Source organism: Mesoplodon mirus (assembly GCF_964341445.2).
Source record: "Mesoplodon mirus genome assembly, chromosome: 4".
In the NCBI taxonomy this organism is placed as follows: Eukaryota; Metazoa; Chordata; class Mammalia; order Artiodactyla; family Ziphiidae; genus Mesoplodon; species Mesoplodon mirus.
This window is the reverse complement of record NC_138979.1, coordinates 180544244-180832601: the sequence shown is the minus strand read 5'-3', so window position 1 is coordinate 180832601 and position 288358 is coordinate 180544244. Positions and strand designations below refer to the sequence as shown.

At 41.6% G+C, this 288358-nt stretch overlaps 4 protein-coding genes and 1 pseudogene across 17 annotated transcripts; 2 read left to right on the top strand and 3 right to left on the bottom strand.

Moving 5' to 3' along the window:
* Nucleotides 1–55963: 55963 nt before the first annotated feature.
* On the bottom strand, nucleotides 55964–114687 carry PAPOLA (poly(A) polymerase alpha). Of its 4 annotated transcripts, none has more exons than XM_082616798.1 (22): nucleotides 114451–114686; nucleotides 99812–99997; nucleotides 99227–99293; nucleotides 94519–94600; nucleotides 92778–92887; nucleotides 92268–92321; nucleotides 88321–88432; nucleotides 87530–87619; nucleotides 87301–87439; nucleotides 85724–85796; nucleotides 84277–84397; nucleotides 83235–83319; nucleotides 78608–78661; nucleotides 77949–78068; nucleotides 76549–76658; nucleotides 73356–73477; nucleotides 68549–68691; nucleotides 66359–66459; nucleotides 65933–66153; nucleotides 62145–62207; nucleotides 60206–60280; nucleotides 55964–58098 (listed from the first exon to the last, which is right to left on the bottom strand). In XM_082616798.1, the coding sequence occupies exons 1-22, from the start codon at nucleotides 114456–114458 to the stop codon at nucleotides 58003–58005; spliced, it is 2232 nt and encodes a 743-aa protein (XP_082472924.1). In that variant the 5' UTR covers nucleotides 114459–114686; the 3' UTR covers nucleotides 55964–58002. The 4 variants fall into 4 exon arrangements, with proteins under 4 accessions (XP_082472924.1, XP_082472925.1, XP_082472926.1 ...); XM_082616799.1 differs by having other exon boundaries at nucleotides 99812–99985; XM_082616800.1 differs by lacking the exon at nucleotides 62145–62207.
* Nucleotides 114688–127859: 13172 nt separating this feature from the next.
* AK7 (adenylate kinase 7) lies at nucleotides 127860–181785 on the bottom strand. Of its 3 annotated transcripts, none has more exons than XM_082616802.1 (18): nucleotides 181315–181785; nucleotides 178324–178512; nucleotides 173074–173182; nucleotides 166256–166350; nucleotides 161934–162044; nucleotides 158268–158348; nucleotides 153858–153946; nucleotides 151870–151960; nucleotides 150503–150580; nucleotides 149243–149392; nucleotides 145767–145895; nucleotides 143746–143878; nucleotides 139263–139391; nucleotides 138761–138829; nucleotides 134275–134472; nucleotides 131830–132050; nucleotides 128464–128622; nucleotides 127860–128161 (listed from the first exon to the last, which is right to left on the bottom strand). In XM_082616802.1, exons 1-18 carry the CDS (start codon nucleotides 181417–181419, stop codon nucleotides 128123–128125), a joined length of 2175 nt encoding a protein of 724 aa, XP_082472928.1. In that variant the 5' UTR covers nucleotides 181420–181785; the 3' UTR covers nucleotides 127860–128122. The 3 variants fall into 3 exon arrangements, with proteins under 3 accessions (XP_082472928.1, XP_082472929.1, XP_082472930.1); XM_082616803.1 differs by having other exon boundaries at nucleotides 138761–138826; XM_082616804.1 differs by lacking the exon at nucleotides 134275–134472.
* LOC309802283 (large ribosomal subunit protein P1-like) lies at nucleotides 175178–175494 on the top strand (annotated as a pseudogene). Its single transcript has one exon. The product of its transcript is annotated as a large ribosomal subunit protein P1-like (transcript).
* A 3158-nt stretch (nucleotides 181786–184943) lies between the features above and the next one.
* Nucleotides 184944–206580, bottom strand: GSKIP (GSK3B interacting protein). 5 transcript variants are annotated; one of them, XM_082616805.1, is made up of 3 exons: nucleotides 206507–206580; nucleotides 189076–189344; nucleotides 184944–186723 (listed from the first exon to the last, which is right to left on the bottom strand). In XM_082616805.1, the coding sequence occupies exons 1-3, from the start codon at nucleotides 206532–206534 to the stop codon at nucleotides 186562–186564; spliced, it is 459 nt and encodes a 152-aa protein (XP_082472931.1). In that variant the 5' UTR covers nucleotides 206535–206580; the 3' UTR covers nucleotides 184944–186561. The 5 variants fall into 5 exon arrangements, with proteins under 5 accessions (XP_082472931.1, XP_082472933.1, XP_082472932.1 ...); XM_082616807.1 differs by having other exon boundaries at nucleotides 189076–189334; nucleotides 206507–206573; XM_082616806.1 differs by lacking the exon at nucleotides 206507–206580 and adding an exon at nucleotides 206174–206303.
* A 119-nt stretch (nucleotides 206581–206699) lies between these two features.
* On the top strand, nucleotides 206700–286152 carry ATG2B (autophagy related 2B). 4 transcript variants are annotated; one of them, XM_082619255.1, is made up of 42 exons: nucleotides 206700–207314; nucleotides 214194–214356; nucleotides 224212–224364; nucleotides 225336–225438; nucleotides 226113–226275; nucleotides 227044–227223; nucleotides 229327–229423; nucleotides 230326–230511; nucleotides 231720–231871; nucleotides 231964–232069; nucleotides 232798–233059; nucleotides 234591–234741; nucleotides 235727–235819; nucleotides 235961–236149; nucleotides 237952–238225; nucleotides 239599–239701; nucleotides 243646–243841; nucleotides 244128–244270; nucleotides 249131–249288; nucleotides 249684–249856; nucleotides 250339–250489; nucleotides 251481–251680; nucleotides 251853–251933; nucleotides 253108–253214; nucleotides 253378–253470; nucleotides 254332–254402; nucleotides 254805–254881; nucleotides 255124–255327; nucleotides 256907–257048; nucleotides 259508–259710; nucleotides 260450–260676; nucleotides 261871–261979; nucleotides 262921–263115; nucleotides 264159–264260; nucleotides 269421–269499; nucleotides 270619–270826; nucleotides 273326–273395; nucleotides 273683–273765; nucleotides 274749–274870; nucleotides 275113–275267; nucleotides 275969–276118; nucleotides 281318–286152. In XM_082619255.1, the coding sequence occupies exons 1-42, from the start codon at nucleotides 207153–207155 to the stop codon at nucleotides 281546–281548; spliced, it is 6267 nt and encodes a 2088-aa protein (XP_082475381.1). In that variant the 5' UTR covers nucleotides 206700–207152; the 3' UTR covers nucleotides 281549–286152. The 4 variants fall into 4 exon arrangements, with proteins under 4 accessions (XP_082475381.1, XP_082475382.1, XP_082475380.1 ...); XM_082619256.1 differs by having other exon boundaries at nucleotides 231717–231871; nucleotides 255157–255327; XM_082619254.1 differs by having other exon boundaries at nucleotides 231717–231871.
* The last annotated feature ends 2206 nt before the right edge of the window (nucleotides 286153–288358 follow it).

Genomic DNA, 288358 nt, shown 5'->3' with positions numbered 1-288358 from the left:
TCCTCATCGAGAAAAGTGCAACCCTCAACTCAGTTCACCTATCCTTCAGTCACCGCTTTAGATCCAAGTGAAGCTGAAGGAATATCAGCTATCCAGCAACAAACGGGATTCTTTGAGGTTTAATATTCTTACCTGGAACTCATTCATTCATTTAACAGATATGTATTGAGCCAGGACCTATAATAGGCTTGTGTCAGTCCATTCAGGCTGCTATAACAAAATTCCAGAGACTGGGGGGCTTAGAAACAACAAAGATTTATTTCTCCCAGTTCTGGATGCAGGAAGTCCAGGATCATGGCACCAGCATGATCAGGTTTTGCTGAAGAGACCCACTTCCTGGTTCATAGCCAGTGCCTTCTCCCTGTATTCTCACATAGGGGAAGGGACTAGTGATCTCTCTGGGGCTTCTTTTTTTTTTTTTTTTTTTTTTTTTGCGATACACGGGCCTCTCACTGTTGTGGCCTCTCCCGTTGCGGAGCACAGGCTCCAGACGCGCAGGCTCAATGGCCATGGCTCACGGGCCCAGCCGCTCCTCGGCACGTGGGATCTTCCCGGACCGGGGCACGAACCCGTGTCCCCTGCATCGGCAGGCAGACTCTCAACCACTGCGCCACCAGGGAAGCCCTGGGGCTTCTTTTATAAGGGCACTAATCCCATGATGGGGCTCCACCCTCATGAACTAAGCACCTTCAAAAAGCCCCACCTCCCAATACCATACCATCCAGGGTTAGAATTTCAACAAGTAAATTTGGAAGGGACAAAAACGTTCAGATCAGAGCAAGGCTCTAAGACAGGCAAGTGTTTTCTGTTAAAGACCAGACAGTAAATATTTTAGGCTCTGCAGGCTAGCCGGTCTCTGTCACAACTACTCGACTCTGGTGGTGTAGTGCAAAAGCGGCCACAGACAATGTGGAAACAGACCGGTGTGGCTACAGCCCAATAAAACTTTATTTACAAAAACATACAGCAGGCCAGCTTGGCCCACAGGCCTTAGTTTGCCAACCCCTGCTCTAAGAATACAAAGAAGAATAGGTGTTTCTACGTGTATGTAGGAGGAGGTGGGATTTCTTCAAGTCTTCTGAAATTTTGTGAAACTAGAAAAACAAACCTTGATCTCAACTCACTTTGACATGCCACAGCAAACCAAGGCAAGCAGTGAAGGACTTCTGACCCCCAGTTCTTGACAGCACCAAAGAGCCCTGGGACAGGAGACCTGGGTTTGCGTCTCACCAGTGCATACGCCACTTCCAGGATCCTTGGTTTCCTCTTCAATAAGTTTACAATATTGATGCTTATATGAATCAAGGGATTATGATGAGGATCAGATGGGATAATAAATGGGAAAGTGCTCCAAAAATTATTAAAAGCTATGGAAATAGAAGATATTTTCAATATTATCTCCCAACCTGATGCAAAGGTTGAGATTTGGTCCCAGTCCTGCCACTGATTAGCTCTGACTCTCCGGGAAGGTCATCTCTCCTCTCTCCACCTTGGTTTCCTCATCACTGAGATGCTCAAAGGATACGACTGAAGCGCTTTGTTGAAAATGTGCATTTTTATGGAGGTGGCTGTGCCCAGTGGAGCACCAGGGCCCAGGGTCAGTCAGCAGGAACCTGGGGCAGGTGGGCCACGGACCACCCCGTCCGGCCCCTGGCCCACTTCCTCCTGATGCTACAGGAGCCCAGGGGCACACATACGTGCTGCACACTTGTTTCCTTGGAAAGCAGGCATCGTTTTGTCCAGGCTGTTGCCCGTGGGTCCTTGTGGACACCCTGCCAGGCTGGGGGAGGCATGTTGGAGGGAGCAGGTGCGGGGTCCCCGCCACCCGCCTGCCTGCACCCGGGGTGTCTGGCCCACGCCCACCCGGCTGCCTCCCCTCTCCGCTCACCTCCGTTCTTCTTTCCTTTCCTCTTCCCTTTCCTCTTCCGTCTCCTCTCCCTCCTCTTGTTCCTCACCTCCTCTTCCCTCCGCCCCCTTTCTGCTTCCTCTCCTCTCCGACATGTCTCTTGGTCTCTCCTCTGTCTTGTTTCTGTTTTCTTCTCTCTCTCTTTCTCCCTTGTTTCTTTTCTCTTCTCTCTCTGTCCTCTGTGGCCATCTCTTGTTCATCAGACACCCGCCTTTCTTGACTCTCTGTCCTGTGCAAAGACTTTTTCCCCTGCTGCCTCCAGGCAAAGTCGATGGAGAAGAATGAATTTTTCATTTGTTTTCCCTTTATTCTGCTCCTTTACCTAAGAAAGTGGAACTCAGGTCCCTCTGTTTGTGACTAGAGATATGAAACACCTTGATCTCTGAGTTTTGTTTTGTCATTTCCCATAAAAGCAAACCCCACTCAGAAAGTCAGGCGCCAGGCCCAAGGCATCAGAGTGGCAAGGCTGTCAGCACATCAGGTGGACTCTGCCCTGTTGGTGGTCAGGGATACTGGGGGGCCCCCTTTGGCTTCAGTCCCTAGCAGGAGGGTAGGAACCTGTTAGAAAGCCTTCTCCAAGTTTCCAAGGATGCGGGTGCTGGAAGTTATGTTTCTAGCCAAGGGCTCCAGTTGTGCACATGCGTGCTCGTGCGCACACGCACACACACACACACACACACACACACACACACACACTGAAGGGAGATCTGCGCAGGATTCGCCTGCCTCCCTGAAAACTTTATTGAATATTTACTTGATCGGGGTCTTGAGTCATTGGAGCCAATGTGATGAGAACAACCAGGGAAAACAGACTTCCCCCAGTGAGTTTTCCTTCCTCACTCTAGTTTCAAAAGAAAAACTGAGTCAGGATCAGCTCACTTGGATTTGTTTTCTGTTTACCGTGAAGATGTCATGTCCCTCCCTGCCCCTGACTTCCCATAAGGCGACCGGGTTCAGTGAGACTGGATCAACCATCCAAGGGTCAGATGGGAGCCCCACGGGGATACTCAGTGTCACCACGAAACAAAAAGAGGATTGTCCCTATCACACCCCAACTCCTTTTCATCCTCCAGGTCTCAGCTGCAGTGGCATCTCCAATAAGAAGCTGTGTTTACCACTTTATCCAAACAATCCAGGGTTTTCCATATTAGTCTCTAGCACAGTCTCTGATTTGTTTCCTTCTTACACCTCCATCGACTGGACTTGTTTTGCTTGTGTATTATTTGTTGACGGCCAGTCTCCCCCCATACAACGCAAGCTCCATTAGGACATAGAACTTGCTGCTGGCTCAGCGCCTGCCACATGGTAAGTGGCCGGTTAGTATCTGTTGAATGAATGAATGGATGGATGGATGGATGGATGGATGGGATCATCTTATCCATGCTCCTGATGTCATCAGCGATGAAACTGAGGCCCCAGGGGAAAAAACAATTTGCCCAGAACTGCACAGCCAGTGGGGCTCCAACTACTCCCAGCGCCCTCCCCTGACCCCAGGTCTCCCTTTCTAGGTTGGTCTCCCCTTAACCAAGGTCCTTCCACAGGAACTTCATACCCACCCACCTGCCATCCTCTTAAGCCAGGCCCATATTTCCTTTGGAGTAATAATTAAAATAACATATTCACCAGCTGGGTTTTTTTCCCCTAGATTTAATCTGCTCAGGCTCTGATTTGCATATTAAAAGCACTAATTAGCCCCTCCGAGTGCTTGAGCACGGAGAGTGCGGGAACTGGTCACGTCGTCCCTGAAGACTCATCCCCGGTGCTCTGGGCTGGGATTCGGATGGCGGCCGAGCCCTGGGCAGGGAGGAGCCTTTGTGTCCCCGCGTTTGGGGACTGGAGTGCTGCCCGGCTTCATCCTGTGGCTCTTCTTCCCTTTGAAGTGTCGTGTTGGATCTTTGATCTGTTAGTTGTCTGTGAGTTTCTGCTGTAGCACCTTTGGAATGTGCATTTGAGCCGCTCCTGGCCACACCAGGTGAGGCTCAGGGCCCCCGGAAGGCGGGCGGCCTTGGAGCAGTGGTCCCCCAAGGTGAGCCCCAGGTCCATCACGGCGGGCTGTCCTTCCCAGCTTTCTGTCACTGCCTCCCAGTGAGGCTAAGAAGGGGCAATTCCAGCGTGCCGGGCCCTTTAAATTATTCCTTTATTGGAAGGATACAAAGGAATAGCTAACTGCTGTTGTTATTATTTCCTTAAAAATAAAATCGGGGCGATGTGTGTGAGGGGAGCACGAGGGGGGCCGACCATAAAAGCTGTCAGCCTATGAAGTGGGATTCTGAGTGTACCTCCAGCAGACTGCAGGCCCAGAGGTAGCATTCAGTGGGCCCCCAAAGACGGCTCTGAGTTTGCCCCACTCCCCCTGGGCTGAGATGCTAGATGAGGACCCGCCTGCTCCGCGCATGGCTCAGGGAAGGAAACCGAGGCCTCAGCAGCTGACAGAGGCCAGCCAGGAACCTGGCTGGGGAGCCGGTCCCTGAATTTCAGAAATTCCACCTGGCACGCCACATGCTGCACCCCCAGACCCTGGGTTTTCACAGCAAACAGCCCCTCCCAGGAAGGCCCGGGAGCCTGCGCGGGCTGGGCCGCAGCAGAGAGAGCCAGATGGCGGCTGTGCGAGCACCAGGGGGCAGGCCAAAAACCGTAAAAGGGAAGAACTCGTTGGCAAGAGAGTTTCTTTCATTCCCTCCCCCAGCTCGGCTCGGGGTGGGCTCCAGCTCTGAGGGATTCAGGGGAGAGTGGGCGGCCAGGCCCAGCCCTGATCAGAGCACACAGCCGGCTGGCAGGAGGTAGGCCCAGAGCCAGGCCGACCTCCTAGGCTGCCTCAAGGCCACTGTCTGCGGGTCCTCCCCTCCTCTCCCCTCCCCGCTGCACCCAGAACCAGAACACCGACACCTCTTCCGGGCCATCTTGAGACACAGAGTCCTCCCCGGTCCATTCCTGTACTTGCTGCAGATTTGCTGGTTGGGCATCTCGCCTGCACCAGACAGCAGGATGGATGGAAGATTGAGAAGGCGTCTGGGAGGGTGAGACATGTGGCCTTGACTCTCTCTGCAGCAATATCAGTTGCCCAGAGGAAGCAGCCTAACTAGAGACACTGGCTTGGCTTTGAAAGGAAAGCGCCAGAAGCACGGAGAGGAAGCTTCAAAGTCAAGTGTGTATCTTACAAGTCAACAAAGACCCTGGGGAAGGGAAAGGGAGGAGACAGCGTTCCGCAATGCTCTGTGGACAGAAGACTATCCCTTAAGAATCTCTCTTGACTTTGGTGGGAGGAATCACCAGAAACTTAAGGAAATGTGGAGTCAACTGAAAAGTTTTGTATCTTTCAGTCCAGACAAGAATTATGGGGACGAGAAAGGGCCAGCAAACCACGGCAGCCTGAGGTTTATGGGGCAGAAAAACAGGGGAGCTGGAGTCCTCCGAGCCAGCCGGGCTGCGTGGAAGCCACAGAGGGCTGGACCTGGGGGAGACGGGGCCAGGGTCGGATGGCCTGAAAGAGAGGTGACCATGCTGGGCCACTGGGGCCACCAAGGTGGTGGAGAAGTTCCCCGAGGTCTCAGGATGGAAGGCTGCAGGGAGGAGTAGGGGCTGTAAAGGGAAGGGGAAAGGATGCCCAGCAAGTGAAAGAATTTGGGGTTCTCTTTGGGTCTCATAGAGCACAGGCTTGGCTTGGGAAAGTTGTCAGATATTTCCAGCCTTCAATAATGAGGTACACGGGGCAGTGGGAGGAACTGTCACCCCTGCAGGCGGGAGCACAGGTCCATCTAGAATGCCAAGTAGAAGGCAGAGTGGAGGAGGGGCTTCGCAGGACGCCCACAGTGGCTGGAGAGCTGGTCCCGGAGACCACACACCCCACCAGGACGACAGGCGGGTGGGGGGCGGGTGAGGGGCCGGCGGCTCGTTTTACCTCAGCCGCGTGGTCCACAGGCATCCTGTTCCCAAGGAGAAGTTGCAACCCCTCCCTCTATCCAGGATCCGTGTGTTAGGAAGACAGAAGGCACAGGAGAAAGTGCCCATGAGAAAAGGTGATGGAGTGAGTGAAGACCAACATGGAATGAAGAGGACATTCCATGTCGGTCCAAGTCTGGAAACTCTGGGACCACAACTTAGAAAGTCCTGAATTCCACCACGTGTTCTGGAGGCTATTTTCCAGGAATGGTGGGTTTTCCCTCAGGAAATAGAATCTTTCCAATGGGGGAGCAGGGAACCCAAGTCAACTGGTTGCTGAGAAAATCCCCCCAGTTGCATTTCAGGCCCACAGACGGGCAATCCGGCGACTGGCGTAGAAGCTGATGGCCTGGAGCTTGCTCACGTCTGTGTTCTCTGAACGTGGTTGCCTCCTCCCAAGTACACCAGCTGGAAAAAGCTACTCTCTGTGACCAAAGACCTAGACTGCCACCTGAAAGGGGGTCATGATGGGGCTCTGAGGGCACTGTTGTGACTTGAGGAACATGGTCAGCAGGGGCCGTCAGCTCCTTCTGCTGCAGGCTCCTCTGGGCTCTCGGATCTGGTTGTTAATTAATCAGTGCACAGCTGGAGGGCGTCCTGAAGAGGCCTGAAGGCCCAGGAACTGTACAGAGGTGGAGTGTCAGGTGTTGCCTTCCCCTTGGGCTTGCAGTTGGAGAAAGCTGAGTTGAGGAAAGAGATTCACCCCTCATTTGACCCTGAGGATGTAGATGGAATGATGGGGGGGTTTCATCAGTTGGGATAGAAACAAGGGGACTCAGGCTCAAAGAGATGCCCAGACGAGCACATTTTAGCAAGAACTGGGTAAAACATGAAGACAGTGTGGACAGGAGAGAGACTTTGTATGTGTATCATGATTTTAATTTCTCCAAAATGATCTTAAAAAACAAGAGACTGGTAAACTTGTCTAACTTTTAAACAGAAGAGAGTTTTATATACACACTACTATGTGTAAAATAGATAACAAACAAGGTCCTCCTGTATAGCACAGGGAACTATATTCAATATTATGTAATAACGTGTAAGGGAAAAGAATCTGAAAAAGAATATATATATATATATATATATATATATGTATGTATGTATAACTGAATCGCTGTGCTGAACACTTGAAACTTATATGATAATGTAAATCAACTATACTTCAATTAAAAATTTTTTAAATAAATAAATTAAAATTAAAAAAAATTTTAAAGAGGGTTTTAAGTGCCATATTTGCAAGTTGGGCTGCTATTTTGGTGTTCCATGCTGTGAATTGTGCTTTGTTTGGACCCTCCTATTGGAGCAGCAATGACATCATTGCCTGCTGTAGGTGATGTGACCATGTCTGGTGGGGTTGTCTGGAGATGACACTGGACAGAGCTGAGGTGGGAAGCAGACTTGGGGGGTGGTCTGAGCTGGTGTCTCGCGTGGCCATGGATCAATGTGACATGGACACAGCCGGGTGTGTTTCAGGAGCTTCTGGGGCAGTTCATGAAGGTCCCTGAGAGGCTGAATTTCACATCTAACTTGGATCCAGGAGGGTTTTAAGGGGCTACAGGAAAGTTAGAAATTGACCTTCCAAGATGCATCTTCTCTGAGATTCCCCTAATTTCTCCCCCACGAGGTGCCTAGTCACACTCCTGGCTGACTGTGTGCCCAGCACACGCAGGGAGCATTGGTCCTTCCGAGGGAGTGCTATCAGGCATCATCGGCTCATTCTCAGAAGGGCTAAAGAATTCTCTGGAGAAGAAAGGCTTAGAAATACGTGGAACAGAGCCACACTCATGACAACTCTCCCCCATCAGGCCTCTCCTCGCCTCGGGGGGTTGGAAGGGATGATGGGCTATAAAAACTTCTCTGGCTTTTTCATCCTCTTCCCTGTTGGATGGTTGGTCCGTGGAGAGGCTGTCGGGCTGACAGCTGTTCTCACTAAGAAGGGACCTTGGCCCGAAGGGGAAGCTGGGACAGTAAAGAGCAGAGGAACCAAGTTGCTGGTGGCTTGCGGGGGTGGGGGTGGGGGCAAGCAGGTGACTTGCTCAAGGTCACACGAGTTGATGCAGCCCCCCTTCCATCAAGAGGTAGTCTGTTGGTCAAAGCAAGTCACAAGGCCAACCAAGATACAAGAGGAGGGGGAACTGCAAACTAGCGCCGCTGTGTTTTCACACCAATTCCATTTCTCAGTGTACACCCTCAAGAGACTCTTATGCAAACTGATAGGTACGAGAATGTTCATTACAGCATCGTTTGTTATGGCTAAATTGAAAATGAAAATGTTAATCATTGGGAGGATCTAGAGAAGAAAAAATGGCATGTTCATGCATTGGAAAACTATACAGCAATTGATAAGATGAACTAAGTCTCTATTTACAACCGGGATGAATCAAAGAGTATGTGGATTGGGAAAAAAACAACTTGTAGAATTGAATGTATAGTATAATACAATCTTAAGGAAATATTTTAAATACAAAAATAATACCATATAATATTTATATACAATGCATACATTTATGTAGATATAGCATGAAATTGAAGGGATATGCATTAATTAGATGAGATTTGGTGGCTATGAGGAGTAGAATGGGTGTGGAGGTGGGACTGTGACTGGACCAGTGATGATGCTGCATCTCTAACTGAGAAGAAGAATGAGTGAGTAGGTAGGTCCAATGTATACACTTGGCATCCAACACTGAGCAATTTCAGACTAAAACTATACTCTTGGCAAGAGGGAGCCATGATGGAGGAAGATAAAGGGGGAAGCGGGCTAAAGGGGATTTGTAGAAAGTTGAAGAAAGGTTAGCATCATGCATTGAGGTAGGACCGCCTTGCATGGGAACACCCCTGCACACAGACTATGAGCACTCAGCTCTTTGCTTTATCTTTCAATTGTTATCCTTTTCTGTTCATTCTTGCAATGTACACTCTTTGTCAGAAAGGCCGCAGGCCATTGCTATGGTCTAGATAAAGTTGGTATTGGTCATCCGTTATGGGCAAAGCAGCTAACACTGTTATCCACATGGGTGGCTATGGTTCAATGGATCAACATTTGTTCATTGACTCCTCCTCCAGTGAACATTTATTGAGTACCGTTGATGTGTCTGGTGCTACACAAGGCACTAGGGACACACCAGTGACCCAACAGCCATGGCTCCTGCCACCGCAGATCTTACAATGGAACAGTCTCACTCAGTGAGAAGTTACTCTTGATGTTCCCAACCCTCCCCTGAATTATCCACTCTGCTGTGGTCTTATGGCTTCTTCCATCTTCCCCTCCTGCACAGAATAAATACCCCCAGGCCCTGGGCTCCCCACTGCCAGCCGTCCTCCCCTCCCCCAAGGCGGGCTCTGGAGCGCTCAGTGCTTCGGTCTTGGCTCCAGACACAGCTGTGATCGGTGGTCCTAAGTGGCAGCGCATTGGTAACCAGAGGTGCCCTGCGGCCCCACCCACAGTGCACACAGCCAGGTCTCCAGGGACCACTTACACCAAACCCAAGGCTGCTGTTCAGGCCTCCCCCCTCCCCGCCCCCCATCTGAACACTCTGCTCATTTGTCCTGAGTCACCGTCACTCACACCTACCCTTCTCGCAGCTCTCTGGCTTCACCTCCTCGGATCCTGTGCACACTCCTCTTCCCAGGTCTCAACTGCTTCCTTCCCCCATCACTGACTTCCCATCTCCGTTCTCAGCCACTCCCTGGGTGTCCTTACCCACGCTCCTCCACGGTCACAGGTGATGGCCCATGTAATTCCAATCCAGGTACCTCCTGGAGGTCCAGACCCGTGGAGCCGATGGGAATTTTCCACCTGGATGTCCCACCACCCGCAGCCTCTGCATGCCCACAGGTGAGCTCCTCTCTCCCCAACACCTGCTCCTGCCTTGCCTGTGTGCCCACCATCCACCACCCAAAACAGAAAAGGGGAGTCATCCTGGACACCCTCCTTCCGGTGCCTCGCATGGAAAGAGTGGCCAGATCTTGTTCATTCGACTTCTTAAACGTCTTGCTCATACATCACCTCCTCTCCACCTCTTCTTCTCAAGCTCAAGCCTTCTCATCTCTTATCTGGACCACTGACTGAGGTTTTATCCATGTGGTTTCCTGGGCCCAGGTGCCCACACTGTGGCTAATGACCTGGTTGTATTTCTCCCATCAAGCGCGGACCATTCCACCGACATCGACTCAGGGTCTAACGCATCTGCCCTGTGCTGGGTGCTGGGGAACTGTTACGAACAAACAGAATTCTTCTTTAAAGAAGCTCAGTGTCTCATGGTAACAGCAGGGAAAGAATGAATTACCATACAAATTACAAACTATGGGAGATAGCAGATGACACAGTGGGAGCACCCAGGGCCCCTTGATGGGGTCTTGGGGACCTTGTGAGACTTTTTGCAGGGACTGACAGCTGAGATGAGTGAGGTCCTTCTCATTGTCACAGACTGAGTCCAAACTCTCCAGTAGGTCTGTAAGACCCTTTGTGAGCTGGTCCCTAGCTCCCACAGCCTCATTCTCACCTCCTCCCACACGCACACACATGCACACACACACACACACGTCAAGCATGTCCAACCACCACGTGGCAGCGGGTGGGGTCCATCTCCCCGTCATCTGGCCCCGGTACAACATCTCGCATCAAGGATCGTGTCAATTTGTGAGCTTGCAAATCGGCACTTAGCTCGCATGCCAAAGTCCACAGTCCTAAGTTTCGGTGGCAGAAAGACATTGCTGAAAATAATTGTGCCTGGCAGCACTGGGCCGGTTCCAGAAGCCGGCCGGTGCTCCAGCGCACTCGGAATCTTTGGTTGCTCTATGCAACAGCCAGATGCCTCCATATCCTGCCCAATTAATCTGGAATGAGTTGGACTGTGAAAACGTACACTCACAACAAACTGCTTCTGAAAGAAGGACCCCAAAGCCGTTTCCCGGCCCCTGCCCCTCTCCCCGCCTCTCCCCCTGCCACCGCTCACCCGAGGGCCCTGCTGCTGCCAGGCCCCCACAGGTAGATGGGACCAGGTTGTGGCAGAAAGCGACAGCCGCACTGGCGAGCTGGCAGCAGAGACCCCTGCACTGCCAGCCATTAGCCACTGACTCCATTCCCGCTGGCTCCAGCAGGCGATGATTACAAATTCCTGCTCACTGCCCCTCCCGGGAAGGAGTCCATACACCGATCCCTTTCCTGGATGTGGCTCTGGCCCATTTCATGTGGTTGAAACTCCGAAGGCATTTCTGAGGCCTGGCTTCTGCCGGCAGGGACCTGTTTCCCCATCTTGGCGCTCCCCGAGGAACCAGAAAGACGAGGCCAAAAAGGGAAAAAAACCACACCTGAGTACCTGTCCGGTGCTGTCCCTATGGTTCCCTCCAGGCAACCTTCTGAGCAGGGCTCTGTCCTTCTTCACTCCTGTTAACATGCAAAACGGAAGCTCAGAGAGGGTGAGCACAGTGTGGAAGGCAGCCCAGCTGGTGGGTGAGCTCAGGCGAGGGCTCCTGACTCCATCACCCCTCTGCCCACCCCGTTTTACCATGGGTGGGGCAGGGCCATGCAGACCAGACATCTCTGTCCATCTAGGTCTACACCGATGGCGGTGTTCAGAGGCCCATTCCTCCTTTCTCTCCTTCCCCCTTTTCTTGGCCCCATTCCTCCCAAGATCTCAAGGGTCCCCTTCCATGTCATCCCAGTCCCCACTTCCCTCTCCCCCTCCATTTCTGGCTATTCGTGGAGCTCAGAGAACTCCTGACTCCAGAAAGGGCACCCAGGCCTGGGTGGTGGCTGGAAACATCCCAGAGCTTGCAACGGAGTCATCCTTAAGAAATAAATGACCCACGAGACCGTTCACGTTGTGCTCCTCCCGGGAACTCGGAAACTTCCGTGAGCTCTCAGCCTGACGAGCTGCCTTGAGGTGGGCTTTGGGGGGCAGGTTGTTCTTTTTCTTCTTTCTTTCTTCTTTTCCCTCCAGCCTCTCCACGCAGAGTAAGCCGCCAAGTGCCTGCACCCGGCGCCGCCTCCTCTACGCCCACCGGATGCTTTAAGTTGCAACCTTGGTCCCCATTTCTTCCTTCCAGCACCTTCTCCCCTCGCTATGTCACCCCACCCTGTGCCCAGCCCATGCACCCACCTCTGCCTCCATCACTTCCAAGAGACAGAACCTGTCTTCTGGGTCCCACCTTGACCAAGAGAGATACCCAATTTTCTCCTCCCACCAGCACCCAAAGTTCTGTTATTTTCCGGACTGTGCATGGAGCCGGGAACAGGAGACGTGCAGGAAAGGAGGCAGAGGAGGAAGGGAATGGGATACTGACTCGTCCCTCAAGACAACCAGCATCAAAGTCAAGCACGGTTTCAAGTAGGGATTGACTCTATCAGCTGGGCTTCTGGCGGCCTCGTCAGCCATCCAAGACCCGCAGGGGCTGGCCCATTTCAGGCCGTTCTGGCACGAGGTCTCTCCACTCATGCAGAAAGTCACTCCAACAATTAAGCTCGGATCCCTTTGTTCCCTCCCCTTCCTCTCTCTCTCTCTCTCTCCCTCCCTCTCTCTCCTTCCCGCGAATGCCACGTCCCACTGTGCGGGGTACCGCAGGCACCCTCCCCATCAGGCCGTTTCGCAGTGGTACTGCAGAGCCGTGGAGAAGGAGCTAATTGGATTTGTTGTCACCTCCCGAAGCTGCCAGGAGCTCACGTCTGCTCTGGTTACAGATGAAGACATCACGGTGACAGGCTCAGAGACAGCTCAGCTGGTATCCCAAGGCCACTAATAGAGCCATGTTGATTTAATGTCCGAGTGGAGAGGTGCAGACAAGCTGTTCAAGTTTTCCCTTCCAAACAAAGCAGGGATATACCATCCGTCATCTGTGGATCAGTAAATAAGCATCCATGTGCCTCCAGGAGTTCTTAACCATCGCCACAAAAGAATGACAAACTATTTTAAATGGGGAGACGGGACTTTGAAACCAAGCATCCCTCTGGTTTATGCTGCCCTCAGGGAGCCCGGCTGATTCCACCAAACATAAATTTTACTTAACTATGTGATTATGAATGAATCCTATTAGCCTTAAAATCGCCTGCTCGGTAAAGGCGTGCCCCAGTGTCTGTGGTCTCTGGTGTGTGTGGGGGCAGGTGGAGAGGCACCGGTGAAGATGAGGAGACCTATTTGTTTTCAGTGAAGTCATCTCTCTGTTCAATAGAGTGAGCACCTACTATGTGCTGAGCACTGGGGTGGGTGGGTGGGGGAATGGGATACAGTACCCGCACTGGGAGGGATAGATGGACACATCGACAGGCATCCGCAGCCCAGAGCAATAGGTATGTGGAGACAATAAAAGCAGGGGGGCAAGGAGAGGACTGAAGGGGAAATGCCGTTCCCTTTGAGTGTCTGGAATCAGCTCCCAGGAGAAGAGGCATTGAAGCCCAGGGTCCACTTTCAGAGGAGGTGGGGGGCAGGGAGATTCATCGCAACTCTCTGCATTCTGGGCAGCTGGGGTCTATAGCAGGGTTACCTGGGGTGACCATTCCCCTCTGTCGTCAGGCTGGTCCAGTGGACCAGGGATGGACAGTCATTTTGTCCAGCCCTCTGGTCACCCATGGTCCGCTTGGGCCTTCAGGTGGATGGGGCCCACAGAGTGAGGAATGAGGGGGCGATGTGGCACCCGAGGTCTGAGAATTGTGGGAGGGGGGTTCTGTAAGGGGTCGGTTCCTGGAGCTCAGACAGTCCACCCAGCACATCAGCCCCGATCGTGGGCTGGGGCCGGTCCCCTGCCTTCCCAAGGCTTCTGAGCATCCACATGACACCTCTCAAAGGAGTTCTCCCAGACGGGGCACATGCCAGGCTACTGACCACCCAGGGACCATCCTCAGTTATGGGGCCCAAGCAGGAGGGTGTTGGAAATGTAAGTCAGAGTGAACGATGCCCAGCTGGACATCACCCTCGGGCCCAGGCGTCCGAATGTCCAGCCCCCGGACACCCTCCCTGTCCCTGCCCCACGCTCTCTAGGCCTTCACTCTAGGGGCCCACCTGCCACTCCCTTCGTCAGCCCTGATCCCTAATGGCCCAACGGAGACAGGGTTAGAAGGGGTCCCACAACTCAACAGAAGGGAGCCCTCAGGGTCACTCCAAACTAGAGAACCATCCAAAGCCCATCATGGGAAGGGATCTACCCCAAACCAAGGAAGAAAACCCTGGCAGAGGACCTTTACATAATCGTAGACCATGGAGTACAGCGCCCCTGTCTTGACAAAGACCTCCCACTCCCTCAGCTGTATCGTCCCCCACTTCCAACCATCCCGAAGTTATAGAAAAGTGGACAGAAATCCACACACCCTCAGACTGCAGCTTGAAAGGAAACTGATCTCAAATAGGCCGGGAAAGGAGCCAGGGCATCACCCACGCACCCACAGGTGTTTCCCCAAGTGCATTCGAATGCAGCACACGAGGTCTGGGCCGAGCTGCCCCAGTGGAGGAAATCGGACAATATTACCAGGCAGCAATCCTCAGGGGAAAGTGATCAAAAAGGAGAGAGAGACAGAAAAACAAAGATCCTGGCCTACAAGGAAACATAATTCTGGAAAGAGAAGGAGGTTCCTCATTATTGAACAACTACTGAGCATGATAACTCAATAAAACAAAAGCACAAGAGAAAGAAGCACGGTGGAAGCATCAGTGGCAGGGAGTGGCTTCATTTAAATATAGAACTAAAATTCAACAGCTGTAGGGAGGGTGGGAGGGAGACGCAAAAGGGAGGGGATATGGAAACATATGTATATGTATAACTGATTAAATTTGTTATAAAGCAAAAAAAAAAACATTAAGAAGCAAAATTGTATGATAAGGCTAAAGAGTACAGTGGAAAATCTGTAAAAAAAAAAAAACCTATTTTTTATCAAAAAGTAATATTATATTGGAATTTTGTAATATTCTAAAACTGATTTATGATGATGAATGCACAATGTGGTAAAATCAATAATTGTTGAATTTTTACACTTGAAATTGTGAATTTTATATGTAAAGTATATCTTAATAAAATTATAAAACAGTAAAAAAAAAAAATTCAACAGCTGTGGTTTTAGAAGAGACTTAGTATCATGAAATAGCAGACCTAGGGACTAGGGATGGAGGAGGAGGTGTGGTGGTCAGCCTCAGAGCTGAGAGGCCAGTGGATGGTGGCTGAAACGGAAGCATAGAGGGCCTTGCCATTAAGCAAGAGAAGTGAAACATGCGCATTTATTCTGGTTTCAGGAACCTCACCTAAATGATGGTAAGAGAACAAAACAGCTAAAAACACATAAGAACAAAGAAAGCAGGGATGACTACCCAGCCGATGAGAGAGGTCAACAAAATTTTGGAAGATGGACAGTTGATGGATCAGTGGTAATTGATTTAGCACACTAGAGAACTAAAATTTAATTTATTTCAAGGGGTGGGGAGGAGGGTGGGCAACAAGAAGTAAACAAGGTCCCTCAAAGAAGCCCAGCCAGACCCAGGGGCCAGAAGGACCAAGGACGAACTGAAGGCTGGAGGCTAAGATGGATCTAAAGACAGAGAACAGGTGGGGCTTCCCTGGTGGCACAGTGGTTGAGAGTCCACCTGCCGATGCAGGGGACACGGGTTCGTGCCCCGGTCCGGGAGGATCCCACATGCCGCGGAGCAGCTGGGCCCATGAGCCATGGCCGCTGAGCCTGCGCGTCCAGAGCCTGTGCTCCGCAACGGGAGAGGCCACAACAGTGAGAAGTCCGCGTACCGCAAAAAAAAAAAAAAAAAAAAGACAGACGATAGGTGGAAAATCAGAGTGAGGACAGCAAGCCCACCAGCTGTCCCAGTCACCTGGGCCTGAGGGGTTTCCTGGATGTAGGACTTATGATGTTAAAACCAAGATGGTCCCAGGCAAACGAGCTATCCTTCCCCACCCCCATCCTGTGCACCTATGAAATTGCCCCTCCTACCACCAGGAGAAGACTGGAATAAAGTTTACTTTGTGGTAAAAATGAACAAGGTTGTGGTTCAACAACCTCAGGCACAGTGAACACCCTACTGAAAATAGGGGGTTAAGAGAAAGTTTGCCTGGAGAATATGATGGGACACTAGGCGCCCTGTCCTCACTCGGTTCAGTCCCTTGGCAGCCTGGTTTACGTCCCAGCCTGTCCTCCACACACAGCCCCAGCCCCAGCAGGAGATTTGGAGATTCCCCTTTGAGGACAGCATCCAAGAGGGAAAATCTACAGATACTGACAGCTGGGAACCTGCCAAAAAAATGACCAGATCGTCATCCAGTCATCCTCTATGAGAAACGTCAGCCCCACAGGCCCTGCCCCTGCACCCAGAGCTTCCACTCAGCTTTTTAGTGCCTCACTCTTAACTACGGATGGACAGCCAAGGATCACCACGCATGATCACTGGAACTGGAGAAAAGCCTTTAATACAAAATTTAGAAAAAGAAAAAAATTATAAGGAAACAGAAATCATAAAAAAAAACACATCTGATAAATAAGACTGGATGCTAACAAAACAACAACAGAAGGAACAACCAGAGGGAAAGAAAAGGACCTAAGAAATTAAAAACATGGCTGAAAAGCAGAAACTAACACACCATTGTAAAGCAATTATACTCCAATAAAGATGTTAAACTTTTTTTTAATTAAATAATAATAAATAAAAATTAAAAAAAGAAAATCTACTATACTTTAAAATGAAATAAAAATTAAATTTAAAAAATAAATAAGTAAAATAAATAAAAACATGGCTGAAGAAATTTTAACTTCGGTAGACAGTTCAGAGGGCAAAGTTGAGGAAACCTCCTCAAAAACAGAAGCAAGACAGGGAACAATATTCAATATCCTGTGATAAACCATAATGGAAAAGAATATGGAAAAGAATATATATGTATAACTGAGTCACTTTGCTGTAAGCAGAAATTAATCACAACATTGTGAATCAACTATCTTTCAATAAAATAAAATAAACATAAGCAAGAAAAGCAAAGAGATGCAGTCACAGCACAAATTCAACATGCCAAAATGGTAACAGTAGCTATCTGTTACTCTCTTGTTTGTCATTTTGTATGTTTTCCAAATTTCCCACCATAGACACATACCAGTTTTATAGTCAGAAAAATATATATATAAAAAGACATAGTCAAAATCCTGTGACCATACAGTAGGCAGCATGCCGGGGACTTGGGTCAGGGGTGCTGAGCTGGGCTGGGAGGGAGGCTCCCCTCATTCTTCACGGGCACCCAGATCCCTGGGCAGCAGGGGAGGGGTTCCAGAACCCTCCCAGCCGGGCGCCCGGTGGCTCAGGGCCTGGCAGGACTGGGCCTGCAGGAGGCTGGGGAGGGGGGCGGCCAGTTGGACAGGCACGGAAAGGGGAGAAAGGGCTTGGATTTAGATGAGATGGGTCATTTTGCTTCACGTCCACAAAGGACCAAACAAGAGGAGTGGCAAAGAAACACCTGGGAGCTGCCAAAGTGGGGAGAACTGGGTAGCGGTCCCTCCGTGTAAACGAGGAGGGCTGTAGCATCTCTCCCCTTCGCTCACCAAGACCTCAGCCCGTGTTTTCACTCAGCAAAGCTGAAGCAAACACCTTCTCTGTGCCAGGCCCTTGCTAACACCAGACATACACTCATGGACAAGGCTGGGCCCCCAAAGCAGACACATGGGCCAGAACTCGTTCTAAGGCCCCTGGTGCTCTGACTCCACAGGGACAGCAGGTGGGGGTGGTGGCGGGCAGTCCACGGTGGGAGAGGAGGGGGCTCCAGGTCCTCGAATAATCCCTTTAGGTGAGAAAGTATTTTGGAAAAGAGCACAAAGGTAGAGTACAACGATGACGGTGGTGATTGCGAGTCACGGTGCCTGTGAGGAAGACAATGCAGTGACCTTCCCCCACACGCACACCGATCACATATCATCACCTCCACGCTCCCCAGGGGGAAACTGAGGCTTAGGGAATCAGGCAAGTCGCCCTGGGCCGCCCAGCTGCACGATGCAGACTCCGCCCCCCACCCCACCCGGGGCGACCTCATTCCACTGCCAGGCTCCACGCCTCCCTGACATGCTGCCCAGAGAACCTTACAAGTTACCGACGGAGGCAACGTGGCGGGAACAGCAGAAGTCAGTCTAGAGACACATGCCCCTCTCGGCCTCTGCTCTGCACATCCCCCTCCAAGAAAGGCTGTGGACACGACATTTCAGGCTGGCCCTGGAAGGGCACGAGGCAGCTGGGTCATTGCATCCAATGTGGCTTCTGAAGTAGGACTGAGCGAGGGGCAGGGGAGGAGAGAGAGGGATTTCATTTTTAGTTCAGAGGAGGCTTTGCCCAGCATGGGGACGGGTATGTGGGCCACCTCCTGGGGGTCCTCCCGGCATCATTGGCGCCTGTGGAGGCAGTGACCCCACCATTGCTGGTTTCAAGGCCTCAACAAGGGAATAGAAACATCCATCCATCCATCCACCCTGCACAGGGGTATCGACCACCTCTCAGAGTCACCTGCGCCAGGTGTGAGGACAGAGGTGGACACCATGGCACTGGCCCCTGCCCCACGGAGATGACCTACGAGTGGGACAGGGCCTGAAGTGAATCGTTGCTCTTGTGATAAGGGCTTTAAAGGACAAACACAAAAGAATTCTGGTCTGTGGGTGTTAGGGAAGGATGCCCAGAGGAAGTGATGATGACAGTGAAACTCACAGAATAGGCAGTGTAAGAACAGCCAGGAGGGGTGGGCAAAGAGGGGAGACTGTTCCCGGCAGAGGGAAGGGGACGTGCTAAGGTCCTGGGGTGGAGAGAGGAGCTGGGGACAAAGGAAAGGAGCTGAGCAGGCACGTGGATGCGGCCGAGAGGGAGGGGGCAGGAGACCGTCCTCATGCCCACGCACCAGCCCTGGCAGCTCGGCCCAGCTTTGGGCTTTTAACAGACCGGGGTTTGGAGTCAGGAGCTGGGTTCACCAAGTGATGCTGCTAACTCCATTTTCGTCTCTCTGGGTCTTGATGTCCTTGTGCGTTGAACGGACAAGAGCACAATAGCTCTTTGTACCCTGCAGATGAGTCTCTGAACCCAGGAGATGAGCTGTCATCCCTGGCAGAGGAAACCCAACCACCCTGCTGCGGGGAGGAGATGGGCCTGCAGCAGGGGGGGAGCACCGGAAGGTGCCAGAAGGACTGCAGAGGGGCCCCAGCACAGCTCGGATCCTGGCTCTGCCTCTACTGGTTCATTTCTCTCAGCCTCGGGCCCCTCATCTGGAAAAGGGGGACAATGACACCTACCAGCAGGGTGTCATTAGAACTGGTTCTGAAGAAGAACAAGCATTGGCCACAGTGTCTAGCACTGCTTCCGCCAGGCCTGCAGCGTGATGAAGATGTGGGGAGCCGTGGGGCAGCGCACGCTTTAGATCCTCGGGGGGAGGAGTGGCCACAGATGCGAGGGCTGGGCAGCGCCGTCTCCCCGGCGGCCCACGGGTCCCCAGCAGCCGGAGGACCACTGCTCCTCGTGTTTTCCACCAGGAAAATGGCTACGACAACAGCACATCCCAGAACCACATCCTAGTCTATCCCTGAAAAGACAATCTCTGAGTGAGAGAGTTTGCGGGACTGAGTGACCCTTGCTCTGACCCCTGAGTCTCAGCCCTGGCCCTTGGGGGTCTCTGAGGCTGCCTCCCCCTGCCCACCACAGAGGACACGGGGAGACCCAGCTCCTTCCAGAGCTTCCCCGATCACACCCGAATCTGGCTGTAACTTCCTCCAAAGCTTAACTAACCACTGAGGGAGGACAGCAGGGAACAAACACAGAAGCCGAGAGGCAGGAATCGGGTCCACCTGACACAGTGCAGGGTCCCGACCCCGGGAGAGCCAGCTACCCTGCCCCCTGCCCCCCAGTAGCCTCAGCTGGGTGGTATTCCAGAGTCCTAACTGGCCTCACACCTGGGCTGCGAGGCTCTGTGTCCCCAGGGAACTGACAGCCTGTGGGAGGTGGGAGCCACCACAGGGGGCCTCACTATCAGAGGGCAGTGCTGTGACAGCCGGGCACAGAGAGCTGCTGGGGAGCAGACAGCGCTTGGCCCAGCCTGGGAGGTCGAGGCTCCCTGGAGGAGGGCATGCTGAGCAGGGTCTGTGGAAATGGGTGAGCATGAGCAATAAAGAAGAAGGTTTGGAGCAGCCTTATGGAAACAGAGCAGCCTGGACCTCAGAGGCTGCTGAAAGCAGAACTGTCCGTTCATCTGACAAATATTTATCATGTTGCTACTACGTGCCAAACACCAATTTAAACGTTGGGGAATGCATGTCCATAGGCAGATGAATGGATAAAGAAGATGTGGTATATGTGTATATACAATGGAATACTACTCAGCCATAAAAAGGAATGAAATAATGTCACTTGCAGCAACATGGAGGGACCTAGAGATTATCATACTAAGTGAAGTAAGTCAGGCAGAGAAAGACAAATATCATAGGATATCGCTTATATGTGGAATCTAAAAAAATGGTACAAATGAACTTATTTACAAAAGAGAAATACACTCACAGACATAGAAAACAAACTTACGGTTACCAAAGGGGAAGGGGGGGTGATAAATTAGGAGTTTGGGATTAACAGACACACACTACTATATATAAAATAGGTAACCAACAAGGACCTACTATATAGCACAAGGAACTATACTCAATATTTTGTAATAACCTGTAGGGGAAAAGAATCTGAAAAGGAATATATATATATATTATATATATATAATATATATATACATAGCTGAATCACTTTACTGTATACTTGAAACTAACACAACATTAAAAATCAACTATACTTCAATTAAAAAATGTTGGGGAGACATGGTATGTTAGGGGTCTCCAGAGAAGCAGAAGCAATAGGAGTTAGAAAGATATAGCTATAGATATAGGTATAGATATATAAGATATAAGGAATTGGCTCATGTGATTATGAAGGCTAACAAGTCCCATGATCTGTCATCTGCAGCAGGAGACCCAGGAAAGCCAGTGGTGTAATTCCTAGAACCGGGGGCAGATGGTATAAGTCCCAATTGAGGGTAGGAGAAGACAGATGTCCCAGCTTCTCAGGCAGAGAGAGTGAATTCCCCCTCCCTGCATGGTATCTATGTAGTAGATACAAGCACTATGGAGAACAGTATGGAGTTCTTTAGTCAAAAGTCTAAAAATAGAACTACCATGTATGACCCAGCAATCCCACTCCTGGGCATATACTCAGAGAAAACCATAATTCAAAAAGATACATGCACCCCAATGTTCATTGCAGCACTATTTACAAGAGCCAGGACATGGAAACAACCTAAACATCCATCAACAGGGGAACGGATAAAGAAGATGTGGTACATATATACAATGGAATATTACTCAGCCATAAAAAGGAGCGAAATTGTGCCATTTGCAGAGACATGGATGGACCTAGAGATTGTCAGACAGAGTGAAGTAAGTCAGAAAGAGAAAAACAAATATCGTGTAATATCACTTATATGTGGAATCTTGAAAAATGGTACAGATGAACTTATCTGCAAAGCAGAAACAGAGACACAGATGTAGAGAAAAAACATATGGATACCAAGGTGGGGAAGGGGGCTGGGATGAATTGAGAGATTGGTATTGACATATATACACTACTATGTATAAAATAGATAACTAATGAGAACAGACTGTATAGCACAGGGAACTCTATTCAGTGCTCTGTGGTGACCTAAATGGGAAGGAAATCTAAAAAAGAGGGATATATGTATACGTGTAACTGATTCACTTTGCTGTACAGCAGAAACTAACACAGCATTATAAAGCAACTATACTCCAATAAAAATTAATTTAAAAAAAACAGCCATGGTCATTTCTTTTTCTCATGAATATGCAATTTCATGAGAAAAAGGCTTGTCCTTGCCCCACGTGGTGTCAGCTGGGGCAGCTGGAAAGGGGCGCTGAAGAGTTCTCTTCCAAGATGTCTCACTCACGTGTTGGCTACAGTTCTGCGGTACAGGTCTGAGCTCCTTTCCACGGGGGCCTTTCCAGAGGCTGCTCAGGCTTTCTCCCAGCGTGGTGGCTGGGTTCCAAGGATGAATGTCCCATGAAAACCAGGCTGCATCACCTGTGATACGATCTGCCCTCAGAAAGAGTGTCTTTTCCACCATAGTCCAAAGTTCTCCCAAATTTAAGAAGAGGGGGAAAAGACCCCACCTCTCAGTGAGAGGAGTGTCAGGGCAGCACCCTAAGAAGTACATGGGGGATGGGATTCGGGGTCACGGGCAGCTTGGGAAGATCCTCACCATGGCAAGGAGTTTGGGTTTCACTGAACACGTGACAGCACAGTGTGGGTGGGTGACATGACGTGATTACATCTGGAGAGGATCATGTGAGCAGCTGAGTGGAGAGTGGGTTGAAGGGGCTGAGTGGAAGCAGTTCAGGGGTCATAGCCATAGTCCAGCTGGGGCATGATGGCGGATTTGTCCCCATGCAAGCAAAGAAAGGGGGTTTGGTTTACAGGCATGCACAGTGACTGGGCTCTGTGACAGGTCAAGGTGGACCATGTGTGGCCTGCTCGGGGGTCTAGACTGCGGCAGTGGGGACCTGCTGAGGGATTTTAGGCAAGGAAGTAATACGAATGGGACTGTGGGCTTTTTTTTTTCTAATAAATTTATTTATTTATTAGTTATTCTGGCTGCATTTGGTCTTCATTGCTGTGCACGGGCTTTCTCTAGTTGTGGCGAGCGGGGGTTACTCTTCATTGCAATGCACGGGCTTCTCATTGCAGTGGCTTCTCTTGTTGTGGAGCATGGACTCTAGGTGCGCGGGCTTCAGTAGTTGCGGCACACGGGCTCAGTAGTTGTGGCTCTTGGGCTCTAGAGCGCAGGCTCAGTAGTTGTGGTGCACGGGCTTAGTTGCTCCACGGCTTGAGGGATCTTCCCAGATCAGGGCTCGAACCCATGTCCCCTGCACTGGCAGGCAGATTCTTAACCACTGCACCACCAGGGAAGTCCCCAGGACTTTGTTTTAAAGGGAGACCTTGGAGAATACTGGATCTGGGACAACAGTCTGGCCTGTGTAGAAATGGCCTAGAGAACCAAGTTCTGAGCCGCCTCATTCAGCAGCCTCAGTAAACTCACCAAATGCCGATGGGCCACCTCTGTTTCAAGTCCTAAGTCCGTCCTGGGGACTTTCTCTATGAATTCACAGAGCTTTTAGATTTTATCACCTTCTTGCCTCTCTGGGACACGTCTGCTGCTTCTGCCTACCCAGCATCCATTCTCTCTTTGTATCAGTCAGCCTTTACTGAGTGGTGCTGTAGTAACAAATGATCCCCAGACAGATCTCAGGGACTTACAGTGGCAAATGTTTATTTCTCGCCTGCATTTCACGTAGGCTTCAGGTTGACGGCAGCTCTGTTCTGGCGTCTTCTTTAGTTTTGGATCCAGCCTCTGTGTGTGACAGCGCCTCCTAGAGGCAGAGGGAGAAGATGAAGGGGGCTGGTGGGAAACTTAATGTTAAATCTCTTAAAGCTTCCACTCAGACAGGGCACACATCACACCTGCTTGCATGCCATTGACCAGAGCAAGTCCCTCGTCAAGCTCAAGGTCAGTGGGGACGGGAGGTACACTGCAAGCCAGGTGGCTTGGGAGGGAGCGGGCGGGTGTATAATCCTCCGATAAGAAAGGAGAATGAAGACAATCTACCACCCACCCCATCTGGTAGCCCCTTTGCCATAGATGTTGCTTCATAGATGGGCACATGGCCCAAGCCAGGCTGAGTCAACAAGATTCATTTCTAAGCCTTTCACTGGGGCTGAAGGGAAAGGGAAGTATTTATTCCCATTGACACTTCTGAGAAGGCAGATGTGAGCCTGGAGCTTCCCACAGCCAGCCTGGTGCTACGTGGGGACAGCCTGCCTGAGGATGGAGCCCTCCAGGAGACAGCAGGAGCAAGGCCAAGTCCCAGCAACATCACTTGGGCCCCTGAAGCCAGTTGTGGAGGAGGCTGCCCGTGGTCGGTTTGGTCACAAGAATCTGCCCAAGCTGTTTGAGCTGGGTTTCTGTCGCTTGCCACCATGAGTCCTGACAAACACGGCAACCGAATCAGGCCCTCTCTGACCATCACAGCTGAACTTCCTTGAAGGTGTGCTTTGTTTTTTTAACTAGACATAAAGTCCTTAAGGAGAGAAACGCATAGCACATATTTTCAATCACCCTGAGTATCTAATACACCTCTAAATACACATTTGGGGGAGAAGCATTTATGGAGCATTTACTCTGTGCCAGGCATTGTGCTAGGTGGTTTTACATGTCATATATCATCCCAACTTTTGAGGAACCCCATCAGGTAAATATTACAGTCAAGATTCAAAATAATTAAACTCTCTGTCCAAGTTGCACCCAAGTCAGTAACAGAGCCCGAGCTGGAGCTCACATTTGTCCCTGCTGTTGGCAGCTTTGTCTCCCAGAGCTTCCAGACCGCCTCCCAGGGCTCCAACTCAGGGTTCTGACTGTCATTGAAATGGATGTGTCACTCCTTTCAAGCCAACCTGCTTGTGACCAGATGCAGTGAGACGGCCAGCCAGGGCCGGGTCTGGACTCCGTGGACAGCAGGGGAGCCTCTTTGCCTTGGCTCAAAACCCCAGGGCTCCAATGCTGACGTCCAGCCCAACCTCGCCCCTGACCACAGCCCAGTGGGCCTGAAAAGAGGCACCGAAGGCCGTACCCACTCAATTCCGCCACCTCCAAAACCAGCGTATCTCTGGGCCAGCCTTTCGCATCTCTTCCCGTAGGCCTTGCAGGCCAAACACCACCTGCCAAAATTCCAAGCATGTGCCACGACCCCAGCTGAGCCCAAGCTGCCCCAAGCCCTCTGCCTTCCTCGAATTCCTTGTCCCCAGCGCCCAGGCCTCCTACCCTGAGATTATTAAATATAACCCCCATTTGCAGGAAATATGCAAAAACTGTTTATCTTTGGAAACTAAAATATATGAAACTGAGTCATCAGGCAAATTATATGCATCAGTAAGTGATAAATGTTCAGGGCCAGCAATCCTGAAATAGCGCATGAAAGCCTTTTTCTACTCCTCTTTCTGCCTACGGAGCACTTTCGAGCAAAGTTCATCCCTGGCAGTACAAAGTCAAGCCCCATGGAGCCTCTCCCGTCGGTCCTGCCCGCTCAGGGGGTGCTGGGGGCCCCAGGGCAGGGAAACACCACGGGCCACTGTCATGGTCCCTCTCTCCGCTCCAGGGCAAGAGTGTTGCGACATCTCTTCACTCCAGATACAACCCCAAGACCCCCAAGGTTTGGCAGCTTGGATCTAAAAGGAAGTCCAGTAAACGTTACTTTCCCAAACATTCTCTCAATACAACAGCCACCAATGGCAACTCCTCAGCCAGGACAGCCAGAGAAGGGCCCTGGCAAAGCGGGAAGTCAGAGCACCCCAGGGCTCCACTTCACGAGGCCCCCAGAGGGACCACAGCTCCGGGCGGCTCCCCCTTCTCCTATGAGGTCCCTGCTCTTCCTCAACCCCTCGCCCACCGACACGCACACCCACTGCCTCCTTCCCCTCCCCCCCACACCTCCTGACCACGTGGGGTCCTTGCAGATAAAACATGAAGCTCTGGGCCACAATGGACTGGACGGCAGGAGATCCAAATTCTAGTCCTGCTCTTCCCCAACTCACCACATGATCTTAGACCTTCTCTGAGCCTGTTTCTACATCTGTAATCCAACAGTCTCTGGTCTAAAGCCCCTTTTGGCCCATCATTGATTTTCTCATTCTAAGCAGCTGCTTTGGGATAATCCAGACACTCATGCATTCACTCAACAAACACCAGTGGAGCACCTCCTGCTTGCCAGGCACTGTGCTAGGCCTTGGGGTGCTGGAGCCATGGAGACAAGGTCCCTCCCAGGAGCTGCTGGCAGTCTGAGTCCTGAAGCGCTCCCTGGGTAAGATGCCAGCTGAACCCAGAGTCAACATGCTGCCCTTTGTCCCGCACTGGGTCTCAGCTCCATCCCATAACCTTTATGTGCCGGCCTTCTGTGTGGAGAGGTAGTAATTTCAGTTGAGCATCATGGTTAAAAGCTCCAGCAGGGAGTTCCCTGTTAGTCCAGTGGCTAGGATTCTGGGCTTTCAGTGCAGTGGCCCAGATTCAATCCCTGGTCTGGGAACTGAGATCCCAAAAGCTGCGCAGCCAAGAAAAAAAAAAGAAAGCTCCAGCAGAAATGAGTTCCAATTCAGGTGCCCCCACTTACATTTTTTCACTTCGGTTTCTTAGCCTAAAATGTACATGATATGGAACAATCTTACGGGGCACCTCGGGGATTCCAGGAGATCGAGAGTAGTAGTTGGCACAGAGTAAGCAGCTGTCATTACTAAAGGGAGTCCCCCTGGCCACACCAGCACCGGCCACGCTGAACTCCTGAAGCTGCACGATGCATGGCTTCCTCCAGCTCAGGTGTGGCTTCAATTTCACTCTCTGCTGTCAGGGCCCAGGATGACCTCTGCTGTCCTCTGCTGTCCTCCACCCCTCTCTCCGGGTTTGGGTTCTGGCTGTACCACCATGGAGCGGTCTGTCCTTGGCTTGTCATCCTCATCTGAAACGTGGAGCTGATGCCACACCTCCCCTGCTCAGGGCTGCCTTGGGGACCAAATGTGACAGTATCCATGGACCCTGTCGTTCCTGTGAAGGTTTCGTGCCTCAGAGTTAGTCTCCCATAAAAGCAGAAAGTCGGCTTCCCTGGTGGCGCAGTGGTCGAGAGTCCGCCTGCCGATGCAGGGGACACGGGTTCGTGCCCCGGTCCGGGAAGATCCCACATGCCGCGGAGCGGCTGGGCCCGTGAGCCATGGCCACTGAGCCTGCGCGTCCGGAGCCTGTGCTCCGCAACGGGAGAGGCCACAGCAGTGAGAGGCCCGCGTACCGCAAAAAAAAAAAAAAAAAAAAAGCAGAAAGTCACTCTTCCTGTGCAGGATCCACTGGGAGGCTTTGGGCTGCAAGTAACGGAAACAGACTCAAAGAAGTTTAAACAATAAAGAGGTTCATTGCACCACATACAAAGGACCCTGAGGTGGCACCAACTTCAGATGTGGAAAGGCAGCTGCCCAGCTTCATTGTCAAGGGGAGTGGGAACCTCATACCAATCACAACTCACAAAGCCAAGGCCAGGTGGAGGAAGATGGGCCCTGAAGACATCAGACCCCAGCCACAGGGAAGGAGGAATGGATTCAGAGCAAGCTCAAGAGTGTCTGCCACACCTGCTCACACGGGAGCGTTGAGCGTGAATGCTTTCATCTACCTGCAAAGCATTCTCAGCATTTCTTAATGAAATTGAGAAAATGAGTAACAAGAATTGGTAAAGCCTTGATTGGGAAAGATGCACAATCCTGGCCTTGGTGATTTCCTCCCGAGAGCCACGGGCTCACACAACTCAGGATGAAGCAGCCTTGGGCGGATTTACTGGCCGCTACGCCACGTCTCCAGTAGAACTCTTGGTCTGGCCAGTTGTTGTTCTGGCAAATGCCTAAGCTTTATGAATCTTCCTCCTCCAGCCCGGGGATTACAACTCACCGGGAAAGGGTACGGAGCCAAGGAGGGAGGGCACCGGGGAAGGCGAGTCCTGGTCCCGCCAGGCCATTCAGGACCCTCCCCACCCTCCTCACTCCTGACCTGCTTCTGCTCTGATCTATCCCCAGCAACCCCCTCTTGGTCCCTTGCCCTGACTGTGGTCCACGCTCTGGACCCTCTAAGAATGGCACTTGCACAGGCCTCACTGGAATTACAGCCTCCGCTAGAGGGACTGGTTCCCCGTGGCTGGGCTCCCAGGGCCGCACTGCCTAGGCAGGTACAGGCCCTGCCTTGGCCTCAGGAAACCCAACCAGCCCCCGCCCCTGCCTCACCCCCATTAACCAGGGCAGTCCTGGTGCCACTGCCATGGGCCCCAGCAACCTCCAGCGAAGACCCCAGTTCTGCAACCAGCACCCAGCAAACACTCTGGGAGGCGCTAGGGCTAGCACCCAGCAAGGGCCTGGTGCGTGTTGGTTGTCATGGTGACAGAAGCAGCAGTATCCCCCGAGGGCAAATGGAGACCACATTCGAGGTGTGCCCCTCAAAGGACCAGCTCAGGTATCAGTCCCGCAGGTGAACGAGAGGTTGGAAGTGAGGCCGAGTCAGGAGCGAGGAGTGAGGCTGGTGCGGGGAGGTCAGGTCCCCGGGCTGTCTTGGCTTCAGACGGTCACATGACATAAGCGCCCTATATGTGACTGCACATTACAGCGCTGCAGTAGCCACATTGCGGCCGGCTGGTACTCTGTGGTCCCCTCTCCTCCAGAAGCAGCCCCCGAAGCAGGGGCTAACCCTGCGTGGTCACGTCTCTGGTGCCCACCCCACTCCCAAGCGGCTGGGCCAGAGTCTGCCCCCCAGGATTTGGAAACTGAGCCATGACTGTGCAAAGACTTGGGGCGGGGGCACTGTAGTGAGTCAAGTAAGGGCCAGCTCCAGTGATGGCCACCACCTCCTGCTGGCCAGGTCCCCGGGCCACCCTGCTTCCCGTCCTTCCTGAGCCAGCACCTCCTCCGATTCCGCAGAACTCCCCCTTCCCGCAGTAAATTCTCTTTTGTTGGATAAGACAGTCACAGCACGTGTCTGTTGGTTGTGCCCCCAAAGAATCTGAACAAATACAGTGGCGTCAGCCACATCCTCCCTCTACAGGCATGGAAACTGAGGCCCCAGAGGTCATGTGACTTGCCGAGGTGGCCTGGGGAGCGAATGGTGGGTCTGGGAGAAGCCAGGCTGCTTGGCATCACCCCTCACTCCAGAACATTCTGTAATACATGGGACTTGGCACCTTACCTCAGCCCCCTTGGCCCTGGCTTCAGATGGGTCCTCACTCCAGGCCCACTGATGCTGCTGAAGGAAGGAAGATCCTGGTCTGGCTCAGAGCCAAGCCGTGAGAGGAGATGGAAGAAGAAACTTCCCATCACCCCCCCCGCCCCCTCCCCACAAGCCTGCCCAAGAGCCCCAGCTTTCAGAGCTATTGCAGAAAGGCCCTCCACCTGCCAACACACCTCCAGCTCTGACAACTTCCTGAGGACGAGAAAAGTTGCAACACTCCCCGAATAAGGAATCTGTGCAGAAGCAAAGGGGGAAAAAATGGTTGTGGTGTGTTTACTGCTCCCTTAGCTAGAAGGAGTGATTCTGCTCGTGGTAGTACATAAACTCTTGGCAAAGTTGGGTTTTCCATGGTTTGCTGAACTCCTGAACGCAGATGTCCCATTTGTGTTTCATTAGTACATCCGCCGCTCTGCGGCTTTCGACCTCTGCACCAGGCAATAATTACCTGGCTCGGGCCCATCCCTCCACCAGCTGGCTGGGGACTTGCTCTGCACGGACAGGGCTGTGTCTGCTGTCAGCCCTTTCCAGGCAACTGGACAGCTCCGTCAAGGGGATGTCTCAGCTGAGCCCGCGTTAGCATGGGGTGGGGGAGGTCCGTAGACTTGAGCAGACACCTCCAGAGGGAAAAGAGCCTTCCAGAGTCCAGCCACCCTTGGGGAAGCTGGAGGAGGGAGGGCGAGAAGGGGGAGGAGGGAAGGGTGGAGGGGAGGAAGGGAGGAGGCGGGGGAAGAAGGCTAGATGGGGAGGAGGAAGGAGAGGGAGGGGAGGTGGGTGGGGACCAGGCCCTGGTCGGGGAAGCCTCATCCCTGAGCTGGGCTCACTCAGGCGCATCTGGCAGGGCCCAGCCTGGATCCCAGCTTTACATCGTCTGGCTCCAGTCAATGGGCTCGGGCGGCCTCTCAGTCCCAGGGCAGCGGACATGCAGGGGAGCTCCTGGCAGGGTGTCGGCTGGATTTCAAGAGCAGCCCTGGCACAATGCAGGGCTTTCACCCAGAGCTGACAAACCTGAGTGTGGGTGAGGGGGATCAGGGCAGCCCACCCCCTCCCCACATGCGTCCCTGCCCAGGCTGCACTCCTGGGGCTTACAGACAGCCAGTGGGGAGGACTCCCAGAAGGAAGGAATCGGGTCTGGACCCTGAGGCACAAGCATGCAGTGGTCCCCAGGCCCCAGCTTGCTGCCCGTGAAATTCTGAAATTCAGCCTCCTTCCCTTGTCTAGAACCCTTCCATGGCCCTGAGCCCAAACTGGAGTTTCCAGCTTTGTGAGAAGCCCCCCAAAACCTCCATCTGCCCCTGGTATAAATTTTCAACTTCACCTTTTCATTTATCTGCACCGAGATTTGGGACCTGGACATTCAAATCAAGAGTAAGTCTAACATAGAGAACAGACTTGTGGTTGCCAACGGGAGAGGAGGGGGGAGGGGAGGGATGGACTGGGAGGTTGGGATTAGCAGAGGCAAACTATTATACAGAGAATGGATAAACAACAAGGTCCTACTGTAGAGCACAGGGAACTATATTCAGTATCCTGTGATAAAACCATGATGGAAAAGAAATGAAATGAAAAAAAGTGTATATATGTATAACTGAATCATTTTGCTGTGCAGCAGAAATGAACACAACAACCTAAATTAACTATATTTCAATAAAATAACTTTTTTTTAAAAAAAGAGTAAGTCTAAGATGGGACCGGGAGGGACACAGTCAGAAAGCTATCACCTTTTGGATGGAGGAACCTACAGGGAAGGGTGGGAAGTGAAACCAGAAGGGAGGGCCAGCATTCATTAAGTGCCTACTGCATGCACCATGCCAAGCACTATGAATCATGAACTTATTTAATCTTCCCAAAAACCTGAGAGAAAGTTGTTCTCCTACCTGGCTGATGAGAAGACCGTGCCTCAGAGAAGTAAGTTGTCCCCAGAGTGGAGCTGGAATTCAATCTCAGGTATGGGGCAGCGTGGGCTCAAAGTTGCACAGGACCTGGGGGAAGGCAGAGTGAATGTTTACAATTTTGTGAAACTGCTGTTGTCAGTGATCCTGAAACATTTCTCAAGTAACTAGCACTTGCAGAAGTCAACTGCACAGTACCTTTCATTACAAACTTACAACCTATAAAATGTGTCCTTAGTTAGACTGCTGGGGTTTGTTTGGGTTTGTTTTAGTGAATGTATAGAAGTGTATTTATATCCACAAATTCATGGTTGCACTTGTCATCTTGCTGGCCTTAATACAAATTTCCCCATAAGTTCGTATCCACAAACCTTCCCTCCAGGAGACTTTCAAGCACAAAAGCATCACCACCAAGGAGAGGAGAGAAAAGCACTGACACAGCTAAAGATGACAAAGTTTATCTTTTGGCGCCAGTTCCCGTGTAAGTTAGCCTGGACGTCCGGAGTTAGGAGGGGGTCAGAGGGGCCTCTGGGCTTGGCAGCTGGGGTCCGTTAGCAATGCCTACCCGGGACATGGGAAGAGAGAGAGGCAGCTTTCCTGGCAGGTATTAATCCCTGGAAAAGCAGAGACGAACCGAAATGATGGCCCTCCAGCTGCCAAACTGAGCACTAGTTTGGGGGCTACGACAGACTCAAATGCCCTCAGCTGCAAAGGAGCTGGGCTCCCGCCACCCCAAAGAGCCCCTGGGATCGGAGGTGCCCTGTTAGCTGGGGAGGCCCCGGCCATAGACGAGCAATGACCAGGGCAGGTTAAGGCAAAGGGGTCCGCCTTGGACAGCCAGGGAGCTGGCATCACCTCTGTGACTGGAAGTCAGCCAGCGCAGCTGCGCTAGGCAAGCGAGCTCAGCCCCAAGCCCTGGCTGAGGACGATCCACATCCACCTCTGTCTCCATCTCCCCAGTCTGAGGGTCATCTCACACGGGCTGCCTTTGCTCGTCTGGCGTCCATCCGTGCTTCCACGAGAAAACACTCACGAGAGGCCTGTGTGTGTGCGAGAGATTCACCTGGAGTCAGGGGGCTCCAGGGCGTCCCATCGCAGCCATGAAACGGCTAGAGGTCCTATGGGGGCCTCACTGCGTGTTCACTGCCCCACCGTCCTCCCAGGGCTGGATCAGCGTGACGCAGGCCAGTCACTCACCTCGGGTGCAGAATTTCAGAGGGCGCCAGAAATCAAGATCAATAATATTTTAATGCAAAGAGTAATGGGAAAGAGTCCATGATGAATAAAACATCAACATTTTCAACAGAGACAGGATCATTCTTAATGATTTTTCCTTTTGCCTCTGTCTCTAATACGGCTCTTCACAGTTGAAGCTGTATTTAAAATGTTGATATCTTGTTCATTGTGGGGTTTTTTTTTTCCAGCAATTTCGAGTTTTTTAATGTGGCATCAAGACACTATTTTTCTCGATCACTGAGATTTGGGGCGCCCCCTTCCTCCTGCCCCCCGGGGCCGGGGCCTCTCCTGCCCCGGTGCCCCGGCTCCCTGCAAGTTTCTCCTTCCCAGTTCATTCACCCCCCTGCCTCTGCTCCCGGCCTCGAAGGAACACTGACCATTTCTTCCTTTCGTTTTGTTCGGGCCACTCATCTCTTCCCACCTCTATCCCCAAACTCAGCCCTCCATCTCCCAAGACCTGAAACTTTGAAATTACTCTTAGCAAAGCACCGCCGATTCAGACAGAGGGGCAGAGAGCAATATGCAAGGATGGGGATAAATACAAGAGAGGATTTTCTGCAGGCCCCCTCACACAGAGGGCTGTTCCCCCTAGTTATTCTAAGGGCGGGAGAGCCCCGCGGAAGCCAGGAGGAGGCTGCAAAGGCAGGTGGTTTAGGTAAGCTGTCCTAAGAATGGTGAGGATAAAAATCAGTGGCCACACAACATTGTTAATCAACTATACTCCAATATAAAATAAAAATTTAAAAAAGGAAAAAATCAGTGGCCACTAGGGTAGAAAAGATGTGGAGTCCGGTTTGCATAATTATTGTGTGCGCTGGGAAGGGGAGGTTTTTTTTTTAAATTTTTTTGCAGTACGCGGGCCTCTCACTGTTGTAGCCTCTCCCATTGCGGAGCACAGGCTGCGGACGCACAGGCGCAGCAGCCATGGCTCACGATCCCAGCCGCTCTGTGGCCTGTGGGATCCTCCCAGACCGGGACACGAACACGTGTCCCCTGCATCGGCAGGCGGACTCTCAACCACTGCGCCACCAGGGAAGCCCTTTTTTTTAAACATCTTTATTGGAGTATAATTGCTTTACAATGTTGTGTTAGTTTCTGCTGTACAACAAAGTGAATCAGCCATATGCATACGCATGTCCCCATATCCCCTCCCTCTTGAGCCTCCCTCCCACCCTCCCCATCCCACCCCTCTAGATCGTCACAAAGCATCGAGCTGATCGGGGAGGCCCATCCTCTCTCAAGGACCCGACATTCAGCAGCTCGTTGGCATCTGAGGGGGTGCACGTACCCTCTGGGCAGGACCCCGCAGGGTCCAAGGCTGGTCTGGAGGAGAAGGGGGGTGATGGACCCATCTTGCCTCTCTGTCTGATGCTCGGAGAGCCCCCGTGGCTCCCACAGCCCCGCTGCTTTTCCTGATCCATCCTTAGTGTCTGGGGCAGCCGAGAACACTAAGGAAGGGTCCCCGTGCCCACACTTCTGCAACTTGGGCTGCAGAGACCAAGAGAAATCAGGAGGCCCCATCTGGAACGGGGAGGATGCAAGCTGGGCCAGGAATGGTACGAAGGCCTGCTTGGGCCTGAAGAAGAACCGGTGGGGTCAAAGCCTCAACGGAGTTAGGCCAGTGTCCTGGGAGGCACCGCCCACCAGTGCACCTGGCAAGCAAAAGGAGAGACGGTGAACACACTGCGTGTACTAGGCACACAGACGTCTCAGCCTGGGGCATCACCAGTCCTAGTTTGTAGCGGAGGGAGCTGAATGCAACGCGGCCAGAGGAACCCAGGCTCCAGAAGCTCCCTGGCCAGCTACCCCGGGAGCGGGACAAGAAGCTGGGGCGGGGGTGGTCCAAGTGTGCTGCGCATGCGCAGACCGTACTCCAGCGAGGTGGGCAAGCAGGAGGTCAGAAGAGCCCCGAGGAGAGAGGGAGGAGGGAGGAGGGAGGCCACGCTCTGGGAAGGAGTGCTTGGGAAACGGCTTTACAGACTGCAGGGCTGGGGTGGTGTCTTGTCCCTGCTACTTACTAGCTGTGTGACCTTGGCCAAGTCACTCTACCTGCTTGCCCCTGTTTCCTCATCTGCAAAATGAAGATTGTGGCGCTGCCCACCTCAGGTTGTGGTGACCATTCATGGTTCAAACTGTAAAGTGCTTAGGACAGTGGCTGGCACACAGTGAGGGCTCTATGTGCTGACCGTATTTAGTAGCATTATGGACACATACCAAAGGCTATTTTTATTATATTTAATTCATATTATGCACAGTGGTTTAAGCCACCCAGCCTGTGGCACTTTGTTATAGCAGCTTGTATAGCAGCTCAAAGTAACTAAGACACACGTCTTCCAGGTCCATGCCTGATTTTTATATTCCAGTAGTCAAAGAACCACTCCTGAAGAAGAGCTAATGGAGAGACAGAAGTGCAAGTGCCAAGGAACATTTTCTAGGAACGTGTGAGTTCTGCTTCTGATCCAAATGAGTTAATATGCCTCAACAAAGGGGCTTCCCCAGCGGTCCAGTGGTTAACACTCCACTTTCCAATACAGGGGCCATGGGTTCGATCCCTGGTCAGGGAGCTAAGGTCCCATATGCCACAGGGTATGGCCAAAAATTAAAAACAAAATTCTCTTCATTATTCAGAATGGGATTAATGCAGCCCATCTTCTAGGACTGTTGGAAGGGTTAAGGAAATGTACATGAACTGCTAGGAATTTTCAGAAACCAAATAATGTGCCCCAGGTTACACGGTGTAACCTGGGGTAGGACCCAAAACCCAGCTTCCCTGTTCCCAGCCCCGTGTCTGTCCACTAGGCCACGCTGCTCTCCGTGGTCTGACACCCTGTCACTTCTTTAATCCACTAGGGCAGAAATCACAGACTGGTGGTCCAAGAGACAGTTCGTCTTTATAGCAGTTAAATTCTTTTTATTTTATTGCTGGCTTTTTTTTAAGATTTATTTTTATTAATTTATTTTTTTGGTCATACCGCATGGCATGTGGCATATTACTTCCCTGGCCAGGAATCGAACCCACGTCCCCTGCAGTGGAAGCGTGGAATCTTGACCACTGCACCGCCAGGGAAGTCCCTGTTTTTTAAAAAAATAGGAAATTTCACATAAAAACATGGATTTCCACCTTCCCTTGAGAAATCATTAGCTGTACAAATGCTGGGCCTGATTCCTGCATGGTGACAATGGACCAGCCCTGAGAGGTAGCTGTCCCCCCAGGGCAGGTTATGGGCCCTGTTTTGCCATGCCCCACCCCCCAACAAATACCAGACTGCTTCTTCCATTTCCTTTCCCTTCTGGTCCCTTGAGCATCAGGGCACAGGAACATGTAGCCTTTTGGAGGGAAAGCGCCTTGCTGCCTAGAGGAAGACCTCGCAACACCACAGCCAGTGAAAATTGAAAAGCATCCCTTAAGACATGTCCGCAGTGATTAGCAGGCTGGAGACATGATTTATGAAGAAGGATGGACACAGGAAATGTGCCGAGCTTGGCTAAACAGTGACGTGGGCAGAGATGCTCCGATCACGGGCCTCGGGAAGGAGCTGAGTCATTAGCGGAGACTGAGGGGACAACTCAGGGAAGCAGAAACTGAGCCATGGAAATTTTCAGTTGAATTATCAGGAAACTACCCCTAGAATCGTGAAAGCCTGGGCAGAGGGGGGCGTTGATGTGGAGAGGGAAGGGAAATGCCTTTCCTGTTTCTGGCTTCAAAGGAAGACACCAGATAATTCAACGGACACAGAGGAAGCAGCTCTCCTGCAGAGAAGCTCTATGGACTGGAGGAAGTGGCCCCAGGAAGCGTGATCAGTCTTCAGTCTTCAACACCCAAAGAAAGTGGCACTGGGGCCTGGCCTGCCTCAGCATCAGGGATTGTTATCAAAGGCTGGCCATGGGATCCTGGTTTTGGAAGACTAGTCTGTAGGAGCTTTAGTCAAGACTCTTCAGGTGCAACACAAACCCAATTCAAACTGGCTTATGTGAAAAGGAAAATTGTCACCTTCCGTACATGATAATTTCAGAGGTAGCACTGCTTCAGGAATGGCTGAATCCAGGGCTTCAACTGATATCATCAGGACCTGGTCTCTCTCCATCTTCTAACTCTGCTTTCTTCTACGTTGGCTTCATTCTCAGGCAGATTCTCCCCCATGGCGGTGAGTTGGGGACCGCCAGCTCCTGGCTCACATCCTGGAGACCTCAGGGAAAAGAAAGCACACCTCTTTCCCATGAATTCCATCAGACATCCCCAGATCAACTCTTATGGAACCAATTTTGGATCATGTGCCCATCCCCACTGTAACCAACCAGATTGATCTGGGGGTGTGAGGCAGTGATTGGCCATCCAGCACTCTGGGCCCACCCATGGCACTTGGGGTTGGAGTGGTGTTGACGCCCCGGGATCTGGAGAGACCAGCACTGAGTCTGGCCCAGGTCTCACAGTGGACCCTGCGTGCCCTGCCAGCCAATGAGGCTGGGACAGGCAACATCCTGGTCACTTGGTAAGGGCTGCCTTGGGGTCTGCGTGAAGCTGCACCTCAAAAAACTCAGTGCCCACAGCCTACAGTGGTCTGGAGAAGGTGGGGTGCAAGGGCCCCAGGGGATCTACGTCCAGAAGGGCGAGAGGGCACATCCAGGCACCTACAGTGCCCCCTGCCCCACCCCAGAGAGCTCTCAGTCTCAGCCTCAGAAAGAATGAGCCCCCTTCTCCTGCCCAAGGACTGGCTTGGGCACTGGCATGCGGTTCTAGCCAGTAAGGTGAGGGCAGCTGGATGGGGAAACCAGCCTGGGCTTCTGGAAAAGGTTGTCCTTGCTGATTTAAAAAAAATTTTTTTTTGATACAATGGCCCCTTTTCCACCTTTGGACTTCATCGCTCTTCATCATGTCTGGATGGCATGGCTGGACCTGGGCAGCCGACGTGCCCCATGAGGGGAGGCAGCCTGAGGTTGAGCTGTGGTGCTGAGGATGCCCGGGGAGGGAAGTCGCTGAATTAGCAAACCTGGAGCTGCCGCCTCCGGAAGTCCTGCCACGTGCCACAGACAGCGTCCTCGCTTTTGAAACTCACTGAGCTGGGCTTTCTGGTACCTGCAGCTGAAAGCAGCCCACCCAGACGAGGACTAAAGGATGGCAGCTCTACTCAGAGCAGGAAGGGACGCGGCATGCTGAGCGCCCGGGGCCTGGCAGTAGTTGGGGGCCCAGGCCTCGCCTTGCACCCCTCAGTTTCAGCTGCAACAAACTACTTTTTCCATCACTTCTAGGCCCCAAAGGGAAAATTTTTTTCCTAAGTAATGTTCTTACTCTGGTTTAAATAAGCCTCCCTCGAAAAGGGAACCCTTCTACACTGTTGCTGGGAATGCAAATTGGTGCGGCTACTATGGAGAACAGTACGGAGGTTCCTTAAAAATCTAAAGATAGAGTTACCATCTGATCCAGCAATCCCACTCCTGGGTATATATCTGGAGAAAAACATGGTTCAAAAGGATGCATGCACCCCAATGTTCACTGCAGCACTATTTACAATAGCCAAGAAGCTATCTGTCGATGGGCATTTAGGAAGCAACCTAAATGCCCATCGACAGATGAATGGATAAAGAAGAGGTGGTACGTATATACAATGGACTATCACTCAGTCATTAAAAAGAATGAAATAATGCCATTTGCAGCAACATGGATGGACCTGGAGATTATCATACTAAGTGAAGTAAGTCAGAAAAAGACAAATACCACACGATATCACTTATATGTGGAATCTTAAAAAAAAATGATACAAATGAACTTATTTACAAAACAGAAACAGATTCACTGTCTTTGAAAACAAACTTATGGTTACCAAAGGGGAAAGGTGGGGGGAAGGGATAAATTGGGGGTTTGGGATTAACAGATACACACTTACTGTATTTAAAATAGATAACCAACAAGGGCCTACTGCATAGCACAGGGAACTCTGCTCAGTATTCTGTAATAACCTAAATGGGAAAAGAATTTGAAAAACAATAGATATATGTATAATTGAATCACTTTGCTGTACACCTAAAACTAACACAACATTGTAAATCAACTATACTCCAATATAAAATAAAACGTTTAAAAAAAAAAAGCTACCCTTAAAAAAGCCAGGGACATTTTCTTTGTACACAGTCAAAATAGAAAACTCCCCACCTCACTGTCCATCAATGAGGGTAATTAAATTCATTGAACTACAGCCATGTGATGGCTGTGTGTGCAGCCGCTAGATTGATGCTGACAAACGGTGCTTCTTTAGACACAAGAGATGCTTTGTATATACCGTTAAAAGGGAGAAAAAATATACAAAACCATAGGTACAGTATGATCCCAATTTCATATGTATATATTGATTCATAGTTTTTTAATATATACACAGAGATAAAAAAATTGGAAGAAATACAACAATGTTTAGCCCTGGGTGGTGGAATTTGTGGGAATACTTATTTTCAACTTTATATTTCTACATAGTTTCAAATTTTCTACAACGAGCCTATATTAGGATGGTAACCTGAAAACTACAGTGAATATTAAAACAAAGCACTTGACAGCACTTGAGAAAGTGCCGGAAGGAGAGACAAGAAGTCTTTTCATGTTTTCTGCAAGGTCCAGGCCTCCAAGCACCCACAGAGGCCACGTCAGGCCAGAGCTGACCATTCGTGAGCACAAGGCTCACCCTGCTGATGATACAGAAGAAAAAAGTCACAGGCTGAGATTCCTGGGCCCAGAAAGCCCCCTAAAGTGTGCAGAAGGAGCCTTCCCTCCCTCTGCGTCCAGTCACCTCCATCAAATCCACCTCCCACCAGATCTTGGGAGTTTCCTCCCCAAGACAAAGAGGCAGCCAAGCCCCCGGAAGAGCGCTGGTATTGAAGCCAACTCCACACAGGCGACTCCCTGAGAGCCCCTCAGACTCAGGGAGTTTGGCACGTGGGAGGTTAATTCTCTTATCAAAACTGTACAAAATCCTAATTTTGCAGAGTGGCAATTTGGGGGAAAAAAACCCAGCAATGGGAAAATGTTGGTTATGCAGCACTAGACATTCAGTTCTCAGGGGATCAATTATAAAAACACTCATTCAGCTATTTCTATTCAAATGAACACCTGAAGAGGAGGCCTCAATGGTTTTAAAAGTGTGTGGATATTACTGGATAAATGTTAGTCCAATAAAAGAGATCATCATCCGCTATTTGTGTACATTTAAGTTGACACCAAAAAGATCTTTGTGGAGGATCGCTGCGGCTGCTTCTTTTCCTGCATGCATCTTCTAAGCTCCTACTCCCTTAACACTTTAGGGACCGAAGAAAACAGACCAAATGCGGCTGGGTCATGGGTTTGGGTGTTTTTTTTTCCCTCCTTCTTCTTCCCCCAAGATTAAAGGGACCAGGGTGCTGGGATGGCCATACCTGAAGTGGGGAGCTGAGGTCCGTCACACTGATGAATATGCAACGTCCTGCTCGGAGGCACAGTCACCATCTCTAATAAGAATTCACGAGCCTGTGTTTGAAAACAGACATTTGCATTTGCCCTGCGGTCACAGTACATGGACCATTCTTATTCAAAAATTTATTTTTCTTCTTTTTTTAAGGCCTGGAAATATTCCTTGCCCTCACTTCCCACCAACACACGCGTCCTTCTTCTGTGTTCCCTTTAAACAGAAGTTAAGAGAAGGGAGCCCAGAGACCCCGCAGCCCCTTCCCCTGAAGCTGCCGGGCCTGGGGGAGGACCCCAGCTCCCAGGAAGGGACCCCCTAAAGCCTGATTCCAGCAGATATACATACATTTGTCACGTCCAGCAGGTTTCTCAGGCCGGAATGAAATGCAGAATTAAAAGGAAGGGGAGGAAAACAAATGGGGAGGGATTTGGGGGTTCAACCAGCCCCCGTATGAGAAGTCAGGGTGGGATTCTCTGGCCGCGTCTGGGTACCCGACCGTGTCCGGTGGTGGCTGGTATTTCTCAGCCAGTGCAGGACAGGATGACCAGGGCGCCGTGGTTTCTGAGTTACAAGTCCCTGGAAAAACAGCACCCAGCGGGTTGTTTTTGAAAACCGGACTTTTAAAAGGGGGTCTTTTTCATCCTGATCCATTAACTTGTCGGCAGTATCTGACAGGGGGCGGATGCCACCACTTGGGGACAAGGCGCCAGCCTGAACACCCCGTCGCTCTCTGGGTTTCTCCTCCCTTGCTGCTTCCTCGGCGAAGGGAAAGGCGCTTGGCCTCCAAGGCAACCCCGGCCCCGGCCGCGCCGGTCGCGTGGCTGCGACCCCCGAGGCGACCCCGACCATCCGCGCCGACCGCATGGACGCGGCAGCGTGCGGCCTCCCGCGGACCGAGCGCTGGTCCCGCCCGGCACCCCCTCTCGAATCAGCGTCCCGGCCGGTCCTCGGCGGACCCCCGCCGCGCCCCCCTCCTTCCTGCGACGTCGGCCGAGGTCAGGGGCTGGGCCCACGAGCACCGAGCTTTGCGCCTTCCTCCTCACTGCGGGCGCTCGGAGCCGTGGGCTCGCCGTGTGAGCGCGGCGCCTCCGCGGGGCCCGGACTGTGCGGGGATCATCGGTCCCGTCTCCGCTCCACCCAGGGGCGCGGCCGGGGACAGGGCGGCGGGGGAGGGTGGGCGCCGCGCGGCTCTGGGCCGAGCCCGCTGGCCGGAGAGGGCAGGTTCCTTTGTGGGCCGGCCTGGGGCCCGCGAGCCGAGCCCCCATTTCAGGGCTAACAGTGACACCTGCAGTTTAACCCGCCACATGTCACGCCGCGGGACAGCCGCCCGGGAGGGGCTGGGCCTCCGGGCTCCACCCCATCGCCCACCTGGGGCCAAAGGGGCCAGGGTGGCCAGGGGTCCCCAGGGAGGGGGCCAGGCGGCTCAGCCCTCTGGGCCTGATGAAGGATCCAGAGAGGCGGGGGACCCACCGGCTGCCCCGCCCCCGCCTGCAGCTGGGAGCCTCCAGAACCAAGGACCTGGCTGGGCCACTCTCCCCCTGACCAGGGCCCCATGGAGCAGCCCTCCGGCCACCAGCTTGGGCCAGACGAGCCCAGGGGGTCCTTGCTGGGAGGAGGCGGGGCTGTGCAGCACTTCCTCACCCGCTCCCTGGTCCTCTCTGACCCCCCTCAGCGAGGGAGACGACCAAGTCCAATGCCCTCATTTTACAGATGAGGAGACAGGACCACAGAGCGGAAGCAGCTTGATCACGGTCACCCAGGACTGCGACGGGCCCCTTCCTGGCATGGCCATCATGAGGAAGTGCAACTCAACTTTGCCATAGACGGTCCCCTCTCCGCCACAGTCCACCCTCCCTGCTCACACCCTCATGCGCGCGCGCGCGCGCGCACACACACACACACACACACACACACACACACACACACGGTGTGAGGGCAGCAGGTCAAAGCTGAGCTCTTCTCTGAATTCAGTACCGGGTCCTGAGGCTGGTTTCAACAGCACCAGCCCCGCTTCCTCCCGTTAGCTAGTTCACAAAAGTCTGAGAGCCAGGACTCAGGGAGGTGGGAATGAAAATGAACCGACAAGACAAGAAGATTTCTTTATAACTTTGCTCAGTGCTCTGCTGATTGCTAGCTCAGTAGCAGATGTGGTACACTGCCTAATGATGCATAGACAAGAAGCAGCCCCTAATCCCTAAATGAACTTAGCTCTAAATATATACAGGGGAAGCTATATAAACTCCACTGAGCCCCTCTGCTGTCCCTTCCGGCTACTCGAATTGAGGAGTGACAGGAGGGAGAGGGTGCCTAGGAGAGAGCTGGCAGGGGCACGAGGAGGGCAGGGAGGGGAGGGTGGCCGCCCACCACGTGCACCCCTCGGTCACGTGACCAAGCCGGCCCGGGCACTTCCTCCCCATTCCCGCAGCGGGATCTGAGGGGCTTCCTCTCCAGGAGCCTACAGTGCCAACCCTGCACCAACCAGCATTCTCTCCATGTAGCTGCTTCCCATTAAAGGTACCGAAACAATCCCCTCAGATTGGCTTTTCTTCCCAGTCTTGGTCTCTGCAAAATACTTCTGTGGCAAAAATCAGCAAGGTTTTCAAACTGCATTTTTGATAAAGGAGGTTAAAAGGGCATCAGCCCTGGGCCTTCTGTACTGTGTGCAGGCTCTAGGCCGGGGCCAAGGGGAGCCCAGGGGCCAGTGGGGACAGATATGAGCCCCAAGTGCAGGTGTGTGCCAGAGGCAGACCACTGGGCTCTAGGAACACAGACTGGATGGACTCTGCATGCTCCCCTCTGCCCCGGGCCCTGCAGGAGTGCCAGGGAGAGGGCAGAAAAAACAGCCAGTGCAAAGGCTCCAAGGCAAGAGAAGGCCTGGCCTGGTTCAGAGCTGGCAGGTAAGTCTGGAGCCTGGAGGGCGGGGGTGACAGGGAGCCTGGGAGCAGCCGGGGTAGGGCCTCCAATGCCAGGAAAGGAGCTTGATCTTTATCCTGCAGGAGGATTCCCTGACCCTCAGTTCCCTCAGGTTGCTGCTGACAAATAAAGGCTCTTGCTGCCATGCTGAGTGGGTGAGCAGGAGGGTGGGTCCCAGTTCAAGACTCAAGTCCCAGAGATCTCAAGACCCCAGTCAAGCCACTTCAAATAGCTGTTTAGCCCAGATGGCCTGCTCATCTTGAAGGAAACCCAAAGAAGCACAAAGACACACAGTGGAACAGAGTGAAATCACCCTCCGCCCAGCCCCTAGCCAAAGGAGAGCTTATGCATATGCAGTGTGGGCCCACTCGGAAAGCTTTCCATTAGCCGCGTGGAGAAGCCGAGGCTGGGCCAGGGAATCTATATTTCACCTTACGTTGCACACAGCTGGGTTCAGACTGGCACCAGTGCTAATATGCAAAAAAGGCAGTATCTGTATTCATCAGGACTCTCCCTGAGAAGCCAGGAGGGGCTGGGCTTCTCTTGCAGAGCCAGCAAACAAAGAGAGGTGGGTGGGGCATGCCGGGGGGTGTCAGGCTGGCAGGCTAGAGCCAGGGGGGTCAGAGGCCACTGGAACGGCAGGAGAGACCAAGTCTTTGTCAAATCACAAATTTCAAGGGGGAAAAACATTCTTGATCAAACTGGAGACTTAGAACCCAAAGGAGCTTGGAGCTGGAAGCACCTCCAGGAACCCCCTGTCAATTGGCCTCATTTTATTGATGGAAAAATTGAGGCCCAAAGAGAAGAAATAACTTTCTGAGAGACACACAGCCAGTTGTGATTTTTCTTTTTTTGGTTAATATGCAAATACAGTTGTGTTTAATTTTTGTTCATATAGTTAAAGAAGATCCAGGAGATCCTTCGAAGGTCAATCCTATCCAGGCCATGCTAATATTCTGCTAAGCACTGTGCAGAGAACGAAAAAGCTGAAGGTATGATCCTTGCCTTCAAGATGCGTACATACTGTTGACAATAAAAAGCCCAGCTCGGGTTTCCCTGGTGGCGCAGTGGTTGAGAGTCCGCCTGCCGATGCAGGGGACACGGGTTCGTGCCCCTGTCTGGGAAGATCCCACATGCCGTGGAGCGGCTGGGCCAGTGAGCCATGGCCACTGAGCCTGCGCGTCCGGAGCCTGTGCTCCGCAATGGGAGGGTCCACATCAGTGAGAGGCCTGCGTACCGAAGAAAAAAAAAAAAAAAAGCCCAGCTCCTATGCAGAACACTTAGCAAACAAGAAAAAGCAAACTGTAATAAGAACTTAAAGTATGGGGCTGTCTGCGGCCTCGGAAAAAGTCGTATGAGGTACACACGGATGATCTATGGACCACCAGCCTGCTCGCAGGAGTCCCCTGGGTCGGCATCGCATCAGAGGATGCGGTTTGAAGGTATCCCCCAACTTGTACGTTTTTTTCACTTCACTCTGAGCCCACTCTTGACTCCCCTTCCCAAAACCCCTTCTTTAGGGTTTTCTGGGAGAAATGTAAAAACCTCACCAGTCTGTATAGAGGGAGGGAGAGAATGCGTCTCAGTTTGGATTTCTTGATAAAATATTAATTCTCTGTGGTGTTAATCTTCAAGGTCAGATTCAAATTGCACACCTTCCAGGAAGCCTTCCTTAACTCCATACCTCTCAGCATTTATATATGTATTTACAAGAAAGATTAAGTCAGGCACGGTCTCGTGACTTGACATTTTTCAGTGTATATTGGGTTGATCCAGTAGAACTGAAATGTCTTCCAAAAGTAAAACCTTGTCTTTCATTGTCATACCTTCTTGATCTCAAGGAGTTGAATGGGAGAGGAATAAGGTAAGATAAAGGTATGTCCCTCAAAACACTAAGAAAAGACGCAGCCCCAATGGTTCAAAGTGTGCATTTCTTAAAAAGTCAACTGAGGCTAAAAGGCAGCCTTCCTTCCCTCCCTCGGCACAATTAGCAAATCGATTAGCAAAGCAGCTGTCGATGCCAGACTTCGGCATCTTACAAGCTGGCCACCTCTTATCTGAACTAGTTTCCTCATCTGTAAAATGCAGTTAACAGGGCCTATTTCACAAGCTCTTTGTGAGGAGTACAGGGGATCAGGTAGGTGACATTTAACCGGGGATACATGAAGCCTGCTGAAGTTAAAGGCATCTAGGATAATCTGGTTCGAGCTGTGAAAACAGATATACAAGCATATCCATGAATTCGTACCCACGAGTGATCCGCGAGGTAGCCACGAAGAACCTCTCTAGGCACCTGAAGAGGCAGGGCGCAGCCTCGGTGATGGGTGTGTGACGTTCTTCCCAGAGCTCGGAAGCCTTTTCCGCTCACTGCTTGGTTCAGAGATTCAGGGCTGAGTTCCAGAGCAACAGAGTGTCAGCTAGCCAGACGACCAGATAAATAGGCTTTCACTTGTAGCCTAGATCGCCTGCCCTCCTTCCTGAGTCTTCCCATTTTTTATGCCAACTCCTTTTGTGATGATCGCAGGAATTACTCTAAAATCAGCCTGTGCTCCTCGGAAGGACAGACAGTTAAGGCTGAATGTGGATCTGGCCTTGCTCTCTCTTGAATGCTCTTAGCATCCATTTAAAGAAATGGGAATTCGAGCAGTGATATCATATTCATTTTTTTATTACAATGACTCATAAGCCAAGATTGGGGTTTTTGGAAATCACGTAAGTTACAGCTTGAGTTCCTTTACCAGCACGGGTCCAGAGCTATGCTACATTTCCTCTGGCCATCCTCAGGAATCTGCTTAGCCCCTGTCATTTTACTCTGCAAAACCTGCCATAGCCAGGGAGGTGAGGACCTGGAAGAAGTTGGGTCATCAGCAATTAGTCCTCATCCAAGGAAAGGCTTTGACAGTGACCCCTGAGATCTATAAGGACCTTCTAGTTCCAACCACATCCCCATTAGCTGGGCTCCCTGTCATGGTTTATTCAGTAAACAACGACAAGATTTATCATGTCAGAGTCTCTTCCCAGTAAGGGGGAGAGACCACAGGCAGAAACAGTTCCTGCCTTGAGGAAGCCCCTTGGCCATCAGGGTCCTCTCTTCAGTGTCTGTCTGCTCAGGGCTGGTCAGAAGGTTTGAATTCCCACGTGACTGCTTTCTGGCTGGTGCCCTTGAACAAGTCACTGAATCTCTCTGAATTCTTAGGTTCCAGGCAACAACACTCCTCCCACGGGGCTGTTTTGAGAACTGAGAGATGCAGAGTGCCAAGGGGGACCTGGTACACAGTCAGGGGCCCCTGTCCTCCAATCCATCACCCTAAACATTCCTGTCATAGCGATTGGCTCCATCATCTAGAAGCTGTGGGACCCTGGACAAGCAGGTAACTGCTCTGGGCCTCAGTTTCATCAGCTATAAAATGGGAACCATAATATTTATCTGCTTAAAGGATTGTTGATTCAATGAGATAATCCATGTAGGGCATTTAGCATAGCCCCTACTACATCAAGTCTTAATAAATGTTAGCTGGTGTACGCTCCCTCACCCCACCCCCGGGACATCGGAGCTCCTCGGAGCAGGGATTGGTCAGTCCTTCATTCCCTGAACTTATACTGGCAAGCATCTATCTACCACATGTCGTGGGCTATGGCTCTAGGTGTGTAACAAGACACGGCCCCAGCTTTCAAAGAGCTCAGTTCCCAGGAGGGGTGAAAGGCAATAAGGCAGATGCTAAGAGATGGAGCCACAGAGTGCTTCAGGAGTGGAGGGGTCCAACCCAGCCTGAGGGATCCAAAGACTTCTCGGAGATGATATCTAAGCCACAACCTGCAGGAGTGAAAGCCAGCCAAGCCCAGAGGGGATGGAGAGTGGCCGGTCAGGAGGGGCCTGCTCTACCGCCCTCACCTGACCCACCCAGAGATCGCGCCAGCACCTGGGGCTGGGGAAGTGCTGACAGAGTGCTGCCCCAGCCTGCTGCACAGTCAATGCCCTCCTCACATCTGGCTCACGGCCTCTCCCCCCGAGGAGCAAGCGGGTAGCTGTGGTCCTGCACCGCTGGGTGTGCCAGGCCGGGCTGCTCCAGAAAAGCCTCACAGACCCCTGGGGAGCTGCTCACACACCCAGGTCCTCAGGTCCCCAGTCAGAGATGCGGGTCGGGGCCTCAAGCTGTGCTGCGGAGTGGCTTGGGTTTTGGAACCAAGGTTCAGGGCGAGGCTGTCCAGGGGTCAAGTAGCAGGGGCCGTGAGGTGTGCGTCACGCCTCGGGCCAGCCACACGCCCCTGGCCTCTTTCTAGCAAAGGTCCCCAAAGATGTCCTCAGTTCTCCTCTCCCTGCCTCCCCCTCGGCGCCCCCCACCCTCAGATCTCCCCTCCCAGCTGAGAGATGTTTATCGCTGGCTACCACCCTCCCCTCCAGCCTTCAGTGGAGGCTGTAATTAGTAGCAGCAGACAGACAGCCGCGTCAGGAGGATGGCACTGCCCCAGATCCTGTTGGGCTGTCTTCTCCTGTGTCTCCCACTTGGGTCACAAGGTGCCTTGGGACTGGGGTGCCCTTTGGTCAAACTGTAGCACCTCCCGTCAGGGGTGAGAGCAATGCCTCCCACCTCCCCTCCACGACTTGGGGGCACCGAGAGCGATCCAGTCTTGACCGCTGTCTGCTGGGTGGATGGGCGCTGGAGCCCTGAGGTCAGCCGGCAGCGCAGCAGGAAGGTGGGGGGGGGGGGAAGCAGCGATCCCGGGCCGCACCCGGCCGTGGGTTGTGGCTGGGAGGTGGCAGTGAAGGCAAGTAGGGGCGGCTGCATTATCAAGGAACATACGCAGAGCTGTTTCTAGCCTTAATGAAGACTCACAGATACTCGGCTTAGCAAAGCTGAGCCCCCACAGTGACGGATGTCAGGGACTAAAAGGCTTTCCGGGGGAGGACCCTGCAGAGACGTGGGTCCCTGTCTTCCTAGGTCCCATCACGGCACCCACACAAGTGTCGGAAGGGAAAGGGCACACTGCTCACGGCCTCGGCTGGCCTCGGTGGCGTACCTCAAGCCCCGTGAACTTGCTTCAGGGACCACAGCAGCCATGAGAGAAGCGCTACTGGCACAGACCTGGGTGTCGTAGCCAAGTGGCCAAGGCAAGGGGCAGGGTGGCCGCGCTGGCGGGGGTGACCCAGCGCATGGAACGAACCAGGGTCCAGCTGCAGGTGCCGTGGCTCCGTGCTGAGCCCCAGCGCACGGAACGAACCACGTTTTCAGTCAGGACCACGGGATTTGGAAGATCTCCTTCATGGGGCTGGAAGGATCGCATGAGGTGGGGTCCCCAGAGCACCTACTGCGAGCCTGGCACTCAGAAAGGCTGGTGTTATTCCATCTTACAGGCAACGGTGGCCTGTCCCCAAACCCCCAGATCAGGGAGGAAGAGAGGGCAGGGGAAACCGGAGAGTACTAAGTAGTTGTCACAGACTATGGGTGAACAAGAGCGAGATGAAGGGCTCCAACCTGGATCTGGAACGAAATGAGGAGCAAGGGCATGACAGCGAGAGGGTCCGAGATGTCCCAGTGCGGGCTGGGCACTGGCAAAGGACGCTTTCTCCTGGCCTCCCGCTGACCCTAAGCACAACACAAGCACAGAGCGAGTGGTTTGGAAGCAGGGTCTGGTGCAAGGTTGAGAGGGACTGAACCCCGCCTTTTTCATTCGGTTTGTGCTCCACGCACCGCTCCCCGCCCCACCCATCCCCACTGTAGCCCACCAAGAGCTTGGACCATGTCATGGTCACGTTCACACCAGAGGTGCGACATCTCTTTCTGGTTACCCTACCATGACTGCTTCCCAGCCACGCCACACACTAACCCCGCCGTGCCTTCCCGTCTGTGCCTCCGCCTGGAATGCTGTCCCCTGCCCCCGCCAACCCCTTCTGGCCCCCTGGTATCATTCCGTGACACATCTGGGCACTTCTCTCTCAGCCCCAGCTCCTGTGCATCCAACCTCACGAACCCTAGCACCTTCCTGTTCCACTGAAGTCACCAAACTCCTTGGTGCTTCAGAAGAGTGTTGCCCCCCCTCACTGTGCACCTGGCAGCCGCTGCCTCGCTGGGAGCTCGTCTGCTATAAAAGAGAGCCCCGGCCGTTTTGGAAGCACTGGGTTCATTTGCTTCAGAGCCTCCTAGTGATCTGTAATTCAGTTGTTGTGTGGGCCATCCTTACTCCCTGTGAACTATAAGCTTTCCTAAGGACAGCGGCTATTGCCAGTTGCATTGACCGTGGACACCCAGGGCCTCTACACAACTGGTAATGATTGAGCCAGTGTCTCAAAGCAGAAAGGGACTGGGCTTTGGAAACAGACAGGTTCAACCCATTACTGATTCCACGGCTTGTTAACTACCACATAGAGTTGACACTGCGGCTAAGGGTGGTGACACCAAGTGCCCAGCACAATGCTACTAACACTCAGTCTCAGCTCCCGTGCCCCACTTGCCTGATTCGCTCTCACTGCGACAGCACCTGGCAGGTAGGATCAGTGACCATTTGTTAAGTGAATGAACACTCTGAGGCAGAACAGTATCCATCAGAATTCCACTACCGCACCATAAAAATAAGAGTGGGTAGAATCGTGGGGGGGAAAGACCTGGCTAAATTAAGACTTTCTGAACTTGTTCGTTCTAACCATCTGATGAGGTGTTCATTTCCACATAAAGCCAATCACCACAGCAAACCACCAGAATTCTATCCTCTCCCTAAGAATTTCAGGGAGGACTTCCCTGGTGGCGCAGTGGTTAAGAGTCCGCCTGCCAATGCAGGGGACATGGGTTCCAGCCCTGGTGTGGGAAGACCCCACATGCCGCGGAGCAACTAAGCCCGTGCGCCACGACTACTGAGCCTGTGCTCTAGAACCCACGAGCCACAACTACTGAGCCCACATGCCTAGAGCCCGCGCTCCACAAGAGAAGAGTAGCCCCGGCTCGCCGCGACTAGAGAAAGCCTGCACGCAGCAACGAAGACCCAACGCAGCCAAACATACATACATACACAAATTTATTTTTTAAAAAAAGTATCTCAGGGAGTCTTTGACCACCACACAGCCTGTTCCCCTCTCATCTACCCCTCCTGGGTCCAGACACCACCACGCTTCTCCAAGGCCACACTCCAAAGGGTGGTTCATTAGGACACAAGGTATTCTTGGGTTCTTCACTACACCTACTCAACAGCCACGACAATGTGTAGGGAAAATGCTTATGATATAAAATTGCTTAGCTAGTATCGCGTTAAAAAAAAATCAAAAAGGGCACGAGAGACAACATACATGAAGAGATCTTAAAAACTAACTTTAAGAGGCAGGATTATGGATAATTTTTATTTTCTTTATAGTTTTTTTTGCATTTTTCAAGTATTACAGTGAATATGTATTCCTATTATAACCAGAAAAAAATCAACAAATTCTAGATAGCATCAAATGTGCCTACAATCAATTCACCTAATAACGAATTTGCCAAATGACATATTCACCCACAATCCACATTGTAAATAATACGAATAACACTCATGGCATTTTATATACAATATAATGGACCAAGCCCTCCCTACAAAAAATTTGTTTTCAGAGACCAGTTTGTCTATTTACCTCTTTTTTTTATCATTGTGGTTTTTATTTAATTCCTCTAGCGGCACGTCTGCCTTATTTTTATGTTTTTAATAACAACTTATCAAATGGGTCTCTTCAGACATGATACAGTAGTTACAGCACCTCCTGAGCAAGCTCTAAGGTCACTGTTGATGTTTTTATTCTACTCTGGAGCAGTTTAAACATTTTTAGCACTTCTTGTAGGTACTATTCTGTCTTAATTGGCTATAAAAGAAAAATATTTATAAGAAATCATCTTAATATGGAAAATTAATTTTTTAAAAAAGCCCTAATTTTAGACAAACCAATTGTTGAGAATTGGGTGTGAATGGATCAGTTCACCCAAACTAGCCAGAGCCTGAACCTCCCCAGCACTAATAAACACACATTCATTTCCTCTAGTCTTTGAAGTTCATCTCCCACTGCAGCCTGCCTTTGCATCGCCTGTCTTTGCAGATTTCCATCCCTCTCACCTTCAGTAGGCCAGCTGCAGGGGCATCCAAAGAGCAGAAATGCATTTGAGCTGTTCTGTGCAAAAAAAAGAGCTAATAACCCTGGCCTTCCCCAATGATATCCAAAGAAATACACTAAAAAGCAACATTGCCGAGTGGGAAAACACGAGGTCATGTTTCAGGATTAAGTCCTTAGAATAAAGCAGGTTCGAATCCCAACTGACTGACCACGGGCATGGTGTGTCACAAACTAAGCCTGTTCTCCTCATCTGTAAATGGTGGTGCCATTTGCTATGTCATAGGTGGCTCTAACAATTAGACCTCCTACTTTGACACCATTTACTGTCAGAAATGTTTCCCAGGTCCATTTGCTGTGTTTGAACCCTCAGCCAGGAGCAGGCAGGCATGCTCTGTGTCCTCTGAAGCTGTGCGCTGCATTTCTCTTGGCACCGAGGCAGAGGAAAGCTTTCCGATGAAGAGGCCACTCTGCCCCCACCCCACATCAATCGAAAAAAAGAAAAGGAAAAGGGCTTTACCTGACTCAACTTTTTCTCCTTACTTTGGTCCTGCCCAAATTTCACGTCAGGAAAACAGCTTTGGGAGTTAGGAGGGGTGGTTTTCCAGATACTCCTTTGCCGTCTACAACTGGCCTTTGTGCCTGCCCTCTAACAAATTTAAATTCGGTTTAACAAAACAATTAAAAATCTGTGATTCCCTAAACATGTTATTTACTTGTTAATCCACATTGAATTCCAAAAAGAAATAAAAGACATAAAGAGCTATGTCTTACTCAGAAACTGAAAGGAAAGCTTTAAACAACTTGCACAGGGTCACCAGGCTCTGGTGGACAGGATAGGATTAGTACTTCCTAAAGGCCTGGGCTTTTTGTTAACTGGTGACAGTATCTGGCTGAAATAATTATTTACAAACAAAATCCAGCATCAGGTTGATCTGACACAAAGTTTAAACTTTAACAGAATCTCAAATATTCAACCTCTTTCCAATGTTAGATTCCCTAAATCCTACCTTGGATCAAAGCACAAATTGCCAGAGACCATTTTGGCTAACCCAACGAAGAACTAAAATTGTCAAAACTTTAAGGCCAGTGAGTGTTCAGGGTGAAAGTCTCATGTTAAAGGAAGTACGGATTGGTCAGAATCTGCTTCTAAAGGTAACGGTGAGATTACTGAAGATCAAGGAAATCACGATGAGCCCGATCTGAAATGTTAAACACTGTGCAGCAACGGAAATGATGAAATACGGACTCCCCCATCAACAGAGATGGATAAGCCTGTCACAGATACAATGAACTAGATGTCTCATTAGGTTCCTTCTGAGATTTTATGAACATGTTTTTTTTTAATTTTAAGCCTTATGGTAGATACACATACTTCCAATCCAACCATGTTTGCAGAGGCAAAGACCATACTTGCAAAATTAACTTTTTCAAAAATTTTCATTGTCAAGAAACTAAAGTGTCCACATTTGGGTCATTTATTTAACAAGACAAAGGCCGCAATAATACCGTAGTTTCCTTAAAAGAGAAAGCTGTCCAAGATAGTCTCATATTCAAGAAAAATAAAGTAGAATACATGTAACCTAGAATGGTTTAAAAAAATCATAGGCAGAATCTCCATCTTTAAAGCAGTGTTTATTAGAGACTGCCAAAAATTCTTGTGGACTATCAGGGAGACCACACAAAACAGAGAACAGCTTAACCGAATGCCAGTCACCCAAGCTTACCAGCAGTGATAGATGAAAAATACATACAATGATAATCATTATGACCAAGACACGTAACACCCCGTAACCAGTACTTACTGCAGCCAATGCTTATTCTCGAGGCCGTCAGACTTGACTCCCGTAAGACTCTAAGGAGAGCGCTCAACTTAGGCTTTCTATAAGAACTGTAATATTTTCTAAATAAAACTTAACTTTACTAAACCAAATCAGAATGAATTATGAGTGCTTTTAAGAATCTGCAAAAATAATTATTTTACAGTTGGGAAATGTGTCCTACTCGCAAATGTATTTGTCCTGAGCGTTCCAAAAACTAGATAAAAACGGAAATGTGAGACCAAGCTTACATTACAGAGCTGTAGCGGCCTAGCAGTACACTGGCGCTCCTTCTCACAGTCCTGGCACAGGGTCCAGGCACGGCCGGCTCTCTGCTGGGGGCGGCTCTCTCGGCTGTGACGGCAGATCGTGCCCTCTGTCACTCACGGGGAGCAGGTCTGCCCGACTGTCTCCTTCCCACAACTTTATCATCAATCTCTTTATTAACAGCTCCGCTGCCGTCAGAAAACGCAAACAAGGAGCAATTTTCATGCCAGACTTCTGGAAAGCGCACAGCGCCAGGTTCCACACAGTGTGAAAGCGTGTAGCGGTTGTTCTGCCGAGGGAGAGACAGCCTCCACGAGGAACAAGCACAAGGCTGGGATATTTTACATTCTTATACTAAAATGCATCTACCCACTTTCTTACGCCTAAAATCTGAAAAGAACCCAAATATTCACACGTGTGTGTGCGTGGCGATTGAAGAGGGGCACAGCAGTGGCACAAGATCATTTTACTCTCCAGAGATGACTGTATTATTTTGCATTTCCATAAAATGTATCATATCCCCTGAAAATATCTTTAAGGGCTATATGACATTAGAAAACATACAAGGCTGAGATAAATGTCTGCAATGACCTGAAACCCATAAAACTGAAATTTTTGAATTATTCAAAATACATATTTTCAGATTGAAATCTGTTGGTCAAAAAATAGCATCTTACAAATTAATGAAAGGAAACGCTTCTAAAAAGCTTGCAGAGAATTTGTAAGAGACTTAAATATTTTTTAACTGGGTCATAATCACATGACTAATATGAAATTTAAAACATCCAAGTAAAAACTGAGTATACTGTCTAGATAGTTCCAAATACTGAGATGCACGGTACTTAGAGTGATACTTTATCATTGTAACTGTTAATTACATTACACTCAGCCCAAGACTTAAACCTACCATAGGGCAGAATTTACCTTTAATGGGTTTCCCTTTAATCTGTTTTGTATTTCAATCTATTGATGCGATTGTTTGAAAAATATTCCGTATCTGTAAGTAAAACAAATTTTTATGTTTTTAAAGATTCTGATACTATACAACTAAATTGACACTGTTCTAAATAATGCATTTTGCCATAGTGTGTCTTAGGTAGACTGTCTTAGGGCTGTGATGTCTGTGCTCAGGTGGAAAAGGACCTGCTAAGATCAAAGTGGTAGTGTTAAGTTGAAGGCCAGGGTCAATCAGCTCTGGGGCTTCTAGACCTGTTTATTCTACAATGTGAAACAAAACCGACACACCCTTAGGCTTTCCCTGGTCAATGCTGGGACCCATAAGATGGACTGTGGAGGGTTTAGCATAAATCTATTCTCCCCACTAAAAAACAAAAACAACACATAAACAAGAACTCTAAGCTGGAGGGCAAGGAGGAGACTGTTTTTGATTAAAGGCATTATCCTGTACCTTATAAATATCATAGCAAAAAATATAAAGCTTTGATTGGAGCACACACACAGACTGTTCTGTTCTTCATTTCACCTACTAGTGAAATTTAAAGATACCCAAAACAGAAAAAAAGTGTCTTATTTACATTATGTTAAAGTAAGAATATTTTCAACATTAACATTTTAAAAATTAGGTGGTTAAACTCTATAAACCCTAAACAATACTGTGCCCTTTGTAGATATGATTTTTAGCTACCTGAAAACGTGAAGTATTTAAAAAGATGATAACTGGAGAATAAAGTACAATTACAGTCACAACCCTTCACGAAACAAATGTGAGCTTTCTGAAATGTGAACTTGAGCACAGCCTCAATTCTACCCTTTCAGGGAAAGTCCTGTGAATCGGTGAGGGGGGGTGGTGAGGAAAGGAACAATGCACTTAAAGTTCCACCCTTTGCCACAAATATGTTTATGGTTTGATCAGCTACAATGATGTTCCCAGAACATTAAGACAAAAGCATGTCTCTAAGGAAGAAAAGCAGAAGTTTAAATGACTTCCCAAGTATATGAAATCACTTCTAGAATTAAGTACATACAATCACTTCCAAAATACATGGCTCAGAAATACTGATGCCATCTTTTTGGTGCCAATAAAGCTATATAAAATGTCACAAGAATTTTTAAACTGATGAGTACGGAGAAAGGATGAATAAACTGATTCTACAAATGAGAAACAGATATCACACAGAATTAAACAGACCACTTCTCTCTATATGACTGAAGGTCATGTTTATTATAGAACACACTTAATATTTCACTTGCCAAGTTCAGGTCTGCACTGAGACAGCGTCCATTTGTGAGTTTGGTTTGAAGAAAAGCTAACAGAAAAGAAACAAGAGTGGAGAATTAAAAAAAAAAAAAAAAGCAAAAACATACAAGTCAGGCTAAAAGGCAACTAATTTTCCTTGTACTCTATTCTTTTATTAGAATTAAAATAGGCAAAAGTATAACCAAAGGATTGTTCAATGCCTTTTTAGGTAAACAGTTTATCTTTTTGTTTAAACGCACTGAAGTGCACTAACAGTTAATATTTCCAGGGCTTGGTCTACAAGTTCGTGTGTATTAATGATTTATCCTTTCATGTATCAATTACTACTTGCAGCTGCTGATCATTTATTGCCACCTTGAGTGCAGCCAGAATTAATACTACGCAGAGCTCTAAAACATTTTTCTGTGTGGAGAAAAAAAGAGGTGTTAATTAGGAAAATACAAACTTTATTCCAGAATATACCCAAAGCCACCAAACACAACTTTCAATTATCATTTTACTAATTCAGCAAGATCCATGAAATGCCAAAAGTCTATGTGGGTGATAAAACTCAGAAAGTTGTGATATTCATTACCATGTTGAGGTGTCTGTCAGAGTAGAGGAAGTATGGCAAGCTCTACTCTGTAGGTGTTTGACAATGGCACCAAGGGTAATTTTTGCAATATTTTCCCTTTTACTGAATAGTCCCAAGTTAAATGTTATTTTAATAAAAGGTTATTCTACATTGCAGTCAAATATTTTTACATATAGTAAAGGTATTAGAATTTGGAATTTCAGGAATGAAAATATGCACAATTGCATGTCCCTTGAAACAACCTAGCATAAGGAGGTCCACCCCTCCATTCAAAGCATTTAAGATAACCACGCTCAAAAGCGGGCCATCACATGCATACAGAGCAGTTCATTCCTAACCCTCCTAACCCACAGTTAAGTATGTTGACCATTTAAGGGTTTAAGAAATGTAGAATCTGATTTGCATTTAGTAAAATGAGAAACAGGATCCTAAATTCACTGAAAAACAACAGTGCCACCTGCTGACACTGGAGATAAAGCACCAACTGCTTTGAAAACCACCAGCTCTGAAAAGGAAGCACATCAACAGTACACTGTCTACATGCATGGAATAAATACAAAGAAAAGATACAGTGTCTATATAAACAGAATAAATATTTTGGACGGTGGGTGAGTTAAAAGTTAATTATTAAGTACTACATTCACGTTTTCCTCCCTAATGATCAACTATATGAAAAATAAATACCTGATTATGTGAGATATCAATTAACACTAGGCTGCTGCTAACAGCACAATTAACCAGATATAGATCTTTTCTAAATGTAACCAAAGTAAATTCTTTGGCAAATCTTCACTTAGAGCTATAACTTACAAGTAGAAATAATAATATCACTGAAAAAAACAAAGAACAGTCAAAAGAAACCAGCCAACTGTGGGATTGTGCTGTTTTTTTTTTTATTGTGTTTTCAATGGAGAAATACATCATCTGTTTACAAAATAGCTCTTGAAAAATACAAGGAGTACAGATACTATAAAACAAAGCAAACTCCAGTCATGAGACACTACGTACATCATGCGAAAGCAACAGTCTGATCTCCAAGTTATGAAAACTAGAATTAAAAAGTCACTACACAGAAAAGGTCCAAGTTCCCAGCTTGGCAAAACTTGGGTGCAGTTACATGAAACATTTAATAAACTGAATTCTTTTTCCCCAATGTGTAAACAAAATGACAAGACTAATAAATCTGTGCCTGGCAATTTCAATCTAACTCTGAAGCTACACAGAACACACAGACACCTTGTAGACTTTACCTGTTAGTCTGACCATCTTTTCTTCTTAGGTGGTAGGAGGAAGGGCAAGGTGACTGTGCAGAACAAAGATGTGGGAAGTAGAAATACTGTATACTAGACATTACAAAGTATGGTGAAAAGAAAGCCTCAATTAATGCATAGCCTAAGGGGGAAAAGACTACACTCCAACTTCGGAAAATTAATTTAGAAGGATAGGGGAAGAGTTTAAGTAATTGCAGTTTAACATGAAAAATGCACGTGATAGGATGGAGCACAATGGAGGATTCATAAAACATGCTCATCAGAAAAATCTGTTAGGTTTGCTTTGTCCAGATTAAGAAAGAATAACTAAGCTTATCAACATCTGGCATCCCTCATATTCTGTAAAGATGAATGCTCTGCTGCTTACTTATGTGGAATTACTTATTGATAGGATAAAACAAAACAAAAAAAGGAGAGCTGACTAGATGTCAAGTGCTTGCTAGAAATGATGTTTAAATGTGTCTACATGTAAAATTTACTGACAAATTTTGGTCAACCATTTAAAAATAAAAATGTGTTTAAAATTCTTGGAGAAAATGCCTTTTTGTCCACACGTTTAAAATTGAAAATCAACTTTACTATAGTCAGGAGTTCTGTGGAGTGTACAAAATTCCTCATATTTAGAGATCAAATGGCCGTCCAAGATAGATATCATGTTTCACAGGCATTATTTTTAGTCACCCTACAATTTCAGCCATGGGACCAAAATTTAGTGTTCTGTGCCATGCGGCCACAGGGTCACTGGTTTCACACCATGGCTTAAGAAAATACTGGCATTTTGTTTTTTATGAAAGAAGTCCTACCTTATGCATACAAGCAAAAAGGGGAGAAGAAAAAGAACAGGGAGGGAGCGAAACCTTTGTTTCAAAGACAAGATATTGAAGGCAAAAGAATATGGAGCTTTAACAAGCTCAAAGAAAGATATTCGTTGGCTGATCGCTGATTTGTATGCACTCTAAACAATTCTATAAATAAAACCAATATAGCATTTCTTAATCATGACCCCATCAAAACGAAGTATCTCCTAATTATTCTTTCAATGTCAAATATATACCCTAGAGCTGACAATTCATTTTCAAAGGTTACAGCTACCTCATAGGGATTGAACTAGATGTACTCTTATCCTTTCTCTGAAGTATAACAGTACACCACTGCACAATGGCATCCAATTTGAAGACTAATGGTAAAGGAAATTCTTCAGGAAAAAATGAAAATTCATCAAGCTGAAAATCTAAAATTAGTTCTACTTTCTAATAAAAAAATACATAAAAGTGCATCATCACAATAAGGAATTCTTACGCCAGTTTGTATTGCAAATTTTCCAAACAATGCAGCAAACATAAACCCAGTCCAGATGTCACTTATGAATACAAATATAGCTTGAGGTTTTTTTTTTTTAAAGGCAGTAATTTTTTGAAATAGTTAACGCAACTGTTGCTAACACAATAATAACAGTACTCCTGGCTTCACATACTAACCTGGACTTCCGATCAAGTGCTGAGTAGCCCAGCAAGGGAGGTCACCAAAAAAACCCAAATCCATTTTCAGTCATGTCTAGTCTTGCACCCTCCATTCGCCTTTTTTAGCATTTGAAGACAACAGGTTGAGTTGGCAGATATTGTTTATGGACCCCTGAGGTTGTTTTTACCGATTCAATCTCAGTTTTATTGAATTCTTGATAACAGGAATAGGATTTGCAGGGAGAGCAGGGATATCAGAAAGGTCTGTACTGGATGTTTTCTGAGAATAAAAGCAAAGAACACAACATTGTTCAAAGTACTATAACTTAACAATGAGATTTACTTCTCACTGCTTTACTCCCTAAGAAATGGATAGGACCTTATCATAACTATTAAAAATTTAAAGAAAAACACTCCAAAATGCTTTCAAAATGGAGTGTAAATAAACATGCCTATTACTATGAAATTGTTTGTTCTAACACTTGTAGAAATTTTCAAATAAGTAGCAGTATTTTAGTAATATTTTAGCAATATACAAAACCTAATTTCAAACACAGCTTTAATAAACACACTCCTCCAACAATCACCTAAAATATACTTATTAAGTTCATGTTAAGTTATGTTTACTTGTAATAACACTAACAGCTGTAATATTAACTGGCATTGGAGCACCCCCATGTGGGAGAATACTTAAAGTTCGCCTTTTACACAGGAGCAGCAGTAACAGTTAACAGTAGTGAATGTATTATTTTCTGACCCTGTAAATTAAAAATTAAATCTATACAACTGAGCAACAATTTGATTATTCAAAGTTTAGGGAGGTCTTATTATGTTAAAAACAATTAAATAACAAAGCCTTCTTTAACATCCAAAAACATAGAGATGGCATTTTTAAGTGTTTTATTATGGAAAATTCCAAACATACACAAAAATAGAGCATTATATAATGAATGCCTATGTATTCATTATCCAACTTCATCAACTGTCAAATCAAAGCCAATCCACAGTCCTCCCACCTTCACTCCCAGATTATTCTGAAGCAAATCCCAGAGATCCTATCACTTCATCTGTAAATATTTCAAGTTTATCTCAAAACAAAGATTCACTGTTAGACACAGTCAGAATATTATAATCACCTCCCCAGAAATAAATATGCCCCTTATGTCACCAAATATAGGGATGTATTTTTTAAAAACTTTTAAAATCAATATAATCATTCCTTTTATATTATATAACTGGGTGATTTTTTTCTCTCAATGGCTCTAAGGATCTTTTCGTTAGAAAGAAAACTCTAATTCCTTATCAAAATATCTAAAGGGCAAACACCCACGGGTACGAATCATGATGGCGATGAAGTCAATAAGACAAACTATGAAAATAGTTCCCTAGAGATTAACGTGGCAAACCAAAAGGCATGCAATTATAACCACAGAACTTAAGTTTGACAAACAAGTTTGTCCATGTATCAGTATCAAACACAACACTTCCTAATGTTGTTGGGAGTTACTCCACCCCACAAAATTTTTATTAGGTAAAGGCTATGAAAATAAAAGACATTTCAGAAAGTAGTCATAATATTTATATCACTAGGGACTATGAATGTTAATAGCCAGCAAAAACACGTTGTAAAATGATCACATTAAAATAACTCTGAACCACAAAGCAGCACAGTATCACTGTATCATCAGTTCAGCAGCATCACCGGGCAGCAGTTGTCATCTCAGTTATTCTGTAGAGGTTAACCAGTTTAACGTCTACTTAAAGAAAATATTTACTTTACGTCAGAGTTTGACCTAGACTTTGGGGTATATTCAATTTGAAAGGATTCAAGAAGAAAACAATTATTTCACAAACAAAATGAAGGTTCACAAATCAATGAAAAGAGTCCAGGTGCCTACTGTATGCAAGGGACTGTCACAAGTAGAATTTCTAGGACAAATGAAAAAATAATTTTAAAGAACTATGGATTACACTAAATTAATAATTAAAAATCAGAGGTGAAAAGTGAGGCAGAAGCACATCTTGAAAATTAAAAGGTATTTTTAAAAAAATCCATGAAGAATGGTTTTAAGTTCTAATTTAAATTTCCCTCTCTGACCTATAAACAAAACCTCTACGTGAAGACTACACATTGTGCAGTGAGGATTTAAATGATTTGCAATATCAAATAATATGTAAGGGGATGAGTTAGCATCTTGGCAGTGCAAAAGAACGGTTCCATCATATCCAGTGCTCCACCTCTGAACACAATAAATACATTTGCAGGCTAGCAATTACTTTCACAAAGATAACTTTATTAAACTTCGGTATATGCTCATTTTAATTCATTATACAACACTAATCTTAACAACATTTATAAAATTCTCCTTGCTTTTTGCACTTAGTACCTGAGAGGCCAACAGGGAAGCCGCTGTCTGAATGGTTTCTGATTGAGTTGTACTTGTCTCTGTATCAAGTTGTTCCTGTGAGACAAAGAGGACGGGGGAGGAAAGAGACTTAAAAAAGGATAAAAGAACATAACTGGGTTTGGTGGCTAATAAAAAAGACAAATTGGAAGACAGGAGGGATCAAGAGAAAGATGTGACTACATTACAAAATCATCTATCAGCATCAAAGGGTTAATCATCAAAAAAAGCCTCGTAGGTTACTTAACCATTTCAGATACACATATATTTCTATTTGCCTACTTAAACCTTATAAGGCATGGTCAAAATATCTCATGACTTTCCAACCAACTCCAACTTGGACATTGTAAACAAGCACTAATTAAAGACACATACATGCATATTATAAAACGTTGCCCAGACAATAATTAACAAGAATATAAACCCAAGCTCAGCTTTAGCTATGTGAAAAAAATAAAACCCATTCAGTATTATTAAATAAAATTACCCAGAAGCACAAAAACTGCTCCCAGGCCTTTAATTAAAAGTAGAAAATGTCTCTAAAACATTCCTCCTTCCTTTTGGTTTCTCTTGCCCTTCTCAATAACCAATGCACTGATTCTACTCTAAGAATCATCAGAAAATACAGGGTGAACTGTTGTCATTCCACTGCTCTAAACTTTTTTAAAGCAGTGTCCCTAAATAATACATATACACACACACAAATGAAAATAAACATACAAAAATTTGAATTTCTATAAAACTATATAATAATAATGAAATACCAAATTTCTCCTATGAAATTGAAAAGGGTAAACAGTGTACTAGAAATGGAAGACTGCAGTCTCTCTGAAGCACAACTTAGCAATACATATTAAGTTTTAAAAGCATCTATTTGTCCCAGTAATTCCTCTTTCATTAATTTATCCTAATAAAATAAACATAAATGTATGGCAGGTATTTAGCTACAGCCAACATTACAGTAGAAAAGGGCAACTTCCTTTTTTAACAGAAACAATTGTTAACAATAGGGAACTGGTTGAATAAAATAAGGTAACAGCCTTAAGACAGCATTCTATGCAGCTATTAGTAATATTTGTCAACTATGCAATGGCATGAACAATTTTTCTTGGTTTACAGAGTGAATAAAGATTTGAAAGCAAAACGCACTGGTATATATGCACACACAAAATTTATAGACACCGAAAGGATACTTGCTAAAGTATCTATCATGGAAATCAGGATAATTTGGGGAAAGGAGAAAGATTTCCAGTTTTTCTACAACAAGGAGAAAAAAGTTAAAAGTCTTCAGTACATTTCAGTTTCTGAAAAAATGACGTTCAAAGTCTAATACTTTGGCTAAACCAATCTTTCCCACCCCATTTACCTTGATTCAAGCCCCTTGTGCCACAGCTTCTAGCCAGAACTGTGTGCCAAAAACTGGTTCTCTAAACATACCACACTCTCACCCCAATAGTGAGATGAACTTCTCACTGTCCTACCCCAAATCCTATGTATCCTTCAAGGACTACCCCAAATCCTATGTCTTCCTTCTATGAAGCCTTTACTAATTCTGCAGTCTTGCCTCTCACCACCCCCACCATCCTCAATTACTTTTTCTCTGATAACATAATTAACCACTGCTACCCCTTATCTTCTCTACTTATAAATATAAGTTCCATTAAAAACAGGAACATCTCACTCATCACTCTATTCCATTTAGCATCCACCAGATAACCCCGCATCTAGTAGGACTTCATACACTTGAGGAATTAAATTTCAGTGCTATAAATTAACACTAAAAAGGGACAAACACTTCTCTAAAAACAATATTGAAAACCTAAAACCTATAGAACGAAATACAGTGCAATATTATAAAGACATTTCTATCACATCTTCTGTACTCTTATTGTGAATGTATTCCAAGGCTAAATTAGTATACCTTTGTTTCTGTTTTATCATGTCCACTCAAAGCAAGACAGTTAGCATCTTCACTTGTTTCATCCTGTTTTTAAAAAAAAAAGCTTTATTCTCTAAAATGAAAATTTAGATTATTTGCCAATCAATGCTTTAATTTATAAAAATTTTAAAGTATAAAAATAATTAACCTGTAAGATCGATCAAGTATGTCCTTAAAATAGGTTACTGGTTCACTTAAAATTATTTTTCATGTTAACCAATTTGGCTTCAGTTTCTACCAAAGTTTTAAAAAAGAACACGAGGAAAACTGTTATTGTTGATCATCACCACCTGAAGTATATTCCCCAAACCACTAAGTTCATAAAATATTTTTTGTAAGGAAGAGGAAAAAAAAGAGTTCCTTGATCAAACAACTTAGGAACTTGGAATACTATCACCCCCTTTCTGGGAGGTTCACACACATTAGCACATAAAAGGTTCTGAGAAGTTCTAGAAAGAATCTTCTCTTTAACTTTCCTAAACTTAACCACAGAATCCCCCTGGCTTAGTAAGTCTTATTAACATCCTGACGGAGGTCTGAAAAATCTTCTCCTCAGGTCTTATTTTTTTGACTTATTATAATGTTATTTAAAACAAACAACATAGTTTTTTGGTAAAGAGGGGACATGGGAAACCAAAAATGGTTATACTTTCCCATTCCTGCAGTGACTTGCAATAAACATCACTTTCTTAAGAAAAACAATTTCGGCACTAATTTCTCTGCTCTCTTTACTAGGCAGAACTAAAACTTAATTTTAAATGTGGCTTTAAAACAAGACATAGAAACCACGGCTAACCTACAGAGCAGAAAAGATTTAACACCAATATCAACCAATTCCCATAAGAACTTTATTTGTATGCTGCAAACATACAAACTTAAAAAATAGTAACGTAAGTTACAACTGGGCAAATTTCAATACCGACTGGATATGTGACACTATGGAACCATTATTAATATCGGTACATATACTGATCGGTGTATACATAACACCGATCAGTATATGTACCGATATATGTATCACACACAAATATATATGGTGATAATATACTGTAGATGTGTTTTTGAAATATTTATGGTTGAAATGACATGCCTGGGATTTGCTTCATAACAATGGGAAAGGGAGTAGATTTATAGATGAAAGAAGACTGGCCTTGAGCTGTTAACCATTAAAGCTAAGTGATGTAAATGTAACTTGTTCATTACAACTTTGTACATGTTTGAAATATTCCATGACTTTAAATATATATATATACACATATAGCATCATTTAGCCATATAATTCAGGTGACAAGGCAAACTTTTTTCTATTTTAATTTTACATTTCTACCATCTGTATGTATTTGAAAAGCTTTAGTATGTGATAAAAATTAAGTAGAACTAAAGTACTTGACAATACCTGAAACTCTCCTATCTGTATACATGTTAGTATATTATTAATTGAGTAGGACCAGTGTTTCTTTCTGGTTTACTAAAATTTCTAATACCAAGTACTCATTAACAGAGAATGAACGACCCACTAGGAGACCTTCAAAATCAGAATATTTGTAATAATCTTCTTCAACTTTAGTACCATGAGATTTAGGCCTGGGTTCTAATCCTGGCTCTGACTTTAATTAGCTTTATAAACAGGAAAGCTATTGAACCTCAAGTTCTTCTGGGAAAGGAGGAGATTAGTCTATGAGATAACCTAAAATCCTAAGATCCCTTCCATATCTTAAAATGCTATTTTTGTTAGTCAACTCCATGGAGCTGCCATAAGCAGGACTCAAACTGTGAGAAAATACATAGCACAGAAAATTACTGGGGGCAAGGCGCAGGGAGTGATGAACCTATATTTTTAAAGATACTTAAGAAACATGAATCAAGGATCTTAATTTACTTACAGATTTGAACAAATAATAACTATTAAAAAAAAAAAAAGCAATGACATAATCAGGGACATTTGAGCCCTGACTAGATATTTGATATTAATGAATTGTTCATTTTTTTAGGCGGGTTTACTTTGTTTATACTTTTCTCTTTGTAATTATTATCTTTTAGATACATGATTTTAAAAATACTAAGGAAATGATATGACTGAAGTCTGGATTTTGCATCTAAATAATGCAAGTACAGGGGAAATGGAAAGGAAAAATAATTAAGGGTATAGTGGCTGAATTCACTATACCTGAAATTGCATGAGGGGTACATGGGTACATGAAATGATTCTCTTGTGTATATTTAAACTTTTCTGTACTAAGTTTAAAAATCCTATATTCCTATTGCCTCTCTAAACTAGACATGAAACATGAGTGTTTTCTACCAAGGTAAGTGCACACGAAATTATAAGCATTGTACTGATATACATTTTGGAACTCTCACATGGTAAGGAATGAAGCCTTTAACATTAAGGAAACAGAATGACAGGTATCTAGAGTCAGGCCTACATATACCTTACTAAGGCGAAAAGAAATGTGAATTCTGAAATGCTGACAACTCCCAACAAGTATCAATAAACGGAAAGTGGCATTACACCAAAACTACATTCTTAGGTTGCTGTACAACACAATCATGTAGAACGGGGCCTTTAAAAAAAGACTACTAGGCCTGGAAAGTCTGATTCAGTGTATCTGGAGGCCCTAAAATCTGTATTTTAAAAAACAAAAACAAAACAACAAACCCTGAAAAACTAATTCTGATGTACAACTGAGGTTGAAAATCACTGCCTTAAGAGATAATTACAGAGACAAATGGATTTCAGAATACATGGTGTAAGATATGATATACCATGCCCATTTTTCATTCTCATTTAGCATCATCAAGTGACAAAATTCATTAAATTATTCATGTGTAGTTAACAGTGACTGTTTCCAAAAAAATCTAAAACAAAAGGATTCAGAATAAGCTAGAAGTACTACTTACAAAGACAATAATCTTTCACTATTAAAAATCAAAACACTGCATAAAATACCTAGTTTTTTCCACCATTCTAAAGAAACTTTCATGTAATGCATAAGTTCCTAAATAAAAAATTATCAACCAAAAATCACAACAAAACTGGTGTTTTTTGGGCTATCATCTCTTGGACAATGGTGAAAGTTTAATTAATAGAAAAACACAATGAGAGTGACTCCAGGGAACAATGAAAGTGTGACATAAGGCTACTTCTATTTTAAGACAAACATCAAAATCAGTGTACACTTTTAATGGTTTTCCTAAAACTATCTGAGACTTTGACAAGGTAAACCAGCCACTATAAAAAGTGGAAGTATTGTTAGAAAATTTCCTAAAGGGCTGGAGGATACAATCATTCAAGGTACCAAAACTAATCTGACTTCGCAGCTTATGGTCAGTCATTCAATAAGAATTCCCTGAGAACCTCTCATATTCAGTGACCCCGTAATACCAAGTACAGTGTAGAAGCTCCAAAACACCACCTGGATCAAAGAAGCAAAAAACTGTGTCCAAAGGGGCCACCAAAGAATTGGTACACATGAAACATACAGTTATGAGAGAATAATAAATTAAGATGAGATGTAAATCCATGCGAAGTTGTGTTACAGCCTAGACACGTTACAGAAATTTAAACAAGAAACACAGCTTTATGAAAGAGTTAGACACTGTAAAGAGTAGAAAAGGGTGAAAAGAACTATGGCATTGAAGCACTACCTAAAAATAATCTAAAAGCTTTCCTCCATGCTGCCTCTCAACTTGGGCTCACAAAGGTTTTCTTCCACTGGATTTTAAAACAGGTAAGGTGGTATTCCCATGGCTAACTAATATATAGATACCTCTTCTGTTTTGGTTTTCTTGGGACTCTCCTCTTTATGAGGTGAGGATGTCCTCTTGACTCCTACTATAGGATTAGGTGTCTTTGTTGCTGCATTTCCTGAAGGTCTTGGTGGTGGGTTTACCAGACGTGTTGAAGAAACAACTCTGGAGACCGTAGGCTTTGGTGGTGATGAAATGGCTGGTTGTGTGGCAGTTTGAGGAATGCTTTCACTCGATGTACCTAAGTAGTAAGTACATAAATACATAAAAGTTAAATCATATCAACATCAGTAAAGCTTTTTTATTTTATTCAAAAGTTTATAGGTAAATAATAAAATGGTATTAAAAAACTGAATTCAAGCTACTTAACTAACAAAGCCATCTTTCAAAATGAAGGCTACAACCAAATATAATGCAAGTATTTTCAAATCTGTCGATCTCCTTACCCCCTGAGCTTTCACTGGAATTTACTTGTGGCACAGAAACTTCAGTAGCCTGTATGTTGGTCACAGATGCTGCTGTTACAGCTGGAGCAGGACTGTTTCTGCTAAAAATGGGGGAAAAAATAAAAAGTGAAAAAAGCAAAGAGAGATGTATAAAATTCAATAATAAAATGTAGTATGTGCAGAAGTTATTCTCTAAAGTAAATGATTCTTTAGTTTTACTTCTCATACGTACATATACATCAGTAACTAACTTTATTTCATAAAATATCATCAACAATCAAAAGCACAGAAACACTCTAAAGCAGTGCTAGTCAACAGAACTTCCTATAACTGTGACCTATACCTATGCTACCCAATATGGTGGCCACTATACAGATGTAGCTACTCTACACTTGAAACAGAACTAGTGGGAAATGGAATGTTTAATTTCATTTAATATTAATTAAGTTTAAACTGCCGCATGTGGCTAGTGACTAACATATTTGACAGAACAGCTAAAAAAAAATCTGTTCTTATTTGACTTGGGGTAATTGACTTAAATGATTTGGGGTATAAGAAAATATGATCAAAAGCTGTAAAGAAGAAAATGGTCTGAGAATTAGAAATAAGTTTCTGCATACAAAACGTAAAGGTTCATGAAACGCTAAAAGCCCATCCAATGGCCCATATACACAACAAAGGATCTCAAAACCCAACCCCTCCTTCAATGTTCTGGATCCCACTCACTCCTGTCATCTCAGGAAACTCAAATCACCCCTCCTTCACTGTCCTATCTATTCAACTTTTCTGCCTTAAATAAATCCTATACATTAGCGTTTAAATAATCTCATTTTTATTATCTCCTGAAAGAAAAAAGCGAAAAGTCCTCTGTGGTTATTCAGTCTCCTTCAACTACAGCTTATTCAACTCCAACTGTTGAATGATGATGCCATGAAAATGTGGGCAAAACTAGAGGACTTAGATTTTTGGTGCATACATGACATTCACAAAGCTCCACAGAGCTTTGGAGCTCACTGGTATATGGAAGTAAATGAGGTCAAGAGAGTGGGTGATACCACACCCCCAAGAATACAAAGAAGGCATAAAGGACTAACGAGAGAGCCCTGAAAGGCACAAACATCGAACGATTAAACAGAAAAGAAGAACTGGTCAGAGAACAACCACAGATTCAGGAGAAAACCTGCAATAGCAAAGCAGCTAGTACATAATAAATACTCAGTATTTGTTGAGCAAATACACATCTATTTTACATTCATGTGCACAAACTCAAAAGTACAGAAAGGCTTTTATATAACTCCCAAAATTCTTGTTAAAATTTTCGCTTCTTCACTCAAAAAAAAGATGATGAAACCATTAAAAATAAAAATCTGGAAGTTAATGCTGTACAAATGAAGAATTGTTTTAAAACTACAAGATTTAGGGGCCACGTTGATGCCTAACGTCTTCAGGTTATGTATGACTGGTCTAAAAACACATCACACGTTCAAAGTCCAAGAGAAGAAAACTAAATCCGTCATCTACTGTACCTCGGCATGTTCTACTTCATACGAATCCAAAGATTCATCCCAACCTTCATCTTTGCCATTGGTTATACTTTAACAATCCAATTTTTAAAACTGCTTTTTTCAAAACATTAAAATTAACATGCATTCATAAAAGTGTCCATGGTTTAAGTATCAACTCATTGAACAAAGGGATGGGCATAACCATCACCATTTAAAATAACAGCAGTACCACCAGAATCTATAATAAACAGCTCCCTTTGAACATACAGTGGTATATCCATTAAAAAATAAACCTGCAATGATAACACTATAAAGATTTATGGAAGTTCAAGACAAATATGGCTTTTTGTGTTTTAATTTTTGCCAACATAGCCATGTTTTTCTTTTGAAATAAAAATGTTGAGCTGCTTTAAATGTTCCTAAAAAGATACTTCAAAAGACATTTCCACGAAGACCAGCCCACATAAATCTCCCCTTCTTTAAAAGATCCCTAATATTTTTTCATAGATCTTTTCCCCCTGCTACACAGGTAATAAGCATCTCAGGACAAAAAGGTGATCTTGTCCCTCTTGTCTGGTTCTCCTTAGCACACCATACAGTTCACCATAGGCAGTAGGTATTTCAACGTATGAAACTGGAGGCGTTATTCAAACAGCCACTCCACTTCCCTTCCCCTTTTCCTTACCCCTGAGAGCTGCCGGAACTGTTCAATGGACTGGTCTTCACAGCACTGGTAGGCGAAGGCACAGACATGCTGTTGTCACTGTCCATAGACAAGTCGAGGCTGCTGTCATTCAGAGGCGTCAGCCTGACACCTTCCGTTGAATGCTGCAATTAATAAAATATTTAATCAAGTATACCTTTATGTTATCTAGACCTTCTAAACATAAACATCTTTTACTTCACTGATAAATGATTTCCACTAAAGAGCACAAATCAGTATGTTTATGATAATCAGAAGTGTCATGCTGACTATAAAAGGTGAAGAGTTGGGACACACATACCTCCTGACTTCTAAGGATGCTCAACTTAGCTACAGTTCTTCAGTGGGAGAAAAAGCGAGTAAAAAAAAATGCTATAATAAACCTACACACTGCATGTAAGGTACACTGCAAATTAAAAAGCACTTTAATATGAAAACACATGTATCTTACATCAGAGGACTATTAATACATACACACACTCACATATATATTAGAAAAAAAGTCAATGGTAAAACACGATAGTAACAATGAGTATCTCTGGCCAGTCGGATTAGAAGTAATTTTTTGTTTATAGATTTCAAATTGTTTTACAATGAAGATAAAAATGTATAATTTCTAAAGAAATTATCATGTAGGTACAATTTAGTGCCACTCCTAGCTATTTGTATGAGTTTCTCAAAAGCAAGAGATTTCCAGTGCTCTATGTGCAACTTAGGATTCTAACATGATACATTTAATAGTGTTAACTAGCCTGTGAGAATAAAAGCAAAAATAATTTTCTGAAAACTAAACTTAATGACCACATATACATCCTAATGTTGGTCCTGCTTCTTAAAAATCAAAGCACTCAAAAACAGCTACATAGTGCAGGAAAAACCAAAAGCTAAAAAACTATAAATGGTGGCTATGGGATAAAAGTTGATTTCTAAATTGGCCAAAGTTTCCGTTTTTGTAATCAATGCTATTATAACATCAAATTGATTTCTTCAGCATTTTTTTTCAGAACACTTTTAGTTTCATGTGTTCACTTACCTACAAAAACATTTTAATGGAAATAATTTGCATTATTAACAAAAACCCATACCCCATATGTGTGTGTGTGTGTGCGTGCATGTGTACACCCACACTCCAATTCCCCAAATGAGAAGATAATCTAAATCTTTGAGTTAGCACTACAGAGACACCACCTGTGTACATAAATCAATATTAATCAAATGGGGAAGATGAGATTTGGGAGACGGGAGAGGAGAAAAAGGAATGCCTTTTGCCTATGAAGTCAGCTGTAAAACCAGTTTTCTTAATATCGTAAAATAAGCATCTTTCCTATGCAAAAATGCTACCACTCTCACTCTCCACCAGACAAAAATTTGTTCAGTAAGTAAATTATACTCCATTTCACACAGTTACCTGCCTGACCAGGTGATCAAAAAATAACCTGTGAAGTAACAGGCCACTGTTGGGGATGATCAGTGAACATGAAGGTTTTAACTGGTTGGTCTGAACACATAACCATCAAGCTGCTTTGCTTTGCCTCTGTGTCTATATCAAGTTTGGCACAAGAGACTTCATTGCCACAAAATCATAAATATTCTATCAAACTTTCTAATAAAAGACAAATAAAGACAGAACATACTACAGAGAAATAAACACACATTCTTTGCATGCAGACTTAGGTCCAATTCATCTCATAGTACATGACCCTGGGCAAGTGTTTGAATCACTCTGTTTCTTCTATAATAGAGACAATACCTACAGGTTACTCTATCATTAAATATAGAATACACATCTTCTATACTGGTACAGTGCTTTGCAAGTAGCAGTTAATAAAAGGAAACTATTAATAAGAGTGCAAAGAAAAGATCCATGGATCTAGATTCCTAGACACTTGTTTTCTTGTAAAAACAAGAAAGTGCTATTTTACTAGGGGAAACTTGGAAATAATCTAAATGACCTCAAACAGAGGACAGATGTAATCATACTGTAGTCATACAAAGAAATACTAAGCAGCCATTTAGTATTTGTAATATAATATAACTTGGATAAATGGTCACAATATCGAAAGCACCCAAAAAAGCAGGTCACAAAATGGTAGGTATCATTAAAAACCTCTTAAAAATACACATCATCTGTGGTTACATCTATGCACTGAATAGTCTGTATAGAAATAAACTAAAATGTTAAGAGTAGCAATTACTGGGTAGTGAGATTATAGTTAAACTCTATTTGATACATATAATTTTTGGACTAATCAATAAATTTTTTGTCACTAATGATACTTTTTATAATCTAGAAGATTATATCTAGATAGATACTACCTTAAGTAATAGAATAAAAATTAAATTTACTTGAACTATACACTAGTTGTTCCAAATATCAATACTGCCATGTAAACAGGAGTTTTAAAAGGTAATCTGAATCAAAGGTTCAGGAAAACCTAATTACTTCATTTATAAATATTTCTATTTCACTAAAATGGTTAAGTTAAAGAACATAATCTAATTATGCACATTCACTTCTAAAAACACATAAAATGTTTATTTTTGTATGTAGTAAATATATATGTAAGTACAGCTGTTTAAACCCATTAATAATGCAACACCAAGGGACAATCAGAAGACAAATATTGGACCTGACATTTTATTTTAAAAATAAAATAACTGGGACTTCCCTGGTGGCGCAGTGGTTAAGAATCTGCCTGCCAATGCGGGAGACACGGGTTCGAGCCCTGGTCCGGGAAGATCCCACATGCCGCGAAGCAACTAAGCCCGTGCGCCACAACTACTGAGCCTGCATTCTAGAGCCCGTGAGTCACAACTTCTGAGCCCACGTGTCACAACTACTGAAGCCCGCGAGCCTAGAGCCCATGCTCCACAACAAAGAGAAGCCACCACAATAAGAAGCCTGCACACTGCAATGAAGAGTAGTCCCTGCTTGCTGCAACCAGAGAAAGCCCGTGTGCAGCAACGAAGACCCAATGCAGCCAATAAATAAATAAATAAATGTAAATTTATTTTAAAAATAAAATAAAAAATAAAAACTTTAAAAAATAAATAAAATTACTTAACAAAAGTATGTTAAGTTTACTTTATGACAAAAAATAGATTGCTCAATAAAAATGTCACATTTTTGTCACTTTCTAGATTATCTGATAACTCATGAAACCACTAGGTTGAGAAGAGAATAACAAGTTAATCTGTATAAAGGCTTTAATATAATATGTTACTTTAAAAAATGAAATATGCTTTTAAAAATTGGATTTTACACATTAAAAACAAGTACCTCTACCCCCATGTTATGAATAATGAGGACAATGATAATAACAAAAACAAATGTGAGCCTTCAGTATGTGCCAGGCACCCGTCTAAACTACCTCTTACAGGCACTGGCTCATTTTAACCTCACAAAATACATAACGAGGTAGGTAAAATTAGAACTGTGATTTTAAGGCAAATCAAGAACATGATATTTGTAATACAACTTGCCCAAGTCTCACAGCTAGGATGCAATGGAACCTGAACCTGAACCAGGTAGTCTACTGCAAAATCCTTGCCCTTGATTTAGCTACTTTTGTATAATAATATATTCTATGTTTTAAGAAACAAAACATTATGAAGTTATATTAACTTCATTCCTCTCTTCCCAATCCCAGCCCCAGATAATGAATCATCATCACAGAATGCAGCAGTTCTCATGCTCTAATGCATACTTGTATTTCATATTCTATCTTAAAAAATATATTGTAAACTTTATATAAAAGTATCAAATGATATATATTTATCTGTACTTTTTAACCCAATACATTCATATATGTATCTCTAACTCATGTATTTTCACTGCTCTAAGTATTCCATTTTAAGAATAAGCCACTTTTTCGGGTTCAAGCCCTGGTCCGGGAAGATCCCACATGCCACGGAGCAACTAAGCCCATACGCCACAACTACTGAGCCTGCACTCCAGAGCCCGTGAGCCACAACTCCTGAAGTCCAGGCTCCTAGAGCCCGTGCTCTGCAACAAGAGAAGCCACAGCAATGAGAAGCCCGTGCACCGCAACGAAGAGCGGCCCCTGCTCACCGCAACTAGAGAAAGCCCGCGCAGAGCAACAAAGACCCAATGCAGCCAAAAATAAATAAATAAAATGAATAAATTTTTTTTAAGTTATAAAGAATAAGCCACTTTTGAAACCACTTAAAGTAAAAATATAATGGTTATTTCTGCACTAAAATTTCAACACAATTTCAAATTTAAAAGTCCAAATAAGAAAACCATGGCTAATAAGTTATACAACAGGAAGCATCAACACCAGAACATCATACTTCAGGTTACCACTGTCAGTGATCTTACATCCAATAACTTTTAATTTTTAAATAATATATGTGTATAATCCTTATGAAAATAAAATGATTTTCATTTAAAAAGTCACACAACTTACTTGATCCACATATTACCTAATTTAACTTTCTTTACCTTTAAAAGGAAAGGAAATTACATACTGATGTGGGCTATTAAATGGATACCAATAAGAGATATTGAAAAGAGAATATAAATATATATATAAAATAAGGATATGAAGCATTGCCACTAATCTGAAGTCTGAAGGAAGTGTGTGCAAGAAACCTGATTAGGAGCAAGGTTTCACATAATGGAATTTCTCCATGTAATAGGTTTTCAAAATGCTGTGATCTATTTCAAATATGACTTATTAACTCAGCCTAAATTCTGAAATATTGATAGGCTGGATACATAAAACATTATGTTAGTAAGGCTTTTTTAAGTACTTTCTAAATTTACCTTTTTCTTTTTCTGAAGCACATGACTAGGCAGTAGTTGATGGAGTTGCTTTCTTCTTACATGCATTGCAGCAATTTTCATGTCCACCTCAAACATCTTGCTGTTTATTGCTTGCCTATAAACTATACAATTAGGAAATTGTTACAAGAAATAGAAACATCTTCAATAAAGGCAGTTAAACTCACCCAGGAGAAGCTATTCTAAAGTAGGGATCCGTTTTCCATCAATATTGCCTATCTATAAAATTATCAGGTCAAAACCTATCTCACAAGTGCCTTTTACCACAAAGTATACATAATGAATAAAAACACACAGTATATTAATTCTTCCAGTGTAAAAACTCTTAAAGTAATAAAAGAGTTAACTCCTAAGAGATGACAGAACTGGAGAAAAGGGGTTTCTTAAATTCATACTTATTTATGCTACCAGTATAATTTAAAACTCTAGCCCAAGTATGTAACAACCACAGCAAAACAACAAAGTGGAAAATTTCATTCACTCAGTCATACAACTATTTACTGGGCACCTATACTGTATCCCATGTTTTAGACATGGGGGATATAGCGGGGAATAAGAGACCAAAAACTTCAGAGTCCACATTCTAGTGGGGAAACACAACAGAAAAAAAGGTAAAATATATTTCATATCCGATCGGTGATAAGAGCTATGGAGAAAAAATTGAGTAGGGAAGACGACAGGAAGCTCAGCCTGGAAACTGAGATTACACTTGAGTGAAGACTCAAATGAAAGTGAGTAAATAAACTGGGAGTACCTGGTGGAATCTACTCTAGGAAGAGGCAAACATCAAGGACAAAAGGTCCCGAGCATGCCTGGGATGTTTGAGGAGTAACAAAAAGGCCATGGGGAGAAGGGAAAGTAGAAGATCCGTAATCCTTTATCTGCAACTGTAAAATCCCAAAAGCTCGCCAAAATAGAAGTTTTTCCTAAGACTGGCACCAAACCTCAACTGGCAACAAACCCTGATTTGAACTATTTGTAGCTATTTAATCTCTCTACCTATACCTTACGTAAAAATCTTACAGAAATGTTACTGCCTTTGACTACCAAATGTCGCTCCAGACCCCACTGGGAATATTACTTACTAACTTTGTTACCTTACTGGCCTCAAGACATATGGATAAAGGATTCTGAACTTATTAAGTTTTATATATGTCTATATATTTCTTATTATCAATATAAGAAATGAGGTCAGAGACACAATAAGAAGACTAGATCACATAAAGGCTGGCAAACCACAGTAAAGATCTGGACTGATTCAGAGTGAGATGGGTAGCCATTATAGGTTTTAAGCAGGTGAGACGTGATTTGGCTTAATGTCATTTTGGATGCTGACTAAGAATGGCTGAAGGCAGAACAAGAAAACTACAGAAATGGCAGTAATCCAAAAGACCAGTGATAAGTGGCTTGGACTAGGGGTAATAGCAGTATAAACAGCAATTGGTAGCAGAGATCTCAACATACTCTGAAAGTAGGGACAGGAGGATTTTTTAATAGATTAATACCAAGTATGGGGAAAACAGGATTCAAGGAGATTGCAAGATTTCTAGCTTGAGCAACTACAAGGACACAGCTGCCACTGCCTGAGATCAAAAAGATTTGAAGAGAAGCTAGAGGAGACTGGGAGTAAAAATTTTGAGTTTTCAACATGTTAAATATGTTTTATTAGAAAATCCCACAAAGCATTCCATTAAAATGTTTCAAGACACAGGACAACTAAATATTTCCTTCCCCAAATACCTGAAAGTTGCTTTCAAATCTTGATGGTTCATTAGCACAATCTTTGATAAGCAGTTCAATTAGGTATGATGTCCAAAACAATTTTCTAGTCCAAGTATCTCTACATGATTTGTTAGTTCATAAATAGTTTAAGTTGACATCAAAATTTTTACTTTGGAAAAAACCACTACTCTGGTGTTCAGCAAGTGGGGTTTTCACACTCCAAATCACATCCTAAAAAATCTAAGTGCTTTCATTGTCACAATGATTAAGGGCTACTACTTGATAGGGACACTAAATATCCTTGAACGTGGACAGTTCTTCACAATGCACTGTACCACGTCCTACTTACATTCCTAAAGATAAAAAATCTACTTTATCAATTATTTGAATAAGAACTCAACTCAATTTTACATAAAAACAAAGTATTTCTAAGCTGAATTTTCTAGGAAACTTCATGTCACCAATGGCAATGCTGCTGACGGTCTCTGAATCACAACACATAACACCTGTATCATAGGAATTCCGATACCACGCTGCTAGTGATTCCACATATAGCTACAATTACCTACTTAGGTATGTCTTCTAGTCACTGTACCTAAGCATTTACATACTGAAATACATATTCTTTTCCTTTTATTTCTCCTTTACATTTAGTGTATGATACTGACATTTTTTTAAAAATGTACCAATTTTTGTCTCTCCTTCTCCAAGGAGGTAAAAAATTTTTACTGTTACATCTGAATGTCCTTAGGTGAAGACTCCTTATTGTGGACAGGTGAGAAAGACACACACTAAAATTTTTTTTTAATGGAAAGGAGAGATGTATGAAAGAAAAAAGAATTAGTCCCTAAAGAAGATGCACATTCATCATTGTCGCTAAGTACATTAACCATTCCCTTGAAAATCTGCATATCTACATAGAGTCTTAGCTTCTGTCAACTATACCCACCATCTGGTCTTTAGTTAAACCATACTACCTTGTATCTCAGGGTACAGGTCAATCCAAAATGAAGCCTTCATCATTGTATTTCCCACCCATGAATTAACATTTGAGTCTATAAATGACACAGAGGATAAATTTCCTCATGTCACCAAAAGTTTAGCTTCATAAATTTCTAAGGTTCAAGATTATTAAGGCAACCAGACACAGATTCAGTCTTTTAAGACAATCAAATATTCAGGTGGTTTCTAATTTCATAAGTAATCATGGGCAAATTAAATTTAAAGTGGTTCAACCATTTAACTTTAGGTCTACCACAAGAGAAAAAAAATCATTTATATATTAGACATGACTGAAACTAATAACTAATCCAAAAAGATTCAGGTTATTTTGATGATCATTGTAAAATATTCCCAAGTAATTTTAACAGTTATTGCAAATTCCACTATGGTACACATGAAGACAAATTCAAATATGCAAGTACATGGTCTGATTATCTAAGTAGAGATGTACCTGTATCTGTGAAAGACTGAATATCGTAGGTGAGATCAACACTGAGATTTTCAGAGTTTTCTGTTTTTTTAAACACCAATCCAATCACCCACATCGTGCGAAATTCTTCCCTGTAAAATAAGAAGCGCATTACTATAGTTTATCAGGGTTTCCTGAAACAGTTATCAATGTGGTTGACAACCTGAGACACATGAAAATACTCAGAATACAAATATATAAGCAAACTAAGTAAAGTTCTAAACCAAACTGCATCAAAACTCAAATTCCTCCTCCATACCTGTCCTCTATATTCCTATTGCTATATAAAAAACTGGAGTCCTAGGACAAATATACTCTTCATTATCTACGTACTGACAGCCAATATTCTTAATGATAATCCTAAGTACCAAAGGCACTGCAAAGAAAAATTATGTTCATGCTAATGAATGACGTGTTTTAGAAAAATTTGAAACAAAGAAAAATAGTGTAGATATAAAAATTTAACTAGACCTTAACATACATTCCTTAAACTTTTAAACTCAAATGAAAAGGCCACATGAACAGAAATCTGACTGCAGCATAATAATAATGGGTGATTCAGCTACTTTTCAACATTTAATGATATATCTACTGAATGGATCAGTCTTTTAATAATTAAGATCGCAGCAACAAAAAAATTTATAAAAAGCTCATGCCAACTCTTTTACATGAATGCAAAAGGAAATAATCTGTAGAACCAGAGTAACAGCTATTCTATTACAGCACAATCTTAAATGATCCATTCACTAATATTTTTCAATCTTTAATGCTACTGCACTTTTTTGAAAAAGCTCACTATTAAAACTCCCCTCACCCTCTAAATACAACAAAGTGGTTATAGGCAAAGTAGAATTTCATATAGGTAATAACACAGCAACAATCAAACCAGAAATTGACCTACAAAAAGATCCTTAAAAGAATAAGGCAAGGCAGCTTTTAATAACATTTCTTCTCAATGTTCCAGAACCTATCACAGTTCAAAATTTTGCAAGGTCATATCAAAGCATGTTTTCTTTTTCAAAAAATTAAGATAAAAAGCAAAGATCGATGTTTGATATAGTAGCTATCCTGAAAACCACTCTACAAAAAGGGGGAGGGGTGTTAAGAAATGCTGAAGTGCAGACCTACAGAATCTGAACTCAAATTAGTTAACAGGCACCTCATCATTACAACTTATTTCAGGGGTGATTTTTTGCAAAAAAACAGTGTTTCTCTTCAGTGTTCCTGATCAGGAAACCCTAAACCATAAATTTCAACTTGGTCTGACCCATATGTAATCAACAGAATAGTAACTCAAGTTATTAAAAATTGCCTGTAAAACTTCCATGAGCAAAAGTTGAACAGGGGATGGGGAAACTGGATTAAATTAGAGGACTGCTTACTTGTCAGGATTTTCTTTGGGTGCTGGAAATGACTGGGGATTCACATGAGCCAGTGTAATAAATTCATTCTTCTCCAAACTTCCAACCAGGATTCGGATTTTTGATTCCACCAAGCCCACCCTGAACAAACGTACCTCATTATTAATGAAAATTCTGGTTAATTTTAAAAATAAAATAAAATGCACAAAATCAAGTATGTTTGTGTGAAGCTGTAATATGAAGATCATAAAACACACATATGAGGGCAGTTCAACTATCTAAACTCCCATAGATAAAACTAAAGCCTTATGTTCTACCCCAAAAATGAAGTGAAAACTGCAGGAAGAAGAGAATCAAGCCACATTTCAAACCAGGAAGGTTACAAAAGACAACCCCACAAATATTTAAAGAAAAAAAAATCAGTAAACTAAAACAAAGCACTTTAAATATACAGTTAAAGAATACATGGATCTCTATAAGGCAAATAAAAAAAATTGTACATATGGATCCCCAAATTCCTATACTCCTACTACAAGTAGTAAAGCTCCATTTATGAACAAAACCAAACTTGATGTTTTAAGGACTTCCACCTCCTACTGTGTTCTGTGCCTATCTGATTCATTCTGAAGTTCTGTTTTTGTTGTTGTTTTTTGTTTTGTAAAATCTAATCTTATACTCACCATTCTAGGCGTTGTTTTTCAGTTGGTGCACTTGCTAGAAGTACAATATAATGCCTTTGAAGATAAAGACAACATGCTATTTATTTCATTTAAGTGCTTTGTGCTGGATATTAACACCATAATGTAATAAGCTTTTTGACAGTTACAGATCAATTTAGCAAGAGAGAACTGCAATCTCAGTTTGCACATAAAATCATAAATGCTGAATTCCACAAGTTTCTAACTACTGGCAAGTTTAATTCTTCTGAAAAAGGCAGTTAGTTATTTTATGAATAATTACCCAAAAAGCAGCTTAATTCAAAACCGATGACTAAATATCAACTGATAATTTGGTTCAATGATTCTGGTGGAGTGCTTTTTCTATAAAGAGCTACCTCACTAAAATATAACCTATTAAAGCAAAATTGCTTTGATGGAAATAAAGCAACAAGGCTTTAGCCACAAAAACAGGATCACTAAATATACATACATCAGTAACTTCAAAAATAGTATCAAATACATCATGCTTTTTAATTCAAAGGTAGCAAAAATTAAACTGAATACTTAAGTTAGGCCTCATGATTTTTTTCAAGCAACAGTATGAATTTCTATAACAAAGATGCAGACATCATTAATGTGAGAGCAACAAAGAAATGTGATTTCTATGCAGAATCCAATTCCATTCAAATCAGAGCAAAATCAAGTTTTCATTTCAGAAAAACCCCATCATGACCGACTATTTTAAATCTTTTTAAAACAAACTATTTACAACTAAAGAATAATTTTGTAAGACTAAAAAAAAAAAAGTCCAATCCAACATACTTTTCTACAAAATCCATTTTAGAGGTGATAGAAATCAAACTTCTCACCAGAAACTTTACCTCAAAAAGCAAACTGATAGTAGGTGGAAAAGTCAGAATTATGACTAAGAATTTTAAATTAACTTCAAGTATTTATAAACTTAAGGTAACAGAGGTAATATACATAAATATGAAAACACGTAGACAGAAAAGTAAATGTGCAGTCCAAATCCATACAGACCAATACTTCGTTTCCTTTACCAGTTTAATTTGTTCAGCAATTATTTAGAGCAAACCAAATATACAGAACAAACACAGCCCAAATAAATAAAAGTTAATAAAACCACTAAAAGCTCATGCATTTTACATACAGAAAACCCTCCTGGGGCCCTAAACTCTCTTATAAATCAAACAAAATCCTAATAAGCTCAGTAACCTGATTTCCAGTTCCCTGGGAGTTTGAAAATGGACAACAGATTTTAAAAGGGGGGGGCCGGAGAGGGGATGGAGAAAAAACTCTGACTAAAGTATAACAACTTATAAGAGGATAAGACAAAGTATAAAAAGCAGGCATGCACACAAAAACTCAAAACAGCAAAGCTGTCTGGGTTCACCTAATATGAGGACAAAACTCAAGTCTCTAAATCACTTTTACCACACTATTGAAATGGATACTCTTAATGACCACCTGAGTCTTGAACAAAAACTTAAGTGATATATAATGTTCTCTATTTATGAAAAATATAAAATCCATTTGAACATAATCTTGTTGGTAATTCAAAGTTTAAAGTTTTAAAGCTTAGAGTTCAACTTTGGTTCTTACTGAAATCCAGTGGAAGGGGGGGTCTACTCTGCACATCCTTTATGATAAAGGCACCTGTTTAAATAAAGCTCGAAGTTTTAAACAGCTTAGCAAGTATGTATGCGAAGTCAAATGTCCTTCACTCAGCCAAATTTAAGCAAATGTGAGATGAGACAAAATACAGTAATCATGTTTAATAGAAATAACCTGTCATTAATTCTTAAGTTACCTATCAGAGCACAGAGACCAAGCAGAAATAGGTCTAAATTTAGACTGTTTTGTTGCTGCTCCAAAAAACACCATCCCCTACTTTACAGTGCCACTATCATGCTTCAGGTACTCAAATGCCTTCATGAAACACTGAAGCCAATGCAATAATGATTAACTTTCCCCCAAATTTAAAGATTATCAGTTTCTAATAAAAAAAATTTAACTATAAAAATGTACCACAGTTGAATTAAAACCTCTTTAAAAGCTTCTAAAAACACTTAGTTATTATCATTATCTCACAACTATTTACTCCAAAAAAGCATTTTGTAAAGTAAGTTTCCTGGCCATTTCATCACATTAATATTTTTCCCTGGGTAGATAACAGCTCAGATACGTACACCGAAAATCTAATTATCTCTTAGACAAAAATCCTTGCAATTCCATCAAGTAACTCAGGTCCAAGAATTACAGTTCACTATTTTTAAAGTCTTTAAAACATTATGAGGCTAAGTTATTCTATACATACATACTCCTTGAAATTATAAATTATTAATCCTATTCCTGAGAACATTTGGCTTTTTTCCCTAATACCTTTGCTTCCTCGATTCCTAAGGAAATGGAACATCTGAAATAAGTATTCGCATCTCCTATGTCAATAATGATATATTCTACTGCTGGTTACTTATGTGAGCTTGAATATATTAAAGGTAAAACATGAAAAATATTTTCTTAGAACTATAAAATTTCACAAGGCAGTGTTCTCCCTTTTTCACAAGAACACTGATATCTTCTGAAACATGGTCTGCTTTCTAAGACAACTGAAATTTCCTTCATGGTTTCTTCCCTTCCAAGAAAGGCAGGCAGGTATACTATGACTTAAAATCTTTCATATAACACAATACCTTCAGGATATACTTGAAATAAGCTTAACCAACTTTGACTCAAGGCAAAACTAAGGATTTCAGTTCAGTTGTACAGCTAATCTTTGGGGTAATGCATACAATATGTTAAAAGAAAAATTCCAATCTGGGAATGCCTCAGAGTCTAATGATAGCAATCACTAATTCTTTAACAGGAAAAATTTCTGCAAAAAGTTAAAAACGTAAGTAGAATTTGGTATAGGTAAAATTAGCTCATTGTTGTCATGTTTTCAAATCTTTTTTTGCAGGAGTCACAGCTGAAATTTAAATTTTCTGATATAATTTCCTCTATTTGTTGCTACATCCTCATATCTAATTATGTTTAAAGTTGTTTTTAATAACCTAAAATAATTTGATTGTTTCAAGAGAATTCAGTAAAGACAGTAATCTATAAATCTTTTCATCAGTCAACTGAAGACCTTGTATGTACTATTTGGCATAGACTGAAGGACAGCCTCAAAGTTTTAAAAGAAAGATTTAGGCAAGCTTTAAAAAAAAAAAAAAAAAAAAAAACCTTCAAAGTTCTAGTAATACAAATTTATTCGAATAGATGACATTATTAAGGTTTCTTCAATTTCAACACTAGTCTTTCTTAAAGTGAAAGAAACCAGTTAAGTGGGTACTTAGAAGAACTTCATTCTACCCACCTCTTACTGCTACAAGAAAGTGAGACAGGAAAAATTATCTAGCTTCATCTTGGATTCTCAGGCATTAAGAGATGCTGGCACTTTTCTAGGAGACCAATTTCTTTATTCTCCTTAAAAGTAATCATGTACTCTTTCATGATGTAGTTTTTAAAGCGTCAGAATATATATTTATTAGTTTAAATGTTCAAAGGTACTTCCTCAACAGTGGTTAAAATAAAAAACAATGGAAAATTATCTGCCAAATGGAAAAGCACAACTTATGGGGAATAAGTAATAAACAAGAACATTCAATGTTATGCTATTTAAATTTTTACTGACAATGCAGTGCTCCCAGAACACAACAATTAAGCTGGCTCCATTATTGCTTTTTCATGCAAAAGATACAGAAACAAAACACAGAGACATCATGAAGGTCATCATTCTTGTTTTTAATTGGGGAAATAGCATAGAGCAATCTTGCTTAGATTATTACAAAACACAATCCAACACAAGATCAAATGGTCAGGAAAATTTCAAGCATTAAAGAAAAAAAATTTTTTTAAGTGGGACTTTGGCAAGTTTTCAGCTCAGGGCAAATAAAAGTGCAAGTCCATTTTTTTAAAAGTACGATTTATTATAACTTACAGTTTTCATCAAAACCAACACAATCAGGCTATTAACCTGTACTACGGTATTAAACCATTATATTAAAACCATTAGTAAAAAATATTACACCCACTGAGATTCCATGAAAATTATCTGTAGAAATATTTGAAGGGGCTTTATTAACATTAGAGGGGAAATGGTAGGCCAATCATGTGCTATAACTACTGAAAACATTTTACTGACTACATACACTGACATTTTATTAGCTTTGCCTATGTTATAGAGACTCTTAATGATAAATAAGTTTCCAAAATTGGCTGAAAATACTTAGTTACTTAATAGACTATTAACTACAGACTTTAACAGTTCGCTCCTCTGCCCAGGTATACAGATTTAGAGTTTTGGTGATGACTAACAAGCCTTCAGAACTGAGGTTGCTACAAGTGTAGAAATTCAGTCACATCAGGAAGCAAAACTGTATGGACCACACTTTATCTTGAAAAAGAAATAATAAGGGGTTTACTAAAAACAGTATGCCCTTTGTGACAGGAAGAAAACTTGTACAGAAGATGTTTAAAGGAAAATTCAAGACTACATTAGTCTAGCAAAAAGAGATGTCACGTATGCTACCGTTAAACCATTACTTAAGAGAGCAACATGTCCGACATGCCTTAAAATACATACTTGTACTTTTGAAAGAAGTTTGGAGCTTCAAAAAGTTTGGACCACTCTGCCTTACTCAGCAAAATTTCATCTGTGATAGCAAGACCTAAATTAAAAACATATTAAAATGTTTGCATGCTTCAGTCTAAGCATCTAGAATTTTAAAGATCTTAAATATACCACATGCATTCACTATATTCCTAAAATCATAATTTTAACATAGCAAGTTTAGTCTATGACTCTAGAGCATACAGATTCTCACATACACCCTTTTCAAAAAACCTGGAGGGTTCCTTTCAGATCCAGGTTTCTGGCAAATTGCCATTACTCTAAAATGCCACGCTCATAGAATGACTCTCTCCTAAAACTGAAGCAGTGGAGTTACCCGAGAAAGAGAAACTTCCCATAAGCTTTGCTTCCTGCCTTTCTAAAAAACAAGTTTCCCATAAAAGGATAGCGACATCTTCCCATGAACAGCCCCTGTAGACTACAGAAAAGAACTTTACACTTCTGAGTTTGACGCTGGCAGTCATACAGCTGATTCTATTTCCTTGACTTGTGTCAAATTAAACAATCCACTTCTAGCTACTTCCCTTGAAGACCATTTAGCAATAGCTACTCCTTCAAATTAGCAGTACTACTGGGATTCAGAAGTTTAGAGGTTATTCCAAAAAAGTGGGCAGTTTGGCCAAAATCCTGCTCAAAGCTCTTTCCAAGTATACCGCCTGCTAAAAGCCTCTCACGTCACCCAGTAGAGAGAAATTATGATATCATTTAAGATTCCACATGGCAATAGTACGGAACTAAACCATAAAGGCCCAGCTAAGGACACGATTTTCAATTTTGGTTAATTTCCCAATATATAATCAAAAATAAATTGCTTAAAAGAAATTAAACTGAGCTCCCCAAGTTAATTCTCAAATATAACCTGTAATCAATAAATAAACACCGAAGTCCTCTTCGGTGAATGCTTTCTCCAATTTAATTGAATGCCCGACTACGGGGTGTACAGTGGTATGTAAATCCTTCGTGCATAAAGGAGAGCGTAAGGATAAACACTTACCTTGTTTAAACTCCTCAACCACGACCATCCGTGTTGAAACGGACACATTGTACGTGGAGTTCTGGTGTGGGTATGCTGGTGTAATTATAGGCATAAGATGGTACCTATCACTGGGGTTTACCTACATACAACAACAGCCAATCAGTTTCTTCAAGTACATATGCAACAGATACTTGGACTTTTTACCCCTTGTTAAACTGAACCAATGATTAAATTGTATTTCATTTCATAGCTGGAGTTGAGAAAGAAAAACCACGTAAAGAGACATTGTTTTTACAGGAATTCTTTACAGGATCTGTGATTTGGCCTCATGTTTTCTTTCAATCATGTGGGCATCTGACTGTTTTGGCAATCTTACTAGAAATAGTGTGCCTGTCAAGCAAAAGGAGGTTCTAGTTGGGCATCTACTGATGTTTAGTTTTTCTTTTTTCTACAACAGAAATAGAGGTGTACACACAATTACACTTTTGAGAAATGTCATAGTATGTTCTGTGTAAAACGAATTTTAAACTTAGTTTTTAATATACCCTTAATTTATCAGGAGTACAAGCTTATTAACACATGGTAAAACTACTTTATCCATGTTGGTATCATTTTAAGAGATAATGAAATGATTTAATAACTATTCATTTTAATCTGTATACTAATGATAAAAGTGGCATATTTCCACAGAAGAAATTGTAAGTTCACATCCCTCCAAAATTAAATGTCTTGAGGTTCGGAAAACTTAAAAATTCACAGCTTGATGTCATTAACAAAGCTTAAAACTGACAAAACTTTTGATGTTGCAATAAAATAGCAAATTAATGTAGAAAAATAGAATTTTATAAACCTAGAAAGCCTTATTCAAACCTAAATTTATTTTATCAATTAATAAAGTACATGTTAAACATTTAAACTGAGTAAGCAGTAAAGGTCGTAACTTCCAAAGAAGCAGAATGGAAGCTCCTCTTCAGCCCAACCATGCTTTTGTAATCTGAATTATGCAAACCGATTTTTACAATTACATCACAGTAATTAAAGTGATATTGCTTAGAAGTTATCTGCCATGGTTAAACATTAAGCAAGTTTTCCTACAATAACCCAATTTTAACAGAATATTTAGATCAAACAAAAAAAAATACAGGGATTTTTAGTATCCTTTTATTTTTTCTTTTAAGCACAAATGCCCACACAACTTTGACTTACAAGGTAGTTCTATATAGAATAAATTAAAATGTTAGTGATCTTGATATTATAAACTATGTACAATTAAATGTAGTTTACAGGGTACATAATTATGCTTCTCACATCAGAGGAAAATTATAGTTGAGATTAAAAAGAAAGTGTAATACGAACATGTCCACTCATACGTAACAGGATGGGAAGTCTCCCTGAAGTTTATGCAGATGATTTTTACTTGTTATTGCACAGTGTGAATTTGTAGGGGAAAAAATAATACACTAACCCTTGGGTCCCATACAGGCAAATTAAGATTGCATTCTTCAGGCTGTTTCAATAGGACTGGATTTGGCCATTCCCTGTTTAAAAAGATTGTAGCACTTGATAAGACTATTGGATATTACCATCTACACGTATTTTGTTAAACATACAGCATTTGTGAATGTGATCCTTCTTCATTCATTTTGCACTCTTGGTATATATCATCTTTTATTCCTTTATTCCTTTCTGTCGACGTTAGACTACTTGAATTATATTTCCTCTATGAAAGTAACTTAAACCATTTGATAGCTTTCTCAGACTGAAGTCAAATATCTTCTCTGCCTCGCAGAGAAGAACTGATAAAGCACTATTCAAATTTAAAAGTACTATTCCGAGACATCTGATGTGTTCACCTCAAACCTGAACAGGATAAAATCTCCCTTGAAAAGAAAAACATCCTGTCTTTAATTCACTATAGGCAAAGGAGTATGAATAATTATAAAAATTATTAGGAAAATTTTTCTCTATCTAATGACAAAGGTTATTATTGTGAATATGTGTAATGATGTGAACACACTGTTTTCAAGATATGTTTTGTGAGTTAGCTACTTCAGTCCTTTACAGAAGAGATTAAAAACTGGAAAACATTTGCCATCTTTAGTATCAAGGTTAGCTTCTTAAAAATATTATTTGCCATGTATGTGTAGCATTAAGAGAAATTCTGACATTTTTCTCATCAAATCTGGTTATATATAATTAAATGCTATCAAATCCATAATTACAGAATGTGTATTGAAAAGTGTGGCACAGTTCTAAATTATAAATTGTCACCAATAACTCTAATTTTTATAAAATAACTAAAACTCTTTTTTCAGAAGGAGGAGGTACAGAGGTTGGCACAAATAGGGAAGACAAATCTTTCAGATCAATTTGATTAAAAACGAAGAACTCTAACCTTTTGGGCCAAAGCAACTAATGTGAAATAGCAATCTTTTATCTTACTTAAAAGAAATAATGGTTGACAAATGCGACCAGGCTGAAATGAAGGAGAGCATTAAAAAAAACTCTCTCCTGGGTTAATGACTAATCTCAAAGGGATGCTCAATTGCTTTTCAAGCACTTACAATTATCCTTAAAAGCTTTATATACACTTACATCCTTAACATTCTACCAAAGATAAATGGGCAGCTGAAGGCAAAAAACAACCACAGGAAACTAATGGCCTATAGATCTAGAAGAATTCAAAGAGTAAATTAAAAGAGGTGGTATATATAAGGTTTTATCCAAAGTAACTGATATCCCAACCTATCAACTCATTGGATTTTAGCAGACATTATAGCTAAAATTCAGTTTATTTAGAGAGTTTAAGTTTACGCATGGAAGTACAAACAGCACCTGCCTTGCTATCCTGGGAAAGCTAGGGAAAAGGAATGGAATTTAGGTTTGCCATTTTATACACAACATGATCTCCCCAAGGCTACCTATACTGCTACATCATGAGCTAAAATTTGAATCTGAGACCAGCTGCAGAAATGTCATAGAAATAAGACTAAACTTCAGTGTCTACAATCAATTTTATTTTAATATAATCTAAACACATACCATTTAGAAAATACCAAGAAAAATTTATGTACAAGAGTTGATGCTATTGCATTTGGATAAAGCTGGCAAGTTCTTGCTACTAGCATAGCCCAGGAAACACCACCGAGGAAACCTAATATATTGGAATAGATGTTGTGGCCTGTTGATAAGGGAAAAGCAAAAAGAAAAGTTAGTGTTGAACAAAAGCTTAAACATTTTTAATAAGCTAGCCAACAAATTCTGAACTCACGTTTGGCCCACAGTTTGATAGCTCTCAGGGTTAACCTGAAGTTGTCAATGTTTGGTACTAGATGTAAAATTTCATCGGTTACCCTGCAACCTGATTAATAGGAGTAAAAAAAAAAAAAAAAAAAAAAGAACATTACATCATCAAAAGTTTAATGATAATATTTCTTTTAAATTTTCTGAGACTAATGTCAAATTAAATAAAAATTTACTTTGTAAAATCAGTAATGTTAATAAAGAGGCAAATAAAAACTATAAAACTTTTACCTCCCATCACAAACACCACTCTAAAACCAAATAATCTGAACTGTAAGATGCTTTATTTCAAAAACTTTCAACCCATAATTAAAATGTGTTCCAGTTCAGAGAATAGGGCTTGATCCATTTAAGTTTCCAAGAATTGTTCTTCAAGAGCATATTAACAAAACAATGCTAAAGTAAGTGTTCAAATGTAACCCTTTTAAAAGCACAACAGTTGAAGATGTTACAAAGGTTAACAGGATCAACATTAATAGTTACAAGGTGAAACCTGAGCCGCTAGCAATAGAGTACAAATGTCAGACAGTATTTAAACACCCCAGGAAGAGAAGAAGTAATAATGCAAGATACCAATGAGTTAACAAATTACTAAATGCTCCACTGCACTCTAACTATTAAGTAAAAAGTTCATTTTAGTTCACTCACTATGGATAAACAATATGGCCATTAAAAGCTTCATTATGAAGCTTGAGTTAAAAACTATTTCATATTTGACCAAAACTGCTACTATGCAAAAGGAAGTAGGTTTTTACATACCATTAAGACTTCTTATGCATCTTATATCTAAATTTTTAAGCAGACTGTCATCTCTTAAGTCCAAGTCTTCTGGAATAGTCTGCAGTGCTAATCTTGCAAACAAAATATCAATCTAAAACAAAAACAAAGCAAAACATTCCATGTCTGCCTATTTTTAAGTCATTTCTTTAAAAAAGAAAACACTTAATACTCCTTAAAACCAGGATCTTCTCATCAGCTGTTAACATGACAACACCTCCAAAAGTTCAAACAAAATTCTTACCACAGGTATTTTAACCAGATGTTAAAACATGGTAATACTAAACAGAACATGTATAAATAGCTACTTGTCATTTTAATCATACTAAGTTTAATATACTAAGTTTGCTAAATGCAGATATACTGGATTACTTAAAACTAACTGTTTAGTTCTCCACCTATATGAACTGTGAATTATATTCTAAAAGGTGCCCAAATATAAGGCCAATATGGTTATATGTAGCCCAAATATACCTGTCAGTAAAAAGGGAACTTCTTATATTTAAGAACTTATGTACCTATAATATTCCAGTCTGTTTCTCCAACTTAGTTTTGACTAAATAGAAACAAAACAAAAACTGGCTAATTTTGAAGACTCATAGAATGCAACTGACAAAATTGTTTTTTTCCTTTTTGTCAAGGAAAGCAAAAGAAATTTGGCACAGATTTGGTAATTATTCCTGAGGGTATGATTTCATGGTTCCAACCTTTGAATGCTGCTAGAGAAACAAGCCTTTTATAAGATCACTTTAAAAATCAGTATTTTATATTTGCAAACAAAGCAACTGACAAAGGATTAACAAAATATAAATAAAATATACAAGCAGGGCTTCCCTAGTGGTGCAGTGGTTGAGAGTCCGCCTGCCGATGCAGGGGACGCGGGTTTGTGCCCCGGTCCGGGAAGATCCCACATGCCACAGAGCGGCTAGGCCTGTGAGCCATGGCCTCTGAGCCTGCGCGTCCAGAGCCTGTGCTCCACAGCGGGAGAGGCCACAACAGTGAGAGGCCCAAGTACCGGGGAAAAAAAAAAACAAAAAACAAGCAGCTCATGCAGCTCAATATCAAAAAACTGTACAGCTACATGTAAAAGAATGAAATTAGAACACTCCCTAATACCACACAAAAAAATAAACTCAAAATGGATTAAAGGCCTAAATGTAAGGCCAGATACTATCAAACTCTTAGAGGAAAACATAGGCAGAACACTCTATGACATAAATCACAGCAAGATCCTTTTGACCCACATCCTAGAGAAATGGAAATAACAACAAAAATAAACAAATGGGACCTAATGAGACTTAAAAGCTTTTGCACAGCAAAGGAAACCATAAACAAGAAGAAAAGACAACCCTCAGAATGCGAGAAAATATTTGCAAATGAAGCAACTGACAAAGGATTAATCTCCAAAATATACAGGCAGCTCATGCAGCTCAATAACAAAAAAAAACAAATAACCCAATCCAAAAATGGGCAGAAGACCTAAATAGAGATTTCTCCAAAGAATATATCACTAAGCATTAGAAAAAAGGAAATCAAAACTACAATGAGATATCACCTCACACTGGTCAGAATGGCCATCATCAAAAAATCTACAAACAATAATTGCTGGAGAGGGTGTGGAGAAAAGGGAACCCTCTTGCACTGTTGGTGGGAATGTAAATTGATACAGTCACTATGGAGAACAGTATGGAGGCTCCTTAAAACACTAAAAATAGAACTACCATACGACTCAGCAATCCGACTACTGGGCATATACCCTGAGAAAACCATAATTCAAAAAGAGTCATGTACCAAAATGTTCACTGCAGCACTATTTACAATAGCCAGGAGATGGAAGCAACCTAAGTGTCCATCAACGGATGAATGGATAAAGAAGATGTGGCACATATGTACAATGGAATATTACTCAGCCAAAAAAGAAATGAAATTGAGTTATTTGTAGTGAGGTGGATGGACCTAGAGTCTGTCATACAGAGTGAAGTAAGTCAGAAAGAGAAAAACACCATATGCTAACACATATATATGGAAGAAAAAAAAAAAGGTTCTGAAGAACCTAGGGGCAGGACAGGAACAAAGACGCAGACGTAGAGAATGGACTTGAGGACACCTGGAGGGGGAAAGGGTAAGCTGAGACAAGTGAGAGAGTGGCATGGACATATATACACTACCAAATGTAAAACAGATAGCTAGTGGGAAGGAGCCGCATAGCACAGGGAGATCAGCTGGGTGCTTTGTGACCACCTACAGGGGTGGGATAGGGGGGTGGGAGGGAGACGCAAGAGGGAGGAGATATGGGGATATATGTATATGTATAGTTGATTCACTTTGTTATACAGCAGAAACTAACACACCATTGTAAAGCAATTATACTCCAAAAAAGATGTTAAAAAAAAATCAGTATTTTAAGAGCTTGCTGTGAAAAATCATTTAAACATGCACCTACAAGACAGGAAAAAACTGTACATTTACACAAGTCAGTACCTGTGGTATAGCCTAAATTTTCCAATGATACACATTCCAAAATCCAGTATCTCCCCTAATTTAGACAGAAATAAAGACTATATGCTCACAGAAAAAAAAAAAACAGGTAACTCAAAAAGCAACTCAGTAATAACAAGCACATTAAATATTTCTAGTAACCATTTGACTTTTATCTCCATCCTGAAAAGTTTACACAATTGAGTTGGTTCTCCACCCAAAAAAATCTCCCCTTTGTTGGTTAACGTTCTTTTTGGGAAAACAAGGCATCACCTATACATTATGGTTGTTTTATATTTATTTAAACACTGACAGTAAATCAAAGCTGCCTGAACTTGATAATCCTTTACTAAATTTAACATCTTATGTCTACTTATTAAGATTAGTCATATTTCATAGAAGACAGAGTTGGGCACCTTATGCAACAATTATAGAAACCACTTTTTTTTGCAGAACCATGAAGTATTATTCTTCCATTTCTGAGATTTTATAACCATCATTATTACTATGAGTGACTTTCCAGCACCATTATGTATGGCAGAAGTAACATAAATAACTAAAGTTGCTTCAGGGTCAGCTTTGTTGCAACTACTTTCATTACACACATTGAAAACATCAAAGAGAACTGCACATCATGTCAAGAATCTGAGCTCAGAGCTTCCTTGGTGGTGGCATGGTGGTTAAGAATCCGCCTGCCAAAAAAAAGAATCCGCCTGCCAATGCAGGGGACACGGGTTCAAGCCTCTCGTCCGGGAAGATCCCACGTGCCGCAGAGCAACTAAGCCCGTGCGCCACAACTACTGAGCCCGCATGCCGCAACTACTGAGCCTGTATGCCACAACTACTAAAGCCTGCATGCCTGGAGCCCGTGCTCCACAACAAGAGAAGTCATCGCAACGCAATGAAGAGTAGCCCCTGCTCGCCACAACTAGAGAAAGCCCGTGCGCAGCAACAAAGACGCAACACAGCAAAAAATAAAAACAAATAAATAAATAAATTTATTAATTAAAAAAAAAAAAGAATCTGAGCTCATATATCCTTCCCTATCAGAAAATATTTCAGCATACATGACATCAGGTCACAATTTTCTCTCAACTCTTAAATATTTAATTTAAATGAAGCCGAAGTTCTACTTGCAAAAATATAGTTAATATTACCTTAATGAGACTAAAAGCATATAAAATCTGCATATGGAAAAACTATCAATTAACCTGTTCTGTAGCAGCCATTTCACAGTCAGTACATTTCTGTCTATATTTTAACTCCTGGTTTCACTAGGCTCTTTTTTAAAAGAGACTACAAAGAGTAGCCTGTCACTTCCATTTCAAAAAAAACTTAATTCGTATTAATATCATACCAACTCACCAATTATAAACCTTTGAAATAAATCAAGTTTTTAACCTACACCTATCAAAATAACACACAGTAAGAACTGTCTATTTGAACCTTACCTCTATCCCATCAAAACACAGTTTGATAACTGGTACAAATGCCTCTTCAACAGCCTGTGGGAAAATTTAAAAATCAGTGTCTCTGAAAGTATACCTTAGGGCTACACTAGCTTTAGCGCTCTTAACTGAATGCAGTACTGACATTGCTTAAACATAATTTACCACAACACCTGACACAGACTAGGTTCTCAGTAAACAGCTTTAAGACTCGAGAATCCTAAGTCGCACAAGCCTAGGTTCAAATTCTTGATCTCTGCCACTCGGATATGTGATGGTGGCCAAGCTGCTTAATATTTATTTTGTTTGCCTCATTTCCTACTCTGTGCATGAGATTAGAGATTTATGATTTTAGACTGCTGTAAAGAATAAAATGCAAGCATACACATTAAGCTTAAAAGGGTCTGGCAAATTGCAAGAGTTCAATAAATTAATGGCTATACCATAAAACTCACTCAATTGACTAAACTGATTTTTATAACTCCTCCCCTTTCACTCTGAACATTTACGCACTCTTAAATCTTTTACTTCTTCCTGTAATTTCAACTTATCATAGAACGAGGTGAAAAAGTCACTTCGATCAACATGTCTTGGTGCAACACACAACGCGTCAATATCGGCACCTAAAAAAAAAATTAAGCCCATCAACCACTAGTTACTATTACAAGAATATTATTTTGCATCTTATCATGGCAGTATTTGATGTTGAAAACCTGTTAACGTTACACTCATAAGCCTCTAAAAATGCACCCCTCTCCTTAAAAAAAAAATTACCAGTCAGTATAAGAAAAACATGACCCTAATTGATGGGATATATTTTTTCCTGCAGCATCTTCTATTTGTAGTGGCCCAGGTGAACTGGGAGTCAAAGAAAGGTGACTCAGCTAGGAACTCTTATGGTAAGAGAGGCAATTATGCAAGAATACACCCAACATCTTGGTGTCGTTAGTCACAGCCATGTTCATTAGTGAAACAAAAAAATACAGTTATCGTCTATACGTTGTGACTGGTGCTTCCAGGCTCCTACCTGCACCTAAGCGGGACCTATGCACTTCAAAAAGGACCAATGGCAAGAATCCAAAGAGGCAGACCATGGTAAGAACAGCTGTTATTAATTTAGTGCTTGATAGGAGGCCAGCACTGAGTACACAGGGAAAGCACAAAAAAGATGATTAAAATCGATAACTGGGATCATAAAAGGAAGAGATCAATATGGCATCTGGTCAACATACTCATTTTCCTAAAAGACTCAATACCTGAGGCACTAACTCTGAAGGCCATTCATCTGGCATATTCATGAAGGAGGAGAAGGGCACACAGTTCACAGGACACACCACAAACAAATGTACTACTTCCAGCACAGAGCGTGGGCGATGGGGAGAAGGAATAAGGCCGCAACAGAGAGCGCCCGAGACTGGCAGACACTTTTAACAGAGGCTAGGGGCTAACTGTTGAAGAGTACAGCCTCGGACCGCTACAGTTAGAATCTTAGCTCTGCCAGGAGACGGCTGGGAGCAACTGTTCAAGCTGTGTTGCCTTTTTAAGTCTCAGACTCCTATTTGTTACATAAGCATAAATAAGATTATGAAGAGCAGAAGCTTACTAACTATGCTCAGTAAAAAAGAAAGAGTTCAATAATGTTCTCTGCCATGATAACACTCTTACTGTATATTTATTTACACAGGGGAAAAAAACTACAAATGTCACTAAGAAAGTATTATCAGTGATTGTTACTGTGTTGCAGGTACACATTTTTTTGGTTTGTTTTTTCCTTAACTATATTTCACGACTATAATACAGATTTTTTTCAAGCTTTAATTCATTTTTCTTCTGATTTCCAGAAGAAGATATCATTATTTTAATATCATTTTCTTCTGATATTCTTCAGGTAGAGGAAATGATACACAGAGCAGCACTGTCCAAAAACAACTCCCCAATGGGAAAAGTGTATTGCGTGCGCACTTTCCAGTATGGTAGCCACTAACCATATGTGATTATTTAACAATGAAAATGTGGCTTACTACTACAGAGAAACTGAATTTTTTATTTTACTTAATACTGCATTGGAGGATACAGGTATGAAAGGTATCATTTTATATCCTTCTTCTTACCAAATTTAGGCTCCCTGAAGTACTCTCTTCCATGCAAACCTAAGCTGTATAATACACTGCAAGTAACTGAGATGGATGTGTCATTATAATTTTTAAAAAATTAAAAAAGTATTCCTTCTCAAGATAATTAAAACAATATTTACCTTTTGTATGTACTCCTAATCTGTAAGATCCAAATGTAAATATTTTTCCACCAACATTTTCAATTACAGATTGTGGAAGATTCTGTTGAAGCAAACAAAAAATAGTTATTTTGCCAGTGGAGCACAAAGGTAACTACTTCAAATAACACTGTACATTAAAAAAAAAAAAAAAAAAAACCAAACCCAAGTAAGATTTCTATGCAAATTTATACAGAGGGTAAACAAACTATAAGTTCTACAAAATACCAGGCCTTCACAGATCAACCTAACTCGAAATTTAAGCAATTTTCAACTTTCAATTAGTGTTAGAATTTTGCCACATTTTTGGAAACTGCTATAAAGACTGTGGTAGAGGAGATCATGTGATTCCACAGAAGCAATGTTAGAATCAGAAATTTTATTCATAAGGTGCTGCATAAATCATGAATGTTAGAATATAACAAAAACACATTCTGATTGCTTAAAAGATTGTATTCAATGATTATACCAAATATGCCACAGTACATTAGACGATAATTTTACTGTATCAAAAGTGACTTTAAGGCCAATAAGGCTACGTTTAATAGTTTAGTAGGCTTTAGTGGGATGATTTTGAGCAGAACTAAACTTACTGATGATTTCTTAGAGTAGAAACACCAGGAATGAGGAGAAAGGAAAGCACTTAAAAATCATCTTCCTGACCCTGGTATGACTATAAAGTACTATGGAGAATACTTAACCACCCTTGGTGGTAAGGATAATGTCTGTCCACAAAAAAAAAACCCACCAAATCTTAATGTGTGCTAGATCAATGCTTCTCTTTACTTTCTAATTCCTCAGTAGAGTCTTACTCAGTAGCAGAACATAAAAGAGACCACTCTTCCCCACCACCCTCCCAAAGTGACATAAATTGTTACTTCATATTCCAACAACCTTAAAAATAAATTGTAAAAGGCTCACGGGATTCCCTTGTTTTTTAAGGGCACGCTTAATTATCACTTATAGAAAACAGGCAATTTAAATGTGTAGTATTACATTTTTAAAAAGGAGACACCACCATCTCTTCCTATGTTTAGATATTTTAAAAACCACTTGTACAGTTGGCTTGGTTATTTAAATTTAAGCCAGCAAGATGTGTACAGAAATATGCCTACAAAGGAAGATAGGAAGAAACTACCTGAGAATAATGTTCTGTGGACATCTCTAGTAAAATACAAATCTTTCGGATAAGCACTCTCCGGGAGAACTGTCCAATACAGTAGGCACTAGCTATATTTCACTATCACTTGAAATGTAGCTAGGGTGGCTGAGGAGCTGAATGTTTAATTTTAGTTAATTTAAACGGAAATAGCCAAGTGTGGCTGGTGGCTACTGTGTTAGAAATTAGTATGTTTATAGCTATTACAGTTGTAATCCAGAAATTAAGATTTCTTAATTAACATCACAGAAGAACTTTTCAATTGCAAATCTTTTTTAAGTCTCAGGATATTAGATGGCAAACAAATCAAACAACTTAAGTAAAATTCATATTTTATATAAATTTTCCCCAAAATATTATAAATTAATTGTAACTATACATCAAAAACCAGTGGTTCTTGGGACTTCCCTGGTGGTCCAGTGGTTAAGATTCCATGCTTCCACTGTAAGGGGTGCAGGTTCAATCCCTGGTCAGGGAACAAAGATACCACATGCCATCCAAAAAAAAATCAGTGGTTTGCTACTGATTTAACTGGAGATATCTTTGGTTGTCACAATTTGGGGAGACCAGACAGGCAGTGCATCTAGTTGGAAGAGTGCTGCTTAACATCTTCCAGGACTGTCCCTAAAAAAGAAATATGTGAGGAATTCCCTGGTGGTCCAGTGGTTAGGACTCCACACTTTCACTGCCAAGGACGCGGGTTCAATTCCCTGGGCGGGGAACTTAAGATCCCACAAGCCGCGCGGCGTGGCCAGAAATGAAAGAACTACATGGCCCAAAATACCAATAGTGTCAACATCAAGACATTCTGTATCAGGTCTTAAAACCAAGCAGCTGAGGAAGAAATTCTCCCTAGGAAAAGAGATACAAAAGATCAAACTTGTAGGGTTTCCCTGGTGGCACAGTCGTTGAGAGTCCACCTGCCGATGCAGGGGACACAGGTTCGTGCCCCCAGTCCGGGAAGATCCCACGTGCCGCGGAGCGGCTGGGCCCGTGAGCCATGGCTGCTGAGCCTGCGCGTGCGGAGCCTGTGCTCCGCAGTGGGAGAGGCCACAACAGTGAGAGGCCTGCGTACCGCAAAAAAAAAAAAAAAAAAAAAAAAAAAAAAAATCAAACTTGTAAAGCCTAACCCCTAAAGTCCCATTCTCTAACCAATTTACTACCTACAGAGTTAGACTACAGAGAAAAGGACACAGACAAATTTGATTAGGAATGAGCATTAATTTCATTAATCCAAACAATTTTTCTTACCCTCATGAAAACCAGCAGGAAGAACTGTATCAAGAGTTACCAGTTAGGGCTTCCTTGGTGGCGCAGAGGTTAAGAATCCGCCTGCCAATGCAGGGGACACGGGTTCGAGCCCTGGTCCGGGAAGATTCCACATGCCGCGGAGCAACTAAGCCCATGCGCCACAACTACTGAGCCTGCGCTCTAGAGTCCGCAAGCCACAACTGCTGAAGCCCACACACCTAGAGGCCGTGCTCCGCAACGAGAAGCCAACGCAATGAGAAGCCCACGCACCGCAAGGAAGAGTAGCCCCCGCTCGCCGCAACTACAGAAAACCCACACGCAGCAACAAAGACCCAACACAGCCAATTAATTAATTAATTAATTAATTTTTAAAAATAGAGTTACCGGTTAAAGAAACTAACTAGGCACTCAATTACTGAAACAAAACTATCAATGAGACAGTACTCGTTTCACATTAAATAAATCTAAGTTCTGGCCTTCTAACAGTTTTCAACTTAAATGTCTAAGAAAAAGCCATTAAAAACAAAGCTGTGGGTTTCCCTGTGGTGGCGCAGTGGTTGAGAGTCCGCCTGCCGATGCAGGGCACACGGGTTCGTGCCCTGGTCCGGGAGGATCCCACATGCCGTGAAGCGGCTGGGCCCGTGAGCCATGGCCGCTGAGCCTGAGCATCCGGAGCCTGTGCTCCTCAATGGGAGAGGCCACAACAGTGAAAGGCCCACATACCACAAAAAAAAAAACAAAAAACAAAGCTGTGTTCCCTATACAATATTAAAGAATCACCTAAGTTTAATAAATGAGTAAAAATACTTAAACCTGGACATCCTTTGCTCAGCTCAAAAAGAAGTTCTTTTTAAAATATCATTTTTATCAAAACTCTATCAATGACAAACATGTAGTATACATGGAGTCCCCAGTTTAGAATATTCTGGTTGCTAAAGTTTTAACCAGTTGCTTTAAAATATATATACACTGCTTTAAGAAAACAATACTATAAATTTGACTAAAGCCAGAAGACTTTAACTTTTCTTCTACCTTGATACCTTCTCTCAGGTTTTCTTCTACCTTTGGTTCTCTTACCATCAATTTTTCAGCTCTATTATAGACTAAATATGCATTTTGTACTACCCTGGAAAAATGACCGCTATTTACAGAGTTTTTTAAAAATGTCTTCTAAACACAACTTTACGAATACATTTCCACAGAACAACATATGGACACCAAGGGGAGAAAGTGGCCGGGGTGGGGGGTGAATTAGGAGATTGGGATTGACATATATACACTAATAAGTATAAAATACATAACTAATAAGAACCTGCTGTATAAAATAAATAAAATTCAAAAAAAAACACAAAAAACTACATTTCCTTTACCAGAAGCCTATTCATGGATTCAACAGTTGTAGGATTTTCTTTTAAAAAGTTATTAGAAACTCAAAGAATGTTATTATAAAAAACTAAATAGATAATTCAGTTTGAGTCTAACATCTGAAGGCCTAAAAAATGCTCATTGTTGCAGAATTCCTTAAAAGGTAACAAGATTCTAAAATACTTAATAAACATGTTTAATACATTTTTTTCTAAGTGAAGCAAATGTTTTATTGAAATCAGCTGTCAAACCACAATTTATCCAAATGACAATGATACATTGTTCTTAAAAGAGTGGGCACAAATATGGCACAGACACAATCCAGCATCTATCAAAATACCATCTGTAAAGAACCTGACTTATTTCGTACTGTGTGTGAATGTGGTCCAGCATATAAGGTAGACTCAAAACCAGTCAATTTTTTTCTTGATAACATGAAAAACATTTCACTACTTTGCCTCAAAATTAAGCACATTCATCTGTCTGTTAACAACCGTGTTTAATACATTTTTTTAAAGCACCTTTTGAGGGAAACATTATTTCTGTGAAGCATGTAAGTAATTACTGAGCTTTGAAGTGTTACAACCAAAAGTATTTATAAAATCACTGCATTCAGTTCAGTATTTCCTGCTTTCAAAATAGCTAGGTACCGGGACTTTCCTGGCGGTCCAGTGGTTAAGACTCTGCCCAATGCAGAAGACTCGAGTTTGATCCCTGGCTGGGGGACTAAGATCCCACATGCTGCACGGTGTGGCCAAAACCCCCCCCAAAACCCCCCAAAAAGCTAGATACCAAATACAAATTCTGCTGTCAACAGTCTAAAACACATTCCGCATTCAAGACTCTAAATAGTTATATAAGACAATTGCTGCGTTCAGCTGGCAAATTACTTCCTATACAATTAAGTCACCTTACCTTGATTTCACTGATTTCTCGTATCCACTCTTTTACCAGGTTATTTAATTTTCCCAAAATCAAAATCCTGTTGATAGAGCAAATATCAATCACGTATCAAGTTGTTTTGTTATTCTAGATCACTACTAATTAAAATGAAAAAGCTTTCAATAAGTGGCTTCCTAAATTTTAACCAGTTTTTAAGTTATCAGAAAGAAAGTTTATAGTAGTTAGCTATATGTAGGCACTGTTACACTGGGTGAGGCATTCCTCTAGCTGAGCAAGCCATTCCCCTTTCTCCTGACAATGCTGTAGTACTATACTAACCAAAAGTATCACAAATCTAAATTAAGGGAACAGGACTTTATATAGACGAAAAGTTTTTTCTAGGTATCACTCTTGTTTGAAACAGACATATATTGGGGAGAATTCTGACTTGCTGAGTTCCTCAAAATTAGTTTATTATGTTAATAAAAAATTATAACTTAAAAAAAGATATACATATACACTAATATGTATAAAATGAATAAGAACCTGCTGTATAAAAACATAAATAAAATTCAAAAAAAGAAAGATATATACATACACACCCCACAACACACTGACCTGCGCTGCAGTTCCTCTTCCTCTTCAAAAACGCCAAAAGGCTTCAGAGTCTCAATTAGTTTCTGGGTAAGCAGGCAGTCAGTCTCCTTGGGGGCTGCTAAGCTGATGGGAGAGGTAATGCCATAGTGCTTCTGTGGTGGCTGTGTTTGCTGTGATCCCTGCGTTGTAACTGGACTGCAAACAGAACTGGATAAAATTACTGTCAAAAAATTTCTACAATTTAAAACTAATCAGCATGACTAGAAAAAAATGCTTTAGTAAAATGCATTTCTAAACATAGTTCGTTCCCTGCCATACCCCAAAAAACTTTCAATACATTTTGTTTGTTTTAAAACAAAAAGTAACACAAAAATTAAGTGATGAAAACATTAGCTCTCCTCCCACTCCAAGGATTTTAACTTTGTCACTATCTAAATATCTAAATAAACTATAAATAAGAATCCAGATCAGGGACTTCCCTGGTGGCGAAGTGGTTAAGAATCTGCCTGCCAATGCAGGGGGACACAGGTTCAAGCCCTGGTCCGGGAAGATCCCACATGCTGAGAAGCAATTAAGGCCGTGTTCCACAACTACTGAAGCCCACACGCCTAGAGCCTGTGCTCCACAGCAAGAGAAGCCCCTGCAATGAGAAGCCCACACACTGCAATGAAGAGTAGCCCCACTCGCCACAACCAGAGAAAACCCACACGCAGCAACAAAGACCCAACGCAGACCAAAAAAAGAAAAAAAGAAACCAGATCAAATAAATCGCTAGAGAAAATGCAATCTAGGATATAGTGGACTTCTGAGAAATTTTACTTACTCCTTACTTCTTGAAAAGAAGCAATTCCTCATTTTTACAACCAAAAGCGTTTTAATATAACTGGTGAAAAGGTATGGCATGCTCTAAAGAAAGGCTTTAGGAAATTAATCTGACTCAATTATTTTTTGGTGAAGCCAATTCTTGGTTTTTTTTCTCCCTTTTTTTTAATAGCCAAAATCTATTAAATTGTTATTTCTAAAGAGATGAGGATATATATAAAAACACTATTTTACCAATACAACAGACTCCCCAAATGGAATTTCACATCTGACTTGCAATGAATAAAACTCATAGATAATGAGGCAAATAACATAAACATAACTTGGAGGGGAAGAACTATATTCACACTAAGTTTGTTACAGAATTTTTGGTATGAGATTAACACTTCAACAATAACTAGTCAAAAGTTTTTCCGTTTTAAGAGCAATTCCTGATTTTTACAACCAATAGGGTTTTAATATAACTGGTGAAAAGGTATGGCATGCTCTAAAGAAAGGCTTTAGGAAATTAATCTGACTCAATTATTTTTTGGTGAAAACAATTCTTGTTTTTTTATTTTTTTTCCCCTCCCTTTTTAAATCAATGGACAGGGACTCTAAAGATAAGCAGCACAATTATTAACTAAAAACTACCTGGTCAAATAACATACAGAACCAGGTAAGGACTAAGGAAGAAGATAACATCTGAATCAGTTATTTGCCCCAAATTCTGTTCCTTACGAAATAATTTATACACACACACCCCTACTTTTTTCCAAGTTCTAAATATATATATATACTTTTAATTAAAGTGCAATAATCTACTAAAGCAATAAGATGCCAGAAACCTATGGCAGGTAAGTCCCATTATGCATTTACTACCTATCCCTGGGTTCTGGTTTATACTATGACTGCAGGACTATGTTTTATATTTTATCTTCTGATATCAACAGAAAACCTAAGAATGCCAGGAAGCCCATAGTGTTTGTTACTAATTAGTCACTAGGCTGTATAGCATTTAATCAATGCTTCCTAAACTAGTTATGCATTGTCTCAATTTTAATTCAGATTTTATAGTAACATTTGCTGAATATGAGTCAGATTTATTATCTCTTATAGCAATTAACTTATGTCTCATCACTTCCTCCTACTACTTTAAATTGCATAGCTATACAAGGCTATGATGTTAATTCAGAGCTGCGGATCCACATGAGCACCAAGCATCCTCAAAAGACTAAATATCTTAATGTTCTATTTTTCAAATTTATGTAGCATCTCCCATGATTAGAATATACAAATTAACATTAAATGTAAATGCATTCATAATATCTTGGTTAATACATATTTTCGTCAATCAACAAATAGTTATCATCAGGTTCCACAAAGCTGACACCAAAAAGGTGGCCCTCAAAACTGCCTAACCATTTCTTCACACCATGCTCTAATAGATTCCAGATAAATTACGTATTAAGTTTAAAAAAATACACTTAACACATATCTTAGTATAATTATATTTTCTTGCATTGTTCATTGCTTCATATGAGCTTCTCCAAGTAAACTATAGCCCTTCATGACCACCCCAGGATTATGAATACTTTTTACAAATGATTTTAACGTAAGTAGAGTCAGATATGAAAACAAGTGTAAAATCCTTTCGAGCTAGACTTGGTTCATGCAAGGAGAGCTTTCAAGTCAAGTGTAAATTGAATTCATGTTTTCCTACCTTAAAATAATAAACCTCTATTAGATTGTTTTGTTTTGAGCAAACATCTGCATTCTTTTCCTTTCTGAAGGGGCTAAATTCATTACCAGTTGAGTGTGGATGATCACCAAAATGAGTGCCCATTCTCTGTGGGCTTAAGCTTTCTTGCAGATTCCCATTTTTTCTTTCTCAAAATATTCAGGTTCTTCATTGTCATACAAAAATCAATGCTTGGAAAGACCCTTGTCTACTTCAACTGTATTAACAGAATATTGGATATAGACTCAGATTTCTTCCTTTTTTAAAAAAATCTATTTATTTATTTATTTTTGGCTGCATTGGGTCTTTGTTGCTGTGTGTGGGCTTTCTCTAGCTGCGGTAAGCAGGGTCTACTCTTCGTTGTGGTGCGCGGGCTTCTCGTTGCGGTGGTTTCTCTTGTTGCAGAGCATGGGCTCTAGGCGCACGAGCTTCAGCAGTTGTGGCACAAGGGCCCAGTAGCTGTGGCTCACAGGCTCTAGAGCGCAGGCTCAGTAGTTGTGGCGCATGGGCTTAGTTGCTCCACAGCATGTGGGATCTTCCCGGACCAGGGCTCAAACCCGTGTCCCCTGCACTGACTGGCAGGTGGATTCTTAACCACTGCGCCACCAGGGAAGTCCTGGACTCAGATTTCTAAATTTAAACCAAGTTTGTCTACTTTAATTTGAAAAAGAAAAATTGACGTCTACATTAGTTTCCACATGAACATTTTGATGGGGAAACAAATCATACTCCGGTTGTAAATGTTTATTTATTCAAAATGTAGTCACGTCATATAAAACCACATTTACTTGTCCCATCTAATTCAAAAAAGAACATTATAGGGGGTCGTTCCTGGTGGTCCAGTGGTTGAGAATCCGTCTTGCAATGCAGGGGACGCCAGTTCGATCCCTGGGGGGGGAAACTAAGATCCCACATGCCTCAGGGCAACTAAGTCTGCACACTGCAACTACTGAGCCCACGTGCCACAACTAATGAGCCCACATGCCACGACTACAGAGAAGCCCGTGAGCTGCAAGGAAAGATCCCGCCTGCCGCAACTAAAAAAAAAAAAAGAGAGAGAACATATGTATCACATATCTCTGTATGTACACGTATCTAAAACAAGTTACATATAGAACATATACTAATTCAAGCACACATATGAAAAGAAATGAAAGTAAATCACAAGCAAATAAAAGGAAAGAAACAAATACATGTTTTGCAAAGTACAAGATACCTGTGTCTCCAACAGAAATGGCTTAATCTTACACTAAGTGGCTAGACTAGGAATTCTAGGCTGCCAGATGCTCTGAATGTCCAAAATGTAGAAATATTAGCTATGATTGAGCTTTAAATGGAAGAAGTCAAAATTTTCCATTTAATTTTTAATATTAGAAATTAAGTAGAGTGATAAAACAATTTAAGGGTCTTTTTGTTGCTGTTCTGTTTCTAACAAAACAAATATACACACTCCAATATTGGGTAATGTGAAGGATTCTGCTTTACAGACTTTCTCCTGGAACTATACACCAGACAGCTATCTATCAATCCCAAGAATGCAAAGCTCTCCCTCAAATTCCTGAACACATGAGACGCCTGCCCATGTCTGTCACTTTCTAGAGACATTTTTACCAGTATTTAGTTTTCTTCAGACATTATTTTAAAAATAACTTCTACAATTATATAAAACAATAAGAAAAAAAACTAGATATGGAGCCACAGTATTTGTGATCCACTGAAATTTCTTTCTGGTTTTCAATTTAAATATCAAGAACAGCTGTGCTTTTCCTGAGTAACTGGCTCATTTTCATCTCATGAACATATCTGTACTTACCTTTAGGCTACTGCCTGAATTCTTAGAGCAAAACTGGTGGCCATCCAGCAAGTTCTCTACAAAAATCCAAAAATCACTGTACTTCTGTAAGAACTGTTTTAGTACCCTAATTTCTTGCTGTTTTATATCTCTATCCTGATTCTCCCTTGTCATCCACCTTTAACGCAAACACCGTGCTAGTTTTAAAATGTGACTAAAGCATTCTTAAAGGTCTCAGTCCTTTCTGGGTCAGAGCAAGATATAAATACCTATACATACAGTACATATACGAATCTTGCCCCCCTCCAAAATTACAAAAGACAGTCAAACACTCCTCCCCCCACCCCACTTTTTTGGGAGTCAGGAGGGGGAAACGAAGAGGGCACAATACTAAATATTTTCAGAATTCTTCTCTCTCTTAGAACATAGGGTATTTTGTTTATAATATTTAAAATAATTTTCATCAAGGCAAAGCTTACCCAGGACATATACCCACCTTTCCTTTTTTATTATTATTAGTTTTAATTTCAACAACATTCTATGTAACAATTCCATTCCAACTACACTTGTTCTGCCTCTTGGCATCTTGGTCCCACTCTTTCTACTCCCCTGCTATGCCAGACTACCATTCATACTGCTACCAAGTGTTACCTTCCTAACACACAGCTTCCTTAGAAACCCACATGACTTCTGGTAATGGCATTCAAAACTCTGTCCACAAAAACTGCTCTCAACCCAGGAGCAATCTGAAAAGAGACAAAGCAGGCCTGATTTCACTTCTAACAGTTATACTACTCTGGTTTCACTTCTGCCACTAGTTATGTGATTCTTGTTAAGTTGTAACTCTATGGATTTACCTTAGAATTTATTATATCTCTTCTCTACTTTGGGTGGCAAACTAGAAATTTAAATACTATAACATGTTTATGACATGAAAGTCCAGTTTCCAAACACGGAAAGTTTTTAAACCAATACTCAAAAGAAAGGTCCAACCTTTCCTCATGCTAGGCTGTCTAAGACCTAACTCTAATTAGGATAAATATTTAGGTACTTAGAAATGGCAACATTTTTGTGAAATTGGCATATGACTGTAGGCTGCTTATTTTGGCCAGATACTTGTTTCAAAAGTTTAAGCATCCAATTTAACCAATACATGTGCTCTGAAATATCAAGAACCACTTTGATTACAGTAACTATAAAGCTAACTCAAATAGTGCAAGTTCCTATGATTTGTAAACTATAGTTTACTAGCCATACATTCAAATAGTCGAAGTATGATCAACCTTTGGACATATCATATTGACGACCACTTCAAGTCAGTGAGGAAAGTTAAGGAATACTCAAATGAAAGACCTATATTAGTACCTGTTTTCACTAAGTGAATGAAATCCAAAGAGGATTTTCACTTTTACGAAAAAAAAGGCAAAAAGCAAAACCACTCTTCGTTTGTTTTGCAAGCGGTTTCAGAGGCAGCATGCATGCTCCCGGGTAGCAAGAGCGACACTAACAAGCTTCTTCCCCAGGATATACGTATATTCAGCATCAAACTACCATAGCCTGGAACTGTGTCTGTGAGCAGCAATGCTTTATCTCAATTTATTCTATGCATCTGTTAGCAAGATGTGTATAAGGTAGTTGCTTCTTCATTTTATGCCGTTTTGGCTTACAAAAGCTTTCACAGGACCTCTATTTTTGGATAGGGAGGGAAACCTGTATTCTTAATATGTTCTTAAATCAACTTTTAAAAGTTTCACTGCAAATCAAGGAAGCACATTAAGACGATCACGTTTTCTGTCAGCCTGGAGAAAAACAAAGCTGATGTACATCTGGTAAAAAATGAAAGACTTATTATAAACCTCCAACGTTGGCAATGGCATAAGAAAATGAGCACTCTTATCCATCACAAAGGATGTGAACATGGTATATCATTTTAAAAAGCAATCTGGCAATATTCATCAAATTTTTTTTAAAGCTTATGTCTAGCAACTTCAACTTCACCTCTAGCAATCTATCTTACAGAAATACTAGGACACAAGGACTCAAACTGAAGGCCCTGATGTTGGAAGACATATCCTCTTTAATTTACAACACATTTTTAGTATATTAAATGTGTACATTAAAGCACAAATTTCCACTGCTCCTGGAGTACGAATACAATGGCTTAGAAGACAGGCCAAATACGGGCCCAAAATCCTGTTCAGCAACAATAAGCTTGAAATGAGCAATGTCTACCACAGCATTATCCTTTATAGAGGGAGCATGTTTGGTATTTGTAAATAAATACCTCTCTTGACCCTACAGATTCTGGAATTTGACCCTTCTTATAGGAATAATACAAAAGTTACCCAAGGTTGTTCACTGGAGCACTGTACACAATGCACCAACAAACTGGAAACCACCTAAATATCCATTAATATAATATAGGACTGGCGAATTATAGTACATTCTTACAACTTAATACTATGCTATATAAAAAGAATGAGGTGGTTATCACATGTAGTAACATGGAAACATGCCCACAATATGTCAGGTGAAAAAAGTTGTAGAATATAATTATGACAATAGCTAGTATTTATTGAAACCTCAACATATTCCAGTTAGTGTGGCAAGCACTTTACATTATTCCTGACTATTCCAACGACTCTATTCACTGGGTCAGGATATGATCATCTCAGGCATCTGACTATAATCATAGCTTCTATACATCTTTCACAACATACAGTCTTGTACCTTTAAAAATTATTTGTGTATTATGTCTATACATGCATAGAAACACACGAAGCAGAATTGATTGGTGGAAGAATTTCAACTTCAAGGATTTTGTTTCCATTTGTTAAAGTACTTTTAAAGATAAATATTAATGAAGTCATACAAAAGTTGAAAATCATCGAATTCTACTATTCACCATTAAGTTTGTGATAGTAAAGAGGCTAAAACCACCCCCTAAAATCATTCCCCAACAGCAAGGGACAACAAACAAATGTTCAATTTAAATCAATAATTAGCTTTTTGATTATTAGCTTTGTAGTTTATGCTAATCAAAATGTTATTTTAAAGAACTGAAATAAAAACCTTAAAATGGATTTTTCAGTGTAATGCTTTGTGATTAGAAAATTAAATACAAAGCAAACCATGATTTACAGCTCTAGAAAACTGGTAAAGCACCAAAGCTATCTATCAAACTTCATCAATCCTATTTTCCTACAAGCACCTTTTCCTCATTTAAGTTATTTTTCCCAGAAAGTATATTACTAGGCTGAAATTTACTGAACTAGGATCCTAAATATGTATGAGAGACAACGCTAAGATCAGGAATACAGAGACAGTCTCTATCCTCAGTGACAATCTCAAATTTGGTCTGGGATTCAGATCTTTAAACAACAGACCAGTGCAAAGTAAAAGCTTAAAATAAACATTACAGAAACAAAGAATCAAGGATATACCAAAGGAAAAGGTTAAGGAGGTATGCACTCTAAATGACTTGGAGAAGGGGAAAAGAGAAGTCTCTGCAGATGACTAACACACAAAGGAAAGGACAACAAATCACCAGTGGTGTTTTCTGAAATAGTTAATATTTAACGACTTTCATCGCAATTTAAACAAAGCTCATGCTACTGATGAATCTCTGCCTCCTCACATTGGGCATGTGGAATTGGTGGCACGTAGTACTAAAAGGGTCAATTGCCTCAAAATGTATAGATCGTAGCCAACAGAAAACACTGTCATTTCTTGCTAGTTTTAGTCAGTGAAGTTAAAACTGAAAGCTTAACTTACTTGATATTCTTCTTTAGAAGTAATCAGATAAATCACAGTAACACTTAATGGGTAAATCCCAAGGTGGTCCAGTAGTTAAGAATCCGTCTTGCAATGCAGGGGATGCCGGTTCAATCCCTGGTCCGGGAACTAAGAACCCACACGCCACAGAGCAGCTAAGCCCGCGCACCGCAACTACTGAGCCCCCACGCCACAACTACAGAGCCCACACGCCACACCTAGAGAGAAGCCTGCGCACCGCAACAAAGAGACGGTGCACAGCAACAAAAGATCCCGCATGCCACAACTAAGACCCAACACAGCCAAAAAATAAATAATTTTTTTTTAAAACCACAGTATGTAATTTGCTGTTTAAAGGCCTTAACCTTAAACGTAATGTGCCCATTCAAATTAAGCAGGAAAAAAGGACATTGAACAGAATAGGAATATGGGATCTCTCTGAAGTATCGGAATATGCATTAAATATTAATTCTTAGCAGAAATAATACAATCTCCTCTTTCACAAGAAGTTTAACACATATTTAAATTTTACCTGTAGCTTAGAAGTCAAGCATATAGTCAAGATAACGTATTTGCTCACTAAGACATTATTCTAAGGATGGCTAATTCACCTGCCATCCTGTGTAACTGGTACTAAGCATAGTTAGAACCTAACTATAGTCTTAAAATATGTATTCCAGGTGGATCATCCAGCCAATATTTAGTAAGCAGCAGCAGAGGCTCAAATATAGATGAAGCAATAGTTAACGCTCAAGGGGAATACATGATGATGAATCCCAATGCCAAACTTTGGAAATAAAAGGTTGATTATACAGAGAAAGGGTACTTGTTACTGAATTGTGACAATGGCCAGGTTAGTTTTACTTCCTTCCTGAGGGCACTTCCAACTGCCCCTCTGCCCTCTCTCCAAGAGGGGCTAGAAGTAAAAAAAAAAAAACAAAAAAACAAAAAACAGCCAAACCACAGCATTCCTGCATCAGTATTTGTCAAGCACAATTTGAAAATGAAAGAAATGTAACTAGAGAATCTAAAAAGTATAAAAATATCTCAGAAAAGAATAGTCAAAAATGTATTAAATCATAGTATTACAAACAGGAAATGCAATTTAGATGTTTCTGATAACCAAAATGACAGGAACACTATTCTTAAATAAAACCTTATTTAAAACTATAAAGACGACTGTAAAATGCAAGAAGCTGGTTTCTGAACGAAATATAGAGGGAACAGAAATGTGAGACAATCCTGTGACGGAAGAGGAATAAAAATATCAAATTTAAACTCCTATATTTTTTTCTTCTGCAAATCCTTAAATTTTCAAATGAGAATGCTATAAAATTCTGCAGACCTGCAATCCAACGACTAAAAAACAACTATCTTCCACACAACTTGATCTTGAAAATTAAGTATACTTAAGACATACAAACAGACTCCCACTGAGCTGATGAAACATAGTTCCCAACAAGATACACAGAAAATGGTACAGTACTAGAATGAGAATGAAACATGGAACCCAGAGTTGAATTCAGCTGCAGTCTACAACTTAGCACCCTTAAGACCTTAGAGGAGTGACGACTTTGAGCCTCACTTTACAAGAACTAATATCTCCTGCAATGGTGCTGTTTTATGAATCATAAACTCAGATTGTACAATTATTTAAAAGCTGCTGAATAATCAGAACGATGAACATACCAAATAAAAGACATGCCTCTTCCACCAACCAAAAATGAAAAATAGCTGGGACTCCAAGTGGCCTCATTTTGCCTGAGAGTAGCTTTCATAAACCTGCCTAGATGCAACTCAGGGTGAAATTTAATTGTAATGTTAACTTGAAGTAGCTTAGTTACCAAGGAATGGAATATTCTGATGAATCAAAACATTTTAAAAGTTAAATGTTTTCAAGCCAGAAGGCTTTGGGGGGTTGAGGGAGGGGGTGTCAGGGAGTGGGAACTGACTTACAAATTCACTCAAATCCAATGATCTTCCCTCCCAACTTCTCCATCAAAAGCATGAACCGACAACATGCTTAAAGTAAAATACCACATTTCAAAACCATAACTAACATGTATTAAGCAGCAAGCAACTCATTACAAAATCTCTACATCTTAAAATCTGAGAATCAAAATCTCTCAGTTAGAAGTTACCTTTCAAAGGTTATCTAATACACTGTTTTTCACTGACAACAAAAAAGGTCTTTAAATCATGTGTGTGTCCATTCCTCCAGACCACTCAAAAACCACCAGAGATGCTGCACAGACACTACCACTGGAAACAGCGCAGCTTGGGACAGCTGTCAGCTGTTACTATACGTCAGTTTCTCGAACTTTTGGGGCTTAGGACCCTTTCACAACTCTTAAAATTTATTGAGGACTCCAATGACCTTTTGTTTATATGGATTATGTCTGCCATTATTTACTACATTAGAAATTACAACAGGGAAATTTTTGTATAGTAACAAGAAATCTATTACATGTTAACATAAATGACTTTTAAAAAAATAACTGGTTTCCAAAACAAAAAACTTAGTGAGAAGAACAGTACTATTTTACATTTTTGCAGATCTCTAACTCTGGCTTAACCAAAAATAGCTAGTTCCCATATCTGCTTCTGCATGCAATCCCTTTTGATAAGTTGTTTTGGTAGATGCACAGGAATAAAACCTGGCATTACACCATTATAACTAGAAAACAGTGTTCTAATAGCCTTTTCAAATAACTTTGGATATTCTTCTTTGATAGTACACCAAAAGGCCACAAGTGGTAATTTCTTAGAGACTAGTTACAGTATGAAAGCAGAAACCACAGCAATAAGCCCTTTGTACTCTTGCATTAAAATCAACTGGTCCACCTTGCACTTTAAATGTACCTTTATCCATGCATGATTTTATTACATCATGGTTGGTGGTTTGGAAAATGTGGGTTCACTTAAGATATGCATATCTTCCAAATGTTGGCACATTATTATACAAGATCAAAAACATTTTTCACTAATATCACCATCTATCAAATCAGAAACATTTTTAATTACTGGGAGGCTGTCAAGCTCACAATGACAGAAAGAAGCATTCTAAAATTCTGATTTTTGCTCGAAAGCTCAAGTTTTATCGCTGGCCACAAACACTGCCAGTTGTTCTCCTTAAAGAGGCAGGCTCCATTTTTCAAGTAAATGCTAAGTAGTCAAGTATGAACATCATAGTTCATCAATTGTTCTTTCAGGTAAAAACAGAGCTCAGTGAGAAAAGCACTAGCCTCACTCGCAAATCAATCATACATGTGCTCTTCGCAAAACCATCCTACTTTTTAGCATACAGCTTTATGTGTACTTCCCATTTTATCACAACATACTCAAAAAACTCAAGGGTCACGGCTTAATAAAATTAACATTTTTTTACTGCTTCATCAAGGACTCTTTTTTTCAAACTGTGTGTTTGTGTGCATGTGTGTAATGACGTAATACAACGACAACTAGTAGAATACAGTGCCTCCGCCTTGATTCTTCCTAAAGCATCATTACCCACCACTGCTGCAAATGTCAACAGACTAAAGAAGACATAACATCTCAGTATTATGAAAAGCTCGGACTTCGTGTACTCCCTAAAAGGAGCTCAAGGACCCCCAACATCCAGGCTTCTACAAATCACACTCCGAGAACCACTGCTACACGGTATTACTACCCACCAAAAGGTCCCAGTTCTACCTCTTATCACTACATGAAACTACTCCATTTCCCTCTTTTTTGTGACAACCCCAAAAATATGGAAGAAAAGCTATCGTCTGCCCCAAGTCTTGCTAAATATCTCTTCCAATAACATTGTACAAATGTGGCATGAGTGCTAAGTCACTGATAATGTTTACTCCCCTTAAAGTCTTTTTATTACCAGTGTGATAGCTAGAACTGAGCTGATGCAAATCATGATCTGACCAGCACACAGTAAGGCAGAAACTGTAATATAGTTCTCATACAGGTATTATACACTGTATTAATGCAGTGGTTCTCAACAAGATGTTGGCCCCCAAGGTACATCTGGCAATATCTGGACACATTTTTGGTTGTCATTACCAGGACATGGGGGGTGGGACTCCCACTATCTAGTAGGTAGAAGTCAGGCATGCTGTTAAACACCCTGCAATACACAGGACAGAATTATCAGCCTAAAATGTGAATAGCACCACCATGAGAAATCTGGTATTAATGGATCCTAAGACTATCAAAAATTTTGGAAGCTTAATCACCATGGCTCTTAAACCATACCAGCTTTTCAAAATTATATATGCAATTACATATGCTTTTGGACAATATATGGAGACCTGCTCACAATGTTTTCTAACGACGTAACTTCAGTAATCTGTTTTGATTTCATCCATTCTGACAATTTACCTATACCTTAACCCCCCCCCACCCACACACAAAGACTTAACAGCCACACCAAACAGGAAAGTGGAAGTCAAACACAATACAGTCTGGAAATCACAATTCAAAACATCAAAGAAATAAAATTAATGACACCAGAACATGAAAAACAAAGAAAGCAAACTGATGAGAAAAAAGGCCTACTTAACTAGGCAGTCTATGGTCTTTTAGTTTACTTTAAAAGGACTATAGTACACATAGGGTTAACAATAAGAGAAAAGCTAATGAAAAACTGGCCATATTGTTCACATTTCAAGAAACACACTAGAAAGACAATATCCACGTGTGAGAATCTGCTGCCTTCACTTTGTCTTCCATTTTAAACATTTGCACTAACTTCCAAAGAATGTGAAGCACTTAGGTCTTTAAAGGAAAGGTATACCTCCCTTCCTCAAACCATGTTGGGAAAAAGCAGGTATAAAAGAACTTTTAATTTCTGAAAAGACATAAATTATTTCTTCATTAAAGCCCTTTAAGGCACACATTTCCTATTACTGATCAATTTTTAATACTGACATGATTATCAGAAAGAGAAGTCCTTTTTCCAAAACAGCAATAAAATGTGAGCTAACACAAAGAAGTCACATGGCATTACTGCAAACATTTAGGTTTACTTTAATTGCTGCTGAATTGAAAAATGTCACAAAAATCTTGCTTAGACTCGGTTCTCCTAGTAACCCTTTTTATTGTTCCTTAAAAGGATGATTCAATTAACAAGAACCTTGCACCTTAAAAGATTTTAGGTCTGCTATATTTAATTAAAATTAACAAATATCCTCATTACAGAAATAATATGTTGATAGGCCTCTTAACAAAATGACTAGAGTGGGTGAGAAGGAAGGAGCATGAAATTCCTTTTTAAAATATCGTGTAAAATGGGACAGATGTCTTTAAAGCCTGTTTCAAAGTTAGAGCCTCACCTGTAAAGAGAGACATACACACACATATACACATACATAAATAAAACTGTAAAACTATAATCAGTGATATTTGCAGAAAAGAACTTGTTTTTACTTAAAAAATAAAATAAAATAAGCGTGAGGTGCTACGTTAGGTGTCTAGAAACCCCAAAATCTTTATTCTGCGTTTAAGGAAAACTTCAAGGGTCAATTACATGCTTCGGGGCTACAAAGAGAACTCGGCCCCCCATCTCTTACCCTTGAATCTTCAAAAATGGAAGAAATGCAGTCTCACGATTTAGGCCTCTACTCTGCTGTATACACGCAGAAAAAAAGGCTGTAATCTTTCGATCAACAATGAGTTCTCAAATTACATCCCATTCTTTGAGAGAGAAAAGAAAAAGAAAACTTCTTTAAAAAACCCAACAAGGGAGAGAAAGTATAAGATGCAGGCCTAGTGAGATTAGAAGGCATAGATGAACTACAATAAGAAAAAGTCTACCATCAGAAGAACAGAAAGTATCACTGCAGATGGAAAGACGGAAGCAAGATGAAATCCGGCGACCCTATCGAAACAACACCGGGAGAGCAACACGTAACGCAACGCCTTTCGACGGGGGGCACCCAGGAAAGTGCCCCTCTCCTGGCAGCCGAAAGGCTGGAGGAAACGGAGGCGGGGGGAGGGGGATGTTCGAACAGCTGGGCTCGGCGCTCAAAACTGGGCTTTTAACTCGTGCTCAGGCAAGCTGGGACGCGGAAGTGGGTTAACATTGGCGCACGAAGTGGGCATCTTGGAAACGGGAGGGAGAGCTAGGCCGGGAACAGAAGCAGAGAAACGAGCCTGAGAGGCGCCGGGGGGCGAGCCCAAACCCCGTGTGCAGACCCCGCGAGGAGCAGGGCCTTCCTCCCCGGCAGCTGGGCACCGGGGTTTTTTTTTCCCCCCTTTCTTTTATCGGACGAGGCCGAGTAGCGGGAGCAGTAGGGTTAGAAGATCCTCCGGCCCTTCCGGAAGGGGAAGGCCCCCGGCCCGACAGCCACCGAAGCCAGGAAGGGGTGGGGGGAAGCGGGAACCGAACACAAGGGGAAGTGCGGCGGCGAGTGGGAGAGGAAACAGGAAGAGCCCCAGTCCCGCCCGCCTCCCCCTCGGGGCGAGGGCCCGGCTCGCGCGCCCCCCTCCCCCTCCCCTCCCCCGACGCCCCCAAGGCCCCGCCGGCGTGCGAGAGAAAACAGAATACAAATCACTTACAACGGCATCGTCTCCTGCGCCGGCACCGCCCAGTCACTTCCCCCCCGCAACCGCCGCCGCTGCCGCCCTGGGCATGATCCACTGAGGCGGGAGGGAGGGGGGGGCCTGCCTCAGCCCTGGGTCCAACCCCACTCCCGCACCCGCTCCCGCCGCTTTAAGCGCTTCTCCTCCTTCCCCTTCGTCCTAACATGGCGCCCGAGCGCTACCACAGCAACGTTCTAGAACCGCTGACGCCGCTACACACGCTATGCGTGCGCCTGCGCAGCAGCCGCCCGGCCCGCCGCGAAGCCTCACGGGAAGGGTAGTTCGTACGCCGGCAGGCGCTCCGGCGGCTTCCGCCCCAGTTGTGTCCGGCTTCCGCGGCACATGTAGGGCGTATGGGTGGGAGCCGATTGGGAGGCTCTGGGCTCGGGGGTGTCCCTCCTGCCGGGCCGCTCTTGTCGCCGATGGGGGCGATGCAGCCCGGAAGGCGCGAGGAAGGCCCCGGAGAGGCGCCGCTTCCGGTGCATTGTGAGGTCCCGCCGTTCTCTCCGCCCGAGGTCGCGGCGCCTGCGCTTCCCCTCGGACCGCGTCGGTGGAGGCGCTTGGAGGGAACCGAGGCGCCCACGCGTGCCCCGGGTGCCAGCCGAGCGCTGGGCTCAGCACGGGGACACTGGGTTGTAACAGGTTACTCAGCCTCTTATTTTTTGCAAAGTGAGAGTAAATGCCTGCTTCCTAGGGTAGTGGCGCCTATTTAATGGGATAATGCAAGAAGGGTGCTTGGCACTGCCGGGGACAGAGGGCGCAGAGACGTCACTAGGACTCCCGTCTTACCCGCTAGACTTGGTTCCCCCGGCGCGGAGCTTTGGAGTTGTTCTGTCCACTAAGGTGTACGCAGGCGCTCAGGAAATATCTGTTGAATGAATAAATTTGCTGGATAGGACTGTGATGACAGCAGATTCGAGAACAGGAGCTAAATTTATTTCTAACAGTTGGTGCACTGGAACTCACTATAAAGCTGTCCTTCAGTAGAAACGTAGGTGGCAGTAAGCCTTGGGATATTAGCAAAGGCCGTTTCGCCCATAGTTTCCCTGAGGCTGTGTTTTGCAACCCCTTCTCTCCATGGGGTGGGACCTGGGAGTTACCTGCACACCTCCAGCAAAAGTTTAATAAAGAATGCCTGAGACTGACTTGACTCTGATATTCTTTCCCTCTTCGAATTTAGAACGCGTTCCAAAGCGTCACACAGAAGATTAATGGAGGGGAAGGGGGGCATCCAATGTGGGAAAGTTGAAGTTCTAAATTCTTTAAATATGCACTTGTAACTCCTCAGGAAATTTGACAAAAGATTTCCATTTTTTCACAGAAAGTCTAGTGGGACTAGCGTTCTAGGACTAATGAGCGGCTCAGTGGGAAAAGCACAGGATCCAAACCCGCATTGTCCAATAAGGTAGCCATTTGTCACAATGGGCTTGCCGGCACTTGAAATGAGGCTAGTTCATTTAAGATATAAGTACAAATCACGCGCAGATTTCAGAGATCTTACTATGAACAAAAGAATGAAATACCTCACTGACAATTTTTTTATATTGTGTTTTGGAAATAGTGCATTAAAGAAAATATGAAAATTTCAACTGTTTTTACTTTTTAAAATGTGGCTACTAGAAAAATTTAAATTATGTATGTGGCCATGATTTCTATGGAACAGCAATGATCTGGAGACAGACTTGTATTTGATTCTCAATTTTACTTATTCCCTTACCCTCTTGTAGCTTTAGGTGGGGGCCCAGTAATAGACCTGTCAAAATTTTTGAAAATCTGAGATCCAGTAGAATCAATAAAATATTAAAGCTATGGTCTTAAAAATTACTCATAAAGATAGGCACTGATGATTGTCAAATACTAACACTGTCCCACTTACATTCTGGGGAGTGGGAGCAGATAAGCACTTGAAGAGGTAAGGGAATTGTAGATTGTAATAAGAACCATGAATAAAATAAATCAGATGATAAAATTATGGGGCAGTTCAACTTTAGATAGGGTGCTCAAACTAGGCCTCTCAGAGGAGCTGATCTTTGACCTGAGACCTGAAGCCTTTCTGAGAGATTTGGATTTTATCTTTTTGTGAATGGGGAAGACATTGGAAGTTTTAAAACGGGAAGATTACATTGATATTTGTGGGAAGATAAAAGGGTAGGGAATCAATTTGAACTTCCCAAATGGGAACTTCCCTGGTGGCGCAGTGGTTAAGAATCCACCTGCCAATGCAGGGGACACGGGTTCGAGCCCTGGTCCAGGAAAACCCCACATGCCGCGGAGCAACTATACCTGTACGCCACAACTACTGAAGCCGGCGCGCTCTAGAGCCCGTGCTCCGCAACAAGAGAAGCCACTGCAATGAAAAGCTCACGCACCGCAACAAAGAGTAGACCCCGCTCTCCACAACTAGAGAAAGCCCGCACGCAGCAACAAAGACCCAACGCAGCCAAAAATAAATAAAATAAAAGCTAAATAATTTTTTTTTAACTGCTGTGAACTGCCAGACGTTTTGAAGTTGGAGGAAAGATGAGGTGGCTCTTGCCATATTCAGGTAAGAGATGATGAAGCTTGAAATAAAAAGGACGGGACCAATTTGAGAGAGATTTAGGCAATGTGGTTAATCCTAGTTTCAAGAGGGGAGGGGAGGGGAGGAAGAAGACAAAGATGATTACAAAGGTTCTGGGGGGTGGGGAATAAATGAAATAGGAAACAAGAGGATAACGGGGCACGGGGATGAGATTGTGAGAGTGGTTTGATATGGGTTGATTCTGAAGTGCTTGTGGGACCTTCAGAAAAGTCTATAAGGCTATTGAAAACATACTCCAGGAGCTGAGGAGAGAAGTCAGGGCTGGAAACAGAGATTCTAAACTCTGAAAGCAACTTGCTCATATCTTAGAATGCTGTTTCAGTTCTGGAAGGGCCTTACATACACCTGGCCACTACCATCTGATCCAACTCCTGTTTCACAAATGAGTAGTGAGCTAGGTGGTCACAAATCCCCAACGTTTAGAACCCAATTAAGGATATAATTTGAGCCAAGGAAAGTGGAGAGTGAAATAAAGCCAGTTACCAGTGTTTTGGTTAAGACAATATCCACGTTGTGGTAGCCTTGCTGTACATGTTCTTAGAGTCCCTGCCCACTCTCTCCAGCTGCTGCTGAGGAGGCTGCTTTGTAGCTGCAGCCTTTGCCCTGCCCCAGGGCCTGCTTTCCACCAGCAGCTAAGAGAAGGGGAAGATGTTGTCTACTGATATCTGAAGTATTCAGATTGCATTTTCCACACAACAATGTCATAAATAGTGGGAAGATTTCTAGACTGGTTCTCTTAGGACCACAGTGCATGCAAATCGAAACAATGCACAGAAAACATTTTTGAATCTCTTCACATATTGGGAACTACCTGGATTGTTTCAGTGTCATTTAGGAGGTGATCGCTGGAGATATTGTATGATACAGAGATCTTTATCCGAATAATAAACTATAATGACTCACTTGGCTACTAATGGTGCATACTTTTTAAAATTTTCAATCAGGGACTTCCCTGGTGGTCCAGTGGTTAAGATTCTGTGCGTCCACTGCAACGGGGGCGGGTTTGATCCCTGGTGGGGGAACTAAGATCCTGCATGCTGTCTGGTGTGGCCAAAAAGAAAAGGAAAAAAAATTCCAATCAAAAAGCAGACTTATGAGTCACTAAAGTCAAAATAATAACATAAGCACTTCCATCTAATAGTTCTGTACTCTTGAGCTGTCTTTTTATTAAATTCTCATTCCTCTTTGAGATGTTGATGTTTGGAAGAACGTGTCTTCTATCATTTGCATGAAAGGAAGTGTTACCAAAAGCTTGGCCTCTCTGTATACCGTTGCCAAATCAAATCCTGGAGACAGAGTTTTGGGTGAAGTAGAAAAGAATAGCTTTATTGCTTTGCCAGGCAAAGGGGTACACACCAGGCTTCTGCCTCAAAAAACTATGTGTCCCAACCCCAGAGCCTTTGATAAAGGGTTTATCTGACAAGATTAGAGCGTGAGCAGGGCTTGCACTCCCTTAATCTTGTGTCAGGTGGTCTTAATCTTTTGTGTTCTTTTTTTTTTGGCTGCACTGGCTCTTCGTTGCTATGTGCGGACTTTCTCTAGTTGTGGCGTGCAGGCTTCTCGTTGCGGTGGCTTCTCGTGTTGCGGAGGACGGGCTCTAGGCGCGCGGGCTTCAGTAGCTGCAGCACATGGGCTCAGCAATTGTGGCTCACGGGCTCTAGAGCGCAGGCTCAGTAGTTGTGGCTCACGGGCTCTAGAGCTCAGGCTCAGTAGTTGTGGCTCACGGGCTCTAGAGTGCAGCCTCAGTAGTTGTGGTGCACGGGCTTAGTTGCTCCGCAGCATGTGGGACCTTCCCGGACCAGGGCTTAAACCCGTGTCCCCTGCATTGGCAGGCAGATTCTTTTTTTTTTTTTCTTTCACTGATCTTGTTAGGACTTTTAAGAAGATGTTGGGGGTAGGAGTTTATTAATTAATTTATTTATTTTTGCTGTGTTGGGTCTTCATTTCTGTGCGAGGGCTTTCTCTAGTTGCGGCAAGCGGGGGCCACTCTTCATCACGGTGCGTGGGCCTCTCACTATCGCCGCCTCTCGTTGCAGAGCACAGGCTCCAGACACTCAGGCTCAGTAGTTGTGGCTCACGGGCCTAGTTGCTCCGCGACATGTGGGATCCTCCCAGACCAGGGCTCGAACCCGTGTCCCCTGCATCGGCAGGCATATTCTCAACCACTGCGCCACCAGGGAAGTTCCTTGTCTCTTAATCTTGATGAGCTTCTTCTGCTCCTTCCTTGATTAGCAACTGTTCAAATCTGCCCTTTGGAACTCCGGGAAGGTCACGGAGACTGGAGTCTTGCCTATAAGAAATGGTGGACAAAAGGAGGCCTCCGTGCCCAGGCCTCACTTGCTTTCAGTGCCTGGGGGCCCCACAGGGCCCTACTCGGTTCCAGAAGGACCACAGTAGCATGTTGATTAGAACCGGCCCCAAACCTGTGCTTCCTCTAGTCTCTGCCTCTCAGTCAACAGTGCAGTCATCCTCCAGGCTTAAGCCAAAACACGTCAGCATCCTTGATTCCTTCCTTTCCCTCACTACTTATATCCAATCCATCATCAAGGCCTACTGGTTCCACCTTCCAAATCCACCTGAAATCCATCCCCTTCTCCCCATCTCCTCTGCCACCACCCTAATCCTAGCCACTGTCTGTTCTAGCGTAGACCACTGCAGTAGCCTCAGGACTTCTCTGGATTCCATTCCTGCTTTTCTCCAGTCCAGTCTCCATAGACAGCAGCTGGAACTTTTAAAACATTCTCTAGATATTATCCCTCCCCTGCATCAAAACTGAGTAGAATGGTTTCCCATTTCTCTTAGCACAAGAATGAACTTGACAGGCACTTACAAAGCCCTGCATGATCTGACTCTTGATTTTCTCTCCAACTGCATGTGAAACTCTTCCCCTTTCCTGGCTGTGCTTCAACCCTACTGGACTCTCTTCTTTTCCTTAAACAGCTAAGCTCCTTTCCACCTGAGAACCTCCACATGGTTGTCCACATCCGTATGCTGCCCCAGTTTTTCTGACGCTTGTTCTGTCTGTCAAGCTCAAAGGTCACTGCCTCAGAGATACCTTCCCAGACCACCTGATCTAAATCGTGTTTATTTGCACTGTGGTCCTTATCACATAACCAAAACTTTCTTGTTAATTTTTTTTATTACTATTTATTCTGTGATCCTCATTAAAATCTACGCTCCATGAAGGTAGGGACCCTGTTTAAACAAAGCACAAAACAGTGCCTGGCAGGCTTCCCTGGTGGAGCAGTGGTTAAGAATCTGCCTGTCAATGCAGGCGACATGGGTTTGAGCCCTGGTCCAGGAAGATCCCACATGCCACGGAGCAACTAAGCCCATGCACCGCAACTACGGAGCCTGCGCTCTAGAGCCCACAAGCCACAACTACTGAGCCCATGTGCCACAACTACTGAAGCCTGCATGCCTAGAGCCCATGCTCTGCAACAAGAGAAGCCACCGCAATGAGAAGCCCACGCACTGCAATGAAGAGTAGCCCCCGCTCGCCGAAACTAGAGAAAGACCGTGTGCAGCAACGAAGACCCAACGCAGCCAAAAATAAATAAGTAAATAAATATATTTTTTTAAAAAATTGAGTCCATAACAGTGATCATCTCAGATTGTTAATGCCTGGAAGGTAAGGATGCCTATTCAATCATATCAGTTATCTCTTGTTGTGTTAACAATTTGCCACAAACTTTAAGCTAGTTAAATAGCATACGTTTATTATCCAGCAGTTTCTGTGAATCAGGAATTTGGACATGGCTTAGCTGGATCCTCTACTTAAGGGTCTGTCAACAAAGCCACATTCATGGTCAAACAGGACTGGGGTGTCATCTGAAGGCTCAACTGGGAAGGATCCACTTCTACACTCGTGTTGGTTGGCAGGATTCAGTCCTTTGAAGCTATTGGATTGAAAGCATCAGTGTCTTGCTGGCTGTTTGCTAAGGCCCCTCTCAGTCCCTGTCCATGTGGGCCTCTCCCACACAGCAGCCTGCTCTGTTAAAGAATGTAAGCCCAGTAGGCAATAGAGTCAGCTGGCATGATCTCATTCGCAATCCTCTCTAAGCTAAGCTTTGCTGTATTCCATTGGATGGAAGCAAATCACAGGGTCCACCTACACTCAGAGGGAAGGGATTACACAAAGGCATGAACACCAGCAGGCAGAGAGCACTGGGGGATGTCTTGCCTGCCATATCAACTAAACTGACTTTGTGCCACTCCCAAATACACTCTAAATAAAGAATTTGAATGGTGTTTTGATTAACTTCCTTTTTTTTTTAATATAAAGTACTCCAAAAAAATTTTATGGGTATTCAAATGGTATTTTTCTTTCCTGAAGTGGACCTAAGGAACTCTACGAACAAATCTATATTTTAAGGAAGAGTTTCTGTTTTTTTTTTTTTTAACTTTAAGGAAACATAGTATACTCTAGTATTTTTTAAGGTAGAGTGCCAACTCCTTTTTAAAAGATTATTAAAGTACGACTTATACAGTAAAGTGTACAAATACTAAGGCATCTGTGCTTGTTCCCCATCTCTGTAGCACCCCCTACTGAGTGGAATGAAGTTTTATCCATGTACACGCCAATGTAATTATCACTTAAATCAAGATGTAGAAAATGTCCAGTCTCCCAGCAGGCTTCCTCCCAGTGGATAACCCTCTATTGCCACCAACACCACCATTACCTGGTAATCACTCTTCTGACTAGTCCACTATGGACTAGTTATATCTGTTTTTCAACTTCAGATACGGTATTTACCCTTGTATCTAACTTCTTTCACTCAACATTTCATCTGTAAGATTCTTCATGTTATCGGAGGTAAGAGTCACTCTTTTTCATTTCAATGTGGTACTCTATACTATGAGGATATATCTTTCTCCTATTGTAGATACCACAGCATATCTTTCTCCTATTCATGGACATTTTGGTTGTTTTTAGTTTGGGGCTTTTGTGAGTAATGTTGCTCTGAACATTCTTGTACGTGTCTTTTTGAAGATATAAGCAGTCTTGGGTATATAACCAGGAATGGAATTGCTGGGTCATGTGTATACCTATATTTGACTTTATTAAGTCCTCCCAAATGGTTTTCAAAGGATGAGCACCAATCTATATTCCACTCTATAGGTGGGTTCCAGTTGCTCCACATCCTCATCAACACTCGGTATTATCAGTTCATTTAATTTTGGCCAAAGGGTAGTATCATAATGGAATCTTATTGTAGTTTTCATTTGTATTTCTCTGATGATTAATGACTTTCAGTCTTTTTCAATATGCTGATTGATCATTTGGATATCCCCTTTTATGGAGTGGTTACTCAAGTCTTCTGCCTACCTTTAAATTGAGTTTTCAGTCTTATTGACTTATAGGAGTTTTTAACATATTCTGAGTACAAGACCTCTGTCATTTGTATGTGTTGCAAATATCTTCCCCATTCTGAGGCTTGTCTTTTCACTCTTAATGTTGTCTTGAGAAATCTTTGCCCACTCCAGGGTTACGAAGAATTCCTCTTATGTTTTATTCTATTCTGGAAGCTTTATTATTCTGACTTGCACATTTTGGTCTAAGATCCATCTCAAAGTAATTTTGTATATACTGTGAGGTAGAGGTCAAGGTGGTTTTTTTTTGGGGGGGGGTTGTTTGTTTATTTGTTTTTAATATATAGATCTCCTAATGACCTGCCGAATTTATTGAGAAGACCATACTTTCCCCATTGAATTGCAATAGGGCCTTTGTTGTAAATCAAGTGATTGTAAATATGTGGATATGTTTCTGGACTCCTTATTCTGTTCCATTGATCTATGTGTCTGTCTTAATTACTGTAGCTTTATAATAAATCTTAATATTTAGAGTGAAGTCTTCCAGGTTTGCTGTTCCTCAAAACTGTCTAGACTATTCTATATTCTAGGTCCTTTGCATTACCATATATATTTCAGAAACAGATGATCAATTTCTACCAAAGAGAGAGAGAGAGGGAGGGAGGGAGGGAGGAAGAAAGGAAGGAAGAAACACACTGGGATTTTGATTGGGACTGCATTGACTCTACAGATCATTTTGGAGAAAAATTGAAGTATTAAAAATATTGAGCTTTACAAGCCATTAACAGTATATCTCGGGACTTCCCTGGTGGTCCAGTGGTTAAGAATCCGCCTTCCAATGCAGGGGATGCAGGTTCGATCCCGGGTCGGGAAACTAAGATCCCACATGCTGTGGGGCAACTAAGGCCCAGCACCACAACTACTGAGCCCGTGCATTCTGGAGCCTGTGCACCACAACTAGAGAGAAGCCCACGTACTGCAACAAAAGACCCCGCATGCCACAACGAAGATCCCGCATGCTGCAATTAAGACCTGACGCAGCCACGTAAATAAATAAATATTTAAAAAGAAACAGTGGGGGCTTCCCTGGTGGCACAGTGGTTGAGAGTCCACCTGCCGATGCAGGGGACACGGGTTCGTGCCCCGGTCCGGGAAGATCCCACATGCTGTGGAGCGGCTGGGCCCGTGAGCCATGGCCGCTGAGCCTGCGCGTCCGGAGCCTGTTGCTCCACAACGGGAGAGGCTGCAACAGTGAGAGGCCTGTGTACCGCAAAAAAAAAAAAAAAAAAGTGTATCACTCCATTTATTTCATTTTTAATTACTATCAGCAGTGTTTTTAAATTTTCAATGTAGAGGACTTATACATCTTTCTTAGCTTGTCCCTAGCTATGTTATTGTAAATGATACCAGCTCTGTATAAGTAATATAGGAATATGCTTATCCAAAATGTAGGTATATATAATAATGTCTATCAAAACTACAGGTATATAGGACCTACTGTACATCACAGGGAATTACACTCAGTATTCTGTAATAACCTCTAGGGAAAAGAATCTGAAAAAATATATATATGTATGTATAACTGAATCACTTTACTGTACACCCGAAACTAACACAACATTGTAAATAAACTATACTTCAATTAAAAAAAAATTACAGGTATATACAGAGGAGGCTTAGCAGTGACAGGCTGGCCTACTCAGATTTGGGGGGGGGGCGGGAATTGACTTCAGAGGGCCTAATTATAAAATGACACAATGGATCAAACCAGAAATACAAAAAGTCACCTTAAAGAAAGTAAATGCCTCCTAACCTACAAAGACCTGGGAGAGTGAATATATTAATATATCTGGAAAAAGAACATGTCAAGGGGAGTCACAGGGGTAAAAATCATCGCTGCCCATCCAAACGATGTCTGGGGAAGCGCATCTTGCCGGCAAGGACTAGAGCACTAGAGCAGCTTGGCCGGCACGGCAGGGTTGGATCTATCAAGCCAGCCAGCACTCATGCCTTGTCTTGGTTTTGCATTCACCAAGCACTTCTGATCATTTGGCTTCTCCTATAACCTGCTTCCAAGAAGAGAATGTACTGCTGAAGTGGGTGCCAGTCTCAGCTCACTCAACTATGTTTCTCATTGTAAATAAATTGGTACTCTGTCTTCTCTGCTGGTCTCTTAGGAGATTTGTTAAGACATGTCAGCATCTCAGGGTCCTATCTATCCTTAAACACTACTGAAATCACTCTTCTAAACTTGCATGGGCCTCCCTGGTGGCGCAGTGGTTGAGAGTACGCCTGCCGATGCAGGGGATACGGGTTCGTGCCCCGGTCTGGGAGGATCCCATATGCCGCGGAGCGGCTGGGCCCGTGAGCCATGGCCGCTGGGCCTGCGCATCCGGAGCCTGTGCTCCGCAACGGGAGAGGCCACAACAGTGAGAGGCCCGCATACCGCAAAAAGAAAAAAAAATAAATAAATAAACTTGCATGGCTGAGGGCCAGACTCCATAGCAAAGTCACCAAAATTGATGCCACTCAGTGAAGCATCTTGGTGACCCTCAGAGTTACTTAAGTGTTCTGTCACAGCCATATAGAAATATAAGTAGACTACGGACTTTGTTGAATAACTAGAGATTTGATTTAGTTATAAAAAACATAGCTGTGTAGCAAAATTTCAGTTAAACAGCTTCATACACTGATATTTATTGTACCTCTACCATGTGCTATGCAATTTTTTAGTCTGTAGAGAGACAGAAAAACAAAACAAAATCCCTGCCTCCGTGGAGGCTACATTTTAGTCAGGGATACAGACAATAAGTACATGGGCATATAAAATGATGTCAAGTGTCAGCAGAGAAACGGAACAGCGTGGGATGTCATTGGGAGGACAATCCGGGGGGCCTCTCTGAGGAGGTGATATTTGAGCTGAGCCGCAGATGAAGTGAGGGTGAGCCACGTGGGTATGTGGGAGCCAAGTTTTCCAGGCCAAGGGCCCAACACGGAGTGTACTTGGCAATGAAGATTTTAGAGAGGGGGCAGTGAGGTCACGAGGGGTCAGACTGGATCAGGCTTCGAAGGCCCGTCCGTGTGAGATTGGAAGGCACTGGGGGGCTTTAAGCAGATCTGACTTGTGTTTTAACAAGATTTCCCTGTTGGGATGTGGAAAGAAGTCACAGAAAGGAGCAGGCCAGGACAGTAATGTTGGAGGAGTAAGCAGCAGACAGACTTCAGATATGTTTTGAAAGTTGGGCCAATATGATGCACTGAGACATGGAATATGGGGTAAGAGAATAAGAAAAGAACCAGGGATGCCTCCACCGTTTAGGGCCTGAGCGGCTGGAAGGATGGAGTTGCCAATACCTGAGATTGGAAATTGTGGGAGCAGCAGGTGAGGGGAAGGAAGAGAGTGATCAGGAGCTGTATTGGCTATGCTAAAGTTTGAGGGGCTGTTAGACGTTCAGGTTGGGGGAAGAGAGGGTTTCAAGGAGGAAATGATAAAATGTGTCAGATGATCGGAGAGGGCAAGGAAGATGAGGACCGAGAACTAACAATTAGGTTTGGAAATGTGGACGTCACCGGTAACCTGGCTGTTAAGAGGACAAGAATTTGGGGCCTGTGGTTGGAGGAGGATGTGGAGGTCTAGGAGGGTTTTTCCATTTGAATTGGGTTTTTGTCTTGTCTTGTTTTGACGTATGGGAGTTAGGAGAATAAGTTTGAAGCTAAGGGTGATGATCCAGAGGAGAGGGAAAAATCAAGCTGTGAGAGAGAAGGGATGATTATAGGAGCAGAATCGGATTATGTGAGAAGAGATGGGATTCAGGGCACAGGTTAATCTTAGGTGGGAACACAGACAGTTCTCTGCAGCAGAAGGGAAGGCAGAAGTAGGTCTGCAGTGGGAGGATGTAGAAGTTCTCTTTCCATTGCTTGGGTTTTCTCAGTGAACCAAGAAGCAAGGTCACGAGACGTAACCACCCTGAAGGCATGAAAATGTAACTATTATACAGACCAGTGATTTCAAACTGTCCAAAAGGTATTCTCTTTAGCTACTTAGTGTTTTCGATTAAAATAAGGATCAAAAAGAGTGCAGTGAAGTAAAAGAAAATAGGTAAGTGGACTTCATCAAAATTAAAAGTTTTTGTGCATTGAAGGGCATTATCAAGAGAATGAAAAGACAAGCCACAGAATGGGAGAAAATATTTGCCAATCACATATCTGATAAGGGTCTTCTATCCAGAATATATAAAGAACTTTTACAATTCAGTAACAAAAAGACAACCCAAATAAAAAGTGAGCAAAGGACTCGAAAATAGATTTCTCCAAAGAAGATACACAAACGGCCAGCAAGCACATGAAAAGATGCTGAGTTACAAAGTGATACTACTACACACCCAGTAGTCTGGTAGTTCCCCATACAGAATCACCATATGACAATATTTCCACTCCTAGGTCTCTACCGAAAATTGACAACAGGGGTTCAAAGAGGAAGTTGCACTCAAATGTTCATAGCCGCTCTATTCACAACAGCCAAAAGGTGGAAACAACTTAACTGTCCATCAACACATGAATGATTAAACAAAATATGGTCTATCTATACAGTGGAATATGTTTCAGCCATAAAAAGGAATGAAGTATTGATACATGCTACAACATGAATGAACTTTGAAAACATGCTAAGTGAAAGAAGCCAGACACAAAAGGCCACGTATTGCATGATTCCATTTATATAAAATATCCAGAATAGACAAATCCATAGAGACAGGAAGCAGATTAGTGTTTGCTAGGAGCTTGAGGGGAGGGGATAATGGGGAGTGACTGATTAATGGGTACAGGGCTTCCAACTGGGGTGATGGAAAAGTTCTGGAGCTAGATTGTGGTGATAAGTGGACAGTATCATGAATGTACTTAGTGCCACTGAATTGTACACCTTAACATGGTTGCGATGGTAAATTTATGTTGTGTATATTTTGCCACACAAAAGAATAGTGCCGTTATATTCAGATTTCATTATTTAAAGAAATGAAATATATATGCCATTAAGATAAACCTAAACTGATTTCTCATCCAGTGTAATTCTGGGAATTATAGGATCTTTAGAGCTGAAAAGGCCATAGGGATTGATTGTTTATGTCTATATGGTAAAGTTAGTTTGTTAAAAATATTTAGCAACTTTCTAATTATCACAGATATTAAAAATTATTCATCTTGTTACATGAATTTTTCTACCAAGAGGTTTAGCATTCTCTCTGACTCATAGGTTGGGTGCTGACCTTGAACTCAAAAAGCAACCTTGCAGAAACCAAACATGTCTGACTTACTGTGACTCAAAAAGCATAAACTGTTCTAATTTATTTCCGTTTCTAACACCACTAGTATTGAGGACATAACAAATCACATAAATTCATTAGCTTACATGTTAGAATAATACATAGTCTGATTTTCTTCATGCTATAAATTAAATTACTATAAACGTTAGTGTACAGAATACTCAGACAAAGAATGAAATATTAAATCAATATTTATCCCATGAGCTATGCACAGATACTTTAACAATTTACCTCTCAAAATATGGTTTTAATGAAGTAGTGACTCGTTGCCATAGAGCTTTTTATAATGAATCTACTTACTAAAATATTTGTTTGCAGGGAGAATAAAAGAATTTCCTCAAAACTAGAAAAGAATTTTTTAAAGCAACTTTTCAAATTACAATGTTAAAGTCATCTCCAGCTCTGTAAAAGAATATGACATGAGATCTTTAAAATTTCACTGCGTTTCAGGATTGTTCTTGAAAAGATACTCTGCCTGTAATTGAGAAAAAAGAAAAATAAGTCAACAATTTAGAATGTACTGTTAATTTACAATTTAGAATTAATAGTACATTAATTTGTACTATTAATGTTTACAATTTAAAAATGAAAGTGCACCAATTTTTTGTTTTCAAATGAGTAACAAAAATCTTATTATAAACTGTGATGAAGGTGTTAGAGGCTATTTCCCAAATAACCAGACACACAATTTCTCTGTCTCAACTGGCTTTTCATTTAGATTTGGGTATATTTTATTTTCAAATTGATATAAAAAAAAAAAAGCCTTCAATCTCTTACCAGAAAATCAACAGGATCATCGGGTCTGATCTTACAACACTCATTCAGACCTTGCATAAGCGTTGGCATAACGTGGGTCATTAAATAGTTTCTCAAGGGAATAGACTGGGCCTCCAGTAATTCTTTTTCTTCTCTTTTAACTTCCTCTAGTTGTTTACTCTACAAATAGAACATTCAGGGGTGTAATAAATAGATGGAAAAAGAAGAACGGTTTCATACGACTCACGCCAGAGTGCACTAGAAGTAGATGCTGCTATAAATGTTCATCATGTTATGATAAAGATGGCATTTCCAATTGACAAGGAAAAGATGTAAATGGTGTTTTAACAACTGCCTAGTCATATAGAAAATAATAAACTGGACCCCTACTTCACTTCTTCTTTTTTTTCCAGCATGATTTATCTTTATTATTTATCACCCCTTTTGTTCACATTCTTTTTTTTTAACATCTTTATTGGAGTATAATTGTTTTACAATGGTGTGTTAATTTCTGCTTTATAACAAAGTGAATCAGTTATACATATACATATGTTCCCATATCTCTTCCCTCTTGCGTCTCCCTCCCTCCCACCCTCCCTATCCCACCCCTCTAGGTGGTCACAAAGCACTGAGCTGATCTCCCTGTGCTATGCAGCTGCTTCTCACTAGCTATCTATTTTACGTTTGGTAGTGTATATATGTCCATGCCACTCTCTCACTTTGTCTCAGCTTACCCTTCCCCTCCCCATATCCTCAAGTCCATCCTCTAGTATGTTCACTTTCTTAATTACTTAGGCAATCCAAATCCCTCTAGGACAGGCAAAAAGATGATGATGATGATGGTGATCATGATGATGATGGTGGTGGTAATGATGATGATCCTACCTCACTTCTTAAACCAAAATAATTTTAGCTGCCCAGATGAATCAAAGTGAGAGAAAGAAAGAGAGAAAGAAAGAAAGGGAGGAAGGAAGAAAGAAAGAAGGAAAGAAAGAGGAAGGAAGGATCACAGAATCATAGAAGTGCTAATAGGGACTTCCCTGGTGGTCCAGTGGTTAAGAACCCACCTGCCAATGCAGGGGACATGGGTTCGAGCCCTGGTTGGGGAAGATCCCACATGCCGCGGAGAAACTAAGCCTGCACGCCACAACTACTGAAGCCCACGCACTCTAGAGCCTGTGCTCCACAACAAGAGAGGAACCACAGCAATGAGAAGCCCACACACCTCAATGCGGAGTAGCCCCCGCTCGCCGCAACTAGAGAAAGCCTGCGTGCAGTAACGAATACCCAACACAGCCAAAAAAACAAACAAAAAAAAGTGCTAATAGAAAGTCTCGAAGGTATTGATCTGGTGGACTTGTGTTATGCTCAGCATACAGCCCCCCTCTCTCAGGACTAATAATTCCAGATTTCCTTTGAGAAATCTCCCTTCTCCGTCTAGTGGATTGGGTGGGATTTAAGCCCATCAGTCCAGCCCACTCCTGGCCATGGACATTAGTTAAATGTGCAGCCAAAAGACAAGAAACAAGATAAAGATATAAAATACATAATGCCTTAGGTAGAATAAATGCAAAGAGGGAAATTTACTTATTTTGTTTTTGTGGTTTTTTGGCATGCAGGATCTTAGGTCCCCCACTAGGGATTGAACCTGTGTCCCCTGCACAGGGAAGCGAGAAGCCTTAACCATTGGGCCTCCAGGGAAGCACCAAGAGGGAAATTTAAAAGTATAGAAAGGGATAGGACGTGTTATGCAGTGGGGCAGGTGTTGAAATTTTAAATATGGTGTCCAGGAAAGGCCTCATTAGAAAGATGACTTTTAGCAAAGACTTGAAGCAAGGGAAGAAGTTAATCGCACAGATGACACGTTGTTTAAATGCACGAGATATTAGAGGCAGCCAGGTCACAGAGGACCTTGGGGGCCACAATAAGGAGTTTGGACTTTCATTGAACAGTGATGAACAGCCTGTGAAGAGTTTAAACATAGAATGGATGTGGTGAATCTGTATTTTTTTTTTTTTTTTTGGCCCTGCCAAGAGGCATGTGGGATCTTCCCTGACCAGGGATGGAACCTGTGCCCCCTGCATTGGGAGCATCGAGTCTTAACCACTGGACTGCCAGGAAAGTCCAGATCTGTATTTTATTTTTTGTTTTTTTAAATAAATTTATTTATTTATTTTTGGCTGTGTTGGGTCTTTGTTGCTGCACCAGGCTTTCTCTAGCTGTGGTGAGTGGGGGCTACTCTTTGTTGCAGTGCGCCATTTTCTCACTGCGGTGGCTTCTCTTGTTGCGGAGCATGGGCTCTAGGCATGCGGGCTTTAGTAGCTGTGGCACGCGGGCTCAGTAGTTGTGGCTCGTGGGCTCTAGAGCGCAGGCTCAGTAGTTGTGGCACATGGGCTTAGTCGCTCCACGGCATGTGGGATCTTCCCTGACCAGGGATGGAACCTGTGCCCCCGGCATTGGGAGCACAGAGTCTTAACCACTAGACTGCCAGGGAAGTCCACATATGTATATTATTTTTTTATTTTTTGTTTTTTAAAATAAATAAATAAATTTATTTATTTATTTTGGCTGCGTTGGGTCTTTGTTGCTGCGCCGGGCTTTCTCTAGCTGCAGCGAGCGGGGGCTACCCTTTGTTGCAGTGTGCCATTTTCTCACTGCAGTGGCTTCTCTCGTTGCGGAGCATGGGCTCTAGGCGTGCGGGCTCAGTAGTTGTGGCGCACGGGCTTAGTTGCTCCGTGGCATGTGGGGTCTTCCCGGACCAGGGCTGAAATCCGTGTCCCCTGCATTGGCAGGCGGATTCTTGACCACTGCACCACCAGGGAAGCCTAGATCTGTATTTTAGAAGGATCACCTGGCAGCAGCGGGGGAACAGACTGGAGATGGAGGGTGGAGCTGGGGAGACCAGCCAGAAGGCACCACATCGTTCTGGCACCCTGGTCAGGAGAAGGGAGCCCTGCAGGTGAATGTGAGTGCTGTTTTAGGAGGCAGAACAGATAAAACTCAGTGATTTGGAGAAGAAGGGTAGAATGAGGCTGACCCCCCAAGTTGGATGGGTAAATGGAGGAAAACCGAATGAAATCACCAGGTTGACAGGCAGCACATGGCACACTTTTACAACGATGTGTATTGTTAATGCTATGTCAATGGCTAGTTGTTATTATTGTTATTATTTACCCTAAGCAAAAGACCGGGGCATCTTTTAAAAAATGATACATATGAAAGAAATCTTAAAAAAAGAAAAAGAAATGGTACATATGACAAAACAAACAAAAACAAAAAACAACAACAAAATGTTTGGGGTATTTCTGTGACATTTGTCTATTAGCGGGATGGGAAGCCCCACCCCCCTACCCACTCCCCCGCCCCGACGCATGCGCACGCACTCACCCACTCCTCCCAGCGAGCGATCCTCTCTGCGGTCTCCGCAGCCTCCTTGTGCTGTCGCTCTGCCTCCTCCATGGCCTCCTTGGCCAGCCGTTCCTCGGCAGCCCTCCGCTCCTCTTCTGCCTTTTCTTCATCCGTTAAACCATAATTGCGAGGCTCCCCAATCTCTTTGATGAGCTGTTTGATAGCAAGTCTGTTCTGAGCGTCTTCGAGTCTTCCTACATCTTTAAAAACCAGAAGAGAGGAAGAGAGCAATACAGACTTTTATAATCTGGTCCTGGGGCTTCCCTGGGGGCGCAGAGGTTAAGAATCCGCCTGCCGGTGCAGGGGACACGGGTTTCAGCCCTGATCCGGGAAGATCCCACATGCCGCGGAGCAACTAAGCCCGTGCGCCACAACTACTGAGCCCACGTGCTGCAACCACTAAAGCCCACGCGCCTAGAGCCTGTGCTCTGCAACAAGAGAAGACACCAATGAGAAGCCCGCGCACTGCAACTAGAGAAAGGCCGCGTGCAGCAAGGAAGACCCAATGCAGCCAAAAAATAAATTAAAAAATATATATATAATCTGGTCCTGCCTGCAATCTATTCTAAGTCCATTTTTGGGAAAATTCTATTACTATAATCTTGTGATGGTAGATTGTGTAAATTACCATATGAGGGTTTCCTTTTCTAGTTACCAGCACAGTTTAGAATTTCTGGTCTCACTGGCAAATATCAGACTGGTCTCTGGGAGTCACAGGGAGCAAGACTGGGTCTCTGGTCTGAGCTGTGACAGAGTCGCCGCTGATTTGAGTGGATGGATGGGGGTGTGGACCTCCTCAAAAGGAATGAGTTCTCCACCCCGGGAAGCATTCAAGCAGAGACTGAGGCACCTCACTTGGGGGTTTCCACAGAAGGAAGTCCTGTACTTGGAGGCCGGGCTGGGTGACCTCCAGGTTTCTTTTGTTTTCTGTTTCTGAGAATCAATGATTCTAGGACACTTTTTTTTTTTTTTAATTTATTTTGGCCGCATTGCGTCTTCATTGCTGCACATGGGCTTTCTCTAGTTGTAGCGAGCTGGGGCTACTCTTCGTTGCGGTGCACGGGCTTCTCATTGCGTTAGCTTCTCTTGTTGCAGAGCACGGGCTCTAGGTGCGAGGGCTTCAGTAGTTGTGCCCCGTGGGCTCAGTAGTTGTGGCTCGCGGGCTTATTTGCTCCGCGGCATGTATGATCTTCCCGGACCAGGGATTGAACCCGTGTTCCCTGCATTGGCAGACAGATTCTTAACCACTGCACCACCAGGGAATTCCTGATTCTGGGATTATTATTTTCTTTTAATTTAATTTAATTTTTTGGCCGCACCAGCTGGCATGCGGGATCTTAGTTCCCGGACCAGACCAGGGATCGAACCCATGCCCCCTGCAGTGGAAACACGGAGTCTTAACCACTGGATCGCCAGGCAAATCCCTAGGATACATTTCCAATTCATAAAAAATTAACTGTTTCAGTTAGCCTACTTGAATAGAAAAAAGTCCAAACTCCAGAGTACGTGACTAATGTTAATATCAAGACCAAAAGAAGGAGAAGGAAGAGGAGGGGGGAGGGCAGGGGAAGAGAGGAGGAGCTCTAAGCCTCCCAGGACTCCAGTATCCAGATGCTGTCTCAGCTGGTTCTGGGGGATGAAGAGAGGCCTCGGGAGGTCCCAAAGGTCAGCCTGGCTGCTAAGCTTCCACCAGGCTAGCGGTTTCTCACCAAACCCAGAGGAAGAAGAGGTGTCAAGACCCAGAAAATCAGAAAGGAAGTTCAGGGGTCCATCAAGCCAAGGGGAGGAGAAACAGCTACAACAGATCGGATTTGGAGGCAGGGACAGTGATGGTGGAGGTGAGGTTGATGAGAGATCGTATTCACTGGATGCTCGCTGAGTACTCAGCTCTGAGTTAAGTGCTTACAGGAAACAAGAGGAATGCGATGAAGAGCTATTTGATTTCTGAGTAGCTAAGGGGCCAGCTGGCTGGTCTAAAGGCCAGGAGGGGCTCTGTGAAGAGCACCAGTGCCCTGCAATGCTATGGGGACAGGACGCTGCCCCCAAGGATACTGGGAAGATGGCCCAAAGCAGCTGGCAGCAAACCGCATATCTTTGAAGTGCCCTTTAAAAAATGCCAATTTGGTAAAAAATTAAAATTAAAATTAAAAATTAAAAATTAAATAAATAAAATTAAATTTAAAATGCCAATTTGGTATTCAACTTCATAATATATCCGCATGTTTTCATATGGCAATAACACCCGCCACACCACCAAATCCTCAAGTAGACAACTCCTCTGTCTTCTCCTGTGACTTCCCAGGCACATGGTTATACCGACCCGCCCTCCCCCAGCCCTATGAAAGCGTGCACCCAGTTGGCCGGGGGTCCTGACCCCGAGCAGCGTTGCTCCACTTGCAGGTTATCCTTGAGTTTGTTTCATACCAATATGTATCGGATGGATTTCAAGTTCATCAAAGTAGTTGAGGACAGTCTCATCTTCAGTGTTGATGTCCCGGTAGTTGCTCAGAGCCCGGAGGAACTGGTCCTGGCTGTAGTGGGTCCCCGCCACGATGCTCTCAGGGAGATTCATCACCCGCTCCTTGAGGAACTCATCGGAGGCATCCAGTGAACAAACGAATTCTGGAGAGAAGGAGAAGCTCGTGGGTTAACACAGTGACTGCGGAGCTCGCAAGCAGGTGCTGGTGGACGGGTCACCGCTCGACTGAATGTCTGGTTACCAGGTGGGATCTCCTGTCACGGCAAAGGGCCTGGCAGGTTGGCCTTCTTGCTGCCTCTCATGGAGGACAGATGCATGCCCATCACCCATGTTTCCAGAGACCACACTATGAAGCCCAATCAATGGGCATTTTGTGAGATCTATTATTTTTCTTTCCCTTCCTTCCTCCCTTCCTTTCTGCTTTCCTTCCTTCCTTCCTTCTTCTTTTTTTTTAAATTAAAACAGCAGAAATTGTAAATGCAAATCTCTAATAACCCTATGATACCTGTCATCACCTTGCCACTTTTCCAGTACAATATCACAGGCTCCCAAAGAGACTCAAGGCTATGAGGGAAATGCTTTCATGGCTGATTCGCCAACTTCATAAAAATAGAGACCTTCCTGGGATTTAAATTTTCCATGAGTTGAGCTCTTCCCTCACTTCATGCCATGGGCTATGAAACATCTATGTTCAGTAAAACATGGCCAATGCTTATCGAATATTTGATACACGGATCATATTAATGACAGTGATCATTTCACCCACCTGCAGTTTTCTTTTAAACTGTAAAAGCAGCTGTTTCTCCAGCGCCTAGCACAAATTCAGTGGATATTTGTGGAGTGAATGAATGAATGAGTGAATAATTAAAGTGTAGATCTGTGTAATAAGCTTTCTAGGCGAGTTACTGTTCTCAGCTGTTCTCAAGAGGACCAGAGTACCCTGGTGCCCAGATCAGTAGCCAGGTGTATTGAAAATAACTTGCTGCCTATAAGAGCCTGGCAAAGATTGGGACTGATTTAATTTTTATTCTAAAATTGTATTGGTTTGCCACATAAAAATGCCATTCTCACTTAACTGCATTCTAATAAGCTTTCTTTTTTTTTTTTTTTTTTTTTTTGTGCGGTACGCGGGCCTCTCACTGTTGTGGCCTCTCCCTGTTGCAGAGCACAGGCTCTGGACGCGCAGGCTCAGCGGCCATGGCTCACGGGCCTAGCCGCTCCGCGGCATGTGGGATCTTCCCAGACCGGGGCATGAACCCGTGTCCCCTGCATCGGCAGGCGGACTCTCAACTACTGCGCCACCAGGGAAGCCCCTAATAAACTTTCTTGAGTGGGTGAGAAAAATAAGTGTGTCAGGTAGAGTCCATAGTGGGGTGCTGACCAGGGGGCGTGGAACACATGTGAACTTCATCTGCTTCGTGTGAAAGCAAATAGTGAAAACAAAGGCTGAGGACAGAGCTTACAGAATAAGATCTTATAAACTCATAATCATTGTCTGATATTACCACTCTGCTGACCTATTTTACTTTAGTTTCAATGCTCATCTTTTACCATTTGATTTGCATGAGTAGCTATATTTTTCAAAAGAAAGAAGACATCTGGAGCCCCACATGCTGGTACTGTACTTAAATTGAAATTATGTCAATAAATTCACCAGAAATTGAATCTATTTAAGCTCTGTGATCTCAGACATGTAGATCAAAACTTAATAATTCTGTTCATAATCTAAGAATTACATGATGTAGTACTGTATCTTTTTTTCCAGTGATTGGGGGGGATGGAAGATTCTAGTTAATAAAATATTGCAAATAATAAGTGATATACTTGGCTTCTAATTTTCAGAGTTTTAATATGATGAAATACATTTCCCACTAGATGATATATTTTTTAAAGTCCTTTCTCTTTTGTGATTCAGAAAGAACTTCAAGATTTTGCAGTATCTCAAGATAATTATTCAGGACATCTACTGTCTTTGAACTGGCTGACTGTACATAATAAGGAATAGATTTCTGCTTGGTGAGATTGTATACAGCAAAGAGGTCTATCTGGAGCCATGTGAAAAATCTATGTCTTAACACATTTTTCCATATTCATCACATAGGTATAGCTTTAAACTTGTCTCCTTCAACTAACAGATCTGAAAAGAATCAAAATGGACATACGCTAACAGTGATAAAATGCAATGATTTATCAATGAGAGATAATACCACCTAGGACTGAATTACTGTACAATCAAATATTTCATCATTCAAATCAAGCACTGATGCTGATATTAAGCATGCTTATTATTTTCTGTATCTTATGATGTTTTTGCTTACAGACCTAGGGAGAGAATGCCCCTCCCAGGGCTACCTCTGAAGACAGTAATCAATTCACTTGAAGTGAGAGCACGCCTCACATATGCAAGCCAACCACGCCCTTTATGTAACTCAGATAACAAGCCAATATTTCTCCTGCCTTAACTCATCCCAGGGCCAGGACCAGGCAACTAGAGACCAAAGCCCACTGCAACTACTCACACTAGTCAACTCTCTAAAAAAGCTGTTTACTCTGCCCTGCTTTGCCTTTCCCATGGAAACCCCAAGAAAGGCTGTGTCCTAGACTTTCCCCTGCCTCCTGACCAAGCCTGGTGCTTCCCCATGTGGCCCTGCATGGTTGCCACAGTTCCTTCTCTGGGGAAATGTGAGTAATAAATTCTTCTTTCAATGGCATTAGCCTCACGTGTCTCAGTCACTGCCACAGACTAAAATCCCTCAGCACAAATGAGACAATGATGTGATTTCTTTCTGGAAGATAGAAAATAATGACAATTTCTAGAAAGAGGCTAATTGAAAAGAACAGACTAAACATTCCAAAGAGATTACATCTTAGACATGTTTGGACCTTATCCAACAAAGAGAGGGCAGCCCAGTGGATCAGGACTAAGAATAATGCAGCAGCTTACCTCTTGTGTTTCCATTTTCTTATCTTAGGGAGGGGTTTCATTAATTCTGGTTTTTGGAGGCAGTGGCATGAGAAGACCTGAGTTTGAATCCAAGCCCTGCCATTTACCAGCGAAGTGGACTTGGATTAGTCTCTGGACTTCAGGCTCTGGATCAAGTAAACAGGGGAGTAATTCCTACCTCACAGGCTCGTGGAAAGGCTCAATAAGCTCTCATCTTGTGTGGTGCCTGGTGCGTGACAGATGTTGGGTTGGGGTGAATTTCATCCAGCTGCCTCAGGGGGAACAGGAGGATTTACCATGGGGTTTTCAATGAATGACTGTTGCCCAGAAGTGATCAACTCTCATAAACTGGACAGACCTGGTTATTTAGACTAATCAACTTTACTTTTTAACTTTTTCTGAGGCAAATACATAAATTAATAGGAAATCTAAGATAGCCCATTCCTTCGGCATTTCGTGTTCCTGCCTCAGGCAAACAGTAAATATCCATCCTTGAGGATGACTGCTCTCTGATGGTCTCTGCTTCCAGAAGCTTCATCACAAGCTGTGCCTGGACCAGGAGCAGGAGAGGATTACAGCTGTGAACCGACTCTCCTGGGGACTTTGACACAGTGAGCAAGCAGGCCCTTCCAAGTCACAACCTTGGGCTAAGTTCCTGAAAATAGCTGTTCTTGTATTTACCATATGACCAAAACTTGATTAAACCTCATGCAAACTGATAAAAAAAGAAAAAAAACCTTTAAAGTTCATGGCAAAGTCACAAGAAATGCCTGCTAAGTACTCAGCAAATCCTTTTTTGTGGAATAAGTTGTTTATATTTCTCTTTCAAGGGTATGTTGTGAAAGCTCTGTGTAAACATGTAATAGGATAAACTTGCTGTGGAGTTAGGGAACCGAGCAGCTTTTTCCTGCCCAGTCTCAATTCTGGATTCTGAATGTCCTCCAGAAAAGATTATGGCATGGCTAGCACCTGAAGCAGAACAGAAGGGAGGGGCAGTGATCGAGTCCCTGGGGGTCTTGCCAACTGACTCAGAAGCCAGGACACTGTATAGCACAGGGAATAGAGCCAATATTTTATAATAACTACAAATGGAGTATAATCTTTAAAAATCATGAATTACTATGTTGTACACCTGAAACTTATATAATATTGTAAATTAACTATACCTCAATTTTTTTTAAAATACAGAAATAAAAAAGTCAGGGCACCAACCGATTGGCTAATCTTTTGCTCTCTTACAGGAAGGAACAGCAGAAATGAATGCTCACAAAGGGACTTCTGTCCATTTCAGAATTTTAATATCCCTGATATTTACCCCCAGTGAATTCTTTAGTTTGGAAGTTTGATTTTAAGTGTATCCTTTTACTTTTTTCCTAAAACAAACAAACAAAGCTATTTTATTCACATCAAAAAGATTGTTTTGGTACAAAAGAGATATTAAATGGCATTCATTTAAATATGACCTTGGAGAAGTCTTTTAAACTTACCAGGTATGATTAATTTATCAAAGGGAAACATTTTGCCTCTGGCCTCTTCCTCTTCCTCTTCCTCTTCTTCTGGTAAAACAAAATATACATCGTCAAGTTTATTACATGTTATTACTAAGGATAGTGCAAAAAAATTTAAATATTTCGGGACTTCCCTGGTGGTCCAGTGGTTAAGACTCCACGCTGCCAATGCAGGGGGCCTGGGTCGATCTCTGGTTGGGGAACTAGATCTTGCATGCATGCCGCAACTAAGAAGTCCGCATGCTGCAACTAAGAACCGGCCCAGCCAATAAATAAATAAATAAAATTATTCTTAAAATAATTAAATATTTTAACTAGTAGTCACTAATGAAAACTAGCCATAACTAAGAAAGCCTGCATTTTAGATATAGTCGCTCCGATTTTTTTGTTTATTTTAATTGTGACTATAATTACTCTGAACAATAAAGCTGTAACTTACTTGAATGTAAACATTCAAGATAAAGGTAACACCCACACTTACTGTTGAACAGGTCTTTGGCTTGATCATAGGTCTTTGGGAATCCATCCAAAATGTAACCTTGATTCTTGCAAGGCATGGATTTTAGCTTTTCTTTTATAAATCTAATTATATATTCATCTTCTAGTCGACCTAATAAAAAGAAGAAAAAATTACTGTGCAGTCACATTCTACATAACGAAATTGAGTTATTTGTAGTGAGGTGGATGGACCTAGAGTCTGTCATACAGAGTGAAGTAAGTCAGAAAGAGAAAAACAAATACCGTATACTAACACAAATATATGGAATCTAAAAAAAAAAAAAAAGGTCATGAAGAACCTAGGGGCAAGACGGGAATAAAGATGCAGACGTAGAGAATGGACTTGAGGATACGGGGAAGGGGTAAAAGGTAAGCAGGGACAAAGTGAGAGAGTGGCATGGACATATATATATACTACCAAACGTGAAATAGGTAGCTAGTGGGAAGCAGCCGCATAGCACAGGGAGATCAGCTCAGTGCTTTGTGACCACCTAGAGGGGTGGGATAGGGAGGGTGGGAGGGAGGGAGATGCAAGAGGGAAGAGATATGGGGATATATGTATATGTATAACTGATTCACTTTGTTATAAAGCAGAAACTAACACACCATTGTAAAGCAATTATACTCCAATAAAGATGTTAAAAAATTTTTTTTAAAGTAAAGTGATCTCAAAAATTCTTGTGGGGCTTCCCTGGTGGTGCAGTGGTTGAGAGTCCGCCTTCCGATGCAGGGGACACGGGTTCGTGCCCCGGTCTGGGAAGATCCCACATGCCGCGGAGCGGCTAGGCCCGTGAGCCATGGCCGCTGAGCCTGCGCGTCCGAAGCCTGTTGCTCCTCAACGGGAGAGGCCACAACAGTGAGAGGCCCGCGTACCGCACACACACACACAAAATGTCAAGGGGGACTTCCCTGGTGGTCCAGTGGTTAAGAATCCGACTTCCAATGCAAGGGATGCAGGTTCAATCCCTGGTCTGGGAACTAAGCTCCCACATGCCATGGGGCAACTGAGCCCGCACCCCACAACTAGAGAGCCTGTGTGCCGCAACTACCGAGCCCATGCGCTCTGGAGCCCACGCGCCGCAACTACTGAGCCCTACTGAGGGATACACTGATATCAAAGGACAATTTTTATTTAAACATTCTATCTTCAATTTTCAAAAGCTTCGTTGGTAAGGAAAGGCACATACTCGGAAATCTAGCTTCGGCCCCCTCCAAGGCATCCTTTGGTTTATTTCAGGCAGTGAGCTTTGTCATTCATTTCTATTTGTTTTAGAAATAAGTGTTCATTATGCCGGAAGGGAGCTTGAGCAGCAGTTTATGATAATTATGGAATGTGAGGACACAAAGGGCCAAGCCCAAGCGCCTTTTGCTAGAGAACTGTGACCTCCTGGAGATACGCTCGTGATCTTGGCTGCCGGCGGCCTTTGAGCATCTCGGAAGGGGACGGTCACTTCTGTTTTAAAGTGAATGAGCACAGCCCTGCTGGATGGCCTTTAAAACACCACACTGCTTCTTCTTCTTTTTTTAAAATTTTAAGTCTGCCTTTCAAATAACAGTAATGTTTAAAATGCTAATATTAATGCATATTCATAATTACTAAAACTTGGTTTAAAAACAGAGAGCTGTAACCAAGGTTTTTAAAATAATCCATACACAGTAGAGACACTACGCTATCAACATAAAAGTTGATACGTTTACATACATCCCCCCCCCAACTTTTTATTTTCAAACTCACAGCAAAGTTGAAAGACTAGTTCAATGATCACCTGGAATCCCACCAACCACTGGGATTCTGTGCATTCTAGTGATTTCACCGAGTCCCCATTTTGGCTGAACAGTCAGGGGCCGACAGGAGTGGAATCATGAATAGAAAAGGATACGGAGGTGTCTCACTGTGGGATTGTGAGATCTGTCTTGCTGGAATCCTTAGAATCACATGATGACACATTGGTTCACGTGAGGGAGAAGTGTACTAACCTCTGCGTCCTCGTCCTGTGAAATTTCTACATAGGTTAATGCCATGGGTTCACAGGTGTTATTTTGTTTCAACATGACCTGGGTCCGTGTTTCTAGTTTCAGGTAAATATGAATAGGAAGGAGTTTGGGACAAACTTGAAGAAAAAAGTACTTTCCTAAGGTAAAGGGGACTGACTGCGCCATCGCCATCTTGTAGGAAGTGGGTGGGAGGGCAGACTGACAGGAGGCAGGTTTGCCTCCCTCCCCGTTCCCCTCTGAAGACAGAGGCTGCTGACCCAGTTTGGCCTCTCTTGCATCTGCGGGAAGAACAGACTCTGCTGCCAAGGACAGGCCCTTCTTGAACTTGGGTGATGCAATGACTGCTCTCAGCCATAATTCTTGTTCTGTGTGGTCACCTCCCTGGACGTGAAAAGAGCCCAGTCAGTACTTCACGTCATCCTGTTACACAAAGTCATTGGATAAGACTTTTGGGTCCTTGCAGAGACCAGTTATATGTTCCTGTCAGTAAATGCTGTCCCATGTTTGTTTCTGGCCCTACACCCCAGGCTTACAAAGTATGTACACATGGCCATATTCACCTGTGGCTTCCTAAAACTCCCAGTCCCCTGCCCTTTCACGTGGCCTTGCCAGACTTCCTTCCACAGGTGGCCTCACAATGGAGTGTCTTATTTTGTTTTTTTCCCCTCTCCCAAAAGGTAGGAGCCAGGACGCTATTAAACTCTAAAACCAAAATAGTGATTCCCCAGTGTCACAGGCGAGGCAGGGGCAGTGTCATATCTCAAAGTGTTGATCTGCATTTTTCTGCGTACCTTTTCCTCTGGGCAATTGCTCTGGGATTCCAAATTCCATCTCCTCCTGGCCCAGCCCACAGCAAAGCAGAAACCCAGACTCAGATGATGAGCTGGTTTAAGTGAATGCTCAGTGTATGCAGACAAAAACATTTTCTCCACCCCATAAGCTAGATTGGAGTGGCCTGGGGGAAGGAGAGGAAAAGGGGTAAACAGGACTTCAGAGGAGGGTGTGAAGGGATTACTGCTGACAAGAGCAGCTGGGAAGACGACTGCCTGGAGGGACAAAGGGTGGGGTGCCAGAACACCTGAGAGGGGAGGGCGGGCCAGAGCGGGGGGGGGGGGGGGGGGGGCAGGGGAATGCAGTGGGCGGTGCTCAGGGGGAGGGGAATGCAGTGGGCGGTGCTCAGGGGGAGGGGAATGCAGTGGGCGGTGCTCAGGGGGAGGGCCAGTTTATACCTCTGTCCTTCTTCCCTGACCCCGACTGGCCCCAGCCCAACCCTGGAGGATCAGAGACAGCCACCAGCAAGATGGGAGAAGTAAGAGGCAGGAAACCAAATGTGCTTGAGAGGATGGGAGGTGGGGAAATTCTCCATTGAGTAAGAGTCCAAACTTGCTTACACGTTGGACTGGTTTATAGCCAATGCCAGTATTACCAGTTTGATGGAGGTTCTCAACTATCTAGGTGTAAAAATGAAATGGTTTTATTTTTCTCATAACTGCTGCTGACTGCTTTCCTGCTGGGTGGCAAGCTCCTTTAAAGACATCTCAGTTCAAAACTTCGTTTGTGATTATTTGATTGGAATGGACTTCTGAAAGCATGAATAAACAGAGAGCCCACTTACTTATTATCTAAGAGCTTCAGTGGGACCAGCCTGAAATTCCACCCAAGGGTGGGGAAAGGATGAGTCCAGAGTTTGAGTTTCAAGGGACACCTTACTGGGATGCCTGTGTTCAGCAAACTGGTTAAAATTACCCCGTGGGCAAGAATATTTTTCTATTTATTTGTATTTCTTCCTGAATGAATTAATTATTGGTCCAAGTTATTCATCCATTTTTTTTTTCTCTTCAGGATTTAATGATTTTCTAATTAGTTTGCCTGAGCGTTTTATGCATGAAGGCTATTAACTCTTTGTCATATTGGTGGCAAATACTTTTTCCTGATTTGCCCTTTGCCTTTTAATTAATGTTTTTTGATGCTTTATAAATATTTATGACTACACATTTGATTGTTTTAAAACTTAGGTAATTCTTTCCCATCTTATAACCAATAGTCAACAAAATGTTAATGAGGGGGCTTCCCTGGTGGCGCAGTGGTTGAGGGTCCGCCTGCCGATGCAGGGGATACGGGTTCGTGCCCCGGTCCGGGAAGATCCCACATGCCGCAGAGCAGCTGGGCCCGTGAGCCATGGCCGCTGAGCCTGCGCGTCCGGAGCCTGTGCGCCGCAACGGGAGAGGCCACAACAGTGAGAGCCCCGCGTACCGCAAAAAAAAAAAAAAAAAAAAAAAAAAAAAATGTTAATGGGGATTTTTTCCCCCGGGGTTGAGATAGTGAATGATTTTGTGTGTGTGTGTGTGTGTGTGTGTGTGTGGTTGTTATAATTTCTGTACTTTACTTTTAATAGCAAACAAGTAGTTTTTTATAACAAGGAAATAAATCCCACCGTTACAGAGGCAGTTCAGCGTGTGCTGTGCGGTTACCTGCATTCTGCTCCAGGCTTTCCTTGATGCCGTCCAAGAGCTCCTGAGCCTCCTCCACGGTCTCCTCTTCTCCCTCCTCTTCACCTTCTTCTTCTCCTCCTTCCCCTACATCCTTCGGTGTAATGATCGCCTCCTACATACCACAGGGATATTCAAATCAGATGATGCCCTGCATTGATTGGCTGCTCATAAATCATCTGGTGAGTGATCCTGGAAAAGGCTGGTACCCAAACAGGGGAGGTGCTCAAGGACAGCTGTGCAAAAGTGGTCAGGATGCGCCTATCTATCTACGAAGACAGATAAGAGCCTCGGGGGTTTTCTTACTCTATTTTAGGAGAATAATCTATTTCTGTGCTAATGCCAGAACTACTTAAGAATCAATCAATTCTAGGAATTCCCTGGTGGTCCAGTGGTTAGGACTCCGAGCTTCCACTACAGGGGGCCCAGGTTGGATCCCTGGTTGGGGAAGTAATCCTAATCCTGCAAGCTGCATGATGCAGCCAAAAAACAAACAAACAAACAAAAAAGAATCAACACTTTTCCAAGTATCAGGTTGGATCTTACTTGGGGGACACACATTTTGTAGAAATCAAGACTTTTAATAATCACCTTTGGAAATGTACTTCAGTACCTACCATTCCCAATAAAATGATAAGAAGCAGCTATTTGGGGAGAAGGAGGGACAGCAGAGCACAGAGAATTTTCAGGGCAGTGAAAACTACTCTGTATGATACTATAATGGTGGACACATTTCATTATACATTTGTCCAAACCCATAGAATGTACAACAGCAAGAGTGAACCCTAATGGCAAGTACGGACTTTAGGTGATCTGATAGGTGAATATAAATTCATCGATGTAACAGATGTGCCACTCTGGTGGGGTTTAATGATAATGGGGTAGGCTGCCTGTGCAAGGGGTAGGGGATGTAGGGGAAATCTCTGTACCTTCCTCTCAACTTTGCTGTGAACCTAAAACTGCACTAAGAAAATAGTCTTTTTTTTTAAGCTGTTGATAAACGGTCTGATAATACCCTGAGAAATACATCAAGAATAAAAAAAACCTGTGTATATATCCGAAAAAAACAAAAACACTAATTCAAAATGATATGTGCACCCCAAAGTTCATAGCAGCATTATTTACAGTAGCCAAAATATGGAAGCAGACTAACTTCCATCAACAGATAAATGGATAAACAAGATATGGTGTGTGTGTGTGTGTATATATATATATATATATATATATATATATATATACACACACACACACACATACTCATACATACAATGGAATACTACTCAGCCATAAAAAAGAATGAAGTGTTGCCATTTGCAGCAACATGGATGGACTTGGAGGGCATTATGCTAAGTGAAATAAGTCAGACAGAGTAAGACAAATATTGTATGATATCACTTATATGTGGAATCTAAAAAATACAACTAGTGTATATAACAAAAAGGAAGCAGACTCACAGATGTAGAGAACAAACTAGTGGTTACTGGTGAGGAGACAGAAGGGGAAATGGGCTAGGTAGGGGGAGGGGATTAAGAGGTACAAACTATTAGGTATAAAATAAAGTACAATAAGGATATATTGTACAACATGGGGAATGTAGACAATGCATCTTAATAACTATAAATGGAGTATAAGCTTTAAAAATTGTGAATCACTACACTGTACACCTGTAAGTTATATAATATTGTACATCAACTATACTTCAATTAAAAAAAAAGAATAAAGAAAAAAATGAAAATGTTCCAGTCAATAGAGAGAATGCAAGATATATTTTGAGCAACAGCTGGAGAAAGACTAAATTTTAAGGGCGACCCATGAAAGACGCTTCCAGAGGAAAAGTCATGTGGGTTTCTGTGTTTCCATAACGGAGCCAACAACAAAATCCAATTAAAATAACAAATCTCTTTGTAGGATATGCCATGGAAAATTAGTGATTTCTTAATTATAACTAAGACAAAGCATTTTTAAAATATAAAAATTCACAGTAAAGTAGTTAAAAGTGTTACCAGTTTTGCTATGGCTTCGGAAATGACATCCTTCAATTTAATGTGATGCAGTTTGTAGTATTTGGACAACACTTCAGCGATGCTGGATTTTCCCACAGCAGGAGGGCCAAGAATGCAAATTTTGATGGGCTAAAAGGGAGAATAAGCATCATACAGGGAGCTCTGAACCATCTGTAGCTAGACAGTGTTCGTTATTTCAAGGGTCGCAGCCCTTTTAAGTCTCGGGATCCTGCAGGCTGACTCTCACTCCTCCATCAAGACCCCAGAGTCGGGCTTCCCTGGTGGCGCAGTGGTTGAGAGTCCGCCTGCCAGTGCAGGGGATACGGGTTCGTGCCCCGGTCCGGGAAGATCCCACATCCCACATGCCACAGAGCGGCTGGGCCTGTGAGCCATGGCCGCTGAGCCTGCGCGTCCGGAGCCTGTGCTCCACAATGGGAGACGCCACAACAGTGAGAGGCCCGCATACCGCAAAAATAAATAAATAAATAAATAAATAAATAAAAATAAAAAATAAATGAAAACAGTTAATTTATCCTAGTTTTTAAAAATACACTCATTTTTTAAATTTTATTTTTTATTAGTTATCTATCTTATACATATTAATGTATATATGTCAATCCCAATCTCCCAGTTCATCCTACCACCACCACCCCACCCCTGAACCCCCTGCTTTCCCGCCCTTGGTGTCCATAAGTTTGTTCTCTACATCTGAAAAATACACTCATTTAAAAAAAAAGTTTCTAGAAGCTCATCACATTCATAACCGGTGAGCAAATGTTTGTTTATTTCTAATAGAAATAAAAACATCAGTGACAAATAGTCATTTCTTTCAAAATGGTCCAAACAGTTGTGAAACTAAAGCCTGGTATTTTGCAAGGCAATTTTTAAATTTTTTTAAATTTTTTTTTTTAATTTTTATTTTTTGTGGTATGCGGGCCTCTCACTGTTGTGGCCTCTCCCGATGTGGAGCACAGGCTCCGGATGCACAGGCTCAGCGGCCATGGCTCACGGGCCCAGCCGCTCCACGGCATGCGAGATCCTCCCGGACTGGGGCACGAACCCATGTCCCCTGCGTCGGCAGGCAGACTCTTAACCACCGCGCCACCAGGGAAGCCCAAATTTTTAAAATTTTAAATTAAAAAAAATTTTTTTAATCATGCCATTGAAAAGCATTTCCATGGACAGAGTGTCCATGTGTTTAAAGACTACATGCTTGCATGCACAGAGCTGGTTATCGTTATTATTGCTACTAACGTTATTATTATTACTACGACTATTGTTATTATTACTATTTGTCAGATGAGGAAGCCAAGGCTGTGAAGGGAGGGAGCAGGGCTACTGCAGTGGCGCTGGGTGAGGCGTGGTGGGCGTGAACAACCCTGTCTGCTTAGGGACAGGCTCTCTCAGGGTGATGGCAATGACCAAGACGGCGGGCAGTGGAGGGTGGCAGCGGTCAGGAGAGCATCTCTGGAGCTGAGTATTGATGGACAGGGCTGGGCTCCGAGGTAGGCATGGTGCAGTCACCAAGGCCTGAGGTCTGGCTGTCACCTGGGCAGGTTCACGTGCCTTGTTTCATCCACACACCAAGGGAGGATCTGTCTCCTGGGGTAAGCTCCCCTCATCCGGGTACAAAACCAGAATGGTAGTTTATTTAGTTATAATGAGAAGTAGGGTTGCCACTGAACTCAGAACACTCCAAGTGCACGTGTCTGGCACATTTACCCCTCAAGGCAGACACATTTAGAAAGTAGCTTGATGAGCTTTGATCAGACCACAGAGAGTTGGATGAATGGACCGCTGAATGGTGTTAGGTCAAGGTGATTGGATGCACCTGTCTCTGCATAGGGATGACTTTGCCTTGCTAAAGGAACTGGAGTTGTGGAGGCCCTTGGCTTGAGGCTCCATCTTGCTGGATGTCGCTGGTGTGGCACTGTCTACATTGTCCTTGGTCGTGTTTCCTCTTCTATGCTGCCAAGCTGACCAATGCCCCCAGGGATGGATAGACTCAGTTTAATTTTTAGATATGCTTACTCCTTCTATCACGTCCTGTCCAGTTTTGCTAATCAGGAACCATATGGTCTCTTTAGGGTGTCTTGTCCCATCTCTACTCTGACTGGGTGTTGTTTTACGTTGACCCACAAACGACAATACTAGTCTAACCTCTCAGGTTGCTCTGTGCCTCGGGACAGCCTCCAAGTAGAGCCATCGTGGGTGTCTCAGATGCTTAAAAGGATCATTGTTTCTTTTTTTTTTAATTTTTAAAAAAACCTTTTGGCCGTGCCACACAGCATGTGGGATCTTAGTTCTCCAGCCAGGGATCAAACCCGTGCCCCCTGCAATGGAAGCCCTGGAAGTGCAGAGTCTTAACCACTGAACCACCAGGGAAGTCTCGGATCATTGTTTCTTTTGTAAAGTGGTACATCTTTTTTTTTTTAATTACTTAATTAAAATTTTTTTAAAATTTTTTCTTTCTAGTTTTTAAAGTGGCACATCTTTTACTGATTCTCAACAAGGCATGATTTTCAGGAGAATATTGTTCTTAGGATACAATGGCAACTCTACTTGCTTTTATGCAGTATTTCCATGCACGATGGCAATTCAACTATGATGGCACCTGTTACTCATAGACTATAGTTTTCAAAATGCCTTCTCATGTCATATTTACTCTCATCTTTGGAATGCCTCCCTGGGATAAATCCAAAGATGTGGGCAAGTGCTGCATTTACCTGATTTCAGAGAGGGGTGTGTGGAGGTTCCCAGAGTAAGGCCATTCTAGCTAAATTGGCATCTTAGCTAATTTGAATCCCTGACTAGCTGTGTGACCTTGAAGAAATTGCTCCATCTTCTGAGCCTTGGTTTCCTCATCTATATATGTAGATAAGAATATCTATGAAAAGTTGTGGTGATTAAAATGACTGGCAAATCCCCTGGCCAACAAGAAAAGATCAAAGTAATCATCAGACGTCCCCACCTCCTACCTACCCTTTTCCAGATGTATACCCGGGGTGAAACAGGCAGATCAGTAAGGTACCAGACATTTTCCCTTATAGGGACAACTCTGTGACAGTCAGTCTGGGGCTTACTATCATGTTCAATTTGTGTCAAGCATAACAGTCATCTCTGTCAACTTAAAAATTTTTAATATTCGATTGGCAAGTATCAATAGAATATAGAGGTAGATTTTTTTGGCCTGGGCAATAGGTCAGATTTGAAAAAAAACTTGAGGGAATTCCCTGGCGGTCCAGTGGTTAGGACTCCACGCTTTCACTGCAGGGGGCACGGGTTTGATCCCTGGTTGGGGAATTAGGATCCCGCAAGCTGCGTGGTGTGGCCAAAAAAAAAAAAAAAAGATTGAAAAAGAACTTGAATTGAGAAATTCAGACATTTGAAAAAGTACTTTCATTGGTGTAATTACACCAAAAGTTTCATTTACTTTGCTTAAATCAGAAGTTTAAACAGGAAGTGGTTATAGTTACCAATAATCTTCTGCTTTGCTTGTACTCTTTGAGGATACTGTTGATATTTTCCACAAATCCTGCTTGAGCGAACCATCGAATGTTAAAATTTTCCTTCACAAAGAGTGTTTCCATTCTCAAATTGACCAGTAAATGGTCAATATCCTCTTGCTAAGAGATAAAGGAACATTAGAGATTTGTCCTTCCCCCCCACCACTTGAGAGTTATAACAAACCCAAATCACTGAAGTTACTGAAGAAAAAAATATGAACACATTCACTAAACATGGCCGTCAACTAAGGCAGCTCTAAGTTTTGACAGACCACCTGCTGTGAGACTCTGGGACCCTAAACTTCCCTCACATCTGCACTCTTGTGGTGGGCGGCAACCTGGCTTGTACAGTGACACAAGCAACTCAAAGAGTAGGGAGATACTACAAACCCAAGTGGAAGGTTTCCTTCCTTTTTTTTTTTTTTTACAAATTTTAATACTACCTATTTTTTGAGTAGTGCAATCACACAGTTCAAAATCCAAAAGAACAAAAAGTATAGGGGAAACTTATACACACTACCATATATAAAATAGATAACCAACAGGACCTACTGTATAGCACAGGGAACTCTACTCAGTATTTTGTAATAACCTATAAGGGAAAAGAATCTGGAAAAATATATATATATGAATAACTGAATCACTCTGCTGTACACCTGAAACTAACACAACATTGGAAATCAACTATACTTCAATTAAAAAAAAACAGTAGAGGGGAAAGCACTCCCTTTGGTCCCCATCTCCACCCACCCAGTTCTGCTCCTCCGAGGCAACCAATGATATCAGTTCTTTCAGAAACATGTTCCCATGCACCGTTTTGTTGCAATTTATTCCTAAACATATTATATTCTAAAACAAGCTGGAAGAATGCACTGTATGACTAAAACTGTACTTTCGTTGCTGCTGTGATGGAATTAGAAATTCAGCCTCCTGTTTGAATTTTTGAAAGAGGCCAAAGAAAGCAACACCCAGTGTTTGTAGAGCATTTTACACATCAGACAGCTTTCAAATACATTTTCTGACCACAACCTCGGAGGGTTTTTCAAAAAAAGAAAAAACAAAAAACCACAGGCTCACAGAGCTGAAGAGGAAGTTGCGATAGCTAAGACTGCCAGCTGTTCAGGAGGAGGTGAAAGGAACTTGGAAGCCAGGTCTTCTGACTCCAAACCCCTCAAGAACCAACACCTTTAGGACAAGAGTAGAAAAAAAAAGAATCTCTTATATACTAACTGTTAAGTCCTTGGTTAGGAAAGCATTTTCTTTGGGTACTTTCTGGATTTTCCCAGGGCCAGTACTTTTACTGATGCACTGTTAGAGAAAAAGAGAAATATCATTTGGTTGACCTGTAAGGTTTCAATATAAAATTTCTCAAATGAACATAAACATAACAATACAAAAAAATTTGCAAAGCAACGGGGGAGAGCACCGAGGGTGTTCACCGGTGTATTTGTTGCATATGTAGCTAAAGAGCACAGAGATGAATAAGGCCCGATCTCTGCCCTCAGGGGGCCCCCAGTCTGAAAAGGGAGAGACAGATGCTTGTGTGTATTGTCTGATGCTGGGCGTCTGGAAAAGAGGGGCTTGCCCATGGGGGAGGTGGGATGGAGCCAGGAGGGTGCAGAGGAAGATGTCTGAGCCAAATCTTAAGAATTAGTAGGGGGAGGGCTTCCCTGGTGGCGCAGTGGTTGAGAGTCCGCCTGCCGATGCAGGGGACACGGGTTCGTGCCCCGGTCTGTGAAGATCCCACATGCCATGGAGCGGCTGGGCCCGTGAGCCATGCCTGCTGAGCCTGCGCGTCCAGAGCCTGTGCTCCGCAAAAGGAGATGCCACAACAGTGAGAGGCCCGCGTACCACAAAAATAAATAAATAAATAAATAAATAAATAAAAGAATTAGTAGGGGTGGCCAAGGAAAGGGCGAGAGAAGGCCACACTGGCTGGGCCAGCTGGGCCATAAGGTGACAGGTGGCTTTAGCCAGAGCAGCCCAGATAGGAAAGGGGACCCTCAGAGACCCAGAGCTCCTGGAAGCGGCCATAGGTTTGGTGAACTTGACCATATGAGTACTTTGGGGAACAAGTCACAGATAGATTTTATTTTATTTTATTTTTTGTGGTACACGGGCCTCTCACTGTTGTGGCCTCTCCCACTGAGGAGCACCAGGCTCTGGACGGGCAGGCTCAGCAGCCATGGCTCACGGGCCCAGCCACTCTGCGGCATGTGGGATCTTCCCGGACCAGGGCACGAACCCGTGTCCCCTGCATCGGCAGGTGGACTCTCGACCACTGCGCCACCAGGGAAGCCCCACAGATAGATTTTAGTAGCGCGGTGTGTGATTTGTGTGTGTGTGAGTCCTACAGTGGACTTTTTTTTGCTCCCCTCTGTGCATATACTGGAGAAAAAAACACTGTGGTTTTAATTTCCCAATACATATACTGCAGATACAAATAGCAAGCTTGGGTTTGAGGATATTGTATTTTAGGAGTCCCCAGTCTTGTTAGCACTCCTGATCCCATAATTATAATACTTTGGCGAGGGCGGTGGGGGGGAGGGTAAAATGATTTAAGAGATGCCATCCAATCTGGGATGACATGGCCATACCTTGACAAAGTCTTCCAGAGTATGAACTGACTCGTCCACAGCCACCAGGTAATGGAACTTTGGCACATGGTCTATGACGTTCTGTATCACTCTGCAGACCGCCAGGGAACATCATCCCCGGAGGGAATAAACAAAGGAGATGTAGTAAATAGAATTCAATGGATGCCACCCCCATGGACCAGATGCTGGGTTTGGTGATTTAGCAATTATCTTATTTTCCAACAAGGTCAGGGTTGGGATGATGGTCCCCACTCTACAGTGAAGGAAGCTGGTAAAGAGTTAAGTGACATTTCTTGGGCTGAAGAGCTAATGGGAAGGTAGAAGGGCAGGGATTGGAAGCCAGTCCACCTGGCTCCAGATTCGCCCCAAGTACAAGAGTAGCTGAGCCCCGACAGGACTTGCGTTGATGAAGTCCGCTTACCCAGTGGCTCATTAAAGTCCCAAAACAATGCTTTGGGGAAGGTGTTTCACAAAGTAAAACACAGATTCACAGAAGCTGTGACTCCTTAAGTCACACAGCACAGAGTGGCTTAGATTTCCTACTCTGGATTAATTATGAATGATGGCCAACGTGTCTGAGGGCTTAACCCCGTCAGGCCTGTGCTGTGGGCTTTCCAGGTGTTACCCCATGGAATTCTCAGAACAACCCTATCAGGTAAGGCTATTATCATCCGCATCTCACAAATGAGAAAATCAGACCCAAAGGGGTTAAGCAACTCTCCCAAATTCACACAGCTAGTGAGAGGCAGGACAGGGATTGGAATACAGATGAAAAAAATTCCAGAGGAACAATAGTGAATGGAAAACTGTCCCAAGACTGTAGATTCTACCTCCATCTCAGCTTCCTTTTCAGTCAAACGAAAATAAAGCAAACGCACCTGTCTAAATATCCATTTCATATTTGTTTTATATTAATTTCACAGAACATTTCCTCTTGTAGCTTCTTTCTTTGTTAAATAGTTGACAGTCTTCAAGAAGCTTGTTGGAAAAAAGTGCTACCGCAAGGGCCCCCGAGTCCTTGTGTAATGGGAATAATTTAATTAATTTAATAATGTATGATTCTTTCACAACTTTAAAACCTGATAATGTAATCATGCAAAATCTCTGCAGGCAAAAAGGGTCTGTGTCAGCCCTGCCGTGTCCAGTGTCAATGCTGGCTGGAGCAGATCCAGGTTTTATGTGGAGTCTGAAGCTTAGACAACTTAGGGGATCCCTCTTTGAGAACAATAAGAAAAATGAAGTTTAGGGTCATGCAAGGGACCCATGCAGGGGAGCGTCTTGAAGCTTAAGCTTCATTGTTTCCCAGTAAATCTGTAAATCCGCTTGGGATTGAGACTAATTTAATAGTGGCTGGTGGATGGGAGAAAAAGGGGGGAATCTAGAAACCAGAAAGAATCTCAGAGAGGTGCTGCTCCCTCCTGTGGGGTGAGCCGAGGGGTTGACAGAATAAAGCCCCTGGAACTCGAAATGTAGAAGCAATGAACTGCAAATAAAGTGAATCTTATCTTTGTTTAAGTAAGTGTCTGCAAAGAAGGAGAAGGGGACCTGGGGATACTCTGTGAGTCTGAAAAACCCGTGTTAACATCACTTAACAATTGCCAAAAAAAAAAGAAAAAAAGCTTCTGGTTTATAGTTCACAGATTTCTGGAATTTAAGTTGGTGGGCTGGACATATCAATCTCATCTGGGACAAAGGACCAGGTCCCCAGAATGCATATAAAGAGTTCATTTCCCATATTGGAAGACATGCTATTCTGCTGGTAAGGTTTCTAAAAGGTGAACTTGAACTTGCTATCAGAAGTGTGGAGCATTTAGGTGATGGACACTATTTCATCAGATGCAAAGTGGAGATGATAAAAGTACCTTCTGCTTAGGGTTGTTGTGAAGAAGAAATACAATAATACACGTGGGGGTCTTAGCACTCGGTAAGAAACAAACACGGTAGTCAGCTAATTCTCGGGGAAGTCATATATCTGGTAGAATACTTACCCTGCTAGATCAAGAACATGAATTGCTGGAATTACATTTGTTCCATCTCCAAAAACTGGTAATGCAGGGACCTCACCCAACCAAGCTAGCTAAAAGAAAGAAAAGCAAAAGCATATTTTCCCAAGTTATGTGTGCCTGACTATTACAGCTCACAGACAGAGCCATAGTCAGAGGCATCCAAAAAGATCTATCTATCCGATGAAATAATAGCCTCAAGATGTTTTGTAAATCAGTTCTGATGAGATTTAGTTGCTGATCAAATCCTGTTAAGAGAAATAAAGTGCAACCTCAGGGCTGAAATACTTTTCAAGAAATCATAATCTCATCAGCTGTCTTTAGTGGTCATCTACATAGAAAGAAAATACTTTAGTATGCATGGTGTCTTTAATTCTCATAAAAGTGAGAATTAAAATTTAAAATTACCCCCACTGGGTGGGGGTAATTATCATCAGTTTGTAGATGAAATGCTTAGTGGATAAAGTATCCTCCAGGACATTACACTTCCAATGAGTCTCTTTGACTGGATTTGAACCCTGATCTTCAGAGTCCAAATCCTTGTCTTTTCCCTTCATTAAATATTTCAGTAAATAAATAGATAGTCTGGGTACTGTTTAACTGTCATGTACCAGATGATTTTATATCGCTTTTCAAGAGTGAAAGAGGTAGGGGTGGGGGCCACAGCAGACCACTGGATCTTGTAAGATATTTTGGATTTAGGGAAACCATTGAAGGGTTTTAAGCAGGGAAGTGACATCACTGGATTTGCTTTGGTTGCCTTGTGAAGGGCTGATGGGAAGTAAGAGTTTAAATGAAGAGATGGAGGTCATGACAGCTGAGGACAAGAGAGGGTTTCTCCTAGCCTTTGGGTGGGGAGTTGGAGGTGTTGGGTTGGAGAGAAGGGAGATATTGGGGAGGTTGTCTCTGGAGGACTTGGGGATCTTGTGATGGATGAGAAAGAGGAAGGAGTTGGGTTCTGATTGGTGCAGCTGGGTGGAAGGTGGTCCAACTTCCTGAGGTGGGGCCCTGGAGGAGCTGAAGGTATGGGGGTGATTGTCAATGTAGTTTGGATTTGTGAAACATCCAAGTTGAGGTGATGGATCTGCAAAGTGAGAACTAAGGAGAGGGAGTCCCGTTGGAGACTGATGTTTGAGGGTCATTGGCGCCAGTCATAGGATTGAACAGCCCAACCCAGGGAAAGAGTGTAGATGGAGAAGACAAGGGGGTCCCGGGCAGAGGCCTGGAAGGCCAGCCTCCGGTGGTCAGGTAGGTAAAAGGGAGCTGAGCATGGGCAAAGAGAAAGAGCTTTCTTTAGCTCATGCTCTTCAGCTGTCATATCTCTTGTATTAAAAACCCAACCAGCCCACCCTTTCCTGACACTTCTTTGTCTAGCTCCTGCCTTCTTTTTCTGCCCCATTTTACAGTAAAATCTCTCAGAACGCTCCTCTGTTCTCACCGTCTCCCCTTCCTCTCTTCGTGCTCCCTCCTTGAACCTACTCATATCAGGCTTTTGTTCTACCCGATTCCGAAACTATCCAGGTCAATCCTCCGGTCTCATCTTACTTGATTATCTGCAGTGTGTGACATGGTTGGTCATTATTTCGTTTTAGAAACACTTCTTTCACGTGTCTTTCTCCACACTCCCCTCTTGGTTCACTGGGAACGCCTCCTCAGCTGCCTTTCCCGACTCCCTCTCATATCCTTGTAAATCTCCAACTATAGGAGTGTCCCAAGACTCAGTCCTCAGACCTCTTCTCTTCTCCATACTCATTCTCTAGGTGATGCCATCCAGTCTTATGGTTTTAAATTCCACCCATATGCTGATGGCTTCCAAGGTTATAACTCTATTCCTGACGACCTCCATAATCTCCAAACACACCTCCCACTCTCCAGTGCAACGTCCCTCCCTGCTGAGTGTCGACACTTGGATGTCAGCCATCTCAAACTCAACGTGTCTGAGCTGAGCTCCTGAACTTCCCACTGATTGCATACCTCGCCCTAATCTGTCCCTTCCCAGTTTCCCCATCTCAGTAAACAGCCACTCCCTACTTCCGGTTACTTGCACCAAAATCCTTAAAGTCACCTTTTACTTTCTTTCTGTCACCCTTACATCCAAGCTTTGAACCAATCCCATTGGCTTCATCTTCAAAACATCCCAAATCCCAACAATCTTCAGTATCTCCACCATTTCCACCCAGGTCTTAGGCACTACCCTGCTCTTGCCCCCCTACAGTACATTCTCAACTCAGCAGAAGAACAGCGTTATCCTTGAAAACTTAAGACAGATTAGGCCACTTCTATGCTCAAAATAGTCTGTTTCCCAACTCACTCAGAATAAAAGCCCAAACCCTCACAATGGGCTACAAAGCTGGGATCCACCTGGCTCCTCCATCACCTCTTTGACTCCATCACCCCCCCATCCTCCAGCACTTTCAGCCACATTGGTCTCCTTGCTGCACCTTAACCCAGCCAGCACGTTTCTGCTCTGTTTTTTTTTTTTTTTTTTTGGTACGCAGGTCTTTCACCGTTGTGGCCTCTCCCGTTGCGGAGCACAGGCTCCAGACGCGCAGGCTCAGCGGCCATGGCTCACGGGCCCAGCCGCTCCGCAGCATGTGGGATCCTCCCGGACCGGGGCACGAACCCGTGTCCCCTGCATCGGCAGGCGGACTCTCAACCACTGTGCCACCAGGGAAGCTCCTGCGTTGGTTCTTTGCATTTGCAGGGCCCACTGCCTTTCCCCAGGAAGCCACTTAGCTGGCTCCCCGTTGCCTTTCACTGTCTGCTCAAATGTCACATCATTAGAAAGGCCTTCCTCACATGAAAAGATGCTCAACTAATTACTAGAGAAATGCAAATCAAAACTACAATGAGGTACCACCTCACACTGGTCAGAATGGCCATCATTAAAAAGTCTACATAGGGCTCCCCTGGTGGTGCAGTGGTTGAGAATCCGCCTGCCAATGCAGGGGACAGGGGTTCGTGCCCCAGTCCGGGAAGATCCCACATGCGCGGAGCAGCTGGGCCCGTGAGCCATGGCCGCTGAGCCTGCACGTCCGGAGCCTGTGCTCCGCAACGGGAGAGGCCACAACAGTGAGAGGCCCACATACTGCAAAAAAAAAAAAAAAAAAAAAAAAAAAGTCTACATATAACAAATGCTGGAGAGCATGTGGAGAAAAGGGAACCCTCCTACACTGTTGATGGGAATGTAAATGGGTGCAGTCACTATGGAAAACAGTATGGAGGCTCCTCAAAAAACTAAAAATAAAGTTGCCATATGATCCAGCAATCCTGGGCGCATATCCAGACAAAACTATTACTCAAAAAGATACATGCACCCCTATGTTTATAGCAGCACTATTCACAATAGCCACGACGTGGAAACAATCTATATGTCCATCGATAGATGAATGAATAAAGATGTGCGACATATATACAATGGAATACTACTCAGGCATAAAAAAGAATGAAATAATGCCATTTGCAGCAAGATGGATGGATCTAGAGATGATCATACTAAGTGAAGTAAGTCAGACAGAGAAAGACAAATACCATATGATATCTCTTATATGTGGAATATAAAACATGACACAAATGAACTTATCTACAAAACAGAAACAGACTCACAGACGTAGAGAACAGACTTGTGTTTGCCAAGGGAGAGGAGGGATGTGGGAGGGATGGATTGGGAGTTTGGATTAGCAGATGCAAACTATTATATGCAGAATGGATAAACAACAAGGTCCTACCATATAGCACAGGAAACTAGATTCAATATCTGGTGATTAACCATAATGGAAAAGAATATGAAAAAGATTATCTATATATATACATATATATATTTATATATATATCTGAATCACTGTGCTGTACAGCAGAAATTAACACAACATTGTAAATCAACTATACTACAGTAAAATAAATATAAAAATAAAATAAAGTAAAAAAAGAAAGGCCTTCCTCAACCATCATATAAAGACATAACCCCCCAACCCTAGCCCCACATGCTCTATCTACCTTTCTCTGCTTCGTTGTTTTCCAGATTATTTTTCAACATCTGAAATACTCTGTTTACTGGCTAACTTGTTTATTATCTATCACTCTTCTTTTCCACCCACTAGAATGTAAGCTCCACGAGGGCAGGGACTTTATTATGTTGTGTTCCCAGTATCTACAATGGTTTCTGGTACATGGTAGGCACTGGATCAACATTTGTCTCACGAATGAAAGGAGATCCATTTTTTCTTTATTATTCTGAGAGTGGGAAATACAAGAAAAAGAGGTAGTTATGTTGGACATCCATATTTTCCTTAACTTTCTGCTATTAAACGGGCCCAGCCAGTATATAACCTTCAAATTGTGTAACCTTAGTGTAAAATGCTTAAAAAAAAAAGTTATAGTCATGGAAAGTCATACCTTAAAAAAAGCATGTAAGATGCCTCCTTCCATTCCATACTGAAGTCCGGCAGCAACTACGTAAGTGGCAAATTTTCTGACCTATTAGATAAAATACAAGAAAAAAGCTAAATATATTATTATGAACCACGTTGAATCAGATTATTTTTAGTGATTATTTTAAATGAGCACTTCAGTAAGTCTCATCACCTCTTTCAAGCTCCTCATGTACTGTTTAGGACAAAAAGAGTATCGCTTCAAAGGCGGGGAACTCAACCCCACTGACCACTATTAAAATTTAATTGGGACTCAGTTAAATGAAAGCCAGAGTTTATTATTTGTGAAGACTTACCACCTGTAAGTGCTATGCCGGGCACCTAAAGGCAAAGGAAGATGTAAAAATCTGTCCTTCCATGATGGTCTTTAATTACCTAGTAGGGGAGGGGGACATACATAGAACCAAGGAATTTGGTGACGGGCCTTAAGATGAGGATTTTAGTAGACATGGAGTTCCCTTCATCCAGGAGGAGTTTTAGGTGCTGGGAGAATTTGCCTCAATACTCAACTATTTTTTACTGTCATCAAGGTACTAGCAGCTACACTGTGTAGAAACAGGCTTTTGGGCCTGTTGAAAAGCTTAAGGCGGAGGTAATACTTAGGGATACCTGGGCACCGATTCTCTTCCTCTGATGCTCTCCACTCTCATAATCCAATAATCACGTGGCTTTGATGATGTTTAACTTAACCATCCAGAGAGACTCATGCAATGGTTGGTGCAATGTTTTCTGGATTGCTAATGTGAGGTCCAAGTATAAAAGGTGCAATGACCAACAGAGATCTGTTTAGGTTCCATTAAACATTTGACTCATGAGCCGTCCCACCTGAGATTTTTAATCTTTGGTTAATTACATTGGGGATTTAAGCTAACCTGAGAGAGTGTGATTTGTGAGCATATGTGTGCTCTGACTGGCCTCTTCTTGCTAATTCATCATCCAATTAGAACACTGTAGTTGGTGTCACAAGTAGAATTATCAATACAGACACCCTCCATCACCACTGTGATTCGATTTGGGAAGGTTGGATGTTGGTAAGTTGAAGAGATAATCATGAACTGAGGATGGAACCCAAGTAGAGACCAGAAAATCCCCCCTCACACACACCCTCATCCCTGATATGAGAGAACTGGGGTCTCTGAGTGGGCTTTCTGAGGAGGAACCATATCATCATAATTGACCTACATTCCTCTACATCTGGATGAGTGGATAAGAGAGGCAAGGACAAGGTGACCCAGTCCCCTGGCTTTTCCTACCTGTCCTAGGGAAAGTGATAAGTGAAAATGCCCCAGAGGATTTAAAAAGCCTATGAACTTGCCTCAAAAACTAAACTGGTCCACCTTCTTGTGTTTATAATATAGCATGTAAATATAAATGTGATTACTGCAGATGTGGTGACAGTTGATGAACACTGGACAGCCAGCCCCAGGAGTGCAGAGACCACGTCTGTTTTGTTCATGGCTGTGAGGCCAGCTCTTAGCCACAGTGCCTGTTACATAGCAAGATCTTAATGGATATGAGTTAAATGATTCCTTCCAGGGTTCTACCTATTTGATGAAAAACACTAGGTCACAGAAGGGTTATTAAGATGACCAAGTTGGCCAGATCAACCTTATCTTATTAATTGTTCAGAAAAGAGTGATTAGGAAAGCTTGGGATTAAAAAAAATAATTTTTGAAATCAAATTTTGATTGTATAATTTAGAGCATGGGACATATTTAACGTTTTTATGATAAAAAAGATATTAAGATGACACTATTTCTCTATTTAATTTAATTAATTTATTTTGGCTGTGCCACACAGCTTGTGGGATCTTAGTTCCCAGACTAGGGATCGAGCCCATAGCCCCTGCAATGGAAGAGCAGAGTCCTAACCACTGGACTACCAGGGAATTCCCTATTTCTCCATTTTAGACTATCATTCACATCTATTATTTCTGCATGTGTGATCATGCCTTCTCAATCAGTGAATTTGAAATAAATGATCAAGAAATCATGAATTTTCTATTTGGGGCAATGTTCAAAGTTTAATAAAACAATACAGTTGCAGGATTTGGAGTTGGAAGAGATTTATATTTTCTAGTCTAACCCCTTTATTTTACTTATTTAACTCCAAAAGTTGAATGACTTGGCTAAGGTCATAAGTTAATGGGTAGAAAAGGGACTAGAATGCCTAATCCCATGTCTTTTCCCTCAAATATTTTATACTCACAGTGTTTGTATTGCCAAGTAAAAAAAAATTTTTTTTAATAAAATGAAAACATTTACTAGTAGGACAGAATTTAAGGACCAAGTTCCTACTGTAATATCCTCTGAGACCGCTAGGTGTCACCTTAGAACTATCATTACATATCACTACCGTAGGTCTTCCGATAATGGGAAAAATGCAGTGGATGGAACCTTTAGAGGTTTAGGGCTTCTGTATAAATTCTACCTAAGTTAAATGAAGATGATGATGATAGCACTTAATTCACAGAATTGTGAGGATTACATATGAGATATAGGAGGATTACGTGAGGTACTGTAAGTAATAGTTCTGGTGCAGTGCCTGGTACATGGTAAGCAAGCCCTCAATAATTTTTAGTTGTTACTACTTATTCATCACCAGGGCATTCCTGTCATCTATTTTGATAAAAGATAAGAGAAATAAAACAACTTTATAATATATGGATTTCAAAATGATAACTTTTGCTGCAACAGAAGGCTAATAAGCTATTCTTTTTGTTTACGTGAACTTCCCAGCTAGAGGTGTGTCAGTAATCAGTGACATGGATGTGTCAGGATCAACTCTACTGAATGACGGAGTTTTGGAGTCAGGAAAAATGAGAACAAAACCCACAGGCTTTGGTACCTGATGGATCCAGGTTTGAATCCTAGCTCCGCTCTTTCCCACAGTGTCTGCACTTGTGAAATGGGAATAATTATGTATGTACACGAGACAGTTGCTGCAGGGAGTAGGTCAGACGAGGCTAAGAAGTGCTCAGCACAGTGCTCAGCAAATCCTAGCTATGCGACCTTGAGCGAGTTACTTAACCTCTGGAACTTTCCGTCTCCTTGTTTGTAAGATGAGGTTTATTTTTATTTTTATTTCTTTACTTTGGCTGCTCAGCTTGCGGGATTTTAGTTCCCTGACCAGGGATTGAACCCCGGGCCCTCAGCAGTGAAAGTGCTGAGTCCTAATCACTGGACCAGCAGGGAATTCCCTTTAAGATGAGGTTTATGCACTTTTCAGAGTTGCTGTAAGAAACTAGTGAGATAGAGTCTGGAAGAAGGGAAAATGTGGTTCCCTCTACCCCATTCCCACTCTGAGTTATTTGCCTCTTCTGGACCAAGCGACTCTTTGGACCTACAGACCCCTTAGGAGGTGAGGGCTTGAGCTCTGCTGGGGACTCCATACAAGGCTTCCATCTTAGGGGGCTGGAACAGAACGTGGGGCAGGACCTGGGACAGTGCCTCTTGGGGGAGCCTGAAGCTCGGAGCTCTGTGGGTGTAAGGACGTGGGAACTAAATACAGAGGTGGGGAGCGAGCTGACATGATATACATAGAGTATGTGGAACAGTCCTGACCATGTGCATTGTAAGCTGCTTCCAAAAGAGCTTTTCTTACCCTAAAGGTTCTACTACTCGCGACTTACCTTTTTCCCAAACTTGAGAACCATTTTTTCAGCATTTATGTGGTCCAGAAAATTAGGATGGTGCTTTCTTCTTCGATAATCCTCTTCAGTAAATGGAATCTCAGAATCATCCTATGAGAGAAAAAAGGCCAGACTCCATGTGTTAGAGCTACAGAAACTGCTAAGCCCACAGATGCTAGGGAGACTATGTTCCTTTAAGCTCAAATAAAGCATTCTAAAAACTACTGCTTATTTTTATAGTGATTTAATTTTCTTGAAAATGTTTTAGCTAGCCAGATTCTATCATTTAAACTTAATTTAAATAAAATAAAAAATTTAAATGTCTTCTTTTATTTTGTAGAGACATATTGTCACTATGATTCCATAAAGGCATTAAAAAACCCATTTCCTAATAGTTCTTGCGATGTGTGTAGTTTCTCTTTTTTTTTCAATGTGTCTTTTAAAAAAAAATGTCTTTAGTTCTTTTATTTATTTATTTATTTTTAATTAATTTATTTATTTTTTGCTGTGTTGGGTCTTCCTTGCTGCGCGCGGGCTTTCTCTAGTTGCGGTGAGCAGGGGCTACTCTTTGTTGTGGTGCGCGGGCTTCTCATTGCAGTGGCTTCTCTTGTTGCGGAACACGGGCTCTAGGTGCGCGGGCTTCAGTAGTTGTGGCGCACAGGCTTAGCTGCTCCGCGGCATGTGGGATCTTCCCGAACCAGGGTTCGATCCCTTGTTCCCTGCATTGGCAGGCGGATTCTTAACCACTGTGCCACCAGAGAAGCCCTCATTTTAAAATCTAAATTATGTGTGCTTTTTCTCTTTTCCACACTGCCTCTTTCCCTCAAATTCATCCCACATTAATGAGAACATACCATGTGCAAGTTTCTGTCTCAGGCTTTAAAAACTGGCTTCATCAGATAAGATATCAGTTTGCCCTAAGAATCAGGAAAGAAAAAGGAAAATATTTCCCTATACTGAGCTGTTCATCACTCAGTCTCTCCACAACTCACCCTGCTGTACACTCCTCCCGCGGAAGGACAATTAAATAAAAACTTCCTGGAGAATCAAAGGGAGAAACTGAGATCCATGATACAGAGTGACTTCCCCCCAATCCATCCAGATTTAGAGGTCCTATTTGGAGTAGGATTTCTAAAATATACAGTCCAGTCAGGAGCCTTTCAATCACATCACACTGGTATAAGTTAAATAACCAGCCCAAAGCATCTGAGTCCAGGGCTTACACGAAATTAATCAGAGAGGCAGAAGAAACACAAGGATGAGGACCCTGAGGTAGAACAGTCATTGCAGATTTGAGAAATGGGAAGAAGGGCTGAAATGACTGGAGCCAAGCTGGGGATTCATAGAGGAGGAGGTAGGTAATGCCAGGGGACTTCCCTGGTGGTGCAGTGTTTAAGACTCCACGCTCCCAATGCAGGGGGCCTGGGTTCGATCCCTGGTCAGGGAACTAGATTCCTCATGCCACAACTAAATATCCCACGTGCCGCAACTGAGACCCAGCACAGCCAAATAAATAAATAAATATTTAAAATAAAGACCTTTAAAAAAAAAGGGTAGGCAATGCCAGGTTGCCAGGGTTTGTGGACCATGTGAAGGAGTTTAGATTCATTCTAGGAGCATAGAAGGGTCTTAAGCAGGACTCTAACACAATGTGAATTATATTATATTTTATTTATTTATTTGGCTGCGTTGGGTCTTTCTCTAGTTGTGGTGAGCGGGGGTTACTCTTCGCTGCAGTGCATGGGCTTCTCACTGTGGTGGCTTCTCCCATTGTGGAGCACGGCCTCCAGGCTTGTGGGCTTCAGCAGTTGTGGTGTGTGGGCTCAGTAGTTGCAGCATGAGGGCTCTAGGGAGTGGGGGTTTCAGTAGTTGTGGCGCACAGGCCTAGTCGCTCCATGGCATGTGGGATCTGCCCGGACCAGGGAAAGAACCCGTGTCCCCTGGTTTGGCAGGCAGACTCTTAACCACTGCGCCACCAGGGAAATCCCTGAATTATATTTTAACAAGATCACTTAAGCTGTTTTTTGGAGATTGGACTGGAAGGAGGCAATGGCTCATTTGAATTAATTAGGATTTTTTCCCCCTGGAGCTGGGGATAGAGACTTCCTTCCCTGGGTCTCGTGGGCAGCGTGGACACCTGAACAAATCAGGACTCTGATGGGAAGACAAGAGGATGGCTGTTTGACTGGAAAACAGCAGCATCTACCCCAATCTAGTATTCACGTTTCTCTTTTGAGTTGCATTACGAAGTCATGACTTTTCACAAGCTCAGCTGATTTCAGTGAACCATGAAGCATCAGTCAGGGTCCTCGCATGAAAGAAATAGCACACTCAACACGGGTAATTTGAGGGTTTAATAATAGGACTATTTACAAAGATGTGGGCAGGTATAGGGAAATCACATACCCTGGAGTCAGTAACAGGGTGCTCAGTACCACTCCAAGGTCCCAGAGTATAGAGGGTGCAAGTGATAATTAGGACCTGGGGGTGAGCAGCGTGGAGAGGGCTGCCTGGCAGGAGCAGTGACTTTGGTTGAAGGGCTCAGTCGGCCAGTAGCAACTGGGCAGAAAGGAGTTGGAGGGATAATACCGTGACCTCAGTCTTCTCATTTTCCCCATCCTTCACTGGCACTTCCCACTGGCCAAACCCAATGGGAAGCAGAGGGCAAGGTTGCTTGCTGATCTAGACTGCGAGGTCAGGGCTGGGTGATCATCCCTGCCTCTAGAAGTGGGTACATGATCCCAGGTCTGGCCAATCAGAGCTCTACATTTCCCTGGCCACAGTGACTGGTTTAGGGTTTGGCCTGTGACCTAAGACCTGGAAAAACGGCATATTCCAGGGCTGGGTTGGGACATGGTCAAAATGGAAAAGACAATTGAAGTTCTAGGGATGTAAGCCTGGGAGCTCCTGGGGGCCAGAAGGAGGGGACAGCTTACCTGAGAATGAAGCCTACTCAGAGAGGAAAAGAAGCAGGTGAATCGAGAAAAAGAGTAGGTTAGTTCTGAGAACACTTTTTAAGCCTCTAGATCCAGCTGTGCCTGAAGTCCATTATTGGACTTACCAGTCATATGAGTCAATAAATCCCCATTTTGCTTAAGTCAGTACAAGTTAGTTTATAACTGAAGGAGTGATGATGATCTATCAGGCCAGCAAAATGATCAGCCAGTCAAATGACCAATGGTTGTTTTGTAGCAGACACTTTACTAGACTCTTTGAGGGATAGAACTTCAACAGGAATAAAGTGACTGGCCTGCTTCCTGAGATGATAGCAAGCAAATGGAGTAGGTGAGAGAGCTTTATAAGAAAAGGACAGGAAACCTCTGGTCCCTGCCCTCAAAGACCTCCCAGTCGACTGAGGGAGAGATAATTAAACAAACAAATGGCCTTTGACGCAATAAGTATGATAAATCCCTAAATATTTCCTTGTTATAAATAATGTATTCCATTGAGTCTATTCCATTGTGCATTTTTCCCCACATTTTAACATCTCTGAAATTAGAATGTGTCTTGTCATCAATAGTTTATCACAATGTACTCAGCCAAGAAGCATCCGTGCTGTCCTCGCTGGAGCCTGGGTCACCTTCGGGTCACCTTGAGCACATCCTGTCATCCTTAAACTGAGTTAGGTACTATGCATGTTGGTCTAATTGCCTTTTACGATGTCTTTAAAAAGATTATAGTGTGACTCAGCACTGAGAGGAAAAGGTAGTTCATAGGCACAGAGGCACTGGGGCAGAGACGCAAATGGAAATCTGGTCTCAGGGGAGAAAATAAGCAATACTAGAAGAATGACCCTGAATCCATATTTTTTTGCAAAATAATAACCATGAGCTTTATAGGAAACTACCTAGAGATAAACGACATGACTCAGGTTTCATACTAAGTTATTGTGTGAAAACAGACAGAATGCAGGTGTGATTCAGAGAAACTGGACTGAGTTTGAAGAAGTTTGGGGAATACTATCACCACCGTATTTTGCTTATATTTTTCCTTTTAATGTATGCACAGGAATGTATATGACAAAGATATAGGTCTAAATAAGTCTAAAAGAGAGGGCTTTCAATACATCTAAAATAAACAGTGATAAGCATTGTTATACTTGACTAGGCGGCATTTCCTTTTTTTTTCTTAGGGGCATGCAAAACAATGTGGCCCCTTAGAATGGAGCGTTCTTTGACCCTGTGAACTCTGCAGAGTGCTTATTACGGGGTAGGGTTCAGGAGTGTAAGAATACACCATCCACTGCAGAAAGTTCTCGCGTGCAGATTACAAGGAATCGGGGGTGAAATGTTGCATAAAAGAAAAGCCAGCACACTACTTACTGGGTCCAGGGGTTTGGACCGCGCCCAGGTCATCACCGTGGACACTAAAATAAACACCTTCCGCTTTTCGAAATGGCTGATTTCTTCATTCAGGGCTGTAGGGCCAAAAAGCGGAGCAGTTACTTAGATCCATTTAGAACGTGTTTTAAAATCATGTGTACTTTTAATTACCAGCGAGACCTGAAGTGACTCCTCTTTCAAGGAGTGGCTTTACACCAGGGGGGCATCCCCTCTGATGCTTCACTGCCCCCTCCCCATCTTTGTCCCTGGCTGCCCCCCTCCAGCCACCCGACCTCTTCTGAGCCCAGCTCAAATCTTCAGTCCCTTCCTATTTCCTGGCCTGCAGCGCTGTGCTTTCACTTTTGGGGAGGGCTTGTGATACTGATAATAGCTGACACGGATGGGAACAGTTCATGGGCTTTATGGAATTCCCACCATCAGGGGATAGATACTCTCATCTCTGTTTCTACCTTCTAAGGGAGCTGAGGCACAGTTTGCCCAGGATCACGGAGGGAGGTGGTGGTATAGAATCCGATCCAGGAAGCCTGGTTGCCCGGCCTGTGGTCTCCCCACTATGCTCCCCCTCCAGCTGCATGGAGAATGGAGTGGGAGGCCCCAGATCAGAAAGCAAGGCCCTCTTTTTTTTTTTTTTAACCATTTAAAAAAATTAAAGTATAGCTAACTTGCAATGTTGTGTTAGCTTCAGGTGTACAGAAAAGTGATTCAGTTATATCTATCTATATCTATATCTAATATATTCTTTTTCAGATTCTTTTCCATTATAGGTTATTACAAGACCTCGAATATAGTTCCCTGTGCCGTACAGTAAATCCTTGTTCTTTATCTAGTTTATATATAGTAGTGTATATATGTTAATCCCAAACTCCTAATTTATCTCCTTACCTTCCCCCGTCTGGTAACCGTAAGTTTGTTTTCTATGTCTGTGAGCCTATTTCCAGTTTGTAAATAAGTTCATTTACATGATTTTTTCCATTCCACATATAAGTGATATCATGTGATATTTGTGTGTCTCTGTCTGACTTACTTCACTTAGTATGATCACCTCTAGGTCCATCCATGTTGCTGCAAATGGCATGATTTCATTCTTTTTTATGGGCAAGGCCCTCTCATGATTTCACATAAAGCAGTGCTATTTAGCTTAAGCGCTTGCAGAAGGAAGTAATTCCCTCCCCCTCCACTCGCCCTGGCTGGGGGAGAGCAGCTTATGCGTTGGGGGCTGTGGGCTGTGTGTGGAGGGGGGGCTTTGGGAACACCCCGATGCTTGATTATGAACCATTGGTAGAGATGGGACTTTAGAAGAGTGGTGGCCTGGACCTGGGAGTGTTTGGTTTCCAAAGAGTTTGTCATTCCCCAGGAGGGTTCCCCACACATTTAAGCATTGAATCTCCTTGAATACTTTCTGGCATGTGATTCCACTAAAATATTTTTCATAATATATAATTTTCCAGGAAAAAAAATAACTAAAATGAGATATAGTTAAATTGTCAGAGGATATAAGCGACACAGTAGTCATGGTAAATTTTAGTCTCATGAGCTGATTTCTCGAACAACAAGGAAAACAATAAAATACTGATATCCTGAATCTAATAAACTCATGGATTCCAACCATAAGGTGAGAAAGTATTATTGAATTAAGTCTAGGAACACTATGTCCACAGACCTACTAGAGAATGGACTTGAGGATACGGGGAGGGGGAAGGGTAAGCTGGGACAAAGTGAGAGAGTGGCATGGACATATATACACTACCAAACGTGAAATAGATAGCTAGTGGGAAGCAGCCACGTAGCACAGGGAGATCAGCTCGGTGCTTTGTGACCACCTAGAGGAGTGGGATAGGGAGGGTGGGAGGGAGGGAGACTCAAGAAGGAAGAGATATGGGGATATGTGTATACGTATAGCTGGTTCACTTTGTTATAAAGCAGAAACTAACACAACATTGCAAAGCAATTATACTCCAATAAAAATGTTTTTTTTTAAAAAAAGACACTATGTCCACATATTAATCCCAATCAAATGTTAACTTTAGTTTCTACTTTTATTCTATTAACAAAAATCGCCTCTTCAATTTAATTTTGTTCTTTTACCCTTCCTGCTCTGCTGTGCCTCAGATTGGCCTATTTTGTGAATGCTTGGCACACTTAGAGGTCTTCTAACTGGGTTATCCTTTTTCATTTGTGATCATTTTAATGGGTCTAAAATGATGTGCTTGTTCACTTGTGAACGAGCAGCACATCTTATCCATATATACAAATGTTTTCTTGCATTTCTTATACTTCATTTCTTTCTCCAGTTTTGCCTTCCTTTGATAGTATCTGTGAAAGGCAAGGTAGAAGAATTATTTTATATTAAAATATTTGAAAATAGTTCAATAAAACATCATTAAGAAGTAATACATATCCACTGGAAAAACAAAAACAGAAAACTCCCCAAATCTCAGAAAATACATGAAGTAAAGTGAGAAAGTTCCCTCTACTATTCTCTCTATAGCCCCACCCACCCCATGTCCTCCCACTCACCCAGTCCCCCATGACTGACCAAGGGCTATACTTTCTTACAGACACAAACACTTTGTATCTCAAAAAAGAGGTAACACATTTAAAAGTTTTTCACCAAATAGAGAATAAAACTGTCTTAATTATTTAAAGCTCTTTATTAGAATGAAGAAGGGAGCAATATAGAACATACTCTACATTTTAAAGCTCATGAAAGGAAATGCAGTATCAAAGTTTGAGAACTACTATGTTCCCTTGACGATTAGTGGGAGAAATCCTATTAGGTGCTGAAGCTCATCTGTCATAGCAGGAACTCAGTGGTTAATGTCTAAAGTTCATAATCAGAGGACATCAGTGCAGGCGTTTTTGTGTATTAAAAGGAACAAGTGGGTTAAATGAGGTTCCTTTTGAACAGTAGAGATGGGATGGAAAAGAAATGCAGGGAATTGTTGCTTTTTATTCTAAATCCTACTGTGCTTTTTAACTTTCAAAACATGTCCAGGTTTTATTTCAGAAAAAAAATTAAAATGTAAAGAAAATTGTGAGTATACATTATACAGAAAAAAAATCAATTTCCAAAGACCGGCACAAAATAAGAACTCAATAAACATTAGGTCTGATTATTATTTTAGGTGGTGAAATTATCTTAGAAAGTGCAATTACACATCATCTGTAAATATTTGCAAAGGGATAAAAACATGGAGAGCAGGCATTTAAAAAGCTCTGTTCCAAAAGATGACACATTGTTCATGTTATTGATTTGTCTCTTACTGAACGAAACTTAGGCCCACAGGGATAAATGAGAAATCAAACATTCTAAGCTCCTGAGGACTCCAGCACATCCACAGAGAGTACTTTTTCATCATGATTTCTCTGAATATGGTACAGACATTACTGAGGCTTTATTCCATTTCTCTGAACATGAGCCAAAATATAGCTTTGCTGTTGGTCTTATTCAGGGGTTGGCAATGTACCGCCTGTTTTTGTAAATAAAGTTTTATTGGCACCCAGCCCATTCATTTACATATTGTCTATAGTTGCATTCTTGCTACAACAGCAGAGGAGTTGGCTTGAAAAGCTAAACATATTTACTATCTGGCCTTTAACAGAAAAAGTTTGCAGACGCCTGAACTAATCTGCCAAAACCCAACATACTGAAGTGTAAAAAATACTGCAAAGTAAGGTGCTTGTGTCTTTTTGGTTGTCCTCCTAGCCTAGAATGGCAATTCAAATAAGCTGATTTGCTCTCTCCTTTGATCCGGACTTAATAAGGAGATGAATCACAAAGCACCAAATTGCTAAACATCATCTTGTCCCTTAGGGTTCATTACCTTTTTCAAAGCATTTAAAATATGAAAGTGTTCTCTGTGACCCCTTCCTGACCCTTGCTATTGGGGAACACTTGTTGAACTGAATCAAATCCTCACAGTTAGAAATAATTCCTTTTCTCCTGGGGTTTCCCTGGTGGCGCAGTGGTTAAGAATCCGCCTGCCAATGCAGGGGACACGGGCTCGAGCCCTGGTCCGGGAAGATCCCACATGCTGCAGAGCGACTAAGCCCGTGTGCCACAACTACTGAACCTGAGCTCTAGAGCCTGCAGGCCACAACTACTGAGGCTGCACGCCACAACTACTGAAGCCTGCGCGCCTAGAGCCCGTGCTCTGCAACAAGAGAAGCCACTGAAATGAGAAGCCCGCGCACCGCAATGAAGAGCAGCCCCCGCTCTCTGTAACTAGAGAAAAGCCCCCGTGTAGCATCAAAGACCCAACACAGCCAAAAATAAAAAAAATTTTTAAATAAAAAAGAAATAATTCCTCTCCTCCTAAAGTCACATCCATCTTGTGATAGCTTTTGTGTCAACATGCCATTCTCTGCCCTGCAGAGTCCCTTAGCTCTCTTGTGGGCCTACAAGAGCCTTGAGGGTATCATTTTTAAAAAATTTGTCTTTGTATCTTCCCAATACATTCAACCCCACCTCCTTAAGCCATGCCTGTGGAATGAATAAAGGTTGAATTTTGAAAGTTAATGTTTCATTTCTTTTAATGATTAAAAATATTCTATTCTTCAGACACATAAATCAATGGAACAGAATAGAGAGCCCAGAAATAAACCCATGCACTTATGGTCAGTTAATCTATGACAAAGGAGGCAAGAAAAGATAGTCTCTTCAATAAATGGTGCTGGGAAAACTGGACAGCTACATGTAAAAGACTGAAATTAGAACATTCTCTGACATCATATACAAAAATAAACTCAAAATGGTTAAAGACCTAAACGTAAGACCAGAAACCATAAAACTCCTAGAGGAAAACATAGGCAGAACACCCTTTGACATAAATTGTAGCAATATTTGTTTGGATCTCTCTCCTAAAGCAAAAGGAAATAAAAGCAAAAATAAACAAATGGGACCTAATTAAATGTAAAAGCTCTTGCACAACAAAGGAAAACACTGACAAAATGAAAAGACAACCTACTGAACGGGAGAAAATATTGGCAAATGATATAAATGATAAGGGGTTAATATCCAACATATATAAACAGCTCATGCAACCCAACATCAAAAAAACAAATGACCCAGATTAAAAAATGGGCAGAAGAACTGAGTAGACATCTTTCCAAAGAAGACATACTGATGGCCAACAGGCACATGAAAAGATGCTCAACATGGCTAATCATCAGGGAAAGGCAAATCAAAACCACAGAGATACCACCTCACAATTGTCAGAATGGCCATCATCAACAAGACAACAAATAAAGTGTTGGCGAAGATGTGGAGAAAAAGGAACCCTCATGCACTGTTGGTGAGAATGAACCTTGGTGCAGCCATTGTGGAAAACAGTATGGCAGTTTCTCAAAATACCAAAAACAGAACTACCACATGACCCAGGAACTCCACTCTTGGGTCTATATCTAAAAAAACGAAAACACTAATTCCAAAAGATACATGTACCCCAGTGTTCCTAGCAGCATTATTTATAATTGGCAAGATATGGAAGCAACCTAAGGTCCATCAACAGATGAATGGATACAGAAAAATTGGTGAATATATATACAATGGAATACTACTCAGCTATAAAAAAAGAATGAAATTTTGCCATTTGCAGCAACATGGATGGACATATTATGCCAAGTAAGATAAGTCAGACAGAGAAGGGCAAATACTGTATGATATTACTTATATGTGGAACCTAAAAAATACAACAAACTAATGACTATAACAAAAAAGAAGCAGACTCACAGATATAGAGAACAAGCTAGTGGTTACCAGTGGGGAGAGGGAAGGGGGAGGGGCTTTATGCGGTAGAGGATTAAGAGGTACAAACTATTAGGTATAAAATAAGCTACAAGGATATGATGTACAACACAGGGAACAGGCAGTATTTTATAACAACTATAAACGGAGTATAACCTTTAAACATTTTGAATCCCTGTATTGTACACCTATAACTTATAATATCGTACATTAACTATATTTCAATTTAAAAAATTCTATTCTTCGGAAGCTCCTGTTGCTAAATTAATTAAACAAGGAAGCCATTAGATTGAGGTGGTCCTAATAGCTTAGCAGCCTAAATAAACAAACCCAAACCTAAGAACAGCCAATCACAGTCAACTAGGCTCTCCCAAATAAGGGAAACACTTAAGTTACAGCCAGTCAAATAACTGCTTTTCTCAATAAAAGTCTTGTCCCTAGCTGCTGTTGGTGGAGCTCCTAACCACTTCCAACATGAATCAGATTGTTTTCTGTTGTTATTTTTTTTAATCCACGTCACGTGCCTTGCAGGGATCTTAGTTCCTGGACCATGGATAGAACCCAGGTCCTCCGCTGTGAAAAGCTCAGAGTCCTAACCACTGGACCGCCAGGGAATTCCCAATATGAATTGATTTTTGTTCACATAAACTCTTCTTTTTTTATATATAATAAGAAACACTGTCAAATGCAGTAAACATCAACTTTATTTTTATGTATTTATTTATTTTGGCCACCCTGCACATTATGTGGGATGTGGGATCTTATTTCCCCAACCAGGGATGGAACCGGTGCCCCCCTCACTGGAAGCACAAAGTCCTAACCACTGGACTGCCAAGGAAGTCCCTCACAAAAACTCTTAAATATTTTCATATGCCTCCGTTTATCTTTTAATGCTATCCACAGGCATATCCACTCATCTGATTTCACTTCCTGTTTTAGGTGAATTTCAGATCAGTTCTTCCACGGTCCTAATTTGCCTAGTGCTCCTGAGATGACTCTTAGGTAAAGTAACAAGTCCCGTCCCTGGAGATCAAGGGTACATCTCACTGACCAGACACTGCCCAGATGGCTTCCTCCACTTGCTGGGGGTTCTCAGTGATGTTATAAATGATGACATCACACTCCAGCAGGTGCATGAGAAGGTCTTCTCGAGAGATAGCCTGAAAAAGAAAGTTGACAGTCATTTGTTGCAAGAAGCCAACAAAGTAACCTTAATATTTAGATGGGAATGACAATTTCCAAATGAGATATGTTGCCTGGATAGTCCCACAGGAAACACTCGCAGAAGGATTTTTTTATTTAAAATGAAATTTTGGTTCTCTTCTGTGTGTAGTTTTCAAGTAACAAAATTTATGTAAATAGCCCGGAACAGGTGAATAAGAAAATTGCATAATGATCTTAGGTACTATTTCTGCATGCTGTTTAAACGCCGATTCAGGAGGAAAGAATTAGAACACACTGGAAGAAAATGTGTGAGGCATTTAAAACAAACTCAAGCTCTATGCAAGTTTCTTTGAGCAACTATAGATCATGAATCACTCAGAAGTGCTGATAAGTGATTAATGTGGATTATTTCAGAATCCTCAAAATGGAATTAATCTGGTCTCATTCGAGATGTAAGGTACCTTATTACAGTTGACAGCAGGGAGTATTTAAAAAAAAACAGAAACTTTTAATGGTTAAAAATACCAAGTTCTTATATGAGATGAAAGTAACTTTGGTGGTCATTGTGTCCAAAGGAAACCACACACACTTGGTAAATCATGATTGGAATGATTGAGGATGAAACAGGCACGTTTTCAAGAGAATGGACATCCTGACCAGATATTGAGTGACCATGATTGTGCATTCATTTGTTCCCCCAATAAATATTGGTGGGCCCTGATTTTCACCCCAAGGGGAAAGGCAAAATAAATAATGTATGATTGTTGATACTACAGATTAGCGTGTGTGTGTGTGTGTTGTTGTTGGCAAAATTTTAACAAATAACTAGGGTCTAATGTGGAGGAGGGTGCAACTAAGCACATATGAAGCCTTTGTACAAATTAGAAAAAGGAAACCTGCTCTTGGTGGAAAAATTATAAGGCACCCAGTCTGGGACACACTGTAGCCAGCAGAACACATCACTTTGGAGCCCCTACTCATGCCCATGGCTGGGCATCCTTGTGCAGTGTGCAACCTGTACAGCCCTACAGGGCAGCCCCCAATGTAGAAAGGGCTATCACAGAAGTACATTTGAGGTTTGATGGACTAGGTGAAGTATGGGACTATGGCTCGTAGGAGTTGACATTTGAGCTGGGCTGAAAGGGTGAATACAAGCTCACTCAGCAGAGCCTGGGAAGTTCACGGACTAGCAGGCCATTTGCTGAGCCAGGCAAAGGCACCTTTGACAACCTGGACCAGCCTAATGCTCTTCCATCCTCCACTCTCTCTCACCTTTCATGCCACTCTTGCTTCTTCCCCTTGGCCACCCAGAACCCAAGCTCTAGCTGTACCGATGCTTTCTATTCCAAAGCACACCATACACTTTCCCAGGTGCCCCCTTGTGTGTCATTTCCTTGTCCCTTTATCTGCTTGGAAAGCTCTATTCAGCCCTGGAGGTTCAGCCTCAGTCCCAGCATCACCAGTAGACCCCAAGCACCCAAAGGAGGGCCAGCTGTGCAGAATCTCCAGATCAGAGGAGTTTAGGGGGTCTTGCTCCGTGTGGCAGGGAGGAGTCTGAAGCTCCACTTGCCTGGCTCCATAGATACGACTGAGAATTCATACTGCCCTTTTCAGAGTCCTCTGGACGCGGCTGCGCACACCTCTGTCATCATGTCACTGTCCTGCTCTGGAACCACTAGTTGACATTGCAGGGTCCCTGCTAGGCTGTGAGCTCCGTGTTTATCTGTGGGTCTTCAAAGTGCTCAATACTCATTCACTGAATCAAATTCAGGGATAAAGAGTGATCAGTGATGGAGATCTGAAGCAACGCAAATAGCCAGGAGAATGGAAAGGAGGCGGTCTTTCGAGAGCGATTAAAGACACGGGTTGAGGCCTCCCTTTCTTCAGCTGCCGCTAAGGTGCTCCGTCCTTCCGAGGAAGCTAAGGCCGCGTTGGGGCGAGGCCCTCACTTCATCTGTCCAGCAGCCCCCGCCTAGCACTGGCCCCGCACCATGGCCTCCGTCTCAGAGCTCGCCTGCATCTACTCGGCCCTCGTCCCGCATGACGATGAGGTGCCGGTCACAGAGGACAAGATCTATGCTCTCATGAAAGCAGCCAGTGTAAACGTTGAACCTTTCTGGCCAGGATTGTTTGCAAAGGTTTTGGCCAAGGTCAGCACACAGGGAGCCTCATCTGCAGTGCAGGGGCTGGTGGAGCTGCCCCAGCAGGAGGTCCTGCCTCCTCCACCGCTGCTGCCCCTGCTGAGGAGAAGAAAGTAGATGCAAAGAAAGAAGAATCTGAAGAGTCTGATGATGACAGGTTTGACTAAACCTCTTTAGTAACATGTTCAATAAGAAGCCGAGCTCTTTAATTTGAGGTCAGCAAGGAGGCACTCTGTGCTCTGGAAAAAACTGGCAGAACAGGACTTCAGACAGACATTTTCCGGAGAAATTTTTATGAACCCAGTATTGTGCGTCTTCTCATACCTAGAAAAGCACCGAAGTCATGACTGGAGAGATCTGCTCCTTGTGACCAGCGCCGACTTTTGCTGAGACGTGTACTTGGTTGCACGTGGCCCCGTCACCAAAACCATATGCATCCTGAATCCCCACACCCCAAGCTCTTTGGAGCAGTTCCTCAGAGCTCTCTGAGAGGCTGTCTCCCAGGCTATAGTCTTCAGGAAACCCCAAGTAAAACTGAATCCACAGCACTCACAGTGTGTGTGTGTGTGTGTATGTGTGCGTGTGTGTGTGTGTGTGTGTTTTCCAGTCTATAGTGGGAAGCCAAGAGCCCACAGCAATACCAGGCTTGCAGCTGTGATGGGGGCAAGTGCATGACGAATGGTATAAAGGACACTCTTGGTTGTCTACAAACATCCATCTCCTTTTCTTCTTTCCCAACAGAACCCAATTTTGTTCAGATACGCCCCTTCTCAGCCTGTGGGAAATTAACTCCACCTTCTAGCTTAAGGAATGGGCCTTACTGATCTCAGGGTAAGTGATTGGTTCAGGAATCAGCAAGTGACTCAACTCAAGACACTGAGATTCAAGGAGATACCTGTGGGGTGCTGCTGGAATGTTCATCCTCCTTTTGCTGAGAACTTCTGGAAGTTCTCTTCATCAGAGTGTTGCTGCGTTTGTGTGCAAAGCCCTGGAATGTTGCCAGCTTGTTGCCAACCTGTGGATGAAGTCACCCCCAGAGGAAGACAGAGCCCAGGAAAGGGCAGGAAAAGGAGCTGCAGCCCCTGGATCATGCCAGGCCTGAAGCAGGTGCTTCCTTGAGACCACCAGCCACATAAGCTGATGAATTCCTTATTGGTTACCGATTTGCACTGCCTTTTTTTTTTTTTTCCTATTACTTGCAGCCCCAAACAGCCTAAACTGGTAACAGACAGCAAGGCCCTTAATACAAATTAGGGCAGAGTAGTTTTTTTTTGTTTGTTTGTTTTTTGCAGTACGCGGGCCTCTCACTGTTGTGGCCTCTCCCCTTGCGGAGCACAGGCTCCAGACGCGCAGGCTCAGCGGCCATGGATCACGGGCCCAGCCGCTCCGCGGCATGTGGAGACCAGACCGGGGCACGAACCCGTGTCCCCTGCATCGGCAGGTGGACTCTCAACCACTGCGCCACCAGGGAAGCCCCAGGGCAGAGTAGTTTTGTAGAGGAGTGTGAGAGACTTCATCCTGGGTAAATTGATATAGAAGTGCTGCAGGACATCTGGGGGAGTGGACTAGGAAGCGGTTGGATGTGCAGGTTGGTCAACAGGGCTGGAGAAGGATTTGAAAGGCATTGGCTTGTACAGGGGAGCTGAAGCTATAGGACTGAATAAGATTTAGAACGGATGCCTATTAGGAGAAGGGAGGGAGCTCTGAGAAAAACTGCATTTAAAGGGAAGGAGTGGATGCATAAGGGCAGTCTGCCAGCTGCTGCTGCTGGGAAGCAGGGAAGAGAGGCCCTTGGTAATGAGGGGCTGGCTGGTGACAATGGCCAGGGCATCTCCTGTGAAGGGGTAGGGGCTGGAGAGTGCAGGAGTGAGGCCTGCAAAGGTGGCTGAGCCCTCTCTCAGGTTCAGTGGTGGCAGGGGCCAGGGGCAGAGAAAGAGGCAGGGAGGCCAAAGTAAGAGTGTGTGTGTGTGTATGTGTGTGTGTGTGTGTGTGTGTTTCCAGCGAGAAGGATGTGAGCATACGTAGTAGAGGTGGAAAGAAAGAAGCCAGTGTGGCGAGTGAAGATCCAGAAGAGGGTAAAAGGGGGTAAGTGGTGAAGAAAGTTCCCAAAGATAGTAGGAGGGGACTCATTCATTCATTGACGAATACTTATTGAGGGCCAGTGCTGTCCGTCACCGTGCAAGGATACACATGAGAAAAAATGGGGTGCTGTCTCTACTCTCAAGGAACAGATTGTAATAGTGTGACCCACAATAGACAGATAATAACAACGGAGTAAGAAAAGTGTAAGAATCTAGGCAGGTAGAGAGCTCAGAATCTAAACTGGGAGTGGGGAATCATGGAGGGCTTCCTGGAGGAGAAGACAACCCGAGTTAAATCGTGACGGATGGATAGGGCTGGTTGGGGGAGGGAAGAGGGAAGGCTACTCCAGGGTACAGCATGTGCAAAGCCGTCTCCTAGGACCTAGAGGGCTGCAGGCAGGGTGACGGGAGGAATTAGGCTGGGAGGGTCACCCTACTTGCAGGTATTTAAGTCCTTGGATGAGGACTGTGTAGAATTTGTCATGTGAAGGCAGCAGTATTTCTCAGTAAGACAGCCATATAACGGTGTTATCCTTGAGTGGCTTATTACCAAAGGAGATGTCTCTTTCACAGATTGCGCCGGCCATGGCCCAGAGCCACGTGGGGGTGATACAGGGCAGAATACATTTTAAATACAGGGCAGAGAACTTTATGAGTCTGAAAGTCCAAATGAGATCCATACTTTCTAAGAATATCTCATTTAAGTTCTTTGCTGCAGGCAAGACTTGAAAGTGGAGAGACAAGGCGTTGTTCATTTCCATCACAGGAGGAAGACCTGCCCTCACCACTCTCCTCAACTTCCCCACCGTCTCACGTTGGCAGGAGAGAGGAGACAAGGAGCAAACACTTTGGCAGGGCATCGGAGCAGGGGGTGGCCCTCCCCTTCGCCCCTCTCAGCAGTCCCTCTGGACTTACATAGTAGGTCTCCACGGCAAAGTTGGGGCAGGGGGTTTCGAGCGAGGAAAGCGTGCCCACGATGTGGAATGTGCCTTCCTTCAGGTTGGCTGAGGAGGCTTCTGGCACCGCTGATTTATCTTCATCGTGCTCTTCCTCCTCTTCGGTAATTTCTTCAAGTGAAGCCCCGACGACAGAGTTAGAAAGAAACTGCAAGCAAACAGGAATTTCCTGAATACTAAGAACAACGGAGAGTAAGGCCAGTCAATGAATGATGATTCTAAAACCTGACCTTTACTGAAGGTTTGCTAGTGATGCCACCCATGCTTTGTACACCGGTGTCTCACTGAAATTGGTTTAATTCCCACAACGACACAGTGAAGTGTCTATTCACTATTATGACTCCCCATTTCATAGGCGAGGAACTCAGGCTCGGAGAGCTTAAAAGCTCGTTAAGGGTATTAGCCTTCCCTAGCATCAGGCAGAGCTGGGCTAAATTCACGATGGCTGTTTTGTCTAACAGATAGGTAGAAATGTAACGCGATCAGCTTAGGTAACTTAAATTTGCTAGTAGCCACATTAACAAAAGGAGAAAGAAACAGGTGAAGTTAACTTAGGTAAAGTTTAAATTTTTAAAAATTTAGGTAACTTTTTATTTAACTCAATATATCCAAAACATTATCAGTTTAACATGTCATCAATATAAACATTATTGAGATATTATATATTGTTTTCTTTTCCCATAGTAAGTGTTTGAAATTTGATGTGCATTTTACACTTACAATGCATCTCCATTTGGACTAGACACCTTTAAACGTTCCACAACCACATGGGACCAGTGGCTATGAATAATGAAATAGAATGAGGTTGGCAAAGTTTCTTTTTTTTGTTTTACAAAAGCTGTCTTTGCGAGTTGTTTATGCAATGTTCATGGGTTTCACATATAAATAGAAATAATTTTAATTTATATATTAGACATATAATTTATAGTTTAAACATGTGTAAATAATCATGACGATATCACCCCGTGGGAGTAAAAACACAACAGAATGCCCCACCCCCTTTATTTTGATAAAAAAACAGTCCAAGTTAATAGACAAGGTGTCAGGTTCAATCTCTTATTGGAATCTATTTTTCCCAAGTATGCCATATAAATTTTCATTTACCTCTCAAACACACATATTCAATTTTATTATCCCATTTCACAGATGAGGAGATTGAGGCCCAGCAATAAGTAATTTGCCCAAGATCGCATAGGCAGGGAGGGGTGGAGTTGGACCTTCTGATAATGACACCCACGGCTGCACAGGTGCCCCGCCCTGACACACTACCCAGAGACCCGGGGAGAAGGGGCTGTGGTGGCATTGCCCAGCTGGGCCTGAGGACAAGAGACATGGTTTCCATGTTTTTTTAGATGCTTTATATTTCTACTCCCATATTGCTTAGTGCAGACAATAGAAATTACTTGGAATTTGAGAAAGTCAAGTCCTGGTTTGTTAAGGAATAACCAGAAATTCTGTTATTGATAAGCTTTGGAAAAAATCTCTCCCCACGAAAAGTTTTATTGTAAAAATATTATGTCGTAAAAAATAATCAGAGATCAAAAGGGGACAAAGTAAAAAGTTAAATTCTCTTCCCTCCCTCCCTCCTAATTTCAATCATGTCACGTCCCTTTTAAAGTACTCCAATGGCTATCAATGGATTTAGAACATAAACCAGATTCCTGACCAAAGCCCCACAAGATCTGGGCCTTTGGGCTTGACTCTGCTTTGCTAATTTACACAATAAATATCGATGAACTGCTGACCACGTGTGAGGCACTGTTTAGTTGCTGAGCTGGGCCACATTTTGACTTTCACAGGCCCTTTCCTCCAAAAGTATATTAAAAATGATATTTTATGACTGTATATCTATAATGACACACTATCTTTGACTCTAAAATTTGATTTGCTTCCTTCCTATTTTAAGAGAAATTATAACACTTGTGCGGGCCCCAAAGCCACATGGGTCCTGGGCACGGTGCCTGCTGTCCCCTGGAGCCCCTGGTTCACTGCAGCCTCTCACCACTCTGTCCTCTGCAACCTTTGCCTTTGCCATGCCCTCTGGGAACTATTTCCTCGGGCTGGACCTTCATCTTGTGTGTGTCAGATTAAATGTCACCTTTCAAGAGAGCTCTTTCATGCAACTCTATTTAAAGCAGCTGCTCTCTTCCCCCAGTTCACCTCTTCTATTCTCTTTCCTTCAGAGTACTTATCACCTATTGAAATATCTTGTTTGTTCTAGTAATTATTTATTGTCTGTCTCCTTCCAGAGGGGCAGGGTCTTCAAGGGTCAAAACCTTTTTTGGTCTTATTTACTGTGCCAGCCTTTTAGTAGGAGCTCATGAATGAGTGACTCTCATCCTCCAGAGGTGATAACGGTTAAGTGTCTTGTGTATCCTTTGAGACGTTTTCTGTATTTAGGTTGTCTATCTATCTATCTATCTATCTATCTATCTATCTATCTATCTATCTTCTCTATATTTGTATCTATCTTTTTGAAAGACACAAGTAAGTTCATACTACTCCTGTCTTTTTAATGCTGTGTTATTGCATTTAGTTTTGGACTTCTTTTTCCGTCAGTTGCCTGATTCAGACGAGCTGGCGGGAAGGGAAAGAGAACCCGGTTAGGAGGTCGGAGACCTGGCCCTATGTCCAGGACCTGCCCCCAACTCGCTAAGTGATCTTGGGCAAGCCCCTTTCTGCCTCGAAGCCTCAGTTTCCTCTTATTAACAGGGGAGGAACCCCGGCTGGAATGGAGATCTCCAAACACCTGGGCTTCCAGGTGGGGCGCTTGTCTAGCCTGGGTGCAGACTGGGGAGCAGGGGCCATTGGCCGTTCCCAGGACGAGGGAGGGTCCCTTAGGGGAGGCCCTGATAGCGCCCGGTGGTGCCGGCCCTCGCTGGGTTCCGGGGCTGGGGCGGGGGACTGGCAGTTGGGGGCTGGGGTTCTGCTGTGACCCACCGCCGCTCACCTTCCCGATGTTTCTGCTGCTGTATGAGTCCAGCAGGTTTATAAACACCCTCTGGATCCGGATAACTTTCTTCGTCCGGGTAGCAACTTCCTCTTCTTCAGCCATGGTGGGAGCCTCGCTGGTTGCTAAGGGGAAAGCGTCCCTTTGGTTGCCGAGGAGATGGAGCCGCGGCCCTAGGACCGCGGGGCCAGGCGGCCCTCCGGGGTTGGGGCTAGGGCGCGGGGCGGGGCGTTTCCGGGGCGGAGGGCGGGGCCTCCGGTTTCCTGCGCCAGGCTGGCTCTCCCTGCCCAGGGAGCCAGGCAGGCCTGCGTCCCCGCCCGAGCCCCACTCTCCCCAGCTTCACGCCGGGGGCCCTCGGGCAGGGCGCGCCCTCCGTCCCTTTCCTCTCATTCGGTAACTCTGGAAACACGTCCCAGTGTCCACCTGACACGGAGCACTAAAAATACTGATGAATCTGATGAAAAGGTAAAACCCGCAAGCCTAGGCTTCTCCTGAAATGTTGGAGTGAATGAACGTGCCCCTGTGGGGCGGTCTGACCAGGAGGGCGTGACATAATCCTCTACTGCAGAGAAGGGCTGTTGCCATGGAGTTTGGGGGTCATGGTGTGGTCCTCACTGCTGCCAGTCGCTGCTTGGTCCACTGGGCTCAACTGGTTTAGCAGTTCCGGGGCTGGGATGGGAGTGCCTAGCAGCCATTTGTGCTGGGGATTCACCCCCATTCACAAAGGAATAGAATTTAGACTTTGCCCTTTCCAAATCAGGTTAGACACGCAGTTGCCGAGATAAACCGACAAATTAAAAGATGCCATTCGATTTGTCTTATCACAGAAGCACAAAGGTCATGGTGGACTATATATATATATATATCCTGTTATCTTAGAATAGTAAATATTTTTGTGCTTTAAACATTAACTTGTTGAATGTAAATATTTAACACATGGATTGACTGTGTAACTTTTTTTTTTTTTTTTTTTTTTTTTTTAATACTGATTGCCTCAGAAATTGGAGATGGCCAGGGAGCTCCAGACAGCCTGGAGGTTCTGGGCACTCAGGCATTTGGGAGACTAGGCTTTGACTTCCAGCTCTGCAGCCATTTGTGGGAGACAGGGGCCAACCTTTTAACCTTACCCAAGCTGTTAAATTGGCTGTAAGACAGGGGTGAAACCACCAACCTAACAGGGCGGTCAGGATTAAACAGGATATATGAAAGCACCTTCTGAAGTGGTCTCCAAAAGTGAAATTGCTTTTTTTCTGCAACGCTGAAGCACACTTCCACCAATGGGAGTTTTTCATTCCTTTTTACGTCCCCACCCCGACTCCCTTTCCTTTTATACATATGTCTCATTGAAACTTCTGTTTTGATAAAATAACACTTTGAAATTTTGCAGACTTAATTGGGGAACAGCTTGCTCACAGCAACATTCCTTTTTTAGTATCAACAAGAAAGTGCTGTCAATTTAAATGTAAAAATACTCATGTAAGACCAGTACAAAAATTGATGGAATAAATACTCTTCAGCATTCTTTCAAAAGGTCTATTAGATCGAATATTCTAGAGTTCACTAGTTGCCTCATTTCCAGATTTTCAGTTTGACCCTATTGACATGCAGTTAAGCAGGTACTTTTATTCAACTGTAACTCATTTTTGTTTCATTCTTGCTTACATTACTGATAACATGTAAATGAGCTAGTTACAAGGGGATGGCTTCCAGATAATTTTATATCATATTGGTAGGTTAGGAAAGGAGATTCTATTGGTCAATTCTATTATGCCAACTAAGGAATCTTTCTTCTCCTGTTATTCCTTTCCTATTTAAAATTTTTTTTTATGTTTTAGTTTTTATTGAAGTATAGTTGATTTACAATGCTGTGCTAGTTTCAGGTGTACAGCAGAGTGATTCAGTTACATATATAGGTTATTATGAGATACTGAGTATAGTTCCCTGTTCCTCTTTCAAAAATCAGCTTTCATGTAACCACAAAGTTCAGGGGATGCTTTTATTGACACATATGGGGATGGTTGGTGGAGTCAGAAGACTTGGGTTCTGACTGTACCCTCCTGCTCACAGGTGGGCTGCTGAGCAAGTGCCACAACCTGTCCAAGTCTCAGCTGGACATGTCACACACAAAATGAAGGGGTAAAAGGCAGAGTTCTTAAGTCAACGAGGCACGTATCAGAATCTGTTTTCCTACCCTGTTCCCCCTTAACAATCAAACCACACATTTCGTGTTCTTGAACACTGGCGAGAGAATAGTGCTGTGATGGGAGAAGCGAATGAATGCTCAGTACCCCAGGAGCTGCTGATTAGCTGTGTGGGATGTGTAATGATTGATTCTGGACCTGGAGGAAAGGTGGGAAGTGTCATTGTGGGAAATGAGGTGTGCATCCTCTTCATAATCATACTGCCGCTTCAAGGACCCTGGGAGCAGGCACAGCTCAGCACAGATTGGTGCTTTTGCTAGAAAGGGATGTTCTTCAGCTGGTTTGAACACCGTTATCTATTGCATTTCCCTTCTCTAATTAGTATAGAAAAGCTAATGTAGAAAATATGAAAAAGAAAATGAAAATTACTTATCTTACCACCTAGTGATGGCTACTATATTAACATTGTAGGGTATTTTATTTCATTTTTCCTTCTGTTACATATAAGATTATTTTTCAAGATGTAGTTTTTTTTTTTTTTTTTGCGGAATGAGGGCTTCTCACTGTTGTGGCCTCTCCCGTTGTGGAGCACAGGTTCCGGACGCGCAGGCTCAGCGGCCATGGCTCACGGGCCCAGCCGCTCCGCGGCATGTGGGATCCTCCCAGACCAGGGCATGAACCCGTGTCCCCTGCATCGGCAGGCAGACTCTCAACCACTGCGCCACCAGGGAAGCCCCATGATGTAGTTTTAAATCCCTTTTTTTCCTGTAGTATAATTTTCTCCAATTTTAATGGCTGCATATTTTTCTATCAAGAGGATCTGGCATAACTTAACCACTTTTTAGAGCCTTTTCAATTTTTCATTAGCGAAAATGACATCCTTGTTGTATACCTTCTGCTGAATCATGTCACTATGCTAGATTTCTAGGCTATTACCAGCACAGAAGTTATAAGCTTTGTAAAGGCTTTATTACCACTATTTTCCAGAAAGGTTTCACCAATGTATATTCCAATAGAGTGTAACTATGCCTCTCACTAAATCTTTATTGATATCATTATATTTAAATAAGAGAAACTATTAAATTATTAGGTAAAATGGCTCAACATAGCTAAGCCTATTTTCCTTTCTTGAATTACTGGTCTGGTCGAACATCCTTCAAGTGGTTACTGGACATTTGTATATTTTTCTGAGTTGATCATATTATTTGCCCCTTATTCTCATTTTTTTCTTACTGACTTAAAAGAGCTACTTATTTGGAGGTTCTTTTTTTCTTTTTCTTTTGGAAGTGAAATCAAGACTTAATTTATCTGGTTAAATTCTTTTAAAAATCTAGGTAAAATGAAGGTTTTCATACCTAGTGGAGGTCTTGATATGTGTGGTTCTATTAACGTCTTCTCTCTCTGTTGCTCTTTCAGAGTAATAAAAAGAGCAAATCACTTCACACCGAAATGGAACAATACAGAATTCAAAAATGGAAACGGAATCTCTCGGAATCAAACATTTATCACAAAATGAATGCTTTCAATTTTTAAACATACATCACTTTTCTTCATACTTAACTCAAAATTAGTAAACAGAATTTTATTCAGACTTTACAAATATCCTTTACATTTAGCCTGAGATTAAGCATGAGAAAGTTCAACCTGAAGTTAGACTTCATTACCCAAACACTTCAGCATCTGAAAATAAAGCTGAGGATGAATGCTCATTTATCAAACATAATTTAAGCATTCCAATAAACTCTGACAATGACTAGTGACCCAAACCAAACTTTAACTTGCTCTGGTCTATATGATCTTCAGAGCCTTAAAGTACCTATTATTTAATAATGATTTAAAAAAGTCTTCAAATGACAAATTATGAAGGTGTGTCCAGATGTGGAATTTTAGTTCAACATTTCTATAGTTGCTGCTTTAGACTAGTATTAAAAAAACAACTCCCCAATCCTTATTATTCAACATGTACTTGAAAACATGTAGCAGCATGGTATAGTTTATTTTTATAAATATTAGTACCTGTAATAAAATATAAAATACAGAGTCTCCGTTTTTCAAATATTAAGTCTCTGAATGCTTCATTCATCCTTTGGTTTCAAACGAATACGATGCACTCATATGACACTGCAGATTTAGCATTCAGACAGAACACTGTACATCTGTTGGGGAAGGAGGGGTGCTGTGGGAATACCAAAGCGCTACTCATAGAAAGGAAACGTTGAAGCAAAAATACTTTCTGAATATATACTGTACATTATGTAAACAAACATTCATAATAAGAATCAACACAGGCCAAAATATTGTTTTCTAGGAAATCAGAGTCTTTTTTCTTTTAAATCACACACACTGAAGATGCTTTTTGTTAGGAAAAGAATGGAGCCTGTTCCTGTATTTGCTTATGTGCTTAAATATCTTGGAAACAAGTAATTGTTGCATTCATTTGCTAACGGTTTGTCCTCTTACTTGGCTGGCTGTTGCAAACAGGAATACAGTACTATTTCAGTACCTGTTCTTCACGTAATACTAGCTACGTAATATAGAATTAATTCATCTTTATCAGTCCATATTAATAATATAAATAGATTACATGAAGCAGTGAATTTCAAAAACTGTGCAGGGGAAACTAGTTGATAATTTGTTTCCAATAAGGCTAGTAGCAAAATAATTATTACAAAGTCAGTCCAAGCTAGTAGCAAACCCCTGATTTAGCAAGCTGAATCAAAGTTTGAAGTTAGTTTATTTCCTTTATTACTGTGCAAATCTAGAATTTCCTATGTAAAAGAGAGTGCTGGCAGCATCAAAGTCCTGCAATAAGAGAATGAAATACTGATTAGGTTTTCAGAATGCCAGAGATACTATATGAAGAAATTTGAATGTCTTAATGACGGTGTCACAGCAATGGCCTCAGGATTTCCTTAATGAATCACAAACTAAGAAAGACAATTCATTAGTCAATAAAGTTCTCAATCAAAAGCCTAAATGTGAAGCAAAAAATGATAAAGACACAAAATCAAAGATGCATTTTCTACTATGACCAGCTGGAAGAATTTCAAGCTTTAGGTCAACATTGTGTACCAGCAGCGGCCTCTCTTAACAGGAAAAAACTTAGTCATGACTGTCCATCCCTTTTCAAAGCTTCCAGTCTTTGAAGGAGTGCATTTCCAAATGCTTCCCGGTAGGCAGGACTAAGTGTATCCAACAAGGAGTAGACTGTTTCATGGTAGGGAGTCTGTAAATGATCATCCACCTGGTCGAAAGCATAACCTACCACCTACAAGAGAAATGCAGTAGTGTATAAATAATCAGATTTCATCTTGGTACAGAAAGCAAAAAAACCCCCAAGTTTTTACATGGATCATTCTCTGACATTATGTGTTTCTCCATCAATAGTTAGAATACACATATTTTTAATACAACCTGTAATATTTAAGCAATTCATAACATACAGGAACACCACCAGCAAAATGCTCTCGTTATAATTTTTTTCTCAAAATTTAAAAGGTCTGTTTTACCTACTCTTGATCCTACAGGAATGTAAAATACAGGAAGAATTTAAAAAGCTATACAAAAATAGTATTTCATTTTCATGGTCTAAAACATATTTCTATTTATTTTGGGGTTTTTTTTGGCTGCACCACATGGCATATGGGATCTTAGTTCCCTGACCAGGGAATGAACCCGTGCCCCCTGCATTGGAAGCACGGAGTCTTAACCACTGGACCGCCAGGGAAGTCCCCATGCTTCTATTTAATTCCACATATACTGAGGGTCTTTTTATAAAGGTACTATAATAAATAATTATACTTATTATTACTACAGTATTATTAGTCCATATTTTTATCATAATTTATGTGATTTGGACTTTGTATAAAGAATTCTAAAATTTATTTAAAGTTTTAATTCTGCTTTATAATTAGTTATCTGAAATGCCACTTTCATTACTAATACATTACTTATCTGCTCAACTCTGTGAGATAAAAGGGAATGTTATTCCGTGTGCTTCTCTGTGTGTTTTTTCCCCTTAAACACAGCTAAAGCTTTTTTCTTCAACAAGATTATAAGACCTATATCATGGTTCACCAGCACAGTGTAGGGCAAAATCAACTCAGGTTTTGCTGACTTCATTAAAGCTTGTGAATTCCCCGTAGGAACCCCACATTTTGTGACATCTATTCAAGCCATAGGAGATGCACGTTTATGCTAGAAACGGAAGCAGAGTTGTTACTGCACCACTTCGGGACCATGCTCTGTCCCAGCACTTTCTACAACGTATTACAGTTTTGTTTGCCCCTCTCTTATCCCCACTAGACTGTGGTCTACCTGGGGACAGGGATCATGTCTTATTCGCATGGTTTGATTTCTAACTCCTGACACAGGAGAGTTACTCAATAAATGTCAACTGAATCAGACTGAAAAAATAAATATTTGAGTACTTACATGCCCGGTTTTATAACTGATCCAGATCTTTCTGCAAACTTTATTCACATAACCATCCCCCAAATCCTTTTCAGTTTTTTTTTTTTTTTTTTAAATCTCCAACTTATAGAGAAGTAGGGACTCAGGTTGACTGACTCACCCAAGGTCACTCAAATTCACATGTAAGACCTGACTCTCATTAGAACCTTTCCCACCTCACCAGAATTAAACAGTGTCAGACAGAAATTAATTTACCTGGGGTCATTTATCTCTACTTTCCATTTGCCTATTTCTATTTAACATCCACTTCTAAAGATTGCCAGTTTTTGGTACAAATTTAGGAAGGGGAGCGCAAAGATTAGTTAATTCCGGGACTACTGCCAAAGCCAAGCCTCAGCTGTTGGGGAACTCAGGGTAGTGACGATGCTGGCCTTGCAATCGGCTTCAATATAAGTGATCCTCTATCAAGGGATACACAGAACACACGATCACATACATCTTAGGTAAACTGAATCTAGTGAAATAAAGAGATGTTCATATGCTTGTTTAATGTATCACATGACATTGTTACTTGCTTAAACCCTGTGCGCTACTTTATGATACTGCGTATCTTTGGGAGAACTATCTTTAACAGATATAGAAACAGAAAAGTCAGAGATTTTTGACCAAGACAGAAAGTTATTTATTTATTTTGGCTGTGTCGCACGGCCTGTGGGATCTTAATTCCCTGACCAGGGGTTGAACCTGGGCCCTTGGCAATGAAAGTACGGAGTTCTAACCACTGGACCTCCAGGGAATTCCCTCAAGTATGTTGTTTCAATAGAAGAGACATTTATAAGAGGTGGGAAAAATTCAACACAATGGCTGCAAAACTCATCCAATGCAGAGAATGCATAATTCTGGTAAACATATTTAGCTAGAGATAAGAAATAAGTTAATCTGGGGGGTGATGGTTACAACAAAATACTCTGCAAATCAAATCTGTTTTTTCTTTTTCAAAAAATCCAATTTTCCCATGTTGGCTGAAAGACTTTAGTATTAGTAAAAATTCCTAGGGAAAAAAGCTTTCCTTAAAAAAACTTAGAAGCTACTGAGTTTCAAGTTCTCCTCTAACACTCTTTCCCACTCCCTGACTCCCGGCCCTTTTTGATTAAGTGGTAAAGATGTAATTTTTTTTTTTTTTTTTCCTAAAGAGAAAATGACTTACCCTGAGCCCGGCTTCAGTGAGCTCCAGGCAGTATCTATTCCTTTCTCTCGTTTCCACATTGATATAGGCCACATCGTCCGCACAGCGCAGGGTTTTTGAGACAAACATGGTGTTAACAGCAAAGAGAACATCATTTACGACTGCTTCAGCTTCCAGTCTCATGTCTTTCATATCAGTTCCTTCAAAGCCATTAAGTTCTGCATCTTCTTCAAATCCTGACACACTGCTCAGCTCCATGGGATTACAGTCTGTTTCCATTCTGCAAAAGTCTGGATATAAAACTGGCTTATAGAAAGACACTCCACATACTAATGTTTGATTAAAAGCAGCTATGCCTTACAACTGCTACTAATTGGAAAACATTAATGAGTTAACAACTTTTAGAGAAAACATTGCCTGAAACCATTTTCAGTAGTTTTTCACAGCAAAATTACAGACACCTATAGATTTAAAAAAACCCCAAAAACAAAAAACTCTTGTTCTCCACTTCTCCTCAAAAGATTAATCCCCACATTGGTACAAATTCAGAATATCAGTTTTTAGCTATTTCAAACAATGCCAATGTAAAAATCCTAGTACCTACTTCTTTTTAAAGGTATTATTATTTTTCTAGGATAGATATTTAGAACTGGAATTGCTGAGTCAAAGTACATACTCATTTTAACTTTTAATAGATACTGCTGAGTCACCCTTCAAAAAAGGCTGTACGGATTGATATGCCATCAACAGAATATGAAGGACTGTGCTCTTTTTCACCACACCCTTTCCAATCCTTTTTAACATTTGCCAACTTGAGAGGCAAAGAATGATGTCTCATTGTTTGAATATGTATATCCTTGATTAAACAACCTTTGGGTATTTATAGGATATTTTTAGTTCCAAGATCATACAGCTATTAAAAAAAACAAATAGAAATGAACTAAGTTGTGTGAAATCAAAGTTTCAGTCTTTACCTACACCCTCAATAGTTCCTTTTATGACTTCTCGATTTGGGGTTTTGCCTAAGAAGCAATCTTCCCCATTCCACGATTACATTTTAAAATGCTCTAAATTATCTTTTGAATTCTCATTCTCTATCTCTATATTTAACTCTTTGATCTGTCTGGAATTTATTCTGTGTAGCTTTATTTTCCAAGTGGATAGCCTATTGTCCCAACACCACTTACTGAATAACTCTTTTTACTATTTACTTGAACTGGCTCACATATTATACTCTGAAAAATATTATTTCTCGTGCTAACTTGACCCAATATTCCTGCGAGTCTCCTATGTAGTTCTTGCTTCTCTTCTGTGACTGGGGGAGCAGTTGAGTATTGTTAAAAATTCTAAATGTATGGATGGGAAAAGTTAATAAATGTGAGACTGCTTTGGAATGTAAAAACAGCTTTTCAGAATAAGATATACTTTCTTTTTACCTGTAGGCTTTAAAAGTAAATTAAGATTTCATTTCTCTGATATGGATTAAGCACCCACTGTCCTAAATGTAGGACGACTGTTCAACTCGTTATGAACATTTATTTGTACTGTTTGTCTATTACCTTACAAATTCCATCCCTTTTTCTAAAGTTACCAACTTGTGCCCTATCTGTGTGATGTTCAAAATCCTTTAAATTAGTGGTTCTCAATTGTGGCCACAAACCCCATCTGAGAAACTGAATCAAAACCTCTGGGAGATTTTTCTGGGTATTTTTTCAGAGTTTCTGGGTGATTCTACTGTACAGCCAATGATCTGAATTATTAGCAAAAATCTTAAGGTGCTAGAGTTCCTATAGCTGCAAGTCATTTGCACATTATAAAAGTCAAAAGTATTTGCTAAAGGCAACTTATGATAAACTATGTAAAGCTCTTTCAAAAAACTACACAGCAAACTGGTACAAATAATATAATCCTCCAATCCTATTTCAACTAATGATACGTTTTAAGGGTCCTTTATCTTGTCTCCCACAGCACTTTATAGGATTAGTCACTCACTACTAACAATACAAGTTAATTATAAATTTATCAATTATTGCTGGAGGAATGTGTCAGGTAACTGAAATCTAATGTTGACCTAGTATACATGAAAGTGAAAATATTTGATTTTCCAAAAATTTCTACCTTCTCTAGAAATAATCATTATATTCCTTAATATTACACTTGGTTTTATGTACAAGAAATGAGACCATTTTAATTTTTTACAGAGTCAGTTTTGAAGATTTTGAAATGTGACTGTCTACCATAAATCTCTTAACATCCTGAATGCCAAACATCTTTACTTTGCTCAAGTAATCAAGTACCTTAACTACAGATGACAGAAATAGTAACTGTTACATGAAAAAGATGTTTATATGAGAAAACTTGACAAGAGTCAAGCTTTTAAAGAAAGAGCCTAATTCATTGCAACTAGGATCATAGTGATATGATAAGCCAAAGAATCCAATACTAGAATATAAGAAATCCTCACAGGTCAGTAAAGCAGGTCATCAAACTGTGTGTAGTAGTTAGCACCAAGGGGCAAAAAAAGAGAAAGGCACCTTTCCTGAGACTGTGAACTTGCAGGTTTTTCTCTGAAATGCTTTTGAATGATGCATTAAATAGCAGACACATCCAGAACCTTTGATGATATATAAGAATTGATAGATTTTAGTACTGAAGCATTATACAAGTTAACATTTTAAGCTATCATTATTTTAAGGTATTATTACAATTATCTTTTGTTGGTATGACAAGCTCTTGATTATTTATAAGTATCCTTTCCCCTTCCTAACAGCACCCAGACCCAGATTTTCCAAGAGGAATCATAATACCTCCCCTTCCTCTATTTTTTTTTTTTTTAAGTTTTTGGCTGCACCCCACGGCATGTGGGATCTTAGTTCCCCAACCAGGGACTGAACCCACGCCTCCTGCATTGGAAGGCAGAGTCTTAACCACTGGACTGCCGGGGAAGTCCCCCCTTCCCCTATTGAGTAAAGTAACCAAGCAATTTGCGTGAGATTGACCCCAAACCCAATTGAAGACTGTCCTGAACTTATCAATACACCGAATTCTTCCTAGTTATTTTATTTTTTTAAAAAATATTTATTTATTTATGTTTTGCTGCATCAGCTTTTAGTTGCAGCACCCATGGTCTTGAGGCATGCGGGATCTTTTGTTGCAGCACGGGCTTCTCTCTAGTTGTGGCATGCGGGTTTTCTCTCTCTAGTTGTGGTGCGCAGGCTCCAGGGCACATGGGCTCTGTAGTTGTGGTACACGGGGTCCAGAGTGCATGCACTCTGTGGTTTACAGCACACAGGCTCTCTCATTGAGGCATGCGAGCTCAGTAGTTGTGGCGTGCGGGCTTAGTTGCCCCGTGGCATGTGAGATCTCAGTTCCCTGACCAAGGATCGAACCCATGTCCCCAGCACTGGAAGGCGGATTCTTTACCACTGGACCACCAGGGAAGTCCCTTTTCTAGTCACTTTAATGCAGAATAGTTTACAGCACACAGCCAGCCCCGGCTGTCCCTGGTAGCCATCCCAAGGTGCAGGAAACTCAAGGATGATGCTGACAGTGGGAAAACAGAGCCAAGAGATTCACAGAGAAATGAAGCCCAAGCCCTGACAACTGCCCAACCTTTGCACTTTTCAGTTATTGCAGCCAATAAATTCATTATTTTACTGGCAACTGAAAGCATACTGAATTAGGAGTCTACCCAAAATAAAAAGCACTCATTAATCTAGCTCTTCAACAGCTTTAAGGAAGAGGTTTAAAAAAAATGGAACCATGATGATATTTTTGTGCCTGTCATGTAGAAAGTGCTTAATAAAAGCTTTGTAGAATGTGAGTATCAACATGTGTATTAGTTTCCTATTGCTGCTGTAACAAATTACCACAAACTTAGTGGCTTAAAATAACACGAATTAATTTTCTTACAATTCTGGATGTGAGAAATCTAAAATCAAGGTGTTAGCAAGGCTGCATTCCTTTTGGAGCCTTCAGGGGAGAATCTGTTTCCTTGGCTCTCTAGCTTCTAGAAGTCTCCCACATTCCTTGGCTCATGGTCCCTTCTTCCTCCACCTTCAAAGCACATCACTCCAATCTCTGGTTCTGTGGTCACATTATCTCCTTTTTCTGACTCTTGGCACCTGCACTCCCTTTTGTAAGGACCTTTGTGATTGATTATATTGGACCCACTTGAACATTCCAGGATAATTTCCCCATCCACGGTCCTTAACTTGAACCTGCAAAATTCCTTTTGCCATATAAGGTATTGATAATACATTCACAGTTTCTGGGAATTAGGACATGGACATCTTTGTGGGGGTCATTATTCTGCCTACCAGTGTCCATATCCTATCAGCAGGGAAAGGAGTATAAAGGTAGTCAAAGAGACTTCATTTTCTGACTTTCCTTTTTGGAACAGTCATAATTTACTTTTAAAAGGAGGTCCAGCGTACTTGTCAAGCTCACTGCCTTCTTTGGAAAGATTCCTTAGTTACAGGTTTCATGATTTGTATTCTGTAACTCCAGCACCGTGATACAGTGAAATGAACTGGGTTTGGGTGTTTTAATTAAAGTCACCATTTCGAGGCTGGCGAGGGGTTTAAGAATTGTCTTGAATCAAGAGCTCTGTCCAACTACCCGATTCTGGATGGTGACTGGCTCATCCAATCAGATCCTCTTTTGAGGTGTATGAACACAGAGCCAAAAACATGAATTCAGTGTGTGATGAAAGGAGCTACAAAAGCAAAGCAGGGAGCAACTGGGTGGCCTTACCAATGGGGCACTAGAGGAGTGGTTTCTATATTTTGATTATTCATCCCCATAACTAAAAATATTTTGAGCAGATACCTCATCATATGTATATTTACTTACATATAATATCACAATCAGCATATCAAAACACATAAATATGAATTTAAAGAGAAGGTAAAATATGAAATATAAGCTTATTTTCTTCTTCTCAATGGATTATCTTGTGTACCCAACTGTAGAAGCCTGCACCATTGAGGATGGGGACATATACGTCCCTGTTGGTGAAGGGCCAACTGCTAAAATTACTAATGAAACATGAGAGATGCTGTCAGGTTATCAGAATGGTTGACTCATCAATGTGATTCCTGTAAAAATCCCTGGATTCTTCTGTAGGCAAAACAACTTATCATTGTATGAGAAATTTTAGACCAGTAGAACTCTGTGCAATGATGGAAATGTTCTTTATCTATGCTGTCCAATACAGTAGCTACTAGAAACATGTGGCTATTAAGCACTTGAAGTTTCGCTAGAGTGACTGAGGAACTGAATTTCAAATTTTATTTAATTTTCATTCATTTAAATTTAAAAAGCTAGTGGCTACTGTATCACATAGCACAGGACTAGACCTTTGTGAATACTTGTGGATAATATAATGAACTGAGTTTATATTATTGTTGAAAAAAATCAATAGATATAAAGGTACTAAATTCAGCTTATTTTATATGAGTACCAAGATTTGGAAATAGGTATGTTAGAAAATCTATTTTGAATCTTAGCTAATCTATGGAGGGAAATTAACTGTCAGTGTTTCACTGGTAAAAACCAATGAATTACTTCTATTTTTTAATCTTTTCAATTTAGACTCTAAGTTTATATATCCAGCACTTTTCTAAGCATTAGAACACTAATTAAATATGCTTACTGGTAGTAGTTTACAGCCTAATTTGGGAAATAAGACAGGCACATGAAATACGTACACAAATATTAATGCCATGCACATGAATCATAACATAAAAAATGTATAATTAGAGAAAACAATATGTCTTGGTCCTACTACAAACTTACCACTAAACTTGTGTAAAGCTGGGCTGGCCATGTAACCTCACTGGTTTTCTCACTTACAGAATAAGGGGGAATGAATGGGAAATTCTTTATTGTTCTTGAGAGCTCTGACATTCCATGATTTATGACATAATTGTTAGTTACTATGGGGCTTGACTCATGGAACAGGTCAGTCAAAATCGGGCTTGAATGAGCACAGATGAAAAGTTATGGATAAGCAGAGAAGACTTGAGAGTTGTGAAGGGTTCTTCAGAGGGAACAATGCATAAACAAGGTCCAGGGTGTGGCAGGAATTGTAAGGAAACTAGACTAGGTAGTCTACTACAAGGAAAATGCTAAGAGAATAACAGACAGGAATGGCCCAATGTGACAAGGTGCTAATACCCAGACAAAAGAATTTGATTTTGATACAATAGGCTGTTTTAAGCTCTTGAGAATGGGAAGAGCAATGTCTTTATATTTAAAGTAGGTTCCTTGTAGGCAGTATATAGTTTGGTCCTGCTTTTTCATCCGATCTGATAATCTCTACCTTTTAATTGGAGTGTTTAGACCATTTATGTTTAATATGATTACTATGATTATTGATATGATTACTATGATTGATGTGGTTACTATCTTGCTGTTTGTTTTCTATTTGTCTCATCTGTACTTTATTCCCTTTTCCTTGTTTTCTGTTTGTCCCATCTGTACTTTATTCCCTTTTCCTTATTTTTCTGCCTACTTTTGGACTGACCACTTTTTTTTTTTTTTTTTGTGGTATGTGGGCTGCTCACTGTTGTGGCCTCTCCCGTTGCGGAGCACAGGCTCCGGATGCGCAGGCCCAGCGGCCATGGCTCACGGGCCCAGCCGCTCCGTGGCATGTGGGATCTTCCCAAACCATGACATGAACCCGTGTCCCCTGCATCGGCAGGCGGACTCTCAACCACTGCGCCACCAAAGAAGCCCCGGACTGACCACTTTTTAGGATTCTTTTTTACATCCTTTGGTGGCTTATTGACTCTTTGCTGAAGGTTTTTGGTGGTTGCTTTAGAGTTTATAGTATACATCTTTAATTTATCACACCTTCAAGTGTTCTTATACCACTTCATGCATAATATAAGAACCTTACAAGAGTATATTATACAGTCTTTGTGCTATTTTTGTCATACATTTTACTTCTACATATGTTAGAAACTTCATAATACATGTTATTTTTGCTTTATTATTATTTTTAACAGTGTTTTTTTGTTCGTTTTTCGGCCACACGTCATGGCTCGTGGGATCTCAGTTCCCTGACCAGGGATTGAACCCAGGCCACAGCAGTGAAAGGCTGGAATTGTAACCACTAGGCCACCAGGGAATTCCCATTATTTTTGCTTTAAATAGCTAGTTACTTTTCAAAAAGACTTAGGTAATAAGAAAAATGCATTTTATATTTAACCATATGGTTACTATTTCTGATGGTCCTCATTTCTTTGTGTATCTATGATCTGTATAATTTTTCTTCTGCCTGATGATTTCCTTAAACATTTCCTGTAGTGTAGGTCTGCTGTTGACGAATTCTTTCAGCTTTTCTATGTCTGAACAAGTCTTCCTATCACTTTCATTTTTTTAATAAACTTATTTTATTTATTTATTTTTGGCTGCACTGGGTCTTTGTTGCTGTGCGCAGGCTTTCTTTAGTGGCAGCAAGCAGGGGCTACTCTTCATTGCAGCGTGCGGGCTTCTCATTGCAGTGGCTTCTCTTGTTGAAGAGCACAGGCTCTAGGCACACGGGCTTCAGTAGTTGTAGCACGCAGGCTCAGAAGTTGTGGCTCGTGGGCTCTAGAGCGCAGGCTCAGCAGTTGTGACACATGGGCTTAGCTGCTCCACGGCATGTGGGATCTTCCTGGACCAGGGCTCGAACCCGTGTCCCCTGCATTGGCAGGCAGATTCTTAACCACTGTGCCACCAGGGAAGCCTCACTTTCATTTTTAAAAGATATTTTTGCTGGGTATAGAATCCTAGGCTAACTTTTTTTCTTTCAAGAAAAAATGTTTCCTTCAAGAAAAAAATCAAAGATGTTTCTCTACCATCATCTTATTCGCACTGTTTCCCATGAGAAATCTGATGTCATTGTTATCTTTGCTCCTCTTGGTGTAGTTTTTCTTCATGTTTCTTTTGCTTGGGGTTCATTGAGCCTCTTGCATCTGTGGGTTCATAGATTCTAGCAAATTTGGAAAAATTTTGGTCATTATTTCTTCTAACATTTGTCTCTCCTCTCTCTGGGGAGTCCAATTTCATGAATATTAGTCCAAGTGAAGTTGTCCTACCCCTATGCTCATTTTTTCACTCTTTTCCTCTTTGTGTTTCACTTTGAATAGTTTCTATTGCTATTTAAAGTTATTTTCTAATCTTTTCTTTGCTGTATCTAATCTCTTATACTTGGGTTCTTCTTTAGAAAACATATTTTTCATGTCTCTACTTCATTTGCTCAATCTTTTCTCTAATTTTTTTAAACATATGGAATAATTATAATAAATGTTTTAATGTCACTGTTATTTCTGATTAGTTTCAATTGATAGATTTTTCTAATCGTTATGGGTTGCATACTACTTCTTTGCATACCTGATTTTTTTTTTTTTTTTTTGGTGGTACGTGGGCCTCTCACTGTTGTGGCCTCTCCCGCTGTGGAGCACAGGCCCCGGATGCGCAGGCCCAGCGGCCATGGCCCACAGGCCCAGCTGCTCCACGTGCATGCCTGATATTTTTTGACTGGATGCCAGACTGCGTGGATTTTACTTTTCATGGTGCTTGATATTTTTATATTCCTATAAATATTATTGAGTATTGCCCTGGGATGTAGTTATCTGGGAAAAGCTTGATCCTTTCAGGTCTTGCTTTTAGGCTTTTTAAGGCAGTATCAAAACTCATTTAGTCTCTGGTTAATTTTTTTCCCAACTACAGAGGCAAAACCTTTCTGAGCACTCTACTGGATGGCCTATGAATTATGAGATTTTTCATTCTGGGTGAGAGGAACTGGAACTATCACTGGTCCTGTTTGAGCTCTGAAAATTCCTCTAATTCTTTTGGGTAATCTCTTCCCCAGCCCTGGGGAGTTTCCTCACAACTATGTGTTGATCAGTATTCAGCTGCAGATTGGAGGGGTATCCTCTGTATTTATCCATGGCTCTAAGAAGCTCTCTACCTTCTAGTACTCTGTCCTAGCTGCCTTGGCCTTCCTGGAATCCTAGCTTCTTATCCTCAATTCACGTAGACTGCTAGTTCTACCTGGGTTTCTCCTCCCAAGGCCATGCCTAGAAATTCTCTCCAGGCAATAATCTGGGGCAACAGTTTGCATCTTGTCTCAGGGATCACTGTCCTCCACTGCCTAATGTCCAAAGTCTTACAACCATTGTTTCATGTATTTTTGCCCACTTTTTTTTTTGTTTCAGGTGGAAGGGTAAATCTGGTCCCTGTTACTCTATCTTAGCCAGAAGTGGAAAGCTTATTAACCAGTTTTCAGCTAATTTTGGCATCTTATTTCATCAGTTTTTCTTTCATTGATTTTGGTCTCTCCTATATTACTTTGAATCAACTGCACCATCTTATTGGTTCTTTCATTAATGAGTTAAATACATTTTTGACACATGTTTACTATATGCTTGTATAAGACTCACGTTTTTATTATTATTTTTTTTTTTTTATTTTTTTGTGGTACGCGGGCCTCTCACTGTTGTGGCCTCTCCCGTTGCGGAGCACAGGCTCCGGACGCGCAGGCTCAATGGCCATGGCTCACGGGCGTAACCGCTCCGTGGCATGTGGGATCTTCCCGGACCGGGGCACGAACCTGCGTCCCCTGCGTCGGCAGGCGGACTCTCAACCACTGCGCCACCAGGGAAGCCCAAGACTCACGTTTTTAACTTAAAAAATCATATTTTGACACTACTTTCAGACTTCTAATCCTTCCAAATTCAGTTCGGACACATCTGTTTCAGGATTCTGTATCTGATCTCAAGGTAGAGTTAATCACTATATCCTCCTTCCTTAGAATTTGTTTTGATACTTCTGTACTTATCATACCTCACTGCAAATGAAGGTCTGTGGTGTCCGTATCACCAGCACAGTGTCTGGCATAAAGCAGGTCTTCACTGAATACTTTCTGAGCAAATAAACCAAAGGAAAAATACTAATTTTCTGCTTCTCAAGCTGTAGTACTCAGCTCTGTGACACGGGGCATACAAAGCTACAGGATAAACATGATAGACACTCCTGGAAAATACACATCACTGCTAGAGTAACAGTATTATTAAGTACGATGCAAAATTACGTACAATTTTAAAGCAAATGGGAGCCTCAAGCCATGTCCTCTTTAGGTTATGTTTCCCCACCTCTAGGGTTTCCTTTGCCTCTGACTGAAATATATGAGTGAAAAATAAGTAAGAGAAGGACTGCTTTAACTCAAGGAATTAACTAAAAAAGCTGAAAATTCCAGGCACTGGGTCTGGAGGTATAAAGTTAATAGGCAGAGGCTGGAGCTGGTGGAAGAGTGGAATGTTAGTACTGGGTTGGACCTTCTCTAAGTCTTTATAGCTCTTCCCACTTCGGTTATAATAATGCTCTTTATTAAAAGTTAAGGTAATTATTGATAGCTCTTACTTCTGGTATAATTTGGGGGCTGTGTTAGTGTTTTTGGAGGATTCATGAAACTGGTTATCAAGATATTGATTACTAAGTCCTTCATTCTCTATTTCTTAATTTTTTATATTCTAATTTTCTATGGCAGAAAAATGTATTGTTTGTAATAAGACAAAAAAACTTTAAAAAATGTGATGTATTAGAAAGTATGAGGTGTAGGAAGCAGAAACATTTTTCTTCTTAGAGAAGCCTGACTACTTAGTGTTTTTTTTTTTTTTTTTTTGGCTGCATTGGGTCTTCGTTGCTGTGTGGGGGCTTTCTCTAGTTGTGGCGAGCGGGGGCTACTCTTTGTTGCGGTGCGCTGGCTTCTTGTTGCAGTGGCTTCTCTGTTGTGGAGCCTGGGCTCTAGGCACACGGGCTTCAATAGTTGTGGGGCATGGGCTCAGTAGTTGTGGTGCGTGGGCTCAGCAGTTGTGGCTCGTGGGCTCTACAGTGCAGGCTCAGTAGTTGTGGCACATGGGCTTAGTCGCTCCTTGGCATGTGGAATCTTGCCAGACTAGGGATCGAACCTGTGTCTCCTGCACTGGCAGGCAGATTCTTAACCACTGCACCACCAGGGAAGTCCTAAGACAGTTAAATTAACTAGCAGCTTCAGTTTCAAATGAAATGAGAGCTTTGAATTTATCTGCATTTCAAACTACTGTTTTGAAAGTAAAGATGAATAAAGTTGACTAATTCGCAATATTTAGAATTCAGGTGAAGCTAAAGCTAGTTTAAACATTATTTTCTGTAACACATAACATTTAATGTTTTCAATAGCTCTAAGATGCTTATTTTGAAATTAAAAATTTTAAATCAGAATCATTTGCAGCATTAAAAACATATATTATTTGTAATTCAAATAAAAAGGGCTTATCTTTCCATTTGTACGCTGATTTATAAAATTACTCTGCACCCCACTTTCAACAGACACACATACACAACCTAGTAATAACAAATCAAGCCACCAGAATTGTATTGTGCTTCAGCTGATTAAAGAGGAAGGTGACGGTGAAGAAATATATGATGTTCATTTGAGAAGTCTTTTTTTTTTTTTTTTTAAAGATTTAATTGGCTTTATTAGGCAGTTCATGAATCGGGCAGAATCCCATCTGGCAACTAGAAGGGTACTCCTGGAGAAGTCTTTTAAACTGTAAAAAATAGGCAAGAACACTACAACCCTGTAAACAATCTTTCCTTTGAAACCAGAAATAGTAAATGAGATTCTAAGACTAAAAAATTGAATGCTTAAGAACTAAAACCAAAATAACTCCAGGAATTAGTTTTTTGTTTCTATATAACCCACTAGGTTATACAGAGGACTTGGTATTATATTTAATATAAGGTACATTCTAACCAACATAAATCAATATCTAAAGAGATATGAAATAGAAAACCTCTTTGTTTTCCATTTAAACTCTAAATTGGCTCTCTACCAGACTCTGAGCAATATTCTGTTGCCAGCACCTTCAAAAATTGGAATACCGTATGGTTGCTTTTCGTTATTCTGGTAGATTGCATCACCTTGCAAAAAGTTTCCAAACGATTCCTTATAACATCATCCATAAATTATTTAGGAACCGCTCTTACTTCATCTGTTGGTATAATTTTTGGACAGTGTTAGTGGTTTGGGGAGAATTCATGAAACTAGTTATCAAGATATTGTTCACTGAATTCTTTACTCTCTACTTCTTAATTTAGTAGACTTTGTTTTGTTTCATCACAAAGTTACAGCATTAAAGAGCTAGCAAAAGACTAGATTTGTCCTTGATGACAAAAGAATGGGCAGAGAAAGACATACGACTGTCTGCGTGTCTACAGCATGGCAAAAGAACAGAGCCAGAATGATTTCAAGAGCAGTATACAGATGTCAAATTTACATTTTGAAAGAAAGTTCGATTTTTCAGTTGCCATTACAACAGTCAGCTGAGGGTTAAAATGTAATATCTTAATGATGATTACAGCTGACCTTTGAACAACACAGGTTTGAACTGCACAGGTCCACTTATGCATAGATTTTTTTCAATAGTAAATACTACAGTATTACACTATCCATGTTGATTGAATTGGCGGATGTGGAACTGCGTATATACAGGGCTGACTATAAGTTATACATGGATTTTCAGTTTTGGGGGGGTTGGCGTCCTTAACCCCAGCGTTGTTCAAGGGTCAACTGTACTTTTATTTGTATCATACATTGCAGTCTGGAAAATCCTGTCAACGTGAATAAGAAGTGGCCATATGGTGCGATGGTTAAAGGGCTCTTTGAACAGACTGATCGGGGCTAGAAGCTCAGCTCTGCCACTTACTCTGCGACTTGGAGTAAGATATCTTAATCCCTCTAGTCACACATTCCGCCTCCCTAAAATGAAGCCAACAAGAGCATCTACCTTAACGGGATCCCGAGAGAACTAAATGAGTGAATATATGGAAAATGCTTAGCACGGTGCTGGACACGCAATAAGCTCAAGAAATATTATCTGCTAATTGTTAAAAATAGAGTATTTAAATATCTTTAAAGAAGAAAGACTAACCTCTGACCTAAGCCCTTTGACTCCAAGTTCCATGCTCTTTACAGTATGTGGAGTGGCTGCAGCTGCGGCCTTTCACGGCTCTGAGAAGCATGAGACACAGGAACACTATTATCTTATTCCTGTTACCTCAGGCACAAGTCTTAGAAGGACAACATCTCAGCTTTTCTTTTATTTCACATGTTAACATGGATTTCTTTCATGGATGATTTTTTGACATGACCCATTCAGCCTCTGGTATATAGCCTCTAACCTGTCATTTCAAATCTTTTCTACAATTTTTTGGAAGTTGACAATGTTTGGTTGGTAATTACCTTCATCGTCCTCCCTTAATTAATGTTAGCTGTTAAAATTTTGTGATAGTACTTTGTCTTTGATAAAACACAAAACGCTGTTAGGATGAGTCTGTACCCTATTTGAGCTAGAGGTATAATAATGACAGATCCCAAACCTTAACAATTTATGCTGAATTTCTCCTAGAAAGCATAAAATGTACCCGGCAACACACTTAAGAATGTGAAGGGAGCATGTTTGTTTCTACAAAATCTTCTAATTTTTATTTCCCTTTTCTGATGTTTGAAATTTCATACATTCTATGGACAGTCTGAATGTAATTCTATATTCCAAAAGAAATCACTTACTTAACATTTCAACTTGAAGTCAGCTGTACTCATTCATCAAAAGTCTGGTTCAAACCTCCCAAGGTCTAGTCTAATTCCCTGCCAGATTGGATCCCAGTTTCATACCACTTTGTTTACACTCCTTTTATGCTAAGCATAATTATTCATAAACATGGCTTATTATCTTCCAAATGTATCCAGAATCCAACTGCTTTTTCCCATCTTCACTTCTATCACTCTAGTCCAAGCCACTGTCATCTCTGCCTGTATTATTGCAATATCTTTCTAACTGGTCTTGCCTTTTCTCCTTTGGTCCTCTGACCTCCACAAAAGTCTATTCTCAACACAGCAGTTGGCATGATCCTGTAAAAATTTTGGCCAGATTATGGCACTGCTTTCCTCAAACCCATTCACCGACTGAATAAAAAGGCAAAGTCCTTATAGTGGCCTACAAGGCCCTATATGACCCCTCCCCCCGCAAACCCCCAGCTTCTCCTCTTTCCTTCACTCCCTCCTGACGCTCCTTGAACTCGCTAAGCATGCTCTTGTCATAGGCCTTGCGTTCTGCTGTCCCCCCTGCCTAGAAAACTCTTGCAGGTATTCACTTGCCTTGCTCCCCAGCTTCCCCTAAGTCTCTGTTAAAATGTCACCTATTAAAAAAGAGAGGCCTTCAGACACTATCAAACTCTTAGAGGAAAACATAGGCAGAACACTCTATGACATAAATCACAGCAAGATCCTTTTTGACCCACCTCCTAGAGAAATGGAAATAAAGACAAAAATAAACACATGGGACCTAATGAAACTTAAAAGCTTTTGCACAGCAAAGGAAACCATAAACAAGACCAAAAGACAACCCTCAGAATGGGAGAAAATATTTGCAAATGAAGCAACTGACAAAGGATTAATCTCCAAAATTTATAAGCAGCTCATGCAGCTCAATAACAAAAAAACAAACAACCCAATCCAAAAATGGGCAGAAGACCTAAGTAGACATTTCTCCACAGAAGATATACAGACTGCCAACAAACACATGAAAGGATGCTCAACATCTTTACTCATTAGAGAAATGCAAATCAAAACTACAATGAGATATCATCTCACACCAGTCAGAATGGCCATCATCAAAAAATCTAGAAACAATAAATGCTGGAGAGGGTGTGGAAGAAAGGGAACACTCTTGCACTGCTGGTGGGAATGTAAATTGGTACAGCCGCTATAGAGAACGGTATGGAGGTTCCTTAAAAAACTACAAATAGAACTACCATATGACCCAGCAATCCCACTACTGGGCATATACCCCGAGAAAACCATAATTCAAAAAGAGACATGTACCAAAATGTTCATAGCAGCCCTATTTACAATAGTCCGGAGATGGAAACAACCGAAGTGTCCATCATCGGATGAATGGATAAAGAAGATGTGGCACATATATACAATGGAATATTACTCAGCCATAAAAAGAAATGAAATTGAGCTATTTGTAATGAGGTGGATAGACCTAGAGTCTGTCATACAGAGTGAAGTAAGTCAGAAAGAGAAAGACAAATACTGTATGCTAACACATATATATGGAATTTAAGAAAAAAAAATGTCATGAAGAACATAGGGGTAAGACAGGAATAAAGACACAGACCTACTAGAGAATGGACTTGAGGATATGGGGAGGGGGAAGGGTAAGCTGTGACAAAGTGAAAGAGCGGCATGGACATATATACACTACCAAACATAAGGTAGATAGCTAGTGGGAAGCAGCCGCATAGCACAGGGAGATCAGTTCGGTGCTTTGTGACCGCCTGGAGGGGTGGGATAGGGAGGGTGGGAGGGAGACGCAAAAGGGAGGGGATATGGAAACATATGTATATGTATAACTGATTAAATTTGTTATAAGGCAAAAAATTTAAAATAAATAAATAAATTAATTAATTTAAAAAAAAAAAAAAAAGAGAGGCCTTCCTTTATCCCCTATATAAAAGTGGCAAATCTCTCTGCTCTCCATTCCCTTTATATTACTTTATTTTTTTTCTACAGCACTTAGCACCACATGGCATATGACACGTCTGATTACTGTTTGTTTCCCCTCCCTTCAATAAAATGTAAGCACTCCATGAGGGCAGGGACTTAATCTGGTCACTGCTGTATCCCCAGTACCTAGAACAATCCCTGGCATATAGCAGGCAATCAGTAAACATTTACTGAATAAAGGAGTGACCCCTTCACTATAGAACATAAGCTCCTTGAATTCCTCTTTACCTTTTTCACATCACCAACTGTGGAGACTTTCATTCAAAGGACCCTTAACAAACATTTAAACATGCATGAAGAGCAAGGGAACTGAAGTTACCAAGAATGCTTGGGTCAAGTCTATAAAGAATGAGGGGTAGCAACAATCCCAGCACCTACGTACAGCGGAAAGCACCCTGGTTCCAAAATGAAAAGGTGACTGTGGAAAGGGGAACCAGAGCTTTCTCCATCTGCCAACACTTGTGGGCTGTGTTAGTATTTCTAAGGCACTGGTGAAAGTTATCAGCATACAAACAAAATCTTAACCCGGTCGTCTTAATTCACTATTTTTTTTTCTTTCGACAGTTTCATTTATTAACTAACCATGAACCTTTTTACCCACAGATAGGATAAATCAACAAAGTGTTGGCAAATTTAAAATCATTTACTAAATCTTACTGAACGGGGCCTTGAGGCAAACATCCCCACTTTTAAGCTCTCTTCTAATGAGGTGACAGACTCAATTATTTGGTAGAAATACCAAATAATTTAAGCAAAACCGGACGGCTAATAAAATTTACAACTTTAATTAAACTTTCTACACTCCGAATACTAGAACTGCTTAGTGACAAACTCCACAAGACTTTCCAGTAAGCTTATTACAGTCTGTTTCCTCTGACAGGTTACAAGACAAAAACACCCAGTCTGCTTGAGTTTTAAAAGGGTACTTCCTTTGTTTCCCCGGAATAACCAAGAAAGACAGGAGTCCGACTGATAAAGCGAAAGGCGGGTTTAATTCACTATTCTTGATTAAACTGGATATATCGGGACTCCGCTGGTTCCCTACGGATATCGTTTAAGTTTCCCAACAATATTTGGAGATAAGATATTACTAATGTGCTCACAGTTGGCGAAGACTCCGAGATGGCAGCGGCCGCTTCGAGGGGGCTCGGCTAATGAGCGCCAGGGGCGGGATTCTAACCCAGGACACTTGGCTTCCGGGCTACGGAACACCGGCACGCAGGCCTTCTCGTGGGTGGACCAAGTTAAGAGCCGGCTCCGCCTCTGCAGGAGTTGCCTTCTAAAAGGCAGAAACACGGCTGCGCAGATTCCCAGACCGCACAAGTACTTTGCCCAGGTTTCCGCGGGGTCGGAAGATCCTGGTATCGATCAGAGAGCAGTTCTGCCCACAAATGCCTAGAAAGCTCAAGTGTCTTGGTCGCTGGCGCAGCACACGCAGGATAAATAAAGCGCTTTGGAAACTGCAAGCCTCTAGACAGACAGTAGCGAAGCTGAAGCTCCGGAAAACAATACCTGAATGAGGCGGGAGACGAATAACTTGCTGACTATGGGCACCGGCCAATACGGGGGGAGAGGGATGCTCGAGAGGGGCTGCAGCCCTCCCCGTAGAGCCGGCGGCGTCCGAGCGCCCGTTTCCAGGGTCGGGGTCTAAGCTGCCCGGGACAGCCCAGGCCGGATCTGCCCCCAGACCCCTCCCCCTCTCAGCCCGGGCACCGGGCCGCTTCTGCCATCGCCCCTCACCGCCCGGCCTGCAGAGCCACGTCCGGCTCAGAGGGCCCCCAGCTCGTCCTCGAACCCCCCTCGGCCCCCGGCCGGCCTCCCGCCGCCGGCCCCGCGACTGCTCACCTGCGCACGCCCCGCGTCCTCCTCTCATTCCCTCCCCAGCCTTCTGGAAGCGACCTGCGGCGCCACCCCCTCTCCTCCCCGCCCTCGCCCCGCCCCCTAGGAGCCGGAACTGCCCCCTTCCGGGCCCTTTTCCCCGCCTCCTTCGGCCCCCAGTCTGGCGTCACTTCCGCCTTGCCCGGCCGCGCGCTGGAGTCCGTGTCTCGCGGACGCGCCGGTAGCGTCCCGCAGTCGGGAGCGCGCCCCGTGGATGACAACAAATTCGTCGCGCAGCGGCGGTGGAGGTGTCCGCCTCAGCCCCGGCCTCAGGCCCTGCCGTCTCCCCGCGTGATCTCTTGCATCCTCTCTCTGGGCCGACTAGGACCCCCTCGGAAGCCCCCGGGCTTGGGGTGACGGGGACTCCTCCGCGCCTTGTCCCCGCCAGGCCTAGCGCGAGCGGCGCGGCACGGGTGATGGGGTCTCCCTGAGGGATTCCCGGCCCCGAGCGGGCATGGAGGGGCCTCCCCGGGCTTAGGCTTCGCCGCGGCCTGGGCTCGCCGGCCGGGACCTGAGACGCCACCTCAGCCACAGCAGCGGCCTGGAGCCGGAGCCTGGACCCCCAGGCCAGAGCCGTCCGCAGCCCCCGCCGGCCCAGCTGCCAGCCCTCGTCATGCCTTGGCCGTTTTCGGAGTCCATCAAGAAGAGGGCCTGTCGGTACCTCCTGCAGAGGTACCTGGGCCACTTTCTGCAGGAGAAGCTGAGCCTGGAGCAGCTCAGTCTGGACCTGTACCAGGGCACCGGGTCCCTCGCCCAAGTTCCCTTGGACAAATGGGTAAGAGCTGCCGGCGGCCAGCCGGGAGGGACTCAGTCTTCTCTTTAGCGCGATTCGAACGAGTGTCATCTAAGATTGGTGACGTTCAGTCCCTCCCTGGGGGTTGTTTGGCTCCAGGATGGGGTAGTACTCCGAGAAATGTGTTCAAGTGTAGTGTAATCTGTTTCTAGCAAGTTTGCTCTCCCAAATCACGTGTTCAGAAACTTAACATAGGTAATGGAGTCTACCCTGTGGGAATCAGCGGAGTCAGTGGTTTGGGCGGGGGTGGGTGTCTGTGAATCTGGCTGAAAGGGGTCCATGGAAGGAGGTGATCAGTGCTGCCCCTTTGGGGAAGGACGGGTCGCGGGGTACTGTGCAAACAAGTCGTATTTCATGGGATGACACTCTGGAAAGATTAAGGATGAGGAGGACCTTTGGGGATGTCAGAGTGCCTAGCTATTCATTTATTTACTTGGGGTTGGTTACTTGCACACCGCGGCCTCCGTACAGCGTTTGGCATCTGGAAGAAAGGTAGGTGAAGCCCTCCTCTGCCGGTTTGCCTGCTTTTGCTTGATACTGTGTGTAGAAGGCCAGTCGGTGAATGGTAGTGTGGCTCTAATAGTGATGCTTGGTTGTGCCTGTTTGCTTCACGTGACAGATCGTAACAGCGGGTGTTGGAAAAGCGCTGAAGCTGCAGCGTTCAGACATTTAAAAACCTGTTTTCCGCTTGTCATCCAGAGGTTGTGAGTTGACTCGTCTTAACAGGTGCTTCATGTATAGTTGAACCTGCATCTGTATGTTTTCAGTGCATAGTATTTTACTTCATGTGTATTCAGCCTTGAGTTTGGCAAGAATGGAGTGGCTCTCCCACTTCCCCCAACTCTTTATTTGTTCCACTAGAGTTTGCGGCTTACAGTTTGTGTTGGTTGTACCATTCTAAAGTATTACTATTCTGAAAACGTTCCAGCACGGTTTACGTTTAGGAAATCATCAATATAGGTAACTTTCCTGTGGTAGCTGGGCAACACAAAAGGAAACATTTTTTTCTTGATTTAAGCTGTGTAAAAAGCTTGTGTGTTTTTTTTTTGTTTGTTTTTCTTTTATGTAAAAGTATTTTAACAGAGTAGTGACTTCTTTAGCCGTAGAAACCTGAGAAACTCAAATTATGGTGACACCTTACTATGACCCTTAAATTAATTTGTACTGGTGTAAATAAGCATGTAATTTTATCAGCAAGTGGATGACCTAAACTAGGGAGAGTACACAGGATAGTGGGAAAAGCCTTGGCTTGAGTAGCAGAAGGACCTAGTTCCAACCCAGGCTAGCACATGCTGCCACAGTTAGCCAAGTGACATTGGACATAGTAATTCACCCGAGTTCAGTAAACATTAATGGAGTATCCACTCCATGCCAGGCACTGTGTCAGGGTACTGCATTGCTGTAATTCTTACCAAAAGATAAGGATTCTGATGGGTATTTTAAAATTCATTGACCCATAAGTCTATCCTTTTGGTACAGTTATGAATAGACTGTCTTTAAGGAGGAGGGTTGGATATTTATTAACAGTCCTTTTTGGGTTGAATGACTTGGCTGCATTATTCTTTTTTAATTATTATTTATTTATTGAAGTGTAGTTGATTTACAATGTTGTGCGTATGCATTATTCTTTTTTTTAAATTAATTTATTTATTTTTGGCTGCATTGGGTCTTTGTTGCTGAGCGCGGGCTTTCTCTAGTTGTGGCGAGCGGGGGCTACTCTTCATTGTGGTGCGTGAGCTTTTCATTGCGGTGGCGTCTCTTGTTGCAGAGCATGGGCACGCGGCCTCAGTAGTTGTGGCTTGCCGGCTCTAGAGCGCAGGCTCAGTAGTTGTGGTGCACGGGCTTAATTGCTCCACGGCATGTGGGATCTTCCCGGACCAGGGCTCGAACCCGTGTCCCCTGCATTGGGAGGCAGATTCTTAACCACTGTGCCACCAGGGAAGCCCCTGCATTATTCTTTAATGACTTTTCACATTAACCCTCTAAGGTGGGAATTATTATTACTATTTTACAGATGGAGTTAAATAATTTGCCTCAAGTCACACAGCTAGCAAGTGGTATAGTGAGAATTCAAGTCTCACTCCTTAAGCCTTTTATTTCTTTATTAATCACATGGCTTCAAGCCAAGGAAAGAGCAGTTAATGTAACTGAGCATTTGTTTATTTCAGGCACTGTACTAGGCATGTCATTTACGAGGTTTTATTTAATCTTCATGGGAAATCAGAGGTGGTAATATTTCAGTTTTACAGTTTGACTTCAGGATCATTGGAAAAGTAACTTATGGTTGGACTTAATCTGAAGGTTATGTTTTGTTCTGCTTCTTGAAGGTGAGGGATATGCCCAGCCAAAATGATAATGTCAAATACAGTATCCACTAAACATAGGCTGTTGCTGGTTTCTTTATTTCATTATAGTGTGCTGTGTTTATGACTAAGATCAATCTTGGTGTGACGTTTAGATACAACTATTTAAACTTCTGATTGCAAATTCAGTTACTTTTGACATTTGATTTGAAGGACTTTCATGACAGATAAAAAGATACCTCACAAAGATTCATAGATCCAAACGGGAGAATCCTATTATTGACAACATTCCTAATGTTTCAATTCTCAGTCATCAATTATGCGCAGGATTGTGTTGAAATCGCCTGTGAGATTCCCTTCTTCCTTGATCTCAGTCAATTATTCTTGCTAATTAATTGGGACATGTAGCACTTTTATATATATATATATATATATGTATATATATATATATATGGTTAACTTTAAAACTCCTTTTAAAAAACTGTTTTAAGAAGACTTTAAATTTACTGAGATAATTTTTCATGTTTTCAAACCTTTGTAACCTGTGTAGATAACGACTTAAAAAAATAGTGTTTTTAATAGACATTTTTTTCAGCAACAAAATCATGTAACTGTGGAAACATTTCCAAATAAAATTTTTCAAAATGTCCTCTCCATAGTACAAAAATCCTTTGAAAAGCAGTGACTTTTCTCACTCATTAATAAAGTGGTATCTTTACTTTGAAAAGACAGATTAAGTGTGTTTTGTGTTTTGGAGTATACCTGCTAGGTAGCATGTACTACTGATAGCCATTTGTCATCACATAAAAGGCAGGCGTATTTAAAATTCTAGTCTTTGTGAAGAAGAAAATTGCTTATTATCTTTAAATTCAACTCCTAAATGTTTGGTCATAAGAAAACCCAGGAAATCAGAAAGTTACTGTCATTTTCTGTCTCTCACAAAGATTCTACTCTTTAAAAGCCTGCTTTTCTTATGTAGACTGTATGCTCAAGTGTCAGTGCACTGAAATGGAACGTCCAACCAAAGGTACCACCCTTCCCACTGTGGAACTGCTAGTCTTCTCTTTGTTCCAGTCTGATGTATGGCCTGAGTGAGAGTGCAAATGCCCATTTGTACATTAAGTATAGTACAACTTTTAAATCTGTTCTATCTTTATTTGAATTCTTATGCCTGGGCTTAAACTAATAAGGATGTATTCTTTTCCTATTTAGTCTTACGGTATCAAAAAGAAGCGTATAAGTTAATGTTTGCTTTTCTTCATCCTGCCAAGCACACCTTGAATCCCTAGTAGTACTCATCATTGTACTAGGTAGGCAGTGTGGAAGACAAAGAACAATAACTAGCATTTATAGAGTGTTTACTTGGTACCAGGAACCATGTTGGTAGCTTTACACGTTATTTCGTTTACACTCACAATAACCTTAAACTGGTAGTATCACTATTTGATGGATGAGGAAATTGTGACTCAAGTTAAAAACTTGTCCAAAGCCACCCAGCTAGTAAGTGACCGAGCTACTGTGTTTTAAAAGACTATGTTTTAGAAGACTATTCTTCAAACATGTTTGCCCAGTTTTCTTTAAAAAATTTTTGAAATACTAACATATTCCTTGTACATTTTAAAATTGACTTTAAAATGTTTTCATTATAAGTTTAAATAGTTGTAAGGATAATGTAAATACTGATATAATAAAAATATAGTTTTTTTACCCAGTAAGATCTAAATACCTGCCATTATATATTTAAACATGCTTGAACAAGGTCACCTTTAATAGTTGGAAATTTAACATTGTATGTTTTCCCATTGAACTCATATGTCCATCCAACTTCCTCTGCAAAATTTTATCGTAATTTGTATATCTTATGCTTACATCTTTTATTGATCATGCTGTCGTTTCTCTATAATAAAAACATGTAACTAAATTGAAATCGATCATACGAAAAATTTTTGTCACAATTCAACTTTCTTTTGCATTAAGTGAATATTTTCTGGTGTAACGTTTTAATTCCCATAATGATTTCTTCACTATTGATTCTTTTTTTTGAGTTTTTAGTGGTTGCTCTAGGGCTTTTACCATATTGATCTTATCAGTATCTCCTTCACATAATCATTGGGTTTTAAGTGAATTTTTCCCCTGGATTGTTTTGTTATTACAATTTTAAGGGCAGTTGATCAAAACAATGTAAATATATTATACATTTGAATAACTAAACATAAAAACTTATTGGAAATATATTTATTGATGTTATGGGTGTGTTTTCCCCTCTTCCCTGATTTGCTCATGTGTCCATAGATGAAAATACTTACAACTAGAATTTGATAGGGTTCAGTATAAATTTCACTCTAAATTTTTAAAATTGTTACAAGCTTGAGAAACACTGCTGTCCTAAATAAGTAGATGAGAATTACAGGGATTTTGCAGTAGCAGTATCACGTAGTTCTTTGAATTTCTTTGAATGGCAATGCCAAAAATATGTATAAGGTGGGGAAAGACCAGAAAACTTATTGCTGGTCCTGCCTGAAGATTTTTATGTCCTAGGCAGTGCGTAAGGGAGGGTTCAGGAAGGGAAAAAGATATGCCATTTTTGGCTCAGTGGGAGAAGGGAGACTGTACAAGGGAATATGGGAAAGGAGACCCAACATGATGCCACTGCTTTAAGTACCCTTCTCAGGAAGGTCCATTTTAGGAAAGAATATATTTGGAGATTGGGGATCTGGAATTTTATCCCTGAAAACCATCCATGCCCATGTACTCTTTAGGAAGTCTGTAGGATCGCACAAACACCATTTTGAAGAAAGCCTATTAAAATAGTAACTTCCAGTGACTTCGCTGGCGGTCCAGTGGTTAAGACTGTGTGCTTCCACTGCAGGGGGCGCGGGTCCCTGGTCGGGGAACTGAGATCCCGCGTGCTGTGGTGCAGCCGAAAAAAAAAAAAAAATCAAGGTAGTAACCTCCAGTGATAGAACGTGAGCCAGTCTAGATCTCAATGTTCAACGTTAGGTTTGTAGACAAAGAATTACAACACTACCCTTATGCAACATAGCATACAGGAAGCACATTACGTGTAGGCTGGCATTTAATAAATTTTTGTTATTTTAATTTAAAAAGTATATTGTCTCTCAAAAAAATCCATTTAATTCTTCTACTAACTGTATTTACATCCATCTGTCTTCCTTTTGTTTTAGTTAAAACTTCACTGAAATTGCTGTCAGTGGGATCACCTATACCCTAAATGTCACTAAATTCAGTGGACATTTAAAAATCTTTGACTTCTTGTTAGTTCTTGTTGCACTTGACCACTCTTTATGTTGTCTTTCCACAATTTTCTGGGGCAAGAGGCTCTCTTGATTTTCTTTCTACTTCTCTGTTTGCTTTTTTGTTTGTTTACTTTGCAGGTTCCTCTTTCTTAACTTGTTTCTTAAATGTTGGTGTTTATCAGGATTCTGTCCTAGGCCTCTTGTCTTTTTACTCTACATTAGTTCCCACAGGCTGTCTCTGCTCACCTCTGTGGCTTCATTTACCCTCTGTGTTTATAAAGCCCTTCTGTATTATAAGCCCAGATGGCTCTCCTGAGCTCTAGACCTCCTAGACATCTCCACCTTGATGTCTGCTCAGCTATTCTCTTTGGAACTGAATTCCTCACCTTCCCCTTCCCCTGTCGCAGTAAATGGCACCCCGTCTAAGCCGTTGCCCAAGCCAGCAACCTGCGAGTCGTTCTTCATTCCTTCTTGTCTTTACCCCTCATGATGCCAGTTAATTCTACTTCCTAATATATTACAAAAATCCATCTTCCTCTAGCTTTCCTCATTGTCACTATCCTTGCCAAACCAAACTTTAGTTTCTCTTCCTTATAACGTGCTTTCTGCTTGAGTTTTGCTTTCCTCCGATACATGCTGTACATGACAGCAGGAGTGGCTCACTACAAGTTCTATCCCCATCATGGCGCGCTTGCTTAAAATCTTTCACTGGCTTCACATTGCCCTTGAGATAAATTTCAGACTCTTTAACATTAATTACAAGGCTTTTTGGATCCCATTCACCCTTATCTATGTAGCCTTATCTCTGGCTCATCACCCTGGCACGCTTGTCACCCTGGCATGCTACAGGAAAGCCTAAAGCAGCTTTTTCCACACCTGCCCCCCACCCCGCCCAAAACTCTTATATCTCAAATATGTGTGCTTGTACACTCTGACGTCTGCCTTCTACATGGTATTGTCTCTCTATGGACCACTGTGTCCAATTAACTCCTCAGCCTTCTGGTCTCAGCTTTAAATAGCACTTCCTCAGGTGGCCTGCCTTGTATCTCTAGGTTAGGTTCAAATAGTACAGCGTATTTCCTCTGTCATGCAGCTTATCCCACTTTAGTTAAATGTGTCTTTTGTGGTAAGCTGTTTTGTCCGCTTAGTGAGGGGCAGGACTCACCCTTATCTTGGTCTCTGCTTTCTTTATCCTTAGAGCCTGACACATGTACGAGCATATTTAGCATCTCTGAATAAGTTAACAATATTAAGTTCTTGTTCTTGTGATTTCAGAATGCACTTTTTTTTTTTGTCTTTAGTGTCTCAATGAGATCCTGGAGTCAGCAGATGCGCCTTTAGAAGTCACTGAAGGATTCATACAGTCAATTTCTCTGTCCGTTCCATGGGGCTCCTTGCTGCAGGATAATTGTGCACTGGAAGTGAAAGGGTTAGAACTGGTCTTCCGACCGAGACCTCGCCTAGGTAGGCGTATATTATGTGTTTCTGTTTGTTTCTATTTTTAATTTTCAGAGATTGGGAAAGTAACCTAATTGCGTTAAATTCAGTATTAATTTTGCATTGTATTTGTGAGATTTTCAGTAGATAAAATATTAGGGCATGGTCCATGTGGGGGGCATGTGATTGTATCTTCAGAGTTATTTCTGTCTCTATTTACCTACAGGAACTTTAGTATATAGATGATTGGTTTAATTGTTTGTTACCAGTTATCTAAAGTGACTTATGCTTTTTTTTTTACTTGAAGTATAGTTGATTTACAATGCTTCAGGTGTACAGCAAAGTGATTGTTATACATATTTATATGTTTATATGTATATATGTTATGGTTCAAATTCTTTTCCATTATCAGTTATTACACAATACTGAATAAAAAGTGACTTATGTTTTAAAGATTCAAAGTAGTGTGCCAGAAAGCAAGGAAGTGCTCAAAGATTGATGGAGAAATGTTAAAGGACACAGGATTGGGCTTGAAGGGGCTCCCATTGGCCAAATCTGGAAAACTTGAGCATCAAAAAGGATAATGAAAATAATGGATTATAACACACTAAATAAAAAAAAACCCTGAGTCCATGTCAACACAAATAAGTAAATAAGTATGTAAAGGGGGCAAGGAGAAGGGAAAGCTCTTCATTGCTACTACTTATAAACATAAAAAAATGATAGAATATCCCCATGTTTTCAGCCACCATAGTAAAAATTAATGGTATCAAGATCGTCAATGAACGCTGATACCATTCGGTGAAGGGTTGTTGAAAAACTGGACATTTTAGACAGTATCAGAATATCTCCCACTGTTTACATATTATTTGCAGAGGGAAAAAGTTTCTTTTACAGTGCAGAAAATTGACAGTCACCACCATAAACGGAGTGATCAAGCTTAACCTCATCCAAAATGGGTTAAACTGACATCATGTGTGTCCTGACTGAGGGACTGAGAAAGAGGTGATCACTTATGTAGTATTCCTGCTAAAAGTGCTTAATCTGAATCAAATCACGAGGAAGCAGTTAGACAAATACAAAATAAGGGAAATTCTATAAACTAACTGGTTGGTACTGTTAAAAAAATGTCGGTGTCATGAAAGACAATGAAGGTGGAGGAACTGTTCAGATCAAAGGAGACTAAAGACACGAATAACTAATTGCAGCACATAATTCTCTTTCTCTCTCTTTCTTTCTTTCCTATGAAGGGTATTATTGAGGCAGCTGGGGAAATTTGGGTGTTGAATGTATGTAAGATATTTTGTCAATGTTACATTGCTTGGGTGTGTTAATGGTATTGAGCTTTTGCAGGAGACTGGTCCTGTTCTTAGGAGTTACATGCTGAAGTCATTAGGAGTGAGTGTTATGATGTCTGCAGTTTACCTTCAAATAGTTCAGTGAAAGTTTGAGAGTGTGTATGTAATCTTTTTTTTTTTCCTGGCTGCACTGGTTCTTTGTTGCGGTGTGTGGGCTCTTCGTTGCAGCGCATGGACTTCTCTAGGTGTGGCGTGCGGGCTCAGTAGTTGCGGCGTACGGACTCTCTGGGTGTGGCACGTGGGCTTAGTTGCCCCGCAGCATATGGGATCTTAGTTCCCCGACCAGGGATTGAGCCCACATCCCCTGCATTGGAAGGCGGATTCTTAACCACTGGACCACCAGGGAAGTCTCAGTGTGTGTATAATCTTGATGAATCTAGGTGTAGGGTATGCAGGTGTTCATTGTACACCTCTTTCTTAGGATTGAAATTTTTCAGAAGAAAACTTTGGGAAGGAAAAGATTTAAAGTAGTAGCAAGTCATTGTTTACAAATATATGCGTGTGGTAGCTTTAATTACACATACGATGTTTTCTGATTTATCAAACGTGTACTGTGCTTCTTGCATGCCAGATACTGTTCTGGGTGGTTTACAAGTACTGTCCTCACAGTAGCTCTTTGACATAGATACTTTTAATTATCCCCACTTTGCCGAATAGGAAATTGAAACATAAATACTAGGTTTAATAACTTGTCCAAGGTTATAGCTAATTAAATGGAAAAGATGGGATCTGGATCTAGGCAGTCTAGTTCTGGAGCCCCTATTCTTAACCACTGTGCTATGTTGTATCTTGGATTGTCTGCTGCAGAGAGTGTGTTTATGTATAAGCTAGTAAAGTCATGATGGTGAATCATCTTAAATTATGAACTTAAATTCTTTCAGTGACAAGTGATGTTTGTAAAGATATATTTGAAGAATTATGATGCCAAATGCTGCCTGAAACACCAACGTTTAAGTTATGCTTAGTAAAATTTAGTATCTGTATTTTTAAAATTGGTAATCCTATGCATGGAAATTCTTAATAATCTGGTATTTAATTAACAAGAATATTTTATATTTTAACCAAGCTGAGTAGATATAGTAATACTTTACTAAGGAAAGTCAAATATTCTCCCCTTATTTTTTTTTTAAATTTATTTATTTATTATTATTATTATTCTGCGGTACGCAGGCCTCTCACTGTTGTGCCCTCTCCCGTTGCGGAGCACAGGCTCTGGATGCGCAGGCTCAGCGGCCATGGCTCACGGGCCTAGCCACTCCGCGGCATGTGGGATCTTCCCAGACTGGGGCACGAACCCGCGTCCCCTGCATCGGCAGGCGGACTCTCAACCACTGCACCACCAGGGAAGCCCCTTCTCCCCTTATTTTAAAAATATTTCATTAAAAGGACTTTTAATTTTAGAAGACAATGATTCTAGTAATCTCTGTCAGTTTGTTTTTTTTTTTATAGTAATTAAGAAATGTTTTTATTAGCACAGAGTTTGATGAACTGATCAATTAAGCAGAATAGAAAATTCAGAAACACAAATACACAAATACAGTCACCTGATGTACAATAAATGTCACAACAGTGAAGTGGGCACAGGATGGTCTTTTTTTTTTTTTTTTTTGCCTTATAACAAATTTAATCAGTTATACATATACATATGTCTCCATATCCCCTCCCTTTTGCGTCTCCCTCCCACCCTCCCTATCCCACCCCTCCAGGCGGTCACAAGGCACCGAGCTGATCTCCCTGTGCTATGCGGCTGCTTCCCACTAGCTATCTACCTTACGTTTGGTAGTGTATATATGTCCATGCCGCTCTTTCACTTTGTCACAGCTTACCCTTCCCCCTCCCCATATCCTCAAGTCCATTCTCTAGTAGGTCTGTGTCTTTATTCCTGTCTTACCCCTATGTTCTTCATGACATTTTTTTTTCTTAAATTCCATATATATGTGTTAGCATACAGTATTTGTCTTTCTCTTTCTGACTTACTTCACTCTGTATGACAGACTCTAGGTCTATCCACCTCATTACAAATAGCTCAATTTCATTTCTTTTTATGGCTGAGTAATATTCCATTGTATATACGTGCCACATCTTCTTTACCCATTCATCCGATGATGGACACTTAGGTTGTTTCCATCTCCGGGCTATTGTAAATAGGGCTGCTATGAACATTTTGGTACATGTCTCTTTTTGAATTATGGTTTTCTCAGGGTATATGCCCAGTAGTGGGATTGCTGGGTCATATGGTAGTTCTATTTGTAGTTTTTTAAGGAACCTCCATACCGTTCTCCATAGCGGCTGTACCAATTCACATTCCCACCAGCAGTGCAAGAGTGTTCCCTTTTTTCCACACCCTCTCCAGCATTTATTGTTTCTAGATTTTTTGATGATGGCCATTCTGACTGGTGTGAGATGATACCTCATTGTAGTTTTGATTTGCATTTCTCTAATGAGTAAAGATGTTGAGCATCCTTTCATGTGTTTGTTGGCAGTCTGTATATCTTCTGTGGAGAAATGCCTATTTAGGTCTTCTGCCCATTTTTGGATTGGGTTGTTTGTTTTTTTGTTATTGAGCTGCATGAGCTGCTTATAAATTTTGGAGATTAATCCTTTGTCAGTTGCTTCATTTGCAAATATTTTCTCCCATTCTGAGGGTTGTCTTTTGGTCTTGTTTATGGTTTCCTTTGCTGTGCAAAAGCTTTTAAGTTTCATTAGGTCCCATGTGTTTATTTTTGTCTTTATTTCCATTTCTCTAGGAGGTGGGTCAAAAAGGATCTTGCTGTGATTTATGTCATAGAGTGTTCTGCCTATGTGTTCCTCTAAGAGTTTGATAGTGTCTGGCCTTACATTTAGGTCTTTAATCCATTTTGAGCTTATTTTTGTGTATGGTGTTAGGGAGTGATCTAATCTCATACTTTTACATGTCCCTATCCAGTTTTCCCAGCACCACTTATTGAAGAGACTATCCTTTCTCCACTGTACATTCCTGCCTCCTTTATCAAAGATAAGATGACCATATGTCCGTGGGTTTAACTCTGGGCTTTCTATCCTGTTCCATTGATCTATCTTTCTGTTTTTGTGCCAGTACCATACTGTCTTGATTACTGTAGCTTTGTAGTATAGTCTGAAGTCAGGGAGCCTGATTCCTCCAGCTCCATTTTTCGTTCTCAAGATTGCTTTGGCTATTCGGGGTCTTTTGTGTTTCCATACAAATTGTGAAATTTTTTGTTCTAGTTCTGTGAAAAATGCCAGTGGTAGTTTGATAGGGATTGCATTGAATCTGTAGATTGCTTTGGGTAGTAGAGTCATTTTCACAATGTTGATTCTTCCAATCCAAGAACATGGTACATCTCTCCATCTATTTGTATCGTCTTTAATTTCTTTCATCAGTGTCTTATAATTTTCTGCATACAGGTCTTTTGTCTCCTTAGGTAGGTTTATTCCTAGATATTTTATTCTTTTTGTTGTAATGGTAAATGGGAGTGTTTCCTTGATTTCACTTTCAGATTTTTCATCATTAGTATATAGGAATGCCAGAGATTTCTGTGCATTAATTTTGTATCCTGCAACTTGACCAAATTCATTGATTAACTCTAGTAGTTTTCTGGTAGCATCTTTAGGATTCTCTATGTATAGTATCATGTCATCTGCAAACAGTGACAGCTTTACTTCTTCTTTTCCAATTTGGATTCCTTTTATTTCCTTTTCTTCTCTGATTGCTGTGGCTAAAACTTCCAAAACTAGGTTGAATAAGAGTGGTGAGAGTGGGCAGCCTTGTCTTGTTCCTGATCTTAGTGGAAATGGTTTCAGTTTTTCACCATTGAGGACGATGCTGGCTGTGGGTTTGTCATATATGGCCTTTATTATGTTGAGGAAAGTTCCCTCTATGCCTACTTTCTGCAGGGTTTTTATCATAAATGGGTGTTGAATTTTGTCGAAAGCTTTCTCTGCATCTATTGAGATGATCATATGGTTTTTCTCCTTCAGTTTGTTAATATGGTGTATCACGTTGATTGATTTGCGTATATTGAAGAATCCTTGCATTCCTGGAATAAACCCCACTTGATCATGGTGTATGATCCTTTTAATGTGCTGTTGGATTCTGTTTGCTAGTATTTTGTTGAGGATTTTTGCATCTATGTTCATCAGTGATATTGGCCTGTAGTTTTCTTTCTTTGTGACATCCTTGTCTGGTTTTGGTATCAAGGTGATGGTGGCCTCATAGAATGAGTTTGGGAGTGTTCCTCCCTCTGCTATATTTTGGAAGAGTTTCAGAAGGGTAGGTGTTAGCTCTTCTCTAAATGCTTGATAGAATTCGCCTGTGAAGCCATCTGGTCCTGGGCTTTTGTTTGTTGGAAGATTTTTTATCACAGTCTCAATTTCAGTGCTTGTGATTGGTCTGTTCATATTTTCTATTTCTTCCTCATTCAGTCTTGGCAGGTTGTGCATTTCTAAGAATTTGTCCATTTCTTCCAGGTTGTCCATTTTATTGGCATAGAGTTGCTTATAGTAATCTCTCATGATCTTTTGTATTTCTGCAGTGTCAGTTGTTACTTCTCCTTTTTCATTTCTAATTCTATTGATTTGAGTCTTCTCCCTTTTTTTCTTGATGAGTCTGGCTAATGGTTTATCAATTTTGTTTATCTTCTCAAAGAACCAGCTTTTAGTTTTATTGATCTTTGCTATCGTTTCCTTCATTTCTTTTTCATTTATTTCTGATCTGATTTTTATGATTTCTTTCCTTCTGCTAACTTTGGGATGTTTTTGTTCTTCTTTCTGTAATTGCTTTAGGTGCAAGGTTAGGTTGTTTATTCGAGATGTTTCCTGTTTCTTAAGGTGGGATTGTATTGCTATAAACTTCCCTCTTAGAACTGCTTTTGCTGCATCCCATAGGTTTTGGGTCGTCGTGTCTCCATTGTCATTTGTTTCTAGGTATTTTTTAATTTCCTCTTTGATTTCTTCAGTGATCACTTCGTTATTAAGTAGTGTATTGTTTAGCCTCCATGTGTTTGTATTTTTTACAGCTCTTTTCCTGTAATTGATATCTAGTCTCATAGCATTGTGGTCGGAAAAGATACTTGATACAATTTCAATTTTCTTAAATTTACCAAGGCTTGATTTGTGACCCAAGATATGATCTATCCTGGAGAATGTTCCATGAGCACTTGAGAAAAATGTGTATTCTGTTGTTTTTGGATGGAATGTCCTATAAATATCAATTAAGTCCATCTTGTTTAATGTATCATTTAAAGCTTGTGTTTCCTTATTGATTTTCATTTTGGATGATCTGTCCATTGGTGAAAGTGGGGTGTTAAAGTCCCCTACTATGAGTGTGTTACTGTCGATTTCTCCTTTTATGGCTGTTAGTATTTGCCTTATGTATTGAGGTGCTCCTATGTTTGGTGCATAAATATTTACAATTGTTATATCTTCTTCTTGGATCGATCCCTTGATCATTATGTAGTGTCCTTCTTTGTCTCTTCTAGTAGTCTTTACTTTAAAGTCTATTTTGTCTGATATGAGAATTGCTACTCCAGCTTTCTTTTGGTTTCCATTTGCATGGAATATCTTTTTCCATCCCCTTACTTTCAGTCTGTATGTGTCTCTAGGTCTGAAGTGGGTCTCATGTAGACAGCATATATATGGGTCTTGTTTTTGTATCCATTCAGCCAATCTGTGTCTTTTGGTGGGAGCATTTAGTCCATTTACATTTAAGGTAATTATTGATATGTATGTTCCTGTTCCCATTTTCTTAATTGTTTTGTGTTCGTTATTGTAGGTCTTTTCCTTCTGTTGTGTTTCTTGCCTAGAGAAGTTCCTTTAGCATTTGTTGTAAAGCTGGTTTGGTGGTGCTGAACTCTCTCAGCTTTTGCTTGTCTGTAAACGTTTTAATTTCTCCATCAAATCTGAATGAGATCCTTGCTGGGTAGAGTAATCTTGGTTGCAGGTTTTTCTCCTTCATCACTTTAATTATGTCCTGCCACTCCCTTCTGGCTTGTAGAGTTTCTGCTGAGAGATCAGCTGTTATCCTGATGGGGATTCCCTTGTGTGTTATTTGTTGTTTTTGCCTTGCTGCTTTTAATATGATTTCTTTGTGTTTAATTTTTGACAGTTTGATTAATATGTGTCTTGGCGTATTTCTCCTTGGATTTATTCTGTATGGGACTCTCTGTGCCTCCTGGACTTGATTAACTATTTCCTTTCCCATATTAGGGAAGTTTTCAACTATAATCTCTTCAAATATTTTCTCAGTCCCTTTCTTTTTCTCTTCTTCCTCTGGAATCCCTATAATTCGAATGTTGGTGCGTTTAATGTTGTCCCAGAGGTCTCTGAGACTGTCCTCTGTTCTTTTCATTCTTTTTTCTTTATTTTGCTCTGCAGCAGTTATTTCCACTATTTTATCTTCCACCTCACTTATCCGTTCTTCTGCCTCAGTTATTCTGCTATTGATCCCATCTAGAGTATTTTTTATTTCATGTATTGTGTTTTTAATCGATGCTTGATTCATCTTTAGTTCTTCTAGGTCCTTGTTAACTGTTTCTTGCATTTTGTCTATTCTATTTCCAAGATTTTGGATCTGGGAAATAGAATCTTGGATCATCTTTACCATCATTATTCTGAATTCTTTTTCAGGTAGACTGCCTATTACCTCTTCATTTGTTAGGTCTGGTGGGTTTTTATCTTGCTCCTTCTCCTGCTGTGTGTTTTTCTGTCTTCTCATTTTGCTTATGTTACTGTGTTTGGGGTCTCCTTTTAGCAGGCTGCAGGTTCGTAGTTCCCGTTGTTTTTGGTGTCTGTCCCCAGTGGCTAAGGTTGGTTTAGTGGGTTGTGTAGGCTTCCTGGTGGAGGGGACTAGTGCTTGTGTTCTGGTGGATGAGGCTGGATCTTGTCTTTCTGGTGGGCAGGTCCACGTCTGGTGGTGTGTTTTAGGGTGTCTGCAGACTTTTTATGAGTTTAGGCCACCTCTCTGCTAATGGGTGGCGTTGTGTTCCTGTCTTGCTAGTTGTTTGGCTTAGGGTGTCCAGCACTGTAGCTTGCTGGTCGTTGAGTGAAGCTGGGTGCTGGTGTTGAGATGGAGATCTCTGGAAGATTTTTGCCGTTTGATATTATGTGGAGCTGGGAGGTCTCTTGTGGACCAGTGTCCTGAAGTTGGCTCTCCCACCTCAGAGGCACAGCACTGACTCCGGGCTCCTCAATTTGGGATGATGTGTTGTCTATTCATGTATTCCACAGATGCAGGGTACATCAAGTTGATTGTGGAGCTTTAATCCGCTGCTTCTGAGGCTGCTGGGAGAGGTTTCCCTTTCTCTTCTTTGTTCTCACAGCTCCTGGGTCTCAGCTTTGGATTTGGCCCCGGCTCTGCGAGTAGGTCGCCGGAGGGCGTCTGTTCTTCGCTCAGGCAGGACAGGGTTAAAGGAGCAGCCTCTTCCGGGACTCTGGCTCACTCAGGCCGGGCGGGAGGGAGGGGCACGGAGTGCGGGGCGAGCCTTTTGGGAGGTCTGGGGTCTTCTGCCAGCGTTCAGTAGGTGTTCTGTAGGAGTTGTTCCACGTGTAGCTGTATTTCTGGTGTATCCGTGGGGAGGAAGGTGATCTCCGCATCTTACTCTTCCGCCATCTTACCCGGAAGTCTGTCAGTTTGTTTTGAATCACATAAGGAAGTGTGGTGGAATTCTCTCCTAAGGGAGGATCTGGAAAGGACTCTTCACAGTTCATGTGTTCCTTCTCCAAGGATGCTCTCCTGTTTTATCTACATTTATAGTAACCTTCTAAAGCCTAGGTCAACTGCTATCTCTACTTGCCCGTGAATTCCCTCAGCTAGAAGATTTAGCCTCTTCTCTTAGTTATCATAATATTTTCTGTTGACACTCAGTAGTTGGCTATTAATTCTTCTTAATTTTATCTCATTTCTTGTACTATCTTGTAGTCTCTTTGAGGGCAGAATTAATAATTATTTTGTTTTTCTTTCTTTTATAGCAGGGTCAGCTAACTATGGTCTGCACACCAAATCTGGTCTGTCGTCTGTTTCTGTAAATAAATTTTTATTGGAACATCACCATATATACATTTCATTCATTCATTCATTCCCTCTGGCTGCTTTTGTACTAGAGTGAGACGGTTGAGTAGTTGTGCTAGAGACCATATGGCCCACAAAGCCTAAAATATTTACTGTCTGATCCTTTGCAGGAATTTTGTTGACCCCTGCTCTACAGTATTTTGAACAATACCGCTCATATAAAATATCCATTAAATACTTGAATGAATATGTGAATTAATATTTGTCAGATATATATCATGTAATGAGAACATGTGTCTCTGGACTTTTTTCTGTGATTTTTTTTTTCCTTCTTAGTTATTATAAGGTGATGTTTAAATCTCAGGAGTAATTTCTAGACTATGGTATCCCTGGGTGACACCATGATGCTGAATATCTCTTGGAGCATTAAGAATTTATCTGTTTGAAATGTGTGATTTTAAGAAATGGCTTTGTTGTAACTGTGAGAAGTTATTTAGGATTCATCTATATTTTCTGCAGCAACTGGTTCTGAGCCTATGTATTGGTCAAGTTTCATGACCAGCAGTATGCAATTGGCAAAAGAATGTCTTAGCCAGAAACTAACAGATGAACAAGGAGAAGGATCCCAGCCTTTTGAAGGACTTGAAAAGTTTGCTGAAACCATTGAAACAGGTTTGGCATTATTGAGTATTTTCAAAAATTTTAGATTTTACTTAGTAGTAAGCCTTGTATAAGAAAAACTCATTTGAGTGATTTTAAAAGAATTGTTATTCTTACTTCAGAACTTTAGAATTGAGGTTATTTTAAAAGTTGTACAGTAAATCCCCCACATACAAACCTTCAAGTTGCGAACTTTCAAAGATGTGAACGTGCGTTCACGTGTCCAGTCACGTGTTAGTTCACGTGTCTGGTGTACATTGTCATGTGTGTGCATCCTCTTCAAGTGGTTGTGCTTTTATGTACTTTACTGCACAGTACTATATAGAGTACAGTAGTACAGTATCTTTATTTCAAGCCCAGGATGTCTAGAAGCAAGCGTAAAAACAGCAGTGATGTAGCTGGTACTACCACCAGCCCCTGTATGCCAGCTGTTGTACTGGACTACTGTACTTTTCAAAGGTACTGTACTGTAAGGTTAAAAATGTTTTCTTTATTTTTTGTGTTTGTTTTTTTATGTATTATTTGTGTGAAAAGTATTATAAACCTATTACAGTACAGTACTATATAGCCGATTGTGTTAGTTGGGTACCTAGGCTAACTTCGTTGGACTTAGGAAAAAATTGGACTCGCTCTCGGAACGGAATTCGTTCATATGTAGGGGACTTACTGTATTCAATTAAATTTCATGTTCTTTTTTACCCTAGTTTCTCCTCTGTTTATTTTATTATGCTTGCATAATGAAGGGATTAGAATTCAACAGATAGTGTTAGTCATTGCCCCACGTTGAGATGTTACATGGGTAAGTGCTCAGCAAGGCAAAATATTTATTACAAATCTCAAGATTTGGGGATTTTTTTAAGGAAAGAAATTCAACTTTTATTTTGTAAGTTCTTATTAAACTAACTTAGTATTTATTCCTTTCATTAGAAGTTTTTATTTAGTATACACATGGTCTCATGTTGACGGTTACCTGTTTACTCTAGTACTAAGAAGAGTAAAAGTCACTTTTATAGACACTGTCTTGAGAATTGAACATGTGCCAGAAAATTCCAAAACTGGAACTGCACTTGAAATTCGAATAGAAAGGTAAGACTTCTTATATCTGAAAGCAAATTACCCTGTTCTTTTCTTTGTAAATAATAAAATCTGCTTCCTACAGTAAGGCAATAAGAAAAAAAAGCAATTCTTTAAAATACCTTAATGTAAATAAATTGAAATGCAAAATACAATTGTCAGTTTAAGGAGAATAAAGTATTTGACATGAAAACTGTATGATGTGACAATGGATAAACCAGTATTGTAGAGCTATACTGTAAAAAATTTCTAAAATCTCATGCATTTAGCACAACAATATTTAAGCTGAAGATGAGTCGTAAGGACTCATAGAATAGTTACAGGAATTCAAGAAATGTCATGTCAGACTTGTGACTTGGAGCCAAATGCTGTCTCACTGTTAACCAAGAGGTGTTTGTGAGGACGCACAGGAGTTGTTTTCCTTGAAGCTAACTTTAGGAAGTTATTAATTTTTTCCCCCAAATTTAGGAGCCTCAAAACGTTACTTTCTTGGGCTTAATGTCTCTTCATGAAAATATTTACTGTAGTAAAGCATGGTAATGCTGGCCCACCTTTTAGATATATTCTAAGAAGAGCTAACACTTGAAAAATTCCTTTAACTTCAACAGCTATGTGCATTTCTTATAACTGCAAGTAGGTTTTCCTAGGAGTTTTATGCAAATGCTCTTTTTGTTTTTAACTTTCAGAACCATGTACTGTGATGAAACTGCTGACGAGTCCTCAGGAATTAATGTACATCAACCCACAGCTTTTGCCCACAAGTTACTTCAGCTCTCTGGAGTGTCTCTCTTCTGGGATGAGTTTTCTGCATCAGCAAAATCTTCCCCAGTTTGTTCAACTGCACCAGTGGTAAGGAAAACAAAACAAAAAACCAAAAAACCAAGATCATAGATTTTTGAAAGGTTTACATGCGGGTTATTAAAATTTCCTAGGATATGTAATATGTACTAATAGGTTTCCATCTGCTGTGAGAGTTAACACAGATATTCAGTAATGGGGGCATATGTTTTGGAGATTTAAGAATCCTCACATTTATAATTACTGCCATTTCTGCCAGTTTGCTATGTTTTACTTTGATAGAGAAACACTGGATTCTATCTATGTCTTAGAGGGAAATGATATATTAACACCTAATACCCTTTTTACAGTAAAAACAGGAAATCAAGTAATGTTCACATTTACCTTACATGCTGAATGTATTGCTGAAAATGTATCTTACAAGTCATATCTTAAAGAAGTTTTATAATTAAGGAGCTCTTTGTTAATCCCTTCTAAGAGTGGAGAGTCCTTTTATAAATTAGTCACTCCATGATTTATCTTTTACTTTATTTCACAAATCTTATTTTCTTAATGATAGAATGTCTATTAAATTTTCTTATTATGGAACTTGAACAGAGACTGTGCTTTATTCATAAAGTCCTTTTCCATGATTTGCCTTTATTAAGGTACTGTGCTGTTTCATGGTAGCTCTACAATACTGGTTTATCCATTGTCACATCATACAGTTTTCATGTCAAATACTTTATTCTTCTTAAACTGACAACTGTATTTTGCATTTCTATTTATTTACATAAAGTATTTTAAAGAATTGCTTTTTTTCTTATTGCCTTACTGTAGGAAGCTGAGCCAAAGCTGTCCCCTAGCTGGAGTCCCAGAATTGTGTATGAGCCACACCCACAACTAACTAGGAGTTTGCCAGAAGCAGCACCCTCTGACCCGGTGCAGATTGGAGGGCTAGTCGGTAGTTTGGGGTTGAGTCTCACATTGAAACAGAATGAGGTACTTCCTGGAGCTAAGGTAAGTATTTGTTTTATTTTCTGTAGATAAAAACATAAGGAAGCCACAGGCATCCTTCACTCTGTGCGGGGACCCACTGATTGGTTGCTGTAAATTACCCTGTGACGAGGGGGCCACGGTCTTGGAGTCAGCGTTTTTACTCTCAGCTGGTGCTTCTGCCTGTAAGTGACAGAGTTCGGGTGAAGACGGGCTTTCTGCCCATCTGCTGCAGCTCAGGATTTGAAGCTGTCTCCTACGCTTACTTTCGTCCACTTTCAGAAACATTCATTAGTTCAGATAACTAGGAATGTCTTAAAGAATCTCTATCGTCATCAAATGATAAAGTTGAAGGAGAGATTGGGAAAGGAAGTTGACTGAAGGGGATGTTTAATTACATGTATGTAAAACTATCCACCTATGTGTATTTTGAATGGAATGTCCGTTTTTATAATATTTATGAAAAGAGATTGATTTTTTTCATGATGTCTCATAGCTTTTTGAAGACAGTGTAAAGACAACCGTACCCATTTCTTAGGGGACAATATTGAACAGTCTGGAGAATCAGGAAACTTGCATGTGTTTAGTCAGTTAAAAAACTTGCATGTATTTAGTCAGTTAATAATCTGTGTAAAATGGAGTTTGAGAAGATATCAGGGTTTATTCATTTGTATATTCACTTATCTAACTAGCTCTAGACAGAGTGACTACTGTATGCCAGACCCGATACAAGTTCTTGGGACAGATGCAGAGATGAACGGAATGCAATCTTTGTCTTAATAAGAGATAAAATAAGGGCATAGACATGGCTGTGGGAATGTGGAAGAGGGAGCCACTGAGTACACGTGAACATACATAGGAAGGTTTTAAGTTCAGCATATAATCAAAAAGAGATCTTCCCACTGTCCCCAGCCTTAACTCCTTGTTGATTTATGGCCTGGGATGTCAGCAGTCAGTAAGGAGGCCCATGAAACCAGCACTCCACGGGTCAGCTTAGCTTAAAATCCTGGCTCTGGCTCTGTTAGATGGCCTTGCGCAAATGACTTAACCTTTGTGAACTGTTTTCTCATCTGTAAGACAGGAACAGTACTAAGAATTAGAGGAAATAAAAGCATCTAACACAGTGCCCCAGTACGCAAAAAAAAAAGTTGGTAATAATGATTATTATTATTATTGGAGAATGTATTATTTTATTAGTTAGATCATGGAAATTTCTCAAAGTCACTCTGTGATTTATTTTATTTTTTGTTCTTACAATCAGAAGAAATTTGTTTTTCGCCTGGGAAAGATGCCATTTCTCAAATATAAGTATTTTCTTAATTGAATGATTTTTAAATTGTAAAATGGCATAAAGATAATAGGAGTCCGTGTTAACATTAGAAATAAGAGGAGGTGAATGAAAAGTAAGGCGAGCATATTCAACTTTCCAGAATGCGACGCAGAGAACAGGGTAATTGCTTTTGTCAGAGTATACTCCAAAAGAATCAGGGTGAGAGTGGGATCGGGCTTTTATTTCTAGAAGGAAAAATGGACAGGGAGTTGGGAAAGAGAAGGGAATTCCACATGAGCCCCCTCTTTCTGCTGTGGCCCCATGCCCAGTGGAGAGTGGGCTTTGTGGAGCACAGAGGGCATTCACAGGGACACACTGTTGATAGAGAAGGTCCTTGCATGTTCTACAAAGGAGTGTGATCTGTGAGCAAACTTATGAAAGACAACTTTATTTGCTCTTGGTTTGAATCAAGCTTTAAAGATTATGATTTGAGTCTTTTGAAATCATGACGGGAATGATTACTCTGTTACTGCTATAGATATTCTTTCTTGGAGACTGTATCTTAAGGCCTCCTCAAATACCTTAAATACTCAGAAAACTCAGAGAGACACAAAGTATGACATTGGACTTGCCAACATGGAATTTCTCAGGAGGATTTTCCTTCTTAAAACAACAGTTGTTGGCCTTATATCTTTTCATTTAGATTGTGTGGATTAGTAGAGAGAATCTTAGGTAAAGGAATCCAAGGCTAAATGATCAGTATTCCTCTTAGTGCATTAAAATGTACTGGGATTTGTCATGATGAGTTTATAAAGAGTATTCATCCTGAGTAGTTTTCTTTCTTTTTTTTTTTCAAGTTGGATATTGATGGACAGATAGACTCTATACATCTATTCCTGTCGCCAAGGCAGGTGCACTTGCTTTTGGATATGTTAGCAGCTATTGCTGGACCAGGCAAGTATAACTCTGTTATTATTTCTAATTCTTTAAAACGTTTTAGCTAAAATATATAGCATACAAATAGGAAATTGTATTGCTATATAGGAAATGTGTGAACTTAAAGCTGTATTGTAGGGACTTCCCTGGTGGCACAGTGGTTAAGAGTCCGCCTGCCAATGCAGGGGACACGGGTTCGATCCCTGGTCCGGGAGGATCCCACAAGCACGGAGCAACTAAGCCTGTGCACCGCAACTACTGAGCCTGCGTGCTGCAACTACTGAAGCCCACGCACTCTAGGGCCTGCATGCTGAAACTACTGAGCCCGCGTGCTTCAACTGTTGAAGCCCGCATGCCTGTAGCCCGTGCTCCGCAACAAAAGAAGCCACCGCAATGAGAAGCCCACGCACTGCAATGAAGAGTAGCCCCTGCTCGCTGCAACTAGAGAAAGCCCATGCACGGCAACGAAGACCCAATGCAGCCAAAAAAAAAAAGAGCTGTAATGTATTGTAAATAAGAATCCTCAATAGTTAAATTTGATTGGATCTTTCAAATTGTATTAGCATGGCACAAATTGAAGTTCAGATTCTTTGTATCATATACATAACATTTTCAGAACTGACTGGCTTACTTCCTTGGTTGGGGGTAGTACTTCATACAACTGAGACGGTGTAATTCTTAAACACATTAAATAGCACGCACTTAAAATTTTTAATGACTTACCTATCAGAGATCAGAACTTCTGATTCCTAGCTAGCTGCTAAGAGCTATTGCTTAGATCTCCGGTTAATATTAAATAGTGGTTTTGCACTGACTGTGGTACTAAGTTGCCATTGATATTGGATAAGTGGGTTGGGAGAGAAATGATTAATTAACTCCAAATTTAATTACTGTTTTGCTCTCCTTTTGTATACTTGTAGAAAATTCAAGCAAAATCGGGTTAGCTAATAAAGACAGAAAAAATCGACCCATGCAGCAAGAAGATGAATATCGAATTCAAATGGAATTAAACCGGTATTATTTGAGGAAAGATTCCCTCTCTGCGGGTGTATCCTCAGAGCAAAGCTTTTATGAGACAGAAACAGCTCGTACACCTTCTAGCCGGGGTAAGCAACTCAAAAAGTTGACTTCAGAATCATACATTATCATCATAGAGCAAGGTAAACTTAATTTTGGCTGCTGTAAAATGGAGTTTAGTAATGAAAAAACTGAAGATCCAAGAAGGTTTAAATTTATAAGTTGATCTAACCACAGCCTTACAGTGGTGCACTGGCACACATGTGCTGCAGTATCTCTTTTTTTATTTTTTTGCGGTACGCGGGCTTCTCACTGCTGTGGCCTCTCCCATTGCGGAGCACAGGCTCCGGATGCACAGGCTCAGCGGCCATGGCTCACGGGCCCAGCCGCTCCATGGCATGTGGGACCTTCCTGGACGGGGGCACGAACCCGTGTCCCCTGCATCGGCAGGCGGACTCTCAACCACTGCACCACCAGGGAAGCCCCAGTATTCCTTTTGATTGTATAGTTTTGTTTTGTAAATCATGATTTATTCTAAGGAAAGTCAATTAAAAATGTGGATTCACATAGAAGATAAATTGGGGGTAATTATTCATTTTGTCAAATTCTTATGTGCTCACATAATGATTTACAGTAGTTTTCTTTACATAGAAACCTTTGTCCATTAATCGTTCTATCAATTAAATGTATATATAATCTTTACCCAGTTTACTTTGCATTTCAGAATGTGTAAGCACTAATACCACGAATAATAAGAATTAATTTAAGTATGGAATGTTGAACTAAATAAAAAATTAAAGCCTACTCAAGAAATTTTGGCCATAAGAAACTTCATTTGCATGAGAGTAAAACAGTCTCTAGAAAGAAGTAAAACATAAATAGAATTCTAAATAAAATATTCAACTCTTTTTTTTTCTTTTAAAGAAATAGCTGTATCCATATGAAACCAGAGATTGCAAGATATTTATACTATTTAAAAGTCTGAATTATTTTAAAATCATATGACAGTTAATGACATTACATTATACCATGTAATGCAGCTTATCATATATTTTTTTTAAAAGTTCACCAGTGGGCTAGCTTAACCTTTTGTTAATCTATATCCGGTTGAGTTTTTACTATGACATTAATATCTTGGTTCCAAAGAAATTACGCCATTTGAAGTAACATAAAATTTAGAACATCACTATATCTCAGATAACCTGAGGGAAGAATATGATATTAATATATATGAACTTATTTAAAGATGTGAATTGGAATTATAATAAAACTGACAAAGTTTAATTCTGTCTAGAAGAAGAAGTTTTCTTCTCCATGGCTGATATGGACATGTCCCATAGTCTCTCTTCTCTTCCACCCCTTGGGGAACCCCCAAATATGGACCTTGAGTTATCATTAACTAGTACATATACAAACACCCCAGCAGGATCTCCATTAAGTACTACTGTGGTAAAGTATTAATTAATTTTTGTTCTATTCTTGAAAAGTTGCTTCTAAAATTTTATACTTTATTCATGTGCTTTTAAAAAATTATTTTATAGCTTCAGCCAACTTGGGGAGATTTCCTGGATCATCATAAAGAACAGCCAGTAAGAGGGTCAGCATTACCATCCAACCTAGTTCACCCAGCGTCTTTACAGAAGACTGGTAAGTAAAAACAAGACATTTGTTGATAGTTTCCCCTGGAATTTTTTAAAACTTAAAAATTTTTTAAAAATTTGTTTTTAAGAAATGCCATTCTACTGACTCTTTTCTTTTTCATAAAATTTTCTTTGGTCTAGGCTATTTAACAAAATTTAGAAACAAAATGAAGCATTGTTGAACATTTCACTATGAAGTGTTTCAGAATAGGTGTCTATTATTGTATTCTTTGTGTATTTAAATACTTAAATATTTTTAGTAAAAAGTACACCATAAGTTTCATATTATTATTGCAGTTTAGGGGTCTCAGTCAACTATCTGATTTTTGTTTCACGTTTACACTTTCCTTGAAAGAGAACCTCAAGTTTCTTTTCTGCAAAATTTAAATGAAATAGACACAGGCTTAAAGGAAAATTTGAAGAGCAGCTTTTGGTTAATCTCTGACTTTTTCCAATACAGTTTTATTAATGCAGAAGTTTTGTTCATATGTTTCCTGTTGTAACATTTTTTTTTGTACTTCAAGTATCAAAGATCTTGGATATAAAATGCAGAAAGATGAGTTTATTTTACTTGTTTAATATCACTTAAAATGTGTGATCACATGCTTTTTGAGACTAAAACCTCAGGTTTAGTTTTAAAATTAACACATAAGTAAATGTTTTATAATTTTGATATAATGGATTGTTTAAAGTATTAACTTTTTTATGAATATAATTTTAACACATGTATTTCAGCTCTCCCCTCTAGATCTGTTTCAGTGGATGAATCCAGGCCTGAATTTATTTTTAGACTAGCTGTGGGAACTTTTTCAATCTCTGTGCTTCACATCGATCCTTTATCTCCACCTGAAACATCATTGAACCTTAATCCATTGACACCTATGGCGATAGCTTTCTTTACTTGTATAGAAAAGATTGATCCAGCAAGATTTTCAACAGAAGATTTTAAGTCTTTCCGAGCAGTATTTGCAGAAGCTTGCTCACATGATCACCTTAGGTAAACTCTTATATTTTTTAATGATCCTTGAAAAAGAACCAAATGTGGACTTTTCATTTATCTACAATGCCTACCTATCTCCATTTGTTTTTCCAATTCACATTTTAAATATTTGTAAATGAGTGGAGTGAGTGTGGTTTTCTTGCAGTGCTACAAAGATGTTTACCATAGAATCTCTCATTCAGGTTATTTGGCATGTGAAACATTCAGATATAAGATCTATATAATTTGGAGTTGTCTAAATTATCTTTTCTTTAGTCCCCTGCCCTGCTCTTGTCAAGTTTCTTTGCCCACATTTTGCCTTCATTCCCCACTGACACCATTACGATCATAAAAATAGTTCTTACTGTCACAGGTTTAGTAGAGATGGCAGTGGTGGTGAGCGTAGAATGAGCTAATGCAAAGGGACTTGAAAGTGATTCATATGCTGCTGGCCATGGGGTGGGAAATGATACCAAGGCTCATCCTGAGCTTGGATGCTACATTTTCAACTTCTGCTTAAAAAAAAAAAAAAAATCAAAGCTGTTCAAATAGCCACTGATCTTTTTATGGGTTGAGTCCTAATAGATGAGGAGATAATTAAGTTTATAAGTACATATAATATTGTTAATGTGCAAATACTATTTATTTTAACATGAGAGTGACCTATAAATTGTCCATTCATATGTTATTTTATGTAATGGCTTAGGCACATATATTACTATTTTTAGAAAACGCTTTGGGCTTTCATTTTAACTTTAACTTTTTTGAAGTATTAAAATTAATATACAAAGTAGTTTTTATATCTAGCAACAGAAACTCTACAGGTTAGGACCATAATATTTATAATAAAACTGCAAAAACATTTTGTTCCTATTTTTGATAAGGTTTCAAATATCTGCCAGTAGGAAATACAATAAATGCAACAAAACCTAGAGGTAGACCTTCACTTGAGTTCCACTGACTAAAGTTTAAAAAATATTGCATGATCCTTCTAGATAAGTTTAAGAAACTATGTACATATATTTTACAAATTTTATCCAGTGAAGTGTAAATTTTTTTTTTTTTTTTTTTTTTTTTTTTGCGGTACGCGGGCCTCTCACTGTTGTGGCCTCTCCCGCTGCGGAGCACAGGCTCCGGACGCGCAGGCCCAGCGGCCATGGCTCACGGGCCCAGCCGCTCCGCGGCATGTGGGATCCTCCAGGACCGGGGCACGAACCCGCGTCCCCTACATCGGCAGGTGGACTCTCAACCACTGCGCCACCAGGGAAGCCCTGAAGTGAAAATTTTAAAATGTAGTAGAGGGAAGGGCAGTGTTGGGAAATATGTCCTGGGTGATTTCTTATCAGCAGATCTGATGTCTTTATCTTATGTCAGGGAATGGGGAATTTGAAGCAGTCTTTCTGGTTAGTATCCTTAAGAATATTAGTTATTACTGACAATTTGAACTTGTCAGAACAGGTGGGTATTAACAGTTGTGTACTATTCTTTGACACATTGTTTAATCAAGAAGTATATGGATACTCTTAAATGATGCATTTTTTTATAACAGATTTATAGGTACTGGCATCAAAGTATCCTATGAACAAAGACAAAGATCAGCTTCTAGATATTTCGGTACTGATATGTCCATAGGGCAAATGGAACTTTTGGAATGCCTGTTTCCGACTGATTTTCATTCTGTTCCTCCTCACTATACAGAGGTAAATGCTGATACTTTTCCTTTAGGATTAGTCTTTAAATGTCTTGCTTGTTAAGAATTGTGTGAACAGCAATGATTTTCTTTAAAAAGACATAGGAAGTTGTATAGGAAGAAGTTTTTTGTGGTGTTTGCATTTATATTTTGTTGAAACAGATTTTTTTTAAAATATTTATTTATTTATTTGGTTGCAGCAGGTTTTAGTTGTGGCAGGTGGTCTCCTTAGTTGCGGCTTCAGGGCTCCTTAGTTGCAGCACGTGGGTTCCTTAGTTGCGACAGGCGGGCTCCTTAGTTGTGGCATGTGAACTCTTAGTTGCAGCATGCATGTGGGATCTAGTTCCCTGACCAGGGATGGAACCTGGGCCCCCTGCGTTGGGAACACAGAGTCTTACCCGCTGCGCCACCAGGGAAGTCCTGAAACAGATTTTTAAGTGTGGCCTTTAAGGCCATTATAAGAGTGTGTTACATTTTTAGAGTTGACTTGTTCTAGAGTCAGACAGGTTATGGGACAAATGACTTAATTTCACTCATTTTCCAAGCACTGTTAATTTCAGAAGAATTCTATTATTCAACAAATAGTTATTGAATGCCTACTATGTGCTAAGCACTGTTCAAGATAAGTGAAATGTCTTGTGCTCATTTATCGTTAATCTGATTTTTTTCCTATCCTAAAAGCATGTCCTAGAGAAACTTTTAAAAGCTATTAAAATGACATTTTTATTGCTGTTACTTTGCCCTTGTGACTTATTTTATTTTCAAAGTGCTTTATTTGAATCCTCACATACATTTTGCAGATGTGATACTAAGTATTTCAGAAGTTAACTAATTTGTCTAAAGGTCACATTGCTAGTAAGTGACAAAACTAAAGCTTAAACCAGACTTTCTGACTTCAAAAAGCTCTTTCCACTATTATGTTAGCTCCATTAATTCATGTGATTAATTATAGCTCAATATTGTACATTTCATTTATCTTCATCTTTGTTTTTAAGCTTTTAATGTTCCATTCCAAAGAACAAACTGATTCTCACCCCCCTGTGTGTCTTCAGCTTCATTATAAGCATTCTGAGAATAAAGGACCCCAGGTAAGAGATCTTTTTGTGTGATTAGCACCTGTAAATTTTCATTTGATGTATATTTTATCACAATCACAAGGTTTTAATTTAATTTTATAGAACTGTTAGTGATCATATTAATGCTTTCTTTTTCTTTTTCTTTTTTTTTAGGGTAGTCAGGCAAGACTTAGTTCTGTTCCTCAGAAGGCAGAATTACAGGTTAAGTTAAATCCAGTGTTTTGTGAGCTGGATATCAGTATTGTGGACAGGTTAAATTCTTTGCTTCAACCACAGAAGCTCACTACAGTAGAGATGATGGCATCACACATGTATACTTCATATAATAAGCATATTAGTCTGGTAAGTATTTAAAAAGTTGCAAATATACGTCATGATCATAGCTAGCTAATAGGCTTATTGGGATGATTTCTGAGCTTAAGTATTCTTAATAGGTTAAATAGCATATGTTATTAAAACGGCATTATTTGTAATAATGAAAAAAGGAGGCATCTTTAATGTCTAGATAGTAGACTAGCTAAATAAGTTGTGCTAATGTACTGAGTGCAATTTTATGCTGCCACTTTAAATGATGGCTATAAAGAGGGTACAGCAGCATGAAGAAGGCTCATGAAGAAGTATGAAGTGAAAATGTAGAATATATTATTCCACATAAACTTTTATTACAACTGTGTAAATAAAATTGTATAGAAAAAGACTGGATGGAAATATACCATTTGGCAGCATTGATTATGTTAGAGTAGTAAAATTAGATTTCCTTTTCTGCGTTTATCTGAATTTTATAAACTGTGACTATAATATCTTGATAAAAGTTTATTCACACATATAATGAACTAGTTGAATCTCCTGTAAAATGCAGCCCATATAATGTAGAATATACTCTTGAAACTGGGAACATAATTTATCATATTGTGTTATGGAGCATCACATTGTATCACTTTTACTTAGATCTGGTGCCTGGAGTCTTTTCTAAGCTAATCAAGTAAGTCAGGTTTGTAAGGTGCCTGTTAGGAATTTTAGGATTAGGCGCAGACAGAGACAACTTTGTCTAAAAAGAAAAGGGAAAAGATATTTTTCTACATATTTGCCTCTCCCTTAATTAGTGGTGAGTGTTCACATTAAATCAAGATTCTTTAATTTTTATTGGCAACAATTGCTATTTTAAGTTCTGTGGGGCAAGTGTTTATATTTGCTGTTAGCCATAGATGTACTGGGATGATGATTTTATCTCTTGAGCAATTTTTGCTGAAAGTGGGGGTTAGTATTAGAAAGTCAAATAAGGGAGAGAAAAAATAGGATCCAAGTCTTAGCATAAAAATGGAATTTTCTAATCTAGGTGGTTAGAGACTGATCCGTGAAATTGAGGATTGTTATCACCTACACTGTACTCTGGACTAAAGCTTCATAAGTTTTAATTCATTTTAGAGAAAAAATAGAAATAGACTTTTATCTGAAGGGCATGTTCTTTGACCCTTTTATTATAATGTGGCTTTAAATAAATGGTGCATACGTGTTTGGTTTCTATGAGTCATTTGATGGCATCATACCCTTGGGTTGGATGAGAGCTCAGAGTGAGCCATTTAGGGGGAACTCAGAGTGAGTCACTTAGGGAATATTTATTTAGAACCTGTGATGTGCCAGGCCCTGCTTAGTCCTGGAAATACAAAGATGAGTCAGGGATGGGCCTTTGCATTTGGTATAATTCATCGGATTTCACACTGAAGTCTTTAAAGTAGCATGTTGGTGGATAAATCCTTCAAATTGAATGCTGGGTACTATAGTGAGTTTTAACCATATTGAGTTTGTTGATAAGCTAATTTACACATTATTCTTTATAGTCTGTAGTAAGACACATATACATCTATAGCACCTGTGTCTTCACTTTGGTTCAGTTTTTATTTTAATTAATTTTTTTATGTGAGGATTTAACTTTTGCCGGTAGTTTTGACTTTTGTCAGTAGCTGTTGCATTATAAAATTTTATTACACTAAATTAATATGATAGTTAATATGAATTGTGTGTTAATACATTATCCTGAATGAGGAGATAGTGATTATGTATATTGTAATGTTGAATATTAGTGTCATTTATGTTTATTTGCTTAATTTAACATTTTGGCATATTTTTGATGTTTTGTGTTTTAGCACAAAGCTTTCACTGAAGTATTTCTAGATGATTCACATAATCCTGCAAATTGTCGGATATCAGTACAAGTTGCCACGCCAGTATTAAACCTTTCTGTTCGCTTCCCAATACCTGATCTTCGATCAGATCAAGAGAGGGGACCATGGTTTAAGAAGTCACTTCAGAAGGAGATTCTTCATTTAGCATTCACAGATCTAGAATTTAAGACTGAATTCCTAGGAGGATCAACCCCTGAACAAGTTAAATTGGAACTCACCTTTAGAGAACTAGTTGGTAAGATTGACCATGCCCGTAAAAGAGCCAGACTAGAAACTAACAACTGCTACTGAAACTTACATTAAGAAAAGTATATGACAGCCCCCCAATACAATATAATAAAAGAACATATGTTAGAAAGCAGGTGTAACTGCTTTTTTCTAATATTGTATGCAAACGTGATATCTGTCAGTTTTTGAAAAGAAACTACAATGCATGATGATTTATTCACTTTGAGAATATAGTGCTTTAGCCTACATTTTAATACCACCTACTACTTACTTGTTGTAGGGCTAATAGTAGCCAAAATTTATTGAGTGCCACTCTATGTTTGCTGTGTGCTGAGCACTTCACACACATTATCTTGTTTCCTTTAATCATCATAGTTATGGTAGGCTTATTATTTCCAATTATTTTTATCATTTATAAGTGAGGAATCTGTCGACTTCCGAAAAGGTACCTCCCAAGGTCAATGTAGTAATAAATGGCGGAATCAAGATTCAAACCCAAGTCTGACACAAGAGCTTGAGCTTTCAACCATCATACTAATAGTGACTTTTCTTTGTAAAATCTGTTTTAAGTTCCCCTCTCCTCCTCTTTCTGCTCACCTCCTTCTCTGTAGGCTGCAGTTTTCCTTCCCTTGTTTTCTCTGAGTTTTACATATCATTAGAGATATTTAAAATTGACTTGCCAGTTATGATTTCATGGAAAGGCCTTTAGGGGTTATCTGGAATCTTCCCTTATCTCTAGTGATAAGAAACTCATTATTCTGGTGGAAAGTCATTCTTTGTAAAATGGAATGAAAAAAAATATATGGGGTTATTGTGAAGAAGTAATTCTTACAGTGTTTTGGTACAAAATAGACATTTAAGAAATATAGTTATTTCTTAAAATAACTACATTAAAAAAATCTGTTCCTAGACTAACTGCATAAACTTTTATGAAGAATAATCACTAAGTGGCACTCAGTAAGTGGTAACTACTATATTTAATATGTTATGCTTATTTATTTATTTACTTATTTGGCCGTGCCACATGGGATCTTAGTTCCCTCACCAGGGACTGAACCTCGCCCTCTGCATTGGGAGCGCAGAGTCTTAACCACTGGACTGCCAGGGAAGTCCCTTATATTTAATATGTTATGATTATGCACCTTACACATTAAACATTCATACTTAAGAATTTGAGTTTGAGCAGAAAACAGCATTTAATTTAATTTATCTGCTCATCCTGTCTCCCCACATGTACACGTGCAGCAGGAATAAATGTAGAACTTAACACTGCATTATGTCCCTGATTTAGAGGATCTTTGCTCCTCGAAGGAGGAAAGTGTCTTTTCTCTTAGTATTTGAGAAGAAATGCATCTCCATGAATCAGTCTTGTTTTATTAGGGTCATTCCAGGAGGATAAAGGAGAGCCATCCATTAATTTTTTCCACGTGACTAGTGGAGGAGATGGAGATACAGCGTCGTCAGATGACTTCGACTGGCCACGGTGAGTAAGCAAATGGACATGATACATACATTTAACGAGACTTTCCTCTCAGAAACAAGTTGCTATAGCTTTTTTGACTGACATTTTGGCTATTAAATTTAAGCTAAAAATATCCAGCCTTGATGAGAAAACCCCAAGGAAGATGGAAAAACTAAATAAAAAATATGTACTACTTTATCAAAGGTGCCTGTGAGATACTGACAGAGATGGACATATAAAATGTGTTCTCTGGCCTCAAGTTACTTAGCCTAATTAGATGGACAAAAGAATCATAACCATTCTAAAAATAGTTCATTTTTGAAAGGGGCTTTAGTAGAAGAGGTACCATACAGCGCCATTTGGTTAATTATCAGATGAATTTTATAGTCAGTGATTGTTTTAGGAAAGTATTTTCAAATCTGGGGAGCTTTTACAAAACACTGATTCTTGCACCCCACTTTGAGATTCTGAGATAGAACCTGGGCATCAGTATAGTTTAAAAATACACCAGGTGATATGTTCATAGCAGCACTATTCACAATAGCCAAGACATGGAAACAACCTCAATGTGCATTGACAGATGAATGGATAAAGAAGATGTGGAGCATATATACAATGGAATACTACTCAGCCATAAAAAAGAATGAAATAATGCCATTTGTAGCAACATGCATGGAACTAGAGATTATCATACTAAGTGAAGTAACTCAGAAAGAGAAGGACATACCATATGATATCATTTATATGTGGAATCTAAAATATGACACAAATGAACTTAACTAGGAAACAAACAGACTCTCTGACATAGAGAACAGACTTGTGGTTGATAAGGGGGAGGTGGGGTGGGGGAGGGATGGAGTGGGAGTTTGGGATTAGCAGATGCAAACTATTATATATAGGATGGGTAAACAACAAGGTCCTACTGTATAGCACAGGGGACTATATTCAATATCCTGTGATAAACCATAGTGGAAAAGAATATGAACAAGAATATATATATACATATATATGTATAACTGAATCACTTTGCTGTAAATTAACATTGTAAATCAACTATACTGCAATTAAAAAAACAAAACTACAGTAGGTGATACCAATGTGCAGTTGGATTTAGAGAACCACTGCTTCAGGATTTCTTAGGCAGGAGAAATCATTCTTTAAATTAGCCTGATAGTGGGCTTGGATTACATTTTTTAGTTTTCTCTCTTTTTAAAAATTTATTTATTTGTTTTTTGGCTGCATCGGGTTTTCGTTGCTCCGCGCGGCTTTCTCTAGCTGCGGCAAGTGAGGGCTACTCTTCGTTGCGGTGCACAGGCTTCTCATTGCGGTGGCTTCTCTTGTTGTGGAGCACGGGCTGTAGGCGCGTGGGCTTCAGTAGTTGTGGCACGTGGGCTCAGTAGTTGTGGCTCGCAGGCTCCAGAGCACAGGCTCAGTAGTTGTGGCACATGGGCTTAGTTGCTCCACGGCATGTGGGATCTTCCCAGACCAGGGCTCTGAACCCATGTCCCCTGCATTGTCAGACAAATTCTTAACCACTGCGCCACCAGGGAAGTCCCTTGGATTACATTTAAAAGAACTTAGTTTACCCAAAATAATGATCCTTTATGATATTGAAAACTGAGTTCGTGAAGCCTCTCTTAAGAATTAAAGTGATCTTTCTTGTGCCACTTTTCTACCTGCCTTCTTTTACACCCCCGTACCCTATGTGTCAGACCTTTCAGACTCCTAGGACAGGCCTTGTCAGCACACAGCTGATCACGAGCAGGAGTTTTCATCATAAGAAACGAATCTACTTCAATTAGGTAATTTGAAAGCACAGTTTACATTAAGGTATCTGTGAATTAGGAAACAGTTTTAGTTTATAACTAGAACCAACTGGCAATACCTTCTTAGGAAAAAAAAAGCTATTATAGATGCAACACAGCTGTTTTGTTTGAGCGTGCCATGCCTCATCATGACGGCAGGCTGGTGGGATAAAAAGAAGGCTGCAAAGCCTTGTGCTAGTGACATGCTGCAGAGAATTAGGAAAGGACTGGCATTACCCTGGGGCAGAAGCTAATGTCATCAAAGGCTGTTAGCTCTTGATATTTTGGGTTTGTGGCTACAAAACACCACCAATAACACAAGCCTTTTATTATTGAAATTCCTAAAGGAAAAGATTACTTTGTTGTTGCAGTTCTGAAAATATTCTCTAATCAAACTCTCCTTCTTATTGGTACAGCCACTATGGGGAACAGTATGGAGGTTCCTTAAAAAACTACAAATAGAACTACCATGTGACCCAGCAATCCCACTACTGGGCATATACCCCAAGAAAACCATAATTCAGAAAGAGTCATGTACCACAATGTTCATTGCAGCTCTATTCGCAATAGCCCGGAGATAGAAACAACCTAAGTGTCCATCATCGGATGAATGGGTAAAGAAGATGTGGCACGTATATACAATGGAATATTACTCAGCCATAAAAAGAAACGAAACTGAGCTATTTGTAATGAGGTGGATAGACCTAGAGTCTGTCATACAGAGTGAAGTAAGTCAGAAAGAGAAAGACAAATACCGTATGCTAACACATATATATGGAATTTAAAAAATGTCATGAAGAACCTAGGGGTAAAACAGGAATAAAGACACAGACCTACTTGAGAATGGACTTGAGGATATGGGGAGGGGGTAGGGTAAGCTGTGACAAAGCGAGAGAGTGGCATGGACTTATATATACACTACCAAACGTAAGGTAGATAGCTAGTGGGAAGCAGCCGCATAGCACAAGGAGATCAGCTCGGTGCTTTGTGACTGCCTGGAGGGGTGGGATAGGGAGGGTGGGAGGGAGGGAGACGCAAGAGGGAAGGGATATGGGAACAGATGTATATGTATAACTGATTCACTTTGTTATAAAGCAGAAACTAAAAAAAAAAAAAAACTCTCCTTCTTCCATTTGAACAATTTATATAGCATGAGGTTTCTTAGGTATGCAAGTATTCCATAATAGCCGAACAGCTGGAATGTAGAAGGATTTGGTTTAATGATAATAAATAGAATTCTTAGGTAAAATTTGCTCGCTGTTAATGAAATTTAAAAAAAATTTTTGTTTAACTGATGTATAGCTGATTTACAGTACTGTGTTAGTTTCTGGTGTATGGCAAAGTGATTCAGAGATATATATATATGTATGTGTGTATGTATATATATATATATTACACATACACAAACACACACACAGACACATATTCTTTATTATATTCTTTTCCATTATTGTTTATTACAGGATATTGAATATAGTTGCCTTTGCTATACAGTAGGATCTTGTTTATCTACTTTATATATAGTAGTGTGTATCTGCTACTCCTTATTTATCTCTCCCCCACCCCCTTACCCCTTTGGTAACCATAAATTTGTTTTCTATGTCTGTGCGTCTGTTTCTGTTTTGTAAGTAAGTTTGGTAATGAAATTTTTTTTTTTTTTTTTTTTTTTTTTTTTTTTTTTGCGGTATGCGGGCCTCTCACTGTTGTGGCCTCCCCCGTTGCGGAGCACAGGCTCCGGATGCGCAGGCCCAGCGGCCATGGCTCACGGGCCCAGCCGCTCCGCGGCATATGGGATCCTCCCAGACCGGGGCACGAACCCGTATCCCCTGCATCGGCAGGCGGACTCTCAACCACTGCGCCACCAGGGAGGCCCGGTAATGAAATTTTAAAAGAAGCCTTTTGTTCTCAAAAGAGCAGATTTTCCAGTTATCCAAGTATAAAATGTTAATGCCCTTCTTTTATTTGCTTGTTTCATCAGTTCCACACTTTTAAGTTTACAGCATGCTCAGGAGTGGGTTGCGTTAGATATAATTAGACTTTGTAGAGAAGTTGACGCCTATCAGTAATGATTTAATCAGTGGGCTTTGTATTAGTTTGAATACAGGTTAGTTTTGCAGTTTACACTTAGATCTTGATTTTTTAAATTGTCTTTGCTATCAGAATTGTGCTGAAAGTAAACCCACCAGCCATGCATTCCATTTTGGAGAGAATAGCAGCTGAGGAAGCAGAAGAGAGTGATGGCCACTACCAGGAAGAAGAGGAAGGAGGCGCTCATTCCCTGAAAGACGTTTGTGATCTGAGAAGACCAGCCCCGTCTCCCTTCTCTTCTCGTAGAGTGATGTTTGAAAATGAACAGGTAAAATAAAAGTGTGAGCAAGCAACAAAGGAGTACCCTCTATCAGATAGCTTTTAATGTTTTCTCTTTAAAAAAATACTCTGTATACTGTTTTTTGCCATATTTTTAGCTCCAACATTGAATAATACCTATTTTTTTCCCTTGGTTAAAAGTTACATGCTTATTTATTTGCCCACATACAAGACGTATGGGTCCGGTAAGATGATGCTACTACTATTTTAAATATAAAATGGTTATTTGATGCTTTTTCTTCTTCTTTTTTTTGCACTAAATTGTTATGTTTTAGATGGTGATGCCAGGAGACCCTGTAGAAATGACAGAGTTTCAAGATAAAGCAATCAGCAATTCTCACTATGTGCTGGAACTTACATTACCCAATATTCATATAACACTACCTAATAAAAGCTTTTATGAGAAGCTTTATAATAGGTGAGTTTACACACATTTAGTTGAATCTTTGGGATCGAACTTTCCTGTCTAACTGCCTCTCTACCGTCCTACCTCCTTGTTTTCCCTCTTCCCCCTTTTCTTTCCTTGTTTTAATATTATCACCTATTTCAGTGTACTTTGTATGGTGTTGATTATAGACCTGTTACCGTTATGATGAGCTATTGTCATAGCAGAGTTTCCTAACCAGTGTGTCTCGTAACTGGGTTTCTTGTGTGTGAGATGTATTCCCTCCATCCTAGGTTGGCTGGTTGCCCTCTGTCACCTTACCACAGAGTACTGAGAAAATATCTCTTTGTGTATAATGACATGAAAAGAGTTAGGATATGCTTGTATAGAGGGCCAAGAGATACTGGTGTAAAGTCAGAGTCCTAGAGTCTTTGTGCAAAGAGAATCCCTTCTCAGAGTCTTAAAAAAAAGCATCTTTTTAGAATTAGAAACTCTAACTTATAAACTTGTCTATAAAAACTTAAATTTATTACATTTAAATACCCTTAAACATATATACCAAGCAAATATGTTGAAATAAATGGCATTCTAGAGTAGAAAGGTCATAGACTCTGAAGATCTTGGACAATTTACCTAGTCCCCTTGAGCTCCATTTCCTCACATATAAATTGGAGATGATACTTGTACGGGCCTCAGTGGGTTGTTTGGAGCATTAAATGATACAACATTTGGAAAAGTTCTGAGAGCAGTGCCTGGCGAATAGTAAGTAAGAATGTTATCATTCCCACCCACTGTGGCATAGCTGAAAGGTGGTCGTGTGGGTTTCTGGAAAAAGACAGGTCCTTAGTGTCTGTTATCGCTAGCTTCCCACTTGTAAACAAGTATCCAGGTTTTTGTTAATCTTCAGAAACTGCAGACCGTTGTTTCTGCTGTAGATTTACTTGGTACCGAATAGGATTTGGATTTATACAGGATCTGACATTTGGAAGCCACTGATCTCTAGACTACTCTCCTTATTTTATAGTTGAGGGATATCTACCAAGAGCTAATGAATGTGCAAGGCTAAGACTGAGCAAAATGAAACAACTAGTTCAAAGTCCATCCCAGAGGTCAGGAGGGCTTCATCCATTTCTTTCTCCTTATGCATTGATTGAACAGGTGGCTATTGGTTAGATTGCAACATCAGAATAGTAAAATATAACTTAAGCATTCCATTTATGAATATATGTTCATTTACCACTTCTTCTTCTTTTTTTTTTTTTTTTTTCGGTATGCGGGCCTCTCACTGTTGTGGCCTCTCCCGTTGCGGAGCAACAGGCTCTGGACGTGCAGGCTCAGCAGCCATGGCTCACGGGCCCAGCCGCTCGGCGGCATGTGGGATCTTCCCGGACCGGGACACGAACCCGTATCCCCTGCATTGGCAGGCAGACTCTCAACCACTGCACCACCAGGGAAGGCCACCAGTTCTTTTTAAAATATAGGACAGTGCCTTTTTTTGATTACAAGCCACTGGTTAGAATTTTTGCTTACTGTACACCCAGAAGGCTTTGTCTACAATTCTCAGTTTCAGTTTCTCTGAAGTGGAGTGAAAAAATAGTTTCAAAGCAGTCTGAGTGCAGAATCCTTTCAGGTTTTTAAGATTTTTTTCTCACTTCAGTGTATATACTTAAAAGTCATCAGTTAGCACAAGATTGAATTAAACTATGCTTACAATAACATACAGCTGGGATGAGCAGATTTGGGGCCAAGCACGATTTACCCGCGGTGACTATACAAAACATATAATTCAGCTGGTGGGAGCAGAAGTTCTCAGGTGGGCTAGCGAGTTGTCTACCAGCAGCAAGCGGTAGCATGTGGGGGACGTCCGTCAGTATGGCAGGCGGGGTAGCTTAAATCAGGGAACTAGAGAGCATCTGCTCATCTGGGGAGCTGGTTCAGGGGTGTTGCTCACGAGAGTTTCTGTTCTCTCTTACCCTGCCCACTGCCCTGTCTCTCAGGCCCCTAGACTTATATATATAGCAGTGTTCCCCCTGCTGTGGGTCATATAAATCATATATCTAAGTTAGCATGTGAATTCTTTGCCCTCTGTTTGGCTTTGTCTATATATACATTTTTTTTTTTTCTTCTAATTTTCAGACATTCTCAAACTTATAGGTAAGTTGCAAGTACAGTACAAAGAACGTTTTTACCCTGAACCATTTGAGAGTAAGGCGCTGACTTGATGTCCCTTCAGCTTTGAGCAGTTGAATGTGTATTTCTCACAAACAGGGACCTTCTTCTACATGACCATAATTCAGCCATTAAAACAAGAAAATTAATATTATGCATTAGCATCTAATCCTCAGACCCCATTCATGTTTTGCTAAATGTCTTAATAATGCCCTTTATTATACATAAAATTTACAGGTATCTTTCTGAGCAGGAATTATAACTAATTCTGCCTTTACTTCATACATTTGAAATATTGGTTTATTCCTTCATCAGATGGCTCTTTTCAGAAAGATAGTCTCAGGTATAGGTAGATTTTTTTTCTATGTTAAAAATCCTTTAGGGCCTCCCTGGTGGCGCAGTGGTTGAGAGTCCGCCTGCCGATGCAGGGGATACGGGTTCGTGCCCCGGTCTGGGAGGATCCCATATGCCGCGGAGCGGCTGGGCCCGTGAGCCATGGCCGCTGAGCCTGCGCATCCGGAGCCTGTGCTCCGCAACGGGAGAGGCCACAACAGTGAGAGGCCCGCGTACGGAAAAAAAAAAAAAAAAAAAAAAAAAATCCTTTAGAATAGAATATAAAAAATATTCTACCTGGTTTTATTAAATCAGATATTTTTGAGCTTCTATAATGTTTCAAGCTCATCGCCACGGAATCAGGGTGATGTGTCCTTAAACATCTTAAGTGTTTTTTTTTCTTGATATTAGAAACATCATTCAGTGTTTTATAGTATTATGGTATCAAGACTGTGTTTAGACCAAAATGTAAATAAGGAAAAATAGTAAAATCATATGAAACATACTTGCAGGTCGTATACCATGAACTCCAGGTTTTATTTAAAGTAATAGTTTCTCTTTAACCTGTGAAGATAAGAGAATGGTTGTAGGGAATAAGGTAAAGAAAAATTTCCTGAGAAAATTCTTCATTTTATACTTTCACTATTTATTCATACAGGAATTTAGACTAAGATCTGGATTTAGACTCGTTTCTTTTTTTTCAATAAATTTATTTATTTTTGGCTGTGTTGGGTCTTCGTTGCTGCGTGCGGGCGTTCTGTAGTTGCGGCGAGCGGGGCCTACTCTTCGTTGCAGAGCTCGGGCTTCTCATTGCGGTGGCTTCTTTTGCTGCAGAGCATGGGCTCTAGGCATGCGGGCTCAGTAGTTGTGGCTCGCGGGCTTAGTTGCTCCGTGGCATGTGGGGTCTTCCCAGACCAGGGCTTGAACTTGTCCCCTGCATCGGCAGGCGGATTCTTAACCACTGCGCCACCAGGGAAGTCCTAGACTCTTGTTTCTTTGTTCTGTGAGTGACGCACCCAAGAGGTAGCGAGCCAAATGAGTACCGCACAGTTCTGGGCATCGCCGTCAGGGTGTCTGAGGTGAGACATGCTTCTGCCCCGTGTCCCTGGTATTCTTCATCCAGTGATGCTTCCAAAAAGAGACCTTTTGGGTGGGGATTACAGTCTACTGAGAGTGACAGTACTCAGTCCTCGTTTATACTTTCTAGGGCCTCAGAAGCTCAGGAATTGGCCCGGAAGGTTCCTAGACAAGTGGCTTCTCACAGGAAGGGACCAGGGCTACATCATCGCTTGGCACCTTGATTGGTATTCACACTAGGCTTTTTGACAAGTCTGTGCTTTTGGCAGTCCTTCCATGTGAGTCATCCACTGGTCCTTTCTTCAAACCTCAGTGCCTGCTGTGTGACAGCCACTGTGCTAGGCACATCTAAAGACGACTAAGACACAAGTCTTAGTCTAGGAAAGGGAAACTGGAAAATGGAGCAGAGTGTTATAGGCGCAGTGACTGCGTTATGCACGTGAAGGATGTGCTATGGGTCCAAGCCTAACAACAGTCTTTGTAGAGAACATTGTAAAGTCTCAGTTTTCATGACAGCATAGAGGTGAGTGGTGGGGGTGGAGGCATCTGAGAAGTGACAAATATTTCTTTGAAAAAATAGGATGCAGTGGTGACCTAGCTTGACATGTATCACCCCAGTAGTCACCAGTATTGACGTGGCTGTTCGTCTGTTCCATTAGTTAGAAGGGTTTCCTCTCTTTATTCCCCATTCTGTCTGCTGCTTCATCTCATGCAAACTTCCCAGCGAAGCTGTGCTTTCTGTGGAAGAAAGAAAAAGCAGATATCCCTAGAGAAAGTGAGTAATGGAAGAGAACTGAATTGGGAGCTGGACGTAATCTGGGCTCTGGTTTCACTTCTCCCACTAATTAGCTGTGTGACCTTGGGCAGGTCACTTAACCTTTATGATGCAGTTTCTTCAAGTGTAAAGTGAGAATAATAATTTTGCCTTGGCTGCCCCAGAGGATTGAGGGGAGTCAAATGAGACAGTGCATAATCTGTTATAGTTTATTGAGTGTTCTCATATATGTGAACAGTCCTTTTGTTCTTTATGGGTTTTATTTTTAATAAACCTCCTCCTTTAAGTGCATTTAGATGTATGTAATTTGATGCATATAACACTGGTGAAACTAGGAGGATACCTAATTAGGTATCTAATTGTCCAGATTCCTTTCTCATTGCCCTGATAGCCATAGCAGTTATTTTTCCATTGAAAGAAATTCCATTTCACCATTTGGAAAATTTATTATTCATGTGACTTCTTAAAGGGATATACTTTAGTTTGCCTTTGGTTGAAGTAGGAGTTATGTATTTATTTTTCAACTTTTGTCTTTGTAGGATCTTTAATGATTTGCTGCTCTGGGAACCAACAGCTCCTTCACCAGTAGAGACATTTGAAAATATTTCATATGGTATTGGGCTTTCAGTAGCCAGTCAACTGATTAATACCTTCAACAAAGATAGTTTCAGTCCATTTAAATCTACAGTTCACTATGGTAATATATTTTAAATCTCTTCTGAATTAAAATGCCTGGTTTATCAATAAACAAAGTAGTAACCTTTTAAATTGATGGATTTAAAAATGTTTCTTTGGTGTTTTCCATTTATAACTATATTTTATAATATCTTTTAGTAATTTACAGTATTTCCCCACTTCTAGCTATTTATTAAGAATGTTATCAGTTAAGTGTTATTTTTATAGTGATAGTATATTCATTGTCTGCAGTTCAGCGGTAAAGACAGTACATTTTTATTGTCCTACCAGATTCTTTGTAAAAATAAACAGGTTGTACAATAAGTAAATATTCTTGTGATAAAGTTCAGGTTTGAATGCTGTTTTGTGTTCATAAGCTGCTGGAACAGCTGTAATTGTGCAATTCATTTCTCATAGATGAGGAAAGTGGATCTGAGGAGGAGACTTTGCAGTATTTTTCCACTGTTGATCCCAGTTATCGTTCTCGTAGGAAGAAAAAACTAGACTCTCAGAACAAGAACTCGCAGAGTTTTCTCTCAGTTCTTCTGAGCATTAATCATGGATTAATTGCAGTGTTTACAGATGTAAAGGTAAGGATGTACAAATCCAAAGTGATTTTTCAAGTGCATCTTATTATAAATCTAGCATGATGTACACATTCAGTAACTGAGGTAGTTGGAGGTTGTTTCAGTGACTGCTGATGAAGGTCAGTTTTCTGAGGCACCACGATGACAGCAGCTTTGGAAGCTTAGCTTTCATTGCAGATCAAAAGACAAACGTTACCTGGACCTTCTTTTGGAAAACATGCTGGTCCCACTCCTGGGGTGGTAACAGTAATGTATCTGTTCCAAAGGGTGATGAAGTACCGAGGTTCATTTGGCAGAAGAGGCCGGCCTAGTGTTTAATTATTCAGTTTTGAATACCACCATGTTGGATGGTTTAAGAATCAGACCACTTTGCTGCAGTGTGGGAGATCCTCCTAACCTGAATCAAGGAGGAGCATCTCAAGGGTCGTTCTTACTTTTCTGTATTTAATTAATGACTTCTCTGTTTTTTCTGATCTTCTTATTAGCAAGATAATGGAGATCTGTTGGAAAACAAGCATGGTGAATTCTGGTTAGAATTCAACAGTGGTTCATTATTTTGTGTGACAAAATATGAAGGTTTTGATGACAAGCACTATATCTGCCTCCACTGTAGCAGTTTCAGTCTCTATCACAAAGGTAGGACAAATGTTAAATATGTGTGTTTTGTTCACTTCTGGTTAGACATGTTTAAATTTTGCTTAATAAAGAAAATCTACTGAGAACAGAACTCTTAACATTAGAAATTATTTTCTGTAGGGTGTTCTGATTCCACTGGCAAAGTAATAATTATTGTAAATTAGAAGTTGACTTTATGTTCTTTTTTTGCAGCAACTTATATTGAGATATAATTCACATACCATGTAATTCACCTATTTAAAATATACATTTCAGTGGTTTTTAGTATTCCATAGAGTTGTGTAACCATCATCATAGTCAACTTCAGAGCATTTTCATCAACCCCCCAGAAGAAGTCTGCACCTTTGAGCTATAAACCCCCAGTCCTGCAGTCCACTCTAGCCTCAAGAAACCACTGATTTACTCTCCATCTCTATGGATTTGCATATTCTGGCTGTTTCATATACATGGTATCATACAATAGAAGGTCTTTTGTGATTGGCATCTTGGCATGATGTTTTCAAGGTTAATCCAAATGTATCAGTGTTTTATTCCTTTTTATTGCCAAGGAATATTCCATTTTAGGGATATACCATATCTTATTATACATTGATCAGCTGATGCGACTTTACGTTCTTTATTTTCTCTTAAGTGGTATTTCCTTTTGGTAACAAATACAGAAATTGCTCTTCTTTGAGCACATTCCTTGTGTTACTTTGTGAATAGAAATGAGATCCTTGCACATTCTTAATGTTTATTAGATTTTCCTATTTAAATTTAACTTTTCTAGCATTTCAGATCTCAAATTTTTTTTTTTTAACTTGGATAGTCACTTATACCAACATTAGTAGAGGAGAATGAATTATTAATGTCAAGCTGGTTCTTGGTCATTTTGCCTCCAGTGTGTGTTATATTCAATGGAAGTACATGGATTTTTGTTTTGAGTTATAGAAGTTCGTGAATTCATTTCAAATAATCATTTTGTTATCTTGTCATCTCATTGTGGATATAGGCATAGTGGATGGAGCAATTCCTTCTACAGAAACACGACTGCCCAGTTCAACCCGACCACATTGGTTAGAACCTACTATTTATTCCTCTGAAGAAGATGGCCTCAGTCGAGCTTCTTCAGATGGTGTTGGAGGAGACACTTTGAATATGCTCTCTGTTGCAGTTAAAATATTGTCTGATAAATCAGAGTCCAATACAAAGGTGTGTGTTTTGTACTTTTATACCATTAAATACTTGCTGCTGCTGATTTGATTACTAGTTAATAAAAATGATTGCATAAATGTAACACATTTATTTTCTTAGAAAAACGTTTCAAGTTTTGAACCAGAGGGTTATGTAGGTGATAAATGTAATTCTTTGTGTTGCTCTGTAGGAATTTCTCATTGCTGTGGGACTGAAAGGAGCCACTCTCCAGCACAGAATGCTTCCTTCTGGGCTTAGCTGGCATGAGCAGGTAAGAGAGCTGTGATGTATATTTATTGATTTATTTTTTACTTTATGTTAATGTATAATACACATACTGAAAAGTTCACAAATCATAAATATTCAGTGCTCATCGAATTTTCATGAAATAAATACTCCTATATAAATACCACCTCTTATGGTAGGAAATAGAACATCATCACCACCGCAGAATGTAACTGATTTTTTACCTTAAAGTTTGGTCCTTAATCATCTCAAAGACAAAGTTATGTTTTGTCATTAAAGGGAAGGGACCGGTAGAGTGCCTGGCATAGAGGAGAATAAATGAGTGTTGACTTGCACTTATAACTGTATATTCTTTAAGTGCCGTAATTTCAGAATTATCTCCTAGGCCAACAATATACACTGAGGCATTTATAAGGAATTCTGTAATTAATTTCCAGTGTAATAACTGTATTTGGTTAATTACATTTTTTCAAAGGAAACTTTGGGTAAGAAGTTAACTCTTCTTTATGTGAGAGTGAAAACTAGCACACTATGATTATTGTTCATTTTCCTTAGAAGGAGAAAGCTTTTCTTTGTGCTTGGAAAATAAATTATTTTAAACTTGAATGCTTTCAGAAACATTCTGAAACATAGAATATATAGAGAGAAAGAGAGAATAAATAGAGCGGGGGTAGAGAGATGGTTAGTCAAATGGCTGGCTGTAAGGGAGGGATTTAGCCTAACTTTTTTATTTAGATAGAAATACAGAGTAGATGTTGGTGAGAAGGACTGGTTTTCAGACAGATCTGGGTATAAATTAAGGAACAGGAACTTCTCCCAACAGTGGATTTTATAGAAAACCAGATGGAGAGTTTTAAACAGTCTTTGGCAAAATTTGTTTTTTTCAAAAGAATTATTCCAAGCAAAGTAATGTTGAAAGTATATTATACATACTTTGTTAGTTTCTTAGGATATGATTTTTCCAATATCTCTGTAGCATTACAATTGTTAGATGGGCCTCTTCATTTCAAATTCTAGTTTTGCAAATACTTTTTGAAATGAATTCCTTCAAATGATGATTTTCTTTTAACATTATGATTTTCCACTAAATGGTTGTTTTTTTTTTGTGAGCTATTTTATTTCATGTTGGTATTAAGGATATCATATCAAAACTTTTTTTTTCTTCTAAAGCAGGGCATTTTATATTTTTGTGATTATAGATTTTATACTTCTTGAATATTGCTGATGAACCTGTTCTGGGATACAATCCTCCAACTTCATTTACAACCTTTCATGTTCATCTCTGGAGCTGTGCACTTGATTATAGGTTAGTTCATAAATGGAGCAAAATAAAGTTTTAGTCTTTAAAATATGTACTAAGTTTTGAGAAAAATATGTAATTCAGTAGAGTTAAGGTTCAAAATGCTCTTTAAAGGTAGTTTCTTTTTTTTGCAGCAGACTAATGTTCTCTTGTTTCTTTGTGGTAATAGGCCTCTTTATTTGCCAATCCGATCTCTTCTTACTGTTGAAACATTCAGCATTTCAAGTAGTGTTGCCTTGGATAAATCATCTTCTACTCTCAGGTACCGTGTTAAGCCTCGCTGTCTACTAAATGCAGCTGTTCAAAACATACTGACAGAGCTTTATCTCAACCCTTTGATTAAAGTCTCAGTCTTTGTTAAAAGCAACATCCTTTTACTATTAGTCATGTTCCTTTATCCAAGTTTTCAGTTTTTCTTTCTCAGATGATTCGTCCCACCTCTTCAATTCATTACTGTATTTCATTTTTAGGGAGAAAATTAATTCTTGAGATTTTTGGTTAACTTTTTAAAACATTTATATGTAAACTTCCCATAATACCTGATACACTTCATTTTCCTAATTTAAACCTTGTGAATTTGGGCATCTGTTAAAATTGCTGAAAATTTAAAATTGATTTGAGCAGATGATTTAATCTCATTTATGCCATTTAAATGTTTCTAGTACTCATAAACAGTGAGTTTTAAAGAAATGTTAGGGACTTGCCTGGTGGTTCAGTGGTTAAGAATCCGCCTTCCAATGCAGGGGACATGGGTTCAACCCCTGGTCAGGGAACTAGGATCCCACATGCTGTGGGACAACTAAGCCCACACCACAGCTAGAGAGCCCACGTGCTCTGGAGCCTGCGCACCACAACTAGAGAGAAGCCTGCGCACCACAACGAGAGACCCCGCAGTTTGCAGATCCCGTGTGCCGCGACTAAGACCCAACACGGCCAAAGATAGATAAAAAAATAAATAAATATTAAAAAAACAAATGTTAGGTGACATTTGTAAGTTAGAAACTGCATATGACTTTGATCATATTTATATCAGAAAGAATGGTACAGCTAAGTATATAGTGATCATGCAGCATATATTCAAGGTTAGTTTTTTAGATCTTGATTTTATCTTTTTTTTGCCCAGAATAATCTTGGATGAAGCTGCTTTACATCTGTCTGACAAGTGTAATACTGTCACTGTAAATCTGAATAGAGGTAAGAGTTAAAAAACAAAATCTGGGATAGATGAATCCTCTTTTATTTTTTGCATTTGAATATTTTTAAGCATTTTAACTCTAGAATAATTCCAGTGAACTAAGGATCTTATCAGTCTGAATATTGTAATACCAGTTTATAATATCAATAACATTGGTGAAATGCATCAAATTATATATACTCTTGTTTATTTAATAGAAGGAAGATTTTGTGTCTAACTAAAAATAAAGTGAACTGTAGGATTTCTGTAGGATGAAACTATGTTTCCATTACATTATAAGTATTTGTAGTACTACCTGCCATGAATTTTAAAGAAACGCTAGTTTTATTAGGTGTTTGTTGGATAAGCATTTTTTGAAAGTTATACTCAGATATTTTATTAATTACTTTAAAAAATTTTAGATTATGTTCGTGTGATGGACATGGGGCTTTTGGAATTAACCATAACTGCAGTGAAGTCTGATTCTGATGGAGAGCAAGTAAGTTATTAAAATAAATGGATATTTTTATTTAAGTCCTTTTTTTATAGAAGAGACTAAAAACATACTGAACTTACTGTAAATTATTTTTCCACTTACCTAATTTTAGTCAGAAATAGATAAAATATTTGGAAGTTAAGATTGAGTTATTATAAATGCATGTTTCCTGTGACAAGACAAATTATCATATTATATTTTATTTAATGTAAACCTATGCAAACATTTTTTTCTCGTTTTGGTAGACATTTTTATCCTTTTTTCCGTGTCCTGTCCAGACTGAGCCGCACTTTGAATTACACTGTTCGAGTGACGTTGTCCATATTAGAACGTGCTCGGACTCTTGTGCTGCATTAATGAATCTCATTCAGTACGTTGCAAGCTACGGGGACTTACATGCGGCTAACAAGGCGGACGTGAAGTCCGGAGCCCCGCAAAGAAAGATGAAGGTACAGCCGCCAGCCTCATTCATTAGAACTCACTCACCCCCACCTCATTCCAGACATGCTAGTGACCTGTACATCGGCGAGGTCTTCTTGACGGTCGTAGGGTAGAAAGGAGACTTTGAATAATCATCTATCTATTCTTACTTTCAGGGTGATGGGGTCTAGAAAGGTGATTCCATGGGCCTTTTTGGAAAACCATTCTACTGTTTGATGCTCTCAGTTTCAGAGCATTAATCTTCTCAACCAACATACATTTTCCCAGACTTAAGTTATTTTCATAGGTCCTCAGGGAAGAAAGAAAACATTTATCATGTGAGAGTCTGTTATATGCAAGTTGTATGTAAAAATGCTATGAGAAGGTAGATGGCAGGAATTAGTATTATTACCAGAAGACTTATTTATATGGTATTATCTTTCATATTTGTTATCTACAATTCTATCCAGTTTTCAGTATACTTTCTCATATGTGATTTACTCTTAGCCAGTGCAGTTGAGAGGTTAAAGATTATCATCTCTGTTTAGTAGATGAATAAGTTAAGACTCAGAGAATTTAGGTAATTTGCCCTAATTAGTAGCAGACAACAGCAACAATATGCAGATATTTGGATTCCCAGTTCATTGCTTTCTTATGCCCCCAGCTGTCACCTCTCTGCCCTCTCATATGTCCAGATAGAACAATGTCCAGTTTGTTTAGCATTTACTTTTTTTCAGTCTTTTTATTCTTCTTCATGGCCTCTCCTGTGAACAGAATTCTCAGTCCCCTTAGGTCAATAGATCCTTCAGTAAGGGTCTGACAGGCCTTGCATTATCTTTTGTTCACGCTGATCTTACACCTCATTTGTGTTACACGTCTGTTTTTGTTTCCTTGCTCCTGCTGTATTCTCCCTGATAATGAAGTGATTTATGATACTCTCTCTCTACTGTTTCCTCTCTTTTATTCTCCGGTTTATTAAAAGTTATTTTAAATTATCCCTTTCAAATGAGATCTTTCCATTTTAGAGTCATGCTGACATTTTAAAAGCATGGTTTGGATTTAATGAATCCACGATTCACTAACAAAAATGGTTAAGCATCAATGTTGGAATTGAACTCCACAGATCACCTTTTAGTAGATTTCCCCTCTCACGTATACCCCCTGCTGTCTTTAGGTGTCTATTTGTTCCAAGAAATGAGGCTCTACCTACAGTGGCTTTGTCTCAGAGGGTGAAGGTCATGGCAGCCATCAGGTTTGAACAGATCGGACTCTCTACAGAGAGACCCCCCCTCTCCTCCAGCTTCACTGCAGTGTTTTTCACCTTCCTTCTCTTCGAATGTCTGACCTCTTCAAGATTCAGTTCACTGTGCCGGCTTTGAGATATAACACACTTATTTCTATTTGCCAGTAGTTGTTGGGGTGAAAATGCTGATACTAAAGACTTAAAATGAAAATGTAACACCTGCTGAGAGAGTATAGAAAAATGAATGTGTTCCTGTTTTTGGTGTTTTTGTGAAACGTAATATATTTCTAGGACAAAATAAACGTTGAGTAATTTGCTTTTTAGAGCATTTTCAAGTTGATTTTAATTAGGTTTTTTGGCTGTAGGTAGATTCCGCTGGTCGGTCATCCTCACGTGGTCCAGTACTTCCTGAAGCAGATCAACAAATATTACGAGATTTGATGAGTGACGCTATGGAGGAAATTGACACACAAGAGGCTGCTGCGTCTGTAAAACCACAGTCTAATGGTGAGACAGACCAGGACTTCTTCCTGGGAGCTGTGATGTCATAGTTGAGGCTGACATTGTTTGTGTTCTTACAGAGTCCTCAATAAGTAGCTTACTAAAGAAAAGACAGGTCTGAGTTTTGGTGGATATTTATTAGTCAGTCAGCTTGTGTTTATTGAATGTTTAGTAGATCAATAATACTGGCCAGAGTGTTGGGGGTGGGGGCGACAGATAAAATGGAAGACAAGGCTTATGTTCCCTGGTAGCTCATGGTCTAGTGCAGCAAATTGGCACTGAACCAGACTGAGGCTAGTGCTTAGAACCATCGAGAGGTGATATAAGAAAACACTTCAGAATGTAGTGTACACTCTAATCACTGGTTGGAAAGGATTTGGAATCCCTTCATTAGACTTCAGTGAAAATGAGACGAGTTGGCTTTTAAAAAGTGTGTAGGACCTAGGCGTGTAGTGTGGAGAGAGAAGATAATCTTGGCAATGTCACTAACATCAGCAGAGGCCCAGAGGCCTGTATGAGCCTTAATGATCTAGTAACTCAGGCTATTAATACTGGAACAAAAGTTCCCTTCTTGTCGAAAAGAATTAGGCAGTAATGTTAGATAAGCAGGGAGGAACCAGACAGCTTTAAAGCCAAGTAGAAGCATCTAAATATTTTGAAGTATCTATCTAAAAATAGTTTTTTTCTAATTGGCTGAACATAGCTATTTCTATATGTTGTGAGATCTTAATTTTTAAAAATTATTTCATAGTGTTATAGAAGTTTAGCATTCAGTGTTGCTTTCATTCTAATTTAGAATAAATTAGAGCTAAGGAAGCAAATGGGAACTTTTAGCTCCCTATGTACTAACATTATTTGTAATAAATGTTAGCAGCTAACCTACTCATGTGGGAAAGAATGTTTAATGAATATTTACCGAGCAGCTTCAACACACAAGACTATGTACTGGACACTGAGCACTTACAAGGATGAGTGGGTTCAAAGTGCTGCCGTAGGAGAATTTAAAGTCTAGTCTGTGAGCCTTCCGAGGCTAAGATGTCACCGCATTCATCTTAGTATTCTTAGTTCATATGACAGGGTTTGGTTTGAATGAATGAATGGAGAAAGAATTAGTGAATCTATGGAATTCCCTGGCAGTACAGTGGTTAGGACTCCATGCTTCCACTGCAGGGCGCATGGGTTTGATCCCTGGTCGGGGGAACTAAGATCCCACATAGTATGCAGTGCGGCCACAAAAAAAAAAAAAAAAAAAGATAAGAAAAGAATTAGTGAATCTAATATATAATATAAATGTATAAAAAATATATATGTTCACATACAGATTTTTGCACACATGCAGCCTTTTGTGAACTTCATATTGTGAGAGCTACCTGAGAACAGGTGTCCCATTTGGGTATCCAGCGCCCCCAAGGAGTCTTTTTATTGCTTGGAATCATTCCCTGGCCTAAGACATGCTTGGCAACTGTTTCCCCCACCCCTTCCCCGAGCAGAGATTTCCTATAGTTTTAGGTGAGACGCTGCTAGATGTAACTATTTCCCCTCCCCTTGCTATATTGTCCAAGGCGTTTCTTCCAGAACTGCACCTACACAGCACATAATTGTCAATATGAAATTCTGGCTAAAATGGAACTCCAGTCCACACTAACTAGCTGCTGTTGAATTCCTGAACTTCTCTGACACTAAATAACTAAGAGGAGACTGTGTAACTTTATGAGTCCATCATTTACTGTTTCGTAGAAAACTTCATACTTACTATTCTTTTTATTCGTAGTCAGAAGGTTATTGTAAGAAATAAGTGAGATACTGTTTTTTAAAAATTTTTGGCTGCATTGGGTCTTCGTTGCTGCGTGCAGGCTTTCTCTGGTTGCGGTGAGCGGAGGCTACTCTTGGCTGCGGTGCGTGGGCTTCTCATTGCGGTGCCTTCTCTTGTTGCAGAGCACGGGCTCTAGGTGCGCGGGCTTCCTTGGTTGCAGCACGTGGGCTCAGTAGTTGCGTCACGTGGGCCCTAGTGCACACGGGCTTCAGTAGTTGCAGTGCAGGGACTCAGTAGTTGTGGTGCACGGGCTTAGTTGCTCCATGGCATGTGGGATCTTCCTGGACCACGGATTGAACCTGTGTCCCCTGCATTGGCAGGTGGATTTTTACCACTGTGCCATGAGGGAAGTCCTAAAATGCTTAATAAATGTTATTGTTGTTGATGTTTAAAATATGCCAAAATTGGGCCTCCCTGGTGGCGCAGTGGTTGAGAGTCCGCCTGCCGATGCAGGGGATGCGGGTTCGTGCCCCGGTCTGGGAGGATCCCATATGCCGCGGAGCGGCTGGGCCCGTGAGCCGTGGCCGCTGGGCCTGCGCGTCCGGAGCCTGTGCTCTGCAACGGGAGAGGCCACAACAGTGAGAGGCCCGCATACCGCAAAAAGAAAAAAAAAAAAAATGCCAAAATTGAATGTTGTAATCTTTTCACCTAGGTGTTTTGGATGAAAAATCGCAAATTCAAGAGCCATGTTGTTCAGACCTCTTCCTGTTTCCTGATGAGAGTGGAAACGTGTCCCAGGAGCCTGGGCCCACTTACGCCTCATTCACACACCACTTGATGAGTGATGCGGTGACAGGCGTGCCCACAGAAAACGACGACTTTTGCATTCTTTTTGCACCAAGAGCAACCATTCAGGTAATAAATTGATGATATAATTAATGTCTTAAAATAGTGTTATAAATTGAATTGACCAAAGGGCACCTGGAAAGATTCTTTAGGTTTTGTTAACTCTGTACAGTTCAGAATTACTTCCTTTTGTAATTTACTCTTGAGACTTTGTAAATGTTTGTTATACTTTACTCTTTTTATGAACATCTCTCAGAGACTCTCTACTTGCAAAGTCTCCTGCATTGTTTATTGAACTACAGAGGAAGTATGTAGTAAGATACCTCTTCAGGGTTGTGAAATTAAATGGCAGAAAGGAGTTCTGTACAGAGCTGTTAACACAAGAATTGGGAAAGATAAGATGTGATTTGTGAGAAGGCTAATGCTTGGTTAATGGATATATAATTTCCTTTTTAGAATCATGCTCACATTGAAAGAGCATGGTCTGGATTTAATGAATCCACAGTTCACTAAACAAAATGGTAAAGCATTGAATCTGTACCTTTTTATTGTCAAACAAGTAGTAAAAGCCAAATCGTAGACTATAAAAAATTCTTATGGAGTGATTCACATAGAAGAGAGAGTTCATTTTATTGTTAATAAAGCAGAGTATCTTATGTGGTGATTAGCGTCAGTATTTGTTATTCCACTTTATATATTGAAATTATTAGAAAGAATACAGCATCAAGAAATCCCCTTGAGATGCGCACCATAATCAGTGGTTTCTGCTTAAATAAGAGAGTATGTGTTACCTCTTCCTTTGTCTTAGGAGAAGGAAGAAGAACCAGTTGTAAAAATAATGGTTGATGATGCGATTGTGATAAGAGATAACTATTTTAGTCTGCCTGTTAAGAAGACAGATACGAGCAAAGCCCCGTTACACTTTCCTATTCCTGTAATTCGGTACCTGGTTAAAGAAGTCTCTCTCGTTTGGCATCTTTTTGGAGGAAAAGATTTTGGAACAGCCCCTCCTGCTTCTCCAGCTAAAAGTTATATGTAAGTTAATTTCTACATAAGTTTATTTGGCAGACCAATATACTCTCTTTGTTGCGGCGCACGGGCTTCTCTAGTTGTGGCGCATGGGCTCAGTAGTTGTGGCGCAAGGGCTTGGTTGCCCCACAGCATGTGGGATCTTAGTTCCCCGACCAGGGATCGAACCCGCGTCCCCTGCATTGGAAGGCAGATTCTTAACCGCTGGACCACCAGGCCAATATTTTCTTTTCACTAAAAATACATAGAATTTATCCTTCTAAGAATTATTAATAAGTAATATTAAAAACTGTAATTTAAATGTTACTCTTTCAATGTTAAAGTTTTGCATTTGAAAACTTGTTTGCATTCTTTGTATTTTTTCCCTAAAATACAATGACTTAAGCCATTTCCATTCAGCAAAATTTTTCAGGTACCTACCATGTGCCAGAGCCTGTGTTAGAGGCACATTCATTAAAATGAATACGACCCAGACCCTGTCCTAAGTTCAGAAGGGAGAGAGAGTTACGTGAGCCAATGAGGGCAACGAAGTGAAGTGTGTGTGTCAGGAGGTGGGGACCACGCATGCCCCTGATTCTCTAGCACCCAGCAGGGTGCCCAGCACAGAGTGGATGCTGCTGAAGTACCTGTTAATGAGTGCGTTATTCCATGGTTCTAGAAGGGAGCTGGATGGAAAGACGGGGCAGAGACTAAGGGCAAACACTCTCACTGGGGTGGGGAGGGTCAGGAAAGGCTTCACGGGGTGGGAACCTTTGGCACAGCATTGTAATGACTTTTTCTATTTAAAAGTGCTTTTAAAAAAACTTACAACTTTACTATAATTCTTTTCCGTGTTAATTGGAATTTCTAGGACTTGTCCTCTGACTCTCAGGGGTTTCTGAAGTAATAAGGAACTTACAGGGAGGTTTCATTTCTAAGTCTATCTTGTGATATGCGCCCCAACATCATAGTTAGCGTTTTCTGTAGTTTTAAATATTTAGCAAGTAGATGATTGCTGTAACGGCAGTAATAACATTTATGTTCTCAGTGTCTCCAGGGGATAAAAGATGCGGTTTTGATTTATAGCAATACAGTTTGTGGCAGTGTTTTGCTAGTTCTGTAATCTTATTTTCTTTTTTCATCCTGTTATTTTTTTCTGGTGTCATTCATTGCCTTTCTTTGACTATTCCTTTAACAAAAGGTTTTATTTTTCATTTATAGTAGTCCCCACAGCTCACCTTCTCACACACCTGCAAGACATGGACGTAATGTGGTATGTGGGGGAAAAGGAAGAAACCATGACTTTTTAATGGAAATACAGTTAAGCAAGGTAATGTGACATTTTGAAAGGAAAAATCCACCGAAGTAGGAGCATTAGTGGGCGTTCTTTGGTTACTCCCTGTCCCCTCCCCCATGTGGTCTTGGGGTGTAAGTGGAAAAGTGCAGGGGTCTTGTATAGAAACTCTTGCCTCTTTTTCTTTCTCAAATACTCTGAGAAAATTGAGGGTGTTTGTTTTTGTTTTCCCAGGCTACCCCTAGAGCAGTGTCTCTCAGAGTTGAACAAGCATCAGAATCCCCTTGAGGGCTTGTTAAAACACAGGTTGCTGGGCCCCAGAGTTTTTCATTCAGTAGGTCTGAGGTAGGGCCCAGGAATTTGCATTTTTAATGAGTTCCCAGGTGACTGTGATACCACTTTACCCAGGACCGTGCTTGGGGAACCACTGCGCTGGAGTGTGTCTCTGGGAAGGCCTGCCATTGCATAGCACACAGGTCTCGGGTCCTTTGTGAGCATCTAGAGACCAGTAGGCCAGGCTGCCAGTGCCAGTGATGCAGTTCATTCTGTCAGCTTGTCTGGGATTGTGCCAAGGGTCGAATATTAGGGCGCTTAGCACAGAAATAGTGCAGTGATGACAGCTCCATATACTTGTGTCCTTGCGCCCTTTGGGGACTTGAACCTTGCCTCCAAGCAGTTTCATAGGTATGCAAGATAATAATTTTATGACTTACGCCTATTGAGCATTTTGCTTGGAAAGGATAGGGATTTTACCAAGATCAAATAAGAAATGTCAGTCAGGCTTTTCCTTGTATGGTCCTGAGCACGTGGATTAATAAATAAATACGTGAACAAATATAGGAATGTTATGCTGTTCTCTGAAAGTGGAATCGAAAGCTGAGAATTCAAAGAAGATGAGTGATGTGTTACATTTTAAAGAGAAAATCTGATTTAAATAAAATGTAGAGATTGTTCTGTGTTCTTTCTTTTCTGTAAAGGTGAAGTTTCAGCACGAGGTCTACCCCCCATGCAAACCAGAGTGCGATTCTAGCCTCTTGGAGCACCCGGTCTCGCGGCAGGTGTTCATTGTGCAGGACCTTGAAATTCGAGATCGTCTGGCAACATCACAAATGAATAAGTTTTTGTACCTGTATTGCAGTAAAGAAATGCCTCGAAAAGCTCATTCCAACATGGTAAGATTTAAAACTTCATATATTTTGTTGTTGTATTAGTTTCAGAAAAGTATTTTTATTATATCTAACTGCAGAAGATTTATTTTAGATTAGGGAAAATTATGGGATTTTTTTCTCATTTTTATATGAAAATCCCTTTTAAATACACTGCTTAAAGTTTTATGTTTTAAAAATTATTTTGCATGTTGTTTCTATAATTGCCAATATATCAGTACCTGAGGAAAACCAGAAGTCCATAGTGATCTACACAAAACACTTACACAGGAGGGCCTCCCTGGTGGCTCAGTGGTTGAGAGTCCGCCTGCCGATGCAGGGGATACGGGTTCGTGCCCCGGTCCGGGAGGATCCCATACGCCGCGGAGCGGCTGGGCCCGTGAGCCATGGCCGCTGAGCCTGCGCATCCGGAGCCTGTGCTCCGCAACGGGAGAGGCCACAACAGTGAGAGGCCCGCTTACTGCAAAAAAAAAAAAACAAAACACTTACACAGGGAATTCCCTGGCGGTCCAGTGGTTAGGACTCCGTGCTCTCACTGCCGAGGGCCCTGGTTCGATCCCTGGTTGGGGAGCTAAGATCCCACAAGCCACGCGGCATGGCCAATAAAACAAAACACTTAACGCAAAATATTTAAAAGAAATTGTTGGCAGTATTCCACATTTCTAACTTTTAAATTTTATTAGAATAGAAATGATCAGCTCAGGACTTCCAGAAGAAAACGTCATAGAAGTTGTCTTTGGACTATGGGTCTATGGATTAGCTCCTGGGGCTTAGCAAACTTCTTTGAGACTGCGAGTACAACATTATCATTTGTGTTTTTTCCTCTAAAGAGAATTCATATCTTTCATCAGATTCTTGAAAGAGTGTGTGACCTAAATAAGTTAGATTCAGGATTCTAAAGAAAGAGGGTAAACAGTTCCACTTTTTGTTCTGATATAGGGACTAGATATAGGATTTTTTTTCCCTCTTTTTTGCTTTTCTTTTTTTTAATGAAAACAAGGTCATATTATCACTAGGGAAAAAATGTGTTTGTCTGTCTCATCTTGTAGCTGACAGTGAAAGCATTACATGTGCGCCCGGAGTCTGGCAGGTCACCACAGGAATGCTGCCTCAGAGTGTCACTAATGCCACTTCGCCTCAATATTGACCAGGTTTGTATTACAAGCATAATGCATGGAATTATGTTTAAATATATATCCCACATTCAGAATGAGAGATTTAGTTTAGTAGAATTATGTTTATTATGATTTAACTTTTATGGAGGTTGCATAATTAAAACAGACTTCTGCTGGTAAAGGATAGGGCAAATTCATTAGCTGTTTGGAATCTGAATTATTAGTGAATAAACGTTATTAGATTTTGTCCTCCAGTTTCCTACTCACTGTCTACGTGACATAGCGCTTAATACCTGCTTCTCATGTTCTCTGATCTTTACATACGTACTCCTAATGCAGATATACAGGTATTTTCAGAGGATGAAAGGACTCCTCGATATACGCTATTGAAAGATATAAGGGATTGTAATCACAGCATCTGGAAGAGAATTCCCTGCCCTGGGCACAATGACAAATTAGTAAATTGGCACTTGAACAGCTCACAAACAAAGCAGAGGTTTATGGAAAGAGGTAAACAAATCCACTTTCCTATATTCTAGCAAGCACCCCATCAAATGATCCTGGGTTTTGCCTTCCCAGAGAGCTGTTTAAAGCATAGTTGGTATTTTACAAGCTTTGTTCGGTGTATGAAGACGTGATACTTGGAAGTAGTGCAGTGTAGTGAAGAGTGTGGGTTTAGAGTCAGACCTGGGCTTAAATCTCAGTTCTCTTTTACGAACTGTGTGGCTTTTGGTAGGTAACTTAATTTCCCCAAGCCTCAGTTTCTTCACTGATAAAATGGAAAAATAATAGTACATGTAGCATTTTTTTTTTTTTTTTTCGGTACGCGGGCCTCTCACCGCTGCGGCCTCTCCCGTTGCGGAGCACAGGCTCCGGACGCGCAGGCTCAGCGGCCATGGCTCACGGGCCCAGCCGCTCCGCGGCATGTGGGATCCTCCGGGACCGGGGCACGAACCCGTGTCCCCTGCATCGGCAGGCGGACTCTCAACCACTGCGCCACCAGGGAAGCCCTGTAGCATCATTTTTTTAAAAATGAGGATTAAAGGAGACTGGTGTATGTAAAACAATTATCTTGGTGCCTGGCACACACTGTTAACGATCAGAAGTGTTAGCTGTTATTATTAACTGAAGCATATAATAACTACAGAAAATACATGGAGTTTTTATAATAATCTGCTTTTGAAATAACAAAACCCTCCCCTTATACCTTATATATTGGTGTGAGCTCAGGTTTGGAAGTAGAGTATATATGGGGTGGTATTATTTGTTTGATTAAATAACATTGATTGAATAATGTCGATTCATTATTTAAATAAGTAATAGATGTATCAGGGATAATCTAAAGTAGTATTTATATTGTAAACAAAATATAGGAATATCTCAGAGAAAATGTATTGTGAAGCACAGAAGTTTAGCACAACTTTATGTTAATATTCGTAGCTTCTGAGCTGGGTCAGTCTTGCCAGTGAGTATTTTAGATTTATGTTTTCTCATTATGAGAAGAATATCTTTTGAAACCCATATTTTAATTTAATTTATCCATATTGGCCTAGTAGGAATATGATGAAGTATTTATGGGAAATTTGATCTGTGAAAATCACCAGTGTGAGCAAGAATTTGAGTGAGATTTATCTTTATGGCATGACTTTACCAGACTTATCAAGCCCAGTTTTCTTTAATAGACTTCTTCTTTAATATTGAGCTTAATTTCTTCTTTAGAACTATAAAGCATTATGATTTTAAAATGGAGAAATATTAACCTTAGCAAAAACAGTCAGGGAAATGAATGTTATGACTAAACTGAGGAGGAATGGGAAATAATTCCCCAAGGTATGGGATCGAGGGAAACAAAGCCATGCTACAAATATATATGCCTTAACTAGGAATATTATGATACAAAAGAGTCCTTTCTAGTTTGCCTTTTCTAAGATTGACATACCATACCAAATGGTCATCTGAATAGAAAGCCAAATATTTGTGTTCTTTAGTTTTTCTTTTGAAAACATATCAGTTGATGAATGAGAATGCTTTGAGTAATATTTTTCTTACCAAGCATATCTCTGACTTTATCTTCACTGGATCATAGACAGTAAGTATGAAAGCAATGTGTTGTTTTCTCTTGTTTCTAAGAAGCTGCCTTGCTGTTGAAACTCGGTGCACTTGCTTGTGAAGCGCAGCCTACCTGTAGGGCAGGCAGGACACTAGGCAGATGGAGTGATTGCCATGTGGGGAGCTAAGTAGACGATGGAGGTTGTGTAACTAGGCGGTTTGAGATGCGAAATCTGAAGGGGCCAGATTTCCTGGTCCTGGTGTTCATTTTAGTATTGAACTGCCTGGAAATCTGTGTAGGGAAGATATGTTAATTCCAAATCATTTGCTGAATGTGCCAACCTTGTCCCAGGTCTGAAGTAGGATGCTGGGAATACAAAGAGGAAGAAACATCCCATCCTCAGAGATCTCTGTTTAGTGGGGAGACAAAGAGACAAATGACTTTAACACCCTGTGAAGGAGATAGGCATAAAGCTGTGTCCCACCAGAAGAGGGCTCCTAAGCACGGCTGTGAGTTTGGAAGATGAGGGGTGAGCAGTAAAGGCTTCCTGGAGGAGGTGACAATCAAGCTGGGTCTTAAGGAATGTAAAATTATGAATTTTTGTAAAGGCGTTGAGAGCCTAATTCAGGTTGTGAGATGCAATGTGAGGCCGTTGGGTGGGACAGGTACTTGGCTGAGGTTGGAAATGATGAACATGTAGCAGTACCAGCGGGCATGTTTGTGATTTTTTTCAGCATCACCCGAGCATGACATTGAAAGCATTTCTTTCAACACCTTAAGTCATATCACACTGTTAATATCCTTTACCATAGGACCTTAAAGCTAGAAATAACTATTTTATAGTGAAGGTTTAACATAAATAATAAACCATATTTTTTAAAGTTTAAAAATTGATTTTATTGAAATATTATTTGCATATAATAAGACGCAGAGATTCTAGGTGTACAGTTTGAGCTTGAAAAATATTTCTTGTTTTGGCTCTTAATGAATAAAGCTACTATGAAATTGGTGTACAAGTCTTTTATGGACATAAGTTTTCAGTTTTCTTGGGTAATTATAAACCGAATGTCTGGGTCGTAGAGTAGAAGTGTGTTTACCATCGTAAGAAGCTGCCGAATAGTTTTCCACAGCGGTTGTACCATTGTGGGTTCCCATCAGTAACAGACGAGAGCAGCAGCTGCTTCAGCTCTGACCAAACTTGATGTTGTCTTCTTAATTTTCGCTATCTTAGTTGGTGTTCATTTTGGTTTTAATTTGGATTTCCCTGATGACTAATGATGCTGAGCATGTTTTTGTGAGCTTATTTGACATTTGTATATCTTCTTTTTTGAAGTGTCTGTGTCTTTCTAGTTTTTTTTTTAAGTGATTTTTTAAAATTTTATTTTTTATTTATTTATCTTTGGCTCTGTTGTATCTTCGTTGCTGCGTGTGGGCTTTCTAGTTGCGGCGAGCGGGGGCTACTCTTTGTTGCCGTGCGCGGGCTTCTCATTGTGGTGGCTTGTCTTGTTGCAGAGCACGGCCTCTAGGTACGCGGGCTTCAGCATTTGTGGCTCGCGGGCTCTAGAGCGCAGGCTCAGTAGTTGTGGCGCACGGGCTTAGTTGCTCCGTGGCACGTGGGATCTTCCCGGACCAGGGATCAACTCGTGTCCCCTGCAGTGGCAAGCAGATTTTTAACCACTGCACCACCAGGGAAATCCTTGTGTCTTTCTAGTTTTAGAGTTAGGTTGTTTGTCTTATTGAGTTGTAAAGAGTTCAGCGTAAATACCAAAATAAAAAATTTGGAGAACATTTTGAAAAGCTGATAATTAGTATCCCTTTGTCTGTTGTTTGTAGTAAAAATGTGTAAAAACCACTGTCGCTTTAGTCTTCCTTTTTTTTTTTTTTTTTTTTTTTTTTAAATAAGAGCACATTTATACCTGGAATTTTCTCTTTGTGTTTTTTGGAGGCAAAAAATTCATAGTATTAAAATATCGCCATCTGGTGGCCAAAGGATAACATTTTATATACTATTAACTGTCAACATGTAATATTTGATAGATGTAAATATACACATATATAGTGATTTATGATAAATGGATGTAGTGTAAATAATATATAAATATGTACTTAAATACATATGTGTAAAGCATAATAATATAATGAACAATTCATGAACTTACTCCCCAACTGCAGGACCAGAATATTTCTAATACTGTTGAAGCTGCCTGTTTGTTCTTCAGTCCTAGCCCTCAGTCTCCCATGTGCCATGTTATCTAGAAAGATACCTTTCTAACTTCCATCATGTATACTCCTGACAAGTGTGGTCAGTAGTAGATCAGATCCTCTGGAATTGCCGGTCAGGCACTTGGTGTGCTGCCACTTACTGTGACCCTGTATTTCACTGTCCCGTTGTGGTTTGGTACCATATTAATGTTTTATATTCACTTAAGTTTTTTAAAATGGGAGGGAAGAGTTAGAAAGAACCGACTCAGGTATTTAATTTTGATATTCCCCAAAATGGATTTGTCAGTCTCAGTAAGGCTCAATGAAGCTGCTAATAATGGGCAAATGTGGCTTGCATACACAGCACCAAGAACGGTCCGCACCATAGAATTTCAGAAAAGACCACACTGATTGGGTGATTTTATTTATTTGCAGTTTTTATTTTGAATATCATGTCTAATGAAGAAAATGTTTAAGGCAATACAACATGGTGGTAAAAGCAGAAATAAGACATTAAGAACTTTTGAGGCACATCTGAGTATCCAGTACATGCTAGCTGCTGTTATTGTTTAGTAATATCACTGCTACCAATTCAGAGTGAGAACTAATGCCAGATTAAGAATGAGACTACCATATTTCTAAGAAAACCAAAATGTACTTTGACTTAGAAATAGCAGTTTAATTTCTAACTTATCTGTCTTAATTTCTGCACCTATAAATTAATTTTCTCAGAGTTGTGAGAATTAACAAGGAAGTGTGTGTGTGTGTGTGTGTGTGTGTGTGTGAGAAAGAGGGAGAGATTGAGAATAGGAACATGCTTGGCACAGAGTAGGGACTGAATAAATTATAGCTGTATATGAACAATGAGTGAAATATAAGACTTCAAGACACTTCGTTTCATAGTTTTAGAACCTTTTAGTTATAATTACATCTCTCAATTTTAGGATGCCTTGTTCTTCCTGAAGGATTTCTTCACAAGTGTTTCCACAGAAGTAGAGCTTCTCATGGCTCCAGATCCAGAAGGTATTAAATGTGTAGAGTTTGAAAAAATCTATAACAAGTACTTGGATTGATTTTGATGGTTATGAGGCCTTTTTGAGAATGTACGTACACATCTTTATTCTCATTTATATAAATGTGCTCTGTGCTCACTTTTGTCAAGTTGTACAAATGTAGTTTATGTAAAAGTACAGGAGTCCCCCCCTTATCCTCCAGAAGTACCTTCTAAGACCCCCGGTGGCTGCCTGAAACTGCAGATACTACCAAACCCTAAATATACTAAGTTTTTTCTTTCTGTACGTACATGCCTATGATAAAATTTAATTTATAAATTAGGCACAGTAAGAGATTAACAACAGTAACTAGTAATAAAATAAAACAATTATAACAATATACTGTAATAAAAGTTGGGTGAGCATGATCTTTCTCTCAAAATGTCTTGTACAAATTTAATGCCTTTTCCATCTTAACTAAGCACTTATCATGCACTGTGGCTGTAACCTTTGAGGTATGACAGCAAAATGAGTGTGAGTTTCTTTTTCCTTCATCACAATTTTACAGATTTGTTCTTACTGTAGATCTTAGTGGCCTGAGCATACAATTTTTTTTTTTTCCTTATTAAGTCAAGAGCCTTCACCTTTTCACTTAGAGGAAGCATGCTGCAGCTTCTCTTTGGTGTATCCAAATTGTCAGCATCGCTGTTCTTGTACTTTGGGGCCATTATTAATAAAATAAGGGTTACTTAACGCAAGCACTGCAGTACCCCAACAGTCGACCTGATAACTGAGACGGCCACTCAGTGACTCACTGGTGAGATATGCTGAACAAAGGGATGATTCACATTCCGGTGGGATAGAGTATGACAATGCAAGATTTCATCATGCTACTCAGAATGGTGTGCAGTTTAAAACTTAGGAATTGTTTATTTCTGGAATTTTCCATTTCATATTTTTGGACCGCAGTTGATCTTGGAAAGTGAAACTGAAGATAAGGAGGGACTACTGTAATCATTTAAAAGGTGAAAGTTTTCTCTAGCAGTAGTTGTATTTATTAAATGAAATGTAGCAAAAGAAGTTAAGTGTAGATTGATTTAAATTGTTGCTTTAAAGAAGTACACCTAATTTTTCGAATGTGCACTTTCAGTTAAAAAGTCTCCTGGAGCTGATGTCACCTGCAGTTTGCCAAGGCATTTAAGCACCTCAAAGGAGCCAAATCTAGTTATTTCTTTCCCTGGGCCAAAGCAGCCTTCCCCGAATGGCAGTGCCAATTCAGTGCAAGTGGTCAATGGGGAAGAAGAGAAGGACTTCTCTGCTGAAGAAGCGTCGTTTAGTGATCAGCCTGTGTTTTTTAGGTACATCATTTAATTTTGATAACAAATGAAGTTATTTTAGAGTGTGAAGGTTGTTCTTTAATGTGTTTGTGTACCAGAAATCACGAGGTCGCATCAGCGTTTCTGTGCACTGGCACATCATCAACCGGTGTATTCATTTGTACGCGGGCTCCACCTACGTGCACCTCTCATTTTTACACATAGTAACCCTGGCTCAGGATTCATCCTCCTATTGATTCCGTAGCAGGAATTTTCTCTTCCCCTTAGATTCTCCGTTCTTTTTTCCTCCACCTGTCCCTCGCTTTCCAGTCACTTATTATGGCCTGTTTGTGTGTCCCTGGACGTGATGCTGTCCTTTGCCCTCAAACACCTCGCCTTCAGCATTCCTCCCTTTTCCCTTATGGGGATTTTCTGTCTACTTTCTGTGCCCTTCTCTGTCACTGTTGTGTCCTTCCTGACCCGCCGCTAACTGGCTGAGTTGGAATCATCAGGAAACGCATGTCCCTGTTGACTACAGCCAACAACTAGCTGGTTGTACGTTGGAGTTTCTCCTCGTTTCCAGATCCATTCATTCTAACCATCTTCTTTCTTTCCCAGCCCTTGATGGTAGGGATGGAGCCTTGGCTCTATTGGAAGGAGAGAGGTTGAAGATCGAAACCACCTGTGTTGTGAGGGACAGTTAGCTCCTTTCCCTGGTTTTCTGTAGTCCTCTCTTGTTGACATCAGTGGTCCCCAAGTTCTGTCTTTCTAAAGTTCTGAGTTTAGAATATGGCCCAAAGTAGGCAGTATAACTGTTTTAAACTGTTTTCATGTTTTAAATATCTTGTATATTGATGAAAAGAGTTAGAAAATAGAATGTGAGAATTGGAAAGATCCTGGGAGAGAGGATCTCTGGTGGTTCTAAACTTTTCTACCATAGAAGAAGAATCTCTTTTATTCTTTTCCTACATTTCTTTTTTATTTAAAAATGTTTTTCTAACAAAAACATTGCATATCTTAAGTAATAATTTGAATTCTAATTTCATATAAGCTGCCAATTTGGTTTTTGTGAACACTGGATAACCAGTATAAAAGAAATTGAATTGTTATAATTCTGGCCTGAAAGCACAGAAATTTGACACTTTTTAGTCAGACTGTGTAACCTCACTTACTTAGGTAAATATTTGTTTTTTTCCATTTAGACTACTTAAAATAGCTTGTAGATTTCTGTTTCTACTCTCAAAAGCTCCCAGTGTATCTAGGACCCTGGGGTGGTACTTGGCGATATAGTTCAAATTACTCACTTTACAGATGAGGAAGTTAACGCACCGAGAGGAGAGGTGACTTGCTCAAGGCCACACAGTTAGTTAGTGGCCAAGCCAGGACTAGAACAGAGGTCTTCTGAATCCCAAATCCAGTGCGTTTTCCAAGTAATGGCATGATAGCCCCCTCTCCTGCAGACATTTATTCATCCCACAGATATTTATTGAACATTTATTATACGTATGTCAGATTTTGTTCTAGGTGAACAAAGTAGAGAAAAATCCCTATTTAATTGAGCTTATAGATAATAAAAATATATGATTTGGCCTATTACGTACATGCCACGGAGGAAAGAGTGAGAATGGAGGAGGCAGGTGTCAAGGGGCTGTCGCCCAGAGAACCCAGTGCAGATGAGTGCTCGGAAGATGAGGGATGACCTGGGAACCCAGACTTCTTGTAGTGATTGATACAAATACAGCATTTCCATTTTACTGTAGGTTAAATGGACTTCTGTGGGATGACTTGGTATATAACCACCGACATTAATTCTGTAGTAAAAACGTGTTTCAGCCTCCAATTTACAGTCCAACTCTTGGAAGCCAACTGCTTTTGTTTGATGTGTACCATCAAAGTATAATTATAATTTCATTCAGAATTCCCAGTATTTGTGTGTCAGTATCCTATTTGCAAGCGTTAATTTCATGACTGTCCACTAAAATTCACCAATGTAGATGGCATTTAAAAATTTACTGATGAAGACATTTAGGCTCAGAGAGTTTAAGTTACTTGCCTCGACTGCATCCCATGTAACTGATAAAACTAGGGTTCATATCTAGGTCTTCTGGATCTTTCTGCTTTATCACAGAGCTAAAATGAATACCTTAGCCCTTTTTTACTTTTTGGTAATGATTGTGTTATTTGGTTTAATCTTGAAAGTTGTTTTTATTAGTTCGTTCTCTGTATGAATCGAATATGTGCCAGAATAAATTTTCCTAAGATAAACATTGTTTAGTAAACTAGGAAAAGGTTTTTGTGAGAAATTTAATATATAATGAAATAAATAAGATTTATAAGTTGATTAACATCTGTTTAGTTGTTACATTGCCTTAAGAAAAGGTAGACCTAAAAGACGTTCTCTTTTATTTAGGCCTTAATATATTCACATTATTTATTTTGTGGTTTTGTTTTTATTCTCCAATTGAACAAATTCATTTATATCTAATTTCAGCTCTTAGTAAGTTTGAATATAAATAACTCCCCTCCTTTCTTTATCTTCAGAGAATTTAGATTCACATCAGAAGTTCCTATTCGACTTGATTATCATGGCAAACACGTATCAATGGATCAGGTCTGGAAACTTTGCACAAATATACTCTACAAAATTATCTCCTTTTTTTTTTAGTGGACTCAATTTTTTAAAAACTTTTTTCCGTTATAGTTTGTGTATGTGAAATGCAGTGCAAGATTTTAAAATTTAATTCTGCTTTTAAAGTAAATTAAGTATAATTTTACTTAAGAACCCATGAGTAAAATTTGATATAAATTGGGTCATATAAAATACAAGTACTTTTTTGCTCTAAGTATTTTAGGTGTTTTACCTTTAATAGTGATTTTTTTTTTTTTTAAATTTTAAAGGGTACATTAGCTGGGATTTTGATTGGTCTGGCCCAGCTAAACTGCTCTGAACTAAAGCTGAAGAGGCTTTTCTATCGGCATGGGTAAGTTGGTTTATTACATGAGACTTTCAAATGTAGTTACTAAAGTTAGTTTACAACAAACTAAAAATTAAGTTTTCTTAGCGAGCGTACATAATTTTAATTATTTTACAGTGTTGTTTGCAGAGACCTCATTTTTAGAGGATTTTTACTGGCTAGGGGCTCATTTTTATTCTGAGAGAATAGAAGTAGTTTGAAGAGAGTAGTATTTTTCAAAAAACAGCTATAGTTAGGATTTTTAAAAATAATTTCCCAAAGTTATAAATTAGCCTATTAATTGAAAAGACTGGAAGTTCACAAGGTAACGGTTCTTAGTAGCTAAGAACTGTCTGGCAATTTATAGACACTGAGTTAACCCTATGCCAAAGCTTTAGATGTTGAAGAAGTAAGAACAGTGGAAAAGCACACTTATATATACTACCTAAGCCTTATATAGAAATTATTAGCATTACAGTTGGGTTAAATGTATGTGTATACATAGAAGTATGTATATACTTAAATTGAAAATCTATAAAATTTTGTCCTTATAATTTGTACATTTTCTTTTTTGTCTTTTTTTTAATAAACTTATTTATTTATCTATTTATTTATTTTTGGCTGCATTGGGTCTTTGTTGCTGCACCACGGGCTTTCTTTAGCTGCGGTGCGCGGGGGCTACTCTTGTTGCAGTGTGCGGGCTTCTAATTGCAGTGGCTTCTCTTGCTGTGGAGCACGGGCTCTAGGCACGTGGACTCAGTAGTTGTGACTCGCGGGCCCTAGAGTGCAGGCTCAGTAGTTGTGGCGCACGAGCTTCGTTGCTCCACAGCATGTGAGATCTTCCCGGACAAGGGCTCGAACCCACGTCGCCTGCATTGGCAGGCGGATTCTTAACCACTGTGCCACCAGGGAAGCCCTCTTTTTTTGTCTCAAGTAAAAAATATCCCCAAACTTGTCTAAACCTATAAATTTCATTTTCCTTCCTATATACTTACGGTCATTTGCTCTAGTTTGCTAGGTGTTGACAAATTATTCTCGTATGCAATCACTGAATGGCTTACTGACATTAAGAAGAACCAGCTGCCAGGAATTCTGGGAGGCGTTGGGCCTATGCATTCACTAGTGCAATTAGGTGAGTGTTCTTTTTTAATTAGAAGATAATTTATTTTGCCTGATCAGTGATTCTTAACTCTTTTGGGGGTATGGATGCCTTTGAGAATCTACGTGAGGATCATCTTTCTAGAAAAACCTACATGTTAGTCGTACAAAATTTGGCCTCCCATTTTAGGAGTTAAAAACCCAAGGGTTGGAATGATAGCAGAGATCTAAGCTCCAGCACGCCTCTTGATTTCTGTGTGTTGGCTGCTGTTCTAGCGCAAGGCCTGAAGGACTTGGTCTGGTTGCCAGTTGAGCAGTACCGGAAGGGCGGCCGCATCGTCAGAGGGTTTCAGAGAGGCGCTGCCTCCTTTGGCACCTCAACAGCGATGGCTGCTCTAGAACTCACGAACAGAATGGTTCAAACCATACAGGTATCTTTTCAAAGACCAGCTTGATCTATACAAAGAGGAAGAGCTGTTGTAAGCAGTTGGGTTATTTTGTTCTCAAAATGTACTGTGACAGTATATAAAATCTTGAGAATATTTTATTTGTAATGATTTCATATCATTAACTTTTTATTTTTGATTAGCTGTCCAGTGTTAAATAAGTAGTTAAATAATAAAGCAGTGGACTACAGTGTCAAATTTGTTTGCCTCTTTCAGGTAAATTATAACTATTAAGTTAGCCGAGGATTTATTTCACCACATTTATGTGAAAAGATCATAGCTGAATGTAAAGAAGGCATTAGAGATCTAACAATAGTCATACTAAGGTTTGTTATATTAAGTATTAAGCTCCAGTTGGCCTTATCCAGTTGTTCACAGACCATGCATTCTTATCTAACCTTGGTAATACGGAGAGTGTTCTCAGAAGGCAGAGGAGGGGCTGAAACATTCAGCTCAATCCAGGTATGAGTTATTAGTGTACACTTTAACATTCTTGTTATAAAAGTGACACATTCTTGTAAAGAATTCAAATGCTGCAGAAGGGCTGGTCTGAGGGTGTGTGAGTCCCTCTGCTCTTCCTCTCTCCCTGTAGGCAGTGCACTGTTGGAGCTTAACCCTCCAGACTTTCTTCTGATTCACTTTTTTGTTTTCTGATTCACTTTTCACTCTCTGATAAAATGATCCAGGCGGCGGCGGAGACTGCTTATGACATGGTGTCTCCTGGTACGCTTTCTATCGAGCCCAAGAAGGTCAAAAGGTTCCCTCATCACCGCTTAGCCCACCAGCCAGTGGACCTGAGGGAAGGCGTGGCCAAGGCCTACAGTGTCGTGAAGGAGGTGAGTGGGCACCCGAGGGGACAGGCCAGAAGCAGTTTGCGTGCTTTCCTGACGTTCATCTAAAGGGCATCGGCGCTTGGGCTTTGTTCCAAAGAAACCCCTGGGGTGGATTTGGGACTGTTCTGTCGCTGGTGGGTGCAAATATCTGCATGAGGTAAGAGAAGAGGCTGTGTCCTGACCTGCAGGCTCACGAGAAGAGTAGTGATCTAGTGGGAAGACTGATCTCTTTACATACAGAAGCAAACAGGAGTAGTAGAAACACGCCATGGACTCACCAGTGGAGTTAACATATGTTTATATTTTGCTGTATTTTCCACAGATTTGTTTAAAAAATAAAATTTTTCAGGTTAATCACAAATGCTGACCCCATTCCCACGCCTTCACTATCCTGAAGATGGTACATATTTTTTCTGTGCAAGTTTTTATAGTTTCATATAAATATGTATTCATAAGCAAATACTTAATTGCTTATATTTTAAAAGTTAACATAAATGGTATCATCTCTACCATTCTGTAACTTTTGTCTTTCAAGATATATCCATGTTGGGGCTTCCCTGGTGGCGCGGTGGTTGGGAGTCCGCCTGCCGATGCAGGGGACATGGGTTCGTGCCCCGGTCCGGGAGGATCCCACATGCCGCGGAGTGGCTGGGCCTGTGGGCCATGGCTGCTGGGCCTGCACGTCCGGAGCCTGTGCTCCGTGGCGGGAGAGGCCGCAGCGGTGAGAGGCCTGCGTACCGCAAAAAAAAAAAAAAAAAAAAAGATATATCCATGTTGATATATGTAGATCTAATTTAAACTTTTATAGTATTTCACTGTATGAATATAGCATAATTTATTTATCTTCCTGTTGGTGGACAGTTTCCTTTTTTAAAAAATTAATTAAGTTATTTCTTGTTGGCTGTGTTGGGTCGTCGTTGCTGCGCACGGGCTTTCTCTAGTTGCGGCAAGCGGGGGCTACTCTTCGTTGTGGTGTGCGGGCTTCTCACTGCAGTGGCTTCTTTTGTTGCAGAGCATGGGTTCTAGGTGTGCGGGCTTCAGTAGTTAAGGCGTGTGGGCTCAGTAGTTGTGGCGCACAGACTTAGTTGCTCCATGGCATGTGAGATCTTCCCGGACCAGGGATCAAACCCATGTCCCCTGCATTGACAGGCGGATTCTTTTTTTTTTTTTTTTTTTTTTTTTTTTCTGTACGCGGGCCTCTCACTGCTGTGGCCTCTCCCGTTGCGGAGCACAGGCTCCGGACACACAGGCTCCGCGGCCATGGCTCGCGGGCCCAGCCGCTCTGCGGCATGTGGGATCTTCCGGGATCGGGGCACGAACCCGTGTCCCCTGCATCGGCAGGCGGACTCTCAACCACTGCGCCACCAGGGAAGCCCCGACAGGCGGATTCTTAACCACTGCGCCACCAGGGAAGTCCCAGGTTCCATTTTTTTCCCTGAAATACAGCTATTGGAATGTTCATATAAATGCCCCTTTGTATGTGCAAGAAGTTGTTAAGGGTGGAATTGGTGATTTGTAACTATTTGAATCTTGACACTTATTAAGCATTAACAAATTGTAATTTAGTTGCACCAGTGAATCCTGGTTCTTTATGGGTGTTGACAGGAGCATTCCTTGTCTTTTTTTTGTTCTTCTTCTTTTTTTTCTTATTCAAAGAGAAAGTCACAAAAATTATAATCATCCTCATCAGTTCACTCAGTCCCATGTAATTAATTTGGTTTTCATCTTGATCTTTTCTTAGCACTTTTGTGAATTCATCAGTTTTCCATTAGAGTTCTGAGAATACTTATTCATTCAGTTCAGCAGTATAGTCAGTTACCAGAAACCTGTCCTTGTCAGAGTCTTTTCCATGAATTCCTTGCAGGTGAAACCCTTTTATAGGAACATTTTTGCAAAAGCATCAGAGTACACCCAGAACTGTGTACGGTTAAAAATGACCACGGTTAAAGATTTGATGAAAGTTCATAATAATGCAATTGACAAGGAAATTTAGTTATTTCTGAGATATACATTTTAAAATAATAACTAGACTTATGACTTATAACATTATACCAGAACATATAAGATTTTTAGGAATTTCATGTAATGTCTGAAACATTAATATTAACATATGCCCATACAAATAACACAAAGAAAGTTTAGTATTAGTTTTTTTTCCTTTTTTTTAGCATTCCTTGTCTTAATCTTTTTTTTTTTTTGACATAGGACATGAAGTTTGAGGTCATTTTACTTAACGATTTGTGTATTAAGATTTCATTAATGATATTTTTCCGTCATATTCTGACAGGCAGAAGTGCCTTAGGACAGTCTTTTACGTGACAAAAAAAGCCCATGTGGTCCCAAATGGTGGGAAGAAGACTGAAGTGAGGCCCCCAAGAAATGTGCTAGTGGATAAATAAAGGCAAGACCACAGATCACCTCTCTTTTTTTTTTTTTTTTTTTGGTACGCGGGCTTCTCACTATTGTGGCCTCTCCCGTTGCGGAGCACAAGCTCCGGACGCGCAGGCTCAGCGGCCATGGCTCACGGCCCCAGCCGCTCCGCGGCACGTGGGATCTTCCTGGACCGGGGCACGTACCCGTGTCCCCTGCATCGGCAGACGGACTGTCAACCACTGCGCCACCAGGGAAGACCCAGATCACCTCTCTAAAAAGAAATTTAGTCAGGAGAATAAAGAGAGATAATTCTCAGTCAGACCTGTTCCTACAGATGTCAGGATTGGGCCAGTAATCAGCAGACATGTTAGAAATCAGGTTTGTAAAAATGACCCTGGGCTTCAAGGCATAGCAGGGGCACTTTGCAGCAGGATATAGTAGCACGTGGGTATGTAGCACTTTGAAGTCCACAAAATGCTTCCCTAATTTAATCTTTGCTCGTTTAAATAAAACCATTTGTGTGCTTACTCTGTGCCAAGAGTATAGTAACCCTTAAAGGATAGGTGGTTTTCCTGACTTAGAGATGGGGAAACGGGGTCAGCAAGAATGGCTTCCCCACTGTACTGTGGCAAGACGGTAGTGGAGCCTGGATCGGAACCCAGGTATTTGGGTCTAATGTTTAGTTCTCTAAAACCGTCTGTGTGAAGAAGGGAGGAAGGAAGGTGAGCATGATTTGATGTGGTACGTGTGCTTGATTAGACGGAGTCTGAATTCTGTATTAGAAAACTTGTAAAATAGACGTTCCTAAGTGGTGATAAATACTATCTCTTGGGCTTCCCTGGTGGCGCAGTGGTTAAGAATCTTCCTGCCAATGCAGGGGGCACGGGTTCAATCCCTGGTCCGGGAAGATACCACATTCCGTGGAGCAACTGAGCACGCAAGCTACAACTACTGAGCCCACGTGCCACAACTGCTGAAGCCCATGCACCTAGAGCCTGTGCTCTGCAACAAGAGAAGCCACAGCAGTGAGAATCCCGTGCACCACAATGAAGAGTAGCCCCCGCTCACTGCAACTAGAGAAAAGCCCGCGCACAGCAACAAAGACCCAACGCAGCCAAAAATAAATAAATAAAATAAATAAATTTATTAAAAAAATACTATCTCTTTTCCTATCATATGTTGGTAACTCAAAGATCAAGAGGAAACATCCCATGTGTTTCACAAGATCAGGGGTTGGCCAATGATAGGTCTCAGGTCAGATCTGGCCCATACCTGTTTTTATACGGACCTTCTAGTAAGAATGATTTTTACAGTCTTAAAGGATTATAAAAAGAAGAAAACAAGAAGGAAGAAGAAGAGTATATGACGGAGACTATGTGGCCCGCAAATACTTAGCACCTGGCCCTTTGCAGGGACAGTTTGCCGAGCCCCACTCTGCACGATCAGGTCTCCTGGTGGTTGGGGAGCAGTGGTGAGGGAAGTAGTGGTTTATGTAGGGGCTGTTCGGTGAGCACTTGGTACCTGCTGAGTTGTTCCGGGCGCTTTAGGTGCAGTATTTCATTTAACTCTAACAATCAGTACAGCATCTTCATTCCCCTCTTAAAGCACTTGTGTAAGGTCACACAGCTAAATGATGGGGCTGAGGTTTGAATTTGCTTGGTGGTGCGGATCGCCACATTCTGACACACTAACAGCGACTGTTTGTGGGTTAGGGAGGGGACCTGGGAGCAGGCAGGAGGGGATATGGGCAAATGTGTAAATTGTAAGCGTCTTCTTCACTGTGGTGACGGTTTTACTTGTTGGCTGTTATTCTGTAGATAGTTTGAAAAACAGCACTTACATTTTTTTTTAGTTCTTCTGTAACCCCCTCCCCGCCACGGTATTACGTGTTTTTTACCTGCTGTGCTGTGTAAAAATGATATTCCTGTCAGGTTGTCAAAGTGAGGGCTAGACTTTGGACTAGGACAAAGCTCCTTGATTTCCCCGGAGAGCCCAAAGTTCCTCTCATTGTGCCCATCACTGAAATGGTCACAGTGGAATAGTGCCTCGTGGCCCCTAAGGGATTTTGAGTTAGACAAATGGTAGAGATTTGAAAGTCATGTATGACATTTTACCACGCTGGCTTGACCTACTCATTTATATATTCAGCTCTAAAGCTCAGCAATCATGATTATTTCAATGTTACACCATTATAAGAAAGATGAAAAATGCTACAGAAGCTTTGTTTCTAATTATTAAACATGTTCCTGCTTTATGTTCTCAGAATTTTCTCTGTTTAATCCAGTAAAATGTTCTATTTAGCCTTTTATCTTAATTGAATGTTCCATAGTTATCTCTTCTAGTACATAGCCAGTAATTTAAAACAAATTAAATTATTTTCTGGAGCTTAGTCAGATTAGGTTTTTTTGTTACAGTTGAATCACAGGAGCTATCACCATATTCATTTAGTGATTATGTTTATTCAAGAAGCTTTGTTTGCTAAGTTTGATTTAACTAGAGTGATTACTAGTGCCAGAAAAGCCGGTCTTGGATTATTAACTATTTCTGTAAGCTTCCCCATGTGAAATTGTAGTTTACAATAGTAGTTTACACAACTGTCACAACAAAATGCTAAATCATAATAATTGCATCTTACTTTCCCTTAGAATTGTCATAAAAATAATTATCCTGGCTTATCTCAAAAGTACAGGTTCTGTTTTGTTTTGTTTTGTTTTTTGTCTAGTTACAAACCTGCTGTTGATTAACTCTACTAAAGCGTGTATTATGAGATAATTTAGAGAGTTTTCTGACCAGTGATTTACTCCCCTTCTCTCCCCTCCCCCCTCTCAGGGACTTGCAGACACGGCTCAGACCATTTACGAAACCGCAGCCCGGGAACACGAGAGCAGAGGGGTGACTGGCGCCGTGGGCGAAGTCCTGCGCCAGATCCCCCCAGCCGTGGTGAAACCTCTGATCGTTGCCACAGAAGCAACATCCAACGTCTTAGGTGGCATGAGAAACCAAATTAGACCGGACGTTCGGCAAGACGAGTCACAGAAATGGCGCCACGGAGAAGACTGACATTTCAGACGTGATTCTTTACGAAGATCATGAGGGTGGAAACAAGGAGCGGAGTATCCCACTGGCAGCTTTAGAGGGAACTCGTTTCAGTTGATTGTGCTCATCTCAGGAACCAAACCATTTCTTAGTGAAATAATTTAGTATCGAAACAACATGCACCCAAAACCTTTTGACATTTTAGGGCTACTTCGGTACTTGCCTGTAGAATAGAAATGTTTGGTGGCTGGTGTCAAAAGTCCATAAAGCATTTGCTGCCCAGTGAGTGGAATGTTTGCTTTTATTCAAATGACTGTACTTTTCCTTGTTACAGACAGCTGTCACTGGAAACCTCCTTTTACAGGACAGAGTGCTCAGAAACATTTGAGCACTTTGAAAGCACTATTTATGTTGCTCTAAGGAGTTGATTTTTCTCCAGGTTTGAAGAGAATCACAGCTTTGAAACTTTCATTGAAAATGAGAGACAGAAGCCACAGGGAAAGTAAAACAAATAGGATGTTCAATATAAATACCCGTGAGGAAAAAATAACCTAGTCTGTTGGATTTAGTGTTCCTGCACTCGAGAACAACGTCGTTTCCATTTGCTCAGAAGAGCCTTCTGTGGGAGTTTGAGAACGTGAATGTCGCAGACTTGTTCTGTTGTGTTGCACTTTATTGTGTGTGTGTGTCTGTGTGTGTGTGTGTTTAGATTAATACAAGTCATGTGCTATATTCTACGTGTAATTTAGAGAGTTACACAAAATATAAAGAGGGGTAAGTCTGAAGGTTTTTGGCAAAGGAAGGTAACTCAAATGTAATAGCTTTCATTCATTCTAAGTGTAAATGAAAATGTGCATTCTATAATGAACTGGGGCCCATCTAATTGTTTATATATTCAGTTTTAAGCAGGTATAGTGCAAGGTTATTAGGAATGTGTGGAAAGGGAGATTGAAAGTGGTTTTTACTCTTTTGAAATTAACCAAAAATCCTCCAAATATGCCCTAGTCAGCTATTTCGAAGTACCATTTTTACTTGGTTAACAATGTACATTTTGATAATCTGTCAGGAATGAATAAAGTATTTTTATTTAAAGGTAAAATTGTTTTATGCTTCCATGAATATTTTGCTTCTCTTAGAGCATATTCATAGATGCAAGACTAGAATTTATTACAAGATCCTTGGGAACACTTTCTCAAAATTGATGTTGGTTAGTATCAAGTAAATCATTACCTAGGAGTGAGAGGGAAATTGTTCTCAAGAACTCAGCCTCTAACTTTAGATTAATCTAGCAGAAAGAAAATATAGGACTTTGTATTCATCCACTGTTTAAAGTTGCATGATGTACATTCTCATTTTCTAGAGTGGGGGGATGTCATCGAGGTGAATTTGGATTTCAGAACTGCTTTCACTTTGGGGTTTGGAAAATGACGTTGAATCAATTTCATTCTCTAAACTTTCTAAACAAGAAAGCAAATGTAAACCAAAAATCTGAACATTTAAAATTTATAAAATTATGTTAAATAGCATTTAATTTAATTTTGTTTTCTGTTTACTGCTGAAAAACTTTAAAGGATAGTGCTCAGAAAACCACCTGTTTAAGCATCACAGGACCGTTTATTACACGGCCCCAATTAGTTGGAGTCCGCCTAGAACGTGGTCCTGAGTAAACGCTAGCCATGGCTATTTATTATATGAAGCTTCAGCCTGCTTCCGGGGTGCTTTCCAGGCACCCTCACATTGACACCAGTATTTTCCCTTATAAGGGAACATGCTGTGTGTGATATCTGTGACGATTAATCAAACTGGAAAACACTTGCTCAAATTTAAAAATATAAAATCTCTTTATTAAATATATTTTCCATACTATATCTAATTGAACTTAAATAATTAGTATAGGGAGAAATAATCATCCTCTTCTTTGTACTCTGAGTTGCAAATGGACCTAGTTTTTTTTGACAAATTGGGTTTATAAGTCCCATTTAAACATATGTCTTTATAGTGTAATTTCCATGGCTCTCTGTTCTGCCCTCCTGCACCTGCTTTTAATAGAATTCATGTTTGGGAACAGAAACCTTGTGTTTCAGAAAGATTGAGTGTCAAGGGTCTAGTCATTGTCAGTTTAACCAAGATGCTCTTTACTTGAGATGTTTACATAGAGGTCCTTTCTATATTTGAATACTTAGGCATTGTTAAATATCCTTAATTTTTTCAAGAGTGTCTTTCCGAACTTTGATGTCACCATGACACAGTAAAGAGCATCGGCAGGGTCCTCGTGTTTCCAGATCTGTGACTTACCAAGTGGATGCCTTTGCCGAGACATTGAGTTTCTTTGTGCCTCTGTGTCCCTCTCTGTAAACGAAGGGGTTTCTTACGACAAAGCCCAGCAGAGATTTTCGGATGAGTAGAGCGTGCGTGTGTATGCATGTGAATGATGGCTTGGGATGTGGCACTCTGTCGAGGGCCCCGGGCCTCTGGCACCTGGGACGGGTGGTGACGTCGAACGAGAGCACTGGCCACATCACACCCACAGTAGCCGCGGCTCCTTCAGATCTCTGATCTCTTAGAGTAACGTGTCTCTGAACGGCCATGGTGCCTTCAAGGCTGACTTCTGAATGGAGCAAACGGAGCATGTGCACATATTGCTGCATTGAGTCCACGTACGTTTCTCCCCGAGGGGTCCAGGTCAGCGAGCTTGATCAGGATGCGTTTGTGAGTTTCAGAACCTCACAGTGTTGCAGGAACAGGTTAAGACCACTTTATGTTACAAAGGCAGCAGAGGCCATGGTGACATCTTCTCTTGATTAGGATCCCCCAGTTTCCCTTCCTGTCTGTCCACAGATTGCTATTATTTACAAATAGAATGTCCGCTCAGCATTTGCCTTTTAGGGCAGATAGGATGCAATGTTTTTTTCTAGACATCATAGCGAAGACTTTCATTTTGGTAAAGCTTGGGTCCAATTTGGATTCCCACTTAAGCACATATATTTAACATCAATATTTTTATAATGCAGAACTCACTTTAAGAAAAAAAAAACATCTTCCCAAATAGCAATGTGCCTAAAATGGGAAAAAGACTAAAAACCAGTATTTCCTGCGTCCTGCTATGCGTCACTTCCATCTCCTTTAAAAACTGTGTTTTGTAGGTTTGGTGCCTTTGTTCAGTTCCCAAACAGTCCAAACAACTACGTCTGCTCCTCGGGGCCGCTCGGCACCCTCGGGTACTGTTGGTTCAGGTTCTGTGCGCCGTGTGTGCTCTCAGCAGAGACGAGAGACGAGAGATAGAGGGCAGAGGCAAGTTAAGCCGTTTTAAACGAGGAATCCACACTTGCACTAAGTCGTTATAGGATTAACAATTAATTATCTTACCATGAATTTAGATCTTGTATATGTAAAAAGCTGCATGACTCAGCTTAAGAGAAATCATTTACCTTTGCCCCGCCTCAGTTTTCTCACACCTGAGTGGGGTGTAAATGAACCCTCAGCCTTGTGGCAGTGTGGCAGGACTCGTGGCCCGTGGTGAGCAGTCTGTTCCCTGTTTTCCTTTATATCCTCTTGACCTACTTAAGACATGAGAGAAAATGTCTATAAAGTTCTTTAAGCATCGTAAAAGTAAGGGCCTGTGCATATGCAAAGCGATACTTTGCATCTGCAAATGCATCAACTGGACATACCCATTGGTACTAAATTGAATAACTCAAGTATCAATATAAATTTGTGAGTCTTAGGTTAAAAGGGAAGGTTATTTGGGTAGTATACAGATAATGAAGGAAAGAAAAATTTTTTTCTATTACCAAGAAATCTTATTTCTGTGTCCTGGAAGGTATAGTCAGTCTTTTCACTGAGAATAACTGAGTGCTTTAATGCCAATTTATTTTTATCTCAGAAGTTTCAGGATCATGCTAGGCACTGCTCCCTGTAGTAGAGTTTACATGCACAGTTGCAAGCCAGCTAGTTTTAATCAGAAGTATTTTCCTTTCATTGTAGTGTCTGCAAATCAGAGAGAGAGAAGGCATTCTAACACACCATGATCGGCTTCTTTGGGGATGAGAAACTTGAGTTTCAACAATTCATATTTTGAAATGTCAGCAATTTTTAAAAACAGAGGTGTTAGACATTTTTGCTTCCTGTAACCAGTGTTGGCCCCTTGGTTTCAAGCATGTTGCTTCATAAAAAGCACCAGATGGCTATCTGATGTATTTCAAGAGATTGTAGATGTGATGTTGGCTGACTCAGTGACATCTCTAATGCTCTGGGGGTGTTGAAATAGCAGCCCCTCCTTTAAGAAACATGTTTACTTTGCTGTTTCACATGTACTTTGTGTATATGAAATGGCAGCTTCCAGTTTCTAGTCGGATTTGTCTTACATTGTTTGTGTAACTTGCCAGTCACACAGGACCGTTTGCTTTTTCATTGCAAAATTTGGTAGGGACGCCAATTCAGCTCTTATGTTAATCCATCCTGATTTATTTTAGACATTCAATTGATCTCACCAGAAGTAAAAAACATATGTTGTATATGTTGACTGTCATTGCTAAGTTTCCTAATTGAGGTAATTATGGATATGAATACTTTAAGAATACTGATGCTATATGAGTATTTTTGTGGAAATGTTAACTTGTTAGTGTGACTAAAGTATTATGAATTTAAGAATATTCTTGAAGAAAATTAAAATATTTACTCTTTGGAGCTTGCTTTAAACACTATTGTCTTTCACCAAGAAATGTTCCCTGTATAAAACGCCTGTATAAACTACTTTTTGAGGCAGAGGGTAGGTCTGTGTCAGACCCTGTTGTTGTGAAATGGTGTCCCTGTGGTCCTGTCCTGATAAGAACTTCTGACAGCACATCTTGCAGCTACCTGCTGCTGACTTCTGAGATATGCAACAGGGCATATACCGTTAGACTTTGCCACTCCTTCCCCTTTTGGGATATTCATCGCTGCGTCAGTTATCTTATCTCCACAATGTAGACTTGCAGCAAACACATCTTATAGTTTTGGTCTTAGGGACCTAGATACATACTTGAAAAACCTATTCTTTTTGGAGGAATATTATTATTTATAAAAGGAATATTTAAAAGACATTTATGCTTAAAGACAGTACTGTAAAAGAAGTTTTGATGTGACAGATGTCATTATATGACCACCCACTTCGAGCAATCATGGAAAAATCGTAAGTGACAACACGCCTCACACATGACTCTTGGGAGAGAGGGAAGGGAACCTTTGTGAGGTGCTTGCTGTGAGCCAGCTTCTTTACATAACCTCAGTAGCCCCTCTGAGGGGTGCTTATAATGGTCCCTCTTTTCCAGAGGAGGAGACTGAGGTCCAGAGAGGTCAAGGAAGTTGCTTAAGGTCACGTGGTTTGACTCCCAAAGCCCACGCTCATTCTAGGACTTTATTTAAGAGGAACTTGGACAGTTGTCTAAATGTCTCCACTAATTAGGAAACCAAGAAAGGAATTTTGCTAGAAAATGGAGACTATCGGCTCTTAGAATACTTTAGTCAGACAAACTTGCTTATCTTGCATCTCCACCCCTCTCCCCTGGGCTCTGGCTGGGCTCCAGCCACAGTTGTTAAGTCTGGGAGTAGGGCTAAATTAGATTCTCTCTGCTTTAGAAATCTTACCCTTGGGGCTGGATAAGTTTTTGCAGTGGGGCTGTCCTGCGCATTGTAGGATGTTTAGCAGCATCCTTGGCCTTACCCAGTACATGCAAGTAGCACCCCATCCCCAGTTGTGTAAACCAAAAATGTCTTCAGACATGGCCAAGTGTCCCCTGGGTGGCAAATGTCCCCTGGTGCAAACCACTGGGCCAAAAGCTCCCCTGGTGAAAATCATGTGCGGCATGGAGCGAGCACAGTGCCTGAGAGCCTCCCCACATTCCTTTCTGGAATATTCTGCCTGCTTCCTCCTTATCTCAGCTTAAAGATTACCCTTCTCAGACAGGCCCAGCCACCCTTACCTCTTTATTACCCCATTATTCATTATAGCACACACTCCTCTCAGCAAACTCTGTGGCATTTCTCTCATTTTAAATTCAACATTTGTTAAGTATTTACTGTGTAATTACTACTTTGTTCAAACCTCAACAACATGGCATTCACATTCCGTATCAGCCAGGGTCCTGGCAGGAAGCACATGGCCACTGGGGCGACTGGAGGAGGTGTAAGGAAGGGACTTCATTTAGCATAGGTGGGCAGGGGCAAGGGAGCTCCACTGGCCCCTCCAGAGCTGACTCGGGGCCTCAGCTCTGTGAGTCAGTGGTGGTGTCTGACTTTTTCCCGCTGTCCTTGGACACAGGAACACGAGGCTGCTCCCCCTTCCCCATCCCGCCTATCAGGAGACTGAAGCAGGCCTGAGGGGACAAAGGGAGAGAGTGATTCACAGAACCTGTAGCTGAAGGAGAGGGCTGCCTGATAGCAGCTGTGGCCTTAGGTGGAGACAAGTAGCCAGAGGGGCCCAGACCACTAAATCCCCACCCTCAGGCCCCTGCTTTCCCGTCTCCTGCTGGAGCGTCCTGTAGGTTGAGCCTGACTTACTGCAGTATCTCAGGCTCAGCCTCCCCGGCAGAGAGCAGGGGAGAGGGGTGGAGAGTGGATCTGGAGGGGCAAATGAAAGCTGTCCAGCACTCGGACATGATTTGTATTTGTACTATTGTCTTCATTCTGCAGATGACAACACTGAGGCTTAGGATAAGTGACCTCCCCAAAGCCACACAATGTACTAGTTAAGGAACACTAGTCACTGATGACAGATAAACCCCCGAATCCCAGCAGCTTAACAAAAAAATTATTTCTCATTTACATCAAGGCCAGTCAGTGCTCCTGAATATCTGG

Coding starts and splice junctions, on each gene's coding strand:
- PAPOLA (XM_082616798.1), bottom strand. Junction 85,797..87,300: donor TTCTTGGTATTTTCTAAATG/GTATGTGTTTAG, acceptor CTTTTTAAACAG/GGAATGGCCAAATCCAGTCC. Junction 68,692..73,355: donor TGCTTCAGAAAAAGAAAAAG/GTAAATTTAGAA, acceptor TATTAATTGCAG/CATTCAACGGAAGGTGTCAG.
- AK7 (XM_082616802.1), bottom strand. CDS start 181,419: ATGGCTGAAGAAGAGGAAGTTGCTACCCGGACGAAGAAAGTTATCCGG. Junction 150,581..151,869: donor CTCTGGAAGACTTTGTCAAG/GTATGGCCATGT, acceptor TTTCTCTAACAG/TGCATCAGTAAAAGTACTGG. Junction 134,473..138,760: donor TGATAAATTAATCATACCTG/GTAAGTTTAAAA, acceptor CCTTCTCTCCAG/AATTCGTTTGTTCACTGGAT.
- GSKIP (XM_082616805.1), bottom strand. CDS start 206,534: ATGAGAGGAGGACGCGGGGCGTGCGCAG. Junction 189,345..206,506: donor AGGACGCGGGGCGTGCGCAG/GTGAGCAGTCGC, acceptor TTTTATATCCAG/ACTTTTGCAGAATGGAAACA. Junction 186,724..189,075: donor TCACTGAAGCCGGGCTCAGG/GTAAGTCATTTT, acceptor TTTCTCTTGTAG/GTGGTAGGTTATGCTTTCGA.
- ATG2B (XM_082619254.1), top strand. CDS start 207,153: ATGCCTTGGCCGTTTTCGGAGTCCATCAAGAAGAGGGCCTGTCGGTAC. Junction 250,490..251,480: donor TTTCAGTCTCTATCACAAAG/GTAGGACAAATG, acceptor TTGTGGATATAG/GCATAGTGGATGGAGCAATT. Junction 260,677..261,870: donor TCTCCAGCTAAAAGTTATAT/GTAAGTTAATTT, acceptor TTTCATTTATAG/TAGTCCCCACAGCTCACCTT.